At 36.6% G+C, this 288,358-nt stretch overlaps 1 protein-coding gene across 3 annotated transcripts; it reads left to right on the top strand.

Moving 5' to 3' along the window:
* Positions 1-91,925: 91,925 nt before the first annotated feature.
* ADGRG6 (adhesion G protein-coupled receptor G6) lies at positions 91,926-222,523 on the top strand. Of its 3 annotated transcripts, XM_063096558.1 has the most exons (25): positions 91,926-92,025; positions 150,015-150,356; positions 152,500-153,123; positions 163,449-163,517; positions 165,763-165,846; positions 173,629-173,714; positions 176,224-176,276; positions 177,238-177,300; positions 180,541-180,683; positions 183,212-183,323; positions 184,379-184,443; positions 185,970-186,180; positions 187,151-187,322; positions 188,743-188,883; positions 191,055-191,174; positions 192,747-192,792; positions 194,237-194,343; positions 198,491-198,618; positions 199,329-199,597; positions 201,160-201,256; positions 203,410-203,693; positions 216,247-216,348; positions 217,015-217,167; positions 219,192-219,237; positions 221,745-221,819. In XM_063096558.1, exons 1-24 carry the CDS (start codon positions 91,926-91,928, stop codon positions 219,203-219,205), a joined length of 3,585 nt encoding a protein of 1,194 aa, XP_062952628.1. In that variant the 3' UTR covers positions 219,206-219,237; positions 221,745-221,819. The 3 variants fall into 3 exon arrangements, with proteins under 3 accessions (XP_062952628.1, XP_062952630.1, XP_062952627.1); XM_063096560.1 differs by lacking the exon at positions 165,763-165,846; XM_063096557.1 differs by lacking the exons at positions 165,763-165,846; positions 219,192-219,237 and having other exon boundaries at positions 221,745-222,523.
* The last annotated feature ends 65,835 nt before the right edge of the window (positions 222,524-288,358 follow it).

Here is a 288,358-nt window from a genome sequence, read left to right on the forward strand (position 1 = left end):
GTAGTCACAGTTTACGTTCTCAGGAGAGTCTTAGTGCTTAAGCACTTAAATTCTCAAACTACTTGGGGAAGCTGAATAATCGTGGAAACTTGAATTCAATCCTAATGAAGTGTTGAAAGCTTTAGTAATGTTGACGAAGGTCACCTAAACTCTTTGATTCACAAACTTAAATATGGAAGGGACTTCAGAGAGGATGTAATCCAGTACTTTCATTTTACAAAGGATAGAATTGAGGCCCAGGAGAGATGCAATTACTTGCTGAGGATCACATAGCTGGTTAATGGAAGAGAGAAGAAAAAAAAAAAAAAAAACCAGAAAACCTGTGACTCCCAGATCAAGGATCTTTTCATATAATGTATCTCTTTCTGAAGACTTCAAAAAGACTCTCAGGTAACCAAGAACAGTTTGGGACTTTGCCATTTTCACCAAAATATACACCATATGCAAGTCCAGTGGGGATCTTTAATTGGTCAATCACTTCATAAATATTCACTCATTATTACCCTAAAATGTTCTCAGAACTCTACATAAGAACAAAGACGTATATCATTTCTGCTTACAGAGTATCCAACTTCATCAGGGCAGTAAGAAACATACGCATGTAAAGATATCTAGCATCTCAAGGCAATGTGGGATAACACGCTAAATTAATGAAAGAGAAAAGAACAAGGGTTTAGGCTATTGCTGTGTCCTTAGAAATGTTTGAGAAGGCTTTGTGGAGAAAGCATAGATTGAGATCATTGGAATTTCTGGTACTGTGGGGTCTCTGGTTTACCAGCTGTCTTTATTCAGGTCTCCTGTCCAAGATAATTTGTATGGCTTGTATAAAAGTGTCTGTACTTTCCTTGCCTCTGCTAAGGCGACATCAGTGTTTCATTTCCTGATGTCTCCTTAGAGCAGAGGTTCTTAACTTGGAAAAGGTTTGGTGATCTTGCATGGTGGAAAAAAATCTTACTTTCATAACCACTAGTTGAAATTTTGCATTTTCTACAATTATCAATATAAACAACAAACCATGGTAGTATTAGCAATTTCTGTGACTCTGTCCCCAAAAGAAATTACAGATATTTTTATACCTCATTACAGTCATTGCAGTTGTTACTGATATATTGAAAAAATTTATGCTCATCACTATTTTCAATTTATGGACATTGTTAGACCTGGTCTAGATCTCGTTATTTAGTGTATTAATAAAGACAAACATATATTACTATATCACAAGTTTGGTTTTTTTTGATATATTTTTATTACTGTTTTCCACAGAATTATTTTTTCCATAATTCTATTAGGTAGAATAATGGCCCCCAAAGATGTCCACAGCCTAATCCTTAGAACCTGAGAATATGATACAAATGGCAAAAAGGACTTTGCAAATGTGATTAAAGTTAAGGAACCTGAAGTGGGGAGATTAGCCTCAATTAGCCTCAGTTATCCAGGTGGGCTCAGTCCAATCAAGTGCATTCTTAAACGCTTTTCCCAGCTATGGTCAGAGAGGGGGTATGAAAAGGACTTGATTTGCCTTTGCAGAATTTGAAGATGGAAAAAAGGGACTGAGCCAAGGAATGTGGGTGGCCTGTAGAAGTTGAAAAAGGCAAGGAAACAGTCACCCTTAGATCTTCCAAAACTGAATGCAGCCTTGGCAACACCTTACTTTTCGCCCAGTGAGAACTCTATCAGACTCTGACCTTCAGAACCGTGAGACAGTAAATGTGTTGTTTAATTCACGTTTGCAGTGATTTGTTATAGCAGCAACAGAAAACTAGTACATTATTCATTTTATGTTATGTATTTAAAAATATTATTCTGGGAAACCTCACCAGGCAAAGGTGTTCAGAGACAAAAATAGTTTTAAAACCTCTGCCTAAGAGTGTCTGCAGCTATAATAAAAAGGAAAACCTTATGTAGTTTGACATTGACATCAGTCAATGTCTAGTGGGGCCCCCAAAAGTTATATATATGTATTTTTTCACAATTATCCAAATGTTCCAGTAAAAAAAAATGTAGCGAAATTACAAGTATAGTTCCCACTGGAGCTTGGCTTTTTCCTTGACTTTCCTTCTCAGTGGTTCTTGTTTTTTCTGGCTTCCACCATTTCCGAATTTGGATTACATTCATATATGCAATTCATTCATGCATGAGGGAATTCATGCAAGGGAAAAGTGATTTTAATCCTTTTAATCGACATTATTACTTTATGAGCTTCCAGATGAACCCAGCAGCCCCTAAAGTTTCATGCTGGGGAATTGTTGTAGGAAAAAGAAAACCCAATGAAGAGGGCATATGCCAAAGGAGCTATATTTCCTATTCCCAATGGCGATAGGATCTCCGGAAATTTCTTGATTGGAGATCAGTTTCTAATCCTGTTATAATATGTTAATGCCAAAATAATTTTTAGGAGAGTTTCCATTTTCCTATCTGTTAAATGCAAATAGCACTTTTTGAATTATCTGGCTAATTACAATTGGTAGTGATATTTGAGTTCTGTAAAGTTCTAGGGAAATGCCTCATATAATTTAGAAGTACATTCTTAGCTGTTATTTTGGAGTCTGACAAAAAATAAAGCTTTTGTAAAATCCAAAAGAGATGTTTCTTTCCTTATGAACCACCACAACCATAAAGTAACCAAACATGAGTCTGTCTTTGTCACCAGTCCAGTCTGTCTGCTGTTAGGCATAATTTGCAGTACACTGACCCACACGATGTCCATATCCTCTGGAAACAAGCAATTCTGTTAAAAGTGTGCATTTGGATCATAAGAAAGTAAAAAAATAAAAAATGCCAATACAAACATTATAAAATTCTAAATTATTGATCAACTTGCTTTTGAAAATATGCATAAGGGAATATAAATATTCTTTCCCAGGACTAGCTTTTGGGGGTAATGAAAGACAGACATGCTGGGGATGTCTGTCTCTAGCCCAGGTCAAGAATATACAGTGAATAATAAAGTATGATATCTGGACTTTGGACAAAATGGAATGCCAAACCTAGAATGTCGCCAGCTTTCCACTGTGCAAGGTCTAATTTAGCTGATAAATCCACTTTCCATACTTCATGAACCTCAATGTGTCTTCAGGAACTCAAAACTTATATTTCTCATTACTTAGTATGCATAATCATTCTGGCTTCAGGTACATAAAGTTGTGTTAAATGGTATCTATATTTACACGGGAGATTTTCAGAATGTCCTGCAGAGAGTTTGCTAAAATGTGAGAATACTTAAATGATGCTAAAATTCAGTTGAAAAATCCATAAAAATGTAAGTCATGCTTCATAGAGTTTTCAATTACTTTTTCACTAAAGCCATTGCATCCTCCCACACCTGAAAAGTATCTCATATCTCTAATAGCGCCCCTCAACTGAGACCAGCATTTTATTGGTATTTTCATATAACTAAACACTTCCTAAATGCCTGTGTGTCATAGTGGTAAATGGTAACAAAAAACAGAAAATATTTACGGGTGACACAAGCAGTTTGCACTTAGCAGATCTGATTTTTTAAAATTAATTTTAATGTAATAGAGAATATCATGCAATTTCATACTATTAAAGAAAACCTGTAAGGGTCATAACAGCTAGAATGAATGATACTACGATAGCATGTACTCCGAAGTACATAATAGTGCAAACACAATGTAAGTTTATCTCTTGCTGATATTGCTGAATATTATGTTGCATAAAAATTGATGATACAGTTTTATGGTGTTGATATGAAAAAAAATGTACACATTTTAAAAATTCTTTATGAAAAGAATCAGGACACATGAGAATTCCAGGATACATGAAAAAATCCACAGGAGGTGTATTTGTTAGAGAGTGGCTCTCCTGCAGGTTTGGATCTGGGTTCCTTTTTCCTTGTGGCCCCACCATTCCTGAGAGCCTTTTTATCATCCACACCCGGCAGGAGGAACAGGAAAGACGACTTGGTGGGAGTGTGCCATCTTCTTAAAGCCTTTCGCCAGAAGTTGGACTCACCACTTCCATTCAAATTTCATTGGAAAGAAATACGAGGGTCCTTTAAAAAGTTTATGGAAAAAATGAAATTAAAAGATAATAATGAATCCATCCATTGTTTTTTTTAAGACTCCTTATAGTCACACCTAACTTCAAAGGAGGTTGGGGAAATGTAGCGTAGCCATGTGCCCGGGAATAAGAGGAATCAAATTTTGTGAGCAAGCTCTGCATGGGTTAATTGCTAAGATTCAAATAACTTCAGGTTGATTTTCATGGATGTGGAATATATAGCTTCTTATCTTAGAAACATAATTTATTCTCAGTGGAAAAAAACAATCCAAACAGTGTAGGAAAGAACAAAGAGGAAAGAAGAAAATCTGCTCAAGCTCAGACATAATCACTGTAAATATTTTAAGATGCTCCCTTTCTACCTGTTTATATATTAATTTGTGTAAGATTTTACATCGTGTAATCATATCACTCATGTAGTTCTATGAGTTCTCATGTATCCTGATTCTTTTCATTAAGAATTTCTAAAATGTGTACATTTCTTCATGTCAACACCATAAAACTATATCATCAATTTTTATGCATCATAATATTCAGTTTTATGTACATGCCATAATTTAATTAATCTCTTTCTTTTCTGCTGGTATTGACAATTATTCAATAAACATATTGGTAGATATAGCCTTTGGAATTTTTATGGTTATTATTATTCTTTTGGCACAAATTTAAATAAGTGAGATTGCTGGATTGAATAATTTACACATTTTGTATTCTTAAATACATTGTCTCCCTGCTTCCCAGAAAGGTTATACCAAGTCACTCTTCTACCAATGGCATGTGACAGAGCCCATTTCCCAGTGTCCTGTACATTGTGTCACTTGGTTTTATTTACACTTTTACCTTTTCAATATGACAGGTGAAGTATATTTCATTTTTAATTGGCATTTCTATTATAATTAGTGAAACTATTTTCAGTTCTTTTAGAGCCATTTGTCTTTCATGTCTAATGAATTCCCTGTTACTGTTCGTTGTCAATTATTCTATGTAGATTTAGTTTCAGCACATTAATTTGCACATGCTTTTTGCATGGGGATATCAATTCTTTGTTTTCCCTTTGCGCTAGAAATGTGCTTCCAATTACTAAATGCTTTTATACATATGTATTAAGAAAAAATTTCAATTCTGGAAAAGTCAGATTTGGTTTTTCTTTTTCTTTTATTGTTTCTAGGTTTTTTGACATGCTTACAAAGCCTTCCCTAACTGAGACTTATAAAAAAAATTCATTACAACAGATTTTTAAATTTGATTTTTTCAATATTCAAGTTTAATTGAATTCCAACAGAACAAACTACAAGATCGCAGAGCTCGCTCTTCACATTACTTCAGCGATGAACCTCCATGAAAAGAGAGACTAAGACTAATACCTAATAAATTAGACTTGGGGAAACACTGGCAGGGCTGGGAAATTTGCTATTGTTTACATAGATAAAACATCCAATTTAACTGATTATTTTCTTTGAACTGATCAAGTGCTTAGCTATGAAATAAAATACAGCTTTTGCATTATTCTAATGGCACTTTTGATTAATAAGAATGATGGCAATAATGAACCTAGAGTTCATACTGTTTAATGTATATAAAACATGGGGATATTTGGATCTATGCAAAACAGTCAAATTATGCATACCCATTAACTTAGATTTATGTTCTTAGGCAGATAATTTCCCCTCTCTTAATTATGAGATGCATTTAAAATCAAACTCAAGAAACAAGCAAACCTTTAAAAAAACACGTATTTAAAGGAAGATGTCTCATGATAAAATAGTATCTGTAATGGTATAATTTTGCTAATTTTAATTGACTACTCTGGATTTTAAATTAATGGCTAAAATAATTCAAAGCATTGTAGGGATCTTACTTCTTTGAATATACTAAATAAAAACAAGGTATCATATTGCCACAAAATATGGTGGTATAAAGAGCACCAGACTAGGAGTCAGAAAATCTGCTCCTCATAATCCAGCCTCTGCCACCTTTTAGCCACATGATATTAGCTGCCTGTGTCTCTGTTTTCTTGGGGCAAAACATATGTAGTTAGATCTCTTGCTTTTCTAAAACATTATGACTTATTTGTGAAATAAATCTTCCCCTCTTCTTCCTCTTTTCAGGGTTCAGGACGAAGTATCTTGGATCAAAGAACTACAGGAAAACATTGTTGATTTCCATAGTGTCTGTTGCATATTAAGCACCTAATATGACAGGCCCTCTGCACAATGTATGATTCACTCTTGTAATCTTACAATAACTCTAAATGGTGTGTGTTGGTTCCTGTTTCCATCAGAGGACACTAAAACCAAAGAGGTTGAGTAACTTACCAGGTCTACAAGGCCATGATGTAGGGTTTAAGCCATATCCCTGTGACTTCAAAGTCTGAACTCCACGGTTATACAGCCCTGTGTCCTTGTCACTTGGTGCCATCGATATTTCTTGGAGTGTTGCATGGTCATCAACCTCAGGAACAGCTCTGATTCTTCTAAGATGTAAGATTGGAATTTCTCTCAGAAGGTGCTATAGCTTAACTATTTTGTTTTTTTAGGCATGCAATATGCCTTGGGTAAATTTTTGGGGGTAAGTTTTTTTCTGATTATAAAAATATATTTTTTCATTTTAGAAAGTTAAGAAAATGGTGAAAAAAGTGTTTATGTAGACAGTGAGGATCACCCATCCATAATCCCACCACTCTGAGAAATCCCCTAATAACATTGGTGTCCACCCTTCTGAGACTTAGAGGAGAAAGGGCAGATTGACGTGTTCAGCTGGGGCATGAGTACTTTGAAGCAGAAAGCCTGCTCCCTGGGAAACTCTGATAGCTCTTCCCTCACCCACCCCTTGCACCTCTCTTAGCATCTGTGTGAGGAGACAGGTTGCTGAGAGAGCCCATTGCATTTTTAAACTATATCAGAGTACAAGTAAGGTGTCAAAACCTCCTGGGCCAGCCTGCTTTTCCCTAGTGATATTTCAGTTGTCTGTGCTGGTCGGTCTTCTGTCTGTCACTCTTGGGTTCCCTAATATTGTAAACTGATGGAAATCATGCAAACCCTAACCCCACTGTGCTTTGTTATCCTGGCTCTTCTCTATGAGGCCACCAGCCACCCTCATCTGCCCGCTGCATTGGACTTGGGAGATGACCCGCCAGCCATGTCTGATAGTGGCTTTCTGCAATGTTTTGGGAGCTGAGATCTCCTAGAATCTTCAAGGAGAAGAACCAACACGAAGAGGGGAATAGCATGCTGGTGGTCTCGAGAAGAAACACTTGCTGAACAGAGGAAGAGAGGTTCACTTTTCTAATTGGTTCAGACTTTGGTTCACCATTTATTGTCAGATGCCTTCCCTCTCCATGAAGGCAAAAATTTTGTTTCTTTCACTGCCATATCCTCAGGGTCTCTACTGATGCCTTACACATTGTAAGCACTCAATACACTGAGTAAATTATTTAGATTTTTAAAAGACCCTACCAGGGACCCTCAAGAGGAACCTGCTCCACCAGCCATTAAAAGTGGAGTGTCAGGGCTGCTCTGGACTCTGTTCTTTATCCTTGCTCTATCTCTTCTTTCTGTCAGCCACGCTTCAGTTAACCCTATACCTGCTGATGGTCTCATATTTTATTACTCAGGCTCTACACTTTCCTCCATATTCCAGACTTTACTTGACATTTCTATTAGGATGACTCTAAAGATATACAAATTCAACATGTCAGGAACTAACATTCTCTCACACCCTCCACAATCTGACCCTCCCTCCACCAATAAATGTCTCAGGGAATGGCCACAACATCTACCCAGTTTATTCAATTGCATAATTTAGGAGGCATATTTGGCATCTACTTTCCCTTATCCCCTACATCCAATCCATTAAACCCTGTATATGTGAACTCCTAAGATCTAATCTGTGCATGGCATATTCTTTGATCCCCTCTACCATGACTGTAATCCAAGTTCCCAGTCCCTTTCACCTGGAATACTCAGTAGCATCCATCTGTTCTTTCTGCATCCTCTCCTTCCCTCTCCAGTCCAATTTTCAACACAGAGTCACTGTTTAAAACCTTACAGATGATTCTTCTGCACCATTGGTTAAATCTCAGTATGATGCCATCGCCCTCTGGATAAACACTAGAATCCTTCACATTGCCTCCGAGGTGCTCCATCACCTGATCCATCCACCTTCTAGCCAGTGTTGTACCACTCTCTCCTTTGCTGTCTGTGTTTAGGCCACCCTAGGTTTCTTTCAGTCCCCCCAAAGTCATTGCTTTCATCTGCCCCAGGGCCTTTGCACATACTGAGGCTATGCCTGGAAATACTCTGTCCCTCAACCTCATTCCATACTTTGCCAAGTTCTATCTTAACTCACATTACTTCAGATCTGTTGCATACTGAAACACAATATGGCAAGAAGTAGAGATCCTCCAGTTACAGATTTTTTTTTTAGAGTTATTTGAACATTTGCTAAAGAGCATGTGTTTTATTAATAGTTCAAATGTTTCTCACCGTTAACTATATATTCAAGTAAAATTGACATTTTATTATAAAAATTAAGAACATTAACAGTATATCTACCTAAAACAAAAGGCATCCTTTCACTGGTACAAAATATCACTGATTTTGTCAAGATCCTAAACAATGCTACCTGAGGAAGAAATTTTAGAATTTTGTATCATAGAACAGATATCACAAGACTATATGATCTGAGGGCCAGATCTGGCTTACCACCAGTTTTGTCAATAAAGTTTTATTGGAACAAAACCGTGTTCCTTCATTATTGTATTATCTGTGGCTGCTTTCATGCTACAATGTGAGTGGTTCGGTAGTTGTGAAGGAGACCTAACAGTCCACAAACCCTAAAATATTTCCTTTCTGGCCCTTCACAGGAAAAGTTTTCTGACCCGTCATAAAACATAATGGCAAGAATTTTAGCCTAGAGAGTTTAATGTAAGGTAGTACTGGTAATCCCCAAAGATGTACAGTATGAATTCTTTAGAATATCTGACTTAAATTGCACTTTAGTGTGATAGACCTTCCAGGAGGAGTTATGTGCAAACTTTACCAAAATAGTAGAATTAATTAATTCATCAGAAGAGTGACTTGGAATTGTACATTTGAACACCAGACAATGTCTGCCAAATTTGTGTGTGGGCGTGTGTATTTGTAGAAGTTAATGTTATGATGTTGAGCTGTTCTATTGGGGAGTAATTAGTCATCAGGCTCTATTCTTAAGGACATCTTGGTTAATAGTAGGAAAAAGGCATCATCACTGAAGAAGAGAATGTTTTTTGACTGCATAGACAGGTTGGCATGTGTCCAACTTACCTAAAAACTGAATCATTTGGATATTTGAGATAAGAGGTAGGCAAGGCTCACTCCAACCTCTTTTCTCCTACTTCACACTGAATTCTGGTCTGCCAAGTGGCTATTTCTTTAATTCCCAGCTTAAAGCAGTAGCATTTTGATTCTTCCTGTGAAGTTGTTAAAAATGTCTTCTTTTTCTCTCCCAATGTAAGCAAAATCAGTAAGCGTTTACTTTTGTGCATAAACTAACTTCTAATCCTGTATTTTGGAGGTGTGATAAATGTTAAAAATGATCCCCTGTGAGAAATAATAAACAAATAATAAAAGTATAGGACTTGACATCCAATCACCAGAATAAAACCAGGCTCTACAATTTACTGGCCATATTGCCGTGGATAAGTTACTTAAACCCCACAAAAGTTCCTTTTCCTTATCCATAAAATGTAGAAAAGAATAGTGCCTACTACATAAAGTTTGCTTGAATATTTGTGAAGCACTTACTTGATGTCTAGAGTAAAACACAAATGGAAGTGTTTCAGCCTGTACTTATGATGTTAACATAAGTACACACAGGAGAGCCTATAAACCTTTCCCATTTGTGGGCAATAAAGCTGATGATAGATCAACGAACAAATGGGGCAAAGAGTCCTACTCAGTGAGTAGTAAAGAGTATTTGCTTCTTCTGAATCTGCCTGAGAAGGAAAAACACAGCAATGATGGACAGTGGAAGAGCTACACCTAAAATCTGCTTCCCTCTTGTTTAGTATTGAGTTGACATATTCAGAACTGTAGCATCTTAAGAAAAAGACGTTAAAAGAAGTTAAAATACAAAGGAAGGTCTAAATAAAGTGGGAGATATAATGTGTAAGAGATAGTTACTGTTTTCGAAAATAGAGTAGAGAAATGCTTTTCACACATTTCTCTCCAGAAGGCAAAGGAGAGTGAAAGGTATCTACCGACTGTTCTGGAGCAGAGCAGAAGCATGTAAAAAAAATCTCTGAAATGGTGGAGCATAACTTATGATTCATGCAAATATTACATTCTCTGTATTGTTTTTTATATTTGTTGTTTTGTCTCAATAAAAAGGTGCACCGTTTGTGTTTGAAGGTTTCCTGCCTCATTGCTGCTTAGTTAAGAAGCACAAGAGGAGCAAGGGTCGTCTACACTTTGTATACAGGCCATTCCTACCTCTAAAAAGTAAATTAGTGTAGTAGGGGAAACAACCTATCATCTTGCACAGCATTTGAACAGTTACTTATAATGATAATTTTCCCCTCAAGCTCTATGGAATTAAAGTGATACTGGAAAATCACTATTTAAATAATCCTTTGGGAAAATTGTTAGATATTTGCTATAAGATTTTTATTCAAGGGATCCTGAGATAACTTTAATCTTAGGAAATTAATCATGTAATGGAAGGAATGAGGATGTATAGTCAAGGTATTCTAAACTTGAGTATCACTTTGCCATTTACTTGAATTGACTCTGCCATTTATTTTTATCTTTTTTATTTTAATTTATCAATATACAATTTGGTTGATTTTCATGTCCCTTTAGACTCTGCCATTTAGTGTTTGAAGGAAAGCTATTAAACTTCTCTGAGGCTCTATTTCTTTACCTACAAGTGGAAATAACAATGAAGAGTTGTTTAAAGTTTCAGAAATACTGTGTATAAAATGCCTAGCTCAGTTACTACACACAGTGGATGTTCAGCGTGATAGATATAATTATACTTTATAAGATTTTATTCATTCCTGTATTCACTTATTTATTTTAGTGGAACTGTATGTCACCGAGGCAAGGTGAGAAGTAATAGTCCAAATACTATTCTTGACGCATTTTATTGATGTCTACATGCAGAGGTTTCTCCAGATTGTAAGTACTGATCACAGTGTGCACTGGCCACTGAATAGCCCCAGAGCACTTGAAACAACTTGTTTATCTACAAAACAATGAGATTGTAATTCCATTAGGGTGAATATGTACATAGATCTATCTAAAAATAGTTACTGAGCTTTCACTATGCACAAAAGCATCGTACTAGTCATAGAACGCAAAGGACTTGCATAAAATGGAAGCATAAATTATAAAGGGACCAAAAATTGCTGTGCCAACTTCTACGGAGCTCACCTTTAATGGGAATAAAAGGATAAACAAGCAGCAACCCCACTGTATTTGTTCTTGAATGACAAATGAATGTAGGCTCTAGGAATACATATTCTCAAAACTTCTAAATAAAATTTCAACATAAATGGAATACTTGCTAGGTGCAGGAAGCACCCAAATAAAATTCAGCAGTGTCCACTCCAAACTTGTTATGTAATAGGGACTTAGGCCGTCTAGTTGGAAGGAGGGCTGGACTGACCTCCCTTAAAGTCTTGTTTACCTGCACACTGATTTTATTTGGAGTGTCTTTGGTGGTGGTGAAGGAGATATGGAGAATGTTTAATCACAATCTCTGTCCACCACTCCCACCCAAGGACCCCTTAGCACCACCTCTGAAATCTGGCTTTTAGAATTGGTTTTACACTTACGTTTGAAATCTAGAGATAACATTTGTTCTTTGAATACATATAGAGTACTTTATAGGTACTGTACCAAATGCTAGGCAAAGACAAAGTATCTTCTCCCAAAGGGCATAGAGTCTAGTCTATGGGACAGATATCTGAAAACAAGTAGGTACAGCCTTGGTAATAAGCATCCTAAGGTGCTAGAAATGGGGTGGAAATCAGGTTTCCATCCAGAATAGGCAGGGTAATCTTCACAGATTTGGGGTTGTTGAAAATAAATCCTGGAGGAAATCTTTCTCCACAGTACAATTTCTATAAAATAAGAAGTTTATTTTCAAAACCCATGTTCCCTGTAATTATTATCTTCACTGGTAAATTCAAAAAAATGACTCAAAATATAAAAGATTTGCATGCAGCTCTACTACAGATAGAAAAATTCACTAGTACCTTAACATTACATTGGGAGAAAAAGAAAGATACTTTGGCTGCCTTAGCTAATTTAGTTTATCAGTGTCCAATGAAAGCTGAGGCTTATTTTATAAAATTTGCAACTACTGAGTGATTACCATAAGCCAAAAACAGTACTGGATGCTTTAAATATATTATTTCTAATAGAATTCCTTGGAGTAGTTCTTATACAAATTTATATCCTGAAGCCCTGAATTGCTCTTCCCAATGCTTTGATTTCTAGGAATCTCTTTCCTTTCACCTACAAAGTGTCACTACAAGGGCAGAGTTTGGAAAGCAAGGCCCTAATTAAAAGGCTTAATTCCCTTATAGTTTTGATCTATGTGGAATCACAAATATTTGGTTTAGAATTAACAGCGTCCATTGTGCCTTAAAAGAGTCAAACTGTGTGTAGGCTCTGTCTGAAATATATTTCTAAGGCTTGAGACTATCAGTATAATATTGACTTTAGAAAGAAATGAATGTCACCTAAGTATGAATGTGCTTTTCGCCTTTGCCTAAAAAGTACTTAGTTCAAGAAGAAAATGTTTAATGACCCATTGAGTAGAGCATTTCTTATGTCTTAAGTTTATTCAATACCAAATCACACACATCTCAGATCTTGTACTGTAATGAGTAGACATATAGGGCCCAGCTAGTCCAGTCTGCTCACACTATGGATGAGGAAGGCGACCCAGAGAGAGGAGGAGTCTCCACTGTCATCGTGCAGCTTGAAGCGGAAGGCAGTCAGGGCTATAACACAGGTCTCTGCCTTCCATCCATTCCACTGCCCTTTCCTCTGCACCTCTGTTTTTCTTGTTGCTGGCATATATGGTATTTATGTGCAGAATTCCCAAGACCTCTCTCAATGTATGATGCTGGTCATACCTCTATACGCTACTCATCCTATTATTTTTCTTATGTACTTCTGAACTTAAATGAAAGTCACTCAGGAAATAGTCTTCTGTAAGACAATATCCATCTGTAATATAAAAACATGCTATCATTTTTCTACAGCAGGAAGCCCTTATCCAATTTGATGTTGTGGGATGCAGATTTGTAATAACAGTAACAAATAATTTATTGCAAAGCTAAGATAACACATGAGCAGAGTTTAGTGGGGGGAGATAGGCATGTCAACTGTGGCAATGGCTAAGAGATGATAATGGCATAAGCTTTGTCAAAAGAGTATATTTTGGTTTCTATTAATTAATAGGAACACAAAATGAAAGAATAAGAGGGAATCATTAGTTTTTTAGTTACCACATTTACAAGTTTCTTCACCTTTCTTGGTTGTTTTTCATTCACTTCTGTTTTTTTGTAGCATTTTTTATGTCACTGATTGTCCTCTCCTTTTCGAAATCGTTTTATCTTGGCTTCTAGGACACTGTTCTATACCAGTTCTCCACTACCCTACAGACTTGCTCCTGCATGTCTCGCCTCCCGTTCCTTGTTTCCAGAAACCTGCTGAATATTTTCCTTCTGTGATGATAACTTCTCTTCTCTTTCTCTCTTTCTATGCCCTGGTTTTTCTATGGAGCCACAATTTTGCATTCTGAACACTCACCGAGAGTTTCCACTATGTATTGCTAAGGCTTCTCAAACTCTGTGCATCAAAAATGAACTCATTTTATGTACAAACTTTGTCCTTAGGGAAATGGAACATAATTCCTCACTCCTTAAGCGTGGGCTGTTCATAGTGACTTCCTTCCGAAGAGTACAGAATGAAAAAGGGAGAGGAATAGGGAAAGAGTGACTTTACAGTGGAGAAAACTGACAAAACCACCCAGCCAGGTGATCGAACCCAACGTCAACAATGATAAGGCACATTGATAGCACACACCATTACTATCACGTGATGAACATGATACTCTTTCTCTGTGAACTTCCTACCCAAACCCATAATCTTGACTAATCATGGGAAAATCGTGAGATCAATCCCAAGGCACACTTTGCAGATACCTGACCAGTACTCTACAGAACTGCTAACATCAAAAATAAGGAAAGTCTGAGAAACTGTCACAGCCAAGAAGAGCCTAAGGAGATATGACTACTAAAAGTAACACAACATCCTGGGTCAGATCCTGGGACAGAAAAAAAATGTTAAATAAAAACTAATACCTAAGTATGAACTTAAGTTAATAACAATGTATCGATATTGGTTCATTAATTGTAACAAATGTGCCACACTAATGTAAGAGTTAATAATGTGGAAACTGGGTTTTGGATACATGGAAACTTTCTATACCATCTTTAATATATTTTCTGTAAATCTAAAACTATTCTAAAACAAATTTTTTATTAAAAAAATGAATTCATTATTTTGCTTTCCAAATCTTTTTTCTTCTCTTATGTTCCCTATTTTTTTCCTTGTAATTACAGTGGAATAGGCAGGACTTTGTCCTGTAAATGTGTTTTGTACCCACATTTACAAAACACACAGATTTTTGTGAATCATGTTTCATTAATTTTGAAATTTAATATCTGAGTTAAGCACTTACATATTGAGAAAAAATAGTTAAAACAGGAAGCCTCCAGATAACCCCTGCTGTTAATGACACAAATCTGAGCACCACATCATGACATACAAAGTTGATTTGAGGCAATCTGCAGTGGAGAAGTCACAATGGGCCTGCCAAGATTTCAATTTAGAAAACTGTAAACTTGTTTCTCTGTAACTCAGCTAAGCTGTCTCATAAGGGCCTTCTGCTTTTCTGTTTACCATCTTAAATTTTATACCCCTTTCCCTGGTTGAATAAGTACCTTTTGAATACAAATTCAACCTCATATTTTTCTTCTTCTTTCCCTTTCTGCTTGTCTTACCAAAGATGATGTGATGTTCAGGTAGCCTACGTGTGGCCAGTTGCACGAAGGGAGAGGTCGGTAGCACCCAGTCTGCCACCCTCCCCTGTCCTGTGGCCTCTGCTGTGGTCTAGATGGACCCGGTTGGTCACTACCACCCTGAGCTGGTGTTTACACCGCGAGGCATGGCTGGGCTCTCTCGTTCTCTCAGGTTCCTACTCTCCCAGGATGACTTCTCCGCAGTGGCCTTGAGTGCTTGTGTTCCTGTCACTCTTCCGCCTCTGTTTCCTCATCTCTGGCCTCTTTCAGTTCTCTTACCACTTCAACATTATTTCCAGGACCTTCAGAAAGTTCTGGATCCCTTGTACTTCATAAAGAGGCCCTGGAAACCAACAATGGTATCTCAGGCCCATCCACCTAAACTCCTGTAACACTGGTTGTTACTGTTTTGTGCACTGCCGTATTCCCCGGGTGCCATGTTGCTCTAGAATTATGCCGAATGTAGGCCTCCTCCAAGGGGTCATGCCACAGGAGAAAAGGAGCAAATCCTCTGGCTTTGGGATTATCCCCAAACCACTGGGGTTTTTCTACTGCTGTGCCTGCTCGCCCTCTCTCCTCTCCACCCTGGTGAGGTGACAGTACAGCCTGGACTAGCCCCCAGTTGGCTCAACTCTTGCTGTTCTCCTCACGCTTAACAGTTCTCATGGGCTCACTCTGTCTGTCTGTCTTGCTCTCACTTTCCCCTTGCCCCGGTCTCCTCTCCTCAGACATGGACAGGACTTATTTCCTTTACCTGCCTGATAGGAGCTGCCCTCATGTGATAGCCATATTCTTCTCTACTCTGTATTTTATATTAAAGCTTCATGCCGTAGTCTTCTGCTTATGACTCAGTATTCAAAGCCTAGATTTGGAAATTCTGAGGAAATCCTTTTAGCTCCCATTAAGCAAGGTTCTTATAAATCAAAACCTTTTTTTCCAGACTATTATGTCATCATGGACTTCAAAAATTTCTCTTTTGAAATTCAAAGCAGAACATTGATTTCTTTTTTTAAAAAAATATATATATTTTTTAAAGTTTTATTTTGTCGATATACATTGTGGCTGATTATTGCTCCCCATCACCAAAACCTCCCTCCCTCCTCCCTCCCCCCCCCAACAATGTCCCTTCTGTTTGCTTGTCGTATCAACTTCAAGTAGTTGTGGTTGTTATATCTTCTTCCCCCCCCCCCCCGGTTTGTGTGTGTGTGTGTGTGTGAATTTATATATTAATTTTTAGCTCCCACCAATAAGTGAGAACATGTGGTATGTCTCTTTCTGTGCCTGACTTGTTTCACTTAATATAATTCTCTCAAGGTTCATCCATGTTGTTGCAAATGGCAGTATTTCATTCATTTTTATAGCTGAGTAGTATTCCATTGTGTAGATGTACCACATTTTCCGTATCCACTCATCTGATGATGGACATTTGGGCTGGTTCCAACTCTTGGCTATTGTAAAGAGTGCTGCGATGAACATTGGGGAACAGGTATACCTTCGACTTGATGATTTCCATTCCTCTGGGTATATTCCCAGCAGTGGGATAGCTGGGTCATATGGTAGATCTATCTGCAATTGTTTGAGGAACCTCCATACCATTTTCCATAGAGGCTGCACCATTTTGCAGTCCCACCAACAGTATATTCCCAGCAGTGGGATAGCTGGGTCATATGGTAGATCTATCTGCAATTGTTTGAGGAACCTCCATACCATTTTCCATAGAGGCTGCACCATTTTGCAGTCCCACCAACAATGTATGAGAGTTCCTTTTTCTCCGCAAGCTCGCCAGCATTTACCGTTCAGAGTCTTTTGGATTTTAGCCATCCTAACTGGGGTTAGATGGTATCTCAATGTGGTTTTGATTTGCATTTCCCGGATGCTGAGTGATGTTGAGCATTTTTTCATATGTCTGTTGGCCATTTGGATATCTTCTTTAGAGAAATGCCTACTTAGCTCTTTTGCCCATTTAAAAAATATTTTATTCAAAATAGTTTAACATTTACTTGTACATATTTGTAGGGTATGATATGTTGTTGCAATACATGCATACACTGCTCAATGATTCACTCAGTGTAGATAGCACTTTTCCTTTTTGATTATTTTTTGTCTAGGCAGTGTCTGCCCTCTGTTGCCCTTGGCAGTAAGATCAAGTATTCATGGCAGAGGCCGACAGGGACAAATCTCAGTTACTCAGAGAAAGAAATACAGCAGGTTATATTCAAGATATTATCCCAGAATAAATGTCTTTACTCCGCTTGGCTCAGATTCTAGCAATGTAGGCCATGGGTCTGGAAATGACAACCATTTGCCCCTGTCACCAAGGCTTGTGACAAGGACATTTTCTTTGACTTCTTTCTCTTCCTTCATATTCAATCAAGTATTAAGTGTTATCATTTCTGTCATAATATTTCCACCACTTTTCCCTCCTCCCAATTCCCATTAATTCACTCCTTACTTCTCACCTAGATTATTTCTGTAAACTTCTCACTTGTTTCACTGCTTAGGTCTCTCCACCTTCAGTTCCTCTCAGATATTCTTTCCTTAAATTGGGAAGATGAACCTTGGAGTGTGGTAACCCTGAGATGCAATTCTACTTCTACATTTGCTAGTTTGTGAATTTGAACAAGTTTTAAACCTTTCCTCAACCTTATAAAAGCTCTTGTGAGGACAAAATAATATTTGCAGAGTGCTTAGCAGAGTGTCTGACTGATGCAGAGCAGCATAAAGAGTTGCCATCATTATTACTAGTATTATTATGTTCAGTGGTCTAAAATGTTTCATGCAGTCTGTGGATGAGACAGACACTGAAGGTAGGGTAAGCTTCAAAAAAGTGTAGCAGTGGGGAAAGATCATGCACAGAGGTGTGGAGGTAGAAAGCACAGAGCAGTTAGACAGCAGCAGATGGTGTCAGGGAGTCAGGGAGGGAAAGTTGGAGAGGTGGTTACAGAAGGTCAGGGATGAATGTAATTTCTAGGACTAAGAATTTGTATTTTATTTCATAGGCACTTGAGGTTTTTGCATTATACTTACAACAATGTCACAGTGAGTGTCTATGTGTGTAGAGTGTGTGTGTGTGTGTGTGTGTGTATGAATTCTAAAAATAAACATATAAAAATAGAAAGTTCAAAAGATAGCAAAAATGAATGGCTCTGCCTGTTAAAGATGCTTACATTTTCTGAATATATGTATCATATTTTTTAAGAGAGAAGTTTTTACAGGTGAAGTATCATGATCTCTCCACCCCATTCTATTAAACAAATACATCATTGGGTTTGTATGTAGTGTCTGTTAAATATTTTAATTTGTTTAACCTTAGTTTTAGCTTTGCAGTAAGATCCTTCTGCCTTCAAATGTGTTTATTCTTAACAAAAAGAAAGTGTGAAAAGAGAGAAACATGGCAAGACCCGAGAGAAAGGGAGAAAAAAATTACCAAAAGAATAAGATTTGGAAAAACCCAGGGACAAAATCTTAAGAGTGAGGGTCATGGGAAGTAAAGTTTCTTATGCAAAATGGCAATAAATAAACCCACATACCTAGAATCAACATTCAATAACTGTCCACCCCCAACAAATAACGAAAAAAGAGGAATAAGGCATACAATCAGTCAAGTAAGAAACTGAATCCATTTTATCTTCAGAAGCAAAAGGCTCCATCCAAGTGAACAAGGCTGAATGGACAGTTATGTTGTGAAGAATTTGCAATTTAGGTCATCAGGTGACCGATTGCCAGGCTCTCAGGAAGAAACTGAGCCTTATTTATTGTGTCAGCTCCTGTTACTAACACATACGAGCAGGTGGCCTTCAGTAAACTTCTTGAACTGAACCAAACTCAGTACCTGAGCGTTGGAGAATGCAAACTCTGGCCATGAGATTGGGCTGACTTTTCACCAACCGTTGGAGGAAGCGCTGTATTAACCTCTCTCAGATAAGCAGGAAATAGTGAAGTAGGAATATTAACAGTACCCACCTCCTAGGGTCATTGAGAGAACCAATTTATACATGTAAATGGCTGGCCTGTAGAACTGGTTGAGGCAAGTCTTGTATAATTTTACATTCTCACTGCGAAAAGTTTTATGGGGTTGTTTTTCCCCATAGGCCCTTCAGTGTAAAGAGAATTTATTTATCATGACTTTAAATAGCTCAGTTCCAGGGGTTTTCTTCTACTAGGTTATCAGGAGCTGCACATAATGGCCAGTACTTGGGACACTATGTTGGCCCAGAAAGAAAATATTCAAAGTATAATCCTACCTATAAACTCCATTCTCCTTTCTTAAGGTCCTTCCTAAAAGACCATCACGTATTCTGAAAGGAGTTCAGAATCACTAATGATAACCGAGGAATGGTGAAAAGTTAAGAATGGTAGGATAGATGAACTAATTAAAAATTTGAAACAATGTTCTGTACCCTTTATCCCATGTCCTTCAGGCTCTTAATTACCCTTTTCGGTGTACAAGAAAAATAGGAATCTAACTCCCAGTAGATGAGCATTCTTTAAACCTTTATGATGCACTTGAATTACAGCTATTAATAATGAGATCATGGAAGAATGAGTAAGACATTCCTACTCATTAAAGTTCTCCTAAATGATACATTCAAAACTTTAAGTCCCTTAAGTGGCTGTAACTTTCCATTAACAGTGAAGAAAATTTCCTTTCTTAAAAATTTCTAGGAAATGAGGCCTTGAAATACATCTACTTTTTAAAAGGCCAATTCATTTATTACTAATTATCTAGTGTATTTTTTTTTTCCTTTTCTTCTCTCTTTCCCATTATTGGGATGGAAGGAGTGTAAGCAGAGTCCTATCTTTTATTTCTATGCCCTCTAGGAGAGTATATGGACCCATGAAGACTATGTTGGATTCAATAAGTCTGAAGATGTAAAAAACGTAGAAACTATTATTATTTACTTCTTTTGTTGTTGTTATTGCTATTACCCTGCTAACTTACGTTTCGCCTGTCAACTTTCCATTCCCAATCAATGGTTTCATTCTACTCAAAAGTCTTAATTTCTATTAATGTTCACTTGTTAAATATCAGATAAATTTTTAAAAACTTCTTAAATTTAGATAGTAGCAAAAATAAAATAGTTAGGAAGGAGGGAGGAGGATCTGCTTCTTGCAGAGCAATCAAACATTTTTTGAGATGTCACTATCCAGGACAACTCTGACTACCAGAATCTTTCACAAACCCTGTTTTCTTAGTTTGGAAAACAGTTGCATATTTTTATTATATAGTTTGAAAATCTCGAATAGTTTTCACAATAGGGTGAGAGTGGGTTTTTATTTTTAAAAGACAAAGAAAATCCACACTTTTTACTTAAAAAATTCTGATCCACTCAGGTCTTAAAAGGGCCCCAGTTCAATTTGTTTTGCTTTGTTTTTCCCTACACAACTAAGATGCTACAAAGTTACTATCAAGGTGAACTAAGAAAGTTGTTGATTGGAAAAGAAAACTTTCTAGTTTTATTTTTATTCAAATTCCTGATTGATTAGGCCAAGGCACACCCTGAAAGGGGAAGGAAGTAAAGTTGGCCACCATGCAGATTGGAGGAAACTTGCAGGGAAATAAAAAATCAGATATAATTTATCCAAACCGAAAATAATTTATCCAAACCAAATCCAGGTGTCTTCTATACACTAATCCCCATAAGTCTTAAACATATAAAACACATGGAAAAAAAGTAATTGAGTAGCTATAAATTCCATCATAAAAGTTTTCCAGCAGGAATAGACAATAAGTTCATTAAAAATAAACCACAACAGGCATTCTTGGTGGTGGAAAACTTAACAAATAACTTGCAAGCTGGCAAGAAATTACCATTAAGTGTGTCCTAAAAATAAACTGGTGGAGGGAAAGTACCTACAATAGATGATTTCCAAAGGAAATTTCAATTATTAGAAAAAAGCCAACAAAAGAGGTGGAGATACATGCTTAGTTCCAGCATGCAGCCCTCTCTTTCTCTCCACTGGATTCAGTTAAAAGGAAGACCTTTTTTTTTTTTTTTTTTTTTTTTTTTTTTACTGCCCCATTACGAGTAGTTCCCATGCTGGAATACAGTCAGAAGATTTACAAGTTTTCCCCACAATGTGAAAGTGGGGCTCTTCCTTTAAGAAAAGAACAGGAGTTGCAAATGATTCTTACCCTTACTGTGTCTAGAGAGGTTCATGTTTCTGTATCTTGAAGAACACCACTACAGAGTTTACAAATAGGCCAGATGGTGGCAACAAATTCTAGTCCTTTAAGACATGTGGGCATATAAGGAGCACACTTGTATCAATTTCCCACTCACAGCTCCTGGGGATTTGGAGTAAACAAGACCTTGGCCTTTCTAGTTTGAGTAGAGGAGACAGACAAACACATAGATTACAATATAGTCTGTGCAATAAGAGAGTCATGCAAAACAGCTCCCAGGAGATACATCTAAGACGCGCAACACATAGATTACAATATAGTCTGTGCAATAAAGAGAGTCATGCAAAACAGCTCCCAGGAGATACATCTAAGACGCGCTGCAAAGCAAATTGCCGCAACTCCAGGGACGTGATTTTCTTACCCGAAAAATGGAAACAAGAGTAACCACACCACTTGATTGAAAGGATCAGATGAATTATATTATAAGAAGTATAAAATACTTCTAAAATAAGAAGGCTTTATAGTATGCTAAGCACCGGTATTAGTCATTTACTTACATAAACTGATTCTCTCAATAACCCTATGGGATGGGTTCTATTAATATTCCTACTTCACAAATGAGGAAACTGAGACCCAAAGAGATTAGGTAACCTGTGCAAGGTTACACAGTCAGGATTCAAACCCAGACATCTGGCTCCACGCAGAGGATTTAACATAAAGCTAAAGATGCTTATGCTTTGGGACTTCTTATTTGCATGGACCACTCCAAGGCTCTGGATGGAGCCCCAATAATATCTTCACATGGTTATATGCTCTTGCAAAATATGCAAAAGCAATGCATTTTAGCCAATCAGTTAAGAATACTCTCTCTTTCCATTTCAATTTCAGGATCCTCATGTTTTGCTCTTGCCAGGTAGAGTTGGAATAACCATGTCATTTTCAAAATATAGCTAAGGGTGAGTTGAGTTGATGATACAATTAGTTTGGGCTTAGTGAGATCTATTTATGTAGCTTGCAGTGCTTACATATTACTGATGAAGTTTCACAGGCTAGTGAGAGTAGAGTCAGAGCCAGAGATTTGTCTAACTCTATTGAAAATTCTCCTGACCTTACGTTGCCTTTCATGTGCTAGTAATCCATAAACAGTTCTTTCACTTAAAGTCACAATAGTCTATCCTCAGGCACCAGACAGCATTTGACACTAGTTCCCATGTCCTATTTGGCTTTAAACCACCTTTCTAGTTTATGCCCCCTCCTGCTCTCCCTGTATACCACACTCACTTTAAAGGGCACTCTTTCTTTTGCTAGACCATGCGTTTTTGCTCATTTGCAGGCTTTTGTTAATTTCTTACTGACTTGACACAAAATCTGACATGAGCAAAGATAAAATAAGCACTAAAATACATCAATGACAAACTGGTCAACGGGTATTGGCAATTCAACAAGCATTTAAAATAAGTCACTAGAGATAAGAAAACTTGTAATGTCAGATATACCACAACTTTTATATGAAAAAAGAAACTAGCGTTTCTCTAGATTTGACAAGAATCCTAAAAATGCATACGACATTACCAACAATGGGTTTTGAAGCTGAAGCTTTTCTAAATTATCAATAACTGTAATTACTGACTAATAATTTTTGTCCTTTAAGACAGTGAAGACTGAATTTTCTTTAAATTATTGCTAAAATAGTAATATAAAAGTTGATATATGCAGTAAGAAATATAGTAAAAATGTATAAAGTGTATCAGTAGTTAATGTTTTTTCTGGATTTTCTGGTCTGTGGTGTCAGTCTTTTAAATTTGTAATTTAAATTCTTTTTTAACTTTGAATAAATATATACCTAACGTCTTCTCCTTAAAGAGAATCCCTCAAATTGTATAAGATTTGGGATCCCACCAAAACTTAGATTTGTCTCATGGTTTTTTTTTCCACAGCCCATGCTTTTTTTAGAAGCCATTCTCGTGGCTAGATACCACCCGCAGGAAGGCACTGCCTTTGCTATATGGATTTCAAGTTGTTACACTGTAGCTTTAAATGAACGTTTACTCGACAGCATCATGTAACAGATGGAGCTCTGGCTGCGAGTGACCACGGCTGTGCGCTAGCCTGGTTCTGTCCCTAGACAGCTGTGTGTCCAGGTACCCCATACCTCATGTGCCTGTTTACACTAGTGGTGCCTTTGACTAAACGGTCTTGCATGATCCATCTATGGCTCTGGGTTCAGAGTTGCTTTGACAACTGTGTGAAAAATATTCTCTCTTCACTCTATCCTTATCCTAAATTTAGTTTAGCTTATAAGGAATATGTTTATCGAACAGCAGAAAGCAAATAACCAAGGACTCTCTGTCTTGCTGCTTACATTTTGCTTCTTACCCTATTATCTGCATCATTGAAGCTTCTTTATTGATATTATGAAATATATCGGTCAACTAGACTGAAATTCTAACAAAATCAATTGCTGTGAGGTAAAGAAAGATAAGCAGGCTGCTGGGGCCAATCCAGAGATCAGGATGCATTAGTAAATATGGCTCTGAGGAGGAAGAAGCCCGGCTGATGGACCACTTTAAATCCTAAGGTTAAAAGTGGATACTTGAGACTGGAACTTGGCAGGTAGTCACTACAGTGAGGGACAGTGAAGAGAGGAGGCAGCAAAAGCAGCAAAATTAGCAAGATCACAGACCAAGCAACCACTTAGGTCTGTGATTTTCAGTGCCAACTGAATATTAGAATCACCAGGACAGCTTTTAAAAATAACAGTGCCCTACTTCTCCCCTTCTGATATTGTTATTCATTAGGTGTCCCAGGTGACTTCCAGTGTGCACTTAGGTCTCAGCACCACTGGCCCAGGGGCTGTGCTTTCTGGGGTAGCCCAGAGGCTGGATGCACATATCCGCCTCTTAAACAAAGGCTGATATCAGAGCTGGATCCAATCAACAAAAGAATTCAATTAAATATAGATCTCCCTGAAGGAAAAATATTTTAAGCTGTCACTAGTAACTTACACTTTAGTGCAGCTCTGTCCAATCAATAGAAGTTTCTGTGATGATGGAAATGTTCTATATTTATACTGTTTAATTGGGTAGCCCACTGGCCACATGTGGCTATTGAGCATGTGAAATGGGCTAGAACAACTGAGTAAGTGAATTTTTTATTTCATTTTAACAAATTTAAACTTAAATTGTGGCATGTGCTAGTCGGTGCAGTTGTAGTGTGAATGGCTGGTGAATAAAGCAATAGAGGAGTAGAGTTCTGGATACCTGGGGGGAGGCGACCCCAAGGGTGGAAAGATGGGAGAGAATGTGGAAGTCGGAGCTTACTGGAAAACTCCATCCCTAGAAAGAGTGGAAGGAGATGCTATGGCAAAATGTGTCTTTGGGAATGCCTATAACTCTCTGGGTCTATTTGCAAAATAATGCTGAAGAGGAATTTCTCAAGAGATGGCGATTCTGGCTGTGATCTTCCCACCTCTCTTCCACAGACTAGCACTCACCCAAATAGTAAAGCTTGCAGAAGCCCTTGCTGCTGATAACTGTTACTAGAAAAGCAGCAAGGGGTAGTGGAAAGAGTAAGGGTTCTGGAATAAAGCAACCTGGCTTTGTATTGTCAGTTTTGACACGTAAAGAAAAATTTACCTGGTATCTCTGAGTCATTTTTTCACTTATAAAGCACAAGTGGTGAGACATGAGTATCTATTTGGCATCGTTCAGCATATTTGCTATTGTAAGATCAGATAAAAGACCGTAAATGGAAGCCCTTTGGTCCCTAAGAGAGCCATAGAAATATTATTGATCATTTTTGTGGAAACACCTGATCCCACTTAAATACTACCCCTTCCAAAGGTATTTCATAAAGAATTTCTAAAGACATGAGATGTGATGTCTAAAGGCATCAAGACTAGAAGGAATTTTCTAAGCACAAATCTAAGTCCCATGACAGGCCCATGGCAGGCCAGTCAGCCACACTCTGTAGATGGCTACCTATTCTATGAACTCTTCAGAACCATTTTTTACCTCTAAGTCCTTGCCTTATTCCAGAACTGGGAAGTTAACTGCTTCAGTCTCTGAAACACAATGTTGTTTTTGTTTTTTTTTTTTTTTAACTTGACAATATGCACTGAAAATGAGTTCATCTAGTTAAATAATTCCTAGTTAAATAACTAGTTAATGATATTTAGGTCTTATATTTATCCCCAAATCAGTTTTACATTTTTAATGACACTATAGGTCAATTCCTTTTAAAAAAATTAGGCAAAGAAAACATTTTTATATTTTACTTGGATAATGGTCTCAGAAAGCCTTGGAACATATTTTTGACAGGAGAGCGAAAAAGGTTCAGGAAAAAAAAATAGAGGAGAAAGTAAAAGTAACAATAAGACTTGGGTAGAAGTGAAAGTGTAAATATTTGCAATACCAAAGAGTATATCTGGCTGCCCTTCACAATTTATCATAAAGAGTTGTTAACACATTTTGCACAGTGGCTTGATCTCTAGTATATTCCTTCTGATCTTGACTGTATAGCAGTTCCTCTCTGGTTTGTCTCACCAGCCTTGCCTCGCACGAGAGAAGCCCAACCCCAGGCCAAGGATCTACGGGAACTCCTTATACAGATTTCTAGAGTCCTCCGTGTGTGCAGGACCTTTCCCACTTGTTCCAATGCCAAAAACTCTGATCTTTGCTTCCTCAGTTCAGCGGGGCCACAATATCCTTTCTGTTTGCATTCCACCTTCTTGTGCCCTGCTCAGAAAGTTTTTTCCAGGCACAGAGCCAGGATAAAGTGGGGCTCATTTTGTGAGATTCCCTTCTATTAGGGATTGCAGGCTTACACTGCCAATGCCCAATATCCAGTGTCTGAAAACAGTTGCCTTATGTATTTTGTCCATTTTTTTTTACCTTTGTTTTGTATGGGTGGAAGTAGAAGTCATCCATGAGTTTTACAGGGTTTTAAATAAACCATTGAAATGTCTTTTATAAGAGACACACCAAAATTTAATAAGCACTTGTAAACAAAGAGATAAAAAAGACAGATGTGGAAAATACTACCAAGCAAAGCTAAAGCATCCCTACTGATAAAATACACATACAAACAGCATAATAATGGTATATATTGCTAACAGGGAAAATTATGGGAAAATATAACAAAGCTGAACTTGTGGGTGCTTAAAAACATAGTCTCTGACTTAGTCCATTTTGTGCTTTATAATAGAATACCGCAAACTGGGTAATTTATTTAAAAAAAAGAAATTTATTTCTCACAGTTCTGGAAGCTGGGAAGTCCAATATCACTTTGCTGGTATCTTATAAGAGTCTTCTTGCTGCTTCATCCAATGGTGAAAGATGAAAGGGCAGGAGAGGGAGGGAGAGCAAAAGGAAGGGGGCCAAACTCATCTTTTTATCAGGATCCCACTCCTGTGATAACCAACCTACTCCTGCTATAATAGTATTAATCCATTCATGACGGCAGAGACTTCATGGCCTAATCACCTGCCAATACTTGTCCCACCTCAATAAAGGTACAACCTATTAATACGGTTGCATTGGGGATTAAGTTTCCAACACATGAACTTTGAGAAACACATTAAAGCCATAGCAGCCCCCAAATGTAAAAACCAAAATGTTTAATTAAATAAATAGGGAAATTTATATTCTCTCATAGCTGGACATTTTAGCTCACCTGTCAATAACTGATTGGTAAAGCAGGCAGATAATTGGTGAGTATATACTATTTGAAAAATATGATTTAAAAGCTTTAGCTAATGGACAGGTGCAGAACTCTGCATCTAGCAATCGTGTATGCACATTCTTTACAAACACACATGAAACATATATATATATTGTTATAAAACAAGCTTCAACAAATAATTAAATTATGCATATATATTAATTAATATAATATGTATTAGTACTTTTAGAAGTCTCAAAACCTCTTCTAAATAATTTTGTTTCTAATAAAATCATAATGTAAATTATAAAGTAGAACAAAACAATGAAAATACTACTTATGAAACATGTAAGATGCAGCTACAGAAGCATTCATGGAAAAAACTATAGTCTTAAATACTAACACTAGAAGAAAGTTTGAAAACAATGAGCAATCAACAACTCATAGTTTAGAAAAAAAATCAAACTTAAACATAGAAGAAAGGAAATATTGAGAGCAGCAAAAATCAAGCTAACTTAAAAAAAAAAAAAGCCAAAAGAAAGCTAAATATGTATGATCAACAAACCCAAAGGTTGTCTGTTAAAATCAACAAACCTCTGGTAAGAGTGATGAAGAATAAACAATATGGCTTTATTAGTGGGAATGTAAATTGGTACAGCTACTATGGAAAAGAGTATGGTGATTTCTTAAACAGCTACAGACAAAATACCATACAATCCAGCAATCCTACTGTTGGGTATATATCTGAAGGAACGGAAATCAACAAGTCAAAGGGACATCTGCACTCCCATGTTCATCACAGCTCTGTTCACACTAGCCAAGAGTTGGAACCAACCAAAATGTCCTTCAATGGATGATTAGATAAAGAATATGTGGTCTATATACACAATGGAATACTACTCAGCCACAAAAAAGAATGAAATTCTAACATTTGCAGCAACATGGATGAGCCTGGAGAAAATTATGTTAAGTGAAATAAGCCAGGCACAAGAAAGAGAAATACCGCATGTTCTCATATGTAGAAGCTAAAAAAAAGTTGATCTCATAAAAGTAGAGAGTAGAATAGTGGTGGCTGGAAACTGGTGTGGGGAAGGGGAAGAAGAGGATGGGGAGAGGGTGATTAGTGAATACAAAATAGTAGAGAGAGAGGAAGAATGTGATCTAGTATTTTATAATATAGGGAGACTACGGTTAATGACAAAGTACTGTGTATCTTTGAATAGCTTGTCAAGATGATGTTGAATGTTCCTAACACAAAGAAGTAACAAATGTTTGAGGTGATGGACATACTAAGCACCCTGATATGATCACTGCACACAGTACGAATGTATGCAATCATATTGTACTCCATAAATACACATACACACACACACAATTATTATTGGTTGAGTAAGAAAAATAAATTGAAAAGAGAAAAATAGAGAGAAATAGAGAGTAGAATAGTAATTACCAGAGACAGGGAAAGGGAGGAGAAGGGGGGACCAGGGAAACTGTGAGAGACCAGAACAAACTTTAAAGTTGCGGTTAGATAGGAAGAATAAGTTCTGGTGCCCTAGGGTGACAATAGCTAATAATATTTTATTGCATATTTCAAGGTAGCTGGGCTGACCGGTTTCTCAGTTGGTTAGAGCAGAGCCTTGTAACACCAAGATCAAGGGTTTGGATCCCCATACCGGCCAGCTGCCAAAAAAAAAAAAAAAAGATAGCTAGAAAAGAGGATTTTGAAGATTATAACCACAAAGAAATGATAAATGTTTAGATGACAGGTATGACAACTATCCTGATTAGATCATTATACAATATATGTATGTACTGAAACAACAAATTGTACTCTATAAACATGTACAGTGAAAAGATATATTTTTTTTAAAAAAGAATAAATAATATAAAAAGGAGAGGCACTATACTCCGAAATTTTTAAAATCTACATGAATAATTTTATGCTACATGAATAATTTTATGTTTAGTAAATTTGAGCACTTAGATAAAATGAATTCTTGAAAAACATAACATTAATTTTAATCAGGAAAATTGAATTAGTGTTCAACAACAACAAATCCTGAAAAACACCAGGCCACAATGTTTTATTTAGCAAATTATATGCAATCTTCAGGCAATGTCTAATATCGATCTTTTAAAAAATTGCTCTAGAGAATAAAAATATGGTGAAATTCCCCAACTTATACCATGGAGTTAGGGGTGGAGTGGGGAACAAGTGGATGAAGTCGAACATTCCAAAGTTCTCACGGGCATGGAAAGGAAGGTCAAAAGGAAAAGTACAATGAAACTTTTCTAATGTTCTGGGATGAGAACATTAGAAGTAGGAGAAAATAGAGTGTATTGAGAGGTAAACTGAAATTTAGTGGGCTCATATTTGGTTTTTTTGTGACATTATATGAGCAAAGAAAGAAAACTGAACCATTGATGAAATGTGAAAACAGTAGAAATTTCAAAAGAGGGTCATGAAAAAATGAAATAAAAATTTGATCAACCCATAGAAATAATAAGCAAGAAAGAGACAAAAAAGAATCTAAAGTAAGTAATAAATTTAAAAATAGAAGGAACATATTAAGAACACCTGTCATCATACTAAAAACAAATGGACTGCATCCCATTCTACTATTAAAGAAAACATGCCAGATTACATTCTCCAAGATGTCCAAAGAGTTAGAAAACATAAAGAAAACTTATTTTTAAACAGTATGATAGCTATAATTTTAAAAATATCTTCAATACACTTAATAAGAAACAAGACATATTTTCTAGTGATGTAACTCTATTTAAAAGCATCTGCTTTAGTGTTGAATACATACTTTCCAAATATCTGGAAACACAAGAAAAATCATGTATTTATTGTACTTTTTTTCCTGATTAACAATTGAAACTTAGAGGTGAAATATAAAATGAGAATAATTTTGTAAGAAAATCTAGAAGAGTACATGTAACACATAGGGGTAGAGAAAATCTCCTGAACCAGTATTGGAAACTCAGAATTATATAACAATTTCAAAATAATTAAAAGCTTTTAGATGACAAAAATATTACAGACATAATCAGGAGGTAATAATAATGATGGAAATATTTGTAATGTGGATTTTAATATATATATGCTATACAAAGAACTATTAAAATTGACAAGAAGATGACAGACAACCCAATAGAATACCCAACAGCATATCCTTGGAGTAAATAAATCACAGAGGATTTAATCTAAATGGGCAAGAAAGATTTGAAAGAAATGCTCATTTGAAAAAAAAAAATTCAAAAAGCAGAAAGATATCATTTGGTACCCAGCAGGCTGGTAAGATTTAACAATGAACTAGCAACGCCTATTGTTGGCAGAATGAATGGAAAGGTTCCTCTCATGTATTTTCAGCGTTGACGTGATGTGTTACAACCTCTGGAAGGCAATCTGGCAAGATACACTAGAATTAAAAATTATTATATCCTTTGACTTGCCATCTCTGTTCTGAGACTTCATCCCAACGAAACGTAAGTACCAACATGTCGGGACAGACATAGAAAGGTATTTATTTGTTGCACGTATGTTTTAGTGGAAAGAAAACAAGCAAAATGTTAACACCCATTAATAGGGGAGTACATGAAGAAATTATAGAACACTTGTTCAGTGTTCTATGAAAGCTTGTTATTGTTCATGAAAACTTGTTAATAAAATATTATTCAGCCATTTAAAATTACTGCTATACTAGTTTACTTGGAGATATTCCATGAGTACTGTTGAACAGAAAAAGCAAGTTATAGAAAGCATGAACAATATGATCTCATTTTTGTAAAACAATGACTTAAAAAAAATCTGCATTTGTGTATACAGAGAGGAAAGGAAAAGTCAGTTTTTCACTTCGTTCTTCTAGCCAGTAGTCTAGTATAAATGGGAACTTATATTACAGATCAGGAGGGCATTACAAATCAGCACGGAAAAAAAAAATGTTTAATAAATGTCCTAGGATAATTAACTATTGGGGGGGGGAAATAAAATTAGATCTGTAGTACACATCAAATGTAAATAAAAATTCTGGAAAAAATCAAGGCCAAAGTTTAAAAAAATAAAAATATATATATTTTTTGCATCAACATGGAGAAATTATTGTGATAATGGGGGAAAGATATCCTTTTAAAAACAATGACAAAAAAGCACAATCTGTAAGGAAAATATTAATAGAAATAGTAATTTTTAATCAAAAAGTTCTATACATCACAGCAGGAACAAAAACAGGCTACAGATTGGGAGAAGACAGTTGAAACTTCACACACCCATCAGACATTAAGAAAAAAAAAACAACTACTAAACATTAATACAAAAAGAAAACTCAACAGAAAAGGTAAAGGATTTATATTAGTTAAAGCAATTCTGCTAGCTTCTTTAACAAATAAAACTCCAAATTTCATTGGATTAACACAAAACTTAATTTCCCATTTATAAAATATTCCAAAGGGAGAATTCCTGGTTGATGTCCAGCTTTTCCCCTCATGGTAACTCAGGGACCCAAACTCCTTGCATCTTGGGGACCTCTCCATCTCCCAGGGTTTCAGAGCTCTCTGCGTACCGTTGGAAGGGAGAGCAGAGAAGGCACACTCACTTCTTATCCACCATGGTCCAGATATAACACATTATTTCTGCTCTTATCCCATTGGTAAGAACAAGGTACATAGTCAATTTAGATTCCAGGGGTTCCTGGAAATATGATTTCTAGCTGAAATCACTTATCAGTAACACGCCCCACCCCCACCCCCACCCAAATCACTGGGAGCACGAATCTTCAGCAGTGCTTTCTGCCACAGGTTACAAACTGGCAAGTAACAGAAGAATCTGGAAAGGTTATAAATAAATGAAAAGAAGCCCAACTTCAGCATTCATCAAGGAATTATAAATAAAAACAAAAATGAGAAACACAGAATTTTACATCAACTATGGCTAAAAAAAATGTTTAAATTATATAGACCAGAGAATAAAGAGTTAGCAAGGTTGTTGGGAACCATTTTTAAACCATTTGGTTGGTACTTTAAATAGATAGAACCACTTTGGAAACTAGTTTGTTAACTATCAAGTAAAAATGAAGAGGCCCATTCTCCTATGGCACAGTAATTCTACAACTAAATGGACTCTCTTTTGTGTGTACAAGGAGTCAGGTCAAGGATGTTCATTTGTAGGACAATTTGTAATGTCCAAAATGTGGGAAAACTCAGTATGGATATGGATATATAAATGTGCTTTCCTTATTCAACATAATTTATGCTGCCATTAAATTAAATAAACATCTGTATATATCAACATGAATAAATTCAAAAAAATAAACTTGAGAAACAGATACAATTGCAAAAAAAGAGTACTTTACCATGCCATCATTTTTTTTTTTAACATTGTAAAATATAGAAAGCAACAGTGTGCACTGTTTGTGGAGACATACGAATGCACAAAATGCCAGCAATCACACTTCTGGGTATATGCCCAAAGGAAATAAATTCATTATCTCAAAGGGATATCTGCACTTCCATATTCATTACGGCGTTATTCACAATAGACAATACGTAGAATAAACCTAAGTTTCTATTAACAGATGAACAGGTAAAGAAAAGGAGGCATATATACACAATGTAATACTATTCATCCTTAAGAGAGGATATCCTGCCATTTGCAACAACATATACTAAGTGAAATGAGACAGAGACGGAAACACAAACCCTGCGTGATCTTTAGATTGGGAATCTAAAAAAGTCAAACTCAGAAAAACAGACAATAGAATGGTTAGCAGGGGCTGAGAGGTGTGAGAAATGGGAAGATGTGGGTTGAAAAGTACAAACTTGCAGATATAAGATGAATTAGTTCTAGAGATCTAATGTACAGTAAGGTGACTATATAGTTAATTATATTGAATTATGTACTCGTAATTTGCCTAGAGAGTAGACCTTATGTTTTCTTACTACAAAAAAGGGGTAGCTATGTGAGGTAGTGGATATGCTAATTAGCTTGACTATGGTAATTTTACAATGTATACATGTATCAAAACATCACATTGTATACAAATATAGGCAAATTTTATTTGTCAATTATATCTCAATAAAACTGAAAAAACATGCACGGAGATGAAACAGCTTTAAGACAGTGGTTACCTCAAGCAAGTATGCTGGGGAAAGAAATGGGGTGGGGGAAATTTTAGTTTACAGATCTGAAACAAATATGGCGAAATATTCATGTTTAATGTCAGCACTAAGTACATGTATGCTGTATTATTTTCTATGCACTTCTCTCTGAAATAAAAATTATTGAATTCATATAACTTAAAATTCACTTAATGTAATAACAAATTTGTCATCAGTCTGGGACAGACTTTTGGAAAGAGTTGCTAGGCAAAATTTTTGCAGTCCAAAATCACATTATAAAATGTAGATCCCTGTAGATGTTTTTATAGATAAAGAAATTAAACATTATTTTGTAACAAAGACTATTCTATACTTATTATTTTTAACTAGCATACTCTTCTACATCTATACTATACTACATGTAGTACAAACTATACTAATATACCTAAACACACATGTATTTAAAGGTTTATGTAGCAGATTATCTGATTATTGCCATAGAAAATATTGAAGACAAAAATTTGATCTTTTAAAATACAGGACCATGAATAAAAATAAATGAAATAATTATTGCCATATATTAATAAAGTGACTCACATCTGTGCTTACATTTTTGTCTCTAAATACATTTGACAAATAAAATCTATAGTTCTAGCATAAATGGGAGGTAGCAACTTCTATTCTGTCAGTGAAATATTCACATGACTAACTAGAATACTTAAGTAACAACCAAAAACTGGTAAAATTGATATATGAATTCAGGTTTATCTTGTTTCTAATTCTTACTATTAAACACTAAGCCATATTCTCTTAATTTCCTTATCTCTAACATAGAGGGCAAAATGAGAAAATCATTGGAAAGATACATCACAATTTCTGAAATGGGTGATTGTCTTTTTTCCCACTGACTATTTATAGTGATGGATTGTTCTTGCCTATAGTCTTGATAAAAAACTTACAGGCACAGGTTCACTTCTATCTAATACTGTGCTGTTAAACAAGAGAGATGAGTACATTCAAAGACACAAGTGTGTTATTAAAAATTTGTGCTGAACGTGGGGTATAAAAGCAATTTCTGGTAATTTGTATCTCATGAATATTCATAATAATAACAAATAAATTTTTAAAAATGTTTAAACAAACAAACAAAAAAAAAAATTTGTGGTGAAACTATTTTGTGTATGTGTGATGTTCCCAAGTTAATTTTTCCTTCTTGAATACTGATTAATGTGTAATGGATTTTTAAAAAAGAATTATTATAGCATGCTAGATAGAAAACATTTGCTCATTGATGTGAAATGATAGTTATATTCTCTCTTGTTCAATTGACTGAGAAGACCCACCCCCCAACCTTGATATTCTTTTTGTATAAATTCAGTCTTGCAAATAGTGTCCTGTTCTTTCATGAAGCACGTCTACCAATGAGAATAGTTAATAGAGACAAATTTCTAAATCTTTATTAGAAAAAATTGTGATTAATAAAATATGACAGAACAGTCAGAGGATCATTTTGAGAAAGCTGAAAATTAACAGCACTATTGTCAATATAAGGTCCACTTTATACTTGAAACTTGCCATATCTGAAGAGATCACCATTCACTGCCTCTTGTTAATTTCATAGTTCCAAGTAAATAGTTATATGGTAAACTTTGCAAAATTCCAGAGTAAACAAATTTAAATGTTCTTCATGACAGTGCTTCTCAGAGCCTTTATTTTGTTATTCTTTTTCATGATTCTTTCAGAGAAGAGTTTACTTTACATGACTATGCGACTCCTCCATTCTATTATCTTGCTAGATAAATGTCCCCAGAAACACATCTTGAGGACTTTTACCCCTAAAAGCTATGTCTTTCATTTTTATTCAGTATATGTTGCTTTTTATTCAGTATATGTTTGTTTATTTATTGGATTCCTGCTGTGTATCTCATAGTATGGTGAAGGCTGGAGATCTAGTGAGATTCAAAGTGTAGTTGGAAAAGTAGATATGCAAACAAATCATTACACAATAGGCTTAATTCAAGGTTGGCTCTGGGTTAGAAAGTTAATGCAAGATGAGAAGAAGGAATAAACTTTTGCCTTAACTATGCAGCAGAGAATAAAGCATGTCAACTGCAGGCAGTCAGGGAAGTAAAATCTAGGACCAGTCTCACACCATATGAGAAGTAGGGACTTTGCCTTTAATGTTTACCATGAGACTGAAACTCCACCTGAAAGGAACCTCGATTTTTTTTTTCATTTCAGCTATATATCTAAAGTATTTAGTATAGAGTAGATATTCAAATATTTGTTGAATTAATTATTGAATAAATGTACAAGGGTATTTCAATAATAATTATTATATTTATAATAATAATAATAATAATAATAAATTATTAAATACATGCACCCCAGCCCAAATTCCTGCCAGGAACTCACCTAGAATACTCTTCTCTGGAGCTCGTAGCACTAATTATTTTTTTTCACACTCACTCCTTATACTCAGGCAGGACATCTCCTGAGGTTCTGTTTTTATCCATAGTTGAAGATCTCTTTCCTGAACCCATTGTAATTTGTTTTCTTATCCTATCTCTGAAAGCCAGATTTTTCTGTCTTCCCAGGAAATAGTCACAATATCTGATGTACTGATTTTTACTAATGTGCTAATGGGAGTGTGTTTATTTTAGTTTCTCTGAGAAATAGATGCCAAAATGGGATTAGAAGTGCAAGAGAGAGATATTGGGGGAAATGCCTATAAAGGGTAAAGAGAAAGGGATAGAAGAGGAGGAGAAAGCCTTCAGTCTGCAGTGTAGGTCTGACACTTGGGAAGGAGAGCGTGAAGGAGAGGACTGGGTAGGAAGAGGCTCAGATACAGTTCTAAGATTTCAGCTGGGCCAATGGAGAGTCCTCGAGACAAAGTTACCATTGGAGGAGACCCAAGTCAGGTCAGAATGGTCTGGCTCTGATCCCCCATAGTATGCAGCCAGCATCTGGGAGTGGGAAGCATGGCCTTGAGAGAACATTGGGGTGGGTGCAGGAGGAGTAGCAGCTGGAGCATAAGTCACATGTGCTTTCCCCATCAGGATCTACGGGTGCATTTTCATGATCGCCACAGGGACAGGACTTAGAAGTGCTCCATTAATGTTTTCCTCCCTGCCCTGGTAATAAATGGGCATTTTCTAGTGCGCTCTGGAAACAGGGCTCTGCTCTTGTTTACCCTTGTGTTTCCCAGGCTTTTTTTGTCTTGGCACACGTAGGAAATGATAGTGTATTGGCAGCACATTGTGGTAAATAGAAAAGGCTGCTTTAGGCAGAGGTTCGGGGGCTCCAGCAACCCAGGGGACTGATGCAATCAATATCTCAGAGCTCTCTTAACACATTTGAAGCACACTGCAGGGAAGTTGGGATCTAACCCATCAGTTATTGTGTGGAAGGAGTTACTCTGTGAAGTGGTTCTCAACTCTGGCTGTACATTAGAATCACATAGAGGGCTTTTTAAAAATAATGAATGCCCTGATCCCACCCCAGACCAATCAAAATCTCTGGGGTGGACCCCAGATACTGGTGTATTGAGTTTTACGTGCAAAGTTGAGAACCACTGTTCTGGTGTGTTCTACAATGACAGGACAGTGGAAGGGAGATCTCAGAGCAGGCCGGTCTTTAAAGCACACGTCCTTGACTCTAGAGTTGGCCCAGCCAAGAATGATATGATAATGGTGAAGAGTATTAGGACAGTCACAGTCCTCATATCCATTTTTCCTGTTCCCCTTGGCTTTCTAGGAGCTGAGAAACATGTACAGGTTTGGGTTTCACAGCTGTGCCACCATAGCCCATCTCCCAGCTAGTGTTTTAGCACTGAGTTTATATGAAAAAGCAAAACCCCAGGATGGCCAACCAATACTGAGGAAGTCTTATAGTTTTTAAGGTACATACACCATGAAAATTGGCAAACACTACAAATCATGACTTTTTCCCAGATAGTTTAACACTGTAACACTGCTCTTTAGTATCTTTTAATTTTTATTTTTCTCCTTCCAACTTCCAACTTTTTTTTTTGCCATGCATTTGTGGCAGATACCTGGTATTTCTGCTGATTATAACATACTGTGGTGTGGTTTAACATGCATTTCCTATAAACAAATATGGGGTCTCCCCGATAATTGGGGCGAGTGCCAAATTGTTGTTGATATTTCTCTTCATCTAGAATATCATCATAAACCCCTTGTGGTCTGTGGTGATGTAAGCATCAGCTTGGCCTAAAATGTCCTGTCCCAGCAGATTGGCATTAAGCCCAGAGGTTATGATAGGCCTGACTTCACCAACAGTGCCATCGGCTTCCCTCCATTTTAACCACCCTTTGGTTTGATATGATGGGGTCTGGCCACCAACCCTGAGAATATCAGGGCCAGGAATTAAGTCCCAACTCAATGGGATCTCTTCCTGCCTGAGGACCGTCCGATCGGCCCCGGTGTCAATAAGACATCTGAATTTTTTCCCTTCAATGGTGAGGTCCATTTTTGGCTGCACAGCAGGCACTATAGGGACGGTCCATAAGGCTTTGGGTTGCGGGTTGTTTTGGGGAGGCTTTCGGTCTGGTTGGGAGGGTAAAGGTCGCCCTTGTGGTGACAGGGCTAGGGGCTGCCCCAGGTCTAGTTTAAAGGATTGCCCTGTTTATCGAACTTTGACTTGCAATCTCTTTTCCAATGGAACCCCTTTCCACATCGGGGACAAGGTGTGGGGGGAGGTTGGCCACCCCGCTTTTTGGGGCGGCGGTTTCTAAAATGTCGTAGTTCACCGCACCCATAGCATCGCTTTTCGGTGGGAGGTGCAGCATTGTTACTAGGATGGTCACTACATCAGTAAGGGCCTGGGATTGGGCTTGTAGAGCAGTGGAAAGGGTTTTAGCTTGGTGATGCTGGGTCCCCACTTCTCTAGAGGCGATGACCCACTTTTCAATGGACCGATCTCTTAACCCGGCACAAGCCAGCTTGTGGTCTGCTGTCATTCCATCCCAGACAAGCATTTTAATAAATTGATCTCTTCAGGGCCCAGGCGGAAATTTCCTTTGTATGTTTTCTTCTACCCTCACGATAAATGAGGGGAGGTCCTCGGTGAGCCTTTGGGTTATCCCAGAAATGGGAGGATCTGTGGGCTCTTCTGCAAGTTTTTTCCAAGCCGAGAGAGCGGCAGCCCTAACCTGGTCTTGGTATGGAGGGGGAATAGCGGCCTGTTGAACCCCAGTACTGTATTGGTCTGCCGTGCCAGATAACATGCCAAAAATGATGGGAATAACAGGATGGGCGGCTTGATTTCTCTCTGCAAGGGTGTGGCACTCTTCTTTATAGAAAGCACAAAACTTAATGAACACGTTAGGGGGTAAAAACGCCTTGCATAGCATTTTCCAATCCTGGGTGGTGCACGGCTGGTGTGCCAGGCCTTGGAGGATTGTTTCTGCCCAGGGGGAATTTGGTCCATCCTCCACATCAGCCTTTTTTTAACTCTTTTAAATCATGGGCATCCCAGGGGTACCAAGGGGCTGGCCTATTGCCCCCTGGGTTAACGTTGACCGGGAAGGCTTGGACCCCAGAAGTTATGTCAGACGAAGGGGGGCCCCAAGGCCCCCAGGGTGGTGGATTTTTAGAGGGCATTAGGGCCAGGAATGCATGGGGTCGATAGGGGAAAGGAGGGGGTGTCGTTAAAATTGACCCACTGGGCACCTTGGCCTGTATCCGGGGGCTGGTAGCACTCTTCGAATGGTTATCTAACAACTGAGGGATGGGTGGGTACAACTTTGGCGAGGGCTCCTTTTCGGGCGTTGGTTTGGGGTGGTCTTTGATAGCCTTATCGCCTGGCATACCTTGGGACCGCTCCTTATCAAATTCAGCTCATAAACATTCCACCTCAGGTGGGGCTGGTGTCCTGCCTCAGCTTGGCTTAAAACATAACGTTAGGGCAGACACGGTAGGGGAAAGCCCTAGGGGTGGCTCAATTCCTTGATGAATTTCTCGTTGTGGGGCTAAAACCTGAATACGGTCCCAAGTATCATAAGAGAACCAATCAGCCGAGGGTGCCCCGGGGGCTGCGCCCAATACCACCTCCCACGTCTCGCCAGCAGTGGAGTCGCTTAAATTTAAACCTCGACTCAGTAGTAAATATTTTAAGGCCTTAAGGGCAGGGGCAGCATGTTTGTCATGACTATTCCCTATGTTGGCAAAATCTTATAACTTGAAAGGAAAGAAAAGAAGGGGAAAGAAGGAAAGAAAGCGAAAGTAAAACGAGGGCGCACCTGGCCCGGGACACTTACCCCGGTTTTCTCCTGGACTGCTTCAGGGCGACGTTTGTCCTTCCTGGAGGACCTGCGCCGGAGGTCTAGCCTCAGTTTTAGCTGCCCGTCTTTCAGGGCGTGCCGTGAGTCTGTCCTGCCAGAGGGGGAGGGAAGAGAGGTTATCGGTTAGAAGGTTCCTCACATGGGGCACCAGCTGTCGGGGTGCTCTCTCAGTCAGCCAGGCCCAGGCTCCGGATTTCCCTGGCGGTGGCCACCAAGTGATCCTCGGCAGACTCCCTATCCCCCCCAGGCAGGACCAGATAAGTTGCCCTGTGTGGCATAAGCTGAAGAAGGATCCCCGAAGGTGGGTGAGTGCACCGCCCGCCTATTCAGCCCGCAAAGGAACACTCCGACAGGGCGGGGGTTCCGTCAAGCAGTTATGTTTATGTCTTTTAAGCACTTGTATTTATATCTAAGCAAGCAGGGATTTCCACACTGAGAGCCAGTCACTGGAAAGGTCACATGTGCCTGCGCCTTACTTTCCTATGCTTAGCCTACTGATCATGAGCACGGAAAAGCGCAACTACCAATAAAAATTTTGCAGAACTAAAAGTGACGCTCCGCCTTTGCTTCCTCTAGGCACCATCTTGTGTGGACCATGCGGGTGGGGAACTTAAAGAGCCGCCATTTGGTGTGGCCTCCTTTCACCCTAGCAATTGCTATAGCAAGTGGAGCGGTTGCAGCCCAACATCTCTTTATTTACCCATTCTCATAATAATCAGTTAGTTCCACAGTACACTCTAATGGCAACCATTAGGTTGTTTTTCTTTTTTTCAGTATTACATCACATATAAACATATGTGATGTTTCCATCCGTTGTAGTTGTTATCTTTATAGATGGCCCATTTTTGGTTGGTGGGATCACTTTATGTTGGATTCTGAATCCTTTTGACACAATTCTAGTCTTTGATAGGTTCATTGCCATCTTGGTATGATAATGTGTTAGGACACTTCTGTTGTTGACAACAGAAATACCTTAAACTGGGTAATTTGTAAGAAACAATATTTATTGCTTACAGTTTCAGAGGCTGGGAAGTCCAACATCCAGGAAAAACATCTCGTGAGGGCCTTGTCTTGGTGGTGACCCCAGTAATGCAGGGTATCACATAGCAGATGGATGGCTTGGCAAGAGAGAGACTAACTCACTTGCTTTCTTTGTAAAGCCATGAGAACCATGCCTATGGCTACAATTAAACCATCAATGGATGAACCCATCCAGTAGGGCATGATCCTTACAATCTAACTACCTCTTCAAGGCCTCACCTTTCAATTACCATAATAGGCTTTCCCACCCTCTAACAGTGCCCCAGTGGGGGTTAAGTTTCTAATACATGGAACCCTGGGGGACACAATTCACATTTTCCAAGCTTATCTTGTGTACTTCCTACCCCAGGCCTTGGAATTATACATATCTCTAAGATATGTTCCTTTTAATGGGAAATATTATTAGGAGCTACAATCCAGGCTCTAGGGATACTATTGTTACTACTGACTATTTCTAGGCCTTTTCAGTGGAAAGAGCTACAAAATATAAATTAATTCTGATACATTCAGTTCAAATTCAGTTTTTACACATCCTTATCAATCTTACGGTTATACAACTTTTTCTTTTCTCCAATGCTAAGAATCATGGTTTTCAAGGACACTGTGTGTATTAGTCCATTTCTGTTGCCTATAACAGAATACCCGAAACCGAGTAACTTATAAAGAAATGAAGTTTATTTCTTACAGTTTTAGAGGCTGGGAAATCCAAAGTCCAGGGAACACATCTGATGAGGGCTTTGTTCTTAGTGGCTCTCTACAGGGTCCCATGGCAACTCAGAGTACCATGCGGTGAGAATGTGCTGAGCAAGAAAAGCTAACCTGCCCACTCACTCTCCTTACAAAGCCATCAGAACCATGCCCATTACTCCATGAATGGATCAATCCATTCATAAGGCATAGTCCTCACAATCTAGTAATCTCCCTGAAGCCCCACATTTCAAATTGGATCTTTCACCCTTTAGCATTGTTACAATGGGAGTCAAGCTTCAATGAGTTTTGGGAAGACATTCAGTCCACAGCACTAGGGATGCTAAAATTTGAATATCACATAATCTCTCATTTGATTTAGTACAATTTATTTACAAAACACTCTAGAATAATAACATTATTACCACTAGCAATATTATTATTGAAAGAACTAGACATTTAGTAGTTCTTTTGTTCCTGGTATACTGCACTAAAACTATATAAATTCCTGTGTTTTAAAGTCATTTGAAATAATTCCACTTGGTGTAGTTGTGCCACCAACTGGTACAAATAATTATTTTTGATATTTAGAATTTTTTAATTTAAATTTTGTTTCATAATTATGTTAAATACATATATGGTTCAAAAGCAAATGTACAAGTAGAAAATATATTCAAAGAAATCTAGCTCCCATCCCTGTCCCTTCTACCACATTTCCTCTCTCCACTTATTGGTAACCATTTAAATAATTAAGGTTTATTCTTCCACTGTTCTTTTTTAAATATAAGATATGCATACATATCTCTTCTCTTTTGGTAAACAATAGCATTCTATACATATTTTACCTTGCTTTTTGGACTTATATCTTGGAGATCATTTCATAATAGTATATTCATAGATATTCCCCATTCCTTCTTTACATCTGCATAATATTCTATCATGTTCTGTGGTTTACTCAAACAATCTCCTTTGATGGAAATCTGGGGTGTTTCCAGTCTTTTGCTGTAACAACAGCCCTACAAAAAAATAGCCTTGAACTATGTCTTCTTTGTATTTTTGGCAGTGTAGCTATTGGATAAGTATCTACAGGTGAAATTGCTGATTTAAAGATATATGCATATATAATTTTGTTAAGCATTTCCAAATTTCCCTATGCTATGATTGTACCATTTTGCTCTTCTACCCAAAATGTGTGACAGTTTCTCTTTCTCTATAGCCTCTCCAAGCATCTAGATTGTCAAACCTTTTGACTTTTTTTCCAGTGCAAAAGGTGAGAAATTGTATCTCAGTAGAGTTTTAATTCACATGTCTCTTATTATGAGAGAGGTAATATGTCTTTTTTATGTAGGAAAAAAACCTTATCCATTTCCTTTTGTGTTCATTTTACTAGCCCATATTTCTAGAGCATCAGTCTTCTCTATTTTTAGGATGTTCTTTATATATTTGTAAATCTTTCTCTGTTGTGTAAGTGGAGCGAGAATAGGACTGGGAGAGATGGAGAAATATGAACCAAATTATAATTTGGCCAAGGATGATGAATGAAGCCAAGAATGCCTTTCTCAATGTGGCTGTGGACTTCCATCAGAACACCCTCCAACCTACCAACAAAAATAAATAAATACTTACTGAATTCTGTGCATGGATAATTCTCTGAGGTCTAGTGAGGTCGTTGATGTTTCACTCAAGTGATCAAAGATACAAAGTACTTAAGGTTTTATTCTTATTTGTGTTCTTATTTTTATTATTATTTTATATCTGTTGGCTGAAAATAGCACTCTCCACAACATTGTTTCCTACCCTTTCTCAAGTTATGGCACAAAGAGACAGTTACAGTATTTATACTGACATAGTACACTGAGGTAAGGTACAGGTAGTTTGGGGATGTTCTTATGGGCTTGCTGAAATTATTTTCATATTACTTAATTTGCCAAATTATTGGAGATGACATTAAATGTTGAGTTTGTATAAAACCTCAAAATTAAAATTTTTGAATTGGCTAATGGAAAACTTAAGCTTGCCTTTGTGAATATAACTTTTTAAGGTCGGTTTGAAATAGCAACCTGAAATTCCTACTCTCCAATGAAGAAATACTTCATTCACGAAATGAAGTGACAAAAATATTATTACCTCTTGTTTTAACCCCCAAATTTATAACACTTGAAATTATATAAAAGAAACCAATACTTATCCCTCTTCTTTCATTTATAAACATAATATGAAAATTTCATATAATTTGTGAAAACACAGGTAGTGGAGACACTACCTGGTGCTGTTACTGCCAGTGAACCTGGCCAAGCTTCCTCAGACCAGCTAACATTGGTCTATGGGCCTTTTCCTGGGGCACCTGAAACATAAACTGCTCCCTGGCTCCCCCGGTGGAAGGACACAATGGGTAACAGCACTCTCTGAGGCCAGTTGCTACAGAAGTTGTTCAAGTAGTGGATCGCCAACCTGGCTACCTCCCTGAGGAGAGGTGAATGCTAGATGTGGTTTATTATGCTTGTCACCTGCAGGGATAGCAAGAGATGCCATTGGATCCTGTTCTATGGGCTACCATCTGAGGAGCTTCAGACAAGCCTTCTCTTGGTCAGAAATGACAATCTTCAGGGCTCCAGCTACTCTGGAAGTTGAAGAGATCAGTATCTCCTGGCACACCAGTAACACACACCATTTAAAAAGAGCTGCTATCATGTATTGTGAATAATACACATCTGAGAGAAAATGCCATTTTTAAATCCCTTCCTTACCACTCCACGGTGGGTAAGACAAAGGAAACAAAAATTTCAAAGAGTTGTTTTTAAATGGAATGTTTATAAAATTTACAAAACAAATTGAGAAGGAACCTTATTGTAGGTTTTTTTAATCTTATTCATTTGCGTGGAAAAGAGAGTTTGTAGGTAGTAAAAAAAAAATGTGTGTAAGAACTGTATTTCTGGATTGCTTCTCACATTGCCAACCAACTCTACTTGAGTGGTTGTTGCTATCCCAGCAGGCACTGTTGAACTGCAAAACTCATCATGTGTTCGTCTAACATTCAATTCACTGCAACTCTATCAGACAATTATAAAAAGTACAGAGGACAAGGAACATCATCTTACCAAATTTGAGTTTCTCTCTTTCATAATAGGTACAAGATTACCTACAAAGTCACAGTCTTTGAAGAAGGTATCCTGTAAAGTCACCACTTACGTGTGCATTGAAATCAATTGGCTTATAGACATCTAAACTCTGTCCAATGTTAAGGACGGCATGACTTAAATTTCTTGCATCTTTAGGCAGATGAAAGAATGATATAAAGAACTGTGAGTGTGCATGTGTGTGTATGTGTGTGTGCACACATCTGTGTGTGTGCGTGCATGTGGTGGGAGAAGGCTAGTGAAGTGAGGGGATGGTGGGAGGAGAGGGAAAGTAAAGACAGAGAGGAAGGGTGGAGTGTGGAATATACTATAAAGCAAATGTACTTCACAGGGCCTGGTTTTCCAAAGTCTTGCAGTTTCAAATATTGACCTTGCGGAGGACTGGAAATTTTCCTCAGGCTATAAGTCTCTGGTGTAAGATAAAGATTTGCACCACAGCAGGTTGCTGGCTCAAGGACAGACTAGTTACTGATTGTTATGTAAAGATACTGAGAAATTGCTGTAAGAAGGAATGTTTGCTAAGGTCAAGCTTTTGTTACTGGATCACTTAATTGTCTACTGGAATGTTATCTGGCTTGTTTCACTGAAAGTTACCAGCCTATACTGTTAAACTATAACCCCACCTATGTCTCTTCCTGTAACTTCCTGGTCTGGAAAATAAACGCAGGAAGAGAACCCCAATTCAGGGTTAATTTCCCGATGAAGCGATGCCTCTCAGTTGAGGGCTCCGGCAGGAAATTAACCATTTTGGGGTCTCTCACTGCTCAGAAGAGATGGGCTTTGAGTAATCCTTTGTGTCTCCGTCACCCAGGAGAAGAGGGGTGACAAGTCTGTGGGGGGGTGAAGCAACACAAAACAACAGTGGAGAGGGAAAGAAGTGGATCACAAAGCACAAAGATAGAGGAATGAACAGAATTGTGATTAGAGATAGAGATTATTATAGGCACACAAGTGTCAGCTTTTAAATTATTACTTAATTCCACAAAAATGGATTAAGTGCCTACTGCTGTAGCAGCTAGGATACAATGGTGGATAAAAGAAAAAAGAAAAGAAAAGAAAAAAAAAAAAACCCTGTCATTCATAGTTTACATTCTAGCAGATTCTGTCTAGCTGCCATACCTAAGTGAATAACCATTCAGGAAAACTCCCTATTAATAGTGTGTCTTGAGGAGAAAAGAAAACATTCGATTACTCTCAACTGACAAATAAAAATAGTATTTATTTATGGTGCATAACATGATGTTTTGATATATGCATGCATTTTGGAATTATTAAATCAAGCTAAACAATGTATTCATCACCTCATATACTTATCTTTTGTGTGTGGGGGGGGGTGTGTGTGGTGTGCAAACATTTAAAATCTACTCTCTTACCAAGTTTCAGGTATACAATATACAATACATTGTTATTAACTATAGTCATCATGCTGTGCAACAATCTCAAAAAATTATTCCTCCTGTCTAACTGAAACTTTGTAACTTTTGACCAACATCTCCTCATTGCCGGAACCCCCAGCCACCACTTCAGCCTCTTGTAATTACTATTCTACTCTCTACTTCTGTGACTTTGACTTTTTTGTATTCCACATGTAAGTGATATTATGTAGTATTTGTCTTTCTGTGTCTGGCTTATTTCACATAGCATAATGTTATTCAGGTTTATCCATGTTTTTGCAAATGACAAAATTTTCTTCTTCTTTTAAAGCTGAATATTATTCCATTGTGTATATATACCACATTTTCTTTATCCATTCATCCATTAATGAACACTTAGGTTGATTCCATATCTTGGCTGTTGTGAATAATGCTGCAATGAACATGGAAGTGCAGATATCTCTTCTACATACTGATTTCAATACTTTTGGATATATACCCAGAAGTGGGATTGCTGGATCATATGGTAGTTCTATTCTTTGTTTTTGAAGAATCTCCATACTGTTTTCCATAATGGCTGTACTAATTTACAGTCCCATCAACAGTGTACCAGGGTTCCCTTTTCTTTACATCCTCACCAATACTTGTTATCTTTTTGGGTTGTTTTTTTTTAATGATAGCCATACTGACAGGTGTAAGGTGACATCTCATTGTGCCTTTAATTTGTATTTCTCTGGTAGTTATTGAGAGGTACATTCAAGTTTTACTTCCAATCTTAAGAAATATAGCAGAGAATAAAGTAGTGGACAATTTTCTTTATTTCAGGATATATGATGATTTTAAAAAGTACATAAGATAGCACAAATGGTTTAATGAAAGTTATAAAAGCAAAGCTGTACGTCTTCTTATCACCCTCTATTTCCCTTTCTCTATTGTCAGTAGGGATTTTGTGAAGAAAGTGTTTTTAGGAAATTCATTTTCAGATTGCCCATTGACCCCAAATAGTAAATCCCTTCATAAAATATAAAATTGTTTACATATGGGGCAGGACAAATTTTATTCTCCACTCATCATATTTCAAGGAGCTTTACTACCCTTCTCCTGAGGCCCTGACCCACACCAAACTGGGTTAAACAAAGAGGGCATCATATCACTCTTTGTAGAATAACAGAGCTGAAGGTCTTGTTGGCATAGCAAAGTACTGGGGAACTGTGAGGGGCAAGAGAGGAGTTTGTCTTGAAGCTGCTTAATGCAGATGGCTCCAGGAAGGACCAGTTTCTGGATATACACAGGGCCTGAAAGCATTTATGGCTCACTATTCCATCCACTTTTTCATCAAAGGGAAAACCATATGGAACCGCCCAATTATTAGCCAAAACCTAGAGAAAGAAGAAGTGCAGCACTGGGGAGCAGAAGGAACAGGGAGTGGAGTCAGAGAAAGGTGAGGCACTGTCATGTCCACACAAATGTACTGATTGGCACCGTGTTCTGGACTTCAAAAATAACATTTTCTTCCTGTCCTGCTAACCGCTAAAGACATGGTTAAAGGTTTCACAAATATTTATTATTATTATTATTTTAATATTGCTGCTGTTGTTGCTATGGTGAAAGATTCTAAACATTCATCTCTTACACATACCTCCATGCTATCCACCCTCAAGATTCAGAGCTGCTGCTTCCATAATTCATTGTGGAATGACAATGAGCGTCATCATAGATGTCATGTGTTGGCAGTGCATGCCCACTTCACCACGTCCAGGGGAAGGAGGGGGAACAGCAAAGCTGCGTATGTCCAAGGACTGCACCCTTACCTCTCTCTTCCCCTTTGGATTCTGTGTGTCCCTTTATTTTATCGTGCTTTCACATTAGAAGGATACTGGAGGCTGTAGACTGTTTTAAAATAAGAATTGAATAAGTGCTACATGCCAATTTCACTTCTCTCATTTAATCCTAACAAAAAATCTGCATATTACTGTTTTTATTACCATTAGTTTATATGTGAGCAGAGTTAAGAAAAGTTAAGTAAATTGTACCATGTCACTTTTGCTAATAAATGGTGGAAACAGAATCCAGACCTAAATCTGTCTGATGCCATAGACTATATATTTTGCATTACATATGTTTTCCACAGCCTGCTGTTATTTCTGTTGAGTATGGTAGTGAAGTACATGGATTAAACTATGCTTTTGGAGGCAGACAAGATTTGGGTTCAAAAGCTGGCTCCATCACTTTCCAGTCATGTGAGTTTAGCCTAAGTTTTCTCATCTGTGCAATGAGGATAATAACAATATCTACCCATGGAGGAACTGTGTAGAGTAATGAAATAATGTACCTAAAATCATGGCACTGTGTGTCACCTAATAATCACGATAGCTGAGTGAGTCTACTTGGAACAGCATATGCTAAGGTAAGGCACCGTTATTTAACTATCATTGTCAAAGGCACTCATTCTGAGTTTTTTTTAAAAAGCTCTTTTCTACTCTTCTCTCTGTTCAAAAGGCCTTACTTTCCCTGTAGATGGTTCTGTCTTTTCTGGAAAAAAATAATTCCCTCATAAATAACAGCCCTGCCAGGACTTTGTGCTGTTATAATCTGAGCCATTCAAAAAATATATATATATTTGTAGACAGTGGTGATAATTCTCCATCTCAATTTTCCACAGTGAATTTTTTTTATCCATTTCTTTTTTAGCCTGGCCACCAAAAACATAAAAGCTCTTAGCTATAAGTGTTGATCAAATATATGTCAGATATCTTTAAAAAGTATATTTCTCTAAAATTACGGCTCTGTCCTGAATGCCAAGGCAGGGGAAGAACTCAATTTTTAATCAAGAATGTGTTTGTTTTTTAACCAGTCACATCTTTATTTTGTAAATATTTTGGTAAGCTTCAGTGGATTTGTATATAATTTCATCTAAATTAAGAGAGTTTCAATTGCAACTTTCAAAGTTCAGCCCCAAAGATGCCTTATGTGGGTGGGAACAGAAACTCAGACATCAGTGTTTCCATGGAATATATGAAGAGTTAGGGAAGCAAGAAAGTGGCTTCCAGGTGTTTGGAAAGTGGGAGGAAAATAGATCAAAAGGCTGCCTGCAACTGTTTTGCTCTGAAAAGCCAAGGGTCTACTTCAAGAAGCTTCTGAGTTCCTTTAGGTGACAAGGATATAATGTATATGCTGAACAGATCTTTTATTTGTTGCCCTCGTGTTCCTAGCAGGCTGCGAGGTGAGCTGGAGGATAGAAAGAAAAAGGTGAAGGCACGGCCCCTGCCTTAGGGTTTTACACTCCAGTTGAATTTAATTGAGATGACTTATCCCTAGGCTGGGCTTGCAAGAATCACTCCTCAAGAACAGGGAGCTGACGGCACTTACTATAAAGCCAAGTGCAATTAGATTCTTGGATAATGTAGTGTGGGCATGAGAAACAAAATAGCAGATTCATTCATATGGGTTTGAAGTCAGGAGACCTGGACTTTTAGTCCCAGTTTGTCTCTGACTTTGTAGGTCATCTAATTCAATCGTTTCATTTATTCTAACTTTTGATTCTATGTTGGTAAAGTCTGATTAAATAATCCTTAACTATCTTTCAGAAAAATATTTCTACAATTCTAAATGGAGATTATATAAGTCAAGACAACAAAACTTTCTACAGGAACCACTAAGAACTGTATCCCCTGGTATGGAAGACTGAGTGGTGAGTGAGCTGTGGATCCTGTGGACAAGGGCTTACTTTCTATGGGCGAAACTAGATGTGCACCCAACGTAGATCTGTAACTATATAAGAAAACAGGCTGATGCTCCAAAAGAGGTCCAAAAAAGGTACGATAAGAGTGCTTAGATAGATTCATTGACTTTATATATTTTACTTCCTAAGGCACTAGAAAAAGTCAGAAGACCTCTCAGACCAGACTGATAACTTCCTCTTTCTGACCTGAACCTCTATTTGTTATTATTTTATTCTATTTTATTTTATATACATGAACCTCTCATACACACCCAAACTCATATAGGCATATACACACATCTCATTGTACATCACAGACAAGACCTTCTTAAATAGTGTTTTTTGTTTATTTGTTTATTTGTTTATAACCCATGTTCTAGAAGCACTAGGAGAACTGCTGAATTTGTCAGGATCCTTCAGTTGCAAGCATTGTAAACAGACTCTGGATAATGTAAGTGAAAAGGGGAGTTTATTGTAAGTTGCTGAGTGAGATCACAGAGATGAAGGGGAAGCTCAAGAACCAGGATAAGAAAGTTCAGGAAGCAGCTAGCTCTAGGAGTTTCTGTGGCAACAAAAGCCTTGTTGTAACAGTGAACCTCAGAAGTAGAAAGCATGAGTTGTCTGTATTAGTCCGTTTTGTGTTGCTATACAGAAATACCTGAGACTGGGTAATTTATAAAGGAAAGAGGTTTATTTGGCTTACGATTCTGAGACAGCTGCATCTGGCATGGGCCTCAGGCTGCTTCTACTCATGGTGGAAAGTGGCAGGCAGCTGGCAGGTACAAGCATATCACATGGCAACAGGAAGCAAAAGAGAGAGAGAGAGAGAGGAGGTGCCAGGGTCCTTTAAACAACCAGCTCTTGTGGGAACTAATACAAGGAGAACTCACTCACTACCTCTCCTCCCCCAGGGAGAGCATTAATCCATTCATGAGGGATCTGCCCCCATGACTCAATCAGTTTCCAACACTGCCACATTGGGGATCAAATTTCCACATGAGTTTTGGAGGGGACAACACATCCAAACTCCATCAATTCCCAACCATATTTTCTGACTATAGACTTCAAGATTCAAAATCCTGGGAGAGAAAATCTGATTAGCTTAGATTTGGCTTTATGCTTACCTCCTGGGAAGATGAGGGAAGTCACCTTGTTTTTTAGTACTCAAGACTGCACACAATGGGAGTGGATAGGAAACTGGAAGAGATAAGTGCCCAGAAGGAAAGAGAGAATGGGTGTGGAGTAGTCAGCACTAACAAACATGTATTCTAGTTAGCTATTGGAAGAAAGCCTGACCTTTTCTTAAAAGAGCAATCATCTTTAAAGTCTTTCTTAAAGGCTTTTTGATTAATTTCTAATTTATTTTTTATATTGACATTATTTTTAATATACCTGTGATTTTTTTTTTCAAATTATTTTTGGTGGTAAAACTGATGTTCTTGGAATATATATACCATTTTTATTCTTTTGCTGTAAGTAACCCCTGACACGTCCTATGAAGCTCCAGAGAACAATTATGGTTATCCAGAAAAAGAAAATGTTGGAAAAAGCTGGTGATAGTGTCAGGGAACTTAGATTTGAATCTTCATTATTTACTAGGTGTGTAACTTTAGGCAAATGATTTGACTTCTCTGAGTCTCAAATTCCTAAACCATAAAGTGAAAGTAATCTGTGACTAGTGCCCAATAAAACAACTTAGAGCAGTGCCTGTCAGACAGAAAATGTTAGTTGTGTTGTGGTGATTGAATAGATTCATTATGTAGGCCAAAGAAGATAAGTGAAATATATATGCATGTATTGTTTTACTTTCTAAGGCACTGGAAAAAGCCAAAAGACCACCCAGATCAGACTGAAAACCTCTCCTCCCTGTTTTAAAATGCTCCATAAAAATCAGGCATCATCATTATTTCCTATCCTTCTTAGGTTGAATTTGCCACTCAAGCCAAGAAATTTTCTCATGATTCAGAATTATTTCTGCTACAAACGTGTCTGAATGATGGCACCTTTGCCTATAAGTACAAGTATGTTTCCTTCCCCCTTTTCACAGCGATCCCATTCCTACCTTCTGTCAAAGTCCGACTCATCACCCTTCTTCTCCATGAGGCTTTCCTCAGCCCCACATGTGAGTTTCCTTTTCTCAGAATTCCTGTATCATATTTGAGAGGATCCTTTATTCTGTCACCTACTCATCCATTACTTTGTGATGCTATTACTCATTACTTACTCATTGCTTTGTGAGTCTGAGTCTGGGACTTGTTTTTCTGATTAGGCAGTAAAATTTGACCACTATTTAATGTACAAGGTAAAGTGCTAGATCCTTCCGAGACTTCAGGGACAAGTAAGATGGGCCCAGCCCTTGAGAAATTTGCACTCAGGCGAGAAGATTGAGGATCAGCACAGTTTAAAGAAGAGAAGGCTCTATGGATGCCTTGGTCCCTTCAGGCTGCTATAAGAAAGCACCAGAGGTTGGGTGGCTTAAAACAACAGAAATCCATTTCTCACAGTTCAGGAGGCTGGAAGCTGCAGATTAGGGTGCCAACATGATCAGATTCTGGTGAGGCCCCTCTTTTGAGTTGCAAATGGCAACTTCTCGTTGTATCCTCACATGGCAGAAAGAGGATGAGAGAGCTCTCTGGGGGTCTCTTTTATAAGGGCGCTGATCCCATCATGGGGTCTCCACCCTCATAACCTAATTGCCTCTTATAGGCCTCACTGTTGCCAAGCGAGGGCTCACTGCCTGATATACACAGAAGCCAATACCATGGCAGTGGGCTTTGAGGGAAGAAAGAAGCTTTATATCACAAGGCCCACCAAAGACAATTCAAATCTGACTCCTGATCCAGAGATTGTTGCAGACTTTAAGGGGTATTCAGTATCCCTGACTGGCTAACTCTGAGTCAGGCCATGTGACAGGGTGATAGTGGATTGACTAGCCCTAAGTCAGACCATACGATGTGGCGAGAGTGGATTGGGCAGTTCCAAGCCAACCACATATGTTAATGAGGAGGTGATAGGTTGGCTCCAACGCAGGCTATATGACTAGGCAAAGGGTGATTGGCTGACAAATCAAGAACTTTAATTGGTTGGGCTGAATCCAGCCCCTTGGTGGTGGATTTTTAAGTTCCTGTGGTACCCAAGGTCATCTGGAGGGTAACGTCCTCTCTGCATGCTCAGCTTACACCCTGCAAGATAACTTTTAAATAACTTGACATAGTGAAATTAAACCAGTGTCAGCTAATTTTAGAAGATGTCATCATGTCCTAATACCATCACCTTTGAGGCTAGGATTTCAGCCTATGAATTTGGTAGGGAGTGGTGACACAAACATTCAGGCCATTCCAATGAAGAAGTTAGCATTTGATAATTCCCTTTCTCGTAAGAAATAATGGTGAAAGTTGGGGAAGAGCCAGGCAAGCAGGAAGGGCTTTTTGATCAAAAGGGTGAGTATAGGGAAAAAAAAGAATACATGTGAACCACATTTTTCACTTCTTTTGAGCTTTCTATGGAACCTGGCTGGTGCTTAGTACATTTGTGGGAACTCAATAACCAGCAATTGAATTTGAAAGAAAAAGAAGGAAGGAAGGAAGGAAGGAAGGGAGGGAGGGAGGGAGGGAGGGAGGGAGGGAGGGAAGCTGATGCACTCCCAGTACAACCACCTAAAATGCTATCAGCAGCTGTGATGAGAGGCTGTATCTTTAATAGCTCTGGGAACACCTTCATTTCTTTCAATTAGGAGCTTCAGAGGTAGGGGGAGTCAGAGCTCAGACTCCTTTAAAGTCAGCAGTAAACACAAGAGAATCAATCACAGGAAAACAAAAATGTGAATAGGGGATATGGGTTTCATGTCTTTGTACTCAGACAGAACTCTACTTGGATGATGAAATATACCCAGATCATCATTCTTATTTTTCAAAACAAGTACTACTTTCATCTGTAATTCATTTCACTAATTTACAAATGCAGCTCAATGATGTTTTACGCTTTCTTCTGTCACCTTTTGTTCCTGTTGTTTACATTTTAAGCCAAACAATTAAAGCCTCTGTTCCCAGGCTCCACTAAATTTACTTTATTTTTGATGTAGAAGCTCACACTCCCCAACAGAAGTCTTTACATATTTTTTATCTCTAAACATACACATAGTGTTTTCCACAAGGATCTTTTCAAGTTGCTCTGGTTTCCATTGTGACCACAATATTGTACTGACCACCCACCAGTTCCTTGTTTTTCATGCGTAATAAATTTTAAAACCACATGTTTCAGCCAACATTTCTGGTAGAAACTCCTACCTCTACCTCAAGGGGAGGAAATTGGGTATTCTCTTGATTTATTAATTGACCATTAGGCATGGGCATTTAAATGCATGCAGAGAAGCAAATGCTGCAATGAATTCCAGGTGCTCAAAGAATAAAGTTTCCCGTAAGTAAAATAAAAGTAAACAGAAAGATACCCCAGAGAAATCCCACTTAGGGAACTTTCAGAGGGCATATCTTTATTGGCCTCAAGCAGAGACAGTACAAAAATTTCTAGAGGAATTCTGGGCATTTATCAAAATACTCTCCTCACTAAACCAAGAGGATATTTCAAGGAGGAATTTAATAATGACTTGGCAATGGCATGTGTCCTGCAGGTCTTCCAATTTTATATTCATTCAGGTTTCTCAACAGTTCAAATATCAAATGTCCGTGACTTAACATGTCTATACACCTCGGAGGTATGTAAATTATATTTATCTTTGACTAGTATTCCCTCTGGTCACAATCCAAGCCCTCTCTGGTCATTTTTTTTTTTTTTTTTTTCATATCCTCTTTAAAATTCTTTGGATTCTGTCCTGACTTTGGTATGTTGCACAATAAGAAGGTGCTGTTTTCTTTTTATCTTTTTAAAGATGACCATAACAAGGGTCATGTTCCAGTTGCCATTCCGATAAATTTCTGATTCGTACTATTTGAATGTAGCTGCAGATTGTGGGTCACTTAAAAGGTGCTGACACGGGCTTTCTCCTAGAAATTACCTTTACAACTACAGTATTGTAAATTCCTGAAATTCTACCATTAGATCTTTATTTTGTTCCCTACACATTAAACTACAAATACCCAGGGAAGGAGGTAGCTGTCACATTTCTAGTTCAAAACTTTATTTAGAACTTTTTAGTTGGCAGCACATTTTGATGGAGTAGAAAACAGAAAGACTAGGAGGGAAACTGTACCCGAGGAAGTGGGGGAGAAGCCATATGGGAAATTTGATTAAAAAGTGGGGAGGGGTTAAAAGGACATTAGGCCTGAAGGGTCAAATTTTTAAGAGGGAACTTAATGCCCCTTCTCCCTGAAGTCTTCTCTGCATGCCCAGTTGAAAACAAGGATGATACCTCTCTCCTATCAAACCTAGTAAGATTTTGCACCGATATCTTGCTATTCATACATACTACCTTGCATTGTGGTAGTTTTTACAAGTGTTTAGTTTCCTGTTTTGTGCACAGATATCTTTTATACTGATCTTTTTTTCCCCTACTAATTCATAGTAGGTTTGCCTAAACCTGGGGCCAGTGATTTTCTACAGTAGTTAATTCAGGAGTGAAGAGGTGAGGAAGGAGAACACAGACTGTCTTCTTCCACGAGAGCAAATGATGCTCCCTTGCACTGTAGCCTAAGAGCACCCCGTGGAACACAGAGGTTGCTTTTGGCTATGGGAGAAGGATGCTTCAAAACCAGAGAGCAGCCTAGCTTAAGCAAATAATCTACGTGAATAGAGTGTGTGTTATTTGAATAATAACAATAATATGCATGCTTGCATAGGTCAGATCTTTATCTTCACTGCAGTACAGCAATTCTCTGATGATATCATGTCAGGCCTTTGCTAATTTCTCTCTCTCTCTCTCTCTCTGACAGAGATGAGCCATTTGAAGCTGAGAAGTTAAATGACTTCCTTAAAAAGAACAAACCTCCCATGAGTTCTGAGAATACTATCTCCAGAAAAGGAGAGTTGGGTCACTATACTTTAATATCACAAATGCCTTACTGATCCTTTTCCAGAAAAGAATGCTTACACTTCTTCCCTGTCTCATTTTGGATTTGCCATCCTTCTTATCTTCCAGATACAAACTTCGGAGCCATTTTATCTACTTCTTCATCTGCAGAATACAATTTCTTTCAGTTCTACTTTGGCAATGTTCAAAATATTCATTTTCACTGAAAATACCATAATGCCAGTTTCCCTACCTAGACTATTCTAATAAACACATAAATATTTTAAATATTGAACCATTTTCTACACTGCCAGAATACTCTTCTTAAAGTTTTGAATATTTCACTACCCGATTCTAACTTTCCATTGATGCATATAGAATGAAATCCACATTTTATTTAGCATGACCTTCAAAATATGGTCTCTCTATTTTCCATGTTAATAATAGATTTTCTCACTTTATACCCAGTCACCCAGAGAAAGAAAAATCTTAATCTTCCCCCAAACATTCCTGTGCTCTTCTATTTCTGTGCTTCTGCTCACTCCTTTCTCAACATAGTATTGATATCTAACATTTATTGAGCTTAATCAATGCCACTGGTTCTGTTTTAAGCAATGTGTATACATTAACTCACTTATTCATCACAACAACCCACCCCATGAGATGAGTATTCGTCCTTTTCTTCTCATTTTATAGTTGGTACACAGAGGTTTAGTAACATTCCAGAGTTATAAAGCAAGTGGAAGCACAATGTGAATCTGTGTCTATCTGACTTTATGTATTTTAATTGATTATGCATATTCATGGACTACAGTGCTGACGGTAACCACCTGTGTCCAAGATGTGATGGTCAGATCAATGCTCTCAGTATGCCCATTACCACTAATTGCCATTATTCCTCATGTCCCCCCACCAATCTCCTCTCCCTCCATCCCTCCTCCCTAGGTCTGATCTCTCCCTCTGCCAGTCCAAAGCACTATCTGACTTTAAAGCAGCACCCTTCCTCTTTTTTCCTCATTGTTTGAAAATTTTACCAACTTTCATGTTTCATCTCAAATGCAAATATTTTGTTCCCCTTGTATCCTTTGTGTTGTCTTGTATCTAATTTGATAATGTGTTAGGGATTTTTGCAACTATGCTTATGAGTAATATCGGTCTGTAGTTTTCTTGTCTTGTCATTTTTTTTTCTTTTCTTATTTGTGTAAGGGTAATATTGGCCTCATAAAATGAGTTGAAAAGCATTCCCTTTGTCTCTATTTTCTGATAGAATCTGTGTAGGATTAATATTATTTCTTCTTTAGTGTTTGATAGAATTTATCAATCAAGACATCTGGGCCCAGAATTTTATTTATAAAAAGTATTTTAATCATTAATTAAAAATTTTAGTTGACATAGGTCTATTCAGATTTTCTGTTTTTTGAGTAAAATTTTGGTAGTTTCTTTTAAGAAATTTGCTCATTTGATCTAAGTTATTAAATTTATTGGCATCAGGTTTTTCATAATATTCTCATTTTATCCTTTTGATATCTGTAAAGCCCTCTCTTTCATTCCTGATATTGATAACTTGTGTTTTTTTTTTATTGATCAGACTAGCTAGAGTTTTATCTATTTTATCAAACTTTTCAAAAAGCCATGTTATTGTTTTTCTTATTTTCTCTATTTGTATTTCATTGATTTCTACTTTCTTGTTGCAGTCATTCTATTTAGATAAGGTTTAATTGTAGCTTATTTGTTCAACTTCTTAAGTAGGAAGCTTATATCATTGATTCTAGGTCTTTCTTCTTTTTTAATGAAAGCATCCAATGCTATAAATTTCCCTTTAAGCACTACCTTAGTTTAATTCCACAAATTTTGATATATCATGTGCTCATTATATTCATCTCAAAGTATTTTCTAATTCTTCTTTTGATTTCTTCTTTGGCTAATGGGTTATTTACTACTGCATTGTTTAATTTCCAAATATTTGGGAGAATTTCCAGATATGTTTCTGTTTTGAATTAAAGTTTAATTTTGTTGTTGAGAACACATTTTGTATAATTTCAAACCTTTCAAATTTTAAGAATTTTTGGGCCTGTGACCTATTTTGGTAAATACTCCATGCCGGCTTGAAAAGATTGTGCGTTATGTTGTGTGGTGTCTTCTATATGTGTCAATTAGTTGGTTGATAGTGTTCTTCAAGTATTCTACATTCTTCATGATTTCCTGTCTCTTTTTTCTGAGAAATACTGAGAGAGAAGTATGAAGTCTTCTACTATAGTTTTACATGTATCTATTTCACCTTTTGGTTCTGCCAATTTGGGGAGCTCTGTTGTTAAGTGCATATACATTTATAATTGTTGTATCTTCTTATATTGAGCCTTTTAACTTTATGAAACATTTCAAGTTTTCTGTAGTTATATTCCTTGGCTAGAAGCTTATTTTGTTTTACATTAATGTAACAAATCTAGCTTTCTTATGCTTACTGTCTGAATGTACATTGTTTTTATTCTTTTTTTGCAAATGATTTGTGTCTTTGTATTCAACATGTGTTTCTTTTAGGCAGCACAGAGTACAGACTTGCTTTTAAATTCAGTTGGATAACCTTTGCCTTTTATTTTGTGTTTAGTCAATTTCACATTTAATAAAATTATTTATATCATCGGCTTTAAGTCTGCCATTTTGCTGGGTTTTAAAAATTAATTTCATTTCTGTTTTGTTCCTCTACCACTCTTTTGGTGCCTTCTTTTGTGTTAAACAAATATTTTGAAGTATGTCACTATAAATCCTGTACTGATATTTTAATAAATGCCTTTAAAATTTACTAATGTTTGCTTTAAGGATTATAACATGCGACTTTAAGTTATCAAAATCTACTTAATTAGTATAAAATTACTTCCAGTTGAATACAGAAAAGTTGCAATAGTATTTATCCCTTCATTCTTTGCATTGTTTTAATCTGTATACATTATAATTACATCAATATAGTACTATACATTTTCTTTTAATATGCATATATTTTTAAAGAAGTTAATAGAAAAGAAAATTTCTGTATTTATTTATAGTAACTCACATGTCATGTATTTATTTTTTCTGGTGCTTTTTATTCCTTCTTGCAAATCTTAGTTACCATCTGGTGCAATTTTGCTTCTTCTGAAGAATTTGCTATTACATCTTAAATAGTGTAGTTCTGCTAGCACTTGCACTCTTAATTATCTTAATCTAAATATGTCTTTATTTTAGCTTTAGTTTTGAAGAATAGCTTTTCTGACAATAGATATCTTGAATAATAGGTTTTTTTCTTTCTGCAGTTTGAATATGCAATCTCAATATCTTCTGGCCTCTGTTGTTTCTGAAAAAAGGTTGAACATTAACCATACTGTTATTTCTCTTCATGTAATATGTCATTTTTTTCTTGTTGCTTTCTAATTTTTTGTTTATTTATGCTTTCATTAGTTTGAATATGATGTGCCTAAGTATGATTTTCTCTGTTTTTCTTATACTTGGGTTTTGCAGCTTCTTGGATTTATAAATTTATGCTTTTCAACAAACTTAAAAAGTTCTAGCCATTATTTCTTAAATATTTTCTTTGTCCATTTCTTTCAGTATTCTCCTTCCAGGACTCTAATTACATGTGTGCTACCCCACTTGATATTGTCACACAACTTTTTCATTTTCTTTAATCTTTTCTTTCTCTTTGTTTATCCGATGGGATAACTTTTATTGTTTTATCTTCAGGTACACTAAATTTTGGGGAGCCATATAAAATCTGCAATTGAGTTTAATATCAGTTTCTTACTTTGGTTATTGTACTTTTAGATCTAGAATTTTCAGTTTTTTTATAGTTTTAATTTCTTTGTTGGTAGTATGATGTATTTACTTATTAATGTTATGATTTTCTTTAATTATCTCAACAATTTTTAATTTTTAAATAAATTAATAGTAATATTTTGAAGTTTATATCTGTTATATCCACTTTTGGACCCACTTCAAATTAGTTTTCATTGACAGCTTTTATCCCTGATTTTTTATATAACTGTTTTTTTGTTTTTGTCTTTTTATATAACTAATAAAATTGGTTGAAAATTGGACATTCTAGCCACTCTGGATTATGTTTTACTCTTCTGAGGATTGTTGCTTTTTTGTCTGGTAGTCTATAACTTGCCTGAGTACACTGTGAAATCTGTCTCCGTGTGATACAAGGTAACTGATGTCTCTGCTCAGTTTTTTGGCTTTCAGTTGCTGGGGTTTTATTTTAGCTGGTATTCTGCAAGTCTCCATAGCTTAAGAGAAAAATGTCACATTGCCAAAGGGGTGTGTATGTCTGCATGTGTGTGTATAAACATGCATGGGCACAAGTGTTTTAATTTTGCTTCATAAAAATTGACAGTTGTAGTACTGTCTTGCACTGAGAGTTGCTCCACCACACTTCCAGGCCAATGGATTATTTCTGGCAAAGATGCCATATTTTTACATTTTCTCATTCAGTCTTTCCTCTCCTTCCTGAACATGATGCCAGTGGAGTTCAGGTGCTTCAGAGACCATCCAGTTTACCCAGTTTAGTTGTTTCAAACAATAGGTGGTTGGTTTTGACTTTGGAAGTTTCTACTTATAAGAATTTTGTGTTTTTTCAACTCTCCCTGAAGTCTTCTCTTTGTGTGGCTTGGATTATATCATATTTGGGGGCCCTTTTTTTATTACAGTTCAACATTTTAAGTGTTTCCTACTGTCATCAAAGATGGAGGGGTTGTTTTCCTGACATCTTAAGACAGAAATGTGACAACAATTTAAATCACATGAAAGAGATTCAAATAATAACAAACATTTGCCCAGAACTTTGCAATTTTTAAATCATTGCCCCATCTATTATATAATGTGACCTACACAATATGTGGAATACCTGTTGCTATAGTTCCAATTTTACCAAAATTAAGCGAAATGTTCAAAATCTCTTAGATAGCAGTTACGTTGTATATTCAGGGCATGCTTGAAACAATACTGCTTTAATGTCTCAAGGGACCATGGCAAACTCCAGTCAGCTTAGCTTCTCTGGAACTATGGCAAGGGTCCATATTCATTTTGACTCTAAAATGAATGTTTCTTTCACTTATATTATGCTTCAATAGCTATAATATTGTAGGACTCATAGAGATTATGTCAAAAATATTAGTTTTAGAAATATAACAATTCAATCTGAAAGTCAAATTATGAAAATATATTCTTACATTTTAAGATTAGATTAAACTCAAACCACATATATTTACATATAATTACAAAGCTCATAACTCACTCTTGTATATATATAATATATAGTTAATCAATTTAAACAAAAATTTTAGCTTATCATATTTGGCATATGAATAATAAAGAAAATATATAATGTAAATAAATATTAGCTTCATTATGTAGACAGTGAAATGTAGTTAAACAGGAAAAAAGTATGGTGTGACTATATTAATAAATTATCTATAATGTTAGGCAGAAATTCAGGGATAAGTTTGGTTTGATGGAAAGAAGTTTACCTCCTTAGAAAGAAATATAGATGCATAAAAAAATAAATAGGAAATTTATGCAAACCTCATACATAGCCAATTCTTTATTTTAATGACAAGCACTGGTGATTGTTTTGAAGACAAAAGACTATGACAAAATTGGACTACTTTTGTTGACAATAATAACAACTGAAATTTGTTTTATACATACTCTGTGCCATGCTGCATAATTAGTAGGTGTTTTATGTATGTTGTTCCTTCAGTTATATCTAAAAAGGAAAGCTTATTACATTGTTCAAAATCTGATTAGTAAATTTGAATACTGGTTTTAAATATAAATACAAACACCAAAGCTGGTCTTTATTCAGGAATTATTGTTCTACTTTCTATGAAATATCAGATAATACCATTTATTGAGTTCTGTATAACTTAGAAACTCAGCAAATGTTGATTTGCTAATAATTAAATGTAAGAAATTCCTAATTTCTTTTTCAGTCTAGCTCTGAAAGTTAAAAATAAAGTAGAGCATATAATTTTATGTTTCTTGCCTGTTTCTACCAGGACTCACTGAAAAGGAAATGTCTCCTTTAAGAGACAGTAACTATTTCAAGTATGTATGAAGAGTAAATCCAGTCATTATAGAATATGGCTTTGTACTGTGTTAACCGTGTTAGCGTAATGAGAAGAACTGAAATCCAAACAATGTCCGCCAAGAAGAGAATAATAGATCTCTTGAGCTGCCCAGCAATCAGTTCATAACCAAAGGAATGGACCATGACTTGAGTACAAGAGTAAAAGTTTATTGAGTCCAACTTATCTGAGAAAGCAAGATCCATGATTCAGGTTCACTTGGGGACACAATAAGAAATGGTCATGTGCTTATGAACATGAACCTTATTAATTTTGGCAAAGTTTTCACTCAATGACCGTATGTAAAAGTAAACATATATCAGCTAATGGTGCAACTCCACAGATCATAAGTGGTATTTGGCACTTAAAAGTAGCTATATTAAATTTAACAAATCATATGTGGATGCTGGTGAGTTCTTTGATACCAACTGTAATTTTTACAATGGGTGATGAAAAACTGACTATAAAATTTATTAATATGATACAGAAATAATTAAGAAAAAATTAGCAAGGATACTGCTTAATACACTGATTAAAAACTCCTTTTTAATGAAATTTGTTTTTAAAAATATTTTATTGGTTGAATCTGTTTGGATTCTAGGCATAGTTGCCCATGCCCGAATGCACCAGCATTTTCCATGTCAAAATATTTTTTTTTCTGAAACTAACTATTAGCAGCTGCCTGTGTGAGAATAGAGGGAGGATTGTTTTCCCTTCACTTAAAGATTAATGATATTTTATAGCTTCAAAAGAAGTTTTCAGTTCAGGCTTTCATGGCAGGCACCTCCTTCTTGTCTCCTTTAATTTTATTGCCACTTCTTAAACATAAGAAATATAATTGTTCATTCTGTGGCATATAAAAATAGTCTACAAAGCAAAAATGTATAATGGAAATAAGATTTTGCTTGCTGTTAACTCTGAAGAATTCCACTTTTCTCTCTCTCATTTACCAGGTAGCATTGTAGTCATTCCAATATATTTTTTGTTTGTTTGTTTTTGCTCAAATATTTAATGCTGGCTAATGGAGATACAAAAAAAGGGTGGGGAGGGTAGGTTCATTTGTTCTATTTTCCTTCAGATTTGTATGTTTTTTGCTTCTCCAAAAAAGTTGTAACAAGATTTCAGTGACATAAATTAAATTCTGAAACTGTAAAATTGTTATCCACATCTACAATTCTCTGACCTGTTATCAGAAGTGGAACTAGATAGCCTAAGAGTCATAAATCTACATCGGAAATAAGCATGGTCTCCAACAGGCATGTCCTGTTTCTGGTCACCCCCTTTCACTACACTTCGAAAGCTTTAGGCTAAGTGGCCACTTTTCACCTTGCGTGTGATTCTAGCAGGACACCTTTCAAACTCTGATAATTAAACTTTTTAAAATGTAGGTAACACAACCTTAAAAAAGAATGACATTTTGGTACAATCTACAGCACGGATGAACCTTCAAGACATTATGCTAAGTGAAATAAGCCAGACACAAAAGGACAAATATTGTGTGATTCCACTCACATGAGGCACTTGGAATAGACAAATTCACGTAGACAGAAGGAATAAAGGCTCCAAAGAGCTGGGGGAGGGGAAAGTGGGGCGTTATTGTTTAATGGGTAGAGAGTTTCAGTTTGGGATGATGAAGAAGTTCTGGAAATAGTGGTGATGGCTGATAACAATGTTAATATACTTAGTGCCACTGAACTGTACACTTAAAAAGGGTTAAATGGTAAATTTATCTACATTTTACTACAATAAAAAAGTTAATAAAGCCTCAATATGCCATTTTAACTATAAATTGAGAAGGCATTTTTGAATAAAATAAATAAGAAATTTCCAAAAACTTACATGTAACAGAAATGGCAAGTATGCATATGGCACTTTAGAGAAGTCACAAGAGTCTTGAAATTTCTTGTCAATCAAAAACAGGGCCAGTTTATACAGAACTAAGAAAAGGTAGTTTCTGATGATGCTATCCTTCACAAAATTACTGTGCTTTAAGTGTTTCAGTTCAGGTACACTGAATATCCAGTTTACCTGGCTTGTATGTTTGCACCGTAAATATGGAAACACCAGGCTATCACAAGATGATCTGCTCCTTAGTTATCACACCACAACTCCACAGTCCAAGATCTGTGTCCTTACTCCATTGTGGGTCAGCCAAACTATGAAAATTTGAGATGGCTAAACCTATCACATCACAATTCAGGTAATGCTGGCTACAAACTATTTCCAGGATGGGAATATACAGACACTTAATAGAGTTACAGAATTCAACTTGATATGAATTAACAAGTAATTTTGGCTATTTCTTTTATTAACGAATCTTGACTTCCTCGCTGAAGATATCTCTTTTTTCCGTAGAAGAACCTGTTTCTACTTTGAAACTATTATTAATAATAATAGCTCCTATCATTTTTAAGCTCCAACTGTGCCAGACATTTCACAAATACTATCTCTAAAAATAATAATTAACAAAGTTGTGCATTATTTATTCCAATTTATAGACGTGGTATCACACTCTGGCCAATCTTTGCCATGGCCACCTGATGAGTGAGTGGTAAAGCCTGTCTGTGTTTGCATCTCTGCTCCTGTGGGTCTCAAGTTATGCTTCTTCCATTGTGTCCTGCATTCTACTGGAGCCTCAACTTCATTGCTTATTCTGCTAGATCCAGGGTCTAGAATCTCTTGATTTCTTCCTTCCTGAGACCTCTACTCCAAGGTTGAGTTCCATGGTGGCTACTGTCTGTGCACCAGTTCATACAAATTAGACCACTCATTACTTTTTCTAACAGTTCTCATCTTTGGCCTAATAGACATGCCTTATTTTCAGTCATATTTCTTGTCTTGGGATTGTGCATTTCTGTTTTCCCAATTGTTGTGACTCTGCCAGACAATTCTAACTGACAAAATTAGCTTCTTCACAATGAGCAGAGAGAAGATATGATTAAAACCACTATGAAAGAAAGTCCAAACTCTGGCAATATTTCATACCAGTTAGCATATCAAATATTAAATGAATAATCAATAATCCAGTTGGCAGTTAAGCATGCAAAAACTTTTAGAAAAAAAATGTTTGAATATTTATAGTATGTGAATCTTTGACAGAAAAATAATTTGTATAAATTTTTATGATGTCAAACCTATATTTCAAACAGTTAAAATTTTAAAAGTCATCAGTTTGCTGAGGAAAATGTGGATTTTAAAATCTTAAAGTCAACTTTTCCCTTCCTAAACTCAACAAAGTTAACTATATATGAAGTCTCATACCGCTACTGAGTTTTTTCTCTAAACACTGATAGAAGAATTTTATAAACTGTACACGTTCAATGGGTCTAAAGTTTTTGTAGCGTTTGTTGGTGTTTCTAGAACTATTAACAATTTACCGGTTCTGTTTTTTGTTTCCTTTATTTTTTCTGACCTAGAACTTGGCACAAGTCTTGGTTATTTCAGAATCATTTGCTAGCATTGCAATAAGATTCAGAAGGATGTCATAGTTATGCCTTAAAAAATAACATCTGAAAGGCTGGCTACCATCACCATTGACATCCCATATATTTATGTATGAACTGAGACAAGATTACAAATGCATGCTAAACAAAGAATATGAGATCTATTATAACAATGTTAGAAAAATTACACTTAATTAAAGTATACAATATAGTAAATATATTATTTATCTCAGAGCACAAGCTTAGCTCAAAATTAATAAGGATTTCACACACTTGTAAACTTAAAATGTAGCTTATTTTTAAGCACCATCTTTTAAAAACCATAAAAAATTAACTAAGCTCTAACATTTCTAACAATTGCTTAATATTCAGTAAATATGCTCAATTGTATAAAATATTCTTCAATTCTTAATGGATCATCTTTGCCATTGAATGCACCATTGAACACTTGTTTTTCACATCCCTTTAACATTTGTTATGTCCGTCTTCAAAGAAAACTATCTTCAATGACACTTGGAGACGTCTGTGATGGAGTTTGGATGTGTTGTCCCCTCCAAAACTCATGTGGAAATTTGATCTCCAATGTGGCAGTGTTGGAAACTGATTGAGTCATGGGGGTGTATCCCTCATGAATGGATTAATGCTCTCCCTGGGGGAGGAGGGGTAGTGAGTGAGTTCTCGCTCTATTAGTTCCCATGAGATCTGATTGTTTAAGGGACCCTGGCACCACCTTCTCTCTCTCTAGCTTCCTCTCTCTTGCTTCCTGTCTCCATGTGATCTGCTTGTACCTGCTGGCTGCCAGCCACTTTCCGCCATGAGTAGAATCAGCCTGAGGCCCATGCCAGATGCAGCTGTCCCAGAATTATAAGCCAAATAAACCTCTCTTCTTTATAAATTACCCAGTCTTAGATAATTCTGTTATAGCAACACAAAATGGACTAAAACAGAAAATTGGTACTGAGGAGTGGGGTGTTGCTATACAGATACCTGAAAATGTGGATGAATCTTTGGAACTGGGTAATGGGCAAAGGTTGGAGGAGTTTGGACTTAGAAGAAGAGAAAAAGACAAGGGCAAGTATGGAATGTCTTAGAGACTTATGTGGTGGTGAGCAGAATGCTGATAGAAATGTGGACAGTAAAGGCCATGAGGATGATGAGGTCTCAGATAGAAATGAGGAATTTATTGGGAATTGGACAAAAGATCATCTTTGCTACACCATAGCAAGGAACCTGGCTGCACTGTGTCCATGCCCTTGGACTTTGTGGAAGGTGGGACTTAAGAGTTGTGACCAGAGCATTTAGCAGAAGAAATTTCTAAACAGTAAAGCATTAAGGAAGCTGCATGGTTGCTTTTTAGAGCCTACTCTGAGTTATGGTGGCAAAATCATGATGTAAAGCCAGAAATTAAAAGGGATGCAGAGAGTAAAGTTTTGGAATATTTGCAGCCTGGCCATGTGGTAGGGAAGTGGAGAGCAGGAGAAAAATGCCAGGGTGAAACAGATAAAATGTTTGCTAAAGACATCTTGGTGGTGAGGCAGCCAGATGTTAAGAAGCAGGACAATGAGAAAAATGCCCTCAAGGCATTTCAGAAGTCTGGAAGGGTGCCCCACCCATCACAGGCCCTGAGGCCTAGTAGGACTGAGTTATCCTGGAGGACAGACCTGGGGTGCAGCTGCCCTCAGGATCCTGCTCCCTGCATCCCAGCTGCTCTGCTGGAGTAGCCCCAAGTGTCCTTCATGCAGCAGCCCTGGAGAGTAGAGGCCCAAAACCTCAGTGGCGTCCACGTTGTGTTAAGTCTGCAGGCCAGCAGGACATGAGAGCAGTGGAGGTGTGGCAGCCTCCACCCAGATTCGAGAGGATGTATGGAAAAGCCTGGGGGCCCAGATGGAGACCTGCCACAGGGGCAGAGCCACTGCTGAGGCCATCTGCTAGAGAAATGCTGAGCAGGAAAGTGGCATTGGAGCCCCCACCCGGGAAATACCTAGTAGAGCCAAGGCAGTGGGACCACAATGGAGACCTCAGTCTTATGAAGCTACCAGAGTGGAACACCAGCCTGGAAAAGTTGCAGGCACCAGTGCAGCCCATTAGGCTGCACCTGGCAGAGCTGTGGGAATGAGGCTGCCTGATGCTTTGGGGGCCCAGGATGCAGGACTTAGAGTCAAAGAACGTTATTTTGGAGCTGTAAGACATAATGTCTGCCCTGCTGGGTTTCAGACTTGTTTGGAGCCTGCTTTTCCTTTCTTTTGTCCTATTCCTCCCTTTTGGAATGGGAATGTATACCCGATGTCCGTTCCACCATTGTATCTTGGCAGTAGATAAATTTGGTTTTGTTTTTCAGGTTCACAGCTGGAAGGAATTTTGCTTTTGGTCTCAGATGAGACTTTGGACTTTGGACTTTTAAGTTGGTGCTGGAGCAAGCTAAGACTTTTGGGACTGTTGGGATAGAATGATTGTATTTTGTATGTGAGAGTGACATGAGTTTTGGGGGGCTAGGGGCAGAATGATGGAGTTTGGATGTGTTGTCCCCTCCAAAACTCATGTGGAAATTTGATCTCCAATGTGGCAGTGTTGGAAACTGACTGAGTCATGGGGGCAGATCCCTCATAAATGGATTAATGCTCTCCCTGGGGGAGGAGGGGTAGTGAGTGAGTTCTCGCTCTATTAGTTCCCACAAGAGCTGGTTGTTTAAAGGACCCTGGCACCACCTTCTCTCTCTCTCTCACTTCCTCTCTCTCTTACTTCCTCTCTCTTGCTTCCTGTTGCCATGTGATCTGCTAGTACCTGCTGGCTACCTGCCACTTTCTGCCATGAGTAGAATCAGCCTGGTGCCCATGCCAGATGCAGCTGTCCCAGAATCGTAAGCCAAATAAACCTCTCTTCTTTATAAATTACCCAGTCTCAGGTAATTCTGTTATAGCAACACAAAATGGACTAAAACAATCTGTAACACTGAAGATCAATATAGGAAACTAGAATGGTATTGGAGGAAAGGAGAACAACTTAGCAGAGAAAAAGCCAAATCTAAATGTTTACCTAGACGAAGACCAATGACAAGAAAGCAGAACTGCCCACACCAAGTAAGAAAGGCTCAGAAAATGAAAGCACAAAATTCCTCTGATGTCCTGGGTGGGATTGGCAACTGCTGGAGGGTCTCTATAAAGGAGCAACTAGGCCCAAAGTCCCACTCTCAACCCGCACAAATCAGGCAACTATTCTTCTCCACCTGGTAGGAAATGGAGGATGTTCTCTAGAGAAACTAAATCAGAGAGGCTCTGGATTCCAGTCTTCAGGCCTTTGGGGAGGGCAGGGCTATAGAAAACAACAGAATACGAAAAAGCATGCATTGCAGTGGTGAATCATCTGGACCATTTCCTTCACCCCCAGTTCCTAAAAGCTCAAATGTAGGATTACTAAAAACCTTAAGAGAAAACAAACACTGATGCAATTATTAGTTTTTATATTCATAGCAAAGCAAATGAATGGTTGGTGGAATTCCTGTTTGGTGATTGTATCAGTCTGTTTTGGTTGCTAAGAGTAAATATCTGGAACTGGGTAATTTATAAGAAAACAAAATTTATGCTCAGAGTTTTGGAGGCTGGGAAGTCCAAAGTCCAGGGAACATATCTGGTGAAGGCCTTGTAGATAGTGACAATGATGCAGGAGTCTCACATGGTAGAAAATGGCAAAGCAGAGAGAGACTTACCTCTCATGTGCTCTTCTTTTAAAGCCCTCAGAACCATACTCCTGACCATCATTATTAATCCATTCACTGAGGCATGGTCCTACAACCTAATCACCTCTTCAAGGCCCCACCTTTCAATTACCATAATAGGATTTCCCACCCTCAACAGTTACAGTGGGAATTAAGTTCTGGGTGATATTCTATCCAAGGCATTCTGCCCCTGGCCCCAAAACTCATAGAAATACATTCATTTCATCCCCACAGTCTTAACTTGTTTTCAACTCAAAAGCCAGTTCAAAGTCCCATCTGTGAAGTCAAAAAAAGTATCTACTTTCAAGATACAATGGTGGGACAGCATGGGTACACATTACTGTTAAAAAGGGAGAAATAGGAAGAAAAGAATAACCGGTCCCCAACAAGTCTAAAACCCATCAGGGCAAGCATTAAATCTCAAAGCTGGAAAATCAGGTACCTTGACCCTATATTTGACATCTTCTGCAGGCTGGTGGGGGAGTTGGTCCAAAGTCCTCAGGAAGCTCCACTTCTATTGTTTTCTTAGTCTCAGATGGTGCTTTAGCTCTCACAGGCTGGCATTGCATGCTGGTACCTCCATAATTCTGGGGTCTCCATGGCAGCCCCAGTCTCACAGCTCCAGTAGGCATAGGATTTCTCTGCTGCAACTCCAACCCCACATTTCTGCTCAGCATTGCTTTAGTGAAGGCTTTATGTGATGAATCTGCCCCTGTGACAAATCTCTTCCTGGGCCCCCAGGCTTTTCCATACATCCCTTGAAATCAGGGTAGAGGGTCCCAAGACTCCACAGTCTGGCATTCTGTGGGCCTGCAGACCTAACACCATATTGATGCCACCAAGGCTTCCAGCTTGTATTTTCTAAAGCTGCAGGTCAGGCCATATTTGGGGCCAATTTAGCCATGGCTGGAGCAGCCAAAGAAGCCAGGTGCTGGTGCTGGAAGCAGCTTTCTGAAGTGTCCCTGGGAAGCCAGCCCATGGAGGGCTCCTCATGTCTATTCCCCTACACCATCCTCCCTAGGCCTTTGGGCTTCTAATGGAATATGCAGTCTCCAAAATCTCTGAAGTGCCTTCAAGTTCTTTTTTTCCCTTCTCTTGATAATCCCTTTCTTCTGCGCTAATCTCATTAGCAATTAGTCTCTGAGCTACACCGTTGAATTGTTCTACTGAAAATGCTTTCTGCTTCTCTACCACATGGCCAGGCAGCAAATTTTCTAAATCTTTATGCTCTGCTTCCCTTTTAAATTCTGGCTTTATGTCATGCCTTTGCTGCCATAACTCAGAATAGGCTGTTACAAATAGCCATGGAGCTTTCTGAATGTTATGCTGCTTAGAAATTTCTTCCACCAAATACTTTGGTTCACAACTCTTAAATTTCAACCTCACAAAGTCCTAGGGCATGGGCACAATGAAGACAAATTCCTTGCCAGTTCACAGCAGGGGTGGTCTTTGCCCCAGTTTCCAAAAAGTTCCTTCTCATTTACATCTGAAATCTTCTCAGAATGGCCTTTACTGTCCATATTTCCATCAATACTCTGCTCACCACCATTTAACCAATCTCTAAAAAGTTCCAAACTTTCCCTGGTTTTCTTGTCTTCTAAACTCCCACTAGCATGTAGGCTTTTTCTTGCCTGCTACTTCAAATTCTCCCAGTCTTTCCTCAACACCCAGTTCCAAAGCTACTTCCACATTTTCAAGTATTTGTTATAAGCAACACCCCACTTTTTTGGAACCAATTTTCTGTATTAGTCCCATTTCTGTTGCTTATAACAAAATACCTGGAACTAGGTAATTGGTAAGAAAACAAAATTTATTGCTTACAGTTTTGGAGGCTGGGAAGTCCAAAGGCCAGGGAACATATCTGGTGAAGGCCTCATTGGTGGTGACAGTGATGCAAGGGTCTCACATGGCAGAAAATGGCAAAGCAGAGAGAGACTAACCTTTCATGTGCTCTGTTTTTAAAGCCCTCAGAACCACACCTCTGACCGTCATTATTAATCAATTTACTACACAGTGCTCAATATAGTAAAAACCTGAGAGAGTCTAAACTGTGTGGACATTTTTCTAATGATTTATCAATAAGGAATCTTTAAATTAATTTCTTAATTGAAACATAATTGATTACACATATTTATATTTTTGTGAAGACAATTCATCCTGGGATGCTTTTGTAGTGTGTTACAAAGTTGTCCCATATTTTGTATCTCAGATGTATATAAGTTTAGAATTGTTACTGTGATGTGGGACAGAGTCCATCTTCCATGCTATTTTCATAGGTACTATCTAACCTCCTACATTACAGGCATTGAGTCAGTCGTTCCCATTCAGGGCAGAAGACAGATGACCATGACTGACAGCCAAGAGTAGAATTTGAACCTAGCTCTACCAATGTGTATTATATACCTCCTGTCCTTCCAGCCCACTTGCTCTTTCATTTAAATTGAACAATTTAAATCAACCTAATCAAAGATTTTAAATAGACTGTGTAACCACCCATCAGTCCCACCATGAGTTCATTTCTTTGATTGATCTTGGTGATCCATCGATACAATCACTGTCTTGTAGCCACCGTTCTAGGATAATGCTATAGGACATATTAGAGACCACGCCCTCCACATGCTGTGGATTCCTCCACCACCCCTCTCACTTCTCTAGAGCATCACTTTTGTAACTGCCATCCACATCCCTTTCCTTGCCATCAGTTTCTTCCTTCTTGAGTCATTTCTGTCAACCTACAAACATACTTCGCATCTCCATTTGAAGAGAAAAACATCTTTATTGCATTCAAGAACATTATGTTTCATTATTCTGCTCTGCTTCAGAGCTAAATTTCTTGCAAAAGATGAATATGGCTAATTTCTTGTTGTCTTTTTTTTATTTAAAATTTTTAGATTAAAATTTTATTTTTAATTGACAAATAATAATTGCATATATTTATGGGACACAATGCGATATTTTGATATACATGTAGAATGATTATATCAAGCTAATGAACATATACATTACCTTGCATACTTATTTTTTTGGAGTGAGAATATTTAAAATCTATTCTTTTAGCAATTTTGAAGTATACAATGGATTATTATTAACTATGGCCATCATAGCGGAATAGATTTTGAAAACGTATCCCTCCCGTCTAGCTGAAACTTTGTACCCTTTGGTCAGCATTCCACACTCTCCCACCCCACACCTCCCAGCCCTTGGTAACCGCCATTCTCCTCTCTACTTCTGTACATTTGACTTTTTAAAAATTCTACATATAAGTAAGATCATGTGGTATTTGTCTTTAAGAAAAAAAAAAGGAAATTCTGTCATTGGTGACAGCATGGATGAACCTGGAGGACATTATGCAAAGTGAAATAAGCCAAGCTCATTTTCTTTTCTCAAGCAATTCTATCACGCTTTCTGGCTCCGCCATTCTACCAACATCATTCCCTTCAGAGTTACTAGGCAGCTCTATGCTACCACATCCAAGTGCCTCATCTTCATCTCACATCATTATTAATACTGCTGAGACTTTCCTCCTTTTTAAAACATGTTCTTCTTTTGGCTTCTGTAACAACATATTTTCTGACTTTTTTCTACTTCGCTAGCCACTTCTTCTAAGTCTTCTTTGCTACCTCTTCCTCCCCTTTAAATGTTAGTTTGTCCCAGGGCATGGCCTCAGCTCCCTTCTCTTCTCTAGATGACTCATTGGATAGTAGTCTGACTCCTTCTCAGAGCATTAAATGCCACCTGTGAGCTGATGTTTCCCAAATATGCTCTTAAACTCCAGATATATATACATGCCAATTTGATATCTCTAATTAGACATCTCTACTTAGACATCTATAGGTGTCTCATATTTAACATGCCTCCTTTCCTTCAGAACTTCCTCTTCAGTGTTAATTTTCACCCACCACCATGCAGATGCTCGAGCCTAAAACTTAGGTGTTCTCCTTGATCCCCGTCTTCCCTTAAGTCTCCCTCATACAAACCAGTATAAGTCCCATCATCTCAGTCTCCAAACTTATCCTGAATCTGTCTACTTCTTTCTCCATCTTTACTACCAACACCCTAAACCAAGCCACCCTTACCTCCCATCTAGACTATGGCAATACCCACCATCTAAGTGGTCACCTTGTGTATTAGTCAGGGTTCTCCAGAGAAACAGAACCAATAGGCTGTGTGTGTGTGTCTGTGTGTGTAGAGAGAGAGAGATTATAAGGAATTGAGTCATGTGAGTATGGAGACCAGGAAGTCCAAAATCTGTGGGGTGGGCCAGCGAGCTGAAGATCCAGAAGAGCCAATGTTCTTGTTTGAAGGCTGCCTTCTGTAGCACTAGGAAGAACTGATGTTGCAGATGAGATCCAAAGATAGTCTCCTGGACATTTCTCTCTTGCTCATGGAAGTCCAGTATTTTTGTTCTGTTCAGTCCTTCACCTAATTGGATGAGGCCCACCCATATCATAGAGGACAATCTGCTTTACTCAAAGTTCCGAGTTAAATGTTTGTTTCAACCAAAAAAACATCTTCAAAGAAACATCCAGTATAATGTTTGACCAAATATCTGGGCACCCAGTGGCCCAGATAAGTTGATGCACAAAATAACCACTGCACCATCCTTCTATTATTGCCCCTCTGTAATCCATCTTCAACCTAGCACCCAATTGTCAAATCCCTGTTTAAATCCCTTAAGAGCATAACATAGCACTTAAAATTCCACTCTGTATCCAGACTTACAAGACTTCACATAATCTGACCCTATCTATGTTTCTTCCCTCCTTCCCTTTTTTCTCACCTTTACCCACTGTGCTCAAGCCATGTTTGCCTTCTTTACCCCACCTCAAACATGTTGAATGTTTTTCTGCCTTATATTTTTGTAGTAGGTATATCCCTCTGCCTTGAATGTTCTTCCTCTGAATTTAGGCATAGCTGGCTCCATTTGTTAATCAGATCTCACCTTAAGTGTCACTTTCTCAGAGGTGCTTTCTATGGGTGCTTAATCTAGATTAGTACATTTCATTCCCAGAATTATTTTCCATTATTTTATATACTGGATGTGTAGTTTGGTCTAGATAATATATCTCTACAGATTCACATTGCATTTTCTTTCCAAGAAAATTATTAAAATGTGTTTCAACATATCAAAAATCCAAAGTTAGTTGTTTGTTCACCTCTATAAATATATTCTTGACTGCATATTTCTAAATAAAATGGCAGGAAGTGTGCTATTTTTTCAGTTAATGAACTTTTTTTTTTCAATTATAGAAAAATATCTCTGATATTAAATTCTGCACCAAGAGTTCTTATATAGATGATATTTGTATTCATTTCACAAAATGTTTACTTCTATTCCAGTTTTGTCATTCTCCCATGGGGAATTTGATTTTCCCCTTTGTCACACACACACACACATAGACATGCAATTTCCATTTACTGCCAAATCCCTGGAAAACCACTTTACTTTGATTTAAAAAAAAAATCACAAAAAAACTTGTACAGAATCAACTCAATAAACAAAAACATAATAAAAATGATTACTTCCTGTTGGTGCTTGTCTGTTTCTGGCCAGACTTATAAAACATCATTATACTTCAGTAGTGCATCTGTTGTTCAATGCTCCTGAAATAATGAAAAGATAAGGCTTCTCACAAAAAAGTAGATCCCTTTAAATTAATTAAATATCTTTGAGAATTGGTTAGATTTTGCTTTTATTTATTCCTTAGATGATAGTTATTTTATCAATCAGTATCAGCTAAATTATATCCTAGTAACAAATAACTCCAAATTTAGTGGCTTATAGCAACAAAAGCTTCTTGTGGCTCATGCTGTGTTTCCCCTGAGGGTTGTCTCCAGGAGCAGCTCCACATAATCCTTACCTTGGAATCCAGGCTGATGGAAGCATCACCATTTAGAATACTGCCAGTTGCTGTTTCTGGAGGAAGACAAGGTGACAAATTGCACTTTACTTCTTACGAGCTTCTGCCCCAAAGTGACACACATCATTTATACTCACATCTCATTTTCCAGAGTAACTCATTACCATGCTAACATTCAAAGGAAAGGGAGGAGCAATCCTACCAAGTGCTGAAAAGGAAAACCATCCCACTGGCTAAGAGCCCTAATAATTCTCACAGATCTATCATGTAGAAATAGCAAAGAATCATGTATAATTGTATATATTAAAAAGAATCTAGCCAGTCATACTTTGTCTGCATGTTGTCAGGCATTGAAGAGCTTAGATATCTGTTATGTAGGGTTGGACTACACAAGAGTCATGTCTCTTTGACTTCAAATTTCCACTTCACACATCTTCTTGACTTTGCATTTTCATTAGTGCTCTAGTATTTATTTCTTGCTCAGTGCTACTGCAGTACCTTTCTAACTTCTCTCCTTGCAGAAGTCTTCTCTACTATATAGTCCACTTTGATTAATTTTCTACAACATTGCCTTAATTATGTGGCTTCCTTGCCAACAAGCTAAATAAAAACAAAATACAAATAGTTAAAAGTAAGTTGGATTGTTTCTGCACGTCCTATAGGTTCAAGGCAAACTACTTAGCCTAACTCTCCAAACTTTCCATAGCCTACCATTAATCAGCCTTTCTCTCTCCATCAGCCTCTGGAATCTACCACTGCAAATAGAGTATTTGCTCACTTTCCCTCAGATATTTTTCATTTTTTCTCTCATCGTTGGTAAAATAGTTCCACCAGTTAAAATTTTCACTGTGAATCCAACCTACTCTTCAAGGCTTAACTATAATTCTAACTCACCATGAATATTCATTCTACCATCATTGATCTCAGACACTAACCTTAGGATTCAATGTTTGCTTAATTAATTAAGAACTTTTACCAAGCACCTAATAAGTCCCAAGAAGTGTGGGAGTTGCATCTGTCAGAATGTCTAGTGGACATCTCAGACTTACCATGTCTAAAACTGAACTCTCAATTTTCCCTCCCAAACCTGCTTCTCCCCCAGTCTTCTGAAACTCAGTTATTAGCAACTCTATTCATCCGGTTGCATAGGTTAAAAACCCCAGAGTATTCCTTCTGTCTGCTTTCTCTCATCATACTCAATATCCTATTATCAGAAAATGACCTTCAAAATATCCCAAAACCAGTTATTTCTCACCACTTCCATTTCTACCACCCTCGTTCATGCCATCCATCATCATCTCTTACCTGCATTATGCACGGCCTGCTAAATAGTCTCCCTGCTCCCACCTTTGAACTCCCTAGAGTCTATTTTCAACATATGTCAGATCAAGCTCTTGTCTATTCAAAAACCTCCAGTAACTTCTATAAGGTAAGAAATAAAACTTTTCCTCTTACCCTCTTAGGTTTAGTGGCTTGGGTCTGTGAATTAATATACATATATGTATGTATAAACATAGAAGCAGAATTTAAAAAACCCCAGAATTTATTTATGCAAACAATATGCATACACACAGGAGAACTCAATGATAAGTAACTCAAAAAGGTGGTTGAAATTTGGGGCTTATATACCATTTTAACAAAGAGTGATAAATCTGCAGAGAATTGACAAGACAAAGGAAAAGGGATTTGGGCTTCCTGGGGCAGTAAATTGTGGAAATGTAAATATATGGGGGAAAACTAATGGAAGATAAGGATTATTTTAGTAAGGGTTGTTTGTGCAGTCCCATCTTGGTGCTGACTATCCATCTCCAGAGATAATGGTTGTTTTCTTTCTCCTGGTATGGGAAAGAAAGACAAAGATAGACTTCCATCTTCCTTTTAGGAAAATAGAGCAAAGACAAAGAACTCTTTCTGTGTTCACTGCTTCCTAATTGCCTTTAGTTTTAAATAATCCTTATGACAAAGTAGCACATTGTGGAGTGGCATATTCTGATCCCCTTTACTAATTGATCTTACAATAAAATCCACAGGTTGTTTTGTTGCACACAAGGCACATAATCTGGCCTTTTGTGCTCTCTCAGACCTCATTCCTCTTTCTCCCTCAAGTCTAGCCTGTCTATTCTCCTTGTTCTTGTAAGAAGGCCAAGCCCATACTGCCTCAGGGCATTTGCACTTGCTTGCCTTTCTTTGGAACACTCCTCACACAACTGTCTGGGTATATCCCCACACTTAATTCAAGTCTCTTTTTCAATGACACTTTATTGGAGAAGCTTTTCCTGACTAATCTATAGAAAGTAGCACTTGTCATCCCTGTCTTTGTCTATATCTTCTTGCTTTATTTTTCATGGTACTTATCACCATCTGCATACTATCTATTTTTCATTATTTTATGGGTTACCTCCCCACCCACTCCCAGTGGAATATGAGCTCAACAAAAGCATGAACTCTATTTTTGTTCATTGCTGTAGTAACAGTGCCTAGAAGAGTACTTGCCACATATTAATTATTCAATATTTTTATTAAATATATGAATGAATGACTGAAAAGGTAAATTAATAATTACTTGGGTGAATGTAGCACTTATTCTTGAATTTCTTCCCAGGAAAATACTGTGTTTGATTGTCTTACATAATCATTAGTGTTTTAATTAATATTCAGGTAGCTGGTAAAAGCCAGGGTAATAAAATTACAGAAAAACCTGTATCCCCCCTATATTTTATAGACCCATGTCTTTTTTCCTTGCATTTTTTCTGACCAAACTCTATACTGTAATCTCTATGTAAATGTTCCAGGCAAGTGCAGCTGGACTTGATTGATTGGTTAAAAGTATAAGCATTTCAGTCAGAAAAAACTGAGTCTAAATCCTGATTGCCAAGAGTCTTTTGGGCCACATCTGTGTACCTATAGAGTTGGTGTGAAGATTAAAGGAAGTGTTATATGTAATTATCCTAATAAAGAGTCATGTTCATAGGGAGCACTAAAAATGTGGGGATTGCTGTCAATATTAATATTTATTTAATGCTAGTTAATGTTTAGTCTCCCGAGTTACTCATAGAAGAATAAAGAGTTCCCAGTACATGAAAAACTTCATACATGAAGTTTGTAGCAGCCTACATTCATCATCAGACTATAAGAATTGGACTTACCATGTATGCCATGTTAGCTTTAAAATAATATATAATTTGTTCTAGTTTTTTTTATAGAAAAGGAGGATTTGTGGGAAGTAGAATCAAAACAAAGGATGGTTTTCAAGCACTTTAAAAGAATGAGGTGTTACTGAGAACCAGAAGGAACTCATGAAGAACTTCATGTCCTCACACTTATGTTCCAGCTTGATGACTACAATGTTTAGATTAGTAGATCAGGAGAATATAAGAGATACATGAATTTATTGATTTATATAATCTCCTGTGAGAATCTGGGGGCTTCATTTGGGCTAAACATATGGGATGAGAGTAAGACAAGATAGATTAATAATTGTTGAAAATGTGTGTCCCCCAGTGTTGATTATCAGTAGATCAGTACCACTAGAAAGCAGGCCTCTCATGCTATTCCACCAGGTCAATATTGTTATTTATGACCCAATTATAGGAAAGATCATTATTAAATTTGCATGTAACAAAAAATTGTAAAAGATTGTTAACAAGATTAATGAAGGAATCAGATTTTGAATTGATTTCTACAAATTGATATACCGGACTAAATGCAACGAAATAAAATATTCTAGACTCCCTGATTAGGGATTCAGATAATTTCTGCATTAGCTCAGGATGAACGAACTTTCTGACCTGGTGACAGTTCATGTGAAAAGACTTGGGGCCAACAATGAGGAGAGGCCATGGAGGAAAAGCACAATGTTGGAAGTCATTCAGATATTACTGGCACTCAGCTGCCCCTTGCTCCTTGTGTGATCTTGGAAAAGTGGTTTATCCATTTTGAATTTCAATTTCCTATCCTTAAAATAGGAAAAATAACTATTCACAGAAGTTTTGAATTTGTGGAAGCAAATTCTCCAGATTCAAGCTTCTAGCTGGTGCATTTGCGTAGCTTCTGGGGATGATGGGACAGAGGAGGGAACAGAAAGCATTCAGATTGTCTGGTTTTGTTTTTCATAACTTTTAAACACTAAGGGAACTGAGGAGAGTTTACATACAGATAAGTGTTGAGAAATAGCAGAGAAAGAAGAGCTATCTCCCTCCCTCGGGTTAGAAAGGGAAGGAAGAGAGGTGGGGGTGGGGGAGGGGTGGTTTGTGAGGTCAAGGAGCTGAGTTGGTCTCAAGAGGGCCCTGCACTCTGCTTCTCAGATAGAGATCAAGGGAGGAGGCAAGGCCTTAGAGATAGAAAGGCTACTTGGAGGGACTAGGCTGATGAAGACTATGACAGGCTGTCAAGAGAGCCTGGAAGAGCCTCACTGAGCAGACCGACATTGGGGTCTACGTCTATGGGGAGACGTAGGTCAAAGTTTTAGTTAGGAGTAAGTTTTTGAGATCTATTGCATAGCATGGTGACTATAGTTAATAATGATGCAGACAGACGACTGGATGACCAGTGACCAGACAGGTTGATAGCTACCAACACAGATAAGTCAACACGTCTCTTCTACTCTCCCTGCTGAAGTAAGCAATAAGCCTGGTGAAAGGAGAGGAGGCAGAATGGGAAATTAAAACATAAATTCCTGATTGGGTTGAATTTTTTAGAAATTTGGATGTATTTCTTAAACAACTTAATTTGTGGAATAAAATTTATACACTCCCTGGCACATTGTAGAAGATCAATTTATTATAACTACTTCTATACCTGCCATAAATATTTTATGTGGTTGTTCAAAAAGTGAATATTAACTTTTGTTTACAAGAGTAATATTTTTTGCAAGAGTAATATCCAGTTCAGGAAATGTAAGAATCCCACTGTTATCAGGCGTGAGGCGTGGAATCCATTTTAAGAACGTTGTAAGGAGAGCTGATGCTGACTCATATGTAGATAGTGAGGAGCCAGAGACTGGATGGTTAAAATAATGAAGGCTGTGAAAACTGAATAAGGGAAGGCTAAGGAGAGAGACGATTGCTGACTTCACATATTTGAAAGGCTTATTGTGGAAGATAGAATGTCCTTGTTCTGAATGGAAGTTGAAGGCATGCATGTGTGATTCAGTCAAAAGAAAGAGGAAGTTTCTCATAGTTGAGTGTTTATCAATGTTAAGGGATTCAAAGAGATGTTCAATATTCATTTTGTCTGGAATGTTGTCAGAGGATTCCTGTATACAGAGGAATGTGGTCCTGGTACTTTCAGTTTGAGAATGATATATGTGGGACAGGCGGAGGCAACTGATATTACCAAATTCCAGGAAATATGTTGAGTGACTATGTCATTAGCTCATTGAATCTGTCTAATAGCTCTACGAGTTCAACATTATAAGTATTGTTATTCTTATTTTACAAATCAGGCTTATTTAGTTTACATGCTAAACTGCCAGAGTTCACAGTGCTGGTAAACTGCAGGGCCAAATTTTGAATACAGGTCTATTGCATTAAAAGACCATGTACTTTCCACTATACACTCCATTTACCCTAACGTGCTCTTTCAAATAAAAAGAACAAATCTTTAGTTTGAAGACAGAAACTGTCAAAATACACAGATTTTAGTAATATACTGACCAATGACAGGCACTGGTCCATTGAAATATTTTAGCTATGAGTCACATGATTATATAGAATTATCAATTCAAAAATTACAAACATCCTTTAACATATAATTGCTTACGTAAATATCTACTCTTCTGTCTTCTAGCTGTATGTTCATTTGTTTTGGTTACTGTGATGGTTAACTTTATGTGTCAACTTGGTTGGCCAGATATTCGGTCAAACATTATTCTGGATGTTTCTGTAAAGTGTTACTTGGATGAGATTAACATTCAAATTGGTAAACCTTGCATAATGTCCAGGTTCATCCATATTGTTGCAAATGACAGAATTTCCTTCTTCTTTAAGGCTGAATAGCATTCCATTGTGTATATATACCACATTGCCTTTATCCATTCATTACTTGGTGGACAGAGAGACAAATACTGCATGATCTCACTTACACGTGGAATCTAAAACAAACTCATAGAAGTAGGGAGTAGAACGGTAGTTACCAGAGGCTGGGAGGAAGTGGGAAGGAAATGGGCAGATACAGGTCAAAGTTTAAGTTGGGAGTAAGTTTTCGAGATCTATTGCATAGCATGGTGACTATAGTTGATAATGATGTATATTTCAAAATTGCAAAGAGAATAAATTTCAAATGTTCTCACCACAAAAAATAAGTGAGGTGATGAATATGTTACTTAGCTTTATTTAATTATTCCACTTGTATACATATATCAAAATATAATATTGTAACCCATAAATATAATCTGTCAATTACAAAATAACTCTTAATAAAAGCTATTTTAAAAAATCACTGAACTTTGAAAAAAAGATCATCCTCCATAATTTGAGCGGGCCTGATCTAATGTTGAGAGACTTAATGGAACAACAAAGACTGACATCCCCCAAGCAAAAAAGAATTCTTCCAAGCAAACTGCCTTTGAACTCAGACTAAAACTTTTTCCTGAGTCTCCAGCCTGCTGGCCTACTCTGCAGATTTTAGAGTTGCACCTCCACCACTGAGTGAGCCTATTCCTTAAAATAAATCTATCTGTTTATATACATACGAGATGCACATCTGGTTGATTCTGTTTTCTGGAGCATGCTCTATGAGTTAGACATTATAATGCAGTTATTTATATTTATTTGTTTGCCCTTATGTTTTTGCTTTCTCCTAGCTTCAACATTTTATGAGTGGAACAACTACATTGGTGAGCTTGGAAGCAGATCTTTCCCCAGTCAAGCATTCAGAAGAGACCACAGCTTCAGCCCAACTTCGATTGCTGCCTTGTGAGTCACTGAGCTAGCTGCACCTAGATTCTTGACCCACAAAACTGTGGAATTCTAAACGTTGTTGCTTAAATTCCATGACTGGAACTTTAATTTTGTTGGGACGATCTGCTATAATAATCTGGAGACTTGGGTCCTAGCCCCTGGTCACCTGTAGCTAGTTTATGCAGACGTCACATCTCTGGGTCTCATTTCCCTATCTGTAATATGAGAAGGCTAAGGAGAGGAAATTTAGCTTCCCTTAAATGCTACAATTCAACGTTTCTATTAATCATACTGTTTACTCATCAAAATAAATACTGATAAAAATCTTAAGTAGAACACACCCTGGATGTCAAGCCTCTGGATTTTGGTGGCAGTGTTCCAGCTTCCTTTCCGTAACTGTCGTGCTCAGGTCCTGCTCTACCTCCCCCCCCCCCCAACAGTTTTCTATCACTAGCCAATCGATGTTAAACAATTTTATGGCACTTCTGCGTGTGGCCTGTGCATGCGAGTGTGTGCGCACAGCGCAAGCTAGGCTGTGCTGGCTCTGCTGTCTACCGCTCTGGCATTGGAAGGCTTGCCTCTAGCATTCTGTGCATTAACTCTGGCGGTCCACAACGGGAAGGGAGCCCCTTTTCTCTCTTCTCATCTCCAAGGAGGTGTGTCCAGAACCCTTTGCCAGGCAGCTACTTTATAGGAGCACTGGAGAGCAGGCAGAGGACTTTCCCCAGTGAATACCTGGAATTGCACTTGCAAATCAATCCCGCTCAATAAAATGGTATGTGAACATCTTCCCAACATCTTCCCAGTGCCCTGTTTATATCCCTTCATTGTGTGTGGGGGGGGGGGGAAGGGGGAGAGAGAGAGAGAGAGAAGAAAACAAAGACACAGAAAAAGTAAAGCAGTGGAATGGGCGCCTGCATTCCAGCCTTTTCATTCCCCACTTTCGCTGAGGGTCTCCGTCCGCCCTGCCGCCTCCCCGCCTGGGAGCTGCGCCCCGCTCTGCGCCAAGGTGGTGCACCAGCCCCAGCCGGCCCCGCCACGTTCTCCGCGCTGCCCGCACCGTGAGCGCCCGTCCCGCCCCGCGGGGCAACTGCTCCCTTTCTGTCTGCCGTCGAGCTGACAGTCTGGGTGGGGCAGCTGCGCCTTCGGGACGGCCCCCACGGCTCAGCGCCGCCACCCGGGCCGCCCGCAGGCCGCGCCGAGCCGGGCCCGACGCCGCGGGGCCGCCGCACCTGAGCCCAGCGCCCGCCACGCCGCGGCGCCGGGAGCGCGGGCGGCTCGCACCGGCCCGGGAGAGCCGCCGGGGCCCGCGGGGGGGAACGCCGGCCCCTCCACCCCCGCGGCCGCAGGCAGTGCCAGCCTCCCCAGAGTCTGCAAGAACTCTCGGAAAGTTCTCGGTGAAGAGGAACCTGCCGCCGCCCGCCCCCTCGCCCACGGGATCCGCTCTCGAACTCTGCCCCGTCCAGGGTCCACCTTGCGCCGCCCTGAGCGCGGGCGACTAGCGCTGCCCGGAAGCCCCGGTGAACTCTCCAGAAAGGGCGTGAAGCAGCGTCCAGCCGCCGCGCAGGGCCCGGGCGCCAGGGGTCCCCGCCGAGGAGCGCGGGGCCGCGGGGCCGGAGAAGCGGCCGAGAATGAGCGTGCGGCCTCCGGGGACCTCAGCGCGGTAAGGTCAACACGTAAGTCACACGTTCCTGCGCAGAATTCCCGCACGCCCTTATCTGTGTCCCCCGCTCCTTCCCCAGCTCAGCGCTGCGTTCTGCGAACGCGGCTTTCAGCTGCCTTGGCGCGTAAACCGGTTTGTCTTCACTCTGCCCCTCGAGGCTCTGAGGGGTGACCCGTTGCCAAGAGGAGCCGTGACATGTGTGTGCGGCTCGCTTCCTGCCCCGCCAGGGAGAGGTGAGCCTCACGTGTGGGCGGCGTAGAGCACAAGGGAAAGGGCAGGGCTTCGAGAATCGGGAGAACGTGTTTTCGATTCAAATGAGACGAGGAGTGACAGGCGGCGCTTGTCAGGCCGGGGGCCGGGCCCTGCCAAGGAAGCGCTCTCCGGGATCCGCACCTGGGGGCTTGGAAGGTACTGGTATGCTGAGAAAATGTTGACTTGACACATTGTCACCACTGACTGTAGACGTTGTTATTCTTGGATCTTTGGGGGGATTTGCACTTTTTTTTGTTGTTTTTGTTTGTTTTCTTAACTGCTCAGAGAAGGTTCTCAGTGTGCTTTGCAGGTTACAAAATAATTAAGGAATATACCATCTGACGTGGTGAGATGTGTGAGGGGACGTCTGTAGGAGTCTAAGCGGGGGCGGGGCTGAAACGGCGAGAGAGATCTAAAAAGTTTTGCTTTTGTGGAATTGTCATCTAAGTGGTGAGGGGCCTCAGAACGACCCTGTGAAAGGGCCACCAAGCACCCGCCTGGCCTTCTAGAATTGGAAAAAGGAAGATTGTTTTCAAAAGGGTCAAGCTTATTTTTGTGGCCAACTAAGAAATTAATTTTTTCATGTGATACGTAATTTTCCTTCTGGTATTTTGTTTAATCTCGGGCAGACACTCTGACAGATATTTTACTCACTTCCACTAATGCATAAGAGTTTTTAGAAATTGATTTTCACCCCACCCTCCACCTCCAACTACTGGGTCCCTATTTATCTCCACTTAAACTTCCTCTTTCAGATTGATATCTGGGAAGAGACCAGCCTCAGAGGTCCTGTCTTCCCCTTCCCTACAATGTGCCTCCTCCACACCCCCTTCCCCACCACACATTTTTAGAATAGGAAAAAGAGTAGTGCCCACAAGCCTAGCACTCTGTGACTCTGTCCCTGGAGTGTGCAGTATAATTAGAAATGAACTGCTTATTTTTATTAAAGCTGCATGTGAAGTAAGTTCACAGAAGTTCCACACCTGTAAGTTTTAAAGTTTCATTTATGCCAGTGGAAATCAGCAAGGTATATAACGTAAAAGAATTTATTTTGAGATACAGCCAGCACTCTCATAAGACTTCTTCTTATATGTAGGTGACACATTTTGAATGAATATGAGTTTGATTTCAACTTCAATTTTTCCCCAAAATGTAGTAGGGGTTTTAACAGCAGATATTTAAGTCTGCCTTCCTTTAAGCTTTGCCAGGTATTCATATTTTATGGGGAAAAAAAAGCATTTACTCAGAAAAAAATATGAATGCCAGTTTTTTGAAATAAAAGATTTCAAACTGATCAACAGGTAATGTAAAAATTTCCTGATCGCGGAAGTATGTTATATACTCCATTTGAATTCCTTGTGAAGGTTTAGTACCTTGATTTGAGTTTCTTTATTGAGCTATTTTGACTGAAAGTTTTTCCATTTCTCGTCAGATTGTAACTATACGATTTTGCTCTTTACAATTCATATGGAATGGTTTAAAATGTTCTGATTCTAGATATTGGTATGTTAGAATACATGGAGATAATACTGACTTTTCCAAGGTAAATATTTCTGCTGTCTTGTTGAAAAATGTTAAAATGGGGAACATAAACTATATTTTAAATTTTAATTTTAATAGATTCATGTACACAAACTATTTTCTGCCTACTCTTTGTGGAAAAAGAGCATTTGTATATTGTTACACTCACGTTCTGAAATACCAAACTTTGTAAATATATTTGGGAGTTGTAGTGACTGCATTTTTTCATGCCATAAGAAATTTAATCGATTTAGCAAGACTTGTATTAACTGGTCTCAGGCTGCATGAAGCTACTGTTCCATTTATGGCTTATATAAATTACAGGACATTGTGCTTTTCCAATGTGAATGGTGAATGAGGCTATTGTCTCTTGGCTTATGGGAAATATTAGAAGCCTGTAGTTTTTACTGCCTAACTGGACACGTCACTCTCATTTCTGGAAATAATGATTTGAAAGAGAATCAGTTTGTATATTAAAAATAAACTGACAACCGCTCCCTTAAACTTGACCATTTGTCTAACTGCTCATATACTTTACAGAGTTTACATTTCTGATGGGATGATTAAAAGTTTCTAGAGACTATTTAGACTTAAGACTAAATAGACTTTGTTCAATGTGTGTGGTAAGGATGAGCAAAAACTGTATCTTTCCATTTTTATTTCTAATTGGATGATATTATTACTTTATCTACGCTGGATGACATTAAGATGCATATTTGTTGACTGGGTTGATACCATTTAAATAATATATCAATCACAGCTAAAAATGCCAGTAATATTTAAGTGTGGCTACCAATCATTTTACTTTTCTTTATAAACATTACTTGGGATGGAATTATTTGGGATGCCTTAAAAATTTTTTAAATATCAAAATCAGGATGTTGATACAATCAACTTCTTTTTTTCAGATTTTCTGAATTTTACAAGTATGTGCGGGGTGTGTGTTGTGTGTGTGTGTGTGTGTGTGTGTGTGTGTGTGTGTGTGTGTGTGTGTGTGTGTGTGTAGTTCTCAAGGATGACTTTTAATCTCCCCTACACTACAAACCAATTATGTATGTTACTGTTCAAAGATTTGTGCAGATTTGTAGAACAATTCAGCCTTTTTGAAGTGGGGATGACCCTAACTTAATAAAAGGACTTAAACCGAGTAATAGAATAGCACTTTCTTTTTTAATCCATTGCTTATGCTCAGGAACGTGATCTTTAACCAGGAGAAGAAAGACTATTATGAGCAGACTTGAATAAACCAAATTATCCTTCTTTTCACTCTAGAAGAATTAAGGTATTCTCTCTGCCACTCCGCAAACCCTTTGTGAAAAGATTTGCAAGAGAAATGCAATTGGGATATGGGGAAGGAAGTTAATTCTAAATATTGCTGGTATTAATAGAATGAATACCATATCAACTTCTCTACTACTTTCAAAATTTCTTCACTAATATCTCTTTAAATTGTGATTTTGGGGGAAAACACTAGGAGTAGAAAGATGGAAGATGGTAGGTTTTTGAGATTATTTTGATGATATATTTGGATAAAATTGTTTACAAGGGGTCATACCCACATTTAAAACAATTCCTATAAAAGGGTTACATACTAAAGCTTCCTGACTGGAACATATTGTATTTTGTATCCTACACAAATTGAAAAGGGAAACAAGTTTGCAATAAAGGTGGCTTGGTTCTCCAAAAGGAGAGCTGGGGTGGAAGCCAGGTTACATTAAAGAGTCTTTTGGCTCTGCCACCACTGATTATGTGATCTTGGGCAAGTAGTTTAGTATCCTAGTTTTTTTCACCTGTGAGGTGAAAGATTTTATTACATAAACTTTAGATTCTTTTCAGATTATTGAAGTCTGTAATTCTTTTACTTAAAAATGTTCCTGCTCTCTTCAATAGATCTTTGACGCCATGGTCAAAATGTTCTAAGACTGTACTGTTTTTTTTTGTACTTCCAGTTCACAACCTTAGTAACCCTATTCTGGATTTTCCATTCTTGTGAGAAAGTTGTTTAAATCCCAGGGATGTGTCTTTGCTAAGTGATCCCCTGAGAAGACACACAGTGCTTTCCTTCCTCTGTTCTATTCTTGATGTATTTGTTTCTATTCTTCGGTAAACAGTAAAGTGGATGAAAGTTGGCTTGTCATATGGTTTATGTGGTTCCACGTGCTTACCCTGTCCTGGATTCCTTTTCGGTCTACAGTGAGGGGGTCTTGCGACCTAGAATGCATCAAGCCTTGGTTGTCATTTGCAGCTATTGCCTGATAGGATCACAGGCTGCTTTGATAAGACAACTTGAGGACTGAATATGGAATTCCTAAAAGTCAGAACCTTTTATAGCAAGGGAGAAGTAGCATGAGCACCTAAAAGAAACAGTATGGAGTGTAGCCAAATTCATGAGCATGTTTCCCTGAGTACTAAGAATGCATGAACTTAAGAAGGGGCTATTATTTACATATTGCTAAAGGAGGATTATTATGTGCCACAAGTAGTAAGAAGCTGGAAATTCTTTGGGGCTGATAGTTCCTTCTGTTAACATTTTTAAGGCTGGCAGCCACGTTTGATTGTTCTGACCATTTATTTCTCTGGGCCTCGGGTTTCTCCTCTTTGAAACAAGATTAGACTACATCTTTGGTCCATCCAGCTCTAAACTTCTTTGAATATAAGATTGTACTTTTTGTTTTTAGAAACGTTCATTCATCTGCAGTATGAATGGAGACCATCTCATTCATCCAGCATCAATAGGAAATGGGGTCATTCTTCCAAATGAGTGAACTTTCTGTGTGTCAGAAGTTTATCGTCTACTCTTTTAGAAGCCCCTACTAAGTGTTACACATTGTTATTGCTACTTCTTTGTGGTGGGTAATATCCTATTTCTAGAAGAGGAAATAGGATCAGAGTTTAAATACTTGCTTGTTCTCCGAAGCACACAGTTAGTATAGGAACCAAAATGTAAATCTCTGCCATTCCAGAGTTCACATCCATTATTTTTACTACTTATTGTAACATATTGCTTCTCATAAGTAGCAACACTGCTTTTAATTTCAAATATTCAGATGGATGTATTTGAAAACATACCTTCCATATAAAAAATACCCTTCAGATTTTAACCTATTTCTAGTTTAGAATTTCCATTAGGAGAGCTACAGGATGCTGGAACTTCTAGTTTGATGAATACAAAAATATGGCATAGGTTTCTGACACTACTTAAATTCTGTATTCATAGCAGACATGAATAACCAATGTCATTTCTGTTGCAAGGTGATCCCAGAAGTGGCCATAAAGTTAATTGCTTGGTGTTGGCATATGAGATTAATCCTATTGTCCATTCTTGTTTAAGTCTTTTCTTTTGAGTTTACTGTGGACAGAATAACCACACTTATATTAGGATGTCTGGGATGATGTTAATGACAATAGCTAATATTTGAGTGCTCTCTGAGTGTCAGGCCCTGTTTTGTAAAGACATTATTTTATTTAATCATCTCAGCAACTAAATAGACTAGGTGCTATTGCCATTCCTGTTTTACAGATGAGAAATACTCACAAAGTGGTCAAGTAAATTTCATGAGGGTTTCACAGTTCATGAAGTAGCAAACCTAGGTCAGACTCTAGTACTTGTTCTCTTTGCTACTAGGTGGACTCTTACAGGAAAAAACAGATGCAAAATGCAGGCTTCAGGCAAGTGCAAGAAACATTTGATGTCTGTTTTTGCTCATTCAAGTATTTCTCTTCTCACTTTGCTGGGTTTCTGGTTAGTATTACACATTTTACCCCAGGTAAATAACCTTCAAGCTTAATGGAAGGCATTACCGTGATCCTGAAGTGTCTTACTGCTTCTTTTTTAGAAATAAAATGACTCTCAATTGCCACTTATAAGCATAAGTAGCCTCCGTAGGGATTTTTTTTTTTTAATTTTATTTTGTCGATATACATTGTGGCTGATTATTGTTGCCCCTTAACAAAACCTCTCTCCCTCCTCCCTCTCCCCCCTCCCCCCCAACAATGTCATTTCTGTTTGCTTGTCGTATCAACTTCAAGTAACTGTGGTTGTTCTATCTTCTTCCTCCCACCCCCCTGGGTTTTGTGTGTGTGTGTGTGTGTGTGTGTGTGTGTGTGTGTGAATTTATATATTAATTTTTAGCTCCCACCAATAAGTGAGAACATGTGGTATTTCTCTTTCTGTGCCTGACTTGTTTCACTTAATATAATTCTCTCAAGGTCCATCCATGTTGTTGCAAATGGCAGTATTTCATTTGTTTTTACAGCAGAGTAGTATTCCATTGTGTAGATGTACCACATTTTCCGTATCCACTCATCCGATGATGGACATTTGGGCTGGTTCCAACTCTTGGCTATTGTAAAGAGTGCTGCGATGAACACTGGGGAAAAGGTATACCTTTGACTTGATGATTTCCATTCCTCTGGGTATATACCCAGCAGTGGGATAGCTGGGTCATATGGTAGATCTATCTGCAATTGTTTGAGGAACCTCCATACCATTTTCCATAGAGGCTGCACCATTTTGCAGTCCCACCAACAATGTATGAGAGTTCCTTTTTCTCCACAACCTCGCCAGCATTTATTGTTCAGAGTCTTTTGGATTTTAGCCATCCTAACTGCGGTTAGATGGTATCTCAGTGTGGTTTTGATTTGCATTTCCCAGGTGCTGAGTGCTGTTGAGCATTTTTTCATATGTCTGTTGGCCATTTGTATATTTTCCTTAGAGAAATGCCTACTTAGCTCTTTTGCCCATTTTTTAATTGGGTTGCTTGTTTTTTTCTTGTAAAGTTGTTTGAGTTCCTTATATATTCTGGATATTAATCCTTTGTCAGATGTATATTTTGCAAATATTTTCTCCTACTCCGTTGGTTGTCTTTCAACTCTGTTAATTGTTTCTTTTGCTGTGCAGAAGCTTTTAGTTTGATATAATCCCATTTGTTTATTTTTCCTTTGGTTGCCCATGCTTTTGGGGTCGTATTCATGAAGTCTGTGTCCAGTCCTATTTCCTGAAGTGTTTCTCCTATGTTTTCTTTAAGAAGTTTTATTGTTTCAGGGTGTATATTTAAATCCTTAATCCATTTTGAGTTGATTTTAGTATATGGTGAGAGGTATGGGTCTAGTTTCATTCTCCTGCATATGAATATCCAGTTATCCCAGCACCATTTGCTGAAGAGGCAGTCTCTTCTCCAGTGAATAGGCTTGGTGCCTTTGTCAAAGATCAGATGGCAGTAAGTGTGTGGGTTGATTTCTGGATTCTCTATTCTATTCCATTGATCAGTGTGTCTGTTTTTATGCCAGTACCATACTGTTTTGGTTATTATAGCTTTGTAGTATAGCTTAAAGTCTGGTAGTGTTATGCATCCAGCTTTATTTTTTTTGCTCAGCATTGCTTTGGCTACGCGTGGTCTTTTATTATTCCATATAAATGTCTGGATAGTTCTTTCCATTTCTGAGAAAAATGTCTTTGGAATTTTGATGGGGATTGCATTGAATTTGTATATCACTTTGGGTAGTATGGACATTTTCACTATGTTGATTCTTCCAATCCAAGAGCATGGGATATCTTTCCTTGATGAATATCGATGCAAAAATCCTCACTAAAATACTAGCAAACAGAATACAGCAACACATACATAAAATTATTCACCATGATCAAGTGGGATTCATCCCAGGGATGCAAGGTTGGTTCAACATGCGCAAATCAATAAATGTGATACACCATATTAATAAACTCAAACACAAGGACCATATGATCATCTCTATAGATGCTGAAAAATCATTTGATAAAATTCAGCACTCATTCATGACAAAGACCCTCTATAAGTTAGGTATAGAGGGAAAGTATCTCAACGTAATTAAAGCCATATATGACAAACCCACTGCCAATATCATCCTGAATGGGGAAAAGTTGAAAGCTTTTCCTTTAAGAACAGGAACTAGACAAGGATGCCCACTCTCACCACTCCTATTCAACATAGTGTTGGAAGTACTAGCCAGAGCAATCAGAGAAGAGAAGGAAATAAAGGGCATCCAGATTGGAAAAGATGAAGTCAAACTGTCCCTGTTTGCAGATGACATGATCCTATATATTGAACAGCCTAAAACCTCTACAAAAAAACTCTTGGAATTGATAAATGATTTCAGCACAGTAGCAGGATACAAAATCAACACACAAAAATCAGTAGCATTTCTTTTCTCCAATAGTGAACATGTCGAACGAGAAATCAAGAAAGCCTGCCCATTTACAATAGCCACCAAAAAAATAAAATACTTAGGAATTGAGTTAACCAAGGATGTGAAAAATCTCTGTAATGAGAACTACAAACCACTGCTGAGAGAAATTAGAGAGGATACAAGAAGAAGGAAAGATATCTCCGTGGGGATTTTAAGATCTTCTGGAGATTTCTTACTGCTAAACTACCTACCTGCCTCATGACTCTCCTGCTCACCAATTCATTTATGGTCCCTTTTGGTGACTGACCTTTATATTTTCTGCGCCTTCACTGGCTTGCCACTTTTGATGGTGCTGACTTAATAAAATGTCTCATGCCACTGTTTTGAGCCAAGATAGTATAGATGTTCCTGTCTAAATAATTATCTAATGTAATCTTTAGTTTACAGATGAGACCATTGTGTAGAAAAAAAAAACAAAAACCACCACTCTTTTATCTAATGTTATTTACTAGTTTCTAAGTACTTGGTGTTACATTTAAAAACATTGATAACTATTGTTATGTATAAAGAATTTAATCATTTTGAAATGTTAATGCTTCCATGCTTCATTTTATGGGAAAGGAGAACATTTGGGCAGTTCAATTATATTTTAAATATTTCCATTTGTAAAGCTGGAGATGTTATAAAATGGAAACATTTTCTTAAAATCTAAATTTCTGGGACATTATAGGGGAGATTGGTATAAACCTATACTCAGACATGAGGCTAACACTGAAATTGCTTTATTTTTTAATAAATGAATTTTTTTCTTGAATTGTCTATTTACCCATCCTTATGCAGAAATCATCTATTATACAGATTCTGATAAGGAAGCTGCCACCAAGTGGCAAATAAAATAAATGGATTTTTTTTTTCTTTTGCTAATCAGCCTGAAGGTGATTAGGTCGTCATCATCTAAGTTCCTTCTTTTTTTGGAAGCTTGGTTTTAAAAGATTTCTATTTTCCAGTCCCTTTTGGAACCTAAACTTTTACATTATTTGTCATAATGTTTTACTGAATATTGAGTGTCCTGATTGCTAATTTCTTTAACTGCAGGATGTTCCACTCAGGTCGAATGTGGAGCTACCATTGGAAATGGAAGCCAAGTCCTCTTCTATTCTTATTTGCTTTATGTATCATGTATGTTCCTCACTCAGGTAAGATACTTTCTCTTTGAAACCCCAAATTTGATAATAATTTCAAGGTCTTCAGTATAAGTGTACTGTTTATTTAAGTGACCTTAACTTTATTTGTTGCCGTTTGTTTTTTCTGTTTCTGTCCTTACAGGTTTTTTTGTGTGTCTCTGTTCTCTCTAGCCTCTCTGAATTCTGTGTGAACACTACTACTTTGAACATTGTTTTACTTGCTTGTGAGTTTATTTCTTGAATCTTTGCTGTCTTCCTTCTAGCTTTATTTATTTATTTAGCCCATATTGAGTGCTGAGATAACTATATAACTGACATTAAAAAGGTGCTAGCGGTTTCTTCTACCGTTGAATAAATATATAGCATTTCGTCCTCTTTTCAAGTTTACATATGGTTACTTATGGAAGGTAGAAACTTTGCTATTTTCATTCATCCTGATTTTATTAGCATGTTCCAATATAAAATAGGAATTTGAAATTAAGTTTTTAGACTGCAGTTTATTGGTATGAAAAAGTTACTTATTACAGTAGTTTGGGAATTTAAATATCTATTTTTTGTAATTACTTTTTTCCTGAACTTCAATATAAAATCTTTTGGTTGTTAAAACCTAATTTTTTTATAAACAGCTAATTATATGAACATGCCAGAGACTGAGGAATGTGAATGATGTTTAAAAGTAAACTGTTTCTTTATTATCTGGTTTTGTCACTGAACAAACTGCATTGCTCTTAAGTCTATTACTCTTTATATTCTCCTGCTTTAATTTTTCAATGTATTATATTTTCCTTTAGACTAAACTATAATGTCAATTAAGAAAATCATTATTTTTGAAGTCTTATGTATTTATTACTTGAGATTTAATCAAGATTTATAAATTCCATACTTATATCTGCATTATTACAAATAATATAAAAGAATCGAGGACATAGATTAACTGCTAAAATTGCTTATTCATGGATCAAAAAATTCAACTTGTATTTAAAATGTAAATACTGTTTTTTCCAAGCCACCAAGTATTTAAGAGTTTCAGCTGCTTACTTGGAAAATCCCTGGCACTTGTTTAATGGCTACAAAACAAAACTGATCTTTGAGTGAATTTTTGGTATGTATTTGTTAGAATTTCATTATAAAGTCACTCTTTCTGTTACTAAGTCATTGCCAGAAAGAGGAAACAAATTTGTAAGGCGATCTGAAAATTAAATTTTTATGATGTACAGTGTTGAACTATTTAATTTTCAAACATGGTGCTCCAAGAACCAAATATGTAATGTGAGATAAATTATGAGATTAAAATCAGTTGGGGTCTGTTTACTTTCATTTTTGTTAGGTCATGAATTTGTAAATTTTTAAGGCTTCTTCAAACCAAAGCACCTTGGGACTATTTTAGATGTCAACATTTTAATTGATATACACGCATTCTTGAATTTTATCACTTGAATAAATAAAATGACACACGTTTTTGGGCTGAGCAAAGGGAATCAACCAGGCTGGGATGGGGCTGAGGCGGGGGAAGCACTTCGGGTGCCAAACCGAAGGAGGCGCTTGCGTTCAGGGCCACGGGAACCCACGTGTTGCAGCTTGTGTTAAGTGACTCTCTCACACAAGATTTTCTTTCTTTTAACTTTTTTCATTATTCCACTTTTCGTATACATCAAATAAGGTTTTGTGACAGTTTTTGTGTTCACTTATGAAGCCAGAACGTTTATATCTACATCTTTCTAACCCTAATTCATTTAAAATGCCACCACCTCACACAGAAATATCTGGACACACAGATGCAGTTTAGGGGTTATTATTGGCATTTTAATATGAAATTTTTGCCTCATGAAATAACTCAGCATGAGATTCCTTAAAATAAACTCACAAACCGTTTACAGTGCATATTACAACTTCAGGTATGTATAATTTTTAGTCTTGTTTTTTACATAAATAAAAGTGTAAGATTACTATATTTTTGAGGCATATTTAGTGCTTAACGACAATGTTATATCTCTACCTACACACTTTGACTTTTTTTTTACTTCTCCGGTTCACCCCCGAATGATCTCAAGTCCAGTCGCTTTAAATGTCATCTTGATGCCAATGTCTCCTAAATCCATATGGTCAGTCCTGGCCCCTTCCTGGACCCTAGGGTCACCTCTTAGGTTGCTAATCCTCATCTACCCTTCGATATATGATAGGCCTTAAACTTCACACGTGCGTACAGGACTCCTGGTTCCTATGTCCTATCCTAAAATCTTCTTCTTCTCAGTCTTTAGAATCCGTCCTACTGTCCTGTTTTCTCCCACCTTCACTATTTTCTAGACACCTTGGCCTTTCTCTTCCTCGGTCATGCCTTCCTAGTGCCCTCGTCTCTCTGACCTCTGAGTATCCACTTTTTCCTAAGAACACGCCTGGTTCTTTTTGAGAGTGAGATCTGAATTTAATTATTATCATCTCAGATAATCCTTTCCTATCCCTCAATTCAAAGGAGCCCCACTGTCACTCTGTCATTTTATGACTGTTTGTGATAACCTGCACAGATTTTGGTTGTTCTCTTGATTGTTAATGATTTGTTAATTTGATTGTGATAGGTAGGTTGGAGAGTTGGAAAACCTTTTTCGATTGTTAAACTTGACATTTAGTTCAGATGATTAAAAATCTGTAGCTTAGTTTGATAACTTCCATAGTTTAATCCATGTAATAGAATTGCAATGTTAAGTCTCCTAGTAGGTAAGTTAACACATGTACTTTCATAGGACACAAAGCAAATAATATACAAGGTTTGTGCCTTTTGGAATTTTAAAAAGTAATATAGGAAAAAACTCATTCTCTCTTGACAAGTGATGAATATAACTTTAATAAGTATTATAACAAAATAACAATTGAATATTTAAACTAGTACCACAGAAATGCAAATTAAAACAATAAGATGTGATTGTTTTTTATCCATTAGCTTGACAACATTTGGAAAGGTTGATAACATCCAGCATAATCGAAGTTGTTGGGAAAAGGGCATTCACTAACACTATTGGCTCTATCTTTTGGGAGAGCAGTTGGGTAACATGTTTTAAAAATTAAGAATGTATGTACTGTTTCACATATCACTCCCACATGTGGACATATATTCTATAAAAGTGAAAAAACATAATAAATATGTAGAGAAATATGTGTCAGTATGTTAACTGTAGCGTTGCAATAGCAAACAATTGGAAAAGACTAATTGTTCATCAACGGGGCAATGATTATATAATTATTTTACTTTCAGACCACAAAATACTATGCAGCCTTTCAAAACAGTGTGGTAAAACTGTTCAGATTGGCTTGGAAAGCTTTTCAAGATAATAACATTAAATTAAAAAGCAAATTATAGAACAATATAAGATTATCCCAGATTTGTAATAGGTTACATTACAAAACTAGGATGTATTATGTGTGTGTGTGTATATATGTATGTTTGTAAAAGCTGTATGAACACGGTATATTAATAAAACATGGAATGATACACATAAGGCTTTTAAAAATGGATTATCTCAGGGGCACAGTTTGAGATGGGGGAAAAAATGTAACTTTATATATGTCTGAGTTTTTTGCCTTGTTACAGTGAGCATGTTAATACTTTTATAATTTGGAAAAAAAAGAACTTGATGATTTTTTTCTGTTTTTTTTTTTTTTTTTTTAAACACTTTAAAAAAAATGGCCAGAGAGACTGTTGAAATATATGAATATTTTCATTATCTGTTAGTCCCTTAAGTTGTTACTCTGGCTCTTTCTTCACTTAATAAGAATCTCTAAAAGGTGTTTCAAATAATAACCTCTTTTTATGTGGCATGACGAGCCATGACTCTGAAGGTGAATGATGACATCTCAAGCAGACAGAGGGTTATGGCTTCAAGTAGAGTGGGAAACAAACAGCCAGAAGCCAATGAATTCCTAAGCAACCAGCAGCCTGTTTCCACACAGATAGCCTTAGTCATGAGCACCCAGGGAAGAGCCTCCCTTCTCTTCTGAAAATCAGTGATATCAGCAGATTGTTTCAAAGCCCAGTGTTATTCTCATATCTATGAGACATCAACAGCTAAAAAAGGGGAAATGTTTCTGGATGTACCCAATCTGGCTTGAATCGTGTACTTTCTAGCCCAGGGCACAGCAGAGTTCTGGAAGGCAGGTGATTAGGCAGAAGGAGTCTTGTGCCTTTTTTGCGTGTGTATGTTAATTTTTCTCATGATCATAGAATGAACAATTATTATCTAGTATCAATTACATTATAATCTGTATTTAAATGTTAAATAGGCATTTAATGCATATTTTTATATTTTATCAAAAGGTTTTCAAATGCCTAGAGAAATAATCCTTTTGTAAATCTGCAAGTTATTTTTTTTAGCCATTTTAGTATTAATGTGTACTTATGTATCTGAAAGGTCAAAAATAAGGCTCTAGCTTGCCCTATCACCATGTGATACCCTCTACCATGTTATGACACATCAAGAAGGCCCTTACCAGATGCCAGTGTTGTGCTGTCAGACTTCCCAGCCTCCAGAACCCTGGCCTGTACAGGATTGAAACTTGGACCTTGGTATTATCAGCATCACACTCCAACCAACTGAGCTCACTGGCCAGTCCTGTATCTAGAAGAATTTAAAACTGGTGTTTAAACAGAAACTTGTACATGAATGTTCATAGCAGCACTATTCACAGTAACCAAAATGTGGAAACAAACCAAATGTCCATTAAGTGATGAAAGGATAAACAAATTGTGGTATATCCATATAGTAGAATATTATTCAGCCACCAAAAGGAATGAAATATATGCTGCAACATGGATGAATCTTGAAAACAATAGACCACATATTCCATTTGTATCCAGAATAGGAAAATCCATGGAAACATAAAGCAGAATAGTGATTGCCAGGGAATGAGGGTAGCAGATAATGGACAGTGACTGCTTAATGGGTACAAAGTTCCTTTTGGGATGATGAAAAAGCTCTTGGACTAGGTAGTGATGATTGTTGTGCAACCTTGTGAATGTACTTAATGCCACTGAACTGTACACTTTAAAATGTTTAAAATGTTAAAAAAATAAGGCTTTAATTTTGCAAACTATTTTGCTTATGATAAATGTGTGTGTCTAATTGTACAAAACTATTTTACATGTAGTGTGTGTGTGTTTCAGTCAGAATCAAAGTGCTTCAAATTTCTTTCTGAAGCTTTTAGCTAAGGAGCTGTTTTCTCTTCCATACCTCAGATTAAATGAACCAATGTGACCAAATAAAAGCCTAAAAAGTTGTATACAGATGTTTCTTTGAGACATCTTTCCAGATAATTTCATTCATGTGCCTTTGGAGGTTCTAAATTCGATGTACATAGTTAAATATAAAATCCTACATGAGAAATCATAAAGTCAATTACATAAACATAAAATGGGGGTGACTTACCTTGCTACCACAGTGACAATCTCAAGTGACCAAGCAGTGTGGTGGCCCACTAATGAAACTGACACCACTTAGGAAGAGGGGGATGTTGACATAGAGTCCACTCTTCACTGGTCAGATAACTTTTGTCCCTACGCATGGTTGTTATGATTTAGAGAAAAATGGTCGATTGAGAATATCTAGACCAGGCAGACCAGGATGGTGATGCGTCTCCGTCAGTCTGAGGAATGTTTCAGTCTCTGTCAACACTAAGTTACATGAAGGCTCTTTGGGGTGGAGCTGGGACTATGGATTCCTTCCATTCATGTCATCCATAACATTGTTGATTTTGTGTTTGGTTCAATTAGTTGTGTTTTTATAAAGTAAAAATCCTGCTGAATTAAAAAAAAAGTGACTTAGAGAAATGGCACATTTACTTTGGAGTAGTGAAGTCAGTGTGAATAACGTGCTGGTCTACAGCTATTTGGAGAGTGGTCATCTGGAAGGGATAACAGACTTATTCTAAGTATCCCAAAGAGCCAGAGCTAGGATAAGGGAGTTGACGCTGTAAGTTCCAAGTGCCTTTCCCAGTCATTGGTTGCCAAAAAATAAAACCAGCTGTTCTTCACATTCCCTGTCCCTGGCAATGGGGACTTGAAGGAATCTCACTATTGAGGAGGAGTTTGTACTAGAAACCTTGAAGGCCTCTTCAGCTTACACTTTAATCATGGAGTATGCATATGTTATACAGTACATTTTTATATACACGTAATTTTAATTTATCTCAAAAGTTCCTTCTGTGTACATTTCTTTTCCACTTTAGCAGCTAATTTTTATATGAACTAGAACTGTACATTGGGCAGGTAACTTTCTTGGACAAGATAAACCTGGGGATCTCTAGACTTTGATAGGTACATACCAACTCTGAGACTTTGGCAGGTACAAAATTACTAATCATTTAAGGAATTTTTCCTTTATTTTTAGCAAGTTGACTATGTGCCTTTTGACACTGTTCTTACAGTAGTGGCAATATCAGAGTATTCAGTAAATAAGGAATGTGGGAAAGAACAAAATGGAAAAGAAACAAAGAGAAAACCCAAATGTATTCCAGATTTAATGAGTAAACCAGAATGTATCCCATAAATGTATTACAGGGTGGGGCAGCAAGGGGAGGAAAGTATGGAGGTTAGATGAGAAAATAATATTAATCCTGCAATAAGCATGAAGTCACAGGAACATCCTTTCCCCTCCATTGAACTAAGATGATTAAACACCTGAAAAGAAAACAAGGTCATTTGCCAGCACATGGGTGGTTCTTACCGGTTCAGATTAACCTTCAGAACCATCTCCTAAAAGACAGTTCTCAGAGAGGAATAAAGTAGCCCAACAGGGACTATGTTACTACTATATTTCTATGGTTAAAACTAATTATCTTGATTTATTTTGAAAGTCATTAAAATATCTACAGCCAGTTAATCATTTGAATGAAATTCATTTTCAGGAAAATAGTTTGAATTATGATGCCTTTCATGTCAAAATGTCTTGGTTCATAGTCATTTCTAAACCACCTTCATTTTAAACTTGTGGTTTATAAATGATATGCTTTTTTAAAAATTACAAAATTTTCTTCAGTGAATCACCTATTAAGAGTCAAAAAAAGATGCCTCTCTCTAATACATTCTGCTCCATGCTTGGTGCTGCTAGTTTAGATAAAAGAGAAAATGTTTGCACTAGAGCTCATATGATGGGTTATGTCAACTCGTTTAAAAATCAGGATCTTTTGTTCTTATTAATTATAAAACTACACTAATCACTATTATTGGTTCGGGCAAAGCTGCAACCATGAGTGAATGCTCATAATATTTGCAAATCTCCAAACAGAAAGATCTTTTAAAAAGATTCTTTACCTGGTCGAAACTTTAAAGAGTATTATTAAAGTAAAATACAGATTTGGAAAGAGAAAATACTCTGAATGAGAATATTAATTCCTGTTTTTATACACATCCACCATTCCTTCCTTCTGTCCTTCCTTTCTTTGCCTTATGCTTTAAACATATTGCAGAAATATGGCATTATATGCAATTGATACTGGCCCCTATTGAGTATAAGTAATAGTTTTGCTGGATTAGTGGCTTTATTGAACAGAATTTTAAGGCAGAGGACGAAAGTTTCTGATCACAGTGATCAGCCACTGTGGCTGCAGTAATGGTGCTATGGGGGAAGGAAGCTAGACTTTTAGAGATAATTTGCATCAATGTTGGGCTTTTAGAGAGCATGTGCTAAGTGTGCACAAAGATTTTGCAGATGTGGCCCCCACCTCTTCCTGAATTCTCTTAAATCAGATTGTGTATACCAATTGTCTTCTGGCTGGCTCATCAGAGGTCAATATTAGCTTTTTACTCAGAATGTTAATCTCATCTCTCTTTAGAGTGGTAACCTGAAAATTTGTTACCTGTACAAAGCTCATGATCACAAAATTTGTTTCAGTGGTGATGAAGACCCAATATTTCAATAAACAATAAAGTTTGAGGTTTTTCTTGTAGAGCCTTTGCTAAATTGTCATAGGGGCTCCCCCACCCCCCATCCCTTCCAGTTTGGTATGCCCTGATGTTTTAGTTGGTGTTTGGTTAGGACTCTCATTACTTATATGATTTGCTTACATGTCTTACATACGTGTATTAGAGAGGTCTGCCTCTTTCATTACCCATTTTAGAAGAAAATTCTCTCTGAATTTTAAATCATTTCTTATATTTAAGGTGTAGTCCGTTTGCAAACATCATGTCACTCATTGTGAAACCACAGAAGTGTTCAGTAGATGGATAGTGAATGAATTTAATTGCCTTCCATGCCGCCCTGCTGAGACTTAGCATTTCCTTTAGCAGGGTGAGTCTAGCTAATCTAAGAGTTTAGGCATTCATTCTTAATCAGAACTTCCACCTCCCCTTCCCCTGCTGTTGTTAAAGTATGTTCAGCATCTGTGAGAGCGTTGCAGTACTTAAAGGAGTTATAGAGAACATAGAGTTAGTATTGCTACTCCTAGACTCATTTAAAAGCTAAGGGCTATGTCATAATAATATACTAATATCTGATCATTTGTGTCTATATATGTATATATCTATATCATCTATCTGTGTGTCTATCTGTCTATGAACATCTGTCTATCTCAGGCTCTTTTCAAAGTCTTGGCTATTCAAAGGTAAATCATGGTCCTTAATATCAAGGAGTTTTAGCATTGATGGAGAGACTGACATAATACAAAAAAAATAATAGAATGCAGAATTGCAAACATAAAGTCAAATGATAACGGAAGAGATCTCAGAAAAGTTTTCACGAAAGAGATAAAGTTAAATGTATCTTCTAGCAGGAGTGATGAGCAAAATATTTAAAAAGTGGTATGGCTTCATCATTGCCCATTTGAACAGATTTTTCTGCAATTAGATTTTCTGCTTAGCTATATAAACTCATGCAGTTGTGGGTGTAGTTTGTACCCAATGAGTATCAGCCCTGATGAAAACAGAAAGTGAGAAGATGGAGAATGGGTATGGGCACGGAGAAGGGTAATGTAGGCAGAGAAAGCAGCAGGGACAAAGGCAGATGCACGGATGCGTCGAGAATGATGTTGTAGAAGCATAAACACTTCTTGTTACTAGAATAAAGGGTCTCTGCAGAAGAGGTAAGGAATGAGGCCAGACAGGCTGGTCGGAGGCCAGAATGGAGGACGTCATGTGAGGGATGAGCTGAGTAATACTTCCAGCCCAGTAGGGGAGATAGATATGTTACCACTAGCTGTAATTCAGTAAGATACATGCAATCGAAGATGAGTGCTGAAGGGCACAAGATTTAAGAACTTCCCTGGGACGTAGTTAGGTTATTCAGGGGCAGAAATTGTTTTCTGTTTATTGAATCTGCAGGGGGGTTTTTTTGTTTTTTGTTTTAACACCTTTGGTATACAAAGTCTGACAGTCTTTTTCATCTTTATCAATGTGAAAGGCAAACGACTATATTACACTTATTTGCATTCTTTGGTTGTTATTAGGTTGCATATCTTTCCATTTGTTTTAAGCCCATTCATGTTTATTTTTTAAAATTATATTGCTATGTTCATATTTGGGGATGTGTATTTGTTTGTTATGCTTTTTCTCTATCGTGCTTTCGTGCTTCAGAAATGAAAGCCTTAGTTTTCCCATTGATAAACAGCATTGATATACTTACCAGAAAGCTGGAGATAGTCGTAGAACTTCAGGCACTCTCCGTGCTTTCTTTTTTGCTCAGACCCATATTTATTTGTGATGAAGGGTTGTTGATTCTAGATCAGAAATGTGTTCTTTGTCTTTATAATCGTGGACTCCAAGGAGCTCATCTCCACCGGGTATATTGTAAGAGCTCCTAAGTAATCTCCCTACATCCAGTGTTTCTGATAAACCGCAGTTGAAATCATGTCACTGCCCTGATTCACTTCCCTTGCAGGTTCTCGTTGCCCTCAGCATGGAATCCATGTCCTTAACTTACATACTTTCGAGGCTCACCAGCTTTGTAATGTTCTATCAAGTCCCTGCCAAATAGTAAGGTATTAATTAAATATTGGATGATTGTAGAAGTTAAGGAATTTATGTTTGCTTAGCAAAAAATGGGATTACCATAGACATTCAGTTATGAAAGAGAAGTTTGTGCTTAGCCTAGATACAGAGTTGATTTTTAAAAACTAACGAGTCAACTCTTTTATCTTTGTGGAGGACTAGCTATTTGAGAGAGGAAATTTCATAAAACTTAACCATAATTATTTCTGCCAAAAGGAGAAAGTGGTGACTTTAAATGAGTACAAAAACCACAATACTTTTTTTTTTTATTATTTTCAGTTCCTCCAAAAATTGAGCTTTTCATGGAAAGACATTTTTTAAGTGCTAAACCAATTTTATCACTATTAAAATGTATCCTCTTTTTAAAAATGTCTATTTTTGTTGAAAACAGAAAGCAGTGGTTACTGTCATAAAATTCTTTCACCGATTCCCTACTCCACTCCCCATTTGGTGATCTTTTTCACAGTTATCCCCACCATCACCTGTATCTTAAACTTTTTATCTTAATTTATACCTTCTCCAGCTTAGCTCAGAAACATACTCAGGTCTTTTCTTTTCAAAACAAAAATTCCCACTTCCCCTCAACCCATTTGTTCTTTTAGGGTACCGTTTTCATTCTTCACTCCCTTCATTTCCACATGTCTTCAGATAGTAGTCTATGGTTTGATTTATTACCTCTTCACCCTTAAAAAATAGATTATTCTGTTTTCAAGATACATTGAAAAGTGTCAGTTAGAGGGAGTGTGTATGTCTATGCAAAAAGTTATATTACAGTTTTCTAAAACTCTAAAGATCTCTGAAGTAGTCTGAACCTCCCCCAAATTTTTTCATTTAAAAAATTTTTTTAAAGTACATAGAACATTTTTGCTACAATAATGTTTGTTCTTAATGGGACAAAAAACCACTTTCTTCATAGAAAGTATGGTTCAGGATGAAATTGTGTCACAAAATGAGATGAATAATGATTTAGAATTTAGTCTATTTATATTCAACTTTTGAGAGAATACCTTTTGTCCATAAAGTTTTTCATATTCCTCAAATGCTCCTTTGGGGGCTTCAAACTTCCTAGCAGCTTATATGATTTCTTTTATTTAAATCAGATTTACAATCTGATTTGCCTATTTGGTTCTGTTTCCCATTCCTGTCTCTTTCCTTTTGAATACTTTCAATATTCCGATCATATCTTAAATTTTTCGGTAAGATACTTATTAGGATATTTATTGCAAAGTGGTTGGTTTAAGTGAAATTGAGAGAAAGACTTTATTCTCTGTCTACTGTGTGTGCTTGGCTTTACTTTACAACAACCTTTCTCTTTGTTATATGTGAAAGCACCTTGAAGTGGGAATTTGGGGCTACTTTAAAATCTCCCATTTGTGGGCAGTAGAGATCATGTAAGATATGTTAATGCTATATGACACAACTTACCAACATTTTGGTCAGAAAAACATGTAGTTCATTGGTTATGTTAAAATACGTTGGAAGTCTTTAACTTTCAGGGCAGAATATATAAACTAAACTGGTTTTGTTATTCATGTAAAGGTAAAAAGTTAAACTTGAAATCTGATAATAAAAATTGTAGAGCTAGGGTTCTACAGAGCTCACAGACCCCTCCAGCCCGTTCACAAACCCTTCATATGCAGGTCTATGAACTAGATAACTGGCAAAAAGGTCCTTGGAGTGTTGGTTGAAGTAGGAATAGCCTTTACTCAGCACACACACATCTAAGAGCTAAGCGATCCACAGGAGAAACTCAAAAACTCAACTGCTACCAGCAAAGTCCAAAGAAAAACTGAGCAGCTGCCAGCAGAGTAAACATGTTCTATTTTTAGATGCAAGCTCTACCGGCCAGCTTCTGCTTCACAAACTGAAGAACACACAATAGCAACAAACTAAAAAGATACATGGGTTCACATGCACACTAACTCCACACACACACAACTTGTTTACAAGAAATGTGCTGCACCACCCCCAACCAGACCTGAGTCCAGGGAGCTTGACTAAATTATTCTATTTTCCCCACAAAAATGAACATATGTAATTTATTTTCCCTATATTTGAAGGAGAGCTTTTCATATTTTAAAAAGTAGGACCATAGTACCTAACAAGTATTTTAAATTTTAATAATCCTAGTCAAAAATAAAATCAGAAAATATATTGTAGGCTATTTCAGTTAAAGATAAAAGAGAATCCTATATTGTTTGAAAGAAAAATGTGCCTTTGAGAAATATATTTTTAAAAATTTAAGCCTATGTTGGATTTTATTTAAACTTTAATAGCACATTCCAAGCACTAAGGAATTTTTGGATGCATCTAAACTAATGATGGGAGTGAGATAGTTGCTTTTGATATCAATAACTCTGCTATCTTAGCTCTGAGTAACTTGATCAATCAGTAACATGAGTCAAAATGCTGAATCTGAAATGAAATTTGGCAGATATGTACTTTTACAGTCTGAAATACCTTCTCAGTGTGTACTGGGGCTTTGTTCCTCATGGACTGTAGGTAGGAGGATACAGTGAACACACTTGGCGAACATTGTGTGCCTCATCTTTTGGCTTCTGTTTCTGGTAAACTAAGGCCAAGGGTGGTTAGAAGAGATTACATTGGATGGTTGATTTCTGTTTTCTGGCTGCATAGCCTGGATATCACTTGATCAAAAATTATCTTCAGTTCTTATTTATTCAATAGATGAATATGGTACAGCAGTTATTGAAATACTCCTATAAGTTGAGAAAGGATCCTATGAATTGAACTCTGATTTTCTATTTTTTACTTTCTAAACATATATTAGAGTAGTAGGACATTTTCAAAAAGCTAATAAATTTTATAATATCTATAAAGCTTTTTCAAAGCCTTTGACCAGTAGGCATCTATATGGATTTTTATTACAGAAATAATTTTAATAAATATTAAAGACAATCTAAATATCCTATAAGAGGAGATTTTATAATTATGGTATTTTTACATTTTGAAAGATACACATATCCCTAACTTTACTTTTTTCAAATGTTTAGTGAAATGGGAAAAAAATTAAAGTGTAATTGAAAAAAGCAGGACATAAACTATGAGTACTATGGTTTTTTAAACAATAGTCTGGGTTAAAAATAAAAAGAAATACAGCAAGATAGCAATCTCCATGCTCTTAAGATTCAGGTATTTACTCTTTTTGTCATATCTTTATGTTTCCAACAATAAACATGCATTGATTTCATAATAATTTTAAATCAATGCATATTCATTGTTTTCTATTTGATATGGATATGATTATAATACTCTTTGATATTATATGTATATAATATGCATATATATAGTATGTATTTACATATTATAAATATGTATTCATACAATGCTCATTGATTATATATGTATATAAAATTCCCTAACCTAATTGTAGTGGTTAACATTTTTGCATGAGAAATCTAGTTTGAATAGTGTTAATCTTGTCCTGAAGACTGGAAATGCCACTTTATCTCCACTAGGTTAGCTAAAATTAAAAAGACTAAAAATTACTGAATTAGTGAAGATGTGGGACAGCTGGAACTTTTATACATTGCAGGTGCAAGTGTAAAATGGTAAACCCACTTTGGAAAATAGTTCAATAGTTTCTTATAAAGTTATACACACACACACACACACACACACACACACACACACACACACACACACTATGATTTAATAATTATATTATTGTGTATCTATCCAGAAAAAACGAAAATATTTGTTCACAAAAAGACTTCTACAAGAATTTCATAACATTATTTGTCATAGCCCAATCTGAAAAAAAATCCAAATGTCCATCAGCATGTAGATGGATAAACAGATTTTGGTATATTCATAAAATATTCATTACTCAGCAAAGAAAGGAATGAACTACTGATACATGCAACAATATGAATGGGGGTCTTTAAAGATCTACAAAACAAGTTGGACAAAGAAAGGGACATAGAGTACATACTCTTTAATTCTATTTATATGGAGTTATGGAATAGGCACAACTAGGCTATATTGCTAAAAATCAGAACAGTTGTTGCCTGCAGGGAGCAACAGACTGGAAGGAGACACAGTAAGATATACTGTATGGATGGACATGTTCCAAATTTTGATTGCAATGTAATTACAAAGGGGTATATATTTATCAACACTTGTTGAGCAACACACTTAAAATCTGTGCATTTTATTGTATGTAATTATACCTCAATTTAAAAATCCATATCTAATTAAGAAAATACTGGTAATAGTTTTAAGATACAATAAAAACAAAATTTCAATACCTCCAGAACTATCAGGATTTTACTACCTATATCAAGAATTAAATAATAGCTTTTTAAAACAGCTTCTTTGTTATATTTGCTGGGGTATTTTTGGCCAGTAGGAAGGAAATATTTAATTTTACTAAATTTGTATTAGTTGTATTTATTCAGATATTTTCAGTAGTTAAGAATTTTTTTAGGAGGAGGATTTCTGCAAAGGATATCAACTTCACCTAGCTCAAGTGAAGCTTCCATTGTTCCTGTCTTTATCCTCTACTCACATTCAGAAGTTCAGGTTATACCTTTGCCTGGCAGCTCCTTCCCGTGAGAGCTTCTTCCCTGCATTTAATGAAAACTAATGCAGCCATCAACATATTTTTGTATTATATTTTTCCTACATATTCTGGATTTTGCTTTTTAATTCGTACCTTATGGAAGACTTACTGATATTTCTGGCTTGTCACCATTAGTGAAAACTAAAGATAAAAAATGAGTGGCTCAGGAAAGCTCATTCCATTTTTTGTCCTGGTTGTATGAATGTTTGTCTTTCCGATTACTTTGTTTTACTTTAATAGAGTGGTTTATCATTTATTTACTATAGAGTGATTTGTCCTCATTTCACAAACTTGAGATCTTTGTGAAAAACTCCACAGGTCTCTTTGCAAATTTGATTGCTCAGCAAATATAAAACATGAACCAGAAAGTAAATTTCAAACACTTGAAAATTCTGACCTAGAGCAGACTCAGCACCTGGCGAGGGGCTTCTGAGGGGTTACTTGTTCTGCTTTGGTTACCAACTTGAGAGGTTACATGGGTAAATAGAGAGTTGAAAGCATCAGTCAAGACAGTCTCATTTCTGAGGACGCACCTGTTATGACTGCACCCCTTGATAAAGGTCATTTTTTTTTTTTTGCCCGTGAATAGTGTAATGAAAATGGAGCTATTGATTGAAGCAAAGTAATCATCAACTGTTAATATTAAGATTCCAGATGATTTGCGGGTTATATGGAAACATCTCTTGAACTCAAGAATGTATCCTTATTGGATGGACCATTTGAGGAAGCACTGTGTTTAATTAACTAAATCCAAAGGGTGAAAAGTGGTATAATTTTGAACTTCAATAAGTATTACAAAATGGTAAGGCTGAATTTTTATATCTTAAAGTCTGTTCTCCTTCCTGAGTTTCATACAAGTTTAAAATTAGCAGATGATTTAACAGATGTTTTGCTATGCAGGACCTGTGTTAATAGTTATAGTATCATTGCTGTAGCCATTGATTGGGACAATATTTTATTTTCTTAAAAATCTGTATATGTTGTTAAGATACTGGTGGTACCTTGGAACTAAGTCTATATGACAATGGAATAGGGGAAACTTTATGGGTCTTTCAGCTTGTGAAGCCATTGCTATCCAAATATGGCAGCAATGGCAAGTGTTGTCAGACAGAAAACCACAATATGTATGGACCTCATCTCATGTATTTCTTTTCTCTCAAGGATCAGAGTTTTGTTTTGTTAATTTTCTCTTCTTTGAAAATAGTTGAAAATATTTTGGCCACTTTTATTGTTGCCTATAATGGAAGAGGAAGTACAATACTTGTTACTTCATCACGGGTAGAACTAGGAACTTCTACCATTGCTTTTGAACTTAAAATGCAAGCTGCCATTTATTTGCCAATCCTTTTGTTTGAGGATGGATCTATTAATTGAAGCTGAGTGTTGTCTTTTGTGCATAAATCATGTCCATAATCTATCATAGGTGATTTTAGAATTTTGCTTCCATTACGGTGGAGAGAGATCGCTTGTGGAATGACCTGAATGCAGAATACTTACTTTTAAGAGTTTCACTACCAGTCATTAAAGGTTGTTTTACCTACATCTAATTGAACAGCTATTTTTACTCATCTTTATAAAAAACTTTCCTATCCTTTCAAGTAAGTCTTCATAGAACCATACATTTTTTTATTTTCATATTTTTTTTGGTTCATGTAAAATATAATAAATTTTGTACCTACAATGGGAAGTACAACTAGCAAAAATAAATTTGGGAACAAACTCAGTCTAATACATACACAACTCAGCTAGTGGGTGCAGAAGTCCGCAGGACTATTAGCTTTGAATATCTGGCTTTCAATGAGAATCATTCAGTATATTTTATGGAGAAAGTCTTGAGAGTAGGTTAATCTGGGGAATCAATTAAGTGTGGGTTGGGTAGGAGAGCTTCTTGTGGACCTCTTTGTAGCAAACTAAGCTCTTCTTCAATCTAAGCTTCTTTTCCTGGCTTCAGTGTTGATAATATCACCATTTTCCTCTCTTCCAGAATAAAGAATTTCAAAGATGACTTTGACTCCTTTTTAGCAACACTCTCTGAGATCTACTCCATTGCTGAATATTGGTGCCTCTCCTGTATACCTTGGATACCTGAATAGCAGTGCATCTCTTGTGTACTTTGTATACCTGAATAGTGGTGCATCTCTTGTTTTAGAATGTCTTTCATTCTAATGCAGGCCCTCATTGCCTCTTGCCTCAACTTTTGTAATAGCAAAAACTGATGCTGTTGCCTCCTGTCTTCATCTGCAATTTAGAAATAAACCTTTTAATATGAATATTTCCAATGGTGTAATTTGCTCAGGAACTTTGAAGAGCCTTCACTTGCTGAACTAAATACATCCTTTATGTTTGTCATTCATGGTCCTTCACCGTGTATCTTCAACCAATATTTTCTAAGCTATTTCCACTACTTCCTCATACATAATCTAAGAAATAAGCCAATTGAAAAGCATTTTTTTCTCTGACATTCCATGTACTTCTCTGCCTCCACACCATTTCTTCAACCTAAAACTCCTTTCTCCTTCTTTGCTACCTAATAAAGTGTTTGCCTGTCTTAAGATCTATTTCAAGTGCCTCATCATGTAGGGAGCATTTAAGATAAGGCTAGAAAGATCAGTGGATTTTTTCCTTGATTTTCGTGTATGTGTATACCCCTGTGACCACCTGTTGGACAGCATTTTAAAGGTAGGATGGAGCACCAAAGTATTTTCTAAATCTCCAATTTTTCTCTATCTCTCCTTTGGAATTCTGTAACAATTTGTACTTATTTTATGTTTTGTTGCCATATTGAGTCTTATGATTATTAATATGTTTGTATTTTCTTCCTTACTGATTATCAGTATCTAAAGATGGGGGTATGTCTTCTTTATTTTTGTTTCCTGCACAAAGCCAAGAGAGTATAGGCACTGCAATGAGAATGAATTAAAGCACACTATTGAAAGGGAGACACTGGTAGTTAGGTAACCCATCCACTGTACAGGTTTGATGTGAAGGGCAGGAAGCTGTGTTGTGAACAGATAGAGCACGGCACAGCCATGCATTTTAGTTATATATTGGGAGCAGATTTACTTGAATTATTCAGAGCGCTGAAGATTCTGGTGGCTTATTCTGCATTTCAATCATTTTGTGTCTGTTGATGGACACCTAAAATTACATAGGACCTAAGAAAAACTTCCCAAGCAGTTGGTAACGTAGGAAGCCTGGACTTGGACATATAAAAGACCGTGAAGTGTACCTCTTCCTGTCTTTCCTTAGCTGAACAGTCTCTGTGATAGCTTTATGCTCCCAGCATCTCTCTCCACTGTAATCCACCTTCCTCCCTCTTTCCATAGGAGAGGAAAAGAATTACCGGAGCTTCCACCAGTTCTCCCTTCATATTCTTTATATCTCCTTTGAGGCTCGTAGCTCAGCGGAATCTCAGGCTGAGGCTCCAGGGTATTAAGTGGATTTGGGATTTGGGGCTTCTATTAATTTTGTTTTAGCTATGTTATGGGTTGGCCTGGGATTTCAACTGAATTTTATAATGCTGTTTTCATGGGAAAATGAAGTCTAAAATCCAAACGACCAACTTGGAACTTATTTTTGGTAATATAATGAATTACTACATTTAAATTAGACTTTTAAATACCAAATATTTCTAAATTCATTGTATTTATGCCCTGTTATTTAAAATTAAGTTTAAATATCCTTAGCTGTATTCAATGAATTATTTAGAAACATGATATAGTAGTATTTCAAACATTTATTAATTTATCTGATATGCTTTTGATTTAAATGAGTATTTTTAGACTTAAAACAAGATTTGTCTCGCTTATAATTAGTGGATTTATTATACTAAAATTAAATAGAGATATTTGATTTTTAAAAACAGTCCTTGCTGATTCATGCAGGAAGATAATGTTGTAGCTTTAGGTTAATTATTGGGAGATTTACCCTAAAAAATAATTAAATAGAAGCAAAGGCTTTACACATGATGTTTATTTAATACTATGTACAGTAGAAAAAACAAAGAAAACACCTAAAAGTCCACCAATATAGAATAATTTTGTGAATTATGACAAAATGACCACAATTAAAATATAGAAATACACAGAGGCTTAGTATAATAAAATATTAATGCTAAATATTAGATATACTATATTTGCAAAATATGCATGCATAAAGTTGAAGGGGAAATAGTATTCAAACATTAGATGGGGTAAGACAACTAAGAATAATAGCTTTTTTTTCTAAGTGTCTTCAAAATAATTTTACTTCATTTTAATCTATTTGCTTCTAGAGCAATAATCCAGGCAAATTTAAAGCAGTATGTATCAAGACAAATTCAAAACTATAGTTTTTGTTTCTCTACACTCCCTTCTAACAAAAAAGGTTATGCTTGACAAGTGATTCCCAGTTCTTGTATTTCCCTATTCCTTCATTGCTGAAAAATTGTGAATCTTCAAAACTCCCATGCAAAAAGAAATGGGAATTAAAAATTAACTAGAATTTTAGGAAGCTTGGTATATTTCCTTGGGCCTGATTATTTACAATATACAACATACTCATAACGTTTCAGTCTCTTGGTTATTTTTTTTTTCTTCTTTTGGTCTTAAATATGAGTCAAAATGAGTGTCACGCTGAATGCTGACTCCTGTAAAGAACAGAGTTGTTTTGTTCTTCTGTACCCCTGGACTGTTCACTGTTCTTTTAAATTAATGGTGCAAGAACAAGCTCATTCTATGAGACTGAGATCATCTGTTATCAAAACTTCATTATTAGGTGGAGACAGAGACCTCATGGCTGAAGTGATCACAGAAACATCTGCAGACAGGGCTGTACAATCAAGTTCTATGAGGGTTAAGTGTGTGTGTGTGTGTGTGTGTGTGTGTGTGTGTGTGTGTGTGTGTGTGTAGCAGAGTGAGTGGTTAGTTGGCTGTCCCTTTTTGTAGATTTATGGGATTTGTATTTGCATACATTTGCTTTTTATTTAAAATCTTTTCACTTAAGAATCCTTTTTAGATGAATCGACATAGATCATTCTTTCAGAAACTAGTAGCATCCAGAAAAATTTTAGTACATTATTTAATGATTCAGTACCAAATCATGGGTATTGTGAAAGTATAATTTCTCATCTTGGTCTGATTATGAAAGACCATCTTGCTCTAATACTTTGTGTATTTATACTTTATGGAGTTGTTTTCAGATGTAATAAAACCGTCAATGGGATATTATGACTTTTCTAAAAACGTTTTAATTTTTAAAGCCTCATAAAATAAAGGAGGAGGCAAATGAACCAATAACTTTCACTAAAATAATGACAGGCTAAAAGAGAAAAAGAGGAATTTAGTTTTTAAAAATATATGTCTTTGAAGATGAGGAGGAACTAAAAGTGCCATAACAGCAACTTCCTGTGTAAACTTGAAAATTCCCCCATTCAAACTTAACAAACGGAGTCCACCTTCTGTATTAGAAAATGTTTCTAAACACAGTGAGAAAATCAGTGCTAGTAAGAAACAAATTTTAATTAGTACATAGAATAAACTTCCAAACCGAACACTGTTACTCAATTCAGTTTGAAGGTAGGCAACTCAATATTTACAGGAAATACATATTACCTTTTCCGTAATTGTGTAATAACAGAACTCTTGTACCTACGCCTGGTGATGGATGCTACGAACTTCTTACCCATCGTCTTTCCTTTTATTTCACTTCTTTCTCTGCAAGAGGACTACACAACCGATCTCTATTCATCATGTTGTTCGAAGTCAGTTTTTTCTTTAAAGGGTAGGCTCTTTACTGATTTCCCCACCAAATTCCCTTTCATTTCCCCCTCCAACTCTCTAGGAAATTTTTGAGTTAAAGTATGCCTGTAATCACAAGTCATTGTAATGTCAATAACATAAACTGGTATAAGACTTAATTTTCTTGAAAGAAAACAGAAGTCCTACATTTTGAGATTAAATCACACTTGATGGGGATTGCAGTAATGCTACTTTATTGTGTGAATTTTTTTTTTTTTTGGAGTATGAAATATTTTTATTCAGTTGACTTTGTAAGATTCTTAAAACCCTCCTCCCCTCAATGGCAAGAGAATTATTTTTTCTGTGTTATAGATGAGGAGACTGAATTTAGGAAGAGTTAAGAACCAGAACACAATTCTTCAAGCTCCTAGTCATCATTCTTTCCCTTATGTTAGGGGCAAATGGCCTAGGACACGTCAGTGTTAACAAAGGCTTCGAAGGTTTGCACACCTTCATGTGCTTCTTCTTTTCTGATTAAATTTACTTCATCTTGATAACAGGAGTCAGTATGTTTTTAAACCTAATTTTAATTCAGTAATTGTACTCAACGAAATTTCTTCTATTATGTTTCAATTATTAGTATGGCCAGAGTGATGTTTTTATACCAGTGGTTTTTAAGGTGTGGTCTGGTCTTGGGACCAACAGTACAGTATCAGTTGGGAACTTCTTGGAGATGCAAATTCTGGGGCCCCATCCCAGACCTACTCAATGAGAAACTCTGGGGTGGGGCCCGACAACATGTTTTCACAACCCTGCAGGTGATCCTGAAGTGAGATGCAGGCTAAAGTTGGAGAACCACTGTTTTAAACTCTTCACCACCACAATTGAAATTCAGGTTAATAGTAGTTTAATGTTTCCCCTCAGGTACCCAAGGAGCTTATCCCACACTTATAATACTTTTCTTAGTTATGTGTGCATCCCCATGTTGGCTACCTGCGAAGGTGGAGTGCAAAGGCTCAGGGTGTGGGCTGTGGAGACAAACTATGAGTTGGAACACTGGTTTAATTACTCACAAGTTACATGGGCTTGGGAAAAGTTACTTCTCTGTGAATTAAGGTCATGAAAGTTCCTATGTCCTGCAATCATTGTGGCATTAAATAAGGGCCCCCCTAGAATGTTTTTAGCAGAGCCTGACCCCGTAGGCAGCACCTATGAAATGTTAGTTATAATTGTTATTATTATTCAGCACAGCGATTGGCACAGTGACTACCTAAGTAAATACTGTTTTGGAAAGTGACATTTTAAATTTCAACCAAATACCTGAAAAATAACTTTTGGGGAATTAACCAATTTAGGCTTTCCAGGAGTAGCATGTAACTGTTCACGGTTCATTAGCATTTTTTTCTTTCTAAATGTTGTTCACAATTTCATCTTGACAATTTATTAATAACTAAAATTCAGTATAAGAAGGATGTTTATGCCCCCCAAAAGCATTTCAAGGCGATTTTCCTCATTTTTTTCTTTAATATTTTCACTTTTGAAAGGGAGGAAAAATAATTATAGAAACATCAGCCATCCTCTGCAACCTTCAGCATCTACTTTTGTTAATCTATGAGATTATCACTATCCTTACTAAAAAAAAATTCTTACAAAGTGAATGTAATATACAACTTCCAGCATTTCCTCCTTCCTTCAATGAATCATCACTGTAGAAAAAGCTCCCATCCTTGAGTCATCACTCACTTGTGTTTAACACAAAAGCTAAATGAAAGGAATAGGTGGTGAATAGGTGTTTTTACACTGAGGGTTTCTTTTTCATTTAAACATTGGTGCTCAAATACTTTAGTAGCTAAGGCAGTCCCACTTATTCCTTAAGATTTCTCTCATAAGTTTGCAGTGCAGTGACAAAAGTCATGTATCTGCTGCCTGTCATAGAAGAGGGCAGAAAAGAAGATGTGGGGAAAGGCAGCTGTGAAAAGGTTAGATACGTGAGTGCTGCTGGGGGACTTCACTTTACTGCAGCCTGGAGCCTTCAACTGTTTGTGCCTGTATTTTAGTCTCTAATAGGCTCTGGCAAGGAAAAAAAAACATGTTTTGCTGGAAGAAATTTTTTATTTGCCACTGCAACTTTTTTAAAATAAGAAAAACAGGGTAGAGGGGAAGTTAAGAATTAGGTGGTGAAAACATTTTTTTCTCAATGGTATTCTCAGCCAAAGAGGCTTATGCAAGCTGGAAAGATGTGGGAATAAATATGGTAATGTCATTCATTAATCATGAAAACCGTATTAAGAAAAGGGCTTCCCCTAATCCTCAGTGTAATAACTGGGTCACCAGATTCATTTTTGGATTCAGAGATTTCTATTCCCTGTTCAGAATCAAGAAACACGTGATGTATTAGAGTTTGTATACCTTGCCTTTCCCTTCAAGAAAAGAAATAAAATATGCTTGAGAAGAGGATGGAATTGATTTACTATAACCTTGTAGTGTTGAATGCATTTAGTGGGCTAAAAGTTGAAAGTATTTTATATGTCCTTTTCCCTAATGGTCATTAATTTGGGGTTTTGAGGAACAGGAATTTACAACTTACTCTTCATATTTTTAATGCCTGAGAATAAAAATATGCTCTTTCTGGCTTGAAAAAGCAAATTTCAATTTATTATATATCAGAGTATGTTTACAGTATAGAATTCATGCCCATGTGACAAAATTCAGCATTGTTTTCAAAAAGCCTTTTGAAAGCTTCATTTATATAACTGCGCTTGATCAACAGTTTTGTCTGTGGGAGCTCAGAAGCAAAACTTGCCTTTGCCTCGGAGTCGCCGATGGGGCTCAAGGAGGCTGAGTCTCCTTTGGAGTTGAGGTCATGATGTATGAGGCCATACTCACATGTGTGGCTGTGAGTGGCCTGGTTGTTCTATAGTATTATAGCAGGGTACTTAATAAAAAAGAGTAAAAAAAAAAAAAAAAAAAAACAACCAAACGATCAAACTAGTGTTTTTCAACTGACCTAGACATTTTAGTGTTTCCCCGCTAAGATCTAACCTTTGCCATCTCTGTGCCTCCAGCTCTGAGAAGATATATTGCCTCTTCTTTTTCTTCCTTCTGTCACTGCCTTTCCCTACTCCCTTGAATCTTATGGCTCCTTGAAAGTGTGTAGTTCAAAGAAAAGCCACAGTGAAAAGGGCTGTGTCTTCTTAGGCCCAGTGAAACATGTCTTGCAAGCCCATAGGCTTTGTGTGAGGCTTTCTGTGATCTCATCTTGCAAAGTCAGAAATGAAAAGGGATTCCTCTGTTCTGTGTTTGCCGGTATAATCATTATGCTGCATGACGAAAATGCAGCAGGAACCCAGCAGTGACATGACCCTCTGAAGAGGATGCTAAAAAGTCTTTTTTGAAATGTTGTTAAGTTGATCTTGTTTTACTTTTATTGATGAAAATTGTCCTGGAATGCAGTGATATTTACAGAATATAGGTCTAGATTGTTATATTTAAAAAAAAAAAACATTTAAAGCAACAATATTGATTACTGTTGGTAGGGTTAATGGGACAAAATAGTTGATGAAAGCTATTGCACTCTCCTCTGTTTTCATTTATTTATTTATTTATTTTTGTAAACTGCTCTTTATTTTTTTTAGTGTACTTGTGACTAAGTAGGAAAATATGTGTCACTGTGCTCCTACCACCTCCCAATTAACTAATCATCTTAATTCACAGCTTGTGGAATTTGGCATGTTTTCATGTTAACTTTTTTGTCTAGTATTTAGGCTGTCTTCTAATGAAATATGAAGAAATGCTATAACAAAAAGTTAACTGCATTTTTGCAATTCAGTGCCATATTGATATCTTGTGATAATAAGAGCTTTACAATGGGACAATTAAGAAATGATCTTTAGATCTTCGGAATAAAATACTGTTAAACCTAAATGTTTTTCATTGGTGTTTCCAAAAAAAAGGGAAAGCCCATATGGGATACAATTCTAAAAATAGATGGAACAGAATTTAATATCACACTATGGGTGGTCATCCATTGTTGATTACCTCAAAATAACTGTATCTCTATAGTAAATAATAGATTCTCATCCTTGTGAAAGATTCGGATACTGAACTTTTGCAGCAGAGAGGCTGTACTTGCAACATAGCAATGAGTAGGTACAATGTCATAGAATACGAATATTAGTAATATCTCTTCTAATTCAATTCACAAAGAAACTTAAACATATGTAAAGTATTAGATGCCATTACATAGACACTGAAATTTTTTATTTTTAAAAAAGTACATTTTGTAAATTACTGGTTTGGTGACCTTAATTGGCTCTCTGTTCTCCACTAAACTAGAATGTTTTTGCCAGGGTATTGTTTTGCCTCTTTTGTGAAAGACGTCTGGGTTAAGCAGAGTTGATGTTCTGCTGGCTTAGATAATGAGCCACCTCATGCCAAGGCAGTTTCTTTAGGAAATGATTTCCTTTCCTTATAAATCTTGTTGTGGGGCTTGGATTTCATGTGGACATAAAACATTATTATTTACCAAACCCAGAATGATAGCTTTTGCAAGACAGACTTAAAAAAAGAGAAGATTATGTTTATTTTATATACATCTATTTTGTTTCTCTTTGTGGTTTAAGTTAGTGAGAAAACCCTTGAACCTCCACTCTCCCTGAGAAACGAGGACCATGATATGGGCTGACAATCTCGTAGCAGGAAGAGCAGGCCAGTAGGAGTTCTTGTACCTTCCGAGAAGAGCTTCTGTCCAGATGCCTGGGAAATTGAGCATATGGCAGTGCTAGTGTGCTGTCTAGTTATCATGCTAGCCAAGCTACACTAGGAAATTTACTAAGCATAAAAATAGCTTGGCCAGGTTTTTGTAGTTTCAAAACTAGAGAGCAGAGATGGTCACAGGCTTCCACTATTTAAATGGTGAGACCAGTGGAAAAGTATGATCCTGTCCTGTGCTTCAAATTTCAGAGTGAGAGAATATGGATGCAAGACTTGATTAAGACAAAGATAAATTATTTTTTTGCTTGAATTTGTCAATTAATCAGCATCTCAGTGATCAAACTCACCCAGGGAGAGACTTTGGACAGAGTGGAGGACCCAGATAGTTAGAAAAAGAGCATTGTAGCCTGACTCATTTGTTTTAATTCATCACCAAGCCTATTTGTTGCTTTGTCTGGATTAAATTTCCTCCGAACTGTTTTACTGTTCCCTAAGTGTTTGCATATGTCATTGACGTCATAAGGTATGACAGACCTTGACTATCAGCTAGTTTGTCTTCCTAATTTTACTGTGTGGTGTACCGAAGAGTGGGTGTTGGAGTCAGGCAGGCTGGAGATGTAATCTCACCGTCATCGCTTTTACGCTTTAACTCTGGGAATTTGGAAACATTACTTAATGTTCTCATCTTTTGAGGATGGGATTAATAATATCTATGTCACACTGTGGTGAGGCTGAAGCAATACAATAGATGTCTCCGGTACAGTGTAGTTTATTATTAAGGGATGAGGAAATTGAGCTATGGAAGAGTTAATTGATTTGCCCATTATCACATTAGGACTTCACATTAGGACCAGGTAGGAAGGGACTTCAGTTCAGGCTTTCTGTGTCTAGTCCAATGTCCAGTCCACACTGTCATTCCTCTTAACTCAAATAGATTTTGGTGAATAAAATCTTTTACAAGGTATGGTATTTGTGTGTAAACTAAGGTGGTTGCTGAAGGAGTGCTGATATAAATGACCACTCAGTAATGTTATCAGATTGTTGACTGGGGGAAGAAAGTGGGTTTTCCAGTAAGTCCTGATAAATGGGTCTGGCAGTCCATTCCGTGGTAGTTTCAGAATGCTTCCTAGGCGACTCCCAAGGTATGACGGTGCAACTCGAAATTCTAGAAATATGGCCATTAAAGGAAATATAAAATTCCTACACAAAAGATGGAAGAAATAATTCAGAGAAGAAGCCAGAAATAATAACATTCCATGAAAGAAGGAAGGAATCAAAACAATGAGTTTGGCTAAAGGAAGAAAGTGATAAAGAAAAGAGAAGGAAAATCAAAACTACTTCGCATTACAGATATGGTAGACGTATATTATACTCTTTAGTAGCTAGGGGATCCAGACTCTCTGTACCATCCTAAGCCGTATGAAACAATATGGTGGATTTGCAAACATTAACAGATTGTAGGAATGCTATTATCTAACTCTCCAGAAATAACAGAAGCCCAAGTGTTTGTAGAGCTAGAGCTGGGAGTAAAGAGGAAAAGTTACCAGGAAGTATGTCTTGGCCCAGAAAAGGGAAGAACTTTCTAACAATAAGAGCTGCCAACAATGGAATGTCCTCTTCACCAAAGTAATGAGCTTCCTCTCACTGGAATCAGGTAACAGCTGGAAAATCATCTGGCAGAAGTACCACCTTGGGGTTCCAGCATTAGGTCAGAGTTTGAATCAGATGAACCTGTAAGCCCCTTGCCAAGATTCTGTGATTCTAGGACTGTTTTGGTTACACCTTATTTCTCTTTCATACTCAAAGTTGAACTGTTTTTCATAAATATACTTTCATATACAAAGGGCAGAACTTGGGCTTGTGAAATAAGATTGGGTATGATAATTCTTCAGAAAAAAAGTAAATGAAATTCAAAATAATGTATGTTAGAGGAAAATAACCAAAATATGAGATTCTTTTGAAAGTCATATTGTATAAAGCCTATGGGGGTGATTATAAATCTCAGTAGAATGAATAAAGTGTTTGGCAGTGGATATTAACACATCTAGAAAAGAGTTGCATTTCGTGTTATTCTGGCAGAGGAAAGAGCTTGTACAAAGTACGGTAGTAAGAAAGCTAAGGACATGTATAAAGAGCTACTGGCAAGTATTCTCCTTTAGTACAGCGCATTGGAGAATAGTTGAGAAAAAACAGTCCGAAATAGTGTCAAATAATGGGGGAGCTTGAATTTCAGGTTAAGATGTTTGGCCTTTGGTGGAAACCTGATTCCTTTCGATGTTTTGTTTTATTTAAATAGAGATAGATGTGGTATGAGCTTTATTATATAAATACTAATTTGGTAGTGGTGGGGATGAAGATTTAGAAAAGGATTTGGAAGGGAAGGATAAAATGTTGGGTGAGGAAAAATCGAAGGCCAGAGTATAAGTACTGAGAACTGAAAAGGAGAGCAGGGGAGCACAGAGAGCCTTTAGGGCTAGAAGTTGTGAGAATTCAACTCCTTCGGAGGACAGAGTTGCCTCCCATGGGAAGACCATGGGGAGAAAAGGGTTTGGGGAGTTTTAATGGGAAAGCAGGTTGTTTTGTCCACTGGTGGCCCCAAAGGCAGAACCCGGTGCATGGGACAGAGGTCAGGAGTTGAGACACAAATTTGGAGTTGTTTATATAGGGGATGGAACTGAAGTCGTGAAACTTGATGAAATTGAAAAGGGAAAGATTATCAAGGAAAATGGAAAAGAGAACTCTGAGCTGAACTGTGAGGAGCAGCAGAATTTAGGGGAAAAGAAGGAAAAAGTAATCAGAGAAGGTGGTAACAAAAGAATCCTTAGTGGAAAAGAAGAAAAACCAAGAGATAAGTTTTCCTGGAAGATGAAAGAGGAGAATTTCAAGAAATGTGCTCAGGGTCCCTCTGAGAGACCCTTAAGGTGGGAAGTAAGGAAAACTCTGAGATGGAAGTTTCCATGGGAGATGCCAACCACCCTTTAAGAGGCTTGCAGTGAGATGACCATATAATTTGGTAAATGTGAAAAAAATAAACAGCAGGAAAATGCTGAATTAGTCAAAATTTTGTTAGTCAAAGCAGCTTTTTATGAATGCTTTACCTGCCCCCCCCCAGATGACAGCAGTGCCTCTCTGTGCCCAGGTGTGCAGTAGTATTCTTCCCCACACAGCAGCTCAGACTTTTCTCAAGATAAAGACTTTAAGCGGCCCTAAATTTGTAATTTTGGATGAAGCTCTATCGGAGGACAGTGTTGTTACTATTTTTCTTTCTTGGGGGGAGGTAGACAGAGCATACTAGCATGGAACTTCCAGTTATCTCTGAAATACTGTCATGTGTGCATGACAAGGCTGACCTTGGTCTAAATAGTAATTCAGAATGGGAAAATTCGCTGGTCATGGCTAGTTTCATCTTACGTACAGATAACACCATCATTGGGGAGGACTTACAGGTTTGCTTTTTTATAGTTTAGGATTATGAAAATCAATAACTACAATCCTTGACTCTCATTAAACTATAGATGAACAACTATAATATATACCACTGGTAATCAAATACAGTAATTTTACTAATGTAAATATAACAGCTACCACATGTGTATTGAGGCATAATATGTACTCTTATACACCCATACATACACATGTACATATGCTGTATATGTATGTAAATATGTGTATATGTGTACATATAAATTCTGTGCACACACAACACACACATGCATATCTATTATCTTCTTTTATGACAAACTCCTTGTAAATGTCCAAACTCAGGTGGATATAAGAACTGACCTGAGAAATGGCCCTGGGGCAGTCTGTTTTCAGATTCAGTATTTTCCATCCCTGTGTCATGCTGCACTTCCTAGGATATAGAGATATCAAGACTGCCAAAGGACTTCAGTGTGGAGATATGCAAGTGAGGGAGCTGAAGTGTGGAGGGGCTCGGCACCAGCTAGGCAGACTGGAGCCAGGTCTGTCTCTACCAGGGCAGTCGGTAGAGTAGGTAGAGACAAGCCCACACAGCATGTCGACAGGTGCATTTTTTTCTCTTTTTGGGTAAATTTCAGAGAGTACTCTATTCAGTTTTTATCTTTGGAATTTCTTGCCATGAACAGTTTTGGGATAATATGCTGGCATTTTATTATAATAATCTGTGTCTTCAAGAATTTCATGTGATCTGATACTCTGTGAGTTTGGAACTGTGTGTTACCAAAAAAAGCTGACCACTCTTAGGGTGAACAAAGAGTTTCCACCTACTGGAAGTATTCAAATGGCATCAGAGTTTAAGAATAATTTTATACTCTATCTTTTGGAAGTTATAATTCAAACAAAATAGGTGTGGTTTCATTATAATTTTATATGGACTGTTTTAGTGAATGCTGCAATGTGACAAGCAACAAAACCAAAATAAACCAGAAAAATGGCTTGGCGCAAAGGGAGCTCTAGGCTCACTTAATTCCTGGAGGCACTTAATGGGTAACTGTGGAAAGCACAACTGGGCATGCTCAGCCTGACCCCACCCTCCTTTGTGGGGCAGCTGCTACCTGAGGGAAGAGGCATTCTTCTGCATCCTAGTCTATCTCCACAGGCTCATTCCCAAAAATGTTTGGGGAGAAAGGGGTTACAACTGTTGGTTGCAGACAAAGTGTGTCAGTAGACCTGGTCCTGGGGCTTAGTTACTAAGTCCAGCTCTGTTAGGAATAACAATATTTTGACCTTTATATTTACTTTTTGATTTTATTTCTCAGTCTGTCCTGATGTTGATAGGGAAGAATTAGCTGCCACAGAGACCCTTGTAGATATATATGAAATGAATGTTATATGTAAATAGTTAATATCTGATCGTTTTATATGCATGTCTGACACTGAATTTAAACATACTTCTTATGTTGCAAGTGAACAAATATTCTGCAAATCTTTTTTTTAATGCCACGTCTTTGTTTTCTGCTACTATAACTGAACACCACAGACTGGGTAATTTATTCACTCCTTCCTCCTTCACACTGACACACACAAAAACTTGGAAGCAACCCGAGTATAAATTGACTTTTTTTTTCAATAGCTAACTTATTGTTCCAGGAATTTGTCAGACTTCCTCCCCATCCCCAAAACATACTACATAGTTTACTAGATGTGCTGACATGGTATTAACTCTCCTAAATTAAAAAAAAACATTTAATCTTTATATTCTTAAATCTTCACATCCAAGATAGTAAATTTAAATTTTTTAATTTAAATTTTTTATTGGCAAAATTTAAAATATAATAAAAATTGAGTACAATTTCTTTGGTAATACAGATGTACTAATGGGAAGAGTGTTATTCTTTTGGTGGGAGATAGCATTTCTTTTAATTTGGGCTCAATGTTAGTATTCCCTATCATCAAGTTGATTGCAAATGTTATCTGTAAATGCCATTCATTCTTATCTCACAAGTCTTACAAAAACATTCAGTGTAGTTTGCTGACCCCTCATCTCTTTAACTATTTGTCTCTGTTCTATTTTGAGATTTGGGACTTGTCTTGGTCTTATTCATCTTTGAATTACCAGGCAACATACTACCTGGCACATTATAGGTACTTAGTAACTTTTAAAAAAATCTTTTTTTTTTTAATCAGTAAATAGATTTGAGTCCTAGTTACCTCAGATTGTCATGTTAATGGGTCCTACCTTGACTTTATGTACTACTGTAAGGATTTTCAGATCTGTTATTTCATTTCTATTATCTAATATGAAATAAGAAGAGGACCCATGTTGTTATTCCCATTTCACTGGTAAGGCTAATGAAGGTGAATAGGGCTTGCCCAAAGTGACACAATGGCACAGTGAAAACTAGAATTAAGGAATTCTGATCCTCAGCTACAGAGGATTTTCAGAAGATGTGTGTCTCTTCTCCATTTCAAGAAGTTTGAATATCAGAAAACTAGGAGGTTTTAGGAGGAAAAAACCCTTAAAATCTGAGTAAAATATAAATAAATTCTCTAGAAGTAATGTTCTGTACTGAGTTTTCAAGTTTGAAACTATTTTTTCATTTTTTATTTTTATTAGCGTATTCGTTATTACAAATCATACTTATTCTTTATGCCCCTTATCCAATCCCCTTTCCCCTCTCCCTTCCCTCTCTAATAACCATAGATTTGTTCTATCTGATAGATGAACTGTTCCTCTGTTGAACTGTTGCCAAGACAAGATGACCTGTCCAGTGCTGAGACAGGTGTGATCAAGTCTTCCCCTATTATCACAAAGCTTCTGTTACTCCTGAGTGCGCTCTTTGTGGAGTGAGAGGACCTTCTTTTCTTTTCTTTCTTTTTTTTCTTTCTTTTTTTTTTTTTTGTCTCTGCTGGTGCCTCTCCTTATGTCAGTGCAGTTGAGAGTCATTTGGAGTGCCATTTGGACGGTGGCTGTGACTACTACTGTACTACTACTACTACTACTAGCTGCTTTTGTGGCAGCCATGGCAATTGCGGTGGCTGTGGTGGGCTACCTGCATGGAAATGGTGTTTTTGGTGTGCTCTTTACCTGGTTGTGGTTGGGTTCAGCTTCCCCTGGCCCCGTGCCTCAGGACTGTGGCAGGCCCAGGGCAGTGGCGGCAGCTTGCCTAGTTGCAGCTGGGTTTTGCTTCTCCTGGCTCCATACCTCAGGAACCCAGCAGGGTCCCGGGCCAGTGGTGGCAGTGTGCCTAGTTGCGGCTGGGTTCGGCTTCTCCCTGCTCCTTGCCTCAGGCACCCGGCTGGGCCCCAAGATATTAATGCTTAACCTGTCTTAGCCAGGTATTGTGCAAATCTCAGATATTAATCTAAATGTTTATATACATCAAAAGTGTTCTTCATACTTTTAAGTCAGGGATCCTGTTGAGAATCTGATGTTAGCTATGCATAAGTATTCAAAATCACTTACTGTAGGTTAATAGACTGCCTAAAGCAGATGCAAAGACCAGCCAGGTAGAGAATCCTTTCCATGCTGTCAACTGTCCATTGGCTTTAGGAGGTATGACAATAATGTACATACCTCCAGGGAAGCTGGAGACCAGAAGACAGTAAAAATTGGCATGAGGCACTGAAATTAAGGATTTGATTTAGGAACTATCATGAGCATGCTCCTATCAGGGCTAATGTCAGCTTTCTAGAAACTACACTAAAATTAGATCCCTTTTTTCCCTTCTTAGTTTCATGAATGAGTACTGTTACAAACTTTGGGCATTTATTTTTCTCTACTTCTTTGCTTGAGTACTCAGATTTGATGTTATACATTGTTACCAGCATTGTCTTATGTTAAAAAGCATGATGCTTTTGCAGTTTCTTGGGATAGGTTCATGCAGTGCTCTGTCACACTTGGCAATGATGGGCAGGTCTTCTTTAAGGCTATCTGTGCTTCTAGGATGTTTGATTTCAAAGGTTATTATGTGCAGAGTAAAAGTACATAATAGAAGCACAGAATAAAAACCACTATGAAATTACCTAATCTTTTCATTGCAACTCTCTACATTTAATGCCAGATAACTGTTTTGGGATTGCCTTACATCATGGAAACATTACAAACCAGGTGATTTTTTTTTCCTTTTATTCCAGTGTATTGCTCTTCAACTAATGGGATAAGTATTTCCTCCTGTGTTCCATTGTTAAGCATGTCTATTGCAGGTGTGGTTGACACTGGACATTTTGGCTCCTGATCCACAGATGAAAATGCTTTCAAATATTAGAGGCAGAGTTAGTGTTAAGCCACCCTTGTTTAATAAAGTTAACTTCTCTTTTTGTCTTATTAATGATAAATATTGAAAATTAACAGTAGCTTATATGCACAGAGCAGCCAGGCCATGTTTCCTCTAAGTAATTCCACATCTGTGGAAAGAGGAACATTAGAAGTGGGAGTCAGCTTAACAAGTGCTGTTATACTGACGTATCAACAACTGCTGCAAGTTATTTTGCAAGGAAGACGACATGGAATGCACATGTATTCCCCAAAATAAATGTTCATCTCTAGTATTTGGTAATGTACAAATGCATTACCAGGAAAAACCTTATTCAATTCCCACTGTGTAAATTCACTTCACTATATGGGGTTGTTACGGTAATAAGGTTACTTGTAAGAATTTAGAAATGCTCATATAGTTACAAGTATAGGCATATAAAGTTACAGAGCACATAATCATAGGCATGCATATATACATTGTGCAAATCCATTTAACAAAAACTTGGGTGTGCTAAGAAAAAATTCAAAGGAATATGTCCTTATTCTTTAGTTAAGAATAAAATAGAGAAAGGTTTTCATTCTCTGCCTACTCTGAAGCCCTTTGAGTAGTATATTTTTCCCAGAAAGAGGAAGGAAGAAAACATCTTTGTCCTCCCACCTCATTCCAAATAGAATGAGAGAAATCTTTAACTCATCAGTAAATTTGCTGAGCCTCAGCAATGAGTATCTTTTACAAGCTTAGGACATTTTCTCGTATTTGAAGTCTATATAGTATGTGTTTCTGCTACTGTTAAGGTCTTTGAGGATATTGTCATAGCTAAATGAGTAGAACACTGCCTTGCTACTGCGGTTTCTCTGGTAATGTTGGACTTCAAAGCATTGCAGGATTGCTTAGGTTATTTATGTATTAAATATGTGTAGAAAATAATATTCTCATAAAATGCAGGGGTAGGAATTCATTTAGGAAGTCATTGTGGAAAGATGTCTTAGAAATTAAATAAAAAATAAAAAATGAATGTGATAGGAGAGTTTCGTATTAGTGGAGATTATGAATAAAATAGATCTTCAAAATGGGTGATTACATAGCCTAGAATTGACCTCTGTGTTTCAAAATAATGAATAAAGATGTTTCTAGGGTGGACAGGGAGGCAGTAAATGAAGTAGTGAAGCGAAGATTTGGGATCTGGACTCCTTGAGTTTGAGTCCTGGGTGCACCACTTCCAAGATTTGTGACTTTTGGCAGTTAATTACTTTTCTTCTCAATTGGGTTATTACTAGCTTCTGCTTCGTCGGGTTGCTTAGTGTATTGAAAGAACTTAATACGATTTTTATGGGAAATCAAGATCTTGGTTTACTTCTTGCTTAGAAATATTTTCATGAACAAAGACCTCGTGGGAGAGCCAGATCCTAATCTAATTGCAACATCGAGTAACTGCCCGTCCTTGAGTGTGTTGCGCCCCTCCTCCCCCTCCTTGTAAATTGTAAAATGAGGCAGTGGACTCCGTACTCTCTAAATTCTATTCCAATTCGAATTCTATGAATATTTCACCAGTGAATACCAAATTAGAAAGTAAAAACTACAAAACTTGATCAATCTGACACTTGACTTATTGAAACACCCTCAAGACTGTTTTGTTTTGTGAATGTAAAAAGTGAAATCTAGAGTCCGTGCCCATGCCCAGAAGGCTTGCCATTTAGGGTTAATCTAGAAAATGCATTTTCAGTGTAGTTGTTCTCTTAAGATGCCCGTGATTCCAGCTTTGGTGACACAGCTGATTGTAAGAGCCTGTTGCTGTGAGATGTGTGTGCACAGAGGGAATGAAGTGGAGGGGCAGGTAAGCAGGGCAGCGGGAGTGAGGCAGAGACGGAGCAAGGGGCAAGAAGCACAGTGTAACTGAGCGGAAAAAATCCTCCAGAGGCTGGAGGAAATTGTTAAAAGGGAAAACATAGGAAACTAAGTTTATCTCAAGGATTTATTCCAAAAATTAAATTCCAGAGGAGGTACATTTCTACAATGCTTTCCCAGTCTATACTTATGCTGTGATGCATGATAATGATTATTCACAATGAGAAATTATAATATCCTGAATAATCAAGGAAAATTAAACGATTTTTATTATTCCATGGAACATCGTATATTCTTTTAAAAAAAATTTTAGGAGATATGATTCCTACCATTAACTTCAAAAAAATTATTATGAAGCTTCCAATTGCTTGAGCATTCTTACTGATGCTTTACCATCTAATTAAGACATATAGAATTTTTCATAATTAACTGGTCATTTCAGTTGTGTTTTACCCAAATCAAAGCTAGTAAGCCACAAGCCTGGCAGTAGTGTTCCTTCCATTGCTCCCTTGTGAGTTGTTTTTTTTTTTTTTTTTTTTTTTTTTTTTTTTTAAACTTGGCTAACCTAATAGGAACATTTAAAAAGTTACCAAAACTACATAACAAAGTTGACCAAACAGTCAAAAAATGAATGAAATTAGTTTCATTCATAATTATCTGGCATGTCATTATCTCCCTCAAGTAAATATGTATTTAGCTCTTTACAGGAAGAAAAATAATGGAAAATATTTAATTTTATTTGTTTTAAAATACTAGGATAAGTAAAATTTCATCTGAGAATATAGATGGAATTCTGACTTCTGATTTACTTCTGTAACTATTACTTTTATATGAATCCCAACATGAGTCCCAGCTAGACATGATGGATTCTTTATATTATCCTGGATAAAAACGTAAATGTAATTGTACAAAAATATGTTCTCTACAAAATGTAATAATATGTTTTGACAGATATAAAATTCATTTCCTGCTATTTTCTATTTAATAATTTTAATATTATCTAAATTGGTTCCTTTATATTCTTCATATTCATGAACAAGTTAAACAAAATTTACTTGGTTGTTTGGGATACATAGAACACTTGGAAGGAAGAAAATAACATAATATCTTTTAAAAAATTCAATAGCCAGAAATGGTAAACTATCTCTAAGCAAATAAGTAATAAATTCTATTCTTTCCAAAAACATTCAGAAAAAATAAATTATATTTATTTCTTTTAATAAAAATGAGCAGGGAATTCAACATCTTCGACTAAAGACCTTTTGTTATTGTTTATTTTAAATTATGTTTTTTTCTTATGATCTCATTTAGTGAAATCGTTCTATGAAAGAAAAAAAGATAAGTGTATTTAGAAATACATATTTTTATTATATACAAGTTCAAGTTCTTGAGATTATAATATTACAATTTTTTTAAATTATAGATTTTTAAGTTAGAACAATGAAATAGAAGTATTACTATTTTAATTATCATTGAAAAGGAGAGCAAGTGTCATCAAATTAAATACATTTAGTTTCTAAGCATAACAACATTAAATTATCCCTAAATTTTAGATTATCCAAATCCAAAGCCATGAAAACTTGCAGTTCATAAAGTCAGAAAGTCAAGACTTTTTTATGGGAATTATCTGACAAAAGAAAACAAAATTCAAAGGGTGGAAGTTCTCAATTTGTATTCTCCTGTATTGAAGCATTAAGATTTATAAACCCCCCTGCTATTTAATTTGGGATACTTCACTAGTACTTGAAATTTGCAACAATGAATTCCTGTTTCTAAAGCTTATCTAAATGATAAATGAAATGTATGAAAGATATTTCTATTGAACAATAGTTACAGTTCCTACTAAACTTTTTTTGGTTAGAAGACTGAAAGGGTGCTCAGAGAGAAGTCAGAAAGATCCAGCTCACGTGCTAGTACAAGATTTATTATTCTGGATTTATTGCTCTGTGAAATGGGAAAAAAATCCTCCTTGAGATGGTATCACTGATTGTTTTGTTTCCAAAGCATTAGTGATAAGAACAGTATTATGTGAGCTCAAACTTGTAAAAGAAATACATACTTGAGAAAACACTGTGTCTAACAGTGTGATGATAAGTATAATAAGTTTCTATAATTTTGTAGTAAAAGGTTATTTGAAATCTTTATCAATAGAATCTGAATACTTTACATGGGTTTTAGCACATGACATGGAGATATTCTAGGTCATGTCTATTGTACGTAACAAATATTTAAATGTACATAACAAAATATTCAACCTTAAAGGAAAAAGTGTAACACAATTGATCCTTTGAATGCATTCAAAATTAACTTGACATTTGCTTACAAACATATTTTAAAGAAAGCAGTGTGGAAGAATATTTAAAGGGTTCTGATTGCTAGGTCTTAAGGGAGAGGAATTTCCAAGGCTGGGCAATTATAAAACAACTTTTATATGATCATTTTTTAAATGATGTTTTCTTTAGGCATCAGATAGTATGTGATATATTAACATTTTTGTTAAAGTATCTGGGTGCCTTAAAAGTGTAAAGAAAAAGCTTCTGCTTCTGTTTGAGGCAATTCGGTAGGTAGAAGTTTAGGGAAAGAATACACAGAAGAAATACACACACACACACACACACACACACACACACACGCACACACACACCTTTTAACATTCTTAACATGATATTCAGTATGAGTCTAGAACTGTGATTATCAAGTTGTCTTTGCAATAAAATAGATTGATGAAACTATGGGGATATTTGAAAATCTCTTGAGATGTTGGGAATATTAAGAAGTGAACTGATTCTTCTTCCACTTCAAATAATTTCAAATATCTGATGCTAGACTATAGGAAGAGTGAGATGGGTTTGGGAGAACTGAGATTCCAGCCAGCCCGATAAAGTTCAGAATTATGGGCCACTCAATAATTGTTGATTATGAAAGTCAAAAGAGACTTGAGCATTCATTTTGTGTTTTTTTTTTTTTTTTTTTTTTTGTCGTTTTTTTTCGTGACCGGCACTCAGCCAGTGAGTACACCGGTCAGTCCGGTCAGTCCTATATAGGATCCGAACCCGCGGCGGGAGCGTCGCCGCGCTGCCAGCGCAGCACTCTACCAAGTGCGCCACGGGCTCGGCCCTCATTTTGTGTTTTAAACTTTTGCCATGACTGAAAAGTTCCTTACAGAATGGCAAAAGAGTAAAGAAATGTGCTCCAGATTCATTGATGAGTTCATAAAGTTTTTGATATAAAAGTGTAATTGTTTCTAATCTTTCTTTAGTTTTCAATTAGAAAATAGGCTGGGGGAAATATAAGTAACTTGAAAAAATATCTTAGTAACTTTGGCAGTCATACTGAAGGAAGTTCTGCTTATATTTGTTGGCTGATCACCATAAACATTGTATACATAAAGAAAATGCTGAACCAAAGTTTGGTTTGTAAATATAAAATTAAACAGTACATTAAACTTCTTGCTTTTTTGTTTCAAAGTTCTTTTCATATCATGATCAACTGTTTGAATTCAAAATAGTCTCTTTGGTTTACATATCTGTTAAATGCATGAATTTTTAGTGGGTGTTTCTGACATGCAAAAGGGAAGGAAATAGAGTATCATAAATATTAGTTTCTCCCTCTCCCAACAGCATGTTCTGAATATACCCTCTAAGATGGTTTGTTTATTTTCCATGTAAATTTATGATCAAATAGTTTCATAAACTAAAAATACATTTTCCCATTGACAGTATGGCTAATAGTCTGGGGCTAAAGCATAAATCAAAAAGGAAAGTTCTGTTTATTACATAGTTAAAGTTGACTTTTTCAATAACCAGACTTGTAACTACTAGCTAGGCTTTAATATGCAGCAAAATTGGACAATTGTATTAATCCATTAAATTAGTTAGTTGTTATGTCTTGGATGTGTGTTAAGGATACAGAGAATGTAAAGTTGTTTTTAGGAAAGGACGTCAGTAGATGCCTTCGATTTGGGGGGGTTGAATTCTTAGGGGTCGTTCCAGGTCTATTCCTTATGTTGGTAAATCTCACCATAGGTCCTGTGGGGGGAAATCCCCATTGTATCCGCAGGGCTGGGTCAGGATAGTGGGCTGCCTGTGGGAAGACTGATAAAACTGTTTCCCAAGAGACCTTACTGAAGGCTGTTTCTCACGTTGGTGAATTGGTTTAACCATCAGCCTTGGAGGCTCAAAAGCTTGATTTTGAATGCACTGTGAGAGTGGACCCATCTTTTAAAGGTAGATTCCTCTAAACTAATAAACTGTATTTGTCTGTTTATTTTTATTTATTTGTTTATGTGAGAGTATAGATGTATATATGCATTCATTTATTTATGAATTCTCAAGACCAGGGCCAGGCATTAGACTAGACTTTGAAGAGACAGTAGTAAATGAGACATAGTCTCTGTGCTCATGAACCTTATAGGATACAAGGGAAGAAAGATGCTGAACTAATAAATGAAAGTTTACTTACAAGTTAAAGAAAGTACAGAGATCTCACTGTCAGAGCTGGTACTCAATTGTTTTAATGGTCTGCCATCCCAGCCAGCATCTACTCTTATTGGTCCCAGCCCTAGTTCTTATTGTTACAGGTTGTTAAATATTTTTAATATTGTCCCTGTTTACATCACTGTGATGGGGCTCTCTCTCTACTTGGGTAATCAAATTTTAATGAGTTAATTAGTTGATATATGATGATTAATATCTATCTGAGGGACCAGAAGAGTAGATGGGCCACCTATGTAGAAAACCAGTTATCTAAACATGAGTTAGAAGACTAGGATGAATCCTATCAGATCAAATAAGCATTATGTATCCATCTGACGAGAGGCTTTATCTTATCAGTGGCACAAGTACTCTGGATCATTTGCTGGGGATTTCTTGATGGCTCAGTACAGTACTTGAAAGGATATTCCTATTGAGCTCTTAGATTTTCCTTTTAATACACTTAATGTATTTCTCTACATCCCATCTGATAACAGTCAAGTCTTACTCAGAAAGATTCTCCTTTTCTAAGATGACTGTGTCTGTTGGTATCAATGCAAAAAGAGTTAAAATTTAACACTTTAAAGAACAATCTGATTTCTAAGTTCTTGAGGAATTCTTCTCATAGCTTCCAAGTCCTGACGAGAGTTTCTGTTTGAATAAAGTAGGTAAATATTCTCCTGGATTCCTATGTTAGTTTTTTTATATTCTGGACCAAACTACCATGTTTTTCCTGGCCAACAGATTTATAATCTAAACATAAAGGTTTATTTTTCATAAATAAGTTTTGAATTTGGCCTTCACAGAGAACATTTTAAGTGTCGTAATCAATGAGGTTTCAGGTACTTCTTTACAGAGTGCTACTGTGATTTTTTTTTGTGGTTGGATTTTTCTGAACCCATTAGCTACATGGTAATGGAGTGGTGGAATGAAGGTTTTAAGAATCATCACACCACCCGCTTACCAGAAATTCAATAAAAAAACAAACATGAGTGATAGGTTTATGTTCTTGTACACTATATTTAAAAACTGGTGTTTGTTAAGCTCTTCAGAGGGTACATCAAAAGGAATATGAAAATCCAACTTTGATCAGTGAGCCTTCTTATAATTAGACTCAGCGTCAAATGTTGAAAGATCGAATGTAAGAGTATATGCTGAATAAGTAAGTATGCAGAATTTAGATAGAGGAATGAGATAGGTCATTTATCCAGAGGGAATAATGTGTATGTTTAGATTGGTAAAAATGGGATAACAGGAAAGTGTCGTTTAATTCCCTACGTCATTTAAAAGTATCCCTCCTCTGTTCATTTCTAGCATCACTTGAAAGCATTTGCAACTTTAGTGTGAGTACGAAGTGCATTTCAGTAATTAAATAACTTCTTCCATGTGTTCAAAAATACTCATGGGTTATGAGCAAAGAAATATTTGAACATGCAGTCTATTTTTTGAGATATGTAGACTTCATAGAAAAAAAAAAAGAGATGGTTTCCTAAAATTTATCTTAAATATTAATGGGAATATAAGAAATTTTATTTATCAGCAATCTACTTTGATTAGTATTCTATAATATATGAGTAAATTCCTACTTGCTTAGATTAATCTGGAAAGTTCAGCATTCCAAATCTGTTAAGAAAACATTATGATCCTTAAATTAATTATCTTTGGTCTGTAAATTGATTGAATTTGGTAAAAATGTAATTATTGACTTTTTCAATACAGCAATTTTTTTTCTTGTCCTTATGGAAATACCAGCTCTGATGGGTCTTACACAGGGTTCCAAAATGAGGGAAACTAAACTTTATGTCAAAGTTAGAATGCTATTACACTTTAAAGCATTAAATTACAGCATGGTATATGCTGTATTAAGCAAGTGACCCAACCCACTTAGGGAACGACTGGGACTGGAATTTGCACCTTCTAGTTCTCAATTCAGAATTTTTTTTTTAAATCACTTCAGTTTGAATAGATTACTTTATCGAGCTTATTGTTTCAGTCAAGCACAAGACAATGAAATAACCAGATGTTGCAGGTCAAGTCCCTGGAATGCCAGACTCTGAGATGGAGACTAGAATGCAGGATATTTATCGGGGACTGATCTTGGACCAACACCTGTAGGGAAAATGAAGGAAGGATAGAGCAGAGGAAGAAGCTGGGCTGTGACACAGTTACAACAATGACCTCAGCAGATTCTCTAGGCAGCTCTGGAGCTGGGATGCCCTTCATAGTTGCCTATACTGGGGTCAGGGGATGGGGCCTTATACCCCCCACTTTGATCAGTCATTGGACAGAAGCTACCCAGGAAGGGGGCATGACTTTGGATGAAGTGTCTCTCTTTGATTGATGGTGGTCTTCTGAGAGAGACTCAACAGTGAGCTATCAATAGCTAACATCTCAGCAGCCTAGAGAATGAGTTTTAAAGAGGGATGCGGCCACTGCTCTGCAGCATCCACTGCACCACCATTAATTGAATGATTACATTATGTCAGCTGTTGCATAAGTCACCTATATAGGGTTTCTCTAATTCATGCAGTAACCACTAGGAGGGAAGTGATATCTTCCCTTTTCTGAGAAGAAACAGATTTAGAGAACTTGAATAACTTGCCCAAGATCTACGTACAGATGTCAAGTCTCCTTGAGTCAAAAATCTCGTGGTCTTTTTAGAAAGCTGCTTCTTGACATAAGAGAGATGATGGGGTGGATTAAAAACAGTCTAAGGTTTCTCAAAATCCTTTGAATCTGGAGAAAATTTGAAGATTGAATTAATTGTCATTATTAGTGCTGTGACTATTAATAATACCGCCACTAGAGATAGCTTTAGCATGTAATGTTTATTAAGCCAAGTTAGATGTGATCCCTGACTTTTAGAAGCTTACGGAATATATTACACAAGCAAAGTAATTCATTAAAATGATATATACAGAAATCTCAGTTTTCTCATTAATAAAATGATAATAATACCACCTTTGTAAGGTGGTTATAAGAACCTAATTTACATATGGAAAGATAATAGTACATGGCTCAACACATCTTAGGCATTCTAAAATTTATTTTCTATGTTTACATTCAGTACAAACATTGAAATATTAGGGAATATTTGCGTTGACCATTGTTGAGAAACAAATGATTCTCATTTTGATTTAATTAGCAGTGTCCTGTCAGGTAAGTCAATGGATATCTCTGGGCACATTTAGCTTACACATTTTTCAAATGAGGGGCCTAAGGTTGATGAACTAGAAGTTTCCTACCAGCAGTAATATTCTACTAAATGTTATTTTTTTTTCAATTTGGGCGTTTTCTTTTACTGAAACATAGTTGATTGTACATGACTGTGGGGTACAGAGTTTAATATCAATACCTGTGTGCAATATGTGATACTCAAATCAGGACCATTATTATATTCAACATTATACAAAAGTAATTGTTTTTTGTGGTCCTTTACCAATTCCTCCCTTACCTCCCCTCTCTCTCCCCCTTTCCCACTTCTGGTAACCTCAGTTCTATTCTCTCTTTTTGAAAGTTCAGTGTATTATTGTGATTGTTGTATCTTTCTTTCTCTCTCTTCTTTTTTCCTTTCTTTTTTTTTTTTAGCTCCCACTTATGAGTGAGGACATGTGCCTGGCTTATTTCACTTAGCGTAATTTTCTTTAAGTTCATCCATTTTGCTGCAAATGGCAGAATTTTAATCTTTTTTTATGGGAGAGTAGTATTCCATTGTGTTTATATATAGCATGTTTTCCTTATCCAGTGGTCTGTAAATGGACATTTAGGTTGGTTCCATCTCTTGGCTATTGTAAATAGAGCCGTGATAAGCATGGGAGTGCAGGTATCCCTTTGACGTGATGATTTCTATTCCTTTGTGTATGTACTCAGCAGTGGGATTGCCGGGTCCTCTGGCAGTTCTGTCTGTAGTTTGAGGAACCTCCATACCATTTTATGTAATGGCTGCACCAAATTACAATCCCACCAACAGTGCAGTAAATGTTACTGATGATGGAGATCCAGGTGGTTCAAGACAAAACCTTGCATAAAGTCAACAACTGGCCTTGAGAACGGTGACCCTTCTACGTGAGGAAGTTTATAGCACTTCTACTGTGGCTTTCTGTCTTCCCCCAAGTATCCTTTTCCTCTTTAATATTTATAATGTGTGCCTTATACATAGTATATGCTGAAAAAGTATAAACAGACTAGAGTGAGGCTGTGTATTATATGAAATCAAATATGATCTCATCCTCAAATGGAATTCAGTTTAACTTTTATCATAACTCTCAGGAAGGAGAAAGCAACTTGATCAGTTCTTTTGCCATGGGAAATTCCTGATTATTTAAAAAATTATCTTGTAACGTTATATATTTAAACTTATATTTATATAAGTATATATGTTGGTGGTGTATATATTTTGAAATACACACATGTATGTCTGGTAGACATGCTGCCTGACCCCATGGCTATTGCATGCATGCATATCATATGTGCATCCAAAAAGTGCACATATTATGTGTATGCAGGTAAGTGTGTCCCTTTTTGTTCTTTGCTTTTTTTTTTTTTAACTTATGAATTTGTGGTATTTAGTCAAGAAAAAATATATGACAAGGAAAGCAAGAAAATAAAATTAGGTGAAGAATGCCAAGAAAAATAGTCTTAAATTTCAGAAGGCATACCACAAGATATTCAGAACTCCCTCCTCCACCCACCTCCTCCCTCCTACCCCACCTCCCGGGGGGGGGAACAATCTCAAGCCTTTCCCTATGTGGGATAAAGGAAATCTGTAACTTTGTGTACTGGCATTACACAATGTCACAGTATGAACTCAAGATAAGTGGGTCATCTTAGAGATAGCCACTTGCTATTTTTTCTTTTTTCTACTTCCATTTTTATTGGATAAACCCCAAAGAATCAAAGGGGAAGCAGACAGCAAAGGGTTCCCACCCAAGCTATGTTCAAAATTTATTTTACTTCTCTGTGTTCTTTACCATCAATTTCCAAAGGATGTGATGTTTTAATCTACCAAATGCTATTATAATTATGTATAACAAGATATCTCTCATCTTGCCATGATTTAATGATGATTTACATCAAACATTCTTAGTGTTGAATGTCCTCTCCTAGCCTTACCCTAAAATCCTGGGTCAAATCAGTTGAACCTTGGCATTCTTTTTTCTTTTTTAACTTCTCTTTTGCTTTTGTAATCCACCAAAAATAAAGAAAGGATCACTAAATTAATGTTACTTGGATGTTGTATCAAGTGGAGTAGAATTTGATGAACATTTTTGATTAAAATTTTATTAACATTAAAATTTACCTTTATTAATGGTTTTGTTAAAAAGTTGATCGAACTTATGAGATTTTCTAACTTAAGCCCTTATTTTTCATATTTCTTATTTTCATATTTTTGAAAAAGGATGTACCTATTTTTACATGGCTTGTACATCTCTAGAAGCTATATGAAAAAAATCAGACTTTGAATTGAAAGGCTGTACCTAAAAATGACTTCATGAAGCAGATTGGTAGAACTAGACAGGACATAGTGCTGCCTTTGTCTTTTGCTTCAGCAGCCCAGATCAGATTGTTGAATAATGTGCTTTAGAGGACAGTAGTGTCTTTCACTGCAGAACTGTGCAAAAAGTTCCAGCCAGGCAATGTGCTATTTCCAGTCAAGTATATGGAGACGTTACATGCTGAGAGCAGCTGTAAAGATGTTGAGATAGGAGCAACTTAGAAGCTGGCTCAAATAGGAACTTAGACCATGTCCAGAATAGCTTGTGTGAGCTACAAGTTTTTAATTTTCAGTTCTCCTGTGAGAAAACATTTAAATATAGTTAGTAAACAGAAATGACAAGGTAGGCTCTTCTCAGATTCTTCTGTAAAAAAGGCCTTTGCTGTGTCTGAGCTGTCAATGAAGAAATATAATCCTCAGTTTGTCAGTTATAAATTAAGTCTTATATGCAGTCATTTACAGCAGTCTCTCTTATGTTTTGGCCAAGAGTGTGGCCTGTGTGATATGTGTATTTCTTATTGATTGTGGTTGTTATGAGACAAATAGTGGCCAAGGAACTTCATCTTCATTATTTGCTTTTGAATCATGTCTTAGTTTTATAGAAAAGAAATTTGTAAAATATCTTAAAATAATACATCCCTATAAAAGGTATGTATTAGAGAATTATTTTTGATAATTGAAAAACTATTCCTTTCACGCAGAATCACATATATGTAAACTATTAAAATAATTTTACAGCTTTTAAGTTTTATTAAAATTTTAATTAACTTTGTGGTTTTGGCCTGTTTTGCACATTGAGGCTGGCAGTTCTTCCACTTAGAAGCTCTACAGTATAGGCTGGATGGTCCTTCAGAAAAATGCCTGATGTGTTGATCATCCTAAAAATTAAAAGTCAGATGATTATATTGGAGAGAGAAGAAAATAAGTTCTTTGAGAAGAGATTCAACTCAAATTATTTTAGCTAATAACATTCAGAAAGATCTGTTATCCAAACATCTATTTACTTTCACTCATTATTAAAGAATCAAAAAACCTGTAGTTTCTCATCTTTCCTTGGTTGAAATTTGATGGAAAATGGAGCAGTCTTCCCATCATATACCCCTCATGGGAGAATGATATATATATACATGTATGTGAAGCTTTGTATTTATATTGGAATCTCAAATAGCTATCATTTGGAATTTCCCTATCAGTTTTTCTGTAAGATGGATCTCCTTATATAATTTCATTAATGACCAGGGCTCAGGCTGCCTTGTCATCAGTGCTATTTTCATGGAGAGTTGGGAGACTAAGCTATGTTATAGTTTATACTGAACCAGAATAATATTATACCTATTATTGTTTCAAAATAACTTCCTGAGATAATATCCTACAAAACTTCCCTACTTGATATTCTAAATGGGATCATGAAAGGAATCTGTAAATTAAAATAATATTTCTCTTTCTCTCAAACCACACTGCAAAGCTAAATGGTAATCAAGAGCATAAAAGCAATTCAGAAATTTTGAACGATCATTCAGCCCCCTCCAAGCAGTGAGTGAAACAGATGTGTGCAGCTGAGCACTCCTACACTCCCTAGCAACAGTGAGCTTTGCCACAGTCCAAACCTCTCGGACACGGACAGGCTTCTGTTTTTAGGTCTGTGTCTCCTATTGGAAACAGGCTGCGCTCTTGGCTCTGTAGCCCACCCAGCCCACCCACTTCTGGTGGCTTGGACTTCTCTCTGACTTGCCTGCAGGTGTGACCTTACTCACCCACTTAGAACAAGTCACTTTACCATTTTTCTGAAGTTTAAAAATATAACTGGCTAAAAGAAGATGGTAAGCAAGTAGATTTTTATACCATCCTGGAAACTTATAATTATAAAGTTGGGTGAACTTTGTGAACTTTTGCAAGCGTGTTTTTGCTGCAGACTTGTGATTGATGTGGAAGATCCCTGGGGCACAGGTAGAGCAGTTGGACTGTAGGAAAATTGAGTGTGCTTCTCCATGGATGTAACCTGCCAGAGGCTACACAAGGTTAGCACCTACATCACCTCTTCCCCAGCCCAGTGAAATTTCAAATTAGATAAATATTTTGGCAAACCAAAATTCAGCCTTGCTTCTCATTCGGTGTATTAACTTTTTATAAAAGTAATGAACTGGTTTTTTGTGTATGTGTAACATAAGCTGTTAGGCACCAAGAACACCCTAAAGCAGCTATATTAAGTAGAAAGGAGATGATTTTTTTTTTCCTGATGTGACCACACTCTAAATCTTCACAGTCTGTCACAGCTTGCTCTGTAATTCTAAGCCAGCAATATTCAAAATAGCACAATAAGTACTGTTAGCAAGATGTGGAAATTTTCTTGAGCAGTAGGAACGTACCCCAGAAGCCAGGATGTTTGCTTACCATTAGCTCTACTTGCGTTCAGCCTGTATTGGCCGTCCCTTAGGGACTCAAACTTATGGCTCCAAAGTAGACAAATGAACACAAACAGGCTGAGTCTCAGGAACACTCAGAAAGACCCTCTTGCCTCATAACCTCATGAACTATACATTGGGACACTCTTTTCCTTAGGGAAGCATCGGTTGTTTTTATACCTCTCCTGGAAGCTTCTTCCTAGTAAAGGGAACAATTGAAGCTCTTTTGTATGGGAGGACCTGAATCTATCACTCATGTTAGAGCTTTAGAACCAAAAGAGACTTTTTTTCCAAGTGTGGAAACCAAAAGCTCAATGGTTAGTGACTAGCACAGGGCTATATGGTTGGGTAATAAAAGAGCCAAGACCAGAGGCCACTGTGATCCTACTTGTACTATGGCCAAATATTCACATAAACATGGATTATTTCAGGAGGAAGATGATTTAGTCTTTCTTCTCTCATCTGGCACAAAGTAATCACTCACTAAATGCTAGTTGTTGTTATAGTTATTTTTATTATTTTTATTTCTCTTCCTCTCCACATATTGTTGTGTCTCACTCAGTATTTTCTTTGGGTTTATGTAGCTTGTATTCACATTTTAAATAAAATACCTTGAGAGGTGTAATTTTATATTTGGAAAGGATCTCCAGAGAATAAGTTCAGCTTCATGAGCATGTTGTCTTTCCCACAGTGATTTTTTTCCCACAATAATGAGAATATTTTTATCAGCTAGATCTTGTGATTTAGCTAGAAGAGTGAAGTTGAACTTTAAAAAGTTTTTTTTTATTCTAAGTTCAATTTCAGAGTTTATTGAAAAAAATCTTAAAATCTGTATGTTTCTCTTTTCCTCTCTCCTGTCTCTCTCTCTCTCTCCCTCTCTCCCTCCCTCTCTCTCTCTCTCTCCCTCTCTCTCCCTCCCTCTCTCTCTCTCTCTCCCTCTCCCCCTCTACCCTCCTTCTCTCTCTCTCTCCCCTCCCTCTCCCCCTCTCTCTCCCCCCTTTTATACCTGAGATCTATGTGAAGAGTTAACATAATATAAATATTTTGAAAAGTAATTAATTTCAGTAATGGATTAATTTAAGACAGTTAGACAAATAGCATATTTAAACAAGTGGTTCATGAATAAAATGGAAACTTTTACTGAAAAAACACTTTTATTTTTTAAAGTCTATGTTATGGAATTTTTACATCAGCTCTTTCTTATTACCCAGATGTTTACATAAAAAAGTATTCCCTAAAGGGGCGAAATTATGTCAGTTGCATCTATAATTTGATTTTCTCCAAACCTTCACTGTTTAAAATGCTTCCATTTATGTGTACAAATTTGAGTGGGGTTTTTTGCCCTCAAATTAAAGGCTCATTTGGAAAATTTGAGCTAACATGCACACTTATCCTGCTACTGGAATCTTCTTCTCAGTATATTCTCTCAGCTTACTGGGAAGGTAACTTTGTAAACCCAAAATTCACTCCAGCTATTAATTTCAGGTTCTTCACCTGCACCACATAACACGGAATAAATAGGAAGCAATAACCTTCACCACCCTCTGGTAACCATCTGTAAAGACATCTAAAAGAAAACTGAAAATGAATGGAAGTAGGGGCCCAGAAAATTGAATGAATGAATTAATTAATTAACAAATTAAAATATGGCTAACATGTTCTGTTGTTAAATAACAACCACAATCATAACAACACTAAAAGCTAATATTATTTGAGCATTTTTCTATGAGCCAAGTATGGTCCTAGTACTTTATGTGGATATTATCATTAGCTATGTTTATGTGCTCAAGAAGTTAGTAATGCGCTGTTTAGCCAGTAATGATATCACTGCCTTCATGGGTGTTAGAGCTATAATTAGACTTGATGAGGCTAAGACATTCTCTACTTAAGTTGGTACTGTTTAGCAATATTTTCCTAGTTAATGCCAATATAAACCAGTTTTGTGTTGTAATGTACCTAAATAATTCATATGGAAAGATTTTTTGTGACATTCTCAAGTGAAATGAGCAGTAGGTGAGTTTGTTTTTTATAGTTTTCTCAGTCTTTCTTTACAGGTAATAAAACACATAAGATCAAAATAACACAGATCTTTGATGAACACTAGAACGGTCACTTTGCTGCTTTCATATCTTACCATCAACAGCGAGGCTTCGCCTCAGTGAGTTCAGTCCCTGTAGAATTTATCTGCCCTTCACTGTGACTGCTGTGCTCTTTCTACAAACAAACTGTCAGGAGAGCTTGCTGTCCTTTGTCTTTCTTCTTGTCATCTGTCAAGTCCTTGGAGTTAAGCTGTGTGATTCTTACAAGGATCTTTGTTCACTGGTAATTTTGTGTTGTTTAAAAGGGTGGGGCTTTAAAAAATATCTGTGCTAAGTATAAATCTTATTATTTACTCTCTCGTAATTGAAACCTTTTTATTTTCACTGCTTCTCTTAGTGTAATTTTTAATTTTCATTAGCATGGCTTGCAAAATCCTGCAAAACCCAATCCCTGCCTACCCTGTCATCTTTATCTCTTATTTCTCTCCACTTTGCACACTATGCCCTAGTTGAACTAAACTCTTATTTGAACAATCCATGCTCTCACTTGCAGGCCCTTGCACCTGCTGACCCCACTGCTCAGAACTCTCTTTTCTTTTTCTTCTCTGCTTCCCCACTCCTGTTGGCCCACTTCCAAGCTGCATATTTAGGTCTTAGTTTCTTTCTCATCTGTTAAAATACCACCATTTCTACGAAGTTTAGACCTAGGTTATTGCACTCAGCAACTGACCCTATCAGGGCAGTTATTCCATTGTAATATCACCACTAATTTGTCTGCATTTCTAATAATCTTTAAATTCCATGAAGTCAGGTATTGTGTCTTGTGCATGATTCTATTTCTAGAACTTGGCACAGTGCCAGGATCATAGACGCTTTGTAAGTATTGAGTGGATGTGAGGGGATGGTAAGATATGAGTTAGGAAGTATGAACAGGGCACATATGGAGTGCTATGTGCCGTTCAAAAGGGCTTGTCTTGTTGGATTCCAGAAAAGAGTTTAGTTAGAAAATAGTTACTTGCATACTTGCATCTTGACGGATCTTTCTGGTAGGGATGTGGAGGATGAGCTGGAGATGACAAGTTTATTGACAAGAAAACTAGTTACTGAGCTTTTATCAAAGAGAGAAAAGATGAGAACCTTACACTACATAGCCATAGGGATGAGATGAGGGGACAGATTTAATAACTATGAATAAATGTCATAACCTTTGATAAAGTATTTAAAATGGGGTTGGAGAAGGGATATTGAGAGTCCTAGCTTAGATGATTCTCATGCTACAAACATTTGCAAAGAGGATAAAAACATTCAGGAAATAGGACTGGGCACAGACTTCATGAATACAACCCCAAAAACACGGGCAACCAAAGGAAAAATAAACAAATGGGATTATATCAAACTAAAAAGCTTCTGCACAGCAAAAGAAACAATTAAAAGAGTTAAAAGACAACCAACAGAGTGGGAGAAAATATTTGCAAAATATACATCTGACAAAGGATTAATATCCAGAATATATAAGGAACTCAAACAACTTTACAAGAAGAAAACAAGCAACCCAATTAAAAAATGGGCAAAAGAGCTAAGTAGGCATTTCTCTAAGGAAGATATCCAAATGGCCAACAGACATATGAAAAAATGCTCAACATCACTCAGCATCCGGGAAATGCAAATCAAAACCACATTGAGATACCATCTAACCCCAGTTAGGATGGCTAAAATCCAAAAGACTATGAACGATAAATGCTGGCAAGGCTGCGGAGAAAAAGGAACTCTCATACATTGTTGGTGGGACTGCAAAATGGTACAGCCTCTATGGAAAATGGTATGGAGGTTCCTTAAACAATTGCAAATAGATCTACCATACGACCCAGCCATCCCAATGTTGGGAATATACCCAGAGGAATGGAAATCATCAAGTCGAAGGTATACCTGTTCCCCAATGTTCATCGCAGCACTCTTTACAATAGCCAAGAGTTGGAACCAGCCCAAATGCCCATCATCAGATGAGTGGATACGGAAAATGTGGTACATCTACACAATGGAATACTACTCAGCTATAAAAACGAATGAAATACTGCCATTTGCAACAACATGGATGGACCTTGAGAGAATTATATTAAGTGAAACAAGTCAGGCACAGAAAGAGAAATACCACATGTTCTCACTTATTGGAGGGAGCTAAAAATTAATATATAAATTCACACACACATATACACACACACACACACACACACAAATCGGGGGGGGGGAGAAGATATAACAACCACAATTATTTGAAGTTGATACAACAAGCAAACAGAAAGGACATTGTTGGGGGGGAGGGGGGGAGGGAGAAGGGAGGGAGGTTTTGGTGATGGGGAGCAATAATCAGCTACAATGTATATCGACAAAATAAAATTTAAAAAAAAATAAATAAATAAATTTTAAAAAAAGAAAAAGAAAATAAATAAATAAATAAATAAAATTAAAAAAATAAAGAGGCCTCCGGTGCCTCAAAACATTCCCCCGAAAAAAAAAAAAAAAAAAAAACATTAGTTGAGGAATGGTATTTGGGTTGGTGGACCTATGGGACATCCAAGTGGAGATGTTGAGTAAACACTTGCAAGCTAAGGTATGGTGCTCAGTGGCACATGCATGTCATCAGCATTTGGATATAATGAAGGCCTTTGTTCAGTGAGATCACCTAGAGAAAATAAGTGTAGAGCAAAAGATTCGGAGAAAGAGCTCCATGGAGTGATGGTTTGAGGCACACTTGGTTGTAAGAAACACAATCCACTAAGGTCTGTCTGGAATTGAAGCCTCTCTGTTTCTCAAAGATCTGGTTTTCTCTTATCTTCTTCTCAACATTCAACCCATCAGTTTCCTTTGTTTGCAAATAGCCAGGGCACTTGCTACCTTTGAGTTTTTATAACTTCATCATTCTGTTATTCATCATTCTCTGAATAAATGACCTGTGTCTCTAACTTCAAATTCTCAGAGAAAGAGAATCTGGCTGATTAGTAAAGCCCATGCTTTGCTTTCCTTCAGGTCAGGGATCCACCTCTTGGGTGAAGGGATACAAATTTGACAGTAATAGCTGTGCCAGGGGACAGATCCTCTTGGGAGAAGGTGTATGCATGGAGACTGAAGATAGCTTCAGTAGCCTGTTATTTAAAGGAGCACTTCTCAGAGTTTAATGCTTATGAATCATGTGAAAAATCTTGTTAAAATGCAGATTTTGTTTAGAAGTTCTGGGTGATTCGGTATGTTTGACAAGCTCCCAGGTGATACTGATGCTACTGGATGGAGACCCATATGTCAAATAGCAAGAATGGTAGAGCAAGTGGAGAAGGGGGAAATGCTCAGAAAGGGCTAAGAGGACAGGAGGAGAATGAAAATGGAAGCACTATAGATGGAGACACTCAAGAAGAAGGGTGTGTTTGGAGACATCAAATGTTGCAGAAGGTGAGTTAGATAAAAATGGAAGCCTCTTTAGCATGAATAATCTGCACGATTTGGTGAATTCTTTTCAGCAGTGCCTGTGGAGTAGAGAGCAAGTAGGTCCACAGCTGGATTAATCCAGAGTTGGGAGTTTGCAAGGCAGAAATGGGGTAGGGGGTAAGGGCCATGAATATACTAACCAGGAGGTAGATTAAGTGATAGATCTTGCAGTTTAGGTTGTTCCAACTTATCCATTGCCTTTAGAGTTGTTTTTGTTTTTGTTTTTGTTTTTAAAGAACTGGAAAAGACTCAACCACTGCTTAAAAGGGAACAGTTTCCCATGGAAATGTGTGTGGATAGGCGTGGTGTGTGTGCATATGCATGCTCATGTGCTAATCCTCTTGCAAGGGATATATATCTGCATAACAAGCTACTCTAGAAAGATTTACATTCGTCCACTTGGCTGGATCATCAGAAAGTACTATCTTTTGCAGTTAATTATGAAGTATTCTCTTGCCAAGGTGATTATCGAAAGACAAGGCTCAAAGCTTAAACGTTAATGATATTGCAGAAGACAGAGAAGTGTTTGAGGGTGTGGTGCATGTGAATATCTTTGGCGATTCAAAAAATTGTCAAGCTTAATGGTGCCTCATTAAGGAACTTTAACTTTTTTGTGTTAGCTTTCTAGCTGTGTCAAGCTTAGTTGACCTGATTCAAGTAAAGTGGTAGGTACCCTTTGAGCTCATGCTTAAGTCTTTGGGAGAGCTTCATATGCATGGTGCTTCCAGAGAACATTTTGAAGGTGAACTATCACAGAAGGAAGTGGAACAATTACCTGGTTAACTCTGGGGAAACCAGTGTTTTAGGAGGACTGTGGGAGTGAACTGATGTCCTTGTGTGGCTGCTGGAAGTTCCAGTAGGAGATTGGAATGACAGCTGTAACCCTGTTAAGAGGGATCCTCCCCTGCATGGAAATGCTATCTTTGAATGCAGAGCTTGAGGAGCAGTGAGGATGGGTGGGGACACTTGCCAAGTCTGTCACATTAAGGGAATCGCAGATGTCATAGCCAGATTGCCTTCAGATTCCTTGCCATCCTGAAAAATCTGCATAGTGGTCTGAAATCACTTAAATTCAAATATTATGATGAACTTGTCCAGTTCTGTGTATTATCAGTCATTTAATGCATGCTAGCATCTAAAATGTTATTTATATTTTACATTTCAGTGATGTTACATCTGGCAGCAGTTGACCTGCTCTGGAAAAATGTTATGTATCTATCTTGGCTCTTTAATGATTTGGGTATTAGAACTGATTCTAGTATTCTCAGTTGCTGCTGGCCCTTAGGTTTAATCTTTAAAAACCACCAAGGATTCTAAATATTTTAAACTGTTTTAACCAACAAATGAGCTTTTCATTCATTAAAACTTAATATATTCCCATGGATAATTCAAACAATGACTTTGAATAGATGCAAACTGTGAATAGACAACTTAAGCTGAATTTTCTGGAGATAATTTTTACTGGCCAGGTTTTCCAACAAATTCATTAACTGCAGTTTTATACGCATTCAAATAAAGAACAAGATTAATTTAAATGCATTCATTTTGTTCTCCATTTAACATAGTATGGGAAAAAAACAGTCCTTCAATACCCTCTGCAGATCTATGTTGAAAACTGCTAAAATTGCTCTCTATTTCAATTTATCGCTTGGGAAATGTCTGTTTTAGAGAGATTTTAAGAACCGTGGTATTTGGGTTTTACAGAGAAATACTTGCAGCAATGGTGGAGTAAGAATTTGAATCTCTTTAATAAAAAAGTAATAATAATAAATAATGGTTATTAAATCTATATCTAAATGTTGTTTATCAGTTGAATCAGGTTTTGACATGACTGGAAGGTTTTCCATTGCACATTTGAGTGTCATTGCAGAATAAACTTTTGTGAAAATACACACGAGTAAATTACTGCTAACCATTTGTAAGTATAGGTAAGAAATGAGGGTGGGATTTGGCTTTTTTGTTTGGATTACCTGGAAACTCTACCTTTTATATTATAGGTGAGACTATTTTACTATATCTGTCTTTCAGAACATCTTGAGCCAGATGCTTTGCATTGGTTAGCTTTTTGAAGATATGTTAATCCTGGTTTTACCAAGGCCTCATTCAGTGGCTACTTCAGTGTCCATCTTTTTAAGTAACCCTACATCTAAGAGAGAACAAATTAATTATTTAATGGACTAGCTCATAGTGTACGAATCAGTTAGCAGTGATACTTGATTATTCCAAATGGGCAAATACAAAGCACTGTATTCCATATTCTTTAACATTCTTTACTAAAGTATTTTCAAATTAGTTTCTTAAAATATATTAATTTTCGGGTGATGACACTATATTTAAGAAATTGCCCATTATAAAATGTTGTCTTTTAAAGCAGTACTTGAGCTCACCACTTTGTTCTGTGTCTTTTGTTTAATCGTGGTAACTTTATTTCCCCCTAGAAAGACACTAGGTTTACATTACATTAGATGTCAATAAGATGTGTAAATTTGGGCAAGTTATATAATCTATATTAGCCTCATTTATTTCACCTAAGATGGAGGTGTTGGTAATTCCCAGGGCTATTATGATGTTAAATGAGATAATGTACGTGAAAGCCTTTTACTGTGAAATCATCTATAAATATAGTGAGCATGATGATACTGTCCTAGTTTAATTGACGTTTCATCCAATTAAGATAATTACTGTTTAATAGCACTATCTCTAAATGCTGTGTAGCCACTGAACATGAGAATCATATAGAAGAATGTATCAGTTTTTAAAAAAAATGCATATATGGCTGTCTTTTCTGTCTCTTTTCTATCAGAATGAGTGCCTTAGAGAAGAAGAGATTCTGCTAAGGTGGGGTGTTATTTTACCTCTTGTAAATTGTTGTCACACAAATTTTGTATTGCAGTAATGACAAATAATAGCCAATACTTACATAGTGCTAACTATATGCCAGGTACAACTCCTAGAACTTTCCAATATTAACCCTTATAACACTCCCAGTAATACTGGGAAGTGGGTGCTGTTATTACCATCAGTGTCAAGGTGGAGAAACTGAGGCACAGTGAAATTAATTTGTTCAGGATTACACAGTCAGTGTTATCAGTCCAATTTAATATTCTTATACTCTTCAGCTCTTAGGGAAGAATTTGGCAAAAATAAAATATCAGGATAAAGGAAGTTATGAATACTATTAGGGTCTTGGATATTGAGTATGGTACCTCATCTTGGAAAAATGATGCTGCCTGACCATTGGGATGACACAGAAATTGTTTCTTATTTTCTTTCTTTCTTTTTTTTTTTTCATGTTAAATTTCCAGTACCTGTTATTGGATAAGTTGTTAATTGACTAGGATTACTTCTCTCTCCTGAGACCAATGTATAGTAACAAGGAGCTGAACTTGTCAGAGAGGCCTCTCATTTCACTCCTGTGCTATGAGTGATATAGTTAGAAGAGCAAGCCCCAAAGCCCCATGCAAAGAGATGTTCCAGAACCACGCACTCTTTATCTCTCTTTGAGACTTAGAAGTTGTTTGACTTGGTTTCATTTGCTACATCCTGTCATTCTTTAATTTAGGCATGTTTCCATTCATTTAAGCAAGTCACTTATCTGTCATAAATTTCACAAATTTTGTTGAGAATCTCCCATGTGCCGGGGATGCCGTGGGGTGCTGTAAAGTAGGGTGGTGAATATGACAGGTACATCGCTCTCTGCTTGTTGAGTTTACAGAGTAGTGGGAGGAAGCAGACAATGAGAAAATCGTCTCCCATGGAACTGCTCTGAATAGTGCTGCAAAGGAGAAGAACATGGTACTCCAGGGATGGACAAGTGAAGGCATTTGGCAGAGACTTGACGATCAGAATTTGTTTTCCTTGTTTGTCTTTCAACTTGTGCAAGATGTCAGAGACTCAAGGAAGAGCAGAGGAAGGGCAAGTGAGAAAGAACAGCAGGGAGCAAAGCTGGCAAGGCAAAGCGTTGCATAACCAAGGGGGCCACAGGGAAAAGAAAAGCCTAACTTAAGCAGCGTAACACATCTAATAAGTCCTTGAATGTATCCCTGTGTCATAGAAGAATAAGTAATATTTGTAAAAACTATCATTTTCAAGAAAAGTTATTGCTGGTTCATTCTATTCAATGAGTAAAAGAGAGAGAAACACAATACATTCAGAGTGATTTCCAGTAACATGGTTAAAGTATTTTACGGTTTGAAAGTTCACGTGTTAGTTTTATGGCAGTTTACTTATTCAGAATATTGGATGAACGAATGTACTTCTTTCAGTTATAAAAATATTTAAAAGCAACACACCTATTAATTGCAAAAGCATCTCTAGAAAGGAAGATAGTAGATTTTGGTTTCTAGTACCTGCTAGTGGCCACACCCTAGATGAATAATAATTTAGAAGATCCTAACTGTTCTCTTTAGAGAACATGGGATAATAGCATTTCTCCTGTCTACTTCAGAAGGTTCTTCTGTAAAAATACATTTGTTCAGTTACTATTTATTGTGCACCTACCCTGTATACTGGGAATGTAGTGATGAAGAAAGGAGACATGGCCTTAGGCCTCATGGAACTTACAGTTCAATGACAGAGACCAGCATTCATTTACAATGGGTTTTTATTTGTGCTGTTCCCTTGGCCTGCAGTGCTGTTCCTAGTGTGCTCATGGCCTGCTCCCTCAATCGGGTCTTTGCTCAAGTTTCACCTCTTTGGAGAACCACCTAGTGTTTCCACCCGTTCATGTCCCTGTCTCTATGCCTCACTTAACTTTTCCTTGTACCTTTTATCACCACCTGTCATTATATTATTGGTTATCTTTGGGTCTGAGACTGAAGTGTAAGAATCTCTTATACACAGAGTTTGTGTTCCTTCTCATTGGTATATACTATTTAGAATAGTGCTTGGCTCATTACAGGCACTCAGTAAGTGTTTACTGAATGAATGAGACGATCACACAAGTATATAATTATCAATCATAGTAAACAAATGGGATAAGTACTTTCAAAACTGTAAATATTCCACACATTCAAGATGATGCTATTTACTGAATTTTAGAAAAAAATGTACTCTACCAGAGGATAATCTGTTTATTATTTGTGTGTTGATAGCTTTTTATTTAAACATTTATTTGTGAGAGTTTCTTTTCCTTTATGTCTGTGGTTTGTAATATTGAACTCTACCTTTATGGTTCTGTAACTCCCTCCACCCCAGTTCACTTACTCAACTAGGGTAGCGATTCTTAACACAGGTCAGTGAACATTTGTGAAATCCATTGTTGGCTTCTGAGGCCTCATGTACTCCTTAAAATTGTGTGCAACAAGTAGTGGCCCTTATGCATTTTCCTGGAGACAGTTCCCATAACTTTCATCGGATGCTCAGAGTATAAGACCCCCTAAGTGTAAGAATCATTGCTCTCAAATTTTGTATTTTTCTTTTACTTTTTGTTGCTCTGTTGGTATTTCATTTTCTCCTTGAGATGGTTTTGTTTTCCTTTTAATTTTTATAACTGTATTTTCGTATTTTAAAATGTTTACTATTTGATCATCCCTAGTGTGTGGTATTCTTGGTTTATTGTACGCATTTGATTCCAGCCCTTCTCTCTGTCTCTCTTTTGTCTGGCCAACAGTGTGGGGATGTGCCAACTGCAGGCTTGTCCTGTCCAACCCTTCTGGGACCTTTACTTCTCCGTGCTACCCTAACGACTACCCTAACAGCCAGTCTTGCATGTGGACCCTCCGAGCCCCCACCGGCTACATCATTCAGATAACATTTAATGACTTCGACATTGAAGAGGCTCCCAATTGCATTTATGACTCATTATCCCTTGATAATGGAGAAAGCCAGACTAAATTTTGTGGAGCAACTGCCAAAGGCCTATCATTTAACTCAAGTGCGAATGAGATGCATGTGTCCTTTTCAAGTGACTTTAGCATCCAGAAGAAAGGTTTCAATGCCAGCTACATCAGAGGTATGTAAACCAAAGGCAGTGCCAACCTTCTGCTTTCATTTAACATGTTCTACAATAAACACAAGAACCAGAAGACAGACTTATGCTCTTTTATGTCAACGTGAATGATTTAGGATTAGGATTTATGGGCAAGAATCTGTTATTAACATTCTCATTAGCAAAATATAATTTCCAGATCCAAAATCTGGTTACAGTGGAGCAGAATTCGTTTATATTGTTTATATGTAGAACATTGAAAGGCTGCTTGGAAGACACTGTAGATATTCTACTGTTAATAGTTAAAATCTGTAATTCTAACATGTTTCCACTGAAAATTTAAAACATCCCTATTCAGAAATTATTTTATTTTGGGCTTTTAAGATGTTGCCCTTTTAAATAATTATGCTAGAGGACAAATAAAGAAAATTAGCATGTAAATTTTAAAAGCTATTAATAACTTAAGCTAATAAACAACATAGCCTGAGGAAAGCCCCCTGAAATTGGCTAATCAAAGAAATAAAACATATTTTTATTAAATGTGTTTCCCAGATTCTTGCACATCATAACATTTAAATCTTATTCTCTCGAAAACCAGTCTTTTCTCCTGAGCTTCCTAATTAGGTATCACATATACAAAAAATAAAACTTTAAGAAAGGTACAACTATGAAAATAGCTGACCTTCATTATTATGGATTTTTGGTTGAGGAGTTATTTACTGTTTGTGATTGACATTAGGTACATACATACGCATTAAAACACATGCTTTATTTTTTCAAAAGAATGTTTAAAAAATTTTTAAATAAGGACATTTAGAAATAAAAAAGAAACAAGTTAGAATTAACCTGTACACCCACCGTTCAGCCATATTTTCTTCTAGGCTTTTTATTTTAACAATGTGTATAGAATATTGGGTTCATAATGCATAAATGACCCTTTGCATAAATAGACCTATAAAGTGTTATATATTTTTAAAGTATACTAAAATCTATGATTTTCTTAAATTCTTATAATTTTGACTAAAATATATATCCTAAAATTATTTTAATTATAGAGCTATTCTTGTACATTGAAATATATCCAAACTACTATTGATATTTAAACTGGTATTAAACAGCATTTTTGAGGAGAGAGAATTTTCTTTCAAATTAGTTCCACAATGTCTATTAAATTAGCATAGGGCTAAATCCACTGTATTATCTAATAATTTCACATATATCACAGAAGTATTAGGCTAATGCATTTTTATTTTGAATTTATTATGTATATAATAATAGTAATCACTTGCTATTTATTGCTGTTGAGCAGGTGCTGCTGTATGCTTTATAGATTAACTTATTTAATTCTCATCCACCGTCTATGCAATAGGTGCCAATTTTCTTACTTTACAGACAGAGACTATGGTAGGGAGAGGTGATGTGACATACCCGAGATCACATGGCTACTACATGGAAGAGCTGGGATATGCAGCTTCATAGTCTGCCCTTTTAACCACTTTCCCTTACTGTCTCTCAACAACTAGCTCATATGCCTAAATGTAAAGGAACTATACCATAAAATTCCATTTTTATTTGTCTTTTTACTAGACTCCCTCTCCTCAATAGAATTCTTTTTATATTTGTTCATAAAATAGCCTGATGATGGGGGAAAGAGAGGAGGATATGGAATGACTGAAGAGGAGAGAGTAGTATAGGAAAGTTTGGAAAGAGTGAAAGGTACTTGTTAATAAAACACAAAACTATTAGTTATGATTAGAAATTATTTGGAAAATAGCATATTTTGAAACCCTTAATGTATGAACAGCCTTCCTGAAACCAGTTTTTTCCTTAATTAGGCAGTTGTGGGTTTTTTTGTTTTTAGTTTTTTTAATCTTTAATTTTTTAGTTCAGGGATTAAAAAATACTTATCAACTTTGCTGGCTGCTTCCGAAAGTCTCACGTATGATTAGAGTTTCCAGTCATGATTGTTATTTTCATTGGTAAAAGAGGATTGGAAATGGGGTGGTGATAGAGGATGGACAGAGAAAGGGGCAGTGATGGGACCAAGGGTGGGTAAAGAGTTCATTAACAGAGGGTGGTGGAGGCTTGAGTATATCACGTTTTGCATTTCCTTAGTCCATGTTCTGGAGTCAATATGTTTTATCTCTGTTGTCATGTTTTATCCTAGTTGCTGTGTCCTTAAGGAATCAAAAGGTCATTCTACCCCAGACGCTAGATGCTTACCAAGTGTCTGTTGCAAAAAGTGTCTCCATTCCAGAGCTCAGTGCTTTCACACTCTGCTTTGAAGCAACCAAGGTTGGCCATGAAGACCATGACTGGATAGCTTTCTCCTACTCAGATGCATCCTTCACACAATTGCTAAGTTTTGGAAAGGACAAGAGTGGCTACTTCCTATCTATTTCTGGTTCAAAATGCTTGCTGAACAGGGTGTTACCTGTCAAGGAAAAAGAAGACATTTTCACAGAGAGCTTTGAGCAGCTCTGCATCATTTGGAATAATTCTTTGGGCTCTGTTGGTGTAAATTTCAAAAGAAACTATGAAACAGTTCCATGTGATTCTACCATTAGTAAAGTTATTCCTGGTAATGGGAAGTTGTTGTTGGGCTCCAATCAAAATGAAATTGCCTCTCTAAAAGGGGACATTTATAACTTTCGCCTTTGGAATTTTACCATGAATTCCAAAATCCTCTCCAACCTCAGCTGTAATGTGAAAGGGAATGTGGTCGACTGGCAAAATGACTTCTGGAGTATCCCGACCCTGGCTCTGAAAGCTGAAAGCAACCTAAGCTGTGGTAAGTCTGTGGTGTATTCACTATTCACTCTTTTTATCATTGTTCTATGAATATGTTTGTGAACAAGAAATTATGCACAACACATATGTGTACACACATGTATATACACACACACATATATACTTGTCATTAAAGAGCTATTTTAATTTTTGAAATGTTATCTGCTCAGCCATTTACAGCACACATTTGTTTATAAACCATGTTTATTCAATCAGAGCTTTTGGTCTTGCCATTCTTAAGTGTTCCCTGTGTCACAAAGTATCACAGTTTATCACGAACATAACAGTTGTAATGACTGAGTCTCAAACAGAAGTGTTAACCCGAGGTTTGAAACAAAAGAAATTAATAAATAAGTTATTGTTTTTAATCAAAAGAGTGAGACAGTAATAAGCTGATCTTTATCATCCTGGAATAAAATTTCAATTACATCACTTAAGTACACAATCACCACCTACAAGAACAGAATTATAGCCAGCATAAATATCAAAACAGTCCAATTTTATTGAAAATATTGATAATGAAAAATTATTCATTTTTTCTTTGAATTTTTTTTCCATTTGTTTAAAAATGAGCATTTTTAGTTTCAAATACTCTTCTCTCTCTGGATGCTCTTTAAGAGATTTTAAATGTGATGTTATTGAAAGTAACTAAATGTCAGATATTTGGGGAAGTAATTCTATGTAACAAAAATTATATTAGAATAGACCTCCATCAAACATTCTCTATGTACGCAAGTTAATTCTGGAAGTTCCTATTTTATTAAAGGACTGATTCAGATGTAAAAACTGGAAGTTTCATTTTCAATTTTAGATGTCATATGACTAAATCTGAGGTGTTGATAATATATACTTTTTAGCCACAGAGAAAACTCAATAAAGGAGGAGAGTAGAGGCCTAGTAAAAGTAATTGGTATGTGACTTTGGAGGGAATTTTATCAGGAATTCACTTCCCATACTTTAAGCAAAGTAGGACTGATTGTGAAGACCTGAGGCCTCCTCCCCAGTTTCCCACACCTCTGCCTGCCTTTCGACCTGGGGAACTCCTGTCACCTACCCCTTCGTGTGGTCCATAGCACTCCCACATGGTAGGAAGGCAATTAAGTGGTGTTATGTGAGAGAGATTTTCTTGTGGGTTGTTGGAAAGAGGGTAAACCATGACCCTGTTACAGAAGGAGACCATGGAACTTTATGATAGCTAATGGTGTTCCCCAAGATCCCCTCTCAGTCTGATTAGCTAGAAAGGACCTTCAGGGACTCCTGAGAAGTCTTTCACTCAGTGAAGAAATTAGAAGGTCAAGTGTGTGTGTTTGGTGTGAGATGGCGAGGGTTGAGGAGAGGGAATAGTGCACTTCTGATAGAGTTTAGATGTGTTGTCCCCCAAAAACTCATGTGGAAATCTGATCCCCATTGTGGCAGTGTTGGGAGCTGTTTGAGTCATGGGGGCGGATCTCTCTTGAATGGATTAATGCTCTCGGTGGGGGACAGGGTTAGTGAGTGAGTTCTCTCTCTATTAGTTCTTGGTTGTTTAGAGGACCCTGGCACCTCCCTCTCTGTCTCTCTCTTGCTTCCTCTCACCATGTGATCTGCTTGTACCCACCGGCTGCTTGCCACTTTCTGCCATGAGTAAAAGCAGCCTGAGGACTGCGTCAGATGCATCTGTCCCAGAATCATGAGCCAAAAAAGTCTTTTCTTTGTAAATTACCCAGTTTCAGGTATTCTGTCATAGCAAAACAAAAATGGACTAATACAACTCCCTGCATTCCGGGTGATTGCCTTTAGTCTAGGGGGCCTCTTTTCACCATATTCTTTGTCATTTTTTAAAAGACACAATATAGACCATTCTAATATTTGCCTTTTTATGGGGCAATATGTTGGGGTCAATCACAACAACAAAAAATGGGTTAGGTATATTAATAATTGCTAATACTTAAATTATATTTAAATTGAATGTATATGTTATTTATTAAATACATTTTAAGCACTTTATACATATTGGTTCATTTCCTACATCATAGATCCCATGATATGGGTTCTATTATTGATCCCATTTTACAGAAGAGAAATTTGAGGCGTAAAGAGGTTAAACAACTTATCCAGTGTCACTTCATTAGTAAGTGGCCAAGCCAGGATTTGAATCCAGAAAGTTTGGTTTTAGAGCTGTGCTCTCCTAACCAATATAAATTAGACTGTCCACTGGCATAAGCAGAGGACACTATTAGTACTATTTAGTACTAGAATAGGCAGACTAATTATTGCCTGGCAGGGAACGTCCACAAGCCATCTCTTCTGGCTAGCAGTACATTCTGTGCAAAACCACTAGCTTTATGGGGTGTTAACCTAGTATTTGTTTTAGACAAACTTAATAAGGTTTCTTTCTTGCGGTGCTTCTTGGATACCTTGATATAATAAAATATGAGGGATATAGTATTATAGGGATTCCTAAACTTACCTAAGAAATCCTCTAGACCAGGGATTGGCAATCAAAGAGGACCTATGACAGGGCACTTGTTTTTATAAATGAAGTTTCCTGGGAATGCAGCCATGCCCCTTAGTTTATGTATTGTCTATGGCTACCTCTGTGCTACAATAACTGAGCTGACTCATTGTGATAGATACAGCATGGCCCACCATCCTAAAATATTTACTGTCTAGTCCTTTAATAGGAAATTTGCCAAACCCTAAAATTAGTCCAAAAAATCATAAGGGTCCAGTTTGCTGAAGTAGACACTTTAGACAACACTAGAAAGGACCTACTAAATCTCCTGGGTCAGAGGAAACACACCAATCACCCACAGGCTAATTTAGTCCTTAGATATGGGTAGTAATGATAGCATTTATTTGTTCTTGTTTATTTATATTTGTTCCACACAACACTTTTCAATGACTTTCCAACATTAAAAAATTAGATGTCACATAAGAATAAATTTTTGGATTCTTCTGGCGAACAAAAAACTAACACTAAAAACTAACACTAGGCTATTATTTCTACATGGCCAACACAACCAGAGCTAAGTGATGGCTGCTCCTTTTGAAGGGGCTTTCCAGTTTACCTCAGCCATTGCACTACCTATATTCTTCCCACCCCAGCCCAGCTCCCTTTTCATCTTTTTTTTTCTAATTGTGACATAGTTGTTTGTACATATCTGTGGGGTACAAAGTTGAATATCAATACCTGTGTGCAATATGTGATGCTTGAATCAGGACAATTAGTATATTCAGCATTATACAATGTAATCATTTTCATCTTTAGGTGCCTTCTGGCCCTGGCAGGCATTTAAGTTTGAAAATCTCCATTTAGGCCACTTCCTTCAGTTTATATAGGGCAGAAAACTGAAGCTCAGAAAAAATAAGTGGCTGAGGCAGCTGGTGCGCTAAAATGCACATTTCCTGTCTCCGTGTCCAGTGTTTGTATTTGGGAGACCTCATATTTTCTTTTTTAAAAAGTTTATTAATTTACTTGATTTTAAATTTAAAAAATGACGAATTAAAATTGTATGTATTTATGGTGTACAACAGGATGTTATGATATAGGTATACAGTATGGAATGGTTAATTGGAGCTTATTAACATTTCTATTACCTCATATACCTATCATTTATTTATGGTGAGAACATTTAAAATCTACACTCTCAGCAATTTTCAAGTATGCAATGCATTGTTATTAACTGTAGTCACCGTGTGTACAATAGATTTTGTGAACTTATTCTTTCTAACTGAAATTTCGTATCCTTTGACCAATGTTTCCTCAGCCAACCCCTTCACTCCCAACTTCTGGTTAACATGATTCTACTCCTTACTTCTATGAATTTGATTTTTTTAGATTCCACATATAGGTGAGATCATGCAGTCCTCATATTTTCTTAAGCACTATCTTTGAGGTTCCTTTCCCAAGCCTTAAGATTACTGGAATGTGTCACATACATACTTATGTGCCTTAGTCATCTGTAAGTTTTCAAGATAATTTCATCAAAGGAGTAACACACGTTTACAGAGTCAATATATTTGAGTTTCTTCAACTTTTACAGCAGCCTTCTTGACATTCCAAGATGATGCCAAACACTCCCACTTCTTATGCTCAGATGTCCTGGACTGTGTTTCAGGAGTGGTGATGGAAGAAGGGATTTCCCACTGCTTAATCATCAGCTTTGGGAGTTGAAGAACCCGAGTCACTTATTAACTGACAGGAAATACCTGTAACAGAGATTATATCTAGGCTTGTTAGCTAAGCAAAACTTCAATAAGGGGAAAAAAAAAGTGTGCTCTATTAACATTTTAACCTTTCTTTTTTTTCTGGAAAACATTGTGGCTTGCTGTTTATGGGTTTTGTAATTTCCAACAAACTAATCATCAGTACAGTAACCAATGGGAAACGAGGATTTCCTTCCTAGCATTCCATTGGATTGACAGTGTCTATTAGATATTCTGGGACCAACTTATGATGGAAAATAAATAGATTTTCCAAAGGTATATTGCTAAATAAATTTTAATATGAAAGGAAGATATTAGAGCAGAACTGACTACATTTAACATTAAAATTGTCCTGCCATTTGTTTCATATAACAAATATCCTAGCCTTAACAAAAATCACTATATTATTAATGAAAATTTTAACAATTTCAGAATTGGACTTTCTTTTTTTTTTTTTTTCAATATGTTTTAAAGCATATTTGGGTGACATGCTTTAATCTAGAAATTTTCAGCAGTTTTTTTTTTAACATGGTTAATATTGTCCTTTTAAGAAAGAAATGCTTTATTTTTCATTTTATAGCATCTTTTCTTAGAACAATTTTATTAAGCATGTTCAGTTTTATGACCTCCATAGAGAGATAATTTCCTTAGTGGACTCTTTAATTATAGGTGCAAGTATTTGCCTGTGTTATGATTCAAGTCTAGATACTGGCTAATGTCCATCAATTTTCACAAAGAACAGACAGTGCCTTCTCTACCAGTTTTATTTATTTTACTGATTACAGCTCTTTCCTGAGGAGTGGTACAGTATAACTCAATGAATAGATTAAGTTCAAACAAATTACACTTATTTAACAATCATTTATTAAGCATTTCCATCTATTAACCACTATGGATATAGAGATAAGACACAATTAATAAGTACTCAACTTTGTTGTTATTCTTTTCTAGAAATTTCTGGAATTGTGCTGACTTTCGTTTTCATCTCCAGCATTTTACATTTAGTTGCTAAGACTTCATCAACTCTTAGATTTCCACCCTTTCATTTTCAACTGTTACAGTTCTGTCCTTCACAGCTGTAAACTGTATTGACTCCTTCCTTCCACCCCTAAGAAATTATTGACTTCAGCATTTCTAGACTACTAAATCCTTTTTTAAATAGTAAAATTAAGATAAAATCACTTTATCTTTACAAAGTACTTTATTCTTTGAGAATGCCCAAACTCTTTATGGGCATAGACAACTTCCAGAAATAATTTTATTTTAAATATATTTATTTATGAAAAGCTATAAAATTCATCTTGGTAACAACTTCAAAGAGAAAATTGAAAGGATTTTTTTTCTTTATTGAAATATACTGTGAGGGTTTACTCTATTATTATTTGGATTATCATTAAGTAGAGTGTGAGATGAGTTGTTGGCTACACACCAGTCTTTTTTACCACAACTTGTGTAAATATATGGTAACTCCTTTCAGTAGCATGGTTTTGGAAGAAAAAAGATAGAAAAGAAATATAAACAGCTTTTTAGTTTTTCATCAATTGCCCATTTTTTAGTCATTACATTTTTTCAAGAAAATTCGGATCTAAATTTTGCCACTAATATTAAATAAACACCTTTAAACACCTTGTGGTAGCTTCAAAAGTCGGTGAACACACACAGATTACATTGTAAAAACAACACAGTAATGATGGTATGTCACTATCCAGGAGAGAGGATTGTGTCTTTTTCCTTAACAATCCCCTGGTTTGTAAGTCGGTCAGCTTAAAAAAATTGATTGTGATATTGACTTTTTTAATGTAGACATGCTGAAAATGGAATTAGGTAGAAATAAAAAGTTTGTGTACATTTTTTACATTTCATGTATTTGTTTATGTAATTTGGTGTGTTTGTAATGTCATATTTCATTTATCAATTTAATTTTCTTCTAATTAAATTTGTCACTTGTATTTATACCCTTTTCACTAAAACAATCTTCAAATTTAATTTCTATTGCTATAGTGGATCATCATAACATAGTGTTTATTGAGTATTTATAAAGCAATGTCAAGTGTCTCAGAAGGAATACTAAAATACTGAGAAGTAGGGCTGGCTGGCTCGTTAGCTTAGTTGGTTAGAGCTGGTGCTGGTAACACCAAGGTCCACGGTTCAATATCTGTACAGGCCAGCCACGAAAAAAAAAAGTGTGTGTGAGTGTGTGTGTGTATATTCACATACATACACACACACACACACACACACAAATAGGGAGACAGAGAGAAAGAGTAGTAAATTTTACAACTTCCCACGAAAGGATGCCATATATTGAAATATATACTTATGTATATGTAAATTATATATGTAAATTTCACTTATGAAAATTTATAATTTCTACCATATAATGAAACTGATGAAATGTTCAGGAAAATTGTTAATAACTTATTCTAACTCATAGCTCTTCTGATTTTCTTTATTTCCCCCTCTAAGCTTTTTAACATACGTAGTGGAAATGTAATTAGCTTACAAACTTCTTTCCCACAGCGCTCTCCCCTTATCTCCCTTTGTCTTCCAGAGATATTGTATCAGTGCCACAAGTGGCCTGAGGAGCCTTTGACTGCCAACATTGTGTGTAATTTAAAAACCACAGGAACTCCATCCAAGGGTCTCCTCTGGTGCACGTTACAGTGGCTGAGATTTCATCACTCACTGAGTTTTAAAAGCTCTTTAGTTTTCAGAAGTCCCTTATAAAGTATAAGTACCTATAGCAGGAGTGAAGTCCTGCAAAAAACAGGCATACTTTATGATGGGGAGGAATAATGGGCAGAAAGCATTCAAGATAAAATTTTACCTTAGTCCTACCTCAATTTCTGCCTCTTCAATTAACACAAAAGTTCCCTAGCTTTTGATGTAGTAATTAAAATTTTTAATCTAGGAAATAGTAATAGACAAGCACAAAGATTGACATGCAGGGATGATCATGGAAGTACAATTTTCAATCACAGAAAAAATTTCAGACTTTCAAAATGTACAATAAAAGGTAGACATTTAATGAATTATAGCATATCTACACAGTTCAGTGTTGTTGAGAAATTCTCACTATACATTGTGATGTGTTACAAACTGGTTAGAGAGAAAAAGTAGGTATGGCATGATTCCAATTCTATTTAAATATTACCTGCATGCACAACAATGGTAAAATGTTTTGAACATTTATTGCTATGTGATGAGATATCAGGCAATTAGAAAATTTATATTCTCTTCTTTATTTTCTGCATTTTCCAGATTTTCTACAATGTGATATATTGATTTTATTCACATGGAAAAATTTACTAAAAATATGTCAGAAAATCAGTCTTGTATATTGTTCACCAGAACAGCATTCCTAATACCGTATATCTGCTTTTTTAAAAAAATTGGATATATAATTTTATTCTATTTTTTCTCAAATGGACAGATACGTGCCCCATAGATTTCTTTTTAAATATTTAATTGACCAATAAAAATTGTATATTAAAAAAAAACCCACAAATGCTCTTTTTCCATTGTACACTTGCTTAAGCTTTCAATCTTTAAAACTTCCCCTCCCTATCCACTTCCTTTCACAGCCAAGCTTTCTCTTCTTGTATTCTCTCCTCAAACCTCTAGATTTCATCTTTCCCACAAGACTGAAACTAATTTCTGTAGAGCTACTACCAAAATTCCAATGCACAGTTAAAGGTCTTGTCAGTCTTTATCATTCTCGACCTTTCTGGTATACTCGATAGTGCCACACACCCCCCCCACACACCTTTCTGCATACCTTTCTGCACTTAAATTCTGTAAAACCACCTCCTACAACCACTCTTTTTAACTTCTGAAGTCTACAGCTCATTTTCTTATGTCTGATACTTAAATATAGGTATATCTATGGTTTTGTCCTGTTCTCTTCTCAAATCTGCACTCTAGCCGTGGTGATCCCAGATACATCTGCAGCTTCTGTTGAGTGTTTCCTGACTAGACCTCTTACCATGTACAACTTCCCACATATCGATATCAGACAGGTACTTCAGTTTCCTTTACTGGACGTATTGTTTAATCTCACCCCACCTATGTTTGATCTTCTTCCAATATTTCCTGTCTCCTTTTATGAAATCATTATGTATCAATTTCTCAAGTTAGAAACCAGCAAAATATCCTCTATTCTTCCCTTTCTTTTCCTGTCACCAATTAATCTCTAAATCCTATACATTCTATCTTCACATTTCTTATATGTATCTCTTTCTGTCCATTCTCATTATACTCATGATATGAAGCTTAAATTTTACTAGTATTGTTGCTACTTTTGTATCTCCTTTATTTTGATTGTAGAACCTCAAAAATGATTGGTTTCAAATCTAAATCTAATTTTTTCACCTAGCTCCTCTTCATTTTTTTCCATTGCCTTTAAGAAAGATTTCAAAATTTTAGCAGTCATTCATAATGTGTTCAGTAATTTATTCAGTAAAGCTCGAGCACCAACATACTGTGTGTGGGGTTCACCATTGGAAGAAAGACAGAGGATACTGGTGCTCATGGTGTTTACATTCTACAAGGTCCTCCACAAGCTACTGATTAGTTTTATATCTGATCATCCTGCCAATTTTCTACAATGACCCTACTCCAGTAATGCTTAGGTTTTCAGACCTTTTCAGTGCCTTTTGGTATATGTTTCAGAAATTCTGTCTGCCAGTAATATGCACCTCTACTCTTAACTCCAAATCTCTTACAACCTCATATACCTCACAAGTTGCCTTCTTTGTAATGGATTTCCTGTTCACTCTTCTCACCAAGCTGCCCTCATGTTCTTCTTTGAACTGCCTCCACCTTTGAAGCTCTTCCTTTATAGCACCTAGAATTGCAAAACCATCGCCCATTCAGGCCTCTCTGAGAGCAGCCACATTCCTTACAGCATTGTTCTGGCCTCTGTGCCTCACATATCATAGCAAATGAGTCAGTGTTTGTTGAATGAACATGTAAAGGTCTGGTTTGTGATGAGAGCTTCTTGCCAGTTAACGTCACATCATAATCCTGCCTGTAGGGTTGGGTCTTTCTGAGGTACAGTAATTCCTTTCCTGGGCTAGGTGCCTGAGTCAATGAGAGAGAAGAAACCATGCCTTTTAAGATGTTGTTAAACAGTTGGGATATTTTCTGCTTATGCACACCATTACCTAATTAGACATTTTTGTTAGCTCATGCACCTGCTCTGCCTGAACATAATATTCCCATAAGAAAGTATGGAAAATGGTTAAATATTGGAATGAAATCTGTATTTTATAAATTTCCCTTAAAATTAAATATATAATATTTATTATATATGTATATATGTATGTGTATATATATTTGTATTTATATATAGGAGGTACTCCAAAAGGTTCATGGGAAGATTTGTATTATCTTTAAATTCTATTTTTCCACGAACTTTTTGAAGTACCCTTATATATGTATATATCTCATATACATATACCATCTTTATTCATGGTATATGCTTTGTGATAAGTTTAACCCATCTTCCCCAACCTCGACTTGTTGGTACAAGACTGTTAATTGTCAGAGGGAGATTTAGTGCAACAGAGAAAATCTACTACAACTTCTACTAGAAAATCAGCTCAAAACTTGTTTCTTGCTGAGGATGAGTCAGTGAAAGCTTGAAATAAAAAGACTCAGAGACTGACTTCAAGTCACAGAACATATTTCTGGAATTGCAGATAGCATATGCTAGTGTTTGTGAACCAAAAATATGCAGTTTATGTGTAATTCATAATATCCAAGTTCACTATTGAAACTTATCCTTGATGTTTATATGATTTCATTTGTGTAAATTTCCACCAGAGCTTGACAGATTATTGTGCAAAAAGGCCCCAAACTTTTTACACAAACTTTAAGGAACAGTAGTACTTCTTTTCACGTGTGGATGACTGATAAATTGAGTTAAAGATTTTGAGGGCAATTTTAATACTTTGATTTTACATTTGAGAAATTAAAGTACAGCGACCTTAAGAGACTTTCTTGATATTGGAGAATTTTTGGTGGACTCTTATAGGGATGCTCCTATTACACCAACCATATGATTCGTGATATTTTCTCTGGGTAATATCAGTAAATCATAAGTTGAACTTGTATATTTCTTGTGTGTTGATCCAGGTTCCTACCTAATCCCACTCCCAGTGGCTGAACTAGCCAACTGTGCAGATCTGGGGACCCTCTGCCAAGGTAGGGAGCCAGCGTCATCCTGCTTCCTACTTGCTATTTTGGATAATGTAGTTGTCACTGTTTTGATTTTTATCTTAATTTTCACTTGAAAAGCCAGAAACAAGCAAAACAGGAAAATTTCCGGGTATGTTTTAGTTGTGTGGGTGCATACAGTGTGGAGAAAGAATGCATTCACTCATTGCATGGTCATATTTCCATAAAGAACTGAGTTTTTGAAAAATGTGAATGATTATATGCTATTAAACAAGAGTTGATTTCATTTTTTTCCCCTCTGTTTCTTCTCAAGAATATTGCAAAGGTCCAGTATAAATACAGTCATACAATATTTTGAAGAAGGATTTATATCTATAAAACAAGGGGAAAAGTTAAGTTGAATATTTAGTTAAGTTTAAGACAAGGCCACGAGGCAATTTATGATGTGCAATATAACTTAAGTCTTAAGATAAAAATGGTTATACTAAAGTAATGTTAGCATAACTATGTTAATTATTGTGATGCCTAATGACTATATTGTGGTCAGTATTCCAATTATATATCATGTACTAAGTAGTTGCATGCTAAATAATACATAGTTAAAGTCATTCAAGTTCTAAAATAATAATATAAATAATTTGCTTTAATTTTATCATTGTTCATTCTAATTATCCATGACCCTTTTCATCCATTTATTCTATTAAATATTTCTATATGAAGTAGCATGTTCTATGTACCACATTAAGAATCATGGCCATGCCTTTTATGAAAGCTGGATCTCTTATTAAGAGTATCATAGCACAAAGGTGACAGGGGTTAGAAGTGAAACTAAATGAGTAGAAATCTCTCTTCTGTGGTTTCAGGGTGGGAATAGGGCAAGTGTGGCAGGGGGTGGGGAGGGGAGGATAACTCATTATTATATTTGTTTTCCTTTTGGAGACATTATTCATCTGATATAATTATCAATTATTACCCTATAAAAATTAAGTCATTAAGTAGTTTCTTTCCATGAACTCAGTGTAAATTTAAAGTAGTTATATGAAATATACCCAAAAAACCTTAATTTTGCTTAGTTCAAGATGTGAAGTTTTTTAAAAAGAAATTTTATTTTATTAAATTCCTTTTAATCAGAAATATCTGTAGTAGTGATCCTTTGGGTCAAAGGAACAGATCCCCAGAATTCCTTTGTTTTTCTTTTATGTCCTAGATGACTGAAAAACGTTCTTATGGTGTATTTTTCATTAAGATAAATATCATTGATGTTCATAATTTTAAAAAAAAAAACTTCAAAAAGAATTCCCATTCTTAAGTATTATATATTATTTTGGTGTGGAAAATTATTTTAGTTAATAATGTTCATTTTGAATCAAGCAGTTCAATATTTTATTAAAAACCTTTAGAAGGTAATTTTCTACATAATCACTTAAATGTTTTAAATTTAGGTAATTTTTTAATTAAGAGAAATATATAACAAATGGTCATTGTGCATATGAATATATATCTAATACAAATGTACTCATAAGATAAACTAAAGGAAAATCATGTGTGTAGTTTATTTTACTTACATAGTTCCTCCACAATCCCTTTGAAAGATGTTATTAAAGCCTATGCGTAAGGGCTTAATGTTTAAGAGTTTTAGTAGCATCAGAAGCATAGCTATGATGTAATACTTTGAAAATGTCTCCCCTGTGAGGCTTGCCCTTGTGAAATACTTTTTATCCATCAATATTTAGTAAAGCTATTGGGACCTTATTTAGTCTGGTACATTTTGTTCCCTTTTTTTTCTACATCTATCTTCTCAAGGAGAGATACATTTTATTCAGAGATTTTATTTCTCGGGTCTCAGAATATCAGGCAAACTGAATTAGATTAGATAACTTTCAAGTGGTAGGTGTGAACGGATTGCCTTCGATAACTTTTTCTTTTTACAAATTTAGAAAACTGAGTTCTAGAAAGCTTTAGTAATTTGCTGTGTGACTGCTAGCCTGTTAATGGCAGACCTAGGTCTAGTACCTAAATGTCCTTTCTCCAGTCCTTTTGTGTCAGCTCCAGTCCTCCAGTCCCTGTGCAATATGGCACCAAAGGCCATGTGAACTGATTCTTAATGTGCCATGGAAAGCATTGCTTCATTTTATGCAGTGCGACCTTGGGGTCTGTTGTATTTAGTGGCAAGAAATGATTTTAATTCCTCCTCTGTGTATTTTCATGCCTTAATTATAGATTGCTTATCCATATTAACTGCCATGTGCGCCTTTCTCATCTTTATTACCAGCTACTGTAAACTCTCCTAGTACTACACCATCCATTGTCATCACTAACATGCCTGTTACTAATAGAATCGATAAGCAAACGAATGGTAAGAAATCATTACCTTTTATTTTTGTGGTATGTCTAACATGATAAAAACTATATTCTAAAGGTGAGAGTATTTAATGTTCCAACAAAGTTTCTGTTATTGGAGTCAGCGGTACATTTATACATTTGCAGGACTAGTAAAATAAATATCACTTGATTCTCTTGAGTTCTCCGTTTGTACGGCCAGTGGAATGAGTACATTTCCAGTACTCACTCCTCTTCTGCATTTTTAGCTAAAGTTTCTTTCAAAGGAAGTTTTAAGAGAAAGGCATTTATTTAAAGGAATTAATCTGCATTATATTAGAGATTAGAGGGGAAAACCTATTATTTCCATGGTATTTGTCAGATTATTCTCTTCTGGAAACTAGTTTTTAAAGGATTTTATAATTTCAAAAAACTAAGTAATTTTAGTAATTTAATTTCCCACTGAAGTCAACTTTCTGTTCAAACATTTGTGACACTTAAATCACTTTTCGTGGTAATTCTTTGCTGTCTTTTTTTATTTGTTGAAGAATAATGGTTAGAATGTGATTATATATCAACTAAAGCATAAATCAATTTTTTAATGACAAAAATTCGAGTAGCTTCCTATACTTCTTGTCTTTTTTTCTCATCTATACTTTTCTACTTATATTATTTGTAATTTGCAAATACAGCAGTTATATAAGGTAAGAAATTAGCAGAAGGAAAGCCAGGTGAATTGAGTTATTATTTAATCTGCTGTTTATATGGATCACATGCATAGCCTTTTAGTAACTCAAAATTAGTGATGTCAGTTCCTTCTAATAAAGAGAAATTCCAATCAGGCGATCACACCATTATCTTGAGCACAGTAATATTCTCAAATATGAGATATTAGAAACAAAGGAATTTTCTAAATCCCAGTCACTTAACTTGGGAGGCCAAGACATTTGTAATATATCACCAGGGACCCAAAATTCGGAGAAAAGAAACCCACATAGTTCAGTTTTTTTGTTTGGCTTCAGAGGTTACATCAACATCCTCTGTAAGGACATTTAAATTGAAAGTATGGAATATTTTATATGAAACGCAGATATAAATTTCATTAGAGTCATAAAGACATCGATTCAGGCAAGTGTTTATAGTTATTCTGGTAGTTACACCAAGGAGATTTATGATGGAGCAGAAATTCCAGCAACCCCCAAGAAAGCAACAGCAGCTGAAGTTTTCCAGTGCATATTTCACATGGCCTCCAGCCAGTAGATGGGAATATTATAATTCTAACTAAGTATTTCACTCTTTGTATGAACATACAAAGAGCCTCTGTGGCATTCTCCCTCCAGGACTGGCACATCCTCTACTGCCCAAGAACATTTATATGATGCTTCAGAGTCCCTGCTTTGGTGGAGTGGAGCTGCATTCACTCAGTTATGTCATTTCTAACATTCCTGAAAAAAGCCTTGTTCACTCTCTCTGCGTCATAACTTCATTGGAGTTTCAATAAAGCGAGGAAATGTTAGAATCCATTAAAATGGCTTGTCTTGAACACATGAACAAAAATAAATCTAATTCAGATGATTCTTGATCAAAATGTAATCTTAGCATTTAAATCATGTGGGAAAAAGTTAGCATTTTATCATGTGGAAAAAATATTCTCAAAATCATATACTTAAATTTCTGTACCATCCTAACAATTTTTACCATATCTTTGAACCACCTATTATTTACTGAATAGGTTTTATCACAAAATTGGCTCACATTTTTTTTTACTTGCATTAATTTGTATTTACATGAGAAAGTTGATTTTACTATTGTAAAATGAAATAGTACTACTGTTATAAAACAGAAATGAAAAGTAAAAATAAAAATAATGTAAGCAAAATTTTTGAATTCTTTCTGTACCCTATTGCCTGCTCACATCTCAGAGCCTGAAGCCTTCATTATCTTTTTTAAAAGGAAGAGTAACGAAATATTAGTTTCTATAATCTAATTAAGGTTATTTCTTTGATATAATCAAATTTAAAATAATAGAAAAGAATTTCTTTTTCACCTTGTGAATAAATGCTATTTATTATCTTCACACCTTGGACTAGCTAAGATCATTCACATACTATCAATTTCTTATTCTTTGGGAAACTGATGTAGTAAACATTCTCAGGCTTATGATCTGATATGTTAGAGTCTCCCATTTTGTTCCCAGCAAGACAGATAGGCACAATTGTGAAATCTGTTCTCTCCCTTTCTAGTCCTTTTAACTCTGGACAATCAGAGTTTTACTGAGTTCATCAATGTTCATACATGCCAGTATGGGGTAAGGAGAGGGATTGAGATTTAAGAATAATCAGAAGTATTTCCTTAGTTCATCAATAAAATTTGTTTTCCTAGCTCTTCTGAAATGCTTCTATTCTTCTGTGTAACGTTCTTTTGTTATTTCAATAGGACTTTTATCTGAAACCTCAGATTATATACTAAGAAAGTCTTATCTTCTAAGCTGCTTTTCACAAGCAGATATTTCAGGATATCACTGATAATCTAGGTGTTCCCACGAATAATGAACCTTTGTTCCTTTTCTACTACATTCCCAAGAAAAGCTTTTGGACTAATTATATTTCCATTCCAAATTATATCTCCTGTGCCTGAAACATCATTTTAGTGCTACTGAATAGTAAACTTTTGTGAGGTTAGCACAGCAACCCAAGTAAGGAATTAACGGCATCAATCCTTATTATTGTTCTAAAAATCTAGTATAGAAGTACAGATTTTAACAGTTTCCAGTTTCTCACATATGTTTAGCTATTCAAGTAACAAATTTCACTCTCGGGACATTTGTATGGACCCAACAATCACTCTAGATTGATATGCCAGTATCTTAAAGATATTGTGTGTGTAGAATCTGCCAAGACATCAGTCATATTGTAAATGCCCCTGTCATAGTATAATTGCCTTGTCACCAGTTCACAGAAATAATCTTGAATCTGAAATAATATTAGATTTTTATTTTAATATCTATCTTTTCAAATATATACTTTTAAACTTATCATTTCAAACCTATATTTTACACCCTTGAATACAGAGCAGATAAAGTAGTGTCATTTCTTTCTCCTGCAGGAAACTCTGAAAAGTGTTAAGAAGTCAAAAAAAAAAAAAAAAATCAATTGGAGAAAGACCTAGAGAAAGGAATACTGTTTTGATACTATATCTATAATGGCAGGCAGTGATTTCTATTTTGACATTCTACATCTACATGGATAGAACTGCTCAATGGAAAATGGGCATGTAATTAAATACTTTTTCAAAGAAATGTCTATCATGAATTGTTCTGGCCTGAATGCCATTATTTGGACAATACATACATCTTTTGAAGTCCCTGGGACACATGAAGATTTATGAATAGCTTTTGTATTGAGACACCATGGGTGTTGTTGGATTTATAGGATAAGATGACTGATGTAATAACATGGAAAAGCCTGTATCAGTGTACCTTAATTGTGCATTTCCTCCAGTAGCAAAGCCAATTATTTTGCTGCAATCTAAAACCCTTCTCATCAGCCCTTCAGTGAACACTTTATCTTGCTTTGACAGTCACTCTTGGACATTTCTTATGATTATCTGTTGACCAGACTATTCAAAACTTTTAAATAAGTATAACAGATAGGCTTCACTTCGTACTTTTTGGCTATGTTTATAGAATACCTCATTCTGTGGCTTCTGAAGACATACTACTTGAGAATTGATCATAGCATGAGAGAATCTGTAACATAAGATGCTGAGTTATTTGGGATATTAACATATTTTATTTGCTATAAGCATTATAACTCTAGGGGGGGAACAGTGCTATCTGCAGTACTATCTCTGATATTGCATGTCTTTCTCATTTATAAAAACAGTGAACTGAAAAAAAGTGGGGTAGGAATTTAAAATTTTTTAAATATATCTTAAATATTTGAATGCTTCCATAAAATTTCAGAAATGTCAGTGACTAAAAATTATTTTTAGTATTTTGCAGTATTTTTCTATAGTATTTTGCAATATTTTCCTAAGAAAGTGAATGAATACTACTTTTATACAATGAAAGCATGCTTGAGGTCTCCATCTAGTGGTACCTTTTCAGATACTCTACCAGCAGTGCTGTACAGTCACTGAATATCCTTAGGATCCTGAAATAACTCTTGGGCCTCTGCAACTTGAATTTCCTCTCAGTCATTCAGAATGTCCATGATTTGTTATGATGAGATCTATAATGTAAAAGGGGTTTTTTTTGTCTGAATTATTATTGTTTGCTTTATGTTTCTCTAAATATTTTTCATCCAGAACATTTTTAAAAGGAATATAAAATCAAGATCATCAAAATTCTTAAAGAGTTTTAAAAGTTGAAATAACCTAGCCTGCATAAATTAAATTCACCTGTCTTTGGACTTGTACAAGTTTTATATATTTATATTAGTGCATCTGAGGATAGCAATTTCTGTTATTTAGCATGAGACTCTCTACCTCCTTTACTGGAAAGACATTCCACTAGTGAGACTAGAATTTTCATTTGGTAGATTTGGGAGTTCCCAGAGGCATACTTTTGTACTTTTTTCTACTGTCTCCCCACAATTTCCATTAAATATTTTCCTTAACATTGTTTTAATTATATATTCCTACATTTTCTGTTCATATTTTACTAGTCTTACATAACATAAACATGGAGAAAGATGATTAACAATAATGGAGATTCAGAAAACTTTTCTTGTCTTTATAACCTAACTTTTCTTTTGCTTGTCCCATATATATATATATATATATTTATTATTATTAGCATATTCATCATTACAAATTATAATCTTTTCCCATGCCCTTCACCCAACCTATCACTCTCCACGCCTCTCCCTTTTCTCCTCCATCTCTAGTATCCTTAGCTTTGTTCTCTCCTTCTGAAAGTTTAACATATTATTCTGTTCTTTTCTTCTTCCCTCACTCCCTCCCTCGCTCTCTCTCTTTCTTCCTTTCTCTTTCTTCCTATTTATCTTTTTTTTTTCTTCTTTCTTGGCACCCAATTATGAGTGAGAACATGAGGTATTTCTCTTTCTATGTCTGGTTTATTTCACTTATTATAATTTTCTCCAGGTTCATCCATGTTGCTGCAAATGGCAGAATTTCATTCTTTTTCATGGCTGAGTAGTATTCCGTTGTGTGCATATATCACATTTTCCCTATCCAGTCATCGTTGACGGACATTTAAGTTGGTTCCATATTTTAGCTATTGTAAATAGAGCTGCGATGAACATGGAGGTGCAGGTATCCCTTTGATATGCTGATTTCCATTCCTTTGGATATATATCCAGTAGTGGATCATATTGCTGAATCATATGGTAGTTAGATCTATAGTTGTTTGAGAAACCTCCATACTGTTCTCCATAATGGCTGTGCTAATTTACAGTCCCACCAACAGTGTAGAAGAGTTCCCCTTTCCCCACAGGTTTGCCAGCATTTGTTATTCTTGGTCTTTTTAAGAATGGGCAGTCTAACTGGGGTGGGATGATATCTCATTGTGGTTTTGAATTGCATTTCCCTGATGGTTAGTGATGCTGAGCATTTTTTCATGTACCTGTTGGTCATTACGATTCCTTTGAAAAATTACTATTCATCTCCTTTGACTGTATTTTAATTGGATTATTATTATTTTTATTTATTTTTTTTACCTTACAGTTGTTTGAGTTCCTTATATATTCTGGAAATTGATCCCTTGTTGGATGTAGAGTTTGCAAATATTTTCTCCCATTCTGTAGGTTGTCTTTCTGCTCTGTTGATTGCTTCCTTTGCTGTGCAGAATCTTTTTAGTCTGATACAATCCAACTTGTTTATATTTTCTTTTTTGCTTGTGTTTTTGTGGTCTTATTCAGCATTGCCTCATGATAATGACTCTCTTAAAATTAGGTATAGAAGTAAATTATGTCAACACAATAAAAGCCATAAACAACAAATCATTCACCAACATCACCCTGAACAGGAATAAGACAAAGATGCCCAAACTCACCACTCCTATTTAACATAGTACTGGAAGTACTAGCCAGAGCAATCAGGCAAGAGAAAGAAATAAAGGGTGTCCAGATTGGAAAGGACAAAGCCAAACTGTCCTTGTTTGCAGATGACATGATCTTATATACAGAAAAACTCTACCAAAAAATTCTTAAAGCTGATTAACAATTTCAGTAATGTTGCAGGGTACAAAATCAACACCCCCAAATCAGTAGCTTTTTTATACTCCAATAACAAACTAGCAGAAAAACAAATCAAGAAAGCAAGCCCATTTACAATATTTGCCAAAAATTAAAATGCCTAGGAATCATTTTAACCAAGGAGGTGAAAGATCTCTGCAATGAGAACTACAATACACTATTGAAAGAAATTAAAGAGGACACAGAAAGGCAGAATGACATGCCATGCTCTTGGATGGGAAGAATTAACATCATGAAAATGTCCATTCTACCCAAAACAATTTACAGATTTAATGCAATCCCTATCAAAATACCAACGACATTCTTCACAGAAATAGAAAAAGCAATCCTAATATTCATGTGGAACAACAAAAGACCCCAAATAGCCAAAGCAATACTGAGCCAAAAAAATAAAACTGGAGGCATAACATTTCCTGACTTCAAATTATATTACAAAGCTATTGTAAACAAAACAGTATGGTACTGGCATAAAAACAGAAGCACGGATCAAGGGAACAGAATAGAAAACCCAGGAATCAACCCACATACTTACAGCCAACTGATCTTTGACAAAGGCAGCTAGAACATACACTGGGGAAAAGACTGCCTCTTCAATAAATGGTACTGGGAAATTGGACATCCATATGCAGAAAGTGAAACTGTACATGTACCTCTCACCATATACCCAGAACAACTCAAAATGGATTAAAACCTTAAGTAAAAGATCCAAAACCATAAAATTACTAAAAGAAATCATAGGGGAAACACTCCAAGAAGTAGGACTGGGCAAAGACTTTATAACCTAACTTATGTTAAAAGGGTATTTTTCCCATTAGCTACTTTGAGTAAAGTGCCCTACCATGCACAATCTAGAGAAACTTAGCAAACCCTTGCTGGTGAGGTTGATTTTTATTTTAAAAAAAGAAAAATCAGGCTATTATAAAGATTGTCCCCAAAAGAAAAAGGAAGAATCTTCAAAAGGTTTTCTTTTTAAAGTAAGTCCAGTTAAAATTCTACCTGCAAGTATTCCTTCTTTCTTTTCTTCTACTTTGATATAAATGACCTAACTGAAGAAATTTTGATGAAAAATCTGGTGAAAAACAATCCGATAATTTAGTAGAAATAGAATTTTTATTGAGGAGGAGAAAGAGGGAAAGGGAGAAGAGGGTGAGGACAGTATCTACGTGTGTGCCTGTTCTTCTCCGTGGTAGCTCCTGCACATCACCTCATTCAAGCTTTCACATTCCAAACTCTTTATCATTCTTTATAATGTACAGAAAGGTATAATTTCCAGTTATTATAGATCAAATCGTACATGAAAAAATCACCACTTTACAAACAGTATATCAGAAATTTATTGAATTAAAAAATATAAAGAAACATGCAAGTGATAATTTACATGTAGTAAGTTATCTATAAGAGTAAACTAATTGTTAACTATTTCTAAAAAGTTGCAAAGGTCTATAAGCTTAGCATGAAAATATCTCAAATTCTGTGCTGGCGTATGTAGAAAGTGTTTCTTTTAAGTCGTATGAAATTATGTGATTGTATATTTTAATTGTTTGGTAATTATTATTTCTCTAAAATATAATTAATGGACTAATCCTATTTCTAATGGGCAGATGGAATTATCTATAGAATATCTTTAGTGATTCAAAACATCCTTCATCACCCTGAGGTAAAAGTACAGAGCAAGGTGGCAGAATGGGTAAGTGAACCTGTAAAATTTCTTTTTTGTTTTAAACCTTTAATTTCTGCAGACCTAGGAAAGACTCTGGGTAACTGAGTCCACAGATCATACTGAAAGAGGATACTGTTCATTATAAGTATGTGAATAGATAGGTAATAAGTTAGGCAGTGTGCTGTGCATAGAAAGACAGGTGCATTTGAATCAAGATGATAAACTGAGCCTAGTAGACTATCAATGTGTTAAATAAGAAAAGTACCACACAAATGGAAATAGATTTTGGTAGGTGTCTTTATTTACTATTACATTTAAACATTTTCAGCTATGTTTTTAAAAATAGATTTCTCATTTTTTTAAAAAATTTATTTGGATGTTTGAGCAAATCCAAAATATATACAAAGATTTATTGTGAAAGTCTTCCTCTTCCTTGCTGCTCATCTACCTGGAGACCAACCCATCTGCTTGGAAATCACTGGTGTGTTTTTTTTTTCCCCCAGATTTCTTTGGGTACATAAAAGAAAATGTGACTATAGATTCTTCTTTTCCTTCCTTTTTACACTAATAGTACTATATCTTACACAGCATTCTACATTGTACTTATTTTTGTTGTTGCCAGACTTGCAACATGGAGAACTCCATCTTAGGTTTTTTATTTTAATCAGTGCATAGTATTTCATTACGTGACTGTCTAGTACTTTATTTAACAGGTCTTCTATTGATGCGAATTTAGGTTATAATTTATTTAGCCTGTATTCTATTGATGAACATTTTGGTAGTTTCCAATTTTAAAAAATTAATATTTTATTTTCTTCTTTTCCTTTCAAATATAAGCAATGGATTTTTTCATTTTTTTCTCTGTAACAGTGTCAAAAATATCATTTTCCATAGGTTTCTATTTTTTCCACTATTTCATTTCCTACCTAAAGTGTACTGTGAAACTTTGTACTTCTTTTTATCTATACTATTACAGTTCAAACATTAGTTTTTGTTTGTGTGAATAAAGGCACTAGAGTATACGTTCTGAAGTAAGAAAAAAGGGTTTTCTTATGTAGTAGATATCTGATAAATATGTCCTTGGTAGCAAAAGAAAGTTAGACCATACATTGAGAGGTAGTGCTGACAATATTTTTTATATACTCATACACTCGTATATTTGAATAATAAATGACAGTAAAAAAAAGAAAGTCTTGTTTTTAAAGGCAATACCTTTTTAAGTATATAATTAATAACTCTGTTACAAATTAGGGAGGAAAGTGAAATGTTCCAATAGAAGACAAAGAAAAATGCTACTGTTGTCATTTTGGAATGACACATTAATATTGTAACTAATTCAAACACTAGGAGATGTATTTACTTTCTAAATGGAGAATGGCTTTAGAGAAAGTATATTCTTGCATCCCATTTTCTTTACAGCATTGTTCTTGTTTAAAGTCAAAATGACTTCAAAAGATAACAGTTCTTTATTTTTATTCTCAAGCCACTGGTAATGGTATTAATCCTGAAAATTAGCATTCACTAGAAAGTTTGTGTCAGACAAGGTGTAATTTTACATTTATGTTTACTTTGTGTGTGGTTTTCAGCATAGCATCATTCTCATCTGAAGCTAAACTTTACTGAACACTTTTTGTTTAAGATGCCAAAACCGAAATAGGTACTTGATAACATAGAAAATATAAGTGGTATCTCCAATTAATATTATTACTATTTACAATTTAAAAATAATTTTAATGCTTTTTTGTCAGCATTTCCTAAAATTTACATTCAATTTTAGAAATATTTCCAAGGAAGACTAAATGTGTATATGAAACAAGACCTAAAGAAACTTTGGGAGGTGATACATGAACAGGGGGACCTTATGTCATTGATGAAATCCTATTTTGCTATTGTATTGGGCACTGCATTGTGGAAGTTTGTTGTTTATGTTGAGAAGAATTCATTGCTTCATTAAAAAGTCTGGTGCTGAGACCCTTAAAGACCCATAAAGACACACAAAAATCAACATAGTTCCAATAATGAACTTATTTTTTAAAGGTTTATATTATTAATTTATAATTTTTTTATTAATTATATTCTTATGAGATGGTAATTACTAGAAAACATGTTTCATTGGACCTCAGTGTTTGTTAAATGAAGATTAGGGAATGTGTTTATTGTGCTAATCTTATAATATGGGCTAGAGAGGAAATTATAGTGTTTTCAAACAGACAGACTTGAGTTCTAAGCTGGTATCTGCTACTTCTTAGCGGGTGACTTTGGACAAGCTGTTTCATCTCTGTGAAGCTGTTTTTTCATACATAAGATGGTGGAGGTGGAGCGGGGGGAATCCCTATCTCATTGGTGGTTGTGAGGGTTGAAAGAAATAACATTTGTCAAGTTCTTGGCATACACTGATCCAGTAAGTATTACTTCTAGGGTTATCCCATGTTCTTATCCCAATAACAACTTATCTTTTTGGAGGGAAGAAACTTGATTTAGATTAAAAAAAAAAAAAAGTATCACAAAAACTCAGACTTTTCCATTGTGTTTTCAGCTCAATTCAACCTTCCAGAATTGGAACTACACTGTTTATGTGGTTAATATCAGGTAAACAAAAGAATGAATTGTTTGAGAAATAAATAGTGTCTCTAATTACTGCTTTTTGGTCTCTCTCTGACTTTACCTGCACACACATACATATATACCATATTCATAATCTTTCCAAAACAACTCTGTTATGTTATTTCTTTGCATAAAAAGCCTCAATGCTGCAGCGATGGTTTTTAAAAATTTTTTGGATCATGCATCCCAGCCATTTAAAAAATTTTAATTTAAAAACTTTTAGCATGTACTCCCAAATATGTATTTGTGTTTTAAAATATACTGTATATGTATAAACATATATGTATAAAGCTGAATCGATAGATGTTATAATACGTTAGAAATTCAAAGGGGATAATTAAACATAAATAGAAGTTTCGCTAGTTTCCTCTCATACCCCAGGGATCATCTAGAGCCCCCCCCGTCCCCCCCAGGTTATGTGCATCCTGGTTTGGAGACGCTTTTCTAAAAGATAAAGCATCTACACTGTGATTGCAACCTAGCTTTTCAAAATTACCTTTCACTATTTTTCGTTTAAATCCTCCACTAAATCCCCAGCAAATACTATTGTACACATCTCTTCCTCTGTACCTTGGTTTCACAGTTTTATGCTTAAACTAATTTTCTAAAGTATATTTCATTACCCCTAAACACATATTCTGTGAACCTAAAAAATGTAATATCACAGAAAAGGGGTCAAATACTTACATTACTCAACAAACCTAAACAGGTTTCTTTATCAGAATGTCTTGAATTCTTTAGTATACTACTATGCATTGTGAATCTTAAAAGACAGTAAGAGCACATAGTTGCCCAGCTTTGTGAAAGAAACTGGAACCTCAGGACACACATTTGGAAATATTGTCTTAAAATATCCATTCTGCCTCTTTCTTTCATATCCTCCAATATTTTTGTTGGTGATGCAGCAGATGAGGTTGATAATGAATATATGTATTTGTATTTATAGTTTTCACCTGAGCACTGGAGAGGACAAGATTAAAGTCAAGAGAAGCATTGTGAATGATCAAAGGTAACACGACAAAGTCTTACTGCTTTGACTATCTGGTAGAGAAATGAAAACAATGAGACAGGAGAGAAAAATTTTTAATCACATAGCACATTTAAATTATTTCTTTAGCAGTAAGGTACACTAATTTTTTTTTTTTGGTAGTTTATACCATAATATAATAGACTGAATAGAAATGTACATCTGATCAAAATTAATCAGAAGTAGAGTATTTAAATGGAATGAATTATTATTTTTAGTATTTTCAGTTTATTTATGATAACCCACCACCTTGTATTTCAAACTTCAAGGAGACCTTCAAAGAAAATAGCTTTATTTTAAGTAAATTGCTTATATACAATAGCATCTATTAATATGGATAATGAGCATCAAAATATTTTCAGCATTTAAAAACATCAGCTAATTTTCTGAAGTCTTCATTTTTAAATTTATATCAGGATCATAACTTATCCATGCAAGCAATTTAATGGCTATGTTCAGCATATATAACCAGTTGGTATAAAAGGATTGGCTATTCAGAATGCTGTAAAATGAAAAACAACTTAAACTCCTAAATGGGATAAATTTAGTTATATTCAGGTAGTATATGGCATCTTCCTAGAAAGAAAAATCAGTTGAAAAACTAAAGTTCTCATAAATCTTGTTGGGCTTCAATTGACTAAATTGATGTTATGGACATACAACCCTAATGATAGAGTGTGCTTATTTTCAGATGATATATACTCTTACTACAAGAAGATAAAAATAATACAGTTTTCTTTGGGAGTTGACCACAGAGCTTTCTTCTTCTTCTTCTTCTTTTTTTTTTTTTTTCTATTCAACATTTAGAAAAGCAAGTTTTTAAAAGTTATATTGAAACTTGTCATTTCTGTATATATTCAACAGACTGGATTAAGCCATCTGATTAGGGAAAGTTGTTTTTATTTTCTGACATTATTCCTTTTCCTTTATGATCTGAAAACAGAGTAATGTATTTCAGTACTGTGTTCTTGACAGTGACAGAACTTTTCTCCTCTTTTTAGCCAAATGATTTCTTTTCCAGCCCTTACTGCTATATCATTTTGTGCCTTAAATAATGAATCCAATAGCACTCTGGATCCCTTGGCTGGACACTTTGTCTAGCAATCGGGACCACTTAGTCATAGGTATCACCAGTGGTATACCCTCTTCAGGAAGTCAGAATTCCCTTTTTAGTTTACTTACTGTGTTTTTTCTACTACCTGGTAACACTAAAATCGGCTGTTATTGGTCTATGTCAGCACCCCAGAAACTCTTGCTTGAAAGACATTTAAGTTCATGGAATCTCAGTTTCCTGGTCTGTCCAATCAATGAGTAATTTCACAGAAAATTTTAAGGAGAATGAACTAAGACAATGTATGTGGGAAAATCCACACTTTTAGTTTTGCTTTGGACTGAATTGGCATTGTTTTAATATTTATTTTTATAGTGTTCTCCCCCCCCACCCTTTTCTTCTATTCTGTGCTGATCTTATGCTCCTTGATGAGCCTTTATAACCTCTCATAGTTTTCCTCAAAACCATAGTCTACTAGTTTTACATACTTCTTTTTTCCAAACTTTTCCTTTCAATTTGATTGTATCACTTAACACAGACCATAGCTTCAGATAATGCTATCACCCTCAGGAAACCAAAGCCACAGAGACTGGTTTATTCAGATAAAGAATGGCTGATGGTAGCAACAGATAGAACTTGACTTTGTAGGAATGTAAAATAGTTTCAGTTTTCAGGATGAGAGGAAAACAACACAGATAAGACCTGTAAAAATGCACGTTTATTCTTGAATTGCTGAGTTTGGATATTCAATACCATCTATAATGCTTTGTGCTAATTATGCTCTCAATATTCAAGAGAAGTAAAAGACCACATTCCCAACTGTAAGTTCTCAGTACCTGGAGTGGCAAAGCTTATCTTCAAACAATGATTGAGTCAAGGGATACTTTTTCATAGGCCACTAAAAAAATTATTAAGATATCATAGTTCACCATTATATTCACATCTGTGTTTGCCTCATCCTGAAATATGGCTTATATATGAACATTAAGCAGTAGATCTCTTTAGAGATAAATTGTTTTTCAGAGTGAATTATGAGAACAGTAGAGAACTTTGTCCATGAGATTAGCACAGATATTTAGGGGGAGAAAACAGAGCTATTCTTTAATTTCCCCTAACCTTGAATAGTAAATATTTCACTTATTCCATATTATTTCTAGCACAACAAATATATTAGTACTTTGACTATTTAATTTTTATTCATATTCACAGCATTTCTTAAATAAAGTATGCCTCTGTCTCTCCACTGAGTACTCGATAGCTACTTTAAAAAAAAAAAAAAAAAACTACTGCTTTGTCTTTGGCATATGGACAGTAACTGGTCTTGTTCCTTATTGTCACATTTATTTCTCCTCAGAATATGAAGAAAATTAAAATTTTGTTGCAAATCTAGAGCTTTCACATATAAGGAAGAAAATTTCTCCTCTACTGACAAAATAATATCATTTAATTTTAACTCAGTGTTTAATTGTTTTGATTTCTGCTGTTGACTATAACTGTGATTACAGTTGAACAGAAAATTATTTTAAATTGTAGAACTGAAAGTTTTGATAGGGTTTTTAGGATACATCTCTTTGCTTCCCATAGAGATATTATCTTTTTAAAGATCTTCAAGGTCAGGCATTCTTCAGTAATATAATGGCTGAGCAGAGTATAATTTGAGTACTTATTTTGTAACTTTTCACTGTACGAAGTACTTGCAAATGCTTTTCACTTGTCACTATCCTGGAGAAATTGTACCACATTTGTAAACAGTAACACTTTTAATAATTTCAAAGGCCAATCAGTTGAAATTCTGATTTTTCCTTAAAAACTTTATTTTTAGCCATAAAGAAACCATGTAGAATTAAGCACAAGTATAGCCCTTTCTTGTGTGTATGCTATAAAATATAAATATGTAATATATTAAATATTATTGATATTAAATATTAAAATATTTCTGAAAAGAAATGGACTGATATGATAAAATTATACATGTAGTATCCTATAAAATCTATTCATATTGAAATGTTTTAGAATAATTTATGTAGCAACAGAGAAAGTCTGTGAGCACCTTGGCTAATCTCTTCAGTCTCAACACTTCATGATCACCCCTCCATACCCAAGTGTTCTGTTTTCCCCAGCAAAAGCAGTCAAGAAGCCCAACAATAATTCTATCTGAAATGTTTTCCTAGGTTGGTGATTTGGGCCCTTCTAGTTTACAATGCTACCAACAATGCCAACTTAGAAGGAAAAATCATTCAGCAGAAACTCTTAAAAAACAATGAGTCCCTGGATGAGGGTTTGAGATTATATACAGTGAATGTGAGGCAACTGGGTAAGTGACTTTAAATTTTTAATAATATACTTTTTATATGACTGTATATTCTGTTTTAATTGATGTGTTATTAGTTTATGTAAAAATATTTTTTTCTCCTGATGATGAAGTTTATCATATTGGTGACATTGTAACAGATGGGTGATATAGCAAAACAAACAAATCAGCTCAGTACCTATGAATCCAAGGGAATGAAGGAGGCAGTTGAGAGTTTATCCTTTATTTTAGGGGCATTTTATCGAAATACTGAGCATATGAGCAAAATGCCAGAATAATTTTGACCATCATTGGCTTCAACTTTAGGGATTAAAAAAGTACGTATATGTGCATATGGAAATTTTAATGAGGTATTTCTTATTATAAAACATCTCCTTTTACATTCCTTGTCTTTGTTAATGATACCACTGCCTTTGCAAGAATAGGCCAGAAACCTGGGAGTTATCTTGAACCTGGAATCAGTTCCTCCCTGGACACCCTCCACATGCTAAACTCCAGCCCTGCATGTGGTGCAGCTTGCCCTTCCCGCACATATCTTGCTCCTTTACAACTTCTTTCTGTGGCCATAGTGTTCTCTACTGTCACCGTCTACCTGATGATCACCTATGTGTTTTTAAAGACAGCTCCAAAGTCACCTCTTCTATGAAGCCTTTTGTGACATCATCACATATAAACAGACATCACCACCTTTGAGCTTCCACATCATGCTGTCCAGACCTAGAGCGTCATGAACTTTAGAACACCATCGTATTTTACTGGCTTATTTGTATTCTTATATGTATTTTAGTTAAACAGTAATCTCTGGCTTGAGACCATGTCTTATTTTTCTTTAACACCAGTACTTCCCACCTCTTCCCAGAACCCAGCACATTCTCCAGCATTTGAATACTTCTTGAGGAAATGAATGAATGAATCTTGATGGGAATATTTTCAAAAAGTTAATGTTCAAAAATATGGACAACAAAAGTAATTGTTCTAATGTTATGATATGAATGCAATTATGTTATGATTAAGTACATTAGTAGAGAACAAGAGAAAATAAAACTTTGGCCCTTTTCCTTCTATATACTCAGGAGGTCGAAGGGAGGGAAGAGCAAGTATTCCTCAGCTTCTAAGAGAGTGATTGTGACTGGGGCCAGAATCCCAGCGGAGTACAGAAGCAGGTCTCTCCACGTCTGTACAGAACCACCTGTCTCTGTTGTGTTAGCATACGCAATTAGAATTCATAGAGGTGGATAAATGCAAGTAATAATAATAATGATAATGATAAACAGTTTCTGAGCCTCTGTGGGAAAATACTTGCTTCCTAACAAATGGGGCTTCTCGGGGAGGGAGAAAACAACCTGCTGCCCTTTCACATCCAGGAGTCACCACAAAGCAGCAGCTTGACAAATGGTAGAATATTACCTAGGAACCCAGGGAGGACCTTCTCTGTCCACAAAGGCTGAGGAATTCCAAGACAACTCTCTCTGCATACCTAAACATTTAATTTATGCCATTTAATTTAATCTACGTTTTATTGCTTTTCTGCAAGTGGGTCTATAGAAAAAGGTTTTTGCTAATTGGATTTTAAAAAAAAGGTTAGAATCTGACAATTTTAAAGCTCAAACTATAAATGGGAAAGTTACTTGAATTTTCATCTGGTGGCTACAATACTGATTCCCAGTAGCCCAGTATAGCTTGCTGTTTTTCAGTATTGAAATACAAGATTTTATTGTTGGTGGTGATATACTGCTGTTATATCAATATTTTTTTTTGAATGCAAACTCTGAATAAATTATATCATGACACTTACCCAGAGCATTTTCAAACAGAAGGTGGGATGATTTGAGGCTGAAGGAGCGAGGGTAAGACATGTGGAACTGGCTTGCACGTGCCTTCCTGCCATTCCCCCAGCAAGCTTCCAGGCAGTGGATGCCATCTGAGCAGCTGGAAAATTTTCCAGAAAATATGCTCACAACTCAATGATGACACTATCAATATACTATTTTATAGGATCCCTCCCCTTTTAAAGAGAGTCACATTTATTTTGAATTTTTCAGAATTGTCTTCATTTCTGTACTGTTTATTTTTTAAATAAAACTTTTTACTAATATTACCTGCTGATGTATTACATTAGAATGATAATGTATGTTTCATGTTTATACTTGCATAAGTGTGTTTTTTACATAATGGTTTTGTAAGATGTAATAATTTTTGTATCTGAAATGTATTAAATGTTTATTTTTCCTAATTTCTACATTTTTGTGAATTCTGAACATAAAACTCTATCGTGACATTTCAGTCAGTGACAAACCACATGTACTATGGTGGCCGGAACAATAGGCTATACCAAATAGCCAGGTGTGTAGTACTATGCAGGTTTGTGTGAGTATACTCTGTGATGTTTTCACAATGAAGAAATCACCTAATGATGCATTTCTCACAGGAAATAAATACCTAATTTCCAGTATTGTCATTTTGCCTTCATCTGGCACCTCTAACTTAAAGAACAGGCGAATACTTCTCATGTTGGTTTTATTTTTTTGTAGGTATATGTGCTGCCGTGGAGGAACCCAAAGGCTTTCACTGGCCAGCCATTGCACCTTCTGAGTATAGCCTTCCTTGTCCAGACAAGCCTGGCTTTTTTGCTTCACGGATATGGTAATAACTTTGGTTGAGTCTTGCCAGCAAAGCTCCATGTTATCTACCTTCCCAGGATTACATGCGCTACATTGTATTGGTTGTAAACAAGGGCAGGAATCTCTGTGTATGCTGAAATTATACATTCCTGGGGGCCAAAGATAAGTCAAACAGGCTACCCAGAAAGGCAGTGTTTTCCTCTCAGCAGTATACTAACTGAGCCCTCTCCAAATAAAGATTGGAGAATTTGGAAACCAGAGGGTGGCACCAGAACAAAGCCCCTTGCCCATAGATGAACCTAGCCAGCTCACAGCCTTGGAACAGGCACCTGAAATTCCAAGACTTTGTAACTATTTGGTGTGTTTATTGTTGAAGGAGGAAAGAAGGCAAAGAAGGAGTAAAGACAAGATCCAGGCTGGGACAGTCTGTGGATGGAAATTGTTAGGGAACAGTTTCCCCAAATGATTAACAGAAACCTCAGAGACAAAGCAATTGCAGGGATTCAACCAGTAGGAAGTCAAATCCAGTTCTTCACCGTCCACCGACTCCCAGTTAGAGTTTTCTTGGGGGAAATTCAGAAGTAGAAACTTCCTGAGTGTAAATACTTTGCATGTACGGCCGTGTTTGACACTTGGTAGGGAGGAAAGAAGGGGGCTTTAGAGATTTATGGACTGGAGTTTAAAATGTGACTCAACCTCTTCCTGACTGCCAGACCTTGGAAAATTCCTTGACTTATGTAAGTTCATTTCCTTATTTATAAAATGTGGATTATAATCTGCTTTACAGAATTATGTGAAAGCAAAATCAGATTTTACCCGTAAAGTTCTTAAAGCAGTACTTGACCAGTGTATCCTAGGCTAGCATAATAGCATAGTGCTAGTATTTTGTTTTCCTGGTGTATGCTACTGATTTTTTTTCCCACTATATATTTTAAGTATAAGTTTTATTTCCATATATACAATTTTATTTTGAAATGAAACATAGATATCAAGGCAAATTCTAAAACTTATTTACTGATTTTGTCAATTATAACATCATTTATGCCAAACATTTGAGATATCTTTTTTGTTTTATAGTTATCACAACTCTGCCAACACATCTTTAGCCTACTGGGGGCTCCCTGACATCTCCAACTGTTCAAGTAAGTGAGCAATTTTTCTTCACTGTGCAAGGACAAAATGAAATGACTTCATACTTCATGGTTTTCATTGTCTTCAAATGTGTTTTTCTGCTGTGTGATACTTTTTCAATACTAAAATTCAGTCAAATGCTTATTTCACTTACTCAAGGAAGAAAATAATTTTGTTCTTAATTCTAACTTACTGTTCTATCCATTTTATACGAGATTTAGAATAGGAAGGAAATTCTAGAGAAGACTTAAAAATAATATGTGAATTGATATTTGTATCAATGTTTTGGACTTTTATATTATTTTAAAATAGCAAATATATACAGTCATGTGTCACCTAATGATGGGGATACATTCCGAGTGTATTAGTCTGTTTCTATGGCTTATAACAGAATACCTGAAACTGGGCAATATATAAATAAAAGAGGTTTATTTCTTACAGTTTTGGAGGCTGGGAAGTCCATGGTTCAGGGGACACATCTGGTGAGGGCCTTCTTTGTGGGAACTCTACACAGAGTCCCGTGGTGACCAGCTTATCACATGGCAAGAATGGGCTGAGCAAGAGTGGGCTAATTCTCATTTGCCCTCCTTATAAATCCATCAGAACTATGTTCATTACTCCATGAATGGATCGATCCATTCATGAGGGCACAGTCCTTACAATCTAATCCCATCTCAAAGGCCCCACCTTTCAAATACTATAATTGGATTTCCCACCCTCTTAGCACCATTACAATGGGGGTCAAGCTTCAGTGAGTTTTAGGGGGACATTCAATCCACAGCACCAACTTTTTGCTGTATTCATCATGTAGGAGATTAAAAATAGTAAGGAAATTCTAGGGAAGACTTAAAAATAATATATAAATTGATATTTATATCAATGTTTTGTACTTTTGTATTATTTTAAAATAGCAAATATATACAGTCATGGTTGCTTAACAACAGGGATACATTCTGAGAAATGCGTCATTAGGCAATTTCATCATTGTGCAAACATCATAAAGTGTACTTATACAAACCTAGATGGTACAGCTAAGCTCTATGATATAGCCTATAGCTCCTGTGCTACAAACCTGTACAGCACAGCACATTACTGTACTAAATACTGTAGGCAATTTTAACACAATAGTAAGTATTTGTGTATCTAAAAATATCTAAACGTAGAAAAGATACAGTAAAAGTACAATATTATAATGTTATGAGACCACAGACATATGAGTATATGTGGTGCGTTGTTGACCAAAACACCGTTATATGGTGCACAACTACTTATTCAATGATTTTGAGGACATTTCTCTTAGAATGATACGTGATCATTGGTCCCTCCAAGTTATTTGTATCTTACTAAGGAGAGAAGTTAGTCTGTGTATACAGAAATATTATTGCCCTGTAAAGATGGTGAGAAGGGGCATACACACAGGAGCCCTGCTTTCTTGCTTCAACTATAAAGTGTAATATCACATTATACATTGAATTCTTGGAAATGCTTAAAATACACAGGTAAAACTTCTTATGTTGTTTCTTCTGCCTTTTTTTAGGGGAAGCAAATGAAGTTGCCAGTCAAATTTTAAATTTAACTGCTGATGGTCAGAACTTAACCTCAGCCAACATTACCAGCATTGTAGAACAAGTCAAAAGAATTGTAAATAAAGAAGAAAACATAGATATAACACTTGGTTCAACTCTAATGAATATATTTTCTAATATATTAAGCAGTTCAGATAGTGACTTGCTTGAGTCTTCTTCTGAGTAAGTATTTTGTGTGTGTGCGTGGAGAATAAAATTTATTGGATAAATGTGTTGTTATATAATTTCTCACCTATGGGAGTCTTTGGGCTCAGACTTCATAATTCAAATCTCTAGAAGATGCATTGATAGTTCTGAAGGTCATTCACAAAGTGAACTTAAAAGTTCTCTCTCTCTCTTTTTTTTTTTTCCTACAGTATAATTTTCAAAACGATTAGAGTTGTCATCTTGGAAGATATAGAAATAACCCCAGAAATACATAATCAGTACTTCCTTTTTCATTTGAAAAATTCTAAAAGTTTAGCTAACTGGGGTTGTATATAACTCAGTCACTGTAAGTCCTATAAACTGTGCCATACACTGCCACAGCTATGTGATTATTGTACTTCTGAAATGAAAATGCCTAGGGAAGGTGAAAACGTACCTATTTTCATACAATTCAGTTTGTATCCAATTATTTCACTTAATGTATTAATATTAAGATGCTTAATTTTAAATTTTCTTTCCTGCATCCACATTTCTTTGATGAAAAATTTATATTTGTTGAAATGTATTCTCTAATTTACTGTATCCTACATAATAATAATTACAGACATTTTTACAGTACCTTGCAGTTCACAAAACACTCTTACATTATTTCCTTTGATTTTTGCTAAGTTGTAAGGTAGACAGGGTATTCTTTCATGTGAAGAAAGAGAGGCTAAGGCAATTGAAAAACAATATTTGTTCAGGTTGATTTAGTTGTTGGCTTTTCTTAAAGCAGATATTTCTCTTGAGAATGTCTCCATCACTGTGATTCTGTGTTTGCACTGATATTATTGTGGTTTAGGGTAATTTTGTGTGTATTCATATTAAGATCTGAAAATTTAAAGACAATTTTATCTGATTTGTATTTTGCCGTGCAGCAAAACATGTGTGTTCAGTACCTAAAACATTGTATTATTTAACAGTGGTATTTCTGTCATTTCTTTAGAGCTTTAAAAACAATTGACGAATTGGCCTTCAAGATAGACCTAAATAGCACACCACGTGTGAATATTACAACTCGGAATTTGGCTCTTGGTGTATCATCCCTGTCCTCAGGGACAAATGCAATTTCAAATTTTAGCATTGGTCTTCCAAGCAATAATGAATCATATTTCCAGGTAATGAGCCAGTGGGTTTTTTATTTTTAATGAATTAATTTGACATATAAAAGCTTGCTGGTCACTTAACAGTTGCTGCTCCAAGGAGATCTTGGTCCAGGAGATGGCAGGCAAGCCCAAATGCTGGCTAAGTTTACCTATAGCAGTAGCTATAAGGTATTGTGGAAGCACAGAGGAGGTATACCTTATAACCTGCATGAAAGGGATAGTCAGCCTACCATGTACAAAAGGTGATACTGGGGCTAAGTATTAAAAGCATGAGTAGGAGCCACTATATTGGGAGTGAGGGTGAGGATCAGTTCAATGACAAGAAAGAGCTTTATTAAGGGCACACAGGTGGGAAGAAGCATGGGCATTCTCTTCACCAGTAGTTCTCAAACTGAGTATTAGAATCTCCTGGAGGAATTGTTTGAACAGGTTTCTGGGCTCTACCCCCCGTGTTTCTAGTTTAATAGGTCCTGGGTCAGTCCCTGCTATTTGCACATTCAGCAAGTTCCCCGGGTACTGCTGACGCTGCAGGCCTGAGGACCACACTTTGATAACCAACAATGTAGAAGTCTGGGAATGTCAGGCAGCAGTGAGGCTGGGCAAGCTAGCTAGGGCCAGGTTAATGGAGACTCTTTGATGCATTAAAGTGAAACTTTAGCAAATAATTTTTAAGTTTTTACTATGTGTCAGACAATGCTAGCCACCAGGGCAAATAAAATGAATGAAGCATCATTGTTGACCTGGGAAAGTATATATGTGAAGCATAATACTTCTTTAGCTGTAGAGATAGACCACATTTTTAATGTTTATATTAAAAATATAAAAATTCTGAAATTAGGATACTGGAAAAACTTTTTTTCTCCTTTAGACTAGGGGCTCTTTTGGGTAATTCTGTTTCACATTGTAAGACTGAAAACTCAGTTACCCTCAGTCTCATTCCAAGACCATCCACTCTCTTTGGCCTGAGTTATGGTTTCAGGAAAAATGATACTGAGAGTGTTCATAAAATTTCAGCTGTTGCCTCTTTGCAGTGATAACTCGGTCTCTGAAATCAAACTAATTAACTTCAGTCTCAGTTTAGTAGTAATCTTGCACTAAATGTTTTGAGAAAACTTCAAAATCTGGTAATGGTAAATCTAATAAATCTAATTCTTATACTTAAAATGTTGACTGATTTGTAAATTTCTCAGTTTGCCTTAGTTAAAATCAATGCATTTTCTCATTTGCCACACATGCAAATACTGCTGAGATCTATGGCTCTGTCTGTAGACGATTTGTTCAGAGTTGCAGTGACTGCTGTAGAGATAAAGGGAAACCCTGGTCCTAGCTAACTTGATGCTTGGGATTGTTTCTCACCTTAGCATGTGGAGTAAAGTTATCATTACCATGTAATTGTGATTACTTGACCAATACATCTGTGTGTGTGTGACAGATGGATTTTGAGAGTGGACAAGTGGATTCACTGGCTTCTGTAATTTTGCCTCCAAATTTACTCGAGAATTTAAGTCAAGAAGATTCTGTATTAGTAAGAAGAGCACAGTTTACTTTCTTCAACAAAACTGGACTTTTCCAGGTAAGCATTCATTAATTTATTTTTAATTGCAAATGAAGTTTCTTTGCTCAAAGGTAAAAATGAGTTCATATTCATTTGAAATATATCAGGAGGTACAGAAAAATTAATCTAGTGTGTTTTCAAAAACGAGAAATTTTAATATAATTCTTTAAGTATTTTATCTCAGATAATAATATGCTTATTGACAGCGTATATTTATTCCAGATTTCAAAATAAGCCAAATATTAGGCTAACAGTTGCATAACACAGTTAAAAATTGAGTTAGTGAAGAAGCAATTATTTATTATTCCTTTTGTTTAAATACTTTATGCTCTCCAGTTATTTAGGCCTTTAAAGAAATTGTATGCCAAAGGAAAGGATTTTTTTTTTAATTCAGCAGGAAGCACTGTTTACATAATGAGCAGCATTCTTGGCTTTAATCAGTTTTCCCATTAGTATTTCAAGTGACCTTTGGCCTTCACACATCCGCAGAGTAGGGTGGCATTGTGCTGAGCACATATTATCATTTTTATTGGCATCATTTCTAGATACTAGAAGGTCCACTGCCAGCAAACACTGGTGACCTCTGGTTGCCTTTGTAAGTACAACTCGATCTACAGCAGTTAGCTGAGCCCTTTTATAAAAATAAAAGTTATCCATTAAATTCAAGATACCAGTGTATATCAAACAATGCAACCTATGTAAGAGAAAAATAGCAAGTCTCAAAGCCAATAAAATTGTTTCTAGTAGACCTGCCCTATACATCATGTATGGAGGAATGGCCAATTAGGTTATAGGTAAGGAAAAGGAATACCATGGAATTGTTGACATTAACTAATTCCAAAATTTAACAATTTTATGAGCAAATGTTTTAGGAACAGCCTACATAAAATTTTTGTAATTTATATAAATATAATTTATATATTTCATATAAAAATATAGTTTACTCTGAATGATTTTATAGCTGTGAACACATACAACTACATTTGTTAAAATTATTGTAATTCAGGACTTAAACAATGTCACATTTAAAGACAATTTAAAAATGCGCAGTAGGTGTCACAAAAATGTGAATGGTACAGAGAGGGGGTTTGGTTAAGAGGAGTAGAGGGTGAACCCTGCTGTTAGCCCTAGGAAGGGTTTGGGACAACTCTTAGAGTTGTGAAGATTTGTCATTGTTTTATTTTGAGTCATCTCCATATCATTTTTCCCTTTCCTTTGGCGTCTCCTAATCAAAGTTGTTATTAGGAAGCATGTGTTTAATTTTTAGAGTAAATTTATAGCAGAGTAAAAAACATTTAAGGGTTCTATGGTGCTCCCCTACCATAATGGGTAAAATATGAGTATTTTTTTTTAATAAAAGACAGGGTATCACCAACTAATAACCAACATTATTGATAGTGACCTCCATGCAAAATTAATAAAAAACTATATTCCAGATGCTGAGTTTTATTTCAAATTTAAGAAACCCTGCAGTTTTTCTGAAACAGCTGATTCATAAGCTGTGATATAGAGGGAAATTCAGGAGGTTTGACAAACACAAGGGAAAGAAAAAAATAGAAATGAACTTGCTGGAGAGATGGCCTGCTGGTCCAAATCATTTTGCAACACAAATTCACTAATTTGATTTTCTGACAACCTTATTGCTGAAGTGGAATCAGACACTGGCAAGTATGCAGTCAGAGAAGAAGGGAGACATTCTGGATGGGACGTTAATCCAGTAGACTTACTCGTCAATGTGTCAGGCTGTTGGCTAGGATGTGAAAGAGAAATTGCTTTTACTTTCACGCCATATTCCTTTATACTTCTCTAGAGGAAAACAACTTCATATGTTCTCTGGAGTAGGGAAATGATCTAATTGTTTCACAGCTTTTTATGAGTTTGTATTATTTATGGCCTTGCATTGTTTCAGATGTTAACTGGCTGATACCAGTCATTGCAATGAAGAAAATAGGGTTTTATGCACATTGCTTTACAGTATTGGCTCATGTTGCTCTCTCAGTGTATTCTTAATAAGGGAAACAGCAAACCTCCTTCAGGAAAGAAAGCAATTTAATGTTATAAACAGGATGTTCTAGAACTGAAGATCTTAAGTGTAAAAGTTGCTGACAGTTTGCTTATTTTGGAGCACCAGAGTAAAATAAAAGTGTGTACTTCTGACTAATACATACATTTTTTTTTTTTCTTTAAAGGATGTAGGACCCCAGAGAAAAACCTTAGTGAGCTATGTGATGGCCTGTAGTATTGGAAACATTACCATCCAGGGTCTGAAGGACCCTGTGCAAATTAAAATCAAACACACAAGAACTCAGGTATGAAAAGCACTTAAACAGAGGCAGGCCGACTCAGAGAATCACAGGGCCTTTTCTTCTATGGAATAAGAAGCAACTGTCACTTTTTGGAGGGGAAGATGAGGGGGGACTTTTCCAGAAAAGGAGAACAGCTAGTCAGGCAGTGCTGCAGAGTAGATGGTAGCACTAAGGGGAGTTAGCCTTATTTAGGACTCAACAGTCAGGAGAAGAACCAGAGTGAAGAAAAGGACTGCCGTTTTTAAGAAATGACATAGATTGCTTCAAATAAATTAGATGCAGATACAGTTGCACAATTCTGCCATTAGAGGTTTTGGTTTTTTCTTTGTATTTTTAAAGTCAAAGGTAACTACAACTGGGAAAGCTGTGGCAGAGGGGGTAGTGGAGGGCAGACTTATTTAAAAGCCTTGGCAAATGTTGTTTCTCTTGTTGCTTTAGTACCCTTGCTGTCGTTTGTTTATTTGATTAAATTAGATGGAGGTTTTTATTTTCCCAGATGGCCGAGCCACAGGTTTTTCTCGGTTTCGTAGAGGGTGCTAGTCATTATTCTGCCATTTATTAGACAGGCAGGAAGGCAGGCAGGAAGCGGGCTGATAAGGGCTGAGGATTGGAAGTTAAGTCATCCAGCACTAGGCCTCCTCTGTCACGAAACCTCTGAGACCTCCTGGTTCTACCCTTTGGCTCCCTTTGTTTCAGCCCCTTCATCCGTAAAAGACTGCTTTTTACTGTGGCAAAACATACTTAACATAAAATTTACCATTTTTAGTCATTCTTAAGTGTAAAGTTCAGTAGCGTTAAGTATATTCACGTTTTTGTGCAGCTGTCACCATCATCCATTTCCAGAACTTTTCCATCTTTACCACCGGAAACTCTATTCCCATAAAACACTAACTCCCTGCTCTCCCCTTGCCACAGCCCCAGCAACCACCGTGCTACTTTCCATCTCTATGAACTTTACCATTTTTAGTTCCTCATATAAGTGGAGTCATACAGTATCTGTCCTTTTGTGACTGACATTTCATTTAGCATAATGTCTTCAAGATTCATCCATGTTATAGCCTGTGTCAGAATTTCTTTCCTTTTAAGTCTGGATAATACTCCATTATACATATACCAGATTTTATTTATCCATTCATCCACTGATGGACACTTGGGTTACTTCTACTTTTTGGCTATTGTGAGTAATGCTGCTATGAGCACAGGTGTACAAATATCTCTTCTAGTCCCTATTTTCAATTTTTTTTATGTATATACCCAGACATAAAGGAAAACTTCGAAGGTGATTTAAAGTGATAGTGTAATGAGCTTTACTAAATGCTAAGAATGATGGGACATATACCTAGTAACCTTCAGATAAAGGGGTAATAGGATTCCTCTGAGGTTATAGTTGATTTTCACTTGAAGTCTCTAGAAAAGAGAAGATCCCCCTAGATTGCCTGACATTTTCAGGTCGTATTGGCATGGCTAATGCTGATCTTTTTCTTTGTGAAACCTGTGGCATTTTTACTCTTTTGCCATATTTAAATCATGGCATTTTAAACCTAATTTCACATGTTTATTCTTATGTTAATATAGGAAGTGCATCATCCCATCTGTGCCTTTTGGGATCTGAACAAAAACAGTAAGTTCTAAAATATTGGTTGTCTTCATGTAGATAGATAACAATTGAATTTTAAACGTTGCTAGACACCCCCATTTCCTTTCATTCCACCCCAGACCAGAGCTAGTCACAATGTAAGTGTAATGGCAACTGAGCTGCAAGATTTAGTTTAGGGAGTTTGGGAAGTCAGTTGTAATTTCTGTAACTTTTTAGTCATTGCAAGAAGAAATAGGCAGACGACTGTGTTTTCTTTTCATTTTTTTAATCAAACGACCTCTTTGATTTCAGTTATTTATAAAATATAGTATACACTTTTATTGCTACTTTTAGATGAACGTAGACATAGACTTGATCTCATTTTTCTAGGACACATCTGAGGAGATTATTTGATATACACGAGGCATCCACTTTGAAATCCAGCATCCAGACCTCAAATTATGAGGGTTGTAGGGAGCACATACTAAAGGAACATAGGTACAGGGATGGTTCTAACGGACATGTATTAATTGAAGGAAATGATCAGCCTCCAAAATGACATTTGACAATGAAGAAAGGAAGGCAAAATTAGGGGATAAACAAATCATTAGGCATAAGGTGTAGAAATCTCTCTGAGGGAAGTATATGTGATGCAGCCTCCTGTGTCTGTCCCCTAAGGGTCATCTTTCCTCCAGGTCTCTCATTGGTATTATTGTGACCAAATGCATCTGATGCCAATGCAGACTCATTTCCTGATTAAAAATATAGCCTGAATATAGTGGCTACCCTTTTTTTGATAGTCCTTGTCACAGATAGTCTTTTTTTGTTGTATTTACGTTGGTTTTTAATTGTACAGTTTTGAAAAGATCCTGATTCACTCCTGTCCATAGTTAAAAATATCATCTTATAACTTTAAAAATTATTCAAATGAATGGATGCAATACTTTGACATTATATGAGTTGCTCATACTCCGTATTATACCATAAAAGATAAAATGTGTTCAAGCCATTTATGACAAGATATCACCATGCATGACTGCTGTGTACATAATAGTACGTCCTAGTAAAGCAGACCTTCTTTGTTCTTATGTATTCACAGAAATGTAGACTGACCCTAGGGAAGGAAATGTTTTGGTCCCCAGAGAGTTCATAAGCATGTAACATATTTGATAAAGAGTATTCTTTTTGTAGAAGCTTTTTAAAAAAATATGGTAAAAATTACATTTGAATGAAATGTTTGTGGAACCCCTGAGACACTTCAATTGAATGCAGTTTGAAAATCACTGACTGGATAATCTCTGCCTGCCCTCTCGGCATTAACATTTGATAATTCCAGGAATCTATTTTTTTTTAAAGTATTGTTAGCCATAAGATAATCTCTGTAAAACAGAAGAGACTGAGACAAATTTCCCTAAAGAAGTTCCCATCCATTATAGAGAAAGCACTGCCCTGCTGTTATGTTCACACTGTTTGTTGATTCCTCCTACAGAAAGTTTCGGAGGATGGAACACGTCAGGGTGTATTGCACACAGAGACTCAGATGCGGGCGAGACAGTCTGTCTGTGTAGCCACTTTACACACTTTGGAGTTCTCATGGTAAGGGGGGTTTCTAAGCTTATTTTGATAGGTTGTAATTTTGGAAGGCATACTTCTTTTTTGTGAGTCCACCTTTTTAGATTTAGTGTTTGGGGAATTATTTCCTGATAGTTTTTATATGAATCCTGAATCTTGATTCTTAATGAAGAATCTAATTAGCAGAGGTCATATATTAAAAATATGTCAACATCAGGGGATTGGTTCCAGAAATCCCCTCCCCTCCCCACCCCACCCCCAAGTTTGCAAAATCTGCAGATGCTCAAATCCCTGATATAAAATGGCACAGTATTTACATATAAACTATATTCATCCTTCTGTATATTTTAAATCATCTCTAGATTACTTATAATATCTAAAGTAATGTAAATGCTATGTAAAAGTTGTTATACTGTATTTTTTATTTGTATGTTCTTTATTGTTGTATCATTATTTTTTATTTTTTCAAATAGTTTTCATCCGTGGTTGGTTGAATGTGTGAATGTAGAACATGTGGATGTGGGGGGCGGGGGGCAACTGTATTTGCTTATAAAGTCCAGAATAGTGCAGTTTTATTGTACTTAGTTACATATCGTAAGTTTGGTCTTTACTAATTTAGAAATTGCTCATTCTTTTGTTTGAAACTGTATGGAATCTCTTCTTTGTACCAGTCATTTAATACATTTAATGCATTTTTTATTCAATGAAAGCTAACTTTTTATAGATCAGTTCCTCTTAATAGATACATTTTAACTTCATGCTAAAAAAAAAAAAAAAAACCCATGAATTTAATTATAGAAAAGATCTCTACCCTTTTTTTTTTTCATAGCACTAACAGTAGTGATCAGGAATACCAGGAACAAGAAAATCCCTATGAAACCCTTGAATTAAGAGAGAAACAGAGTCAGGGAGACAGACGGAGTGACAAAGAGGGAGGGAGGGAAAGTTAAAAAAGAAAATGTTGGATGTTGCTAACATAGAAGGGAACTGTGAATAGTTTGAACAAATTTTTTTTCTATGTTATCATTCAATATGTTTGAATGTCACTTGGTACCAGGTTCTGTGCCAGGTGATCTCCCTCTCGGAGGCTGCAGTCTGTTAGGACATACTAGTGACTGGAGTTAGAATGAACACTTCTGGGCTACAAGAGAGATGCTGGCTGTGCCGTTTCTCCCACACTCTTAGGCCTTCACATCTTCTTTCCTTCCTTTCTGCCTTCCTCCTTCCCCATGGCCCTGTTTTTCTTTTTTCTTTTTATCTCATTAGCCAGGCTGCCCAACAGTTTTACACAAAAATTAGACCACATCAATGTGTTTTTTCATCCCACCAAATTTTCAAGACCCACCCCACATCCAGCGACTTGTTTGAATTTATCCCCAGGCACACCTGTACCTTTTATCCAGTACCCTTGCATTTTTGCAAACACTTTTCTGGTGTTCAGGGACCCTCCAGATTGTAACACAACCATTGTTTCTGTATAGTTTTCATAAAGGGACCAAACCACATTTGTTTTTTAATAGGAGATGGAAGTAATGTGAGCTGCGGTAATAATGCATTTTGAATTAGAATCACAGACATCAGTCTGTGTTTATCCGCTCCCTTAAATCTCACACCCTTCTTCCTGTGGGGACTGGGAGGAAGCAGGGAGGACTGTGGGATGTAGTGTTTGGCTGGGAGATCTACTTGGCCTATGTAAATGGCCATTGTCACATGGCAGCCCTGCAAGTTGTAATTTTCCTGACAGTCCAGTACATAATTGCTCTGAGGGATAAGAACAAGTCATTTTAAAAGGTGACACATCATACAAAGTAACTTTTTAACTTTCTCTAAACATAAATATTTTTTTTCTCTATTGCCAGAGCATGAAAATGAACAACTAAACTATAGCATGTTTTCCCTAAGTAATTAGAAAATTTAGTTTTCTCCCATGTTCTCTTTTCTCCAAAAGTGACAGCAGGCATTCTTTCAGAAAACAGTTATTTTGTACAATTACTCATTCAGGTATATAAGCTTTAGCTTAATTCATTTAAATATTTCTACTCTGTGTGTGTGTGTGTTTGAGCATGACTGTGCGTGTTGTAAGTCTAATATTAGAGAAAATATAACAGGAACAAAAATCACTATTCAGAGATGATTTATGTGCAACCAGTTTGGCTGGTTGGCTGCCCATTACTTTGAATGGCCAGTTCCTTTGTATACGCATTTGCAATTACATTTTTTTTCTGTTGCAATCTGATTAAACAGTTAATTTTACATATGTGGAAATAGGTATTTTTGGTGCTATATTTCCATTTATCGCATTGGCTGGTTTTGTAAAATTATAAACTGCTGGAAGAAAAACTTTGCAAAATTTATCCTTTCTGGCAATGTGCTCATATCCTTTCAGCTTTTCCAGACCACCAAGACTTTGTTAAGAGTCTTTCTTGATTTACAGATTCTTTATTCACTTGTGTAAGATATTCCCAGAATCTACATTGTCCCGTGACACATTTACCATATGAGAAGTTAAATGTACCCCACACCCATAATTATATCTTCCAATCTACAAATATATAAAGATTTTGATGTCCTCTGCTACATTCCTTTGTAGTGAAACTTATTTTTGTATTTTTAATATGAGTACATTTTCATGCTGGCTAGTTCAGAGGAATAAATATTTTCATATTTTCGTTTTCTAAAGCACAAAACAGCATAAGAATTGTGTGTAAACGTGTATCAGTAAACAACATTATTTAATTTGATTTTTATTTTAAATTCTCCATTCAAGCGCAGTTTGCAAGTCAACTGCCTAGATGAAACCTTAGGTTTTTTCAAGAGATAGTGACACATCACTTGGAGATCCCTCGAGACTGTGATTCATTTTTCTGGCCTCATGAAATCCTGGAGTCATGTGGCACTGACTCAAACCCCTCCCATATGCCATGGGCACCCCGTGTTCTCCCCCTGTTTTGAGGGATTCCTGGGGAAGAAGATAAGGGAAATCCTGTTGTCTCTGAGCCCCTGATTCTGCCGAGTTCCCTCAGTTCATGCATTTCTTGGTGTCACAGAGACAGTTTCTTATCAGTTAGGCCTGCACCTGACTCCCATTTCTTCATTTACACACATATACACACAGACAAACGCCACTTACTCCAGGCTGTGAGTAGCAGATTTTATTGACATTTTGGTGAAAATTAACACATGGAAGGAAAAATTTATAAAATAAACTTCTTTTTTCTCTCATATGTTAAAGACCTTAAAGTTTAAGCTGGATGTTCAATACATCCCTTCTCCAAGAAGCAAGAAGGCTCCATTCTCAAACATCTGCATAATGGAGATGCTTTTCTTCTTCAGCCAGGATTGAGTGGTTGGTCTTACCTTAAGATGTATCCCTACCTCAATCCCTCATTTAGAAGGAAAAGAGATTTTCCTACTAGGTCCAGATTTTCCAAGTCTGCCTTAACACATTGAAATTAATACTTCACGTTAATACACTGAAAAGTGTTTACTTTTTTTCACTCCGCAACAACCCCCAACACTTGAAATTGTGCCATTTCAGGTCTATAAGGATCAAAAAACAATGACCCCGAAACTCGTAGTAGCTTCTCATTTATGGAAAAAAATCAAGGCCACCCCACCTCATACATACCAAGCTTTGAAATGACCACTATTAGGAGCCTCAATGTCACCCCTGTAGCCAGGCAGTCACAGCCCCAGCACCAACCTCTGGCTGTCGCCTGGCTAAGCACCTCCCAACCTGGCTTGGAGTCTAAGGGTCTCAGGGTTTGGCCATGTGGGCCACAGTTGCCTCCATTTATAACCATGTCCCCAGCCCTATAAATGTTAGGAAGGGGGCTGATAATTTATTATGCAAGGTTACTACCTCCTTTTTGATTTTTGTTGGGGGACCTGGTAGTTTCGCTCTTCAAATTATACCGGTGTGCAAAAAGCTTGGATAAGAATGTAATGGTTAGAAACAATGTGCAACTCCTTCCTGAAATAATGTTGCATTTTTCCTTCTCGTACTGATCCAAAAGAGCACAATAAATGGAAATTTCAATATTGATTTAATGGTAGTTTTTAGCTTCTGAGCCTGAGCTGCTCTAATGTTAGCAGTGAACTTTGTAGTGAAACAAAGCACCATTCTCATGAAAAGAGAGATTCTTACAGCTACTTCCCCTGTTTTGTGTAGGACCTTCCAAGAAGTGCCTCACAGATAGATGCAAGAAACACTAAAGTCCTTACTTTCATCACCTATATTGGGTGTGGAATATCTGCTATTTTTTCAGCAGCAACTCTCCTGACATATGTTGCTTTTGAGTAAGTATCTTTCTGTCTGCCAAGCCCAGTGTAACTGTTCCAAATGTGAATAAGAAAATTGCCTCGGCTTTTAAAAACATTCATACTCTTTGTGAATCACATAGGGTGGTTCCATTTTTAATGTTGAGGTTTCTCATAAGATATATCATGCAGCATGAATTTTCCCGCTCTAGAATCTTAATTTACAATTACTGCATTTCTACTTATAAAATGCATTCAAATTTGTTAGATTAACATTTAAGTAAATAAAAAATATCTAAAATGGTTTCTACATTGTAAAAGATGAAAACATTTGCTTCACAAATCTTACGAAGTAAGTCCTGGAACAGGAAGTTTTTAAAAAAAGGATTCTTAACTCATTAAAAATCAAGACACTTAAAAAAATTTGAAAAGAAATTGTTTTTCTAATGAAAATGTCATTCTTATAACTCTAGAATTTTTCCTGGATTAGAAAAAATTCTGTTAAAACCAACTGGGAATTTTGTAAACACTTGGAAACAGTTTTGAAGTAAAATTAATATTTAAAAAGTCTTTATAACTTGCCAAATACTCATAAATATCTTTAGCCCTCCTCCTTGTGAAACCATGTCATAAAGATGGTGCTACCTAACATATTGCAGAGCTGTACAAGATCGGAATCTACTGCCTGTGCTTTAAAGATTTATTTACAATATTAGTTCTCGTATATAGTCCTTTTTCCCTTTCTTTAGAAAATTGCGCAGGGATTATCCCTCCAAAATCTTGATGAACCTCAGTACAGCCCTGTTGTTCCTGAATCTCATATTTCTCCTGGATGGCTGGATCACCTCATTTGATGTGGCTGGACTTTGCACCGCAGCCGCTGCTCTCCTGCACTTTTTCCTTCTGGCAACCTTCACCTGGATGGGGCTAGAAGCAATTCACATGTACATTGCCCTAGTTAAAGTATTTAACACTTACATTCGCCGGTATATTCTGAAATTCTGCATCATTGGCTGGGGTAAGCCTCCTATATGGTTTTGCTTTTGTTTTTTTCTATCATGAAAATTGCCAGATTCTCAGAGGAAAAATCCTTATTTCTAAAGAATAGTCCTGCTAAGAGAAGCTGTAATATGGGGAATGATCTGGATTTGATATATATATCCTAAGGAAGGGGCATCCTCAGAACTTTATTTTTAAAAACTATTCAATGGTACTCACTAAATTCAGGAGTAAGGGAAAAGCCCTAGCTCCTGAGTCACCACAAACTTATTTCCTGAACCCAGAGCCAACCCACCCAAGTCTGAAGAAACAACTGGCAGCCAGTGATGCCTTTCCGTTATCCTTGAGAATATAAAGGCCAACTCAGACTCCTACTTATACTCGTCCCTAGACACATGCCCTTGTCCTAGAAACCAGAGAAAGAATATTATTTTTGTATGGGCAACCAGAACACTGACAGAATTCTTGCCTTGAACTTTTTAACATGAATCCTCAGGCTAATATGGATGGCCATATTAGCCAGTTTGGAATCTTCTCCTTAGCTCCTTTCTGTATCTGGGTTTCATATTGCGCCAGACACATATCTTTCTCAGATGGCAACATAGAAGTGTGGGACATTTCCAAGACCTTCAACACGAATTTAGGAGGCAATAAAAGCATCTCCCAGGGAATTATTGTGGTATAGCCTTTCCCAACTGAAGTATACTTTATTGATTCTTTTGAGAGAAAAGACCATAAAGACTTCATAGCCCTGTTGTTTTTCCCTCTATTTTTCTAAAAATTTTTTCTTTATTGTAGGAAGTGGTAAAATAAGGTGTAATTATCTTATCTGCCAGAACTCTCTGGCAGTCTAATAAGGCATCATTAATGACACCATGTCCTCTGGTGCTGGATTCAATATAAATCAGGTTCTGGGTTCTCTAGTGGGTGTCACAAAGTGTATTAGTCCATTTTTATGTTGCTATAACAGAATACCTGAAACTGGGTAATTTATAAAGAAAAGAGGTTTATTCGGCTCAAGATTCTGGAATAGCTACATCTGTTGCAAGCCTCAGGCTGCTTCTACTCACGGCGGAAAATGGCAGGCAGCCGGCAGGTGCAAGGAAATCACATGGTGAGAGGAAGCAAGGAGGGGTGGAGCACCGGCATCCTTTGAACAACCAGCTCTCATAAGCGCTAACAGAGTGAGAACTCATTACCCCCTGACCCAGGGACGGCATTTATCTATTCGTGGGGGATCTGCCCCCATGACCCAAACACCTCCCAGTATTGCCACATTGGGGATCAGATGTCGACATGAGCTTTGGGGGAACAACATATCCAAGCTCTATCACTAACCAAACAGAATATTTAAATATCTCTCATTTAAGAGTAGGTTTTGATTGTTGCCAATGAGTGCTGGGTGTTCCACACCAAGGAGAGGGTTTTATTGTTTTTAACCAAGTTGCCAGTTGTAAAAAGTTTGAATCTGTGATATGGAGTGTTTTCTTTTTTCATTTTTTTCCCTTGCCATTATCAGTCTCATAAAGCAGTTCCAGATGCTTCAAAAGAGTTGTTTATGTCATGTTCTTTTTATAACAGGTTTGCCTGCCTTAGTGGTGTCAGTTGTTCTAGCCAGCAGAAACCAAAACGAAGTCTACGGAAAAGAAAGTTATGGAAAAGAACAAGGTGATGAATTGTAAGTAATAAAAACTTTTTGAGAATTTATTTGTGATGGGGATATGTTCTTTGTTTCCTAGAGTTTAGTGTAAGTTTCCATGCCAGTAGCGAGGCTCTCATTTTAAAAGGCTGGAATTCTTTTGCATGACTTTGCCTAGGTCTCTGCTACACCACAGATTAACTCAGTTTAATGCCCTGAAATGTTTGACCTGCTTTTCCATATTAGTATTGTACTCTGTCTTCTAGGGGAATTCAAAAGCCTGAGATACTTTCTTCTAGTCTCAGAAGTCCCATTCTATTTGAGGAGATTCCGTAATACTCCCACCTCCTGAAACCCACACATATCTTCAAGAGAGTTGAATAGCAGTATCAGACTGTGAATGATTCAGTAACAATATCAGCGTTATGTAGAAATGTAGAAAATGGAGAAATTAGTGAGTTTTTGAATAATTTGGAAAGACCCCTTCAAACTATGAGATACTTGAGATTAAGATTTTTTATTGCTCAGTATGGAAAGTTAGTTAGTCCTCATATTTTATGAATCATATCATAGGTGCTCAATAAATATATGTTAATTGAAAGATTTATTGAGTGAATACAGAGCTTATTCCTGATATATGACCTGTGATCCCACACATCTATGCATAGTTCATGGGTGGGTAACACTCTATATCCAGTCCGTTATCTAATCTGTGTCCCATTGCCTTGAAGTCTTCCCTTCTTTTATATTTCTAAAGTAGCACTCAAAAGATCCCAGAAGAACTAGAGGAAAATAAAGGATCCAGGTCGGGAATACCAGGATTTTAGGGGTACTTCCATGTAGAAAGAAGAGTTACCTACAGGGACAAGCAGTATTATTCTGTGGACCTTTATAAGAAGATGTATTAAAAGTAGGAATCAATGAATGAGTTCTACATAAGGTAATTTATAAAGTATGTTGGTTGACTCTCACAGGACTTTAAAGTACTATTTAGAAAATTGCTATGCTGTCAACAACTCTCATTTATTGAGCATTTACCAAATGCCAGGAATCATGTTAGGTTCTAGGATTCAAGGATGTTTAAGACAGCTTTTCACTTTGTGGGAGGTTATGTTCCAGTGCAGAAGACATAACCCAGAATGATGATTATTTATACTAGAATTTTAAGATGAACTTAATTGCCTTAAATCATTCATCTGATTTTTGAGGTACCTAAAAAATTCCATAGCATTAATTAGTCACTAGGACATCTGCAAATTGCAATATTTCTCAACTTTACTTACAGTATACTTGGCACATAGTGCAGTTTTAAATTTTCTTTCATCTATTATATGATCTATATATCATTCCAAATATCAAATATTTCCTTCTTCTCATAAGAATATGTTGTAATCAATGTAAGCTTTGTGATTTTGCATGAGAAGTGTTTAAGAACCTCACGGTTTTATGGTAAGGTCTTGCCTCAGCTAGACTAATTATATTAATAGGAATTGTTTTGGCTACAGAATCCACAACTAGGTGTGGCTTAAATAAGTAGGAATTGACTTTTCACGCATGACAAGAAACATGGAAATAGGCAACTGGTGGCATTGGTTTTGTGGCTAAAAATGTCAGACCTTATACCTCCCTTGGCCTCTCTCTTGTGGACAGAAGATGACTGATATAATTCCATAGCTCGTTTTCATGTTTGAAGCTTGAAGAAGGAAAAAGGGCATTGCCAGTTGAGTCTATGAAGAATAGCTTTCCCCCAAATCCCTTAGCAGACTTCTGCTTCCATATAATTGGGTGGAACAGTGTCACATGGCCGCCCCGTTAAATGCAAAGGAGACCAAAAATGAGTACTTAAATTTCCCATTCTTAGAGTACAGGCACACAAGAGAAAAGGTTAGACATGGTTTGGGGTGAGCCAATCAAGCGTGCTTTTATACCTAGTCAAAATTCAAGAAACCACCTTTTTTTCTTGTTAATGTTGACTTAGATAACTACATATTAAGATGATGGCCATCCAAAGACAAACAAATAAAAAACACCCATGAAAAGACCAAAGAAGAAACTGAGGTCCAAGGGAGTGAAGTGACTTTCTAAAGACATTTGAAGAAATCTGCAATAGTCCAAACTAAACCAAGCAAAGTCTTAGGCCAATAGGACTTGGTAATAAATGTCCTTTTCTTTCCCATTTCTTCTTCTTCAAGCTGTTGGATTCGTGATCCAGTCATATTTTATGTGACCTGTGCTGGGTATTTTGGAGTTATGTTTTTCCTGAATGTTGCCATGTTCATTGTGGTAATGGTGCAGATCTGTGGGAGGAACGGCAAGAGAAGCAACCGAACCCTTCGAGAAGAGGTTTTAAGGAACCTGCGCAGTGTGGTTAGCCTGACCTTTCTTCTGGGCATGACGTGGGGTTTTGCTTTCTTTGCCTGGGGACCTTTAAACGTCCCTTTCATGTACCTCTTCTCCATCTTCAATTCATTACAAGGTAAGATAACTTGTACCTGGACAATTTCCGCTTTCTAATTTTGTCATGTTTGCAAACAGCCTCAGTTTTGGATAGATGTCACTGTTCCAAGTGCTTAGCATAGTTCTGGGCACAGGATGGGTACTCATTTAAAAAGTCTTGAATGGATAAATGAAGTAGAATGTCAAATTTGATTTTTTTTTTTTTCTGTGATGTCTCCCAAGCACCTAGAAAACTACCTGGCAGATAGAAGTTGCTCAATAAATATATATTATTGCATGAATGAATATGGAGCAGGGGAGGTATCTAGCTGAGATGTTTAAAGGGATGTCCAGACAACTTTTGTCTTCTTTACAGTTTTGCTGAGTGTTGGCGCTCTTTGTGGAGCCTCGTTGCACGTAGGCTTGCCGTTCATGTCCATAAGAACTTTTAGATTCTAAGTAGAAACAGAAGCAGTTCACCTCATTTCCTTGGCTCCTTGGTTTTCAAAATAAATACAACACTCTAGGTTGGATACTCTCATCTTTTCATGAGATGTGACAATTAGTTCAACAATTCAACACACATTTGTACAGAACAACAAGGCTTCCTTCAAGGAATTTACAGTCATACTTTTGATTCCATAATACGTACCCTACTACTTTATAATAGATCTAACTTTTTAGCTTGAGTGAATATGAATTTTTTTTATTAAGTGACATTCTTTAAAATAATCGGATATACCTTGTGTTGTTGATAAAACTCCCTGATGTTCAGAAACACCACAAGGCCAAATTCCAGAAGAAATTAGGTGACCAAGTTTGAACTAATGGCTAACCTGAATCTACTGGTCATGCAACTGTAAGTATGTAGGGAAGGAAGAGCTGACTAAAGCCAAGTAAATCTGAGCTGGGTGGACAGCAGGTTGGTGCTGGGGTGGAAAGCAGATAACCAAATAAGGTACATAGTTGGGTGTTCCCTGCAGTTGTGTCCTGAGAAAAGTCTGTACTTACCTGCAGGAGTGTGTTGTTTACTGCTTACCCCCCTGGGTCCTCTTCCAGCTTGTGAACTGAAAAAAAATTGTCACATAATAGGTGCTTGGTGAATGTTAAGTAAATGGATTGCTGGATGAAGAAAAGGAGAGGCTTTGGGGATGACCTAAATCCAATTTGAGACCCCTCTGGCATAAATATGCATTAATTAGTTCAGCAAATTTTATTCAGGTTCACTCTCCTATAACAGAGAAAATATGTGGGCTTATTATCTTTAGCAAATAGAATAATAAGCCTCAAATGCACCTCCTAAAGTTGGAAACTGGGTATGTAGCATATGAATACAACATCTTCACTGGGATCTAGCTCGGTAAAGTTGTTCCTCTATTTAACCTCTTCTATAATATACAACATAAAAGTGCCTAAATAAATATTAACAAAAGTGTCCATTAATATTAGAAATTCCATGGTTTTATATTTCAGAATCGTACATCAAAGGCACATTGATCTGCCAGCCCAACCTCGGTTTTGCTTTTAGAATTTCCTGGCAGTTTCAGTAACCTTCAACAGCTACAGTTGTCTGTTCGGCTCTATTTCCATTAATGAGAATTGGGATGTTTTATTTTTCCCAACATGGATCTCCTGTCAGGAGGGAAAAATGTCGTAAACCATCATCAAGTCAGTGTTCTTCATAAATCACTGACTTTTAAGACTGATTTTAAATTATATAAGTTCAGAACAGATTTATGCACATTCAGGAATATTAAAAACACCTGCTATAAAGGAAATGTAAATTAAAAGGCAATGATAAAGAGCACATGAATCTACCAACAATTGCTTACTGGCCGGGCTTGATTAAAAAAAATCTCAGGACTCTGTGGAAAGTCACTTAATGGTTTTTACTGGTGAGCTGTTTTTGCAACCTTCCAAGAGAGGCGTTGCTGTTAGAAGTACATGCTTTATTAAAAGAAGCATGTAGAATTTAGACAGTTTAAAGAAACAATTCAATGAATGCAAAATGAACTCAGGTAGTATGTAGGCAAACTACACTATGTCTTTTTTTTTTTTTCTTTCTTTCTGATAGTCTTCATTTCAGCAAAAAATTCAGTGTGGTCCCTTTGCCTCATGACACATATTCTAGTAGGGGAGACTGATGTTAATCAAATGCATCACTATATAAAAAGTACCTCATGCGTTGAGACTATTTGACAGAAGACATGATGTCTAAACCGAACCCTACAGGATCAATAGGAATTAACTAGGTGAAAGGTGAGAGTAAAAGTGAGGAAGAGAAGATTTCAGGTAGAAGGCACTTCATAAGAACAGTGGGACATCTTTGAAAGGTTTTAGGCATGTGGTGTGACATGATCAGATGTACATTTTATAAAGATGATAAAGGGCATAATGTGTAGAATGGATTAGAGCAGCCCAAGTGTCTGTAGAGAGCACAGATAGGAAGAAGGCTTTTGTAGAGTTCAGGGATAAGGTGGTCCAGTATTTTAGTCTGCGGTGGGGATGGGGGAGCTAGAGAGACATGCACAGAGTCAAGAGAAATTTAGGAAGTCTGCTGCTACAAAGTACTCATCATTTGGTTGGTTGTTAAACTCTTATTTTTCTAAAATAAGTAAGGTAAGGGGTCTCCTTAAGCATCAGTTAATTTTATATTATCATAACACTTAGCAACAGCTAAAGATTTAGAATGTAGCACAATATTCTGAAAACTAAAATTATACTGAATGAATTTTAATCTCTCTCAGATAAAGCTTGCAGTCAGGCATCTGAACAATCAGTAGAGGTTTTACTACGAATGCCATGAGTCAGCGGGTAGTACAGGGAGATGGGATCTGTGGGAGCAGCAAGGGCTGGAGCTGGGTCCACTGCATGGCTGTGCATATCAGAGGAATGGGTTTTGGTAGATTTCTTTTCACATTTGTTTATTTCTTCAAAAATTTGGTTCCAACATTTTAAATCCATTTTATCTTTTAGGATTCTTGGAAATATGCATAGGTATATGTGCATGTGTACAAACATATATATGAAGGTACTTCAAAAAGTTCCTGGAAGAGTTCATATTTTTTTAGTTCTCTTTTTCCATGAACTTCTTTGAAGTACCCTCTTACATGTGTAATTATATAGGTACACTTACAAATTTCTACAGTCTCTATATTAAAATTTTATATATGCTTTATGTTTATGTATTTTAATTTGTATATCATATTTTTGTTTGTTTATAGTACATTTTTTGTTTACTTTTAGTTTTATATGTCTTTTTAATTTTTATGTGCACTTGTAGCTGTACAATTTAATTGCCAAAATCATGTTAAGTGGCTATCAGAAAATTATGATAATTTGTGTGGCTATAATGAAAACTTTACCTACTTGAATAAGCAAATGAAGTTATGAACTGAATCAAGGCTGAAACCAAATTTATTATTTTCTAATTGTCCACAGTATATTGCTTTGTTCTTTTATTTTACCTACTTTACTTGATGAAGTTGTATAGTAATCGTTTTATTGAATTTTTTCTTCTATGATTAAAAGATAAGTACACTTTCTTTTAATATGGTAGGATTACATATTTATCTGCTTTTATTACTTTTGCTACTTTCCCAGGATGAAACTGGCAGATCATTGTGTTAAAATTTTTAACTTTTTTTGAAAGAATACAACTTCAGAAAATTGCATGTTATACAAATTGCTATGCAAAAGAGAACAAATCTTTGACAAAAGTACTTATAATTTGCATGCTTGAGAACATTAGACTGTACTTCAATAATTCATCCTAAAGAAATAAAAGACAATTCTCTGGTTGCTAAGATCTTGGCCAGAGTCCTCTTTGAGCATCTATTCCTTGGTGATATCATCAGTGTACTTCTGGGATTGAATTATTGCCCCCAGATGCAGCACATGCACGTAGCTGCTTGTTATACAAATGATGAACTGTATCTCAGACTGTATATTTTGTTCATTAACTGTACAAAAGTGTTTAACATTATCAATTACATTAGGCTTCTCTAATGTAGAGGTAGTTAAAAGTTAAACTTTAAATCCCCTGACAAGTTCATTGGGATCTAAAATCTAGCTCCATACCAAGAGCTTTGTCTTCGGTTTTCCTTTTTTAGGTATGGAAAAAATATTGCTTAATAGTCTCAGGCATAATCAGCCCATCTTCTATATGGCTGTGTGACAGCCTAATAAGATGCAACATACGGTTCTGCAAATAGAAACTGCTGTAGAGAACACAGAAGGGTATTATCAGTTACTCAGATTAATTACTTTGATAACATTAGGATATCCAGAGAAACAGAAATAATATATGTGTATAGTGCATTATCGTTTACAAAGCACTTTCACATAACATCCATGATCTGTTGTTCCTGCAGCAAGTCTGGAAAGTAAGTACCAAAGAAAGAGGGTATTTTGCCCATTTTATAAAGAAACTGAGACTCAGAAAAGTTAGTGACTTTCCCAAGTTCAATTTGAATCTGGTGATGTAATATTTATAAATAGGATATATGAAAATAGAAAAGCACATAATTAAGGGGATGAAGTATAAACAGAAAACTAAAACAGATTAATGCCATTTAAGTTTTTTATTTTAGAGCCAGCCAGTTAGCTTACTTGGGGGAGAGCATGGTCTGGTAACACCAAAGTCATGGGTTCCAATCCCCATACTGGCTAGCCACCAATAAATAAATAAATAAAGTTTTTTATTTCAAAGTTTGTAGCAGTGAATATCTACTTCCATTAAAAAAAACACCTATTAGTAAATATACATTAGATGAATAAATAAGAAATTAATCTTTTACACTTATTCAGCAAAAATAATTTAGGGAAATATATTATTATTATCCTATTGGTAAACTAAGAAAATTAAATCAAATTATGAAGTAAATTATACTAAATGCCAACTCAGTCTGCCTTACTACCGGAGGTTGAGGTTAGGAGCCTCATGAAAGTTAGTCTGTTACATAATCACACATGCTATACACATATTGAATTGGTGCCAAGATAAAGAGATGACCCACATTTCAACCCCTAACATCTGAAACAACACCATGTTGGCTGAGACATTACATATTGCAGGGAAATAAATTACTCATCTTTTGGCAGGGCGTTTTGTGCCATAGAGAAATAATTTTCTAAAGGGCACCTTGATGGTATGAAAGGAGGACTCAAGAAGTTTCCAAAGACAGCCATAAACCTTTAAATATCCCCAGCCCAATAGCCAGCTGGCTATGTCTCTGTGACAACAGAACACAGGAGCTGTTCAAAGATTGAGACACAGGCTTGCTAGGGAGTTCAGAGGTCATCTAGACCATTTTGGTCAAATATCAGTTACCTAGAACATGTGGCCTCTTCTGCCCAAATACCTGGTTTGATTAAGTCTCAATCAATTTTCCCATCAAAACTCCAGAACTGCTCATATTTATGACCTGATAAAGGCATCAATCAATCATTACTACCCAGTCTGATTCCATCCCACATCCCGGCAGTTATCTATATCTGCAATCTCTCCCTTAACGGTGTTTTTAGATCTTCATTATCCAGAGTAAGAAAAAGTCAACTTAGGCTATTTGTCCGAATTTATTGATGGCGATTCTGCTGAAAGTGTCAGTGGCCGTTAGCTGTAAGAACTCTAGAAGACAAGGACCCAAGGTGGTTTGCTGCTGCTGCTGTGTTCCCTCCACCCAGATTCTTGAAAGTGACCCTTCAGAGCAGTGAAAGAATGACAAAATGTGCTTCCCTGCATTTTACTGTATAGTAATATCTAAGGGAACTGTTTCTAGAAATGTTTCTAACTTTTGGTAATCAGGCTAAGGATCTGAGGACATCTCTTGAGCTGTTCATTTTACATTAGCCCCAGAAAGCCACACATCAAGCAAAGAGAAGGAGTTCTATGTGGGAGCCAATGTATCTTAAGCATACCATTCTCCCCCCTAAATAGTTAAATAGCTCTTCCAAAGACCACGATTAACCACAAGCTCATACAATCTACAGTGAATATAATGCCAGTACTTGAAAGTAGGTTTGTCTATTTATTTATTTTTCAAACATGCTACTTGAATGTGTTCTGAGACAGATGAAAGGATTAGATATTAAAAAATCAAATTTGCTGCTCGGTGAGATTTTTCAGAGTGTTTCTCGCTTCCAGTTCAGAGCACCCTCTCAGCTGTCCCTTCCCCGTCCTCCTTAGCTATGTTTGCTGAGCCAGCCTTGGCCCGTAGTGTTCTTCACTAGGAGAACTTGATGAGGTGAAGTTCATTACATTTTTCCACCCCAACAATACTCATGAGCAGGCCTGCTTTCCCACATACTTGTAACACCCTTCTCCATCACCATTGAAAATGTTACTTATTTTAAATGGAAAATTGCCAAAGACATCTTAAGTTCACATATTGTATGTAATAAAAGTGAGCATAAACCTCTGGTTAGTGAAAGATGGAGGTGAGAGGTAGGCAGGGGTGAGGGTGGGCAAGAAGGGCAGGGGGCTGGTTAGGAACCTGTTTATTTAAAGTGTGGTTAAGTTTTTCTTTTCCTTGTTGTTCTAGCATGGAATGGATTCATATAGGTAAATAATCAAGGCAGTTATCAAGCAGAAGAAACTATTGCTGAGGAACTCTGGCTTGGATTCATCACAGTGGTAGTTTTTCAGGCTAAAATTCACCAAAAAAGACCATCTTGGCTTTGTTTTCTGAGATACAAAGATTTCACGAGACTAACACTAGCCTGTCAAAATGAAGTAAAAGCTCTAACGCTGAATTCAACCTCTGGGAAGCTCCAGTTGCGCAATCGGTTAGCGCGCAGTACTTATATGAATTCAACCTTTGGGGCCATTTTAGATTCCAACTTTTATGGACAATGCTCCTTGCTCCGTAGTTAAATAAAGCTTCCAGTACTACAGAGAGTAAAGCCTGATTATCGTGGTCCCCAGTCGTAGCTTGAAGCTCTTTCCAGAAGTGCATGTTTTTCCTGATGGTATGAAGATTCTCAAAGGGAAAGAATTTGTTAGAAGGAGAGCAGAGGCTGGGATGAAAAATCAAACAGATTCCTTCCCTTTGAAGTCAATGTAGAACTCTATTAAAGTTTTGTGATTTTAGTTCTGCTTCTGGCACCAAGATCTGTAAGTAGATTGACAAAAACAGAACAAAACAAAAACCCTCAGAATTTAAGAGGGAATAACCCTGTGTTTTCTCACTTTAGCCTCCAAGTGTCCTTGGCTCTCCTGGTGCATATTCTACCACTCCTTCCTGAAGCGATCAGAATTTCTTTCCATACTGCTTATGTGTGCACTGTTCCAGATGCAGATGCCTACCACATTTCCCACTGTGAACTCTAAAAGAGATATTTTGTCCTGAAAGAATTTTGATGTAATATTTATTGAGACAGTAACTTAAATTCATGTGAAAAGGGTTGGTTACTACAAATAGTAAAATAACCTATTATGAGAATTATGTTCTGATTTAAAATGGAAATGTATCTCAGGGCTAAAGAATTTGCCATGTTTGTATTATAAATATGATACCCTGGAATTTAAAATACACTCATTCTTAAGAATTCTAATTTCTTATGCTTATTATCTAATTTTGTCCCATAGCATCACAATTCATAGTGAAAGATGGAGCATTTAAATGACCGCCTCTATGACATAATTTTAGAGATGTATCAGATTTTGAATCTAATTTACATTAGATTCAAAATCTAATGTAAAACTTATTGTTAAACTTATTGGGTGCCTGGATATTTACAGGCAAATGTGGTTGCTTAAAAATAGGCAATGTGGGCCGACCCCGTGGCTCACTCGGGAGAGTGCGGCACTGGAAGCGCAGTGGCGCTCCCGCCGCGGGTTCGGATCCTATATAGGGATGGCCTGTGCACTCACTGGCTGAGCGTGGTGCAGGCGACACCAAGCCAAGGGTTGTGATCCCCTTACCAGTCACAAAAAAGAAGAAAAAAAAATAGACAATGTCATCTAATGTGAAATGATTATGATTTAGAGCAGACTACACAATCTGAAAAATTGTTCTATTCAGTTTTATCTTTTAACCTCATCCTCTCTGACTGCCGTCAGCATCTGATCCTCAAAATAATTCACATTTTAGTACCCCAGTAAGGTTGAAAAAGTTAATCTGTAACCTAGTTCTCTTTCAGTGTCTTCAGAGCACCAGACACAACTTCTGAAATTTTTTCTTCCAGTATATATGACATGTATAAAAATTACTGAGTGTTACAAAAGAATAGTAGAGTATTAAGGAAAACAACATCTAACAAATTTCACCTTCTGCCCTTAACTGTAAGAAATCATTTGCCCAACGTGAGGCCCTGTAGTGAGTAATGCCTGGATTAATGCCTGGGAACAAAAGTCCTTATTGAATTTCGTGATCTCTTCCAGCTCTGATAAATGATTCTGTTAAACAGTTCTTTAAGAATGCACAGTTACCTATATTTTCAGCTGTGTGACAAAAATACCTCCAAGAACAAATTCTGGAAATTCTGACCCAGTGAAAGGAAAACAGAGTGAACCTGAGGCAACAGGCTTCGTCCTGAAACCTTGGTCTCCTCCGCCTGTGACCGGCGTGCACCTTCCCTCAGGCTGCCTTACCCCCCACTCTCTACTCTGCAACTGCCAGCAGCTCTTCAAAACGTAGAAGGATCTATTAACCAATTCGAGTTATTGATACACCTTTGCTTGTTCACACTCCTGGTGATACAAAATGTATTTGCTGATTCAAGGAAAACTGGGTAGGGTATTTGGTAGGTACGGGAAGGCTTTGAAAAGCAATCACATTTAGTCATTTAGTGTGCAGATGAGACCCTCACCCAATGATGTCCACTCCCTGCTGCCTGGGAAGGAGGCTCAGCCGACAGGGGCTTGCTGCTGAGGGTTTCTGAGTGTGAAAGAAAATCTCTCCTTCCTCTGAGACTGGCCCTAGCATAGGCCAGGCCAGTGCAGGCAGGTGTCCTCTTTCCAAATTTCCCTCCCCACCCCACAGCACAGGGACCTTCAGGAGGGGTGTGTAGGCTTGTTTTTTGAAATTGAACTTTGACATTTATTAGATGTTTAGTTTTGTTAAATTAGAACTTCCCTACCTTTTTAGTCAAAGAAATAGGTCACTAGAATATATGAGGGTACTTCAAATAGTTCATGGAAAGATTCATATTATCTTTAAATTCTATTTTTACACAGACTTTTTGAAGTGCCCTCATTTTCTTCACTAATTACTTTATTACTAATACAGTATTAGTAATGAGTGATATAGTAATCATAAATAAGGTAATAGCATTTTGTTCGTGACTATATAACTATATAAAATGGTATAATAGTATAATAAATACAATGATAGTATCACTTCACTTAGGGCATTGAATGCCTTATTTATACCTCTCAAACATAAATGTGTTTGAATTTCCCAGGAATTTTTTAATAGACTGGTCATCCATTTGAAATCAGTGACCAAAATATAGTCAATATTTTCATAGTGGCATTTCTCTGAAAGTCAAAATATGTAACTATTCTTCAGTCATTTCAGCATAAATTTATAGAAAGCATCTACTGAGTGCCAGGCAGTGTGTTCAGGGCTCACTGACAGCCAAACAGGAATCTAAACCCAGAGCAGAATCAACCCAGAGTCATGTTACTGTGGGCTGAGCCCAACATGTAGACATTCAGCAAGCTCCTTTTCTTATATTTCATAATAATGTGATTTATTCCAAAATGAAATTATGGGCCATTTTGAGTTCAGATATTAAAAAATAAAAAAAAATGTAAGCACAAAACCTTGGATATATTTTGCAATTTAACTATGCACATCAAAAGAGAATACTTTCCCCACTTTTTCAGTTATGTAAGCTACAATGTAATTTATAGTTTTCTCTATGAATATTACATATTCAAAAGGAACAGATTGTTTTAATTGTCCTTTAAAAGTGCTATAATAATTTTTACTTTTAGGCTATTCCCTGTTAGATCCTTCATTCTGCGAATATAAGAATTGTCTACTTTGTTCCAGCTCCTAAAACACAGAGCCTCCTGCTTAGCAGTGCTTAATGAATAGTCACTGAATGAATTATCCTCTTGGAAACTTCCCTCACCTCCCTACCCAGAGCTTTCATACGTTTCAGTTCAAGCCCTCCATGTCCTAAAAAACCCTCCCTGATGTAGACATACTGCTTAATATATTAGGGCTGTCTCTAAGCAACTCACTTACATGAGTTTCAGAAACTTTTTCCTTAAATGTACTTTCTCTGTAGTCCTATCGCTCCTTAATTTATGTACTACTCCTATTTTGAATCCCCCATCTCCAAACATATAATGCATTGGAATGTACAGGTAAGCATTTAATTAACTCATGTAGAATAGATTATTGACTAATTGTAGTTACCATTAATTCATTCGATCAACATTCATCGGGTTCCCGCACAGTTCCTGCCGTTATTCTTGGAATGGCCAGCGCATCACTGAACAAACAGATATCCCTGTTCTCTTGGAGTTTCTTATCTACGAGGAAGAGACAATAAAGCAGACAAATAAATGAATAAGTAAGGAATATAAGAATATCAGATACTGATCAGGGCTATAAAGTAAATAGATATGTGAGAGGGAGTGACTAGAGGCTAAAATTTTAAAAAATATTAATGGTTGATGACAGGTAGGAACCGGTTATGGGAAGATCTGAAGGAAGAGCATTCAGCATGGTATTGGGCAGGAATGAGCTTGATACACTGAAAAACAGAAGAAATAAGTGTGGTTGAGGGTCACAGTTAGCAGGACTTCTCTTCAGAACGTCTGGGGTTTGCAATGCTGCTCAGTAGAGATATAGCCAAGTGAAGATGTCCTATAAGCATTATGTGTTGGAATCCTGGTGGTGTTGGAAAGAAAAGGAAGTGGGACCAAATATAAAAATCAGTATATAGATATTGTACTTGTGTCTTTAAAGAACCCACTGGGATAATGTAGCCATAGAAGAGATGGAAACTCAAGACTGAGTCGTGGATATGTCAACTTTTAAGTGTAAAGCAGAAGAATCTACTAAAGAGACCAAAACAGAATCTGTACCAGTCCGTTTTTGTGTTGCTATAACAGAATACCTGAGACTGCACAATCTATAAAGAACAGAGGTTTATTTGACTTACAGTTCTGGGACAGCTGCATCTGGCATGGGCCTCAGGCTGCTTCTACTAATGGCGAAAAGTGGCAAGCAGCCGGTGGGTACAAGCAGATCAAATGGAGAGAGGAAGCAAGAGAGAGACAGAGGAGGTGCCAGGATCTTTTAACCAACCAGTTCTTGCAGGAACTAATACAGTGAAAACTCACTCACTACCCCCCTACCCCAGGGAGAGAGAGCATTAATTCATCCATGAGGGATCTGCTCCCAGGACTCAAACAGTTCCCAACACTACCACGTTGGGGATCAGATTTCCACATGAGTTTTGCGGGGGGGGGGGGGACAGTAGCATTCAAACTCTATCAGAATCCCTAGCAAATTAGGGAAAAAACTAGGAGAAAATGGCCTTAAGAATGAGGAAATGTTCGATTGTATTGAATGCAACTGAGAGACCTAGTATAATGGCAATGGGAAACTGAGTTAGCAATATGGGGGTCACCATGAACCTCAAAAGAGCAGCTGTAGTGGTGTCATAGATGTGGATAGCAGCCTATTTGGAGTGAGTTGAGAAGAGATGATATGAGAAGTGGATACAGCAAAAGTTAACCATTTCAAAAGCTTTATTGGGAAAGGGAATGAAGAAGTTGAAACGGGAAGAAGATTGGAGGTTAAGGGAGGAATTTTGTGTTTGTTTTCTAAAAAGTTACTAGAATATACTGGTAAGGTAATGGGAACAACCAAGTATAGAGGAATAGAGGAAGAAATTGATGAGGCTGCAAGAAGAGGGTTAAAGTGCAGAAGCAGAATTCCCTGGAAAGTTAAAAGGGGTTGGCTTACAAAGCACAAGTGACACAGTTAATTTTTGATAGGGACAGGGAACAACTATAAATATAAAGACTCTTTCCCATTATGGAAATATTTCTGTGTTAAAATGTTGAGAAACCAAGTAGGTCAGGTGGAGCCACATGACTTGCAGATTTGGGCGATGTTTGACCTGCAAAAAAGTACCACATTTCTATACAGCAACCTAATATACTAGGATTATAACTATAATAATATACATATGTAAAATAGCTTAGAATAAACAAATTGAAACAGATGATGAGCTTATGGCTGTTTTCAGTTTTCTCTTCAAAATTTTTTGGATAGTTTTTATATAATTTTAAGACAAATATAAGGGAAATATCAAATGCTTCTTAAATGGAATGTTCCTTATTTCAGTTTGGTTTCTAGGTCAAATCAAAATGAATGCTCAACAGAACAGGCAAAGACAGAATCAGATCCCTGTATTTATTCTAGCTTTCTGAGCCTTTGTGTTCTGTTTTAAAGAATCAAGATGTCTACTACATACTGCAGGATTCTTTTCCTTAAGATCTTTGTTTCTTAGTGACATAGATGTAAGGAACTTTAATATTAAAATGAAGCCATGCATGTTATAATATTTTTTGTTAAAAATGTATCAGTTGGCTTAAATATTTATGTTTTCTTTTGTAACAGGTTTATTTATATTTATCTTCCATTGTGCTATGAAGGAGAATGTTCAGAAGCAGTGGAGGCGACATCTCTGCTGTGGTAGATTTCGGTTGGCAGACAACTCAGGTAAAGGAGCATATCGTAAATTGGATTTTACACCTAAAAGTAGTTGGAAACGTTTGTCATTGGGTCTTCTATTATCAGAGTAACCTAGTCCCAATGGTAGCAAGTTGTAAGCATGGAGCATGTGAAGATGCTTAGTTGGAATTGTAGAATATTAGGGCTGGAGGAGATCTGAGGGCTTTGGATCCAACCCTTCTATTCTGCAGAAGAGAAACATGAATTACAGACAGGTTAAATGAGTTGTCCAAGGTTCGATGTCTAATTTAACAACTTGAATATCCAGAGGTTCCACTACACCAGACCCACCTCTCCACATTTTTGAGATCCTCAATTACATTATTAGGCAAGGAGATTTTTCTCAGTATAAAAATGTACCAGAAAAAAAGTATTACCTTTTTTTTTTTTTTTTTTTTTTTAACCATTAGTGGTTACATCTTACCCTTAGGATATTGACGTATTATTTTAAACCACAGATGCACAGTGTCAAAGTAAGAAACTTACCTGTTTCTTCAGTTTATTATTGTGTACATTTCAGTCTGTTCTGTAAACCATTGCCAGCATATTAGAAAATCAGATGCTCTGGATGAATTAAATAATGCAGCGATGAATTTTCAGGGCAGAGCATATTTCCCATGAAGCAGATTGATGGAGTGATGTCATTTCTTTCAGACTGGAGTAAGACCGCTACCAATATTATCAAGAAAAGTTCTGATAATCTAGGAAAGTCTTTGTCTTCAAGCTCCATTGGTTCCAACTCAACCTATCTTACGTCCAAATCTAAATCTGGCTCTACCACCTATTTCAAAAGGAATAGCCACACAGGTGAGTCATTCTGGCTATGACAAAGATGTCCTTTGGTGCAGTTCTCATCACATTTTCATTGCAAAAATTGGCATGTCATGAAGATTGATGGATGACAGTGCCTGATAGTGTGCTTATTTTAGATTTATGAAAATAAAAATCATTTAAAGACCTTATCCAGCACCTTTAAGCCATAATATCATTAACTCTGAATATTATTGTAACTTCATCATTTGACTCAAAATTTTGTTTTCTTAAAAAAATATGGTATTTTGTTTAAAAAGCTATCTTTTTAAACAATATATAGAAATTGAATTGCAGATTATTTGAGCATAGAATAAAAGTTACTTGACAACTTGGCATGGAAACAGGAAGAAACACCTTCTAGCGCATATATTTTATTTAAGACTTAACTCCTTAACCATTAGAAGTGTTATTAGCAAGTGCTCTGTAAAGCGCTGATTAAATATGAAAGAATAGAGAGCATAATATTTGGATACCGGGCTGCAAGAAATATTGTGTCTTTGTTCACATCGGGTTTTTTTTCATATTTACAGTGACCACACATTCTGACACTGAGCATGCGTATGAACAGTCCTGATGACAACATGGAAATAAAGGATAATTTGTAGTACATGATAGTCAGCGGGTGGTGTGAAAAGGTGTAATATTTTAATAATTCAAAGGGAAATAATAGAATTACTACTCTTAAGTACTAATTAAACCTGTGGTAGACAGCTGTCAACACAGCACACAGCACTTTCTTAATTATAGATGCTTCTAAAGAATAGTGGAAATAACTTTTTAATTTTTAATTTGTTTAACTATTAAAGATGAGCAGAGGTGATTGGCACAGAAAAGATTTGGCTTTTTGTAAATAGGAAGTAAGACGGGCGATGTGTCCATAATTGTTCATATTGCAAACACTTGAAGTACAAATGACTGCTGTGTACATTTGAGTCCTTACTCATGTCCCTGTTTGCACCATCTTCTATGTCTAGCCACTGATGTGGCCACTGCCTGGGATTCATGATAATACTATGAAGAAAAGTTTGACTGTTTAGAGAGTTTGTTAATTTCAAAATTAATTAGAGAAATATCTTAGAACTTGGAGCAGCTTAGGACAGCAGTTCCTTCTTAAAGTTTCTTGGCGTCAAGGACTTTTTGGGGGGGGGATCAAATGAAAGCCACACATTCTTGACCAGAATAAGATGCAGACTTCGAGTCATATACACAATTTTGCCTAAAATTAGAAGGTCTGTACACCCCTGCTTGAAAATATCTGTGTAAGGAAATTGGTGACAAGTATATATTCTAAGGTAGATTATTCTACCTACTTGGTAGTTCCTTGGCACAAAATGTTTTACTTATAATGAATGATTTTTTTTCACTTTATTTAACCAAACTTAAAATTAGATACTCATTTTACCTCCCCTTCTAAAATTCATATAATTAGTGCATTATCAGTCAGTTATAAATGAATAGGAAGTAGATCAATTGAATTTTCCTGTTAACACAGCTAAGAATAGCTAACCTGAAGAAATGCTACTCTTAAAAGGGGAGAAAAGATAACAAGGTAGATAATTTGGAACATGGGGCATTTTGGGAGTATCAAGGAAAGAAAGGGCTGTCAGATCCTGGGAGAACTTACTAGAAGATAAGAGGAAATGTAGAAATGGAGGTACCAAACACAGACTTCACTATTACAAAATGTTGTGGTTTTTATTCTTTTAAAGAATGCATTGTTTTTCTGTTTCCCTTAACAAAAATCCATTGGGGATAAATGAGTTATTGTCAAGTAGCCTGAGGTATAGTTAGCTATATGACACTACTTCGATGGTATAATAAATATACTTCTATGTTATAATAAATGGTTTGTCATTAATTGACTTCAAATAGCCCTTGGCTACTAGCCAGTTCTCAGTGGGACAGCTGGTATACTGGTGATCACTCGGGGTATGCAAAAGGTTGCTGCATATCATCATGGATATCCAGTTGGTTTATTTCTTGGAATTGATCTAGACATTCATATGTTTATGGTATAGATAATGTCTCCTAAGAGCATTCCTTCAACAAAAGTGGATCATTCAGGTAAATCTTCATTACCTTTTTGAATGCATGAAATTTTTGCAAGGTAATAAAGAGAATATTTGCATGGATTAAGCTAAGATTCTTGCTGCACCAGCAAAACGGCTTGTCCTTTACAATACTTTTCAGCTAGCACAATGACATTCCTGCATTGAGCTGGAATTTATGAAATTTCCAACGATTGTGTGCTGTGTGGCTCTTCTCTGCATGGGGTGTCTGCAAGCTGCTCCTTCTAGGAAATGTACCATGCTCTGGAGTGAGTGGGTCACATATTGTGTAGAGTAATGACAAAAATGACAAAAAGCAGTATTTGAGAGAAGGATATGAAATTCCTTACTTGTACACTGCTCTTATGGATTACTGGATATGTCATGGTACATTCATAGAAGTCTTTAAAGGAGAAATTGTCAATTCACAAAGCCTGCTTTGTGAAGATTTTTACCTGCTTGAAATTTCAGCATAGGTCAAATAATAGTTCATTTCCCTAGCCCCTGGTTTTCAGACTTGTAGCTATAATCAAAATCTGTATTACCCATAATGTAATAATATCTAACCAGAAGACTGGGAATAGTGCATACGTGTGTGTGTGTGTGTGTGTTTGTGTGTGTGTGTATGTACTTCTATATGTGTGATACACACACACACACACACACACACACACACACACACACACACACACACACACATATATACATCTTCTTTAGAATTTTACTTTATTAGACTGTGAAGACACACCAAATTGGATCACATCTTTGGAATGGAGTTGATCAAAATCTCTAAAAGTACATACCCCTGGAAGTTGTCAAGGAAGCAGAATGAATATATCCTTGACATATCTCTGAGGATGTATGGTTTTCTAAAAACATCAAGCACAAACTATTCATTATGGATATTTAAGTCAACAGAAAAATCCCCAACAGAAAACCAAAGGCTGGTGAATATATGAACTGAAAGAAAGCACAGAATCAATCAGCTTGCTGAGAGCCAAATTGGGGGTGGGGGGGAAGGGCTTATATTATACTCCTTGAGCTTTTTTCTCACCAACATTGGGACATGCTTCAGTCATCCTACCATGCTCCAGTCTGCCCATTCTTTCCATGACCGTCTGTTCTCTTGCTTCCTTTAGTGTGGGATGAGGATACCATTTTTTTATTTTAGCTTTCATGTTATTTAGTGTCTGCTGCAACACAAGACAATAGTTGAGCAATTTGAATAGTTTCCAAACACAACAGATATCATGATGATGGCTTTTACCAGTTATTGATGGATTTTAAATGTTATATCATATGCTGGGTCCAACTTACTCTAAATATAAAAAGACTGGAATGAACATTCCAGTTTTGGAGCCATGATTCCTAAAAGCAGTTTTTCAGGATAGTTTTTACCTTTGCCACTGAGTAGATAGAAGATATGACTGTAGGGAATTGAAAACTTTGTAGAAGGTCATATTTTCTCCTTTGTCAATGTAAAATCTCTGTAATTTGGTTAATCTGAGAGTAGAATTTTTCCCCAAAGTGTACTGGGAGAGGGAAGTACTTATAAGATAGTCATAAGACACGTGAAGACAAACATATCTATTTATAGATAATAGAACTTAAGTGAGTTTTAGAGCACTATCTGAGACAATTCTATAAAGCCTTTAGGTCTAGTGAAAAATATTTAAATATGTGATACTGAAAAATTCAGAACAGGAATTTATTTAGCCGTTCTTTATTACTATCAGTTGCTCATTACTACTGCTGTTACCAATAACATTATTCTGACACTGTAGCATAGTTAATAAAAACAAATCATTTTCTATTAAAATATTTCTGATGAAGAGAATTTTGATTTCCATAGTTAAATGAATACATACAAAATGCCCTTTTTGCTATATATATTCCAATCATTTAACAAACTAAAAACAATGGGAAAATGTGTTCAATGTATGCTTTCACATTTATTTCCATTCACTTTTATTCTCCAAAATCCTTTAAATTTACTTTTATAAAAATTTTTATTACAAAATGTGTCAAACATATATAAAAAGTGTAGAGAGGATAGTGTAATGAATCTCCTGTACCCGTCAACTCACAGCCAGCTATTTTCCCCTCCCTATGTAGTTTGGAAAACATATCTTAGATATGTCATTTCTTCCATAGATATTTCAGCACATTTTAATTTCTTTGTTACATAATCGGTTACTTCCTTGGTACATATATTTTTGGAGTGATTTTCAGATTATTTTATTCATTGGCTTTTTGAAAAATGCTACTGACATGAATATTTCTTATAACAAACCACAACACAAATTACTAGAAGGCAAATTGACATTCAGTGAATATTAGGAATGCACTTTGAAGAAGAAAAACATGAAATTTTAGTGCTGCCTATCCCTAACCTAAGAAAGAACCAGAGCTTCCTTTTCTTTGTGTACTTTTTAGTGTGCAGGACAGAGTGGACAGGATGGTGGCCTGTAGGTATGTCACCAGCTCATCTTCCAGCCTAATCTCTTATATCATTTCTTGCAGAAAATGCTTCCATGGACAAGTCCTTGTCAAAACTGACCCATGCTGATGGAGAACAAACATCAATCATCCCTGTGCATCAGGTCATTGATAAGGTCAAGGGTTATTGCAATGCTCATTCAGATAACTTCTATAAAAATATTATCATGTCGGACACCTTCAGCCACAGCACAAAGTTTTAATGTTTTTAATATAAGAAAAAGGAATCAGTCTGCAGAAATTGAAGATCTACAAGCAATGAAAACTACAGCTAGCAGATGTAAATGTGTTATTACCTAGGTAACTGCATATATGTGGGGAAAGTATTTTAAGGAGGCTTTTGTGAAATTCAGAATTTATCTTTTTAGTTTCCTCCATGGAGGAGTTTCCATCATTACTAAAACTTCAGTACTGAAAGCAATGTGACTCAGTAGCCACAGGAGATTTTTAAAAATATATAATTGAATCAGGCTAATCAGAACTCAGGAGGAGACATTAAAATTGGAGAACAAGAGAGAGACAAAGCTAAGGACAAAACCTAGCGTAGAGCTCATTTATACACCACCTAATGGTTAGGTTTGGATGTTACCATTTTATACATCATCTTTCTCAACAATAAAAAGCATACTAATATTTGTAACTATTCTGAATGCCCACAAGTTCCCTCCGGGTGTTACTTTCTATGAATACAGTAGCTTTTTGTTTTGTCAATGAAATTTTAATCACATATAGAAAAGAATGTTTAATGTTTGACCCCAAAATTAAAAAGGATTTTTTTTCTTATTATATCAAATGTTTAACTGTCAGAACCACAGCATGCTTAAGAGAGAAAGTTTTTCCAAAATGCTGATCTAGTTAATATGTAAATTTATAGTATTTCACTTATTCTATTCAAGGCACAAGGATTAAGCATCACCATTAATTGTAATTTAATCTCATACGTTTAAATCAAGTTTAGTGCTGACGTTTTGTTAATGTGAACCTCCCAGGAGTTGTTGAAGAATGAACCTGTTAAATCTCTGCTTTTGCTCGTCTACTGTAAACTGAGCACACAGGCTCGTGGGAGGCAGGGGAGTTTCCATTAGGCATGCTTGTGCAATCGTCTTTCCCTTTTAGGAGACGCTGTTGAGATTCTATGGTCCTGTCCTTGCCCTAGAGGCTTTAAGACATTTCCAGTCACACAAATGTAAGCTTCTTACATTGCCTATTGAAAGGGTTCATTCCAAGGAGTATACACTGAGACATGTGAATGACTCCTAACAGTCCACAAAATTTGTAAATATGTGGGTCTACAGTTGCTAGTCTAAAAACTATTCGTACGTAAGTCCTTCAATTATAGTTTATAACAGCCTGAGGAGGTCTGGCAAGAAAAATGGAATTTCTATTTATAGATCAGGCTGCTGCATACAGGCCATACATAATATTAAGCAGCCTACCTAACTCTCAGACAACCCTGAGTAATGCATGCTTGCTAGTGAATATATAGGAGACCACATTTTAATTGTTCTTAGAGGATGGAGTTCTATCCAGTTTCTTAGAATTAGGTCTCAGAGCATGCTGTACTTTTACTTTTGCTCTGGGTTATCTGGAAAGTATGAGGTTCTGGTAGGTAGAAGCATATGTGATGAGAAAAGAAGACATTCTGGGAGAGCCAGTTTGCTTAAAGGTAGAGACCAGAACTGAGTACCGGGGGGCCTTTCTCTCTGTGCAGGAAGTAGGTCATTCTCAGTCTAAGGCATGGAGGACTTTCAGACTATGCAGCAACTCAAGGGATCTCTCACCTTTTGCTGAGCTTCAATCATGAAGCTATTTGCCACACTTGAACATATGATGAGATAATGAGGTGGTGGGGTTTTATTGCCATTCCATTTTGCAGCAGCCTGGAACACCATCCTGGGAGACATGAGCATTGCCCAGCCTGGCTCTCACAGGGGAGTGTTGTATTTAGCAGAAAAGAACAGTACATCCTAAAGTCACTAAGATTCTCTACAGTAGAGCCAAATCCTTTTCTATAGGCATATATTAACAGGCTGCTTATTTTGGCAAAGGTTACATAGAGATGAAAACTAATCTTAAGTAGTCACTGAATATTTATGTGCTTTCCTGTCCCAACCTTAGATATTCATGATAGATTTTAATTTACTTTCTACTGTGAGACTTCTGCCCACAGTACTTCCTTAGTTCCTAGTAAATAAAAATATAATTTCAAAAACAGCTTTATTTTTGATTTCTACTCATATTCATCCAGATCTGGGAAAACTTTTTTTTTCGTATTTGACAACAATGTCAGATCCACTTTAGAAATTTTCTATAACCAGGTGAAGAAAAATGAAGAAACGGCTGAATTAGAAACATTTGCAAATGGGTTTAAAAGCCTGAGCCAAATTCTATCATCAGTTCTAAGCTCCCAGTTCTCACCTTCAGTTAGTACCATCAGAACAGAGGGATGGGAGTTTAGTGGGAGCCAAAATTTAGTTTCTCCTTCCATGGAAAATAGTATCAATTTAGACTCTCTTTCTGTTTTTTTGTTTTTTCCTTTTTCTCCCCTCTTTTTTAACTACGTTGTGTTAGATTCTCAGTTCAGAATCCTGAGGTATATTTTATTCTTGTCTCCATTACTCATGTTGTAAAGATTTTCATTGTTTATTTTTGGCATAGACTCTTGTGTACATATTTATTTATTTGTGTTTATAAATGTCAATTTGTTTCATATCTCAGCTTTATATTGCCTAGCTTTGTTGTTTTAATTAACTTTCTATTAGGGAGACTGTATATATTTTTTCTAAATACGTTGTGAAGTAGTTTTCTGTAGCAATGTCTTTGAATCTGATGAATTAAAGGGCTATGAGTACAAATTAGAATTAGCAGTAAGAAGCTACTATAGCTGATTTTACTTAAATGGAAAATGTTTTTCAAATAAATACTTATGTTGTTCGTGTTCCAACTTACTCAGTTTCTTTGAGTGAATGTTTCTATTTCTGACTCTGAAGTAGGAAAAGATTATTTGACAACTGGAAAATAACCTGCCACCAATTAAGCTAGTGACATGGGGCTACTTTGCCAAAACACTAGGAATGAGTATATTACAAAGATCCAGTTCACTGGGGAATAATGCATTTTGAAGATCTTAGAATTTCTTAGGATGACTGATGCAAAGCCAACCTCTATGGCAGATTAAAAGTAATGCACGTTTCTTTTGGGGTAAAGTCTTTAGCATTCCGAAAAGGAAACCGAATCAGTAACAAGTAGAAGCTAGGACATGGGATATTTTTCTCATATTTATATTGCTTTTTGCATTGTGGGAGGCTTAGAAAATGACACATTTTAGCCAACTTCACTTGCCTGATGAGAAAAGAACCTCCTCACTTCTGTTTACTGTGGTTATTTAGTATAACTCTTTTCTGCAGAGTGCCAAGGCCCAACTAGGCTCACAGCCCCACTCGGCAAAGTGTATGCCCAGGGCTAAGTTGTGAGGCACTAAATCAGGTCTTCTGAGCCAGCATTCCCAAGTCGTGGCCAAACCACTTTAAGAAAACAGACAAGCAGTTGCTTGAGGCTCACCTATGAGCAGGTTATACATGAGCAGGTTATTCAGAAAGCTTGGGGAGAAGATGAGAGACACTTATTTGATTTACAGGCTGACCTGTATTTATAGTATTTTGAGATCTGAGGGAATTGGGCTTTGTAAATAGTGAAACAAGTCAGGCACAGAAAGAGAAATACCACATGTTCTCACTTATTGGAGGGAGCTAAAAATTAATATATAAATTCACACACACACATACACACACACACACACACAAACCGGGGGGAGGGTGGGGAAGAAGATATAACAACCACAATTATTTGAAGTTGATACAACAAACAAACAGAAAGGACATTGTTGGGGGGAGGGGGGAGGGGAGGAGGGAGAAGGGAGGGAGGTTTTGGTGATGGGGAGCATTAATCAGCTACAATGTATATCGACAAAATAAAATTTAAAAAATAAATAAATAAATAAATAAATAAATAGTGTTTTGGAAGCACCTCTGTGTTTGCAGTTGGGTAACATCCCACTTCTCTCATAGAAAAGCATTAAATACCTCTCCCCCTCACTTCTTTTCTCACTTCTTCCCTCTTTCCCTTTCTCTCTCCTCTTTCCTTCCCTTCCCTCCCCTTCATTTCAAGGAAGAATAGTGTTAACTGTTTTCTTTCTCTGCATCCCTAGATGAAAACAAGAATAAATGTGAAATTTTCAAATGTTGGCATTTATATTCTATAGCCTGTCTGGGAAAAAAAAAAAAAAAAAGTAAAAGAAGACATGTTTTGTTACCATCCTTGACTGAGTAATTTGAATCTGATAGAAAAAAGAAAAAAAAAAAAACCCTGTCAAATCCATAACTATGTTTGGGGGCCACATGCTCACTTGCTGGCCTGTGTAACTTTCACTGAAATTCTATGAGAAAATGTTATTCCAATCTTCCATTTGAGGAAATTGGTAACTAACGATCATGCATGACCTGCCTGTGGCCATAGAGAAAGGAAGAACAGGACTCAGACCCACGTCCATCTGACTCTGCGTTCACACTTCCACATCAGCGTACCGAGCTGCCTCCTTCAAAGACTGGCAGCCTTGTGAAAGAAGGTAATCCAAGGACAGGAGAAATGTCCTGAGATTCAGGCAAAAGCTTCCAGAGCTTTGGACAAAACTCTGGACTAGCAAAACACTAGTGATGATTTGGTCTTTGAAGTTCTGATAGATTGGCCTCTCCTGGGGGTAAGGAAAGTTATTCCAGGCACGGGGATTGGAAAGTCCAGAGCAATGAGTGGGAAATAGTTGAGTTTGGCTTGATTGCAGGGTGTGGAAAAGAGTTGTAGAAGGATGATGGCCATCGTGTGAAAATCCCTAGTGTCTGGCTGCAGAGGTTTGACCTTATCAGCAGGCACAAGAGAGGCATAAAGGCTTCTGGGCAGCGAAGGAACCCCGCCTGAATGTGTCTTTAGGAAGGTGACTGTGGCAAGATACTTAGAAGGAACAGGGACTGGACTCAGAACAGGGAGGAGCCCTTTGGGGAGGTCGACAGAGCAACAAGGCAATTTGAGTAGCGGTGTCTGAGGATCAGAGGTCTCAGAGAAGTGGTGACGCTGTCACAAGGCCTTCAATGTAGCAGGCAGCCCATGTTTTGGTAGGTGCTAGCCCACTGTATTCAGAGCAGCAGCAGAAGTCCTGGTGGTTTTCAGTTGCCATGGGGTTAGAAGGAGCTATGAAAGGAAGTGAGCCTTTCAAGAAAAAATGAAGCTTCTATATCAGGAAATGTGAAAAGGGAGAAAAGAAAGAGTGGGTTAGTTATTTGAAGGAGTATGAATGTTAAAGAAAGGTGTCTTATGAAGTTACCTTTGTCTTACGGATGGAACACAGTATTTGAAGGCAAAACAGAAGTCACCAGAAGAGTGGATGGTTCATAGTTCAGGATCCTGAAGGTGAGGGGGAGAAAGGAACAGAAACTCGGGTTGAGAGGTCAGTCCTTGCGACAAGAAGAGGCCAGTCTTTCTTCTGAGATCGAAAAACAGGCTATTAGATGAGACAAGGAGGTAGAAAGGGACAGGTAGTGGAGAAAGCTTGTTGAGTTTCCTGATTTTTATCAATAAAATAATTAAAGGTATATTTCACCTGCTGGGTGTTATACGGTTGTAAGGGAGGTGATACCAGGATGCAGACCTAGGTAAAATTAAAAAGATTTGAAACAACCTTACAGGGAATGCAAATCCTCAGCTAAATTAGATTAAGTAAATGAGTAATGTTTGCCCTTACAGTACGTCTTACAAGTACAGTCACCAAATGATTTCATTAAAATATTTTTATGTGCTGTGTTTTGAAAAACTAGTTTCTTTTGAGGGCATAACTAAACAGTATTCTAAAGTCTCAGACCTTATTGGTCAAGGATATATTTTAAACACTTATAAGTAAATGGGTGATGAATAACTTTAGATATACTCTGTATTTTTTGAATTTTTTAAATTACATGTTTTGTTTGGCTTAGCTTATTTTCATTCTGAATTAATTAACATGATTTTTATGAATTCAAATTTCAATTAGAATAAAACATTTGATATTCTCATAAATACATTTAATATTGATATTTGTAGTATCTGGTTCATACTGCATGGGAAAATAACAAAACAAAATAAAGAGTTTAAATACTCTAGGAGCCAAAGAAAGACTTCGAGAACACTGGAGTATGTTCCTGCTTCATTATTCTAAAACTCAATCAATCAAGTATCCTAAGTGACTCCAACTTTGTGTTGGTTCTGGGGGTTGCAAAATGTAACACACAGCCTTACTGTAAAAAGTTCACTGCCCAGCACAGCTGCTGGATCTGACACATTTGAAACTATTTTAAATCAAGGACTACTTGGATTATCTCTAAAGATCTGAAATGTAATCAGCGCTGCCCAAATAAAGCTCATGCATTGTCTCCAATAACACTGAACAGAAGTAAATATTACGTTCCTGCAATGTCTAGAGCACTTAGACAACTTGTAGGGATTTTTTTTTTAAATTTCATGTGTGTGTGTCCTTTCTACTGAGTGAATTTGTTATATTAAAGTTGAATGCACTGGATTATGTTTATAATCATCATTTTCATAAGCCATAGCTTAGTGCCTAGCCACATAACAGGTTCTTGGTTAAAGTTTCTTTAATGAAATTGAAATTCGTAGTTTACCTGGTCCACGTACATTTTCATTTTAGAAAAACAGATATCAAATTACCTTGGATTTTGGTGGGTTTGCAAGAACATAGACTAGAAATACAAAGCAAAAGAAAAAAAAAACCTGTGTTTTTAATGCTATTTTTATTATGCTATTCAAGACACTTTACCCCATTTGCTGTATGTTGCCTCATATGACACAGAAAAGTGGGATAAGAACAAAAATACACCAGTTTGATATTAACTGTAAATCTTTTTTAATGCTATAGAAAAAGGAACTAGGTTCAAGTCTGAGATAAATAATTAGAAAAACCTGCTTTTGAGCAATTGTTTTGGGAACTCTTTTATGGCTCAAGCTGACCTCAGTATTAGGGAATTTATGTAAGAGCACAGAGTGTCCTCCTGGATCCCAGCAGCCAGGGGTGCAGCCAGACTTTGGGGGATCTGGGACAAAGGGATGATGGCCTTGGTCATCAAGCAGCCATTTTTTTAATGTTACTATAGTTTGCTTTTTGAGACTTTATTTTTTCAGAGAAGTTTTAGGTTAAAAGAAAAATTGAGAGGAAGACACAGAGATTTCCCATACACCCCCTGTGCCCACACATGCACAGCCTCCCGCATTATCAACATTGCCCACCAGAGTGGTCCACTTGTTACAAGTGATGAACCTACATTGACACGTCATTATGATCTAAAGTCCACAGCTCAAATTATCATTCACTCTCGGTGTTGGATGTTCTATGGGTGTGGATCAATGTATAATGACCTTACCCATGATTATAGTGGTAGAGTACATATGGAGTAGTTTCTCTACCCTAAAAATCCTCTGTGCTCTGCTTGTACATTCCCTCTTCACCCCCCTCCTCAGCAACCACTGGTCTTTTTACTATCTTCATAGTTTTACCTTTTCCAGAATTGGAATCACGTAGTATGTAGCCTTTTCAGATTTGCTTCTTTCACTTAGTGATACGTGTTTAAGTTTCCTCATGTCTTTTCATGGTGTGATAGCTCATTTCTTTTTAACACTGAATAATATTCTATTGTCTGGATGTACCACAGTTTACTCATCCACTCAAGTACTGAAGGACGTCTTGGTTGCTTCCAGGTTATGGCGATTGTGAAGAAAGCTGCTGTAAACATCCATGTTCAGGTTTCTGGGTGGACGTAAGTTTTCAGCTCCTTTGGGTAAATACCAAGGAGTGTGATTGCTGGCTCATATGTTAGGAGTATATTTAGTTTTTTTAAGAAACTGCCAAACTGCCTTCCAAAGTGGTGATGCTGCAGTTTTCATCTTTGCTCATGTTCCCATATCTGCAGCAGACTAGCTTCCTTTCTAGGGCCTTTAGTTTCGGTTTCTTCATAGCTACTTTCAGTATCTCTTAGTTTAAATTCTTGATAAAGATCCCGATTAACTCAGCTTCAATCAAGTGTCTATACCTAGTCTAAGAACACTTGGTAGGAACATGGCTTTCCAAACTCACAATTCAACAGAAGCTGTGGAAGGGGCAAAGTCACACATTCAGACAAGATTTTTAGAGTGCATTCAATTACAACAATTGGATTATACAAAAAAAAGAGATGATTTATTAAAGGGTGTCAGTTGACTCATTGAAGTGCAAGCCAAGAGAAATTTAGAAATTCCAGCTGTTTATTGGGGATAACCCTTGTGAAAGATAAAGGAACGAGGAGCAGGAGTAGGCAAGGAAAGCCTGCAGGTCTCACACATGTGAAAGAAGAAGGAATATGGGACAGGAAGATCCTCGGAGTGCAGTAGAACTCAAAAAGTCTTGGCCAGACCAGCAGGGAGCTCCAGAACAAAGATTTCTCACTGAGGAGTTCCATGTCAGGTGGAAATGGCCAGGGCCTATGACTCATATTGTGCTCAGTTATTGACTAGAGATTGCTTAGAAATAGGATGTTCTCAGCTCTAAGCCTGCAGCAGATCCTGAAAGTACTGCATCATGAAAGCACTGTATCTAGAAGCTGTTGACTCCACTCATTACAACAAGTTCTCTCTTGAAAGATCCAAGTGACATCCCCCTGTGGCCCCCTAGCATATTCACAAAAATCCAAGATGGCTAGAGCGTTTGGCTTAAGGGCTATGTAACCAGGAGCAATACTAAGATTAACTGGGTGATGGCTTTGATCACCTGGTGGATTACTGTTGGGCACCATCTGAGTGCTTCTGAGTGCAGGCATGGTAAACAGAATACAGTGGGTAATGTCTTAAGACAGAAATTTACCAAAAAAAGGGATTTTAAAAATAAAAAGTAAAGTTTAGAGATAAACTGTGAATTTTAATTATCCATATTTTTCCACACTTTAGAAACCATGCTGAATTAAGCAAATTGACATGACTGCTATGGTCTGAATACTTGCCCCCTCCAAAGTTCACGGGGAAGTTTGATCCCCAGTGCAGCCGTGTTGAGAGTGGGACCTTTGGGAGCTGACTGGATTGTGAGGGCTCTGCCCTCATGAATGGATTAATGGGTTAATGGATTAATGGGTTATCGTGGGTGTGGAGTGGTGGCTTTATGAGGAGAGAACAGAAGCGTGTGGAAGTGCTCTTACTCAGCCTCTTCCTATGTGATAATCTGTGTCACCACGGGACCCTGTGCAGAGTTTCCACCAAGAAGGCCCTCACCAGATGTGCCTCCAGACCTGGACATCACAGCCTCCAAAGCAGTAAGAAGTAAATTGTGTTTTTTTTCAAATGACCTAGTTTCAGGGTAATAAGCAACAGAAAATGGACTAATACAATGACTCTGGGAAAACATTGGAAAATTATTTCTTTTCATCCCCGTTTGATAAATTCATCATTTTTCTTGGAATGGCTGTCAGGTTGTTGAGGGAACAGTTGTAATTCGGCTAACAAAATCCAGTATTCATTAGATTTGCTTTGTGTGAACTTGTGTTAAATCTGTTTTTGCTCTGGTTAACTTGTTGCAAGTAAAGAAAATCAATGTGAGGCCTCAACTAGCTTACTAGCCTGTCTAGTAGTTTCTAACATGAAAAAACCATGTTATAGCCTGCAGTAATGCTGTTAAGCAGTGATACTTTTAACTAGTAGGGATAGAACTAGAGAATGGTAATATAGAATTACCATTGTTTAGGGCTTAGAAAAGTGGATTGACCCCATTTTGCTAAAGCCAATAATTTCTTCACTCTCGAGGAATCATAATGTAGAAGAAAAGTCACAGGCTTAATTTTTAGGAAATATTTTTTCTGTTAGTAATGGTCTGTGTTGTGTGATTTTACTATGTCACTAATCTGCTCTGGGCCTCAGTTTACTTCTCTGCAAAATAAGAGGCTGCTTAGTATCTAAAATATTTTCAGCACTAGAATTCTGTAATTCCCTTTAACCTCTTTGAATGTAAAAATGTCAGTAATTTCCATTTAAAGATAAAATCCAAAAAATCTAAAAGCTAAATGTCAAGCTAGACCTTTGATTTTATTCAATCTGAATTTTTCAAGGGAGTATATGTATTCTATATCTTTTTTTCCAACATTAGTGCCTTCATTATTTACACATAATTTAGTATTTTCAGGACTCTGATTAAGTCTTCTAGGGATAAAATTAATAGGAAGATTCACTCTCAAATACAAAAGAGATGGCGCAGCAGTAAAGCAATACTCATTGTGAAAGTCAGAGATAAAACGCCAATCTTCTTTTAGCAGCTCTGTGAAATTAATGATCTCCCCAACATGGGTGCAAAAATCTCATTTCTCTTCCCCTGCTGTGTGATACAATGCAGTGCAAAGTCCACAGGAGAAAAGAAGAAAACAGATCAGCAGGAAATACAAAGACAGCAAGCAAAACAGATTTCACAGTTGCCAGGAAGTGTCCTCAGATGTGCAGTATAGAATCTCTTGCTGAGCAAATGAGAAAGCAAAACCAATTGGCTCCATTCAGTAAATCCACATGGATGTGCCCCACAGCGTAGGGGCCTGTCTTTACCTTTCCTCCTGGATGCTAGAGCAGGTTTGCATTCAAATTAGAGGAAGCTGTGTGCATGTAAGTTATGGGGGCAGTTCTTAGCATGGAACTCATTGCCAAAGATCCAGGAAGCCCTTTGAAGAGGTAATATTTTAAGTAATTGCCTTTCATAGGGCCTGAGAATCACCTTGTCAGCTGTGCCAAACATGAGTTTACAGACATCAGGACAATGGGAAGTCATCTATGGCAATGAAAAGATGTGAAGCGGAACAGAAGGGATGCTAGAACAACTTGGAAGTCAGTACAGCTACTGGATTAGTTAACTCAATATTTTTTTTAAAGTAACAGGTATATTTCTTGTGAAAGAAATTGTCACTGCCTTGATTAGCTTACTTCTAGTTAATATTTTAACCTGAAGGTAATAGACCAATTTCTTCAAAGTCTTTGCTAGGTAACTGTGTGTGTGTGTGTGTGTGTGTGTGTGTGTGTGTGTGTGTGTGTGTGTGTGTGTGTGTGTGTGTGTGTGTGTGCATATACACACATACAGAGACTTCTTTAATAAAGTACTTGGAATTTCAAAAAGGGTATTTTCTTCTCAGGAATGATTCCAAGCAAGTACTCCAAACATAAAAATCAGAAAATGTTTTACTAGACCTTTGCCACAGTCACAGAAAAATCAGTTTGTAGTTATGAATTGTTGGTTTGTTTGGTTTTTTCCCTTATCCACAAAAGTGGCAAGGGATTGCTAACATATTTGTGGCTTTAATTCTTCCAAATAATTCCCAATTTACTTGGAAATATTTTTCCCTCAGAAAATCTTTTTTCTACCATTTGCTCTGCTATTTTGTATAGTCAGGGTTTACTCAATAAAAGCACTTCAAGTTTAAAAAGCATTTTCTCCTCTAATCCTCAAGTTACATCTCCCCCGGTCTCCCTTAGCATGCATTTGGGATAAAAGTGGCCATGATGAGCCCAGACTTAAACTTGGAAGGGAGAACTTCAGCCTAATGAATCAGTGGCCTGAACAAACATACTATCTACTTCCTGAACTAAGCTGAGTTTCATATTGGATAATCCTTCAAATTCAGGCAATGCTTTACTCCTATAGGGCAGCCAGTCCTCTCTGCATTTGTTGTAACACTCTCCAAAAATGATTAGATGTACCTTCTGTCTCATCCAGATGCCACGAAAACAAAAGTGTGTAGTTTCATTAAGCTTTGCTGCTCTTGGTGAAAACAAATATCTGTGATGGCAGCGACAATCTTGTGCCCGCAAAGCTGAGGCTCTCAAATACTGAAGTAAACATAAAATCGTAGCAATGTTCTGTAGATGTTGCCACAAAACACTAAGTGCACAATGGCTCCAAAGTTTATGGTATTTCTCTCCTTCAGAACATTGATTTCTAGCTAACCTGAGGGTCTCCGTCTGTGTGAGGATTTCCTTTTCAGCCATTGCTGGTCTATAGAAATGTTTCAATTTTACTACTCTCAGTGGCAATTTCATACTTCAATAAGATTCCTTACCCTACTCTATCCTGACCACTTCTCAAAATATGAATCAACTAGATTACTAGAATAATCAAAATAATAGAAAAATTATTTGTCCTGCACATTCATTTCCATTAGTTCGTAAAACCACCTGCATTCCCGTTAGTCCCTTTAGCAAGCTTAAATATCATACAGCATAACAAGTACTAAGAATTTGTGAACCTTCATGTTACTATTTTATCAGCTTGAATGGAGAACTACTTTGCATCCCTTTTTTTCTTTGCTTTTTACTTCCGAATTTGTGAAGCCATATCTTCTACAATTTATTCAACCAACTTCTACTGAGTATACTACATGGTATGTGCCTCCAACGATCATACACATAGCAACATGATTAATTTTCCCGAATCTAAGCTCTGGCTGTATCATACCGCACCCCCGCTTCCCCTGCCACCATTGTTTAGTCAGTCGAGTCTAGAATCCCTTCCCTAGAATTCAAGGCTCTCCATAATGCGCGGGTACCCTAATCCAACTGAGCTGTTTCCCCAAATATGTCCTATCCTGTTTCCTCTGCCTTGGAATGTTCTCTTTCATGCTTTCAGCATTTCAAATGGTTTCCATTTCAAATGCCTCCTGTTCCATGAAGTCTCTCCTGTCACCAAACAAATGCCATTTCTTCATTCGTAGAACATCCATAGCCAGTTTTTGTCCTTTTCACTTCCCCCTGTGCAATAGTCATTTGTGAGCTTTTCTAGTCTGCTAAGACTGTAAGTAAATGTCTATAAAGAACTGTGTCTTCACCATTTAGTCATTCAATGTACATTTCAGGAGCATATAGTATCTCTTAGAGGATAAGAGCAAGGGACCCGGAAATATTTTTTTTTATTTCTTGGTATTCTTGTACTTTCAAGGTTTACACAATTCTATTTTAACAAAAAGCTTTTACAACCTAAATATATATGAGTAGATTTGTTTACTTATTTTATTAGGAATAAAAGGAAATACTGTAGGGTCAATGTAGGGCTAAATGATAATTATGAGCAAAATGATTCTATGGTGCAAATCCACTGCATAAAAGCAACTGTGGGAGCAGAAAAGAGAAAGATCAATTCTAATTTGGGGAATGGTCATGAAGGGCTCCAAGTAGGACTTTGTTCTTTGAAATGAGTCTTGAAACGTGACCTTCAGGCACTGAGTCTGTCAAGCAGAGGAAAGTTCACGAGCAAGGGCATAAAGAAATTAAACCTGGAGTTTGCTGAGAGCCTTCAATGATTTTGATATGGCTGACTGATGCGGTGTAAGAGAAGTACATTAAACTGAAGACTTAAGTATAAGAGTCCAAGTTCTATAGCCCTGAATATCATTACTATTGCTTATCTCTGTGTCCCAATCAGCAACTAACACAATACCTTTCACATAGTTGGTTAGCGGTGTTCAATAAATATGTGTTAAATTACTTCATTAATTTTTATTTGTCCAAGACTTTTATAATGGTAGGGAGAGAGTTTCAATTCTTTTTTCTTTCTTTCTTTTTCTGTTTTTGAATAATCTAAAAAAATCCTCTCCATACTTTCTTTAACCAGTCCACAACTAGTTTTGACTGTGGGACAAACCTAATTCATAGATACCAAGGCTGAAACATCTTTACATTCAGATTCCAAAGATTCCCTGGGAGAGCTGAAAGCTGCACGTCTCTCTCTGTTTGCGTATTCTTCCCCACATGCAGTTGCCTCCAGCTCAAAGGGCAGATGGAGTCTTAGCTCTTTCAGCATCAAAACACTAGAGTTTTCTGGGCACAGAGAAACATGTTCTGAGGAGTCCGAGAAGTGTTACTGTTTTAAATTGTTTTCATCTTCTATACTTTGTAATAGCTTATACAATTAGGAAATTTTGTTTTCCTCATCTATATTTTAAAATACCTTATACAATTATGGGTACTTGGCTAACAAATTATTTTAAAATAACCACTTATTTCTGCATGTATGGCCCAATTCTTCTTTCTATCTCTTTCATATGTAGAATTTCCTTGTTGATACTTTATGAAGAGAGGTAAGATCTCCCCCCTGTGTAGGTAAGTTAAGCAAAGTTGTTCCAAATATATGAAGATACGTTACTGTTTCATACCCAGTCCCTCCTTATTGCCACGATTCTTCTTTCAGACATACTACACTAAATTGTTCCTTACTTTGAAAAAATAATAATACAGTTCTTTGAAATCTTTACTTCATAATATATTCTAAAATGAAAACAAGGGTAGATATTGATCTCACCTTTTTCCCATTAGATCATGCTATAATCCTTGAAAATCTATTTTGTTCGTTTCAAGGATTAGTAACTAAATGTGGTAAGGCTCGCTGACATATCTGAAATCAGGAGACTAAGCAACTCTGAATATAAGCTAAGGTTTCTTGTGAGAAATGGATTCATTAAAATCATGGATTTTTAAAAAATAACAGTTTTGGCATCTACTGTTTTTGTGCCAGACTACATTGTCCCTTGGATCTTTTAAACAAATGAGAGGGAAGATACAAACACTAGAGCCAATATGTGGTCAGATTCCATGCACCTTTTAAATCCTATTAAATGCAAAGAGCAAATTATGCTTAGATATTACTGCGCTGCTTTCAATCTGCCTCCCAAAGATGGGAAACAGCCAATGTTCAGTTAGATCCTGGGACCTGAGCTGGTGTTACCTGGACCGAAGCAGACGGCAGGACAGGTGTATCTACTGCTGCACTGAACATGCTGCAGCAGCTGAAAGAAGCGCTGGTCCCCTCTCCCCGCATAATGCTTTTTCCTGGGTCTATGAAAGCAGATGGAATGTGTTTCCAAGTCCTAATCCCATAATTCCTTGCTGAGTAAAGGCCCTTGTCCAGGTGTTTTTTTAGTCCTTCAAAGGAACAAATTCTTCTAAATAGATTAGGGATCTTCAGAGTAAGCCAAAGGGTAACCTAATAGATTAGAGTAAGCCAGTAGGATTCCTAAACAGCAACATCAATAACAACAACAACTTCAGGTAGAAGAACTCACAATGTATTCACTTGTCATTCATTGGGCAAATAAGTAACTTTTACAAAAAACATCTACTGATCATTGGCAGAATTTACATGGGAAGATGGTCATAAAAGTTATCGATATTCTTTTTTTTCCTATAAAAAAGATAATGAAAATATGAAACTAGACAATCTGAGATCTAGGCGTCTATAAGGAATTTTCCAAATGTCATAATGGCCTTTATTATTTTTGCCCTGGAGTTCTACATTAGCCTTCTAACTAATTTCTCACTCTTCCCCCTTGCAATCTATCTTCTATAATACTGGAATGATGTTTTTTTTTCCAAAACATAAACCTGATCAAGTCACAATAATGATTAGAAGGTTCATTTCACTCCCGCCTGCATTCTCACCTTGTTTCCTGCTATATATTCCACTGTAGCCTTTACGTTCTCCTAACTGACATGCGTACAGTTCCTAAAATTCCTATGATTTTTCAGTTACCTATGTGTACTCACTATCTTACATTCTATACATCCTGTAAGATTTCATATCCTTCTCTTAGAATTTTCTGATTAATAGGCCAAATGAAGGTAGATGCAAATCCTACTCAGAACAAATGCATGATGTGTGCTAATTGTACATGTTTTAATGTTGTAATTGATTGTATAGTTTCATATCCCTTTCGACTGTGCATTTCCTGGTGACTGTGTCTTGGCAATCATTCATCCTCAATGCCTAGCACAGTGCCTGGCACAAGGTAGGCCACAAAAATGTTTTCTTTTATTGTGTTTTTACTTAAACAAGTCTTTTAGGGAGTGGAAGAGACAGAAAATGAATGGCCTACAGTAACATCAATTACAGTTTTGATGGCATCTTTACAGTTATACTAAGTATGGCAGTGATATTTTTACTAAAGATTTAAGTCATAAGAGAAACTTACGAGAAATGAGCGGCAGTGTTGGAAAAAAGTATGGTGGCAGGGTAGGTGGTGATCTCAACCTGCACACACCTGAATACTCAGAAAGGGTAAGTTCATAAATCTGAATGCACATCTCAAATTACAACCTTGCCATCTAAACTAGCAGAAATAATTGAAATCATAGCAGAGAAAATACACCTAAGATTGAATATGTAAGAATAAAGAATACTTGTACTCGACTAGAAAGCCGATTTTTAAAGTAAATAACTCAAAACTGTATACTATGGAAACTGAACTTATGTTTATTGGCACAAAACAGTAAGATTACCAGACCACATTTAACTTACAGAATCTCTTTCCTCTAAAATGTCACTAGTAACCAAGAGAAGGAATAACCTTCATTCTTTCTCCAAGAGACATATTTCTATGTGGCTAAGCAGAATTTGAAATGACCACAAGCAGTTTAAATAAAAATTTCAGTAAATATTGAAAATTGGTCATGTTTGGACAATTATACACCATCTGGGATAATTCATGACAGTTTGCATTTGTTATACAGAAAATGAAAGTAGATATGTTTAAGAAAAATAAATAATTCTATTCCATTTGCCTGCAAGCAATCAGAGCATTTTCCTGACCCATAATAGACAACATCTCTTATAAAAGTAATCTTTATCAGGAAAAAAACTAGATGCTACAATGCAATGTTACTAAATAGTGTTATAAAATATATGATATGGTAGTAAGGACTTACTTTATATGATGTTTGGGACTTGTCCCACCAGTAATGAACATTTTCCATGGAAAGATAAATCATGTATTTTTCGTCTCCACCTTCTGTCCCACTATGAACTGCTTGGTTCTAAAAGCCACTAATTTGCATGAAGGGTTGAAAAGTAGTGATGTGAGCAAAGAAAGCAACCTGTTATCCCAGAATCATAGATTATCCTGTTGGATAGACAGGACTCTCCAGGACATTGTACTAAAATCATGTTTCACATATGGGCTGTAAGGGATCTGACAATTCCCTGAATCTGTTTCTAAATGTTTTTGTGTGATCATTTTTTGGGAGAAGGAGTTTACAAATTTTTATCTCATTCTCATACAATTAGATGATTTTCCGTCTCCCCACCCCCACTCCCAATTAAGAATGAATTCATCCCACCAACATCTTTAGCTTTGAGTCATGTATATTACAGACCAGTGTCTTGTATTTAGAATCCTATCCCAGGACATTCCAGAAGAAAATTTGAAGATAATGGGAGTTATTTTCCAAAAAACTTTGATCTCAGGAGGTACAGCTGCTTGTTTTTATACCTTAACATCTTAACATTATGTGTTTTCCTGCAGCTGCTAGAATGGATGGAGCTGGGAAAGCCTGGTCATCTGAGCTTGTTTAAAAATGCAGATGGGCTTTTCTACTTATAGGGAGATGGGAAATTACGACAGGGGTAGACCCTGTTGAGCATAATTCCAGAGCTGGCTGATTTCTAAGGAGACCCATTGTCTTATTTCAGGTTACTAGAGCAAAATACCATCAAATAGGTGGCTTCTAAAGAACAGAAATTTATTTCTTAGATATCTGAGGGCTGAGAAGTCCAAAATCAAGGCTTGCCAGCAGACTTGGTGTCTGATGAAAGCACTCTTCCTGGTTCATAGATGGCACCTTCTGGCTGTGTCCTACATGGTGGAAAGGTTGAATGAGCTCCCTTGGGCCTAAGAAGAGCACTAAATGCACTCATGAGGGTTCCACCCTCATTCCCTAACCAACTCCCAAAAGACCCCACCTCCTAATACCATCACCTTGGGAGCTAGAATTTCAACACTTGGCCTTTGGGGTACACAAACGTTCAGATTATAGCACCCATATTCCAAGAAAATTTTTCTAAAATCCACTCCTGATGGAAAACAATCCAGTTAGTGACTGCTGAATCCCAGTAACGTGATCACAAACCTGTTGTAGAGCCTCACAGTAAGGCAGGGTCACAGTGAGAAACCTCTTGTTTTGAGGAATTTAACATTCCTCAAGGCCACACCTCCATTTTTGGATTCATATGCCTGTGCTCCTTATATCCATTTTTCATTTTTCTTTAATTAAATTTATTTTTCCCTAAATCTGCTTTATTGGTTGTACCCATTTTAGGTGCTCAATTCAGAGGGATTTGATAAAAGTATAAACCCATGTAACCATCATCACAATGAAGATACAGAACATTGCCATCATCCCACAAAGTGACTCATGCCCTGGCGATCGATCTCTCCTATCAGCTACGAGAAACCACATCCCCATCATTATAAATTAGTTTTGTCTATTCCAAAATTTAATACAAATATAATCATATAGTACTTATCACATATTTTTACATACATTTTATTTTGTACAACATGTTTTTGAAGTCATCCACATTGTTGCTTGTATCAGTAACTCCTTGCTTTTCATTAATAGTGTTAGTCCTCCAAATTTTTTTTCAAAGTCATCTTTGCTATTCCAAGTCCTTTGCATTTCATATAGATTTTAGCACAGGTTGACAAACTTTTTCTGTAAGGGCCAGACAGTAAATATTTTAGGCTTTACAGACCATAAAGATAAGATCTCTGTCACAACTACTCAACTCTGCCATTGTAGAACAAAAGCAACAATAGGCTGTATATAAATGAATAAGTGTGGCTGTGTTCCAATAAAACTTTGTTTACTAAAACATGTGGCTGGCCAGATTTTGCTGGCAGGCTATAGTTTGCTGACTCCTGATTTCTGAATAAGTTAGTCATTTTCTCTCTCCCTTTCTTTGTGTAAAAATCCATTGGGATTTGTATGGCAGGTGCATCGAATCTATAGATCAACTTGGAATAATTGACACCTTAAAAATATTGAACCTTCTAATCTATGAACAATATACATCTCTCTACTTATTTATATCTTTAATTTTTTTCAGCTGTGTCTTATTGTTTTTAGTACACAGGTCTTTTACATATTTTGTCAGATTTATTGTTAAGCATTTAATATTGTTGATGCTATTATAAATTGTATTTTTAATATTTAAACTGTTTATTGTAAATTGTCAGCATATACACAATTATTCTTGTATCCTAAGACATTTGCAAAAGTCACTTATGAGTTATATTACCTACTTTATAGATTCCTTTGCAATTTCTATATACACAATCATATCATCCAGGAATAAAGACAATCTTAATACTCTCTTTCCAATCTGGATGATTTTTATCTCTTCTTGTCTTATTGCACTGACTAAAACTACCAGTTCCATGTTGAATAGATGCGGTAACCAAAATGGGTTTCATTTTAGACAATCACTGTGATGTAGTCAGAATAAAGTAGAAAAATCATGCAATCATCCTGATAGATACAGAAAACTCCTTTTTATCATGAACAACTGTTGGCGAACTAGAAACAAATGAAAACTTTTTTAATCTAATAAAGTTATCTTCAAAATAAAAAATACTGTAAATATGAGATTTAGTACTAAAATATTAAAAGCTTTCTCCCTGCACTTGGGATCAAGATAAGGATGCGTGCCAACACCATTTCTATTCAATAAGTCTTAGCTGGACAATAAGGCAAGAAAAAAGAAAAAGAAATTATGAGGAAAGGAAGAAACAAAAGTATAATCATGTGTAGACAATATGATTCTGTAGACAGAAAAACTGAAAGAATCATAAATGAATTATTACAATTAATAATTAAATTTAATAAGGTTGCTGAATACAATGTCAAATAAAAATTAAATTTATATATTATATATATTTCTATGTATTTCTATATATCTATATTCTATGTATTTTTGTATATAAGCAATAAATTATATGAAAATAAAATTATGAAAAAATTGTGCCATTTACAATAGCATAAACATAGTAAGTACAGAGGAAAATGTTCAAGATCTCTGCAATGAAAAATATAAAGCATTTGTGAGAAAAATTGAAGGTACCTTGAAAAGGGAAACATATACCATGTTTATAATTTTTAAAATCAATAAAATAAAAATATCTGTTCTCCAAAATTGATCTATATATTCAATTTAATCCTATTTAAAATCCCAGTTGACGTTCTTTTTTGTGAAAAGGAGTTCACAGACTAGTCCTGTGAACTAGTTACAGAAAAATTGAGGATCAGTCATAATTAAGGCCACCCTAAAGATCCGTGTTGGAAGACTTACATTGCCATGTGTCAAATCTTAGGATAAAGCTACAGTAATTATGACAAAGTTAATAATGATGAGGCGGTTTGACAAGTACACAAATAGAGTCCACTGATAGACGTCACATTTATTCTGGCGTCCTAATTTGTGACAAAACTAACAGCTCATGAAGTATAGATAGGTTTTTTAGTAATTATGTGGAGTCAATTGAATACCATATAGAACAAGTAGAATTTGACTCCTACTGTACACACACCAAAAACATGAAATCTAGGTGGCTGGTAAATCTGCATGTAAATGGTAAAACAATACAGCTTCTATACAAAACCATAGAAGACAATCTTTGTGACCTCAGGCAGGTACATACTATGATTTGAATGTCCCCCCAAGCTCATGATGGGACTTAACCTCCAGTATGGTGGTGGAAGGGGGGCCTTTAAGAGGTCATTGGATCACAAGGACTGTGACCTCATGAATGGATTGATAAATTCATGAAATCATGGGTTGATAATTTAATATGTTGTCATGATGGCTTTGGAAGGACAGCCAGTGAGAAGATTAGCTGTCTTGCTAATGCAATTTCTCACCATGTGATACTTTGGTTGCCATGGGACTCCATAGAGTTTCCACTTAAAAAAGGTTCTCACAGTATGCTTCACCTGTACTGTGAACTTCTCAGCCTCCACAACTGTAAGAAAGAAATTTCATTTCTTTTTACATTATTCAGTTTCAGGTATTCTGTTATAAGTAACAGAAAACAGACTAACACAGTATATATTTCTTAAACATGACAGTATTGCTAAATTTTTGTACCTCTGTTTCAAATTAAGAACTTTTGTTCATCAAAACACCATTTAAGAAGTTAAAAATGCACACTAAAAGAATTAAAATACATATATACTCCAAAAGACACACATCCAGAATATTTTTTATATTCCTACATTAAAAAAAAGAAAAAGTCTGTTAACCTAATAGAGAAATGGCTAAAAGACTTGAAAAGGAACTTTACAAAATTAAATTAAAATCACACTAAGGTATATACTACAAACCCTATAGGCTAAAATTAAATAAACTATCCATACCAAAATAAATCTTATATATTCTTGGTGGGAATGTAAATTGATGTTACAGTTTGTAAATCTGTTTGGTAGTAATTTCTTCTAAAGCTGAACATACACTTGCCCTGTGACCTGGCCAGTCCTTTGTTAGATATATAACAAACAGATACACAGATATGAGGGTAACAAAATTATGAACAAACACTGTGTATACTAACCACAGGCTGGAAACAATGTCAATGTCCATAAACAGTGCAACAGATAAATAAATTGTGTTATAAACACATAACAAAATACTATTCAGTAGGAAAAATGAAGAAAATATAGCTACAAAACTAAAAAAGATAATTTTGAGTAACAGAAGGTAGACAGAAAAGAATACATGCTATTAATTTTTTCTATAAAGGTTCAAAAAAAGGAAAAAGTCAAGATAGAGGTAACTTTTGGAGAAAGGCTGGTAATGACTATAAAGAGGCAAACTGGGGCTTTCTAGATGTGCTGAGAACGTTCTATTTCCTGGTCGGGATGATGGTCATGTGGGAATGGTCACGTTTTCAAAATTTGCCAAGTTGGAGTTATGATTTGAGAGCTTCTCTTCATGTACGTACTTTTAAAAAATGAATACAACTATCCTTGAAGTTCTATGAAAAACATCTGTAATTTCATAATGAAAATCAATGGAAAAATTGATTTGAGATGCATATACATTTTATATGAGTAGTTTCTGAAGCATTCCTGTTCTGTAGACTAAAGTGTACGTGCAATTAGAGGTAATCTCTCTACAAGAGTGTACTAATTTCCTATGGCTGCTGTAATCTCAGGGGATTAAAACAATACAAATTTATTCTCTTACAGTTCTGGATGCCAGCACTCTAAAATCAGTTTCACTGGGCTAAAGTAAGGTGTTGGCAGGGCTGTGCTGTCTGGATTATAAAGGGAGAATCCATTTCCTTGCCTTTTCCAGCAGTTAGAGCTGCTCTCCTTGCATTCCTTGGCTGATGAACCCTTTCTCCATACCTCAAGCCAACAATGTACCATCTTCAAATCTCTCAATGCTTTGGTCACATCACCTTTTCCTCTGTGTTGGTATCTCCCTCTGCCTTCCTCTTATATAAGGACATTTATGATTAGATTTAGGGCCCACAAAAATAATCCAGGATAATCTCCCCATCTCAGGATACTTAATTTAATCATACCTGAGAACTCCATTTTGCCATACAAGGTCATGCACAGGTTCCAGGGATAAGGACCTGGATATTTTTAGGAGGAATAATTCAGCCTACTATATATAATGAGCAAGTCAAAAAAAGAAAAATCCAATGAATATGCAGGAACTATATCATACCATGGCCTTTCAAGGGCTGTATTTTGCTTTTACTGCAGCAGATTTTGTGGGGTCGGGGGCAACAGGGGGGGATGACATTCATTCGTACTCCATTTCAACTCAGAAACTAAACGATATTTTACATTAAATATGAGTCATGACCTTCTGACTTGTCTGGCTCTCACGGCGTATGTCTGCTAGTCTATGACTCTTGCCGCCTACAATTCTGAATGTACGTTGTAGCTGGTGGTGTTCTTGCCTAAACGTTCACTGTTTTCACCCCAACGTATTTGTCACGGCACACTTCAGTCTCTAAGCAGCTGCTATTCAGGAAAGATGTGAGGTGGTTCACAGTAGATGTTTCCAGGGTTTGAATCTTGACTCTGCTAATCACCTGTTGGGTGATGTTTATCAAGTTACTGACCTCTAAATTACAGCTTGGCCAACTATGTGATAAGATAATAGTACATATTTCACAAGACTGTTATAAAAATTAAAAACTACATATAAAAAGAATTTTCATAGAGTGGCCAATCAATAAATAGTGACTTTGTGTGTTTGTGTGCATATGTGTGTGTACCAAGAGGTCTTCAAAAAGCTCGTGAAAAAATTTGTATTATCTTTAATGCCATCTTTCAATGAATTTTTTGAAGTACCGTGTGTGTGTGTGTGTGTGTGTGTGTGTGTGTGTGTATTATTGTGGTAGGAACACTTAACATGAGATCTACCCTCTTAACACTTTTGAGTGTGCAGTACATTATTGTTGACAATAGGCACAGTGTTGTTCAGCAGATCTCTAGAGCTCATTCATCTTGTTTGACTGAAACTTTATGCCTGTTGATTAGTAACCCCATTTCCTCCTACCCTCAGCCCCTGGCAACCACTATTGCACAATTTGATTCTATGAATTTGACTAAATACCTCATATAAGTAGAATACTGCAGTATTTGTTTTTCTGTGCCTGACTGGCTTATTCACTTAGCATAATGTCTTCAAGATTCATCCATATTGTCTCATAAGGCAGAAGTTTCTTGTTTTTTAAGATTTAAAAGTATTCCACTGCATATACTACATTTTCTTTATCCATTCTTCTGTCAATGAACACTTAGATTGTTTCCATATCTTGACTATTGTGAATGATGCTGCAATAAAAAAGGGAAAGCAGATATCTCTTTAGGATCTTGATTTCAATTCTTTTGGATAAATACCTACATGTGGGATTGCATGATTTACATGGTGGTTGTATTTTTAATATTTTGAGGAGCATTCATATTGTTTCCCACAACAGCTGCACCAATTTGTATTCCCACCAACGGTGTGCAAATGTCCCAATTGCTCCACATCCTCACCAACACTCGTTGCCTATATTTATTTATTTATTCGGTAGTAACTATTCTAACAGGTGTGAGGTGAATCTCATTGTGGTTTTGATTTGCATTTCCTGGATGATTAGTGGCACTGAGAATTTTTTAATATACCTTTTGTCCTTTTGTATATTTTCTTTGGAGAAATGTCTATCAAAATGTCTATTGTAAATCAGGTTAATTTTTTCACTATTGAGTTGTTGGAGTTCCTTATATAACTTGGAGATTAACCTCTTATCATATACATGGTTTGCAAACATTTTATCCCATTCTATAGATTGCCTTTTAACTCTGTTGATTGTTTCCTTTGCTGTGCAGAAGCTTTTTAGTTTGATATAGTCCAGTTTTTTATTTTTGTTTTTGTTGGCTGTGCACTTGCTGTCATAGCCATAAAATCATTGTCAAGGCAGAAATCCAGAGTAATTAGGTAAAAAAGGAAATAAAAGGCATACAAATAGGAAAGAAAGAAGTAAAATTGTACCTGTCTGCAGATGGCATGATCTTATGTATAGAAAATCCTAAAGACTCTATTTTTTAAAAAAAAACTATTAAACTAATAAAGTAATTCAGGAAAGTTGTAGGGTATCAAATCAACAAACAAACATAAGTTGTATTTCTGTGCATTAAAAATGTTATCTAAAAAGGAAATTAGGAAAACAATCCCATTTACAATAGCACGAAATGAATATTGCCTGGGAATAAACTTAAGAGGTGAAATACTTGTATACTGAAACTACAAAACATTGGTGAAAGAAATTAAGATGCAAACAAATAGAAAGATATCTCTGTTCATTAGTTAGAAGACTTAATATTGTTAAAATGTCCATACGACCCAAAGTGATCTACAGATTTAATGCAATTCCTATCAAAATCCCAATAGTATTTATTATAGAATTTTTTTAAAAAAATTCTAAACTTCAAATGGAACCACAGAAAACCACAAGTAGCCAAATCAAGAGGAAGAATGAAACTGGACATATCACACTTTCTGGTTTCAAAACACATTACAAAGCCACAGTAATCAAAAGCATGGTACTGGCATAAAAACAGACATATAGACCAATGGGAAAGAAAAAGCAGCCCAATAATTCATACACATAAGGTTAACTCATCCTCAAAATGGGTGCCAAGAATACACAATGGGGACTAAACAGTTTTGTCAACAAATGGTTTTGGGAAAACTGGATATCCGAATGCAAAAGAATGAAATTAGACCCTTATCTTACACCATTCACAAAAATCAATGCAAAATAGATTAAACTTACAGCATAAGACACAAAACTTCTAGAAGAGAACATAGAGGAAAAACTTTATGACTTTGTCATTGTATTTGTGATGTCTTCCTGTCTTGGCACACATAGTCATAACAGTGAAGTTCTGAGCACTGCAGGGGATCCACTGCCAAAGAGCATTAACTCCTCCCCTTAATAAACTCAAGATCTAGTGGGGAAAGCATGTGTGTTAAATAAATGAGGGCAACACATGGTGATTAGAGCCACAAAATCAAGGAAATCCAAGGATGGCATTTGATTGTATTAAGGAATTATTAATTTTGTGAAGTGCTATAATAGCATAGTGATTATGTAAAAATTGTTGACTAAAAATATATGCTCTGTTAGTTTCCTATTGCTACTGCAACAAATTACCACAAAAGTGACTTGTAACAGTACAAATTGGTTCTCTTAAAATTCTAGAGGACAGAAGTCTGAAATGAGTCTTATGGAGAAAGGTGTTGGCGTGGCTGGCTCCTTCTGGAGTCTTCAGGCACAATCCACTCTTTGCCTCTGCTAGCTTCTGCAGACTGCGGACATTCCTTGACAGGGGGCTGTGTCACTCCAGTCCTTTTCCATGACACATTGCCTTCTCTGACTTTGGTCTTCCTGCCCTCCTCTTCTAAGGATCCTTGTGATTACTTTGGTCCCACCTGGATAATCCAAGATAATCCCCCCATCTCAAGATCCTTAATTCAATCACATCTGCAAAGTCCTTTTGCTCTGTAAAGTCTCGTCTTCACAGGTACTTTATCCTAGGTAGAGGGGGGTGGGGAGCACATCCTTTGACCAGGAAAGCTAAAATGCATGTCAGATTTAATGGCTTTCAAAGCTGTAATTACCTTACAGTTTCTCTAGAACAACCCATATTTCAAAGGATAAAACTGTGGCCCAGAGAAATCTTACTTTGCAGCAATTTATCCTGGCTTCTAATAAGAAAGAAAAAAAAAATTAGGCTCACAAAGTATATTTTAAAATGTGGTGGGGAGAACCTAGACTTGCTGAGAGAGATCTTGTTTCTAAAGGACCAGTCCTGTTAGCTAATGGGATTTGGCGTTTTTCTGTGGATTCAGGAATCTCGCACTTCGTTTTAAATTCTCCATCTCACCAGTGGAGCCCGACCTTCCTCCCTCCATTCTAGCTAAGACTCTGAATGTCCTTCAGGAATCTCGCACTTCGTTTTAAATTCTCCATCTCACCAGTGGAGCCCGACCTTCCTCCCTCCATTCTAGCTAAGACTCTGAATGTCCACAGGGAGGCGCTCACACCATCGTTCTGCTTCTTTTCCCTTCTGGTGCATTTGTTGAGCTTCCAGACTTTGTTCTTCCTGGCTTGTTTGCTTTCTCAGGTGAGGATACACGTTTTGTGATTTTTGCATGCAAAAAAATGAAGAGCTTTTCTGGTCTAAAAAGATCATTTTCTAAATTTTATTATAAAAACTATAAAATAGTCTCACAATTTTGTCTCTAAATGCTGTTAAAGCACTATAAAAACAAAAACGGAGATTTCATTTTCACAGATGCAGCTGTAATTATTCCTATTACCAGCAGATGGCACGGCATCATTAATAATAGTTTCTCGTTCACCGGAACAAAGTGGATTGTTCAATTCTTTGGAGGTTGGTAGATTTAGATACTAAGCAGAAGTTTATGAATCTGCTACTAAGTGCAAGGTTCTTACTGAAAGTCTGGGTTGCATTAGTTAATTAATTAGACAAAATTTTTGTTCTGATGGAGAGTACTCCTGATAAAGTAATATGTGCAATCAAAAAGAGAGAATTATCCCAAGCTTGTATTTTTAATCATCTCATCCTTCCTCACTCATTGAAAGTAACATTTCTGAGAGAAAATTCTATAGTAAAAGGAAGCAAAATCAAAATACAACTAAAATCTTTTTATACACGTGGAGGCTTAAGAAAAGCAAAACGATTTGCACAAACACAAACAAGTAATGGTTAAATCCACGTCCATTGACCCAACATTTTCCCTAAAATGGCACCCCACCAATTCTTCAGGTGACACATTCAGGGATTAAGAGTTCTAGTGCTTGCCCTGTTGCTGACTCTTCATGGAATAGTAAGCAAATTGTTTAATCTCTCTAGGCCTTAGTTTACTTTTCTGTAAAAATTAAGGCACTGGGCTAGGTAAGTTCAAGCATTTTTACCTGGGGGATTCTTTTTTCTTTTTTCTTCTTAAAAATTGTATGCAGAAGTTCAATACATAAAATACGGGAAATGCCAGAATTGAAGGAGACCTGTTCTTCTTAAGCTTCCCTCTTTTCTCCCCTAGAATCTCAGACTTCCTCAGAGCACAGTTTGAAAACTACCAGACTGGATGATCTTGCAAATCCCTTCCAGCTCTAAACATTCATTATTCCCCAAATACATCGAATTAAGCATGAGACAGTAATAACCTCAAAAGTGCTTGCTGCTTGATAAAAAACTAAATCCTGAAGATTAGGGCAAACTGGTACAACTAGTCATTACGAACAAGGACAAACTGACATTTAAAGCATTTTCAGTATTTCAACACAACGCCTCCTGAATAAGACATTAACTTCATGCTTTACAGTGCCCTTAAACACACTCAGCCAAGTTTCAGCTGTGAACAGCCTCTGGCACATGCTTTCGGAGGTGAGAAGGTTGTCTATGGAGATCACTGGCTCCCCTGCATTTAGGCATCATACGCAAGCTGTTGGCTGTATTAAGTGCCAAAAGCCAAAGGTGGTGGAGCTTACTGCTGGCTCATGATGTTTTGGGCCAAAGAGCTCTGGAAAGCATTCAACCACATAGGCATAGGCAGGAGTGGGAAGGGCGACATAAGGTCAAAAGCCTATGGGAGAGTGGCTAACACGGACTTTAGAATCAGTTTTCCAGGCTTTATATCCCAGCTCATCACCTTGGACAAGTTATTTTGGTTCCTAAATTTTAATTTTGGATAATAACAATAACTACTTCATTGGAATGATAAGACCTCATAGGGCTAATAGTAGAAGTATATGGATACCAGGTAAACAGTTTCGTTTGCCTTTTACAGGAGTCCTGCAAATGCCTCCAGGCTGGGTCCCTCACTGTTTTTTTTTTTGTTTTCTTTTTTTTTTTTGTCACTTTCTAATCCATTCTCTACAACAGACTGAATGACCTTTAAAATATATGTTTGACCACATCACTCCACTATTAAACCTTCCAATGACTTTCCCTTGCACTTGAAAGAAAATCCACACTCCTCACACTGACCTACAAGCCCTGCCTGATCTTTCTTGTCTACTCTCCGACCTTAATTGCCACTTACTGACCACACTCCAGCCAGCACTGGCCTTTGGACAGGTCCTGTGACAGCACATGCCTTCTCTGGCCTTTACAACTCTTTCGCTTACTCTTCCCTTTCCCAGAACACACTGGCATTTCCTAAAGTCCCAGCTAAAATGTTTCTTCTCAGAAAGGTCTTCTCCTACCACCCTGTCTAAAGTATCAAGAATAAATTGTGCTTTATTCTCTAGCACAGGGGTTGGAAAATTTTGAGCCATGCGCCAAACTGGCCCCCCAAGTTTTTTTTTAATATATTCAAAGTTTTGTTGAAACACAGCCATGCTTATTTATTTGCATATTATCTATAATTGTTTAGGTGCTAAAATGGTCAAGTTGAATAGTTATAAAGCCTAAAATATGTACTGTCTGACCCTTTACAGAAAAAGTTTATGGACCCCTAGTCTAGCATATTACCATATTTATTTGCTTCATATCACTAATCATGCTGTTAACCTTTTAGTTTGTTTTGTCATTGTCTGTTTCCTCTAGTTTCTCTTTAGGAGGCTAAAGACCATTCTTGTCCTATTCTCTGTTATATCCTCAGCTCCTAGTACAGTGCCTAGAACAAGTTATAAATCCATTGATATTGTGAATTATAGTGTTTGAAGAAAAAAATATTTATTGAAGAAAAACAGTAGAATTCGAATATACCATGTCCAGGATAAATCCCAAAAAGAATGTGGAAATGGAATACATTCTCAAGAGAAAAGATAAAGGAGGTATCCCATACTGGCTTTACAGATTGTCTGCGTGGCATGAAGGGAAAAACAAATTTTAAGATGCACATGTGCTTGAAGTCACGGCTCCAAATGGCCAATGAATCAATGAGTGAAGTGCAGCTTGAAGGAAAGTGGAAACTAAGAAAGCAGCATGACCTCTTCGTGATGAGGTAACGTCCTGCTCCGTCTATAAAGCATCTCAGAACTGGTATCTCATGGAAAACATGAAATACGTGGCTGGGTTTGAGTTGCAAATTGGGGCAGCAGCTCTGGCTTCAGTCCAGATCTTTCGCTTTTATGGAGCTGTATTGAGTGTGTTCCTTTAGGCATTGTTTAGGGGTCAGTCAACAATGTGAGTAGACAGGTCTTAGGGGTGTCCTCTCTGGCTCTTGTTCCTCTAGGAGTCCCTCACTCTCTTCAACACTCATGCTGCACCAGCTCCATGTTTCTGGGATCCCCACATGCCCCCCAGTCACCACTGGGCTCACAGTTTGAATTTCACTTAGCCCAGGCTGAAAGCTGCCGACAGAAATTCCCTTGTAGAATTTCTCACATCTCCTTCAGGCAAGCATGCACTCCCACCAGAGTCTTCACTTCTGTTTGTTTCCCACTACCTTCATGTAGATGCTTTTTTGTGTTATATCTAAGTTTTATAGTTGTTGTCTTCAGTATGGGTCATCCTGTGTGGTCTTATTCCTTTACATCCAGAAGTCAATCCTAGGTATTTTTAAAATTCTTTCTGAGAGTGCCAACATCTGAATCATCTCTAGGTCTTGTTCTAAAGTTGATTCATCTCTTGATAATGAGTCACTTTGTTTTTAATTTTGTATATCTTATAATTTTTCTATTGAATGTCCAACATCATGTGTAGAAGAATGATGAAAATTAAGGTAATTTATACCTGGAGGTTTATACCTGGTAATGGGCATACCTCCTCTTCTGTCTGAGTATAGTGTGGTGGGTTGGGTCAATGTAGTCATTAGTTGCGCTGAATTTAGTATTTCAGGTTACTATTATGACCTGCAGTGCACCACAGTCTTCAAAATCCTTGATGGTATGTTTCTGTTGCCTTGTGTCTTGTAATCTTCCTCCTGTGTGTCTGTCAAAGGTGAAACAGTCCATGTGCCCCATCTCTCCTCAAAGGGTACAATATTTTGTAGGATTCCTGCAAAGCCTGAATCTAATTTTCAGGAAACATCACAGTATGTCTTAATTAAAGGACATTTTACAGACTAAATGGCCAAAAATGTCATATCCAAAAAAGTAAGGTTGAGGAACTTTCCATATTAAAGAAGACTAAAGAAGCATGGCAGTTAAATGATAAGTGTAATCCTGGATTGGATTTCAGGCCAGAAACATGAAATGCATTTGTACATACATACATAAAAACATCCACACACATATATGAGGGGTCTTCAAAAAGTTCATGTAAAGATTCATGTTATGTTTTAATTCCATTTTTCCATAAACTTTTTGAAGTACCCTTGTACATATGTAAAAATTATCTGTGTTATAAAGGATATTAGCAGGACAATTGAATTATTTGGTAAAGGTCTATAGATTAGATAATATTTCTGTGTCAATGTTAATTTCCTGGTTTTAATTGTTATATTGTAGTTATATAAAACAACGCGCTTGTTTTCAGGAAATATTCACTGAAGTATTCATGAGTAAAAGGGTGTGATGTCTGCAACTTAAAATTTTCAAATGGTTTAGAAAAAAAACTGTCTATCTCTATGAAATTGTGATTTAATAAGAGATACATATTTGGTTTTTGCTCATGGTTCCTGGCACAGAGCTTCTAAAACTCTTGTAACTTCTTTAGTAATAGGAGTGCTAGGAACATCTTTTTTTTAATGACATTTGGTCTTAGTTCCCATTTCCTAACTCAAGACTTTCTAAAATGCTTAAAATCCCTGGATTGGTGAGTGTTAATGAGATGTATGTTAATGAGATGACTGGGGTCTGAAAGCCCCTAGATAGCTTTAGGTTAGGGGTTAGTCACCAGAGGAACCAACCATGTGATTGGAGGATTAGAAATTTCGGCTCCACCCCCAATCCCCAACCTCTGGGGAGAGGGGCTAGGGATTATGTTCAGTTGTGAATGGCCAATTATTTAACTAATCATGCGTACTTAATGGAACCTCCATACAAACCCTAATTGAAGGTGTTTGGATAAGCTTCTGGGCTGGTGAACACATGGAGGTCCTGAGAGGGTGGCATGCCTAGAGAGGATATGTAAGATACACATTCCTTCCCCACACCTTGCCCCGCGTACCTCTTCATCTGGAGGTTCATTTGTATCCTCTATAACAAAGCTATAAACATTAAGTGAAGTGTTTTCCCAAGTTCCATGAGCCAATATAGCAAATTATTGAACCCGAAGACAGGGTCATGGAACCCTCGATTTATAGCCAATCAGTCAGAAGTACAGGTGGAAACTTGGGGCTTGCAATTGGCACCTGAAGTGAGAGCAGTCTGGTGGGACTGACTAACCTGTGGCATCTGACGCTAGCTCCAGGTAGATAGTGTCAGAATTGAATTGAATTGTAGGTCACCCAGTTGGTGTCTGCAGAGAACTGAAGAATTGCTCGGTGTGGAAAACCCACGTTTGGTGTCAGAAGTGTCGTGAGTGTATAAAGGAAAGCAGGTTTTTCCTTTTCAATCTCGATTTCTATCTATCTATCATCTATAGAGAAGAAAGACTGAATGATAAAGCAAATGTGGTAAGATGTTGACATTTGGGAATCTGGGTTAAGGGTGTACAGAAATACTTTATACTATTATTGCAACCTGTCTCTAATGCAAAAATTCTTATAAAATATCATGCTCTAATATGAAGATTGTAGGTTTTAGGGTGGCCAATGGAAAATACTATAATTTGGTACACACGCTTCAACAATATTTTAAGGTAAATAATATTTACCTTTGCAGGATGAAGCAGAATAAATTCTTAGAAAGGCTTAATACTTTTGTACCTGAGTTCTCTGCCCCGCCCCCCACCCTGCCACATACACGTAGTAGAAATGAGCTGGAAGGCTCCACAGAAACGTATTAACAGCATTTATCTCTTAGCTATATATTTCCTGGTGTCATTGATTTTTCTTCTTTAAACCGTTCCATCATTCTAAGTTTCTATAATGAGAACTTACTACTTTTTTTATTATTGAATCCCTGCTTTCTTATTTTGCACAGTCCCAGAAAAGAAAGAAAGATAGGGGAGAGATGAAAGAAAGAGAGACAATGAGAGAGAGAGAGAGAGAGAGAGAGGAACCCTAACAGAGTCCATGCTGTCTGGGAGCCACTGACTGTGGATGGACGGGGACGGTCCCAAGGTCGCAGAGTGCCAGCTGATGCTCACGACCTGTTCCCTCAAGGCCTGTCATGATCTGGCTGCTTCAGAGGGAAGGCAGCTGTTCAACCCTCCAGGCTTGAGAACACGAGGGTCATTGGGATCTAGTTTTGTGGCTAAACTCTAGCTCTGTTCAACCTACCAGGAAAAGGGAACCTCAGCTCCACGGGCATGAAGGATGCCGCTGCCAAGTGGAGCACAGCACAGTGATGTGTCGTGAAGAATTAATGGGCACAATGCTGCACAGGTGACAGAGGAATGTGCACAAACTCCTGTGAGGATTCAGATAGGAAGTGGGTACCTGTCCGGTGTTAAAACTCTGGAAGAGCACCAGGTACCTCAAAGTTCACCATTTCCTTATTTAGAGACACTTTCTCTGTTATAGAGCGTCATGACAAGCCAAAGTACAGCCTTTTATCCACTCACTCTTTGACCTCTCTCTCCCTGACAGAGTTAGGCAAAGATACATAACAGGGTTTCTTCCTCCGTGCTTTGTCTTTAAGTCCTGCAGACAGATTTACACCCTACACCTGGTGCTACCACACGCATGACAGTGCCTCATGTTCCCATTAACAAAACCCGTGTGAGTGTGGGAGTGAATGTAGGTGAGGGAACGTCACGTGGTTTAATTACTTAGTAGGAGGGAAACTCAACATACTCTGGTGTAAAGGAACCTTCATAATGTAAGGTTGAGAAATGTCTGGACTCGGTAAGTGCCGAGCGCTCTGAGTCTTGCCATTCTGTAAGACACCTGTTCTGAAGATGTTTTACAGACCGGGCAGGTGGGCGAGCATTACGTCATTGCTGAGAGGTCACACTGCTCTCTGTTTCTGCTTTCCTTCCAGCTGTCTTCACTCGTGCATTCATTGGCCATTTGGAGCCATGGCTTCAGGAACACACACATCATAAATATCCCATCATGCCTCACAAATAGACAAATAAGTCAGTGTGCGATACCTCCTGAGCTTCAGTTAAGCCAAAAGTTTTAGGGGAAGTAGCAATTTGGTCTTGAGTTACATAGTCTCTTTACGAGGACTCCATTTGAAACACCAAATGTGCACGAAGCCTGACTGTCTTCTTAGTTTCCAGGAGGGGCTGCATGGTGTTGAGGAAGCAGCATGAGTTTTGCCTCCCTGTGTGCCTCACTCCCAGTCCCAGCTCTTACCCGAGGTTGCTGGGTGACCCTGAGCAAGTTCCTTACCTCTGAGCATCTTACTCTTACTGTCTGTGAGGTGGGATTACTATGTTGTACAAACGAGGTACATAACAAAGTAGTATTATAAGTATTGTTTCATGAGATTGTGGCTTCTTCTTTGTCAATTTCTGAGGAAGGAATGTTTTAAGACTTCTCCAATACAATGGAAAGAAAGAACAAACCAAAGAAAGAAAGAAATAATAAACAAAGAAAGAAAGAAAAAAAGAAAAAAAGAAAAGGAAGAATGGAAGGAAGGAAGGAAGGAAAGAAAGAAAGAATTTATGGAATAGTCCATTAGGTTTGTGGAGACATGTGGTCTGTTCCCAGTGAAAATTTAGACATAACTCTTCAGGTTCTCAATGTCCTTATCTACAAAATGAAAGCATCCTTTCTCTAGGGATGAGGTTTGGGAAACAGCAGCTCCTGGATGTCTGCTTGAGGAAAAGAGCATGTTACCTTATAGGACAGATGGTCAGCACCCCTCTCCTGTCCCCACCACCAGTGGAGACTGTGCACATGTCTCCTGAAGGCACTTATTTCTCAGGGTCAGATTCCTCCCACAGTGTATTAGTTAGGGCTCTGCAGAGAAAAAGAACCAATAGAACATATAGAAAGAGATGTATTATTAGAGATTGGCTCATGTAACTTTGGAGGCTGGGGATCCATGATCTTCTGTCTGGAAGCTGGAGACCCAGGAAAGCCAGTGGTGCAATTCCAGTCCAAATCCAAAGGCCTGAGAACCAAGGAAGCCATATGTAAACTCCAGTCTGAGCATGAAGGCCCCAAAACCAGGAGAGCTGATCTTCAAAGGCAGGAGAAGATGGATGTTCCAACTCAAGCAGAGAGAACAAATCCACCCTTTCTCTGCCTTTTTGTCCTGTTCAGACCCTCGATGAGTTGGATGATGACCATCTGAATTGGTGAAGAAAATCTTCTTTACTTAGTCTACTGACTTAAATGCTAGTCTCTTTCGGAAATCGTTACAACACAACCAGTAATAATATTTTACCAGTTATCTGGACATCCCTTAGCCCAGTCAAGTTGACACACAAAATTAGCCATCACGCACAGAGAAATTCCAGCTGAGAATTTTACTTTCTGAAACTCTCACCTGCAGCCTCCTCATCAGAAGTACTTTCTGCACTGAGCCTGCATCAACTCAACACTTATCTCTTTGCTTTTAGATATTTTAAGTTTTATTCAAAGGAACTTGGGGTGGTTTGCTGCTGTTGGAATTTTGTTTGGGTGAAACTACTCTTTTATCTCATTTTCCTAATTGGGAAATATTTAGATTATTTATTGCATATTTAAAAATAGAGTCTAGAAAATGGAAGCAGGAATTGAACAATCCCAAGGACAGTCCACGCTTCAGTATGGACGTGTCTTCCTTCTGATCTGCCCCACACAGCCCTCCCAGAGCATAAAGCAGCACTGCAATGCCCAACTTTGTGAAGCCCTTAACAAGTTAATTTAGAATTAGTTTTCGGGGGATTTCAGGAAATCAACCAGCCCCCATAACCTCCTAAGAAGAACGACTATGCCAAGTCCAAAGAGCGCTGGGCAGGAACAGGACACTTGTTTCCTGTTTTCGGTATACACAAACTCAGTGATGGCAGCATAGCATGAGGCCTAGGAGTGTGGACTTGGGGGTCAGGCTGCTGTATTTGAATCCCGACTCTGCCACTTAGCAGCTGTGTGTGCTGAGGTATGTACACGCGATGCAAACTTTCTGTACCTCATCTGTGAAATAATACTGCCCCATAGGTTGTTAAGAGGATAAATGATGTGACATTTATAAAACACTTAGAACAGTGTCTGGCACATAGAAAGTGCTATGTTTAGATATTTGTTACGTAAAAGCTACTGTCTCTAATAAACATGACCCCATTAGAGTGTGGCTGTTTCTTTTGAGTTCCTATGCGGTGAGGATAATGAAATAAGTGGAAATCTTTGTTATTCCTCCTCCTCCTTTGTGTGTGTACGCACGCGTGTGTGTGTGCGTATCCACCATTCTGCCAGTTGCTGTACAGCTGTCCATTAATCATATCAACCGTGCACACTTGGTATTGTTATCACGGACAGAGAAAGCTCAGATCACAGTGCTTGGGATTTGTGGTTGGGATTTACATCCCTGCTACCAACACCCATGGCTCATTCCCTCTCCGCTTCTCCCAACCCCCTAAGATACACATATACAGCTAGAGCTGATCCTTACATTCTATCTAATAAGGAAGATTCTGGGGAAAGAACCATATGGCTTTGAACAACAAAAGATCCAAAATAGAAAATAGGCCAAAAGGCCCAAAGGGCTTTTGTTAGAACAGTGGGATTATGATTTTTTTCCTTTCCTTTATTTTTCAAAATTCCCCTTTGTAAAGTTATTTCTTTTATACAAAACCATATGCTTCTTTTTTAAAGCATCAACAATTGGTAGAATTATTTTGATGTTCCATGTTTGGACTAACTCTGAGTAAACTGTTTCACCTTTAAGAAAAAGATTCAAATTCTTTCCCCAAACATGAGAACTCATGAGCCTGGGCTGTGGCTGGAGGTTACAGCACAGGGACAGTAATACCTACCCTTATGGGCATCCCTTTTTCTAAATCAAAACCCTATACTATCTTCTCCCATTTGAGTGTGGGAAGCGTTGTAGAGACTGTCAAGGCCAGGGAAACTGCTTTAATTCCCAAACAGTGAATGTACTATTTGCTAGGTGCTTCCAGGCAATATATCAGATAATCCCAAGGAAAAATAAGTAAGAGCTATTTCCTATGATTTTACCAATTTTACTGATTAGGAAGTGTGCCCAGAAGGATTCCATAACCATCCAGTGTGCACAGGTGAGGACGTAGCAGAGATGGGCACCAAATCTAAGTCTGTCTGACTCCAATGCCTGATATCAAGCCACTTCATGTGCATGTCTCTTGGGACCTAACAAACTGTTCTATTTCAGCCCAAGAAACTGGATCAGGTTAACAAATCAATCACTATAGAAACATTTCACCTAAGTTTCAAAAGGCATATAAGTAAAAGTTACCTGAACCTGAGAGATTTGTTAAATCATATTCTACACTGATTAAAATATTTTCTCTTCTGAGAGAGCGAGGGAAAGGCTGGAATAGTTAACATTCCTTTCTAGTTTCAAAATTCAAGAAATGAGTAATTAAAAAAAAATCTCTTACTCGATGTGTCAGGTCCTCTTTCAATATTTTCAATGGCAATGTGACTTTGCCAGAATCCAGGGCAGCCTGCTCATACCAATTTCTGTCAATTCAAAATTCAAAGCTACGCTAATCAGCACATTTTTGAGTGTCTAAAGCAAGCATTATGGGTCAGGCAGATTAATCCAAAAGTCTTTCTCATCTAAATGACCAGAATAGTAAAAAACATATTTTTCCTCTTTCCAATAGGACCCTGATAAGACAGGCATGGAACTCTCGGTGTAAAAATTCTTTTCTGGAAATGAAGACACTGGAGGACCCCTAGTTCCTCTTCTATAGTCATTTAATTATTGAGTATTCAGAGAGCCCTGCAGTTGACATGAGAGATCAAGGTCAGCATCTGAAGTGGTAGTGCTAAAGTCTCATCCGAGGGTGTTTAGCACCTTAAAGACAATTTTAAAGTTCCTTCTCTCCTTCCTTCTTCTTTTCTTTCTTCCTTTCTTTTTCTCCTCTCTTTCCCTCCACTTCTTTCCCTTCCTTTCTTTTTGGTGTATGACCATTCCTTTTAGGGTCTACACACTTTTCGGTAGTGGTGATAATTCAAAACAATAATGACATTTACTCCAGAGGAGCCGAGCACTAGAACCACAGTAAGCCACACGGCCTTCCCTGACAGGGGGAAATAGACTAAGTCCAACTAGTAACTGACATGTATGGGGTTGGGAGACCTGTCTTTCCACCACAGACCCATGTAAGGCTTTGGCCAAATCACTTGGTTATATTGTCTGAGTTTTCCCAACCAAAAGCCGGAAATGGTACTGTTGTGTCCTACAATTCAAAAATATTGTAGAAATTAGGTAAACATAATGCGGTGTTAGGAGTGCATTTTATAAAAGAGAAAATGTATAAACTTGTCTATTATATTTCCTCATGAGATCCTATTGATTTTATTTCAGAAGCTTCTGCCTGGAAAAATTTACTGTTACTTTTTCTACCTTACTATACAATGAGGATGTATCAGCTATGTCAGGAGAACGAGTTTTATAATGTGTTCTGCAAAGAGAATACTACCACTGACTCAGGCTGTAACCATTCATCATGGGGCAAACTCACCCATATTCTATTAGAAGCCCAGAGGAGGCCCTGAAATACACCCTTGACTTCCAACCCTGTGCTCTCCAAGTTTTACTTTTTCTTTCTAAATTACTATAACCATTTCTGTTTTTAATGAGTATCTTCTCATATCACTGTTGGCCACCATGCTATGTACAACCCTCAGGGAACTTGTGACAACATGCCCGCACACTGATTTGCTCCAAAATTTACCAGAGCTTCCCTGCAAGTGACAAGACATGAAGAGAGTAGGTGACTCTGTTCTCTGGTCAGTGATAACACTGCATCAGAACTAAGCTTTCATTCTTTAAAATCAGCTTTAACCTCACCTAACTCTTAGAAAAACAGGTTTCACGATAGGAAGGGTGTTAAGACCGTCAGAAAGCAGCGATTTTCCAAAGCAAGGAATCCCTTTTTAACACTTATAACTCCAGTGTGGAACATTAAAATGAGGACAACTGGTACTGAATGATCCAGATTGTGCCATTTACAATGTGACAAATTCCTTAATTTCTCTGAATTTCAATCTTCTTATTTATCTTAGGGTTGCTCATACTATGTAAAACCCTAACACAGGACCTCACACAAGTAGGCATTATGTTGAATCTTTTCCCCCAAAATATTTTTGGAGAAGTGGATCTTTTAAAAATTAATACATCTTTATATCAACTTGAGAATATTTTTATAACAAACACAAATCACTCTCACACATAAACACACACACCACTCACAAACTTATTATTATGTAAAATATAAGAACATTTACTCAACTCTGAATTCTTTAATGGTTTCTCTGAAGTAGGGGCAAGTTGGTTGAAAGCAATGCAAATGAGAAAAAGAGACAGGATTTTGACTTCTAATGCTTTTGAAGGGCAAATATAAGCACAGGCTGATGTTTTACCGAGTAAGGTCTTCAGGCCAAAATATATCAACAACTGCTCTCTGCCCCCAATAGAATTAGTATTTTTTGGATCATGAAAGAATATGAGTCCCAACTGACTAATTAATATCATGCACAATACAACTATTGAACAAATATAGATCAAAGAAAGAGCATCTGGCTTTTTGGCAATGGGAGGATATACAGTCAAATGCAGTGGGAAATTATTCAGGGAACTGCAGGAAAATTAAGTTGCATTGCTTCTTTCTGAGAAGCAACATGCAAGGTCATGTTATCATGCAAAAAAGTATTGAAATGCACGAACCTCCTCTTCTTAATACAAACTTCAATTCTGCTCACTTCTAGAAATATTCATTGAGCGCCTACTATGGGCACCTACTATATATCAAGCACATTGGCTGGCATTTGTGAGAGTACCCTAGAATGGTGACAGGCATGAACTTTGGTGTCAGACAGAAAGGGGTTGAAAACCAGCTCTATCACTCGCTAGCTTTTTGTTTTCACCATTAGAAAGTTGATAGTTCGCCCTCTCTCTTTTTCTCTCTCTCCTCCTTCCTTCCTCCCTCTCCCTCCTTCCCTCCTTCTCGCCCTCTGTTATAGCAACACAAAACAGACTAAAACAGAAAACCAACGTGCCCAGGATGCAGGACTTGGAGTCAAAGAACATTATTTTGGAGCTTTAAGATTTAATGCCTGCCCTCTGGGTTTCGGACTTGTTTGGAGCCTGTTTTTCCTTTCTTCTGCCTATTCCTCCCTTTTGGAATGGGAATGTGTACCCAACGTCTGTTCCACCATTGTATCTTGGCAGTAGATAAATTTGGTTTTCTCTTTCAGGTTCACAGCTGGAAGGACTTTTGCTTTTGGTCTCAGATGAGACTTTGGACTTTGGACTTTCAAGTTGGTGCTGGAACAAGCTAAGACTTTTGGGACTGTTGGGATAGAATGATTGTACTTTGTATGTGAGAGTGACATGAGTTTTGGGGGGCCAGGGGCGAAATGATGGAGTTTGGATGTGTTGTCCCCTCCAAAACTCATGTGGAAATTTGATCCCCAATGTGGCAGTGTTGGAAACTGATTGAGTCATGGGGGCGGATCCCTCATGAATGTATTAATGCTATCCCTGGGCGAGGGGGGATTAATGAGTGACTTCTCGCTCTATTAGTTCCCTCAAGAGCTCTTTGCAAAAAAAAGACCCTGGCACCTCCTCTCTCTCTTTCCCTTGCTTCTTCTCGCCATATGATTTGCTTGTATCTGCCAGCTGCCTGCCACTTTCCACCATGAGTAGAAGCAGCCTGAGGCCCGTGCCAGATGCAACTGTTCCAGAATCGTAAGCCAAATAAACCTCTTTTCCTTATAAATTACCCAGTCGTAGGTATTTCTGTTATAGCAACACAAATGGACTAAAACACCTTCCCTCCCTTCCTTCCTTTAAAATTGAGATATAACTTGCATGTCATAAAATGTCCAAATATTAAATGTAAGCTCAGTGAATTTTTACATATATCAGATCAAAATATAGAATATCTGCATCACTGCAGAAATTTCCCTTTGTTCCTTCCCAATCAATACTGGTAGCCCCACCCCTTCCGGCAGAAAATATTATTCTACTTTCTGTTAATATGTGTTAGTTTTGCCTATTCTTGAACTTCATATGGATGGAACAATACTGTGCATACTTTTTTGGTATCTGGCTTCTTTCACAACATAATTTTTCTGAGGTTCACCTATGCTGCCATGTATTAGTTGTTCTTTGGTGGTGTTGTTACTTTGTAGTAGTCCATTATATAAATTTATCACAACTTCTTTATACATCCTCTTGTTGATTGACATTTGCGTTGTTTCCAGTTTGGGATATTATAAACAGAAGAGTATTTGTCCATATATGCACTTATTTCTCTTGATTATGTACAAACGACTGGAATGGCTGAGTCATAAAGGTGGGCACATGTTTAAATTTACTAGAAACTGATGTACAATTTTCCAAATGGTTGTACCATTTTACTCTCTAGGAATGTAGGAGTTCTGTTTGTCCATATCCTTGCCAACACTGGACATTTTCATTCTCTTTGATTTTAGTCATTCTGATTGATACGTAGTAGTAATTTGTGTTTTCATTTCATTTCCCTGCTTATTGGACTCAAGCATATCTTCTTTCAGGAAGTCGCTGTTGAAGTCTTTTGCTGAGCAGGTTGGTTTTGTTCTCTAAGCCTCAGTTTCTCATCTGTAAAATAAGGGTCAATAATAATATATTCTCTTGTGATTATTGTGAGAATTAAATGAGATAACATGTATAAAATGCTTAGCCCAGTGGCTGGCACATATAATGCTCAATAAATATTTATCATTATATTTGTCAATATTTTTATTTTACATCAATGGGTCAAAAAACAATGATAAGTAAATATGATCCTTGGGCTTATAGAGTTCATAGACTGGTAAGAATTGTAGCGTGAACAGCACCTAGAAACAGACATCCAGGAAAGTGATGTTCATAGACAGACAGATGGATGGGAACTCACTTGTATACACAAAGAGATAACAATAAAAACCATTGGTTGCATGACGCTTGGCAATTTGCTAAGAACATTTCATATGCCATTTTTCATTTTGAGGTAATACTAAGGCTAAGTGGATTTGACTCTCCTTTCTTGTTTCTGCCTCACTAATGATTAAAGATGATCCAACCATAAAGAAGCTGTAGTTAAATTTAAAAGGATATCTTTGGACCATTGGCAATGAAGTGAAAACTTTTATCAAAATGGCAGCTGACATGTAGCATGACTTCATGTCACTTAGCTGAGCTTTACTCTGGTCATAGTTGTAGAAAGCAATGAAAGTTTAAAAATAATTACAGGTGATGAAACAATAAGGCTTTTAGCAGTATGTGAGAGTATATGAGAAATTAGCCTAAATACAATTTACCGTGAGTAAACTTGAGGGTGTACGCCTGAATCCAGCTACCTTAGAAGGTAAAAACACCTAAAAACAAGTGGAATGATCAGCTCTTTTTGGAATTTTCTGTTTAGAATGTAGTTATTTTTATTTTACTATTAATTTTTAAGAGAAAATAAAACACAGACCATTATAAAACAAGGTTTTCAAAAGTCATTTTTGATTTTAACAACTATCAAATGCTTTATTACAGTTTTTAATATTCTCGAATGGGTACACATACCTCATAATTTATTTGAAGTGCAATTAATATGCAATCAACAATTATGTGCACATAATTAAAATGTGCCATTTTAAATGTTTGTAAAATTTTGTAAAGGTATGTACAATTTTCAAGTGTTGACATGTTTACACAACTGTGAAATCATCACCGCAAACAAGATAGTGAAAATATCCCTCATTTTTGTTCTCATTTTAGCTCCCTCCCCCAAGTCCTTGTTCTATTTCCCATTCCCAAGGAGCCACTGATTTGCTTTCTGTTACTATACATTAGTTTGCAGTTTCTAGAATTTTATATAAATGACATCATACAATATATCCTCTTTTATGTCTGGCTTCTTCCACTCAGCATAATTACTTTGTGATTCATCAACGTTGTTGAATGCGTCAGTAGTTCATTCCTTTTTATTGCTGAGTAGTTTTCTATTTTAGGGCTAAACCACAGTATGTCCATTCATTTATCTGCAGATGGACATTTGGGTTATTTCCAGTTTTTACCTATTATAAATAGGGCTGCTATAAACATTTATGTATAACTCTTTGGGCAAATGCTTTCTTTTCTCATAGATAAATAACTACAAAGGAATGTCTGGATCATATAGAAGGTGGAAACTGACAAACTTTTCCAAAATGGCCATACTTTTGTACATTTCTACCAACAATGAATGTGAGTTCCCATTCTTTTATATCCTCACCAGTGCCTGGTATGGTCAGGCTCTTTAACTTTAACCATTGTAATAGGTATTTAGAGGTATCTAATTATGGTTTAGTTTTTATTTCCCTAATGACAAAAGGCGCTGAGCATCTTTTCCTATGCTTATTTGCCATCCCTATGTCTTTTTTGGTAAAGTACCTAATAACATATTTTGCCCATTTTTTAAAAGTAGTATTGTTGTTTTTTTATTATTGAGTTTTGAGGGATAGATAGATGCAGGACAGGACACAAGTCTTTCATCATATACATCTTCCAAAATTTTTGATCCAGCCTGTCCTTTCAGTCTATTAACACTATCTTTCAAAAGAGCAAAAGTTTTAAATTTTTATGAAGCCCAGTTATCATTTTTACTTTTATGTTTATTGCTTCTAGTATGGAATCTAAGAAATCTTTGCCTAACTCAGGGGCACAAAGATTTTCACCTATGTTTTCTTCAGAAAGTTTTATAATTTAGGTTTCATATTTAGGTCTTTAGTCCACTTTGACTTAATTTTTGCATAGGATGGATGTACGGCTGAAAGTTCAGTTTTAGGGAGAGAGGTGAATGGGGGTGCAATTGTTCCAGGACCATTTGTTGAAAAAAACTACTCATTTCTCTATTGAATTGTCTTTGCACCTTTGTGTGATATCAATTGCCTTTACTATATGTATGATCTATTTATAGGCTCTATTTTGTTTTCTTCACATATTTATCTAGTTTAATGTCAAAATCACAGTTTTGATTATTGTTACTTTATAATGTGTTAAAATAGGTAGTTGAAGTCCTCCAAATTTGTTCTTTGTCAAATTTGTTCCAATTATTCTTGGTTCTTCATATTTGCATATGACTTTTACAATCAAGTTGTCAATTCCTGTAAAATAGCCTGCTAGGATTTTGATTGGGATTGCTTGAAATCTGTAGGTCAGTTTTGAGAGAATTGGCATCTTAAAAATATTGTCTGTTCTCACCCATGAACAAGGTGTATCTCTATATTTATTTACATATCCTTTAATTTCTCTCAGGAGCATTCTGAATTTTTGATGTACAGGTCTTGCACATCTTTGTCAGATTTATCACTAAATAGCTAGTCTTTTGTGCTATTATTATTTTTCAAATTTCAGTTTCTGATTGTTCATTGATTGTATATAAAATTCAGTTGATTTTGTATATCGATCTCATAGTCTACAATCGTGCAAAACTCAAGAATAAAACTTCCAGCACTGTTTTTGTTTGTTTATCTAGTACCTTGTTTGTTCTAGGACAATTTATAATAACCCTAGAAAGAACTGTTGACTAAGAAGAACTCTGAAAAAATAGGAATAGCAGATATAAGGAGCAGCTACTATTCCTAGGGCTAGGCCAGAGCACCCAAGGAACAGGCTCATCCCAGTGCTGAGATCAGCTCCTTATCGGAGAAGGCATGCCCACAGCTCACTGGATGGCAGAGAAGTCACTGCAGTGCTGCACTGGTGGAACTTTCATGAAATATCACCTCTCGGATGCTGGGAAAAGCTATTGTAAAGGAGAGGTCTAGCTGGAGGCACTCCTCTGTGAAACCACTAAGGAGTTTGCAGGGATAGCTGCATTCTGCTGGATTCTGCTGACCATCGTGGAATACTACAGCTAATTTGTGGAAAAGCAGCCATGCTGCAGAAGCCTGCAGCTGAAGAAGCCACCAACATAATAGAGCTGAGTCTTATTTTCACATCTACCATGTCTCTACTTAACTTCTTGAACATATAGAATATAGTTATAATGACTGTTTTCATGTCCTAACCTACTTATTCTAACATCTGCATCAGTTCTAGGTCAGTTTTGATGGGCTTTTCACTTTGGTATGAACGCTTACTTTTCTACTTCTTCATATGCCTGATGTAGTGGTACATTTCTGTTGCTTATAACAATATGCCTGGAACTGGGTAATTTGAAAGAAAATGAAATTTACTGCTTACAGTTTTGGAGGCTGGCAAGTCCGAAGTCCAGGGAACACATCTGATGAGGGTCTTCGTGGTGGCAACATGAGCCAGGTGTGTCACATAGAAAAAAATTGGCAGAGAAGAGAGAAAACTTCTCCTATGCTTTTCTTTTAAAGCCTTCAGAACCACTCCCCTGACCACCATGATTAATCCATTCACTAAGGCATGGTTCTGCAATCTAATCACCTCTTCAAGGCCCCACGTTTCTCTCTTTCCTTCCTTCTTTCTTTCTTTCCTTCCTTCCTTCCTTCCTTCCTTCCTTCCTTCCTTCCTTCCTTCCTTCCTTCCTTCCTTCCTTCCTTCCTTCCTTCCTTCCTTCTTTCTTTCTTTCTTTCTTTCTTTCTTTCTTTCTTTCTTTTTCTTTCTTTCTTTTTTATTATGAATATTCATAGGATACAAAGCTACTTGTCACCCCTCGTGCCCATGATGTGAGGGCCAGAATCATACTGGGGGCATACCCATTACCAGAAATTGCTTTTATAGCCCATGTCCCCACCCAATTATCACCCTCCCTCCCTCCCCCCCTCTCCTCTCCCCCCAACTCCAGAATATACATAGAACTCAAGCAATTATACAGTAAAAAAACAAATGACCCAATTAAAAAATGGGCAAAGGAGCTGAATAGACATTTTTCAAAGGAAGACATACAAATGGCCAACAGATACATGAAAAAATTCCCAACATCACTAGTCATCAGGGAAATGCAAATTAAAACTACATTGAGATACCACCTCACCCCAGTTAGACCAGCTATAATCAAAAAGATGGTGAAAAACAAATGCTGGCAAGGGTGTGGAGAGAAGGGAACACTCCTACACTGTTGGTGGGACTGTAAATTAGTACAAACACTATGTTAAACAGTATAGAGTTTTCTCAAACAATCCCTCTTCTGGGTATATACTCAGAGGAATAGAAATCATCATGTTGAAGGGATACCTGCACTCCCATGTTCAAGGCCCCACCTTTCAATTACCATAGTAGGATTCCTCACCCTCTCAACACTATCACAGTGGGAATTAAGTTTCTAACATATGAATTTGGGGGCTCACAATTCAATCAGTCCACAATGCCTGGTATCTTTTTGAATTGTGAATTTTACCTTGGTGGGTGCTGAATATTTAATATTCTTGTAAATATTCTTGAGCTTTATTCTGGGTACCAGCAAAATTACTTGGAAATGATTTGATCCTATAACATCTTGCTTCTAAAATGTGAGTGGAACCAGAGCATTTGTTTGTCTGGGGCTAATTATTGCCTATTACTGAGGCAAGGCCCTTCCGAGCACTTTGCTTAGTGCCTCATGGACTATGTGTTTTTTTCTTTCTAGCTAGTGGGATCAGACAGTATTCTCTGCCCTGCACGAGCACAGGGAAATATTCTCTGCAATCTTTTCCCTGGCTTCTGGTAGTTCCCTTACATGTGTTTGTTGATGATCAGTTTCCTTATCTGGACTCTACAAATCTTCAGGGTTCTCTCTCTGTGCTGCTTTCTCCAGATTGATGCTTAGTTCTGTGAACTCTAGATGCCTTGAACTCCCTAAACTCAGCTTTGTCGCCTCATCTCAGAGGGTCTGCTTGGTTCTGCTTAGGTTCCCTCCCATTCCTTGTGCAAAATCTCTCGAGGCTGTAAGATGGGGCAATCATGAGGCTCAACTTATTTATTTCCTGTCTCTCAGGGGTCACTATCCTAGTTGTCTGATGTCAAGGGTCTTAAAAACTGTTGTTTTTTATACTTTTTCTGGTTCTTGTTTGGTTTATTTTTCCCCTTGTAAGAGGGCAAATCCAATCCCTATAACTGTCTTGACCAGGTGTGGAAGTCTTTGTCATGGATTTTTTCCTCTGAAGATTAAGAGTTGAGAGGAAGAGATCTTTAGAAGCCTGTTAATCCCCCAAATTTTGCCTAGGGCACTGGCACCATTGACGTTTCCTGGCTCTTAGAAGAGGGCGTCCTGTAGTTGTAAATGACCATCATCTAAAATGAGTAAATGTGATCCTGAGATGTTTCAATGCATCTTTAGTCAATTCACCTGATCCACTGTTTTTAGTCTTCCGGATTTTGGAGACTAGTCAGTGTAGATGAATAAGTACTCGTCTAAATATTTAAAGTACTGCATTCTAATCTCCTGCATTCTAATCTCAGTTCTGACACTAATTTTTAGTGTCCCTGGATAACAGACTCAACCTCTCTCTGAAGATTTTCTGAATGTTAGATTAATACTAGCAGCTTTAAAGCAAAACTCAACAGTTCAATGACTTGGTACAATAAAAGCTTGTTTGTTGCTCATGCAGCAGTTCAATACATGCACCCCTTGCCTACAGGGGGCTTTCCATGGCTAGTGATCTGGGAACACAAGTTCCTTCTGACTATGGTCCAGCTTCCTGTCAGAGTCCTCTACTCTAGCCCAAGGACAAGGGAATAAAGCCCTTCTTGAGGCCTACACAGCTTTCACAGGTGGCTTCCTACTGAGGACATTTTAGGGATCTGGTGTTAGTTTTATAGTCACAAACTTTTACAAGCTGAGCTCATGATTTCTTTGGCAACAAAATTCCCTTAAAAATTAGTACCTTCTTATCTGACTGTTTCTACTCAGTTCCTTGTGTCTGTTATTTCCTGGACATCATTTTCAAAGCTGAATTATTGCTTTGCTTTCTCATTCTCTGTCTTTCTCACTTAATTTAAAGTCAGTTTCCTACAGGCCATTGAAACAATAGCCTCTAACACTGTTAGGAAGGACATACCTTTCATCTGAATGTTGAGCAAGGGCAACTTCAAAAGGAACTCACTCTTTCTGGAAGTCATAAAGGCCCCTTTCTCTTACTGGTGGGGCCCAGAGACAGTCAACTTTTCCAAGACTATGACACCCACACTTTCTGCATACTTCCTTTTGTTTTTCCGTCTTTTGTCAATAATTTGCTCACACATATAACAATTATTTTTAATCACCTATTATGTACTAAATTCTTTCAGAGATATAGGTAAATTGACATTGTAGTGAACAAGGGCTTATAATTATAAATAAATTCAATGCTTGAGCATCTACTAAATGTCTTATTCTTCCTATAAACATTAACATGTTGCTGGTTTTTAGTGTTCTATTTATTTATTTATTTATTTATATTTATATATATATATTTTTAATTGTAACAGTTGATTGTACATATCAGTGGGGTGCGGAGTTGAATACCATTACCTGTGTAAAATATGTGATGCTCATATCAGGATAATTACTATATTCAACACTGTGCAATGTATTCGTTTTTCATGGCCATTTACCAATTCCTCTCTTACCCCCTCTTCCTCCCTCCCTTTCCCACCTCTGGTAACCTCAGTTCTGCTCTCTCCTTTTGAAAGTTCAACATATGATTGTGATTGTTGTATCGTTCCTTCTTTTATTTTTTTTTTTTAATTTACTTGTTTATTTTTTAGCTCCTATTTATGAAAGAGGACATGCAGTATTTCTCTTTCTGTGCCTGGTTTATTTCACTTAACATAATTTTCTCTATTTTCATCCATGTTGCTATGAATGGCAGTATTTTTTATTATTTTTTTATTGGCAGAGTAGTATTCTACTGTGTATACATACCACATTTTCCTTATTCAGTGGTCTGTAAATAAACATTTAGGTTGGTTCCAACTCTTTGCTATTGCACATAGAGCTGCAATAAACTTGGGAGTGCACGTGTCCCTTTGACATGATGATTTCCATTCCTCTGGGTATATACCCAGGCAGTAGTTCTACTCTGATCTTCATTATTTCTTTCTGTCTACTAGAATTAGGATTGGATTTTTCTTGTTTTTCTTGTTCAGGTATATAGGTGTACAGGTAGGCTGTTTCCTTGAAATTGATCTTTTTTTTTTTTTTGCATTTATTGCTATGAACTTCCCTCTTACTACTGCATTTGCAGTATCCCACAGGTTTTGATATGATGTGTCTTTACTTTTGTTGTCTTCTGGAAATTTTTCAATTTCCTGTTTAATTTCTTCTTGGAACCATGACTCATTCAGGAGCCTGTTGTTTAATTTCCATGTATTTGTTTAGAGTCTGAGGTTTTTCCATCCCTTCATTCTTAGTCTGTGCATGTCTTTACAGTTGAGGTGAGTCTCTTGCAGACAGCATAGGGTCTAGCCTTTTAATCCAATTAGCCAGTCTGTGTCTTTTGAGTGGGGAATTTAATTCACTTACATTTAGGGTGATTACTGAAAGATATTGTTGCAGCTACAACCACCTCCCTTGTGTCTGTGGAGTCTTTGGCAGTTCCTTGGCAGCAGCAGGGTTACCTCATGGGGGTGGCAGGGGTGCCGGTGGCTGCAACTGCCTCCCTCTTATCTGCGGTTTCCTTGCCAGTGTCCTTGGTGGCAGCAGGGTTATCTTCTGGTGATGACAGTAGCTGCAGCTTTCTCCCTTGTGCCTGCAGTGCCTTTGGCAGCAGCAGAGTTAACTCGCTGTGGTGGCAATGGTGGCAATGGTGGCAGGAGTTGCAGCTACCTCTGTCACACCTGCAGAATCTGTGGCTGTGCTGATGGGCAACCCGCAGGACTGCTGCTCTGTGGTGGGCAATGTTTCTGAGACCAGACAATGGCTCTGGTGACTGTGGTGATGGTGGCAGTGGGCCCATTTTGATCTTTTTCTGCAGGAGGAATGTGCCCTGGGCACCTCTAGTCTCTTAGAAGTCTGCCTCTGAATACTTCCTATTCCCTTTCATTTCTACACTGTTAGCCTATTCTTGCCTGAGTACATCTCTTTTAATATCTGGCTGCATAAAGCAAAGAAGTAAAAGCATGTTCTTCTAGCAATCTCTTTACCTGCCCTTTCCCTGGAACCACAGGTACTTATAAGCCACATGGTCCGCCCTCCAAATGATCACAGGTACAGCTTTACCAAATGTTTTGTTGCTGTCAGTAATGGGGCTCCATCTTCCCAACCTCCAAAGCAGTTTTCTCTTCTCCTGTCATTCATATGTTTAGTTAATGACACTTATTTCAGGGGTTTTTATTAGCACCCCACTTCAAAGTATCAATTTCTGTATTGGGTAAAAGAACATTAGTTGCTATAACCAAGAAAAACTAAAATTGTGGTAATTTATCATTACAGATATATTACTTTCCCACCATTTAATGCAGGAGTTACTGGGAAGCAGGTGGCTCAAGGACCCACACTCTTTCAAATCCATGCCTCAGCCACCCCTCAGGACCTTCAGGGAGAAGAAGAAGAAAATGTAACTGGAGAAGCCAGTTCTAAAGAGCCTCAGCCTTTCAAGCCTAATATTTACACTCACATTCTATTCATGAGAATTAATTTTATGGCCATACTTGAATGTAAGGGGGCCCAGAAACTGAAATCTTTGACTGACCTCCTACCAACAACTAACTCCACCTTGAAGAACGGAGAGTGTGACTTTTTGGGGGCCAATCAACTCTGCCTCATTCTGCTAGATAATGTCTCTGACATCTCTCCCAGTTGTGACATTCTTACCTACCAATTGATACCAATATCTTCTGTTCTTCCTACCTCCCAGAATTTTTGTGAGAATCTTATAAAATAATGTATGTGAAAATAATCTGTGGACTATAAAGCCTTTAACAAATACAGATTACTGATATCATGAATGCACATAGACTATTGGAAAATAGTAACAAGCTGAACCTTTCTCTTCAAGGCCATCTATATTCTGGCCGCAACATGCTTTTACCACCTTATTTATCAACTTCCTAACAATAGAACCTCCATCTACAGCTGAACTAATCAATTCATTGCCCTAACATTCTGCTTGGTCACTTTTATGTATTTATACCTGTTATTATTCTCTTTTTGCCTGACAAATCCTTCACCTCTACCACAAAGCCTCACATGACCAGCCTACTACAGGAAGAAACATTGCATCTTGTGCTTTATTGTTGTTTTATTTATTAGGTATTTGTCTGCTGTATTGTAATGATGACAGTTGGATAAGATATAATCTAATCTCTGTCTCTGCTTGATTATATGCAATGTAAGGGATGGGCCTTGTATTTAATTTCACAGTACCGTCTACACATATGAAAGAACAGTGTCAGAGCACTGGACAAGGAGTCAAAGAACAGGTTAAGTCCAGCTCAGCCACTCCCTAAATGTGAATATCTAGGCAAGCTTTCACTTCTTAGAGTCTTTACTTTCGCATATACCATACTAAGAGTCAATACTATTTGTCTTATTTAAGGGATTGATTCTGTGGGGATCAAATGAGATGATGTTTATGAAAACACCTTGTTAACTGGAAAATGTAAAATCTTTAGTTACTATTTTTGAAATATTTGTTGATCATACACTGGAAACTTAACATTGTATCAAGAACTTGGAGGAGTAAGTTCCTGGGATAATTGTAATTATGAAAACAAACACTATTTCAGGTTCTAAGTCTAAGAGAAACAAGAATGAAAGTTTAACAATGAAAGTTTAACATAACTTTAATGACGACTCCCATTCAGGTCCTCTTTCATTGGTTTAATGTTCTTGTAAGGACAATCAGGACACGTACAGTAGCCAAGTGAAAATATTGAATCCAGCTGGAAAACATTTTGTTCACATGACAATAATAGGTCATTACAAGATTTCTGTAAAGGGATATTGTATAATGCTCGAATTTCAGTGTTCAAAAACTATGACTTTTTAACTCAATTTATCTGTTGTGATATTGTTTGTCACTTATTTTTATTCATATGTCCATTCATTTTACATAATGAGACTCTTGTGCTATGTTTAAAGCACCATGTTCAGTGGTAGATTATGACAGTGATAAAACAAAAGCAGACTCTGAATGTGTGGCATTAATTCTTGAGGGGAAGATAAAAGTTAATAAAATAATGATACAAGTAAATAAAAAATGATCACATTAGCAGGTCTAAGAAGGAAAACCACATAGTCCTGGGAAAGCAGTCCACAAATTAGAAGTGTATATGTGCCCACTGAGTCATTTTAGGATTCCTACATCTCAGTTAAAATAATTGAAATGCATTGTTGTGAGAAAGACTGTAGGACAAATGATCAGATCTGTGTTTCTTTTAAAGATATTGGATTTCTAGACCTGTAACTGACCGATCTCTGGGGGCCATTCAGCTTTCTCTGAAATTTGGGGTGCTGATTTTTAACTACGAAGTATTAGTCATTTGTTGGATAAAGGAAGCAGTGGTAAGCATTTTACATACACTAACTTGTGCATTCCTTTTAAGACTACACTATGAGGTAGATTTTTCTTGTTCCTATTTTTAGAAATTCCGACCCAAATCACCCAGCTGGAAAGTGGTTGGGCCAAAGTTTGAACCTAGATTTGTCTGAGTCCAGAGGCACGTTGGGCATAAAGACAAAAATCAGACAAATATTCACCAAGAGCTATAAATATTGTCTAAATCATCTGTTCACTTGCTTTTTCAAAGAGACTGACTCATATACTTCATTGTAATATCTTGTCTCCTCTAACTTTTTATAATCTCTTTCATTACTTATTATCAATTGAAGGCCTAACCCCTTACTTCATTAAAAAATAGAAGCAATCAGACAGGAGCTCCTTCAAGTTCCCACCTCTAAATCTGCAAGCTAGTTTAGATCTAATCCATATTCTCTTTCTATTACAGCATGTAACAGGGCCAGCATAACAAAATGCCACAGCCTGGGTGGCTTAAACAACAGAAATTTCTTTCTCACAGTTCTGGAGTCTAGAAGTCCAATATCAAGGCATCAGCAGATTTGATTTCTTCTGAATCCTCTCTTCTTGGCTTGCCGATGGCTGCCTTCTCTCCACCTGTGTGCCCTCTGTGTCTCAATCTCCTCGTTTTACAAGGACACCAGTCATACCGGATAGTGCCCACCCATATGACCTCACTTTATCTCAATCACTTCTGTAAAGGCCCTGTCTCCAAATACAGTCACATCTGAGGTGTTGGAGGTTAGGACCTCAGCTTATGAATTTGGGGAACACAATTCAGCCCTTACACAGCAGGAGCACTCTTGCTCCCATAAAGGGGCAATCCTTCCACTTTTGTTCTCAGTTCCATTTTCTCTATCCTCCTTGAGAATTTGGATATTATAATTATCTCTTCTCTCCAGTATTGCCAACTTGCTCTCTCCCGTCAATTTACAGCCATGCACAGCTATCTTCTTACAGTAGTAAATGATACCATTACTAACTCAAGATATTAAAAAATTTATCTCCTTTCCTTTATCATGCACATCTAATTTATCAGCAAGTTTTGTTGGTTCTACCTCTAAAACATACCACAAATCTTTCCTCTTCTCTTCATTTCTGCTACCGTCAGTCTAGCCAAAGCCACCATCACCTTTCACGTGGAGAACTACGGCAACCTCCTCCCTGCTGCTACTCTGGTCTTCTTAGAATGGATTCTCCACTCAGCAGCCCAAATGACGTACTTTTTAACTATGCTGAACTAATGTCAGACTTCGAAAAGAATTGTAATAGTTTAATAAATTGCCATTTAACATTATTGCAATTTACACTTCAGTTTAACTTTGCCCCAATTTATCAATTGCTAGTATTTTGCCACATTTACTTTCTCTCTTGCCTCCTTAGCTATAAGTACTTTAGTGTTAGTTTCCTAAGAACAAGGATATTCTCTTTTATAACTATTGTACAAGATCAAATTTGGAAATTTAACATGGATACAATTACATTATTTAATAGTTTGTATTTTAAATTTGCCAATTTTCCCAGTAATATTCTTTATTGCAACCCTACCCTCCTCGATTTAGTATCCAATCTCCAGAGCAGGTGTTGCATTTAGTTGTGGTTTCTGGATTTTTTAAAAATCTGGAACAGTTCTTTTTTTCTTTGTCTTTTATGAAATTGACTTTTTAAAAGTTTTGTTTTGTTTTTAACTGACACATAATATTTGTACATATTTATGTGATACAGTGTGATGTTTTGATACACATATACATTGTGTAATGATCAAGTCAGGGTAATAAGCATATCCATCACCTCAAACACTTGTCATTTCTTCGTGGTGAAAACATTCAAAGTCCTTCTAGTTATTTTGAAATATGCAATACGTTATTGTTAACTATAGTCATGCTACTGTGCAGTAGAACATCAGAATTTACTCCTCCTATTTAACTGAAACTTTTTATATCTGTTAACCACCCTCTCCCCTCACCCTCCTACCACTCCCCTCCGCAGCCTCTGGTTACCACTATGCTACTCTCTCCTTCTATGAGATCAACATTTTTAGATTGTACATATGAGTAAGGTCATGTGCTATTTGTCCTTCCGTGTTTGGCTTATTTCATTTAACTTCATGTCTTCTAGGTTCATCTATGTTGTCACAAATGACAGGATTTCATATTTTATGACTGAATAGTATTCCACTGTGTATATATGCCACATTTTAAAAAATGCATTTATCCATTGATGGACACTTAGATTGATTCCATAGCTTGGCTATTATGAGACTTCAAAATATACTACAAAGCAACAGTAACCAAACAAGTAGTACTGGTGTAAAAACAGACAAATAAACCTATGCAACGGTATAGAGAACTCAGAAATAAATTCACATGTTTACAGCCAACTGATTTTTGACAAAGGCCCCAAGAAAAGACAGGCTCTTTAATAAATGTTGCTGGGAAAACTGGACATCCATATGCTGAGGAATGAAACTAGACTCATCTCTCACCACTTACAAAAATCAACTCAAAATGGATTAAAGACTTAGATGTAAGACCTGCAACTATAAAACTACTAGAAAAAAACACACGGGAAATTCTTTATAACATGGGTCTGGACAAGGATTTTTTGGATAAGTCTTCAATAGCACAAGTAACAAAAATAAACAACTGGGATTACATCAAACTAAAAAGCTTCTGCACAGCAAAGGAAACAATCAACAAAGTAAAGAGACAACCTACAGGATGGAAGAAAGAATTTGCAAAATATGCATCCAAAAAGGGGTTAATATCCAGAACATATAAGAAAAACAAGCAACTTAATAGCAAAAAACACCCAAACAAACAAACAACAAAAACACCCCCAAATAATATAACTTAAAAATGGGAAAAAGATCTGAATAGACATTTCTCAAAAGAAGACATACAAATGGCCAACTGGTATATGAAAAAATACCCAACATCACTAATTATCAGGAAAATGCAAAGCAAAACCACAATGAGATACCACCTCCCACATGTTAGAATGACTATTATCAGAAAGATGAAAGATAACAATTGTTGGCAAGGATGTGGAAAGAGGGAAACCCTAGTACACTCTTGGTAGGAATGTAAATTAGTATAGCCACTGTGGAAAATAGTATGAAAGTTCCTCAAAAAATTAAAAATAGAACTATCATATGATTCAGCAATCTCACTACTGGGTATACAGCCAAAAGAAAGGAAATCAGTTTGTCAAAGAGATTTCTGCTCTCCCATGTTTAGGACATTAACATTTTTAAAGATTACATATTACTGTTTTGCAGAATTTGGGTTTATCTTTTCTTTCCTTATGATCAGAATCAGGTCATATATTATTGGCAGAAATATGGCATTACTGTAAATATATTCAGTGACACCACATTATCTGGCTTCTTTTCCCCACCCCGCCCTTTGCTCCTTCTGCTCTAGCTGCCCCAGCCTCCTCCTACCACAGAACTTAGGGAATAGAGTGCTCTCTCCACCTGACCCCTTCAGGGCTGGCTCCTTTAAGTCTTTGCTTGAAAATTCTCCCAGCCCGGAACAAACTGACCAAAATATCACAGTAGGACCCACCTTTCCCCACCCCCATGCCCAACAGTTATGTTAGCTCACATCAACCAGTTTCTTTCATGGCTTTTGTCATGTTCCAAATGATGTGTTTATTATCTACCTACCTCTTCATTTCCTATCCCCCCATCTTCCTCTTTTCTATTTTCCTCTCTCTTAATTTCCTATCACTGAAACTCCTTGGGGGCAGGGCCTCTTCTGTTTTACTAACTTCTGAATTTCTAGTGTCTGGGACGAAGAAAAAATAGTTGGGACTTCGTATTTCTCCTCCTCCTGCACTATTTGTCATTTTAATTTTAAATATACAAAGAGAATAGGCCATACGTAACTAAAATGTACTGATTTAGGTATATATGCCTTATGATAAAAGTGTCAGGCAAGACACTGAAGCTGTTGATGTGACCAGACTTGTATTTCATGCAATTTTTGCTCTTCTAAATGTTCCTGAGTAAGGTAAGTGGCCTGGGCCTACTATTTGTTATTCTACACCACAGCAAATGGACACTTGGCCATGGGAATAAGTCAGTCATTTTCTTACTCAGTGCCAATTCCATTAGTGACAAATAGTTTTGAATAGCAGTCACTTTTTACAGACCCATTAATTACCTCAATCATTCGATTTGCCAAAAAAATAAAGAAATCAAGTATTTTCCCTATGATAAGTGTAAACATAAGAATAAAAATTGAAATTAAAGACCAGAACATTTTGTCCCTCTTTTTTAAAATGAAATCAAGCCTTCTAATCTCTTCCTGGTCCAAAATGTCCTTGAAAATGTCTTTAGAGATTTAGGTGTAAAATGAAAAATAGCAACCTGAGCACATTAAAAAACATCTAAGTTGAAATCACTTAATTTGATGGAGTCATTCTCAGCTGTTAGGAAATACAAGGTTTAAAAATACAATGCAATAAAATAACCAGAAAAATTATAGAATTTTCAGAAGGCTTTGTTTAAATGTTCATGTAAATAAAGAGAAACTGGAGGGAGACCCACTTAAAATATCTCTTCCAAAAAGATGCACTTTAATTAAGATTATTCCTAACTCTTTCATTTATAGCTGCCTTCATTCATTTATTGGCAAAAATCACCATATAACCTCCCCAGTGCTCCAGGGTGTTTGTGCATTCTTCATTTGTAATTGTTTATAAACTGTTACCTTTAAAAGGAAACTGAACTAAAGCATTGCCTGAAAGTTTTTAGCTCTAGCACAGCAATTCTACATCCTCATATTGAAATAAAAAGATGCTGTGAAAAATTTAAAAGGTGATTAGATGGAGCTGGGCAGTTAGCTCAGTTGGTTAGAGTGTGGTGCTGATAACACCAAAGTCCAGGGTTTGATCCCTGAACTGGCCAGCAGCTAAAAAAAAAAAAAGTTTTAAAGGTGATTAGATAATGCTAACTACTCTTTTAGACTTGTAAACATACTTTAAAGTTTTTTTTAGTTTTTTTGTTTTTACCTCCATAGACAAAAGATAATGGCAGCTTTTTTGTTCCTTTGCTTATTATTCAATTATTCAACCAACCATCATTTATTGGGTGTCTCTTATGTTATAGACAGAAGACACACATCCTGCCCTTGTTAAACTCAGAATCTGGAAGAGAGTTCAGGCTTATACATGGCATGGCAAATACTATAATAGAAATATATATGAGATACTCTGGAAAGCCAGCAAGCAACTGGGGCTGACTGCAGCTGGGAAAGCAGGAAGGCCTGCATCAGAAAAGAGGGAACGTTGACACTGAGCCACAAGGAAGATATATATGTTCATTAGAAGAGAATGTGAGCAAAGAGTAGTTCTGGCTGACAGAACTTGTGAAAACAGAGGCGAGAAAGGAAAGTCGGTGCTACTGCCAATCACGTTGAAATTGGAGAATTAATAGGCTGAGAGACATGAGACAAGATAATTAATCTCTAAACAGTTATTTACCACCCACTAATTGAATAACTCTGGGTAAGTGCTGGGTGTGGGGAGAGCATTTGCATAAACAGTTCCTGTCTTCCAGTTTACATTCTAATTTCCAAAAAAACCACAACTATGTTAAATGTAAGCAATGATACAAGGAGATAACAAACAAGCAGGGTGGAGAAAAGTGGGGACTTTATTTATTAGAGCAGTTGACTTCTAACCTCTTTGTTACTCATTTCCACCAGTAAAAGGTGTTTGAGTGTACATGCCTCTACTTGTGTATTTATTTTCCTAGAAACAGTACACATGGGTTATTATCCTGATACATTAAAATTAGTAAATTTTTATTTTTAGTTTTAGATAAAAGCAAGTATAAATAGAAAACGTAGTATCTTTCCCACACTCCAGTGGATCACCGTGTGTAACTCTGAGGGTGCACACACCTACCTGAAGACCATTAGCTTTGAGCACTTAGAAAAAGATTCATACAATGTTTTTCTCTTTCACGGCATGGCCTAGATTTGGCCCACAGATGAGTGGCATTTTAAAGAAAGAGTGGAAATGGGAACAGAATGTGTTCTAGAAACTGCAGGAGGAAAATGCTTACTAGACTTTTGATTAAAGGAGGCCGTGATATCAAGCTTAGCAAACCTACAGTAGGGTTTCTCAAGTGCTCTGTGGACCATTTGCATCAGGATGACTTGGGGGCAATTTAATACTATGTACACTGCCCGTGTCCCACCCAAGACTCACTGAATTAAAATATTTGGAAAGGGGAGTAGGAAATCTGTAATAAGCTGATTCTTTTTATCACTAAAGTTTAAAAAAAGTACAGTCATGCTTTGCTTAACAATGGGGTTACGTTCTGAGAAATGTACAGTTAGGCAATTTCGTCATTATGCAAATGTAATAGAGTGTACTTGCACCAACCTTGATGGTATAGCCTACTACACACCTACGCTATATGGTATACCCTGTTGCTCCTAGGCTCCAAACCCACACAGCACGTTACTGTACTCAGTCCCATAGGCAGTTCTAACAAAATGGTATTTGTGAATCTAAACATAAGCAAACACCAAAAGGTACAGTAAAAATATGTTATAATCTTATGAGACCACCATCCCACATGCAGTCCATCATTAACCAAAATGTTAAAAATGGAGACTTCAAATAGTATAAACAAAATTGTAGTTATAAAATCCTAGACAGTCACAGAGGTGACAGATAAGTAAAAACAGTCTGCTCAAGAATCCATAGGTCACAATATTATAGAATCTGTGAAAAAGACTTCCCTTCATTGTTTAGTTAGTTTTGCCAAGTAAAGGAGAACTTGCTATTTTGATCCTCATTCAAAATAAGAAATACTGTGGGAGTAGTGAGCCCATTTAAAATTAAGGTCACACTTCTTTTTCTCTATAAGCTCCATGTCATATTAGTCAGGAAAGTAGTTTTTGAGTCTTTGGGACAACTTGCTCTATGGGCAGATAAGTGTAGACAAAGAGGGATGACTGAGGACCAGTTCTCTGGGTGATTGTTAGTACGGCTTAGTCTTTGGTTTATAGCCCTTGACACATTTTGGAAGTTCTGGGACAATTAGCTCATTCTTCTCTAAGACTAATGACACATGAGATAACTGAATTAGAAGCAAAATTTTTGATTGATCTGTTCCATCAGTACATTTCGTTATATATTGGAACTTCCACTCAATGGTACAAATTAATCTTTTACCTTAAATTGAAATGAAACCAGATATTGGTTAACAGTTCCAAAGTGTACAGTTCTAAATGTCCCCTGATCCAATTGGAACATAGAGCTTTTTTTGTGTCTCAGAGGCCCCATCTATACATGTAAGTTTTGTTAAGTTAAAAAAAAAAAAAATTGGATGAGACAAAACTTTTTAATCACTTATCTATTTCATCCAACTGAAAATAATCTCCTTCTAAATTCCCATACCATTTTGTCTGTACCTCTTTCATGGCACACATCACTTTCTCACCTGTATCACTACAGTTCCCCCCGGATAGTTCCCTGTGATGATCTACACATTATAGAGGCAATATGTAGGTTTATTCATCTTTGTAAGAACTTAAAAATGTCTTAAAAAATTTAATTTAATATTAAAGTGAGCTCTCAACACCTCAGCAAGAATTAGAGAAAAGTGAGTTTATACATGCAAACATAATGCCTGCTTTTGGACCTTCCAAGTTCTTATCATGAGTCTGCAACTCTGCACAGGCCAAGGGAAGACTTGAATCCAGTACCTTCTACTCTTGGTCATTGATTTGTTCTTTAGTTACTAATACCAATAATTAATATTCACCACATTCATTTATATAGTTGAAGAAACTGATGCTTACAGAGTTTAAACAAGTCATTCAGAGTCACAGAGCCCTGAGTGGGGAGAATCAGTCTTTCAAACCAGGCCTGTTGACACGAGAGCCTCAAACCATGACCACACTATATCTGCCCTCCTTTGTTGACTCTTGTCCATTTCTCCATTCTGGTCTCTGTCTAGTTCCTAAATTTATACAACAAAAGTAAAACATATTTACAATATGTTTACATATTTAAAATATTTAACAAAATTATGATGCTTGGTGAGAGAATGTATTATTTATCAATGAACCTGTGCATGACATTGGTTTATTCATATCAAGAGTGAAGAACATTAGCTACACTAGTCAAAGAGATACAGACATTGTTATGTTATACCCCAAAGTCAGAGTAACCGAGCATTTCTAGGGAAGCTATATCTAAAGGTTCAACCATTCTCTGAGATAATTATAAGGATAATTTGTTGAACATCAGTCATATGTCAAGCATTGTACTATCTACTTTCAGAGGTAATAAAAATCCAAAGAGATGGGGCTAACATACCTATTTTAAATAAGAGTAAAAGAAAGACTCAGGGTGGGGGGTGGTAGGCTTCTTGCCCACGTGGTACAGTTAGAAAGCAACTCTCAGATCTTCTCCCTTCAAAGACTTGTTCCCTCCAGTAAACTACATTTCCTCTTGAACATGTTCTCTGCTGCCTTCAGTCTAAAGCTCTCCCTCTGAAGGGTGGAGGAAGGTGCCATATCTGGTCATTTATTATGCCTGAGGTCTTGTAGCTCTCCTATGCTCTGGTCTTAATTTTCTGTGTTGAAGAAGCTCTGTAAAACTTTAGTTTGTACCTATTTCCGTCTGACCTGGGCTGACGTTTTCTGAACTAGCTGGGCATCCAACACCTGCGCTGATCTAGTAATTTTGTTCTGCTCGATCTTTCTCTCTCTTACCACTCAAATATTTATAATTCTGTGCTCCCTCCCACTCCCAAATGTGCAGATCTTCCTCATTCTCTCATTCTTTTTTTTAAATTCATTTTTCTGCTGATTCCTCCCTTATTGCAAGTCTTTATTTCACAAACATTGGCATTCTTCTCAGCACCAATACCCATGAAAACATACAGCATGAAACAAATTGACAGCAGCCTCCTTCCCGTCTCCTGGTCTATAGAGAAGTCCACAATTCATACACCTTCACCAAAGCCATTCTAGAGCTAAAGGAACACTGACCATACAAAATATTAATAGTTCAAACCCCTGCCAGCTCTACATCTAGAGTGAGTTGTAATTTCCCTGAAAGGATTCAAATGTATGCTTAATAGGCTGCCCAAAAGAAAGAATTGAGTTCTCTCCTCTCTGATTGTAACCAAGAAGAAATGGGGGGGGGGGGGGGGGGGGCTTGCTATTTTAATGCTGGTGCAGGCTATATTTGGAGAGGAAGCTTGTGTTCTATTGGAGGCTAATTTTGGAGAAGATTACAGTGGAAACTAAGGATAACTAAGATGGAGGGCATTAAGGACATAAAATTGAAAATGTTCCTTTTACCTATCACTAGCCAACTGGGGAACTCTAACGCCATTTACGTAAAACTTCTTCAGTGGTCTTTTGAAGATGTGATAGATTCTGTATTAAAGATGCAATACATTCACCAGTTTAAATCTTCCCTTCTCTCAACTGAAAAACTGAAGCCTAGTGTTAAAATATCATGCTTGCACTGGGGAAAATGAAATATTCTGAGATGATAAATGAACAATAATTTACCACCTGAAGAAACAGCCACACTGCTGCTGAGCATTTTTCAGGGTAGGCAGGACATCCATTGATCATGAACATTTACTCCTGACATACCTGGACCACCTGTAAATTTCCTGGTCTGGAATGGAAATTTAAAAATGTTTGCCACAGCATTACCGTCCTCCCAGATGAATGCTAACACTGTATGCATAGCACTTCAGAAGCGATTTGTCACTGGAGTTAACTGCTTTTTGCCAGTGAGAAGTGGAGGAAAATGTTCTCTATTAAGAATGTTACTGATGAAGGACTATGGGCCATGTAGGTATAATGCTGGCTGTAGGAGTTTATGGAATACACAGCAAATCTTTTTCTCAATTAAAAATAATGTTTTTAAAAATTAAAAGTAATGTCTTTCCATTGAGGAAAACTAGAAAGTTTAGATAAACAAAAAAAGAAGAAACTAAAAACCACCATGATTTCAACATGTAGGGAAATTTATGTAATACTTTGATATTTCCTTCCAGGAAATTTTTAGTGCATAAGTCTATATTTTTTTTTCCTAAAGTAAGTGTTAAACATATGAGTGGTAAATAATTTCTTTAACCTACATATATACCATGAACAGATTTTCATATAATTAAACATGCATATTCTTTTACTCAGTTTCAATGGATGCGTATAGTATTTAATAAATATTTCAATCTAATTTCTTCTTGTAGGTTACTTTATTTCTGGTTTATTATTATTATTATTAACAGTGCTGTGAGGAACAATAATATAATTTAATCTTTCCATTAAAAATATTTTCTTTAGTAAAATTATTCATAGCAAATATTCAAAATATCAAAATTTGAGGGCTTCTCTACATAGCATAAAAACAGGCAATTATCTGTTTGAAGTTGACAACAATCAGCATTTGCAATCCCCACACCAAAAGCTGAAAAATTGTTTATTTAAAACCCAAATTGTTTGTAGCAAAGAAATGTAAGGGTAGTTTTCCTTTTCAGTTTGTGTCATTTCTTTTTTTTTTTTAATTTTTTTAAATTGACAAATAAAAATTGCGTATATTTATGGTGTGCAACATGATGTTTGAAATATGTATACATCACAGAATGACTAAATTGAGCTAATTAACATATGTATTACCTTACATACTTATCATTTTTTTGTGGCAAGAACACTTAATATATACTCTCTTTGCAATTCTCAAATATACAATACATTGTTATTAACTATAATCACCATTTTGTACCATAGAGCTCTTGAACTTATTCCTCCTATTTTAAATAAAATTTTGTATCCTTTGACCAGCATCTCCCCATGCCCTCCGACCCTCATCCCCTATAACCACCATTCTACTCTTTGCTTCTATGAGTTCAACTTTTTCAGATCCACATATAAGTGAGATCATGCAGTATTTGTCTTTCAGTGACGGGCTATTTCACTGAACATAATGTCTCTTAGCTTCATCCATTTTGTTGCAAATAACAGTATTGCCTTCTTTTAAAAGGCTGAATAGTATTCCATTGTGTATATGCCACATTTTCCTTACCTATTCATCCATTGATGGATGAATTCCATCATGCAGGATTCCATGCCTTGGCTGTTGTGAATAATGCTGCAATGAACATGGAAGTGCAGTGATCTCTTTAACACACAGTAGACCCCCTTATTCACTGTTTCACTTTCTGCAATATTTTTGTATATGGTGTGAGATAAGGGCCTAGTTTCATTCTTCTGCATGTGAATATCCAGTTTCCCCAGTGCCATTTATTGAAGAGACTGTCCTTTCTCTGTTGTGTGTTCTTGGCATCTTTGTAAAAAAAATCAATGGACCATAAATGAGTGGATTTATTTCTGTCTTCTTCATTCTATTCCATTGGTCTATGTGTCTATTTTTATGCTAGTACCACGCTGTTATGATTACTATAGCTTTGTTGTATATTTTGAATTCAAATAATGTGATGCCTCCAGCTTTCTTTGTTAGCTACAAATAAATAAATTAATTAATTAAATAAAATACTTTGGAATAAATTTAACCAAGGAGATGGAAAATCTCTACACTAAAAACTGTATAAAACATTGATTAAATAAATTGATGAAGATACAAATAAGTGAAAAGAAATCCCATGTTCATGGACTAGATGAATTAATATTGTCAAAATGTCCATATTACCCAAGTAGTCTACAGATTCAATGTTATCCCTATCAAAATTCCAATAACATTTTTCACAGATATAGAAAAAACAACCCTAAAATTCATATGCAATCACAAAAGACACTGAATAGCCAAAGCAATCTTGAGAACAAAAGTGGTTTTCAATTTAAGAACAAGTGTGATCCAAAGGATAATTTGTAATTCAATTGTTCTTTCTGTTGGACAGCATGTTTTGTGTTCTATGTTTGCACATGGTGGTACAGTCTCTAGGTCATTCATCATTCATTATACATTCCACAGATACATTTTTGAGAGCTTTCTACTTAGAGTGTATAGCTGAAGTGCTGTCTGTGCTAGGAAAATAGTGGCAAGGGCTTCTAGAAAGGTGAAAAGGAGTATACCAGAGGCAAAAGCAGACATGGGCTCACTGTAGATGTGCACCCACACCCCAGTGTTCTAGTCTCTGGCCAAGCCCTCCCCTGTGCATCAAGCCCTGTCTTCTCTTGTCCTTTTAAAGATAGCACTTCAGTAACTCTCCCCTCTCACTTCGCCATCAAAGATTATTCCTCTACTGGGTCATTTCTATTGGTAAACAAACATATTTTTGTATTTACTACCTTAAAAAAAATCAAAAAACTTCTTTTAACCCAATTCCTCTAAACTCTCACACCCTATTTCTCTGTTTCTATATTCAGCAAAATTTGTCAGAGCGTTGACTGTATGTGTAATCTCCAGTTCCTCTCAGCTCAAGCTAGAAATCTTCCAGGTCTCTCAGAGTCCGGGATGGACAACCTTCCTCTGTCTTCCTCTGACTCTTGGACTCTGTGATCACAGTTCTCAGCTTTTTGCCTTGTAAGAATCTGCATACTGGCTCCTTCTCCCATTAACTTGTAAGAATCTCCTGAATAGATACAATGTCTTATAAAATTCTGAGTCCAGTATGGTAGGACACAGGGTGGGTGTGTGTGGGTGGAAGGAAATAAAGCAAAATTTAGTCCTGGGTCTTTAAAATTCTTAATCCCCATGTCAAAGAGATTGGACTTTATCTTAGTCACAATAAAGATTCACAAAAGAAATGTAAGCTGGATAGTAACTGTGATATTGTGAAAATATGTATTTGGTCTTTATCCTTATCTCCTGACATACAACTCCTAAAATCTTTAGAATCTCCAAAATGATGATTCTTTTCATATGCTAATGATGGCTGGCAGGCCCCTAGCTTCAGGATAGGCGCTGATCACAGGAAAAACCAAGAGGTGGGACTTTCAGTCCCATCCCCAACCTCCGAGGGGCTGAAGGTTGAGTTGATCACCTGTGGGCAATGATTTGATCAATCCTGCCTGTGTTATGAAGCCTCCATGAAAACTCAAGAGGCCTATGTTTGGAGAGCTTCTGGATAGCTGAACACCGGGAGGTTCCTGGAGGGTGGCATGCAGGGTAGGGCATGGAAGGCTTGTGCCCCTTCCACCATACCTTGCCCTATGTATCTGTTCATCTGTGTCCTTTGTAATAGCCTTTATAATAAACCAGTAAGCATAAGCATGTGTTTCCCTGTGAGCCACTCAAGCAAACTAATCAAACCCCAGGAGGGGGTTATGAGAACCCTGATATATAGCTGTTTGGTCAGAAGATCCAGAGGCTTGTACTTGCAACTAGAATCTGAAAGGGGAGAGAAGGAGACAGTCTTGAGGACTGAGCCCTCAACATGTGGGATCTGACGCTAACTCCAAGTAGATAGTGTCAGAATTGAATTGGAGGGCACCCACATGGTGCCTGCTGTGGAGCTGGTTGCGTGCTTGCTAGTGGAGAGAAATCACACACTTGGACACAGAGGTCAGTCTTCTGTGTTGATGATTGTGCTGTGTGAGAGCAGAGGAAAGACACTGCGTGTTTTTCCCACTCTCACTCAGTTGTGTTTGTTTGTTTCTCTCACGCACGCAGAAACTAACCAACTTTTTGTGATAATAATGCTAGCATTTATTGAGCTACCCTCTGTCCGTTTCACATAGAAGGACATTAACACAAATATTTTTATTTATTTGCCAAAGGAACGTAACTAATAAGTAGTAGATTACCCATTCAAAACCAGATCTTTCTGAGTACATATTCTAAAAGATATACTCTCAACTCAATATTCAGTCCCGAAAGATCACTTTGACAGCAACGTGGTAGATGGAATAACTCACTGGTAAGGAGGCTGCTGCAATAGGCTAGATGAGAAATAATGGAGCTCAGCTCTTTGAGAGCAATGATCACAACTTGTTCACCATCATCTGGCATGATGTGCTGACACACATAAGTGTTTAATAAATATTTTCTGAACAAATAAAAAGGTGACTGAGAGGAGGACCGAAGAAAACATTTGAAGTAGTGTTGACAGACGGGAGGTAAGGGTTACGGGTTATTGAAAGGCAGATGTTGAAGAAGGCTGGTTTCTAGCAGAGGCTGTGGTGTGACTTGCGCTGCCATTGACTGAGGTGTGAAGTGCTGGAGGAGGAGCAGGTTTGGCTGGTGAGGTGGGTGAAGTGGTGTGTGGAGGATGACTCCCATCTTGAGTTTTAAGTAATGTGTGGATGGAGACATCAGTGGATAACTGGAAATATAGATCTGGAGCTCAGAAGAGAGGTCCAATCTGATGATAGCTGTCAATATATCGGTAGGCATCAATATAGATGATGAACAAAATTTGTGGATATAACTTCATAGACAAAGTACAAAATATGTGAAGACTGCCAAGGATCAAATCTTAACTACCCAACATTTTAGGGATGGGCAGAAGGTGTTGAGCCTGTAAAGGGCACTGGGAAGGAGTAAGATCACCCAGAAAGAACAGTGCTGTCAAAGGCAACGGGAGAAGGTCAAGAAGGAGGGATTCTTGTTAGATTCAGGTTCATTGTCAGATTCTGCAGGAGTCCTTTCTTAAGTGTATCGGGGAAGGAAACATAGACCACCACAGGTGTTTTAAGCAAGAAGGAATTGAATT

The sequence above is a fragment of the Cynocephalus volans genome, chromosome 5, assembly GCF_027409185.1.
Source record: "Cynocephalus volans isolate mCynVol1 chromosome 5, mCynVol1.pri, whole genome shotgun sequence".
Classification (NCBI taxonomy): domain Eukaryota; kingdom Metazoa; phylum Chordata; class Mammalia; order Dermoptera; family Cynocephalidae; genus Cynocephalus; species Cynocephalus volans.

Coding starts and splice junctions, on each gene's coding strand:
- ADGRG6 (XM_063096557.1), top strand. CDS start 91,926: ATGTTCCACTCAGGTCGAATGTGGAGCTACCATTGGAAATGGAAGCCA. Junction 150,357..152,499: donor CAATGCCAGCTACATCAGAG/GTATGTAAACCA, acceptor GTTTTATCCTAG/TTGCTGTGTCCTTAAGGAAT. Junction 198,619..199,328: donor CTGACATATGTTGCTTTTGA/GTAAGTATCTTT, acceptor CCCTTTCTTTAG/AAAATTGCGCAGGGATTATC.